Source organism: Mobula birostris, chromosome 14 (genome assembly GCF_030028105.1).
Source record: "Mobula birostris isolate sMobBir1 chromosome 14, sMobBir1.hap1, whole genome shotgun sequence".
Taxonomy (NCBI): Eukaryota; Metazoa; Chordata; class Chondrichthyes; order Myliobatiformes; family Myliobatidae; genus Mobula; species Mobula birostris.
Genome location: NC_092383.1, coordinates 43,371,044 through 43,659,401, shown reverse-complemented (window position 1 = coordinate 43,659,401; position 288,358 = coordinate 43,371,044). Strand labels below are relative to the sequence as shown.

Sequence of the window (288,358 nt, the reverse complement as noted above, 5' to 3'; positions counted from 1 at the left end):
AGTGCTGGGTCCATTGTTATTTGTCATCTATATCAATGACCTGGATGATAATGTGGTAAATTGGATCAGCAAATTTGCTGATGATACAAAGATTGGAGGTGTAGTAGACAGTGAGGAAGGTTTTCAAAGCCTGCAGAGGGACTTGGACCAGCTGGAAAAATGGGCTGACAAATGGCAGATGGAGTTTAATACAGACAAGTGTGAGGTATTGCACGTTGGAAGGACAAACCAAGGTAGAAAATACAGGGTTAATGGTAAGGCACTGAGGAGTGCAGTGGAACAGAGGGATCTGGGAATACAGATACAAAATTCCCTAAAAGTGGCGTCGCAGGTGATAGGGTCATAAAGGGAGCTTTTGGTACATTGGCCTTTATTAATCGAAGTATTGAGTATAAGAGCTGGAATGTTATGATGAGGTTGTATAAGGCATTGGTGAGGCCGAATCTGGAGTATTGTGTTCAGTTTTGGTCACCAAATTACAGGAAGGATATAAATAAGGTTGGAAGAGTGCAGAGAAGGTTTACAAGGATGTTGCCGGGACTTGAGAAGCTCAGTTACAGAGAAAGGTTGAATAGGTTAGGACTTTATTCCCTGAATGACGGGAGATTTGATAGAGGTATATAAAATTATGATGGGTAGAGACAGAGTGAATGCAAGCAGGCATTTTCCACTGAGGCAAGGGGAGAAAAAAACCAGAGGACATGGGTTAAGGGTGAGGGGGGAAAAGTTTAAAGGGAACGTTAGGGGGAGCTTCTTCACACAGAGAGTGGTGGGAGTATGGAATGAGCTGCCAGATGAGGTGGTAAATGCGAGTTCTTTTTTAGCATTTAAGAATAAATTGGACAGATACATGGATGGGAGGTGTATGGAGGGATATGGTCCGTGTGCAGGTCAGTGGGACTAGGCAGAAAAATGGTTCGGCACAGACAAGAAGGGCCAAAAGGCCTGTATCTGTGCTGTAGTTTCTATGGTTCTATGGTTCTATGGGTTCAATGTCCATTTGGTAATCATATGGCAGAGGGGAAGAAGCTGTTCCTCACAAGAGTGGATGGGTGGAACTACGATGGCACTCGACAGCAACTTCTTCAAGCTCATCTGCAGAAACAGCTTAATTTCTGGTTTTAATGTCTCTCTTTTTGCTTTTCAGGGTGGATGGGGTTTTGTCCAAGACCCTGACCTAGAACCATACTCAAACTTCGGTTCTTTGTGACAGTGGGACCCGCTCCTGGGGATCATTGACCGGTTGTTTTTTGATATCCCAGGATGAGCACACCTTTGGGGTTCCAAGGTTTTGCAGCCGATTCTACGCTGATTGAAGCATCACGGGAGAAATCAAAACATCGGGAACAGCAGATCAGCTGTCGGGGGCTCTGTACTCGGTGAATCATGTGCTCTCTCTCTCTCTCTCTCTCTCTCATTGGCTGGGGAAGAGTTTGTTGCTGATTCTCAAGTCTGAGAACTCAGAAAAAAAAGTGACACAGTAGACTTTAACACTGTTAATCAGTGAGTTAGTCTCTCCTTGCACTGTGAAAGGGCATTGCTTTATTAGGGGGAGAGAGAGAGAGTGAGCCTGTGGTATGTTGAATTGTCGGGTAAATGATTAGTTCTTGTTCTGCAGATTCTGGTCTTTCTTGGGGACTTTGTTATTGTTTGCTTGGTGGGTGGAGAGTGCTGATGCTGCTTTTTGCTGAGGTAAGTGGGGGAGGGGAAGGGTTGTTGTGTTGCTGCTGCTTGTGCATGGGAGAGAGAGTAGGAGGGCTTTGGGTTTCTAAGATTTTTACTGTCACTTATTCTTTGGGGCACTTTTCTGTTTTTGTGGACGTCTGTGAAGAAGAAGAATGTCAGGTTGTATACTATGTACATTTTCTGATATTAAATGGAAGTATTGAACTCTTGGTTGGACCAGGACAATGTATTGGCGAGGTCCACTCCTAGGAACTTGAAGTTCTCAACCTTCACAAGTTCAGTACCATTGACGTAGACGGGAGCATATGTACCACCCTCTTTCCTGAAGTCAATGACCATCTATTTTGTTCTTCTGAAATTGCTATGATGACACCATGTTACTTAGCTCTCAATCTCCTTTCTGTATTGCAACTCATTGTTATTGGAGATATGGATCACTACATTGGCATCATCTGCAAATTTTAGAAGGAGTTAGAGCAGAATCTGACCACACAGTCATGAGTGTCTAGGGAGGAGAGTAAGGGGCTGAGGATGCAAACTTGCAGAGCACCAGTGTTTAGAATGATAGTGGCAGCGGTGTTGCTGCTTATCCTCACTGACTGAGGTCAGGAAGTTGAGGGTCCAGTTGCAGAGGGAGGTGGCGACTTCCAGGTCTCGGGCCTTGGCGGAGTTTGCTTGGAAGAATAGTATTCAAGCAGAGCTCTAATCGATAAATAATAGTCTTATGTAGGTGTCTTTACTGTCCAGATGATCCAGAGGCAAGCAGTTCCAGAGGTGATGTTTCAGGTCAAAGGCCCTTTGTCAGAACTGGGAAGGAGACAAAAAGAAACCTGTGGTGGGTGAAAGAGAGTGAAACAAGGGTCTGACCTCCTGAGTACTTCCAGTAATTTCTGTTGTCATTTTAGATTTCCAGCATCTTCAGGTTTTTAAATCTGTAGCCTCTTCCATGTGGGAGGAGCAGAGGGTACACTGAGATAGTTTGCTGGGTAAGGGTCTCAGCTCTCGATCTGCATTTCGGTGTGTGACTCAGGACTCCAGTCATCATCCAGCCTGTGCATCTCCAGAGGACTTTCAGGGAGGACACGGCCAACTGGAAGATGCATGTGCATGAGTTTTGTTAGGTAGGATGCCACTGTGCACCGCCAACCACATGATTTGAGGCTGGAGAATGAATCTGAATGTGCTGGTAGGGACACACCTAGACAACCAGGCGTTCATCCTCCTTTGCAGCCAGTGTGAAATGAGTATCTTCATCCACCTGTTCTGCTGTGGAGTGCTTGGGCCTGAATGTCTGTCTGTTTGGTACATCCCTTTGAAGTGGTGTGAGGGGCACTGCATGAAGTGCTAGACTCCAAACTATATCTCAAGGATGTGATGCTCAGAGATGGTGAATAAGTGTTTCAGTACAAGACAGACACACCTATATTTAGTTTTCTGCATCTTACCTTTCTATAAGGATATTCCTTGCAATACTGAGCTGTGATCTTCCCTCCTGGAGGAGACAACCAGATCCACCTTCAAGGCTCTTCCTGTGGTGGTCCTGGCAGTTCTCCTGGTGATCTTCCATATGCTTCCTCCACTCCTGCTAGGGACACGGGACCTCGCTTCTGGCATGTATCTCACTCATGAGCTGTCCCCTGTCTCTCAATGTGAATTGCTGAGCTCTTTCTCTCTGTCTACAGCCTCTCTCTGCCCATGGCAGCCAATCTGCACTGATGCTGCCCAGCTGTCCCACGGCATGAGACTTTAAGGGATGATGCCTTTCTCTGATAGCTGTGTGAATGTACCATGGTCTTGTTGGGGTTGCACAGGGTGCACTTTAGCATTGTTTTTGTGGTTCTGAAACACACCGACATTTGTATGTGACCAATTTCAGATTCGGATATGGCATCTACACTAAACACATTTTAAACCTTACAGTGCAAACTTCAGTAGTCCACCAATAGGTGCAAGTCATGTTTTATGCACACTTGGCTGAAGTACAAACCCAGCTGTTTACATCAGACACGTTTTTACTAACATAAGCAATTCTGGAAATCCAGAGCAATACACACGCAATGCTGGAGGAACTCAACAGGTCAGGCAGTATCCACGGAGAGGAAAAAGCTGAAAACATTTTGGGCTGAGATGTTTTGGTTGCAATGGTAATATTAAGAATTTGCACAAGATTATACACAAAATGTGATATTCAAGCCGAATTAACCTCAGTGGATATTGAAAGCTTCATTATCTATTTCACTTATTCACTTTTAAGATTTCTCCCATAGTGATTTAGGAGTCTAGAAGTGAGATTAATCTGTGTCCTTTTTTGTCTTATTTCTCACATTCCTGCCAGAAGTTAATTAGAGATTTAATCATGGGGTCATGGAGAGATACTGGACATAAACAGGCCCTTCACCCGATTCCTCTTTGATAATCAACTACCTATTGCACTAATCCTATTTTAACCCATCTGATTCTCCCTGCATTCCCATCAACTACCCTCACCCCCGAGTCACCTGGGCTCAGGACTCGGCCTCTCCATGTTTGTTGTGGTGCCCTGCTAGAACTTTAGTCCTCCATTGCTCGTGTGTTCTCTGACACCTAGTCTTGTAGAAGCTGCAGTTTCATACGCCTGAAAATTAGGAGCACCAGTTCTAATATCAGGGATACATAAACCCCACTATCACAAACCTTGGTTGGTCTGTTTCTTGGACAGTACGAGAATGAGTTTCAGCCCATATTTTCACCAGTACAAATAGTGCCCATTTCCATCTTCATAACACTACCTGCCTCTTCTCTGCCCAGCCCATTTAAATTGAATTCTTTCTTTGTTACATCTGTGCACCCACTGCAGACCTGTCTGTCCAGACTTCTATCATCCACCTCAAATCAGTAACAATAGTTATTCAGAACACTGCTGTCCAGACTCACAATCAGCTTTATTATCACTGACATAAGTCATGAAATTTGAAATTTGTTGTTTTCAGAGTGGCACAGAAGTGTAGAGGCTTTACAGAGCCAATGATCATCGATCGGGGTTTGAGTACCCTCACTGTCTGTATATTCTCCCTGTGACCACATGGGACACGATCACACTTGTGGGCTGCTCTAGCAGGGTCCTCGGATTGTGTTGGTCATTGATGCAAAGCCTTGCATTTCACTATATAGTTTTGATGTACATTGAGTGTGGGTCTTCAAGCTCCTTCACTGCTTCCCTGTTGATAGTAACAGACATAACCCAAATGGTGAGGGTTTTTAATGATACATGCCACACCTTGGGACACTGCCTTTTGAAGATTTCCTTGATGGTGGGGTAGGTTGTGCCTGTGATGGAACTGACTGGGAACTTCTCAGTCAGTTCTGATCCTGTGCATTGCCACTTCCATAACAGGTGGCAAGGAGACCAGTCACGATGCTCTCTATGGTACATCTCTCAAAACTCGCTAGAATCTTTTGTGACATATCAAATCTCCTCAAACTCCTAAAGAAATGAAGCTGCAAGAAGCATCGATATGTTAGGCTCAGGATAGATCCTTGAGATGTTGTTGCAAAATTGAAGCCTTTCCATCCTGAACTCAATGAAGACTGGTGTGTGTTCTCTTGATTTCTCCTCCCTGAAATCAATTCCTTGCGCTTGCTGATGTTGAATGCAAGTTTGTTACCATGACACCACTCAACCTGCTGATTTATCTTGCTCCTGCACGCCACCTTGTCACCATCTGAGATTCTGCTAACGACAGTGGCGTCATTGGTGAATTTATAGAGGATGTTTGAATTATGCCTAGTTACACAGTCATGAATGCAGAAAGACTAGAGCGTTGGGCAAACCATATATCCTTGAGGTGCGCCTGTGTTGTCAGTGAGGAGGAAATGTATTACTGATCCACAATCTTGCTTGTAAATCAATGTTATTCTCAGCAACCTACTTTGTCTACCACTTAGCCAATCAAATTTAAACAGTCACCATTTTGTGAGCCCATCCTCCCAATATCTATTAGTTTCCCCAGCTGTCCAATCTCACTCAAACGTTAGGCATTTCTTCATCTCAACTCATTGTGGCTATTTGTGCCTTCATCCTTCATGCCTCTGCATTTCTGAAACGTCTTCTCTAGAGTCCCGAGGCCTCTCCTCCTCTATGTAGTTCCTTCAGCCTAGCAACTATTCAATCATCCTATTAGGGCACAGAATCCGCTTTTAGTTTACGTCGCTGTGACATGTTTTGGTAAGTTTTCTTAACGTTAACTGCATTACATAAATGCACATTGTTGCTGAGGAAACTGTCAGTTACAAATGTTAATGAAGCTAATGACTCACATAGCTGGATGCCTGCCAGCTCCATCCATTTGAAATGCCTGAAACTATTTACACAAATGCCATGCCAACAGATTCAGTTGTATGTGGAAACTAAAAAGCTTTTCAGCAGAACAAGCCAAAGTGAACTCTGCAATAATAAAAAATAATAATTTGTCTCTGAAGCCTTTCCTCCAACAGTCAGATCAGAACCACTGTGGACATTACAAAGACAATGTTTGACTATAATTTCTTGAAAATTTGCATTTAGGCTGCTTGGCAAAACATGAAGATAATTGTTCTTCTTGTGTCCTTTCTGAATGGATGTTTTCATTTGCCGATGAATTAACATGTAGTCACACTGGTGGATATTTCTTAAGCTCATTGAACGTTAGCAAAGAAAAAAGTTATTTACATTTCAGGGCTGAGAGTGCTCCATAGCAATTTACCGTCATTGTAGGACTTCGGAATGTGATCATATTTACAAAAAAAAGGAACACAAATGCCATTTTATACACGGTGTGGGTCTTTAATGAGAAAATGACCAACTAATCAAACTTTAGTGATGATGGTCGTGTAATAATTACCAGTCTAAAAACTGGGAAGAACTCACTGCTCTCTCATTTGTAGTATAACAGATTTCAAGAAGGTAGAAGCTGTATTGATTTAACATGTCACTCTGTAGAGGGCTCTCCGAGTTCTGTACTGAAAGGACAAACTCATTCATGTGCTGGATTTGAACACGTAGGCCACTGATTCCCTTCTGAGGAATGATATCACCATAGAACCAAGGGTGACATCTCTTGTAGGTTTGAATGGGAGACAAATGGAATACAATTATCACCCATTTCCTTATGTAGCAGCATAATCATTCCTAATTTTGAGAAACAAATTACATTTATGTTGTTCCTTACATCATCTCTGTCCTTCACAGCCAATAAGAAACACTGAATGAAAACCAGAGGTGTTGGACAAACTCAGCAAATGTAGAAAGAGAAACCAGTTAACATTTCTGCAATGATCCTTCCCCAGTGCTGAGGAGGGGGATCATTGATTCAAAATATTAACTGGCTTCTACTTCCACAGATTCAGCTTGACTGGCTGACTTTCTCCAGCATTTCCTGTCTTTGCTTAAGATTCTAACATCTGCAGTTTTATTTCCCTTCAGTAACTTGAATTATCATTACTTTAATCTGGAAGATTCAGAAACCAATTTACACACAGAAAGATCCCAAAATTACAGCATTGGTGACCGAATTTTCTTAGTCCTTTACAATCCCTGATTCAGATTGACCCACCTACCCCTTCTGTGCAATTTATTCTGCAGCCCTGCCTTAAACAGTCCCCTCTGGCAAACTTTCTGGCTCAGAGTTTCCAACCATTCAACACTAGCTGGGCAGTTAGGGGTAGACAATAAATGCACTGGCCAAAGTTGCTCATATACAAAGAAAGAACAAAATGAAGTGAGAATTATGCCTTGACATAATTGGACAATGCAGTGAATACCAATTTAATTGGTTAATCAGGGCAGCCACTTATTTGGGAACAAGAAACCAAAAACTAATTGAGAAAATAGCTGCGATTACCTTCATTTATTTGGGGCACTGTGCTGCCTAATTGGGACAGGAGGCTGGGCCCAGTTTCTAACTAGTGACAATCGTGTGCACTTGTGTGGGCATTAGACACTACACTGTGCTTAGAACGAACAGTTTTTAAGTAGCATCTCGTGCTTTTGTGTTCAAAATGCCATGATTTTTGTCACTGATATTTGGAGATAAATAAGCTGTATGACAATTCAGAGCTGTTTGATCACTACGGTTTCAAGCATTCAAGCTTGGTATGCCAGTAATGTCTGAGAGTGCAGATGAAACTATTTTACTACCTCAGCAAGTTAGAAACTATGGAAAATTTGTAGGTTTCAACAATCATCTTGAATGTTACAATGAAAATGAAGATTTGTATGATGCAGTCATTGAAAGCATTGTATGAAGGCTGTCCATTATCTGTACTGGGTGTCTGCACTGATTTTGTTCATTTACAGTCAATCAAAAGAACACGTACACTGGATGAATTCCTCTGTCAATAACTATTAGGAACTAATACACAGTTTGAGAGTACTGTATTGTAATGTTCTAATTTGTTCAGTGTTTCATTTAAATACATAATTTGTTACTCAGTTAACCTGTAGTTTATCTTTCTTATTCCCTTTTAACTATTTCCAGGAAACTTCGGCAAGTTGGGGCAGCTGCTTAATTAGACCAAAAAGTGTACTGGTCCTGATGTGGCCCAATTAACCGGAATCCACTGTAATTGTAATTATCTCTTCTTGTTCCACTGCTGATTGACGTATGTCGACACAGGTGCACTGGTTCAGTCAGCCTAAGAATAGGAGAGTCTCAATGGCTCTCCCATGAACATTGTGGCAGGTTTTCCATCTGAGGGTCTGCAATTAGGAAAGGGGGGGGGCGTCTTTACTATAACACCTGGGTTGCAGTCCTGAGCCAGGCTATGAGATTTTTTGTCCTTAATAAGCTATTTAAGAAGCCTGGACTGTCAGGTTATACACTTATTTTGATTTGTAATTATTGCACAATAACTTCTGCTAATTGTTAATCTTTCTTTGTAAAATGGGGATATCTGAACATCCCTCGTGCTCAAAAAAGCCCTGTCTGAAATTACCATTTGTTAGCTGAATGAAAATATTTGGATAGGTACCTAGTCAGGATTCGAAAATTGGTGCTTGAGGAGAGGACACAATTGGATTTGACTCCAAAGCTGCAGCTTAATTGTAAGGTAACTTTTAAAAATATAATGTTTCAGTCTGTAAATTAAATTACTGTGGGGAAGCAGGAGTTGGCATGGAGGTAAAAATCAAAATGTAATTAATGTCAATTATCTGGATTACAAAATAGCTCCTGTGTTACTTATTCATGCCAAAAATTTTGAAGATATAGACTTCGTTTTCTTTGCAGGTATATAGGTCGCATTTCACCAATGAATCCTTTTTAAAAACTTTTTCCCTAACATACTGCAGAAGTTCAGCGACCTAGACTCATCATTAAAAAGTTTCTGTACAAGTGCACTAATGTGAGGGGATAAAAGCCAAGTCTATCCCTCAGCCAAAGCATGGGTTATTCCACAGGTGGAATCAGGAAATGGGAAGTCTCTAAAACCAAGGGGGTATATCATCAGGAATAAAGATCAGTCAGTTACAACTGAGAATAGGAGAAACATTTTTATGCAAAGGATTCTCTAACCCTGAGCATATTCAAAATTGAAGCAGAGGACTGTCGGTGATCTTTCTGAATGCCAAAGTTGACTCAATGACCATATATAAGATCTGTTCCTGGTTCTTATTTAGCTGCTATCCTGTAAGGTTTGTCCTTTTCCTACTCTGGAAGATTCAATGATAGTTGTCACTGTCACTGCAGGCTCTGTGATCTGCTGGTGTGTAGAACTTAATCTCACTCTAAATGATATATTTGCCCTTTTAGTCACGGGGACACTTAGTAATTAAACACTTCTTAATGGCATTCTTTCTCATTCACGGTGATCCAATAGAATTTTTGAATAATGTATGGCTCCTTGTATGTTTTAAACAATTCAAAGCAGGCAATGGACTGCTTTATCATCTTTCATGCAATTAGACAGATCCCACATTCTGGCTGCTAATTTTGGGTCAATTAACAATTGAGCCTCCTATACAAACTGGAACTCCAATAAGAAACAGGTTTTAGAAAAGTTGTTCCTTTTTTCCAACACAAACAGGAATGGATTTAATCTTCCGCCTAAATATATACATTGATTGATGAGGTGTCAACATGGGATGGTATTGCTGTTTAACTTTAATGCAGATGCCCTGTAAACCAACGAATGCCTCGTGTAATTTTATTGTTCATTTATAATAACCTGCTCCTGCCTTAACTATGTAATATGTAAAGCTTTTTGTACACTGGTCTGAATGGATTCCTGGTTTTCACAGAGTATAGAAGTGCCTTTGTTTTTATTTATAGATTGCCACTTCACTTGGCTTCTTCTGGTTTTGAGTGGCTCCTGCTGGCCACTTCTATTTTTGGACTTAAACTAAAAGTCTATTCATTCTTAATAAAAGTCCGTTTGTTGGTGACAGATCCCTTTTTCGACCAGCTGCAGATGAATATCTCTAGGGCTTTTCACAAATACAACACAAGAATAACTGAGTAAAGGCATTTAACATATTGATGTGAAAAACAATAGGTAACATAAAATGCAAATTTGAAGTATGCACTCACTCAAGCCAGTGCTCAAATTCTGACAATTACCTCAACTGTGTCTGCTTGTCTGTCAGGAAAAGGGCTCCCACGCTGATTAAATGCTCTAGGTTCAGAAGCCACGCCATTTAATCAAAGTGCAAACACAGCTGATTTAATGGAGAGGCTCATGAAATTAATAAAATTATATCTAGCTTTCTTAAGTTTATAAAGAAATCTACAAACTATATCTAGAGGCCTTAAATCTTTCTGTTTCTTTATCGACAATAGACCCCACCAGTTCCTTTCTTGACAACAGACCCCACCAGTTCCTTTCTAACACCAGCCTCCTCCATCTGGCAGGAAGGAAGGAAGGAACGTCAACTCAGACCATGAGAGGATTGCATTGGGCATTTTCATGCCTTACAAGGCGCAGATTGGAAGTCTGTGTGGGGCGCCACTCCTCGCACAGACTAGAACAATGTGTGGTTAAGTGCCTTGCTCAAGGACACAAACACACTGCCACAGCTGAGGCTCGAACCAGTGACCTTGAGATCACTAGACGAACGCCTTAACCACTTGGCCACTTGGCCACTTGGCCACGTGCCCACCTGGCAGATTCAACCTCAAAAATTTCTCTTTTGGCTCCTCACACTTTCTCCAAACTCCAAATCAAAATGTGTAGCCACAGGCACAGGTAACAATCCCCAACTCTTTCTCTGATACATTGACAGCTGCATCTGTAGAACTCTCTCCCGTTACTCAATCTCTCTGTCTCCATCTCCAGAGACAGATTATTCACCAACATTAACAGATTTGACATTGTGGCCCCTGCCCATCCCCCACACGAGCCATCTGTTGTCAGCCCCCAACCAACACATATTCCACTTTCCCCTCCTACCCCTCCTCACAGTCCCCCACCCTGCTCTCATGACTATACCCCTCCCCCACACAAAACCACCACGGTGGGCTTCACGGCTGAACAGGTGAGAAGACGGCTGAAACGTCTCAATCCAAGCAAGGCTGCAGGACCGGATGGTGTCAGTACCAGGGTGCTCAAAGCCTGTGACCCTCAGCTATGTGGAGTACTCGCCATGTATTCAACATGAGCCTGAGGCTCCGGAGGGTTCCTGTACTGTCCTGCCTCGTCCCTGCGCCGAAGACGCTGCGCCCCAGCAGCGTCAATGATTACAGACCGGTGGCATTGACCTCCCACACCATGAAGACCCTGGAGAGACTTGTTCTGGAGCTGCTCCGGCCTATGGTCAGGCCACATTTAGATCCCCTCCAGTTCGCCTACCAGCCCCGACTAGGAGTTGAGGATGCCACCGTCTACCTGCTGAACCGTGTCTACACCCACCTGGACAAACCAGCGAGCACTGTGAGGGTCATGTTTTTTGACTTCTCCAGTGCGTTCAACACCATCCGCCCTGCTCTGCTGGGGGAGAAGCTGACAGCGATGCAGGTGGATGCTTCCCTGATATAATGGATTCTTGATTACCTGACTGGCAGACCACAGTACGTGTGTTTGCAACCCTGTGTGTCCGACAGAGTGATCAGCAGCACTGGGGTTCCACAGGGGACTGTCTTGTCTCCCTTTCTCTTCACCATTTACACCTCGGACTTCAACTACTGCACAGAGTCTTGTCACCTTCAGAAGTTTTCGGATGACTCTGCCGTAGTTGGATGCATCAGCAAGGGAGATGAGGTTGAGTACAGGGCTACGGTAGAAAACTCTGTCACATGGTGTGAGCAGAATTATCTACAGCGTAATGTGAAAAAGACTAAGGAGCTGGTGGTAGACCTGAGGAGAGCTAAGGCACCGGTGACCCCTGTTTCCATCCAGGGGGTCAGTGTGGATATGGTGGAGGATTACAAATACCTGGGGATACGAATTGACAATAAACTGGACTGGTCTAAGAACACTGAAGCTGTCTACAAGAAGGGTCAGAGCCGTCTCTATTTCCTGAGGAGACTGAGGTCCTTTAACATCTGCCAGACGATGCTGAGGATGTTCTACGAGTCCGTGGTGGCCATTGCTATCATGTTTGCTGTTGTGTGCTGGGGCAGCAGGCTGAGGGTAGCAGACACCAACAGAATCAACAAACTCATTCGTAAGGCCAGTGATGTTGTGGGGATGGAACTGGACTCTCTCATGGTGGTGTCTGAAAAGAGGATGCTGTCCAAGTTGCATGCTATCTTGGTCAATGTCTCCCATCCACTACATAAGGTACTGGGTGGGCACAGGAGTACATTCAGTCAGAGACTCATTCCTCCAAGATGCAACACAGAGCGTCATGGGAAGTCATTCCTGCCTGTGGCCATCAAACTTTACAACTCCTCCCTTGGAAGGTCAGACACCCTGAGCCAATAGGCTGGTCCTGGAATTATTTCATAATTTACTGACATAATTTACATATTACTATTTAACTATTTATGGTTCTATTACTATTTATTATTTATGGTGCAACTGTAACGAAAATCAATTTCCCCCGGGATTAATAAAGTATGACTATGACTATGACTATCTTTTACAAACCCATTGACTCCCACAGCTAACTTGACTACACCTCTTCTCACTCTGTCACTTGTAAGGATAATACTCTGTTTTATCTTTTGTCAGGATGGGGCTTCCCACTCCAGGACACCCAAGATTAGGAGTATGGATAAAGTAAATGCAAGCAGGTTTTTTCCATTGAGGTTGGGTGAGACTAGAATAAGAGGTCATGGGTTAAAGGTAAAAGGTGAAATGTTTAAGGGAACATTGGGGGATCTTCACTGAGAGAATGGTGAGAGTGTGGAATGAGTATGGATGGAGGGATATGGAGGGCTATGGTTGAGGTGCAGGTCGATGGGACTAGGTAGAACGGCATTCTTTCATGGACTAACTGGGTCAAAAGGCCTATTTCGGATCTAAGACTCTATGGCCCTATGTCCTCATTTTTCAGAAGACATCCCCAGCCCTCAGCTGCATCTCCTCCATTTTCCACATATGTGCCCTCACCCCCTCCCACCGACATAACAGAGATAGGGTTCCTCTTGTCCTCAGCCTATAAACCTTCGCATGCAATGTATCATTATCTTCAATTTCCACCATCTAAAACAGGATCCCACCGCCAGACACATCTTTCCCTCCGCTCTCCCTTCCACCTTCTGCAGGGTTTACTCTTTCTATGACTCTCTCACCTGCTCATCCCTCGCCACCAATTGCCCTTTGGACACTCACCACAGCAACTGTGCTAAGTGTACGCCTGCCCCTATACCTCCTTCCTCACTGCCCTCAGGCCATATGGCTCATTAAGCTTGCTCCACCATTCCATCAAAGCTGATTTATTATCCTTCTCAACCCCATGGTCCTGGCTTTTCCCCATAAATTTTGATGGCCTGACTAACCAAGACCTATCAAGCTCCGCTTTAAATATTCTTAATGACTAGGCCTCTACAGCTAACTGTGACAATGAATTCCACAGAATCACTCCCTTAGCTGGCTAAAGAAATTCCTCCTCATCTCTATTGTAAATGTATGTCCCTCTTTTCTGACGCTGTGCCCTCTGGTCCTAGACTCATCCACTATCGGGACCATTCTCCCCACATTCACTCCATCCAGACCTTTCAGTATTTGACAGGTTTCAAAGTGATTCCCCCTCATTCTTCTAAACTCCAGTGAGTACACACCCAGAGTCATCAAACACTCCTCATATGTTAACTCTTTCGTTCCTGGAATCATTCTCGTGAAATTCCTCTGGACCCTCTCCAATGCCAGAACATCCTTTCTTAGATAAGGGGCCCAAAACTGCTCATAATACTCCAAGTGCAGTCTGACCAATGTCTTATAAAGCCTCTGCATTACATCTTTGCTCTTATATTCTAGTTGTCTCAAAATGAATGCTAACACTGCATTTGCCTTCCTCACCAGCTGTTCAACCTGCAAATTAACCCTTAGGGAATCCTGTTCAAGGACTCCCAAGTCTCCTAGCACCCCCGGTTTTTGAATTTTCTCCCCATTTAGAAAATACTCTACAACTTTACTCCTTCTACCAAAATGCATGACCATACACTTCCCTACACTATATTCCATCTGCCACTTCTTCACCCATTCTCCAAGTCTAAGTCTTTCTGCAGTCTACCTGCCCCTCCACTTATCTTCATATCAGCCACAAACCTGGCCACAAAGCCATTAATTCCATTATTCAAATCATTGATATATAACGTGAAAAGATGTGGTTGTAACACCAGCCACTGCAAAACGTCACTCGTCACCAGCAGCCAACCAGCAAAGGACTACTTTATTCCCACTCGCTGCCTCCTGCCAGTCTGCCAATCTTCTCTCCATGCTGGCATCTCTCCTGTAATACCATTGGCTCTTATGTTGTTAAGCAGTTTCATGTACAGCACCTTGTCGAAAGATTTCTGAAATTCCAAGTAAACGACATCCACTGACTCTCCTTTGTCGATCTTTCCTAATATTTCCTCAAGGAATTCCAACAGATATGTCAGGCAACTTTCCCTTAAGGAAACCATGCTGACTTTGGCCTTTTTTATCATGTACCTTCAAGTACATCGAAACTTCAACCTTAATAATGGACTCTAATCTTCCCAACCACTGAAGTCAGGCTAACTTACTCCCTTCTTCTGTTTCCCTCCCCGCCCTCCTTAAAGAGTGGAAAGACATTTGCAATTTTCTAGTTACCTGAAACCTTTCTGGAATCTAGTGATTCTTGAAAGATCATTACTAATGTCTTCACAATCTCTTCAGCTACCTCTTTCAGAACCCTGAGGTGTAAACCATCTGGTCCAGGTGACTTATCTACCTTCAGACCTTTCAGCTTCCCAAGCACCCTATCCTTAGTAATAGCAACTGCACTCAATTCTGCCCCCTGACATTCTCGAATTTCTGACATACTGCTAGTGTCTTCCACATTGAAACTGATGGAAAATACTTATTAAGTTCATCTGCCATTTCTTTGTCTCTCAATACTACTTCTACAGCATCATTTTCCAGTGGTTTGATATCCACTCTTGCCTCTATTTTACTCTTTACATATTTGAAAAAGATTTTTAGTATCCTCTTTTAAATTATTGACTAGCTTACCTTCATATTTAAACTCTTCTCTCCCTATGGCTTTTTAATTGCTTTCTTTTGGTTTTTTAAAGCTTCCCAATCCTTTAGCCATTTTTGGGATGTATCTATCCTGTACCTTCCGAATTACCCCCAGAAACTCTAGCCATTTTTGTTCTGAGACATCCCCACTAATGTCCCCTTTCAATCAACTTTGGCCAGCCCCTCTCTTGTGTCTTTCACTCCACCGTTACACTGATACATCTAACTTTATCTTATCCCTTTCTGACTGCATGGTGAATAATATCATACTATGATTACTGCCTTCTAACGTTCTTTTACCATAAGCTCCCGAATTAAACCTGGTTCATTACGCAACACCCAATCCAGAAGTGCCTTTCCCCTAATGGACTCAACCACAAGCTGCTCTGAAAAGCATCTCATAGGCATTCTACAAATTCTTTCCCTTGAGGTCCAGCACCAACCTGATTTTCCCAATCTACCTGCATATTGCATTCCCCTATTACTATCATAACACTGCTCTTTTTACATGTCTTTTCTACCTCCTGTTATAATTTGTACCCCACATCCTGGCTACTATTTGGAAGCCTGTGTATAGCTCCCAATAGTGTCTACCCACAAGGATTTTACATCTTCTATGTCACCCCTTTCTAAGGATTTGATTACACTTTTTACCAGCAGAGCCACACCACCCCCACACCCCCCAAGCCTACCTGGTGTCCTTTCAATACGCTGTGTAACCTTGGATGTTAAGCTCCTAACTATAACCATTAATCAGTCACAACTCAGTGATGCCCACAACGTCATACCTACCAATTTCTAACTTCGCTACAAGATGATCTACCTTATTCCATAAACTGCGTGCATTCAAATAGAGCACCTTTAGTTCTGTATTCACAATTCTTTTTGATTTTCCCTCCATGTTATACTGCAACTCATCCCACTGACTGCAATTTTACCCTTTCATACAGTGTCACTTCACAGTGCATCTACTTCTATAGCAACTGTCCATCTTCAGCCTTGTCACTCTTGTTCCCATCCCCCTGCCAAATTAGTTTAATCCTTCCCAAGAGCTCTAACAAACAAGGATATTGGTCCTCCTTGGGTTCATGTGCAATCTGTCCTTTTTGTACAGGCCATACCTTTTTCAGAAGAAGGTGATGAATGATCACTAATGATCGAGAATTTGAAACCCTGCCCCCTGAACTAAGTCCCCAGCCATGCATTCAACTGCCAAATCATCCTAGTCTTACCCTCACTGCTGTGTGGCACAGGTAGCATTCCAGAGATTACTACTCAGGAGGTCCTGCTTTTCAGCTTCTTAATTCCTTATATCATAGCAGAGATATCAAAATCACCCTTAGCAACAGGAGAGGTACCAGGGGATTGGAGTATAGCCAATGTTGTTGCGCTGTTTAAAAAAGGCTCTAAACATAAAGCAGGAAATTACAAGCCGGAGAGTCTGACATCAGCTGTGGGAAAGTTATTAGAAGGTATTCTAAGGGACCAGATATATAAATATTTGGATAGATGTGCACTGATTAAGGAAAGTCAGCATGGCATTGTGCATGGTAGGTCATGTCTAATCAAACTTACAGAGATTTTTGAGGAAGTTAGCTGGAAAATGGATGAAGGCAAGGGGTTGGATGTTGTCTACATGGACTTTAGCAAGGCATTTGACAAGGTCCCACATGGGAGATTGGTCAAAAAGTCTCAGTCACTCGGCATTCAAGATGAGGTAGCAAATTGGATAAGACTTTGGCTTTGTTGGAGAAGCCAGAGAGTGGTAGTAGAGGGTTGCCTCTCTTATTGGAGGCTTGTGACTAGTGGTGTGTCACTAGGATCGATGCTGAGTCCGTTGTTGTTTCTCATCTATATCAATGATTTGAGTGATAATATGATCAACTGGATAAGCAGATTTGTGAATGGCACCAAGATCGGGGGGTCTAGTGGACAACGAGATCGGCCATCATGGCTTACAGAGGGATCTGCATCAGCTGGAAAAATGGGCTGAAAAATGACAGCTAGAATCTAATGCAGACAAGTGGGAAGTTTTGCACTTCAGTAGCAACAACCAGGGTAGGTCTTACACAGTGAAAGGTCAGGCACTTAAGAGTGTGGTGGAACACAAGGATCTGGGAATGCAGGTCCATAATTCATTGCAAATGGTGTCACAGGCAGATAGGATTGTAAAGGAAGCTTTGGCACATTGGCCTTCATAAATCAAACTAGAATTGCTGGGGGTGGGAACTGAACTGAAGTGACAGAGGAAGAGGTGGTTGGCTCACAAATAGAAGAAGCTTGGAGACAGTGCGAGAGGGAGGATAGGCAGGTGATAGAGAAGGGACGTACTCAGACTGATGATTTGAGATGTGTCTATTTTAACGCAAGGAGTATTATGAACAAAGCTTACAGTGTGGATCAGTACTTGGAGCTGTGATGTTGTGGCCATTACAGAGACTTCGATGGCTCAGGGGCAGGAATAGCTACTCTGAGTGCCAGGCTTTAGATGTTTCAGAAAGGTGGGGGTGTGGCACTGTTGATCAGAGATAGTGACATGGCTGCAGAAAAGGAGGACGTCATGGAGGGATTGTCTATGGAGTCTCTGTGGGTGGAAGCTAGGAACACGAAGGGGTCAATAACTCTACTAGGTGGTTTTTAAAGATCACCTAATAGTAACAGGGACATCGAGGAGCAGATAGGGAGGCATATTCTGGAAAGGTGTAATAATAACAGGATTGTTGTGGTGGGAGATTTTAATTTCCCAAATATTGACTGGCATCTCCCTAGAGTGAGGGGATTAGATGGGGTAGAGTTTGTTCAGGAAGGTTTCTTGATGCAATATGTAGATAAGCCTAGAACAGGAGAGGCTGTACTTGATCTGGTATTGGGAAATGAACCTGGTCAGGTGTCAGATCTCTCAGTGGGAGAGCATTTTGGAGATAGTGATCACAATTCTATTTCCTTTACCATAGCATTGGAGAGGGATAGGAACAGACAAGTTAGGAAAGCGTTTAATTGGATTCAGGGGAAATATCAGGCTATCAGGCAGGAACTTGGAGCATAAATTGGAAACAGATGTTCTCGGGAAAATGTTTGAAAGAAATGTGGCAAATGTTCAGGGGATATTTGAGTGGGTTCTGTGGAGATACGTTCCAATGAGACAGGGAAAGAATGGTAGGGTACTGGAACCGTGGTGTACAAAGGCTGTTGTAGATCTAGTCAAGAAGAAAAGAAGAGCTTATGAAAGGTCCTAAAAATCAGGTAATATAGAGATCTAGAAGATTATAAGGCTAGCAGGAAGGAGCTTAAGAATGAAATTAGGAGAGCCAGAAGGGGCCATGAGAAGGCCTTAGCAGACAGGATTAAGGAAAACCCCAAGGCATTCTACAAGTATGTGAAGAGCAAGAGGATAAGACATGAGAGAATAGGACCAATCAAGTGTGACAGTGGAAAAGTGTGTATGGAACCAGAGGAGATAGCAGAGGTACTTAATGAATACTTTGCTTCAGTATTCACTGTGGAAAGGGATCTTAGCGATTGTAGGAGTGGCTTACAGTGGACTGAAAAGCTTGAGCATGTAGATATTAAAGAAATAGATCTGCTGGAGCTTTTGGAAAGCATCAAGTTGGATAAGTCACCGGGACCAGAGGAGATGTACCCCAGGCTATTGTGGGAGGCAAGGGAGGAGATTGCTGAGCCTCTGGCGATGATCTTGGCATCATCAATGGGGGCGGGAGAGGTTCCAGAGGATAGGAGGGTTGCAGACGTTGTTCCCTTATTCAAGAAAGGGAGTAGATATAGCCCAGGAAATTATAGACCAGTGAGTCTTACTTCAGTGGTTGGTAAGTTGATGCAGAAGATCCTGAGAGGCAGGATTTATGAACTTTTGGAGAGGCATAATATGATTAGGAATAGTTAGCATGGCTTTGTCAAAGGCAAGTCATGCCTTATGAGCCTGATTGAATTTTTTGAGGCTGTGACTAAATACATTGTTTGAAGGTAGAGCAGTAGATATAATGGATATGGATTTCAGCAAGGCATTTGATAAGGTACCCCATGCAAGGTTTAGTGAGAAAGTAAGGAGGCATGGGATCCAAGGGGACATTGCTTTGTGGATCCAGAACTGGCTTGCCCACAGAGGGAAAACAGTGGTTATAGACGGGTCATATTCTGCACGGAGGTCGGTGACCAGTGGTGTGCCTTAGGGATCTGTTCTGGGACCCCTTCTCTTCGTGATTTTTATAACTGACCTGGATGAGGAAGTGAAGGAATGGGTTAGTAAGTTTGCTGATGACACAAAGGTTGGAGGTGTTGTGGACTGTGTGGAGGGCTGTCAAAGGTTACAGCGGGACATTGATGGGATGCAAAACTGGACTGAGAAGTGGCAGATGGAGTTCAACCCAGATAAGTGTGAGGTGTGTTCATTTTGGTAGGTCAAATATGATGGCAGAATATAGTACTAATGGTAAGACTCTTGGCATTGTGGAGGATCAGAGGGATCTTGGGGTCCGAGTCCATTGGGCACTCAAATCTGCTGTGCAGGTTGACTCTGTGGTTAAGAAGGCATACAGTGCATTAGCCTTCGTCAATTGAGAGGTAGAATTTAAGAGTTGAGAGGTGATGTTGCAGCTCTATAGGACCCTGGTCAGACCCCACCTGGAGTACTATGCTCAGTTCTGGTCACCTCACTACAGGAAGGATGTGGAAAGTATAGAAAGGGTGCAGAGGAGATTTACAAGGATGTTGCCTGGATTTGGGGGACATTCCTCATGAGAATAGGTTGAGTGAACTCGGCCTTTTCTCCTTGGAGCAACAGAGGATGAGAGGTGACCTGATAGAGGTGTATAAGATGATGAGAGGCATTGATCGTGTGGATAGTCAGAGGCTTTTTCCCAGGGCTGAAATGGCTAGCAGGAGAGGGCACAGTTTTAAGGTGATTGGAAGTAGGTACAGAGGAGATGTCGGGGGTAGGTTTTTTACACAGACAGTGGTGAGTGCATGGAATGGGCTGCCAGTGGTGGTGGTGGAGGTGGATACAATAGAGTCTTTTAAGAGACTCCTGGATAGGTACATAGAGCTTAGAAAAATAGAGGGCTATGGGTAAGCCTAAGTAGTTTCTAAGGTAAGGACACGTTTGACACAGCATTGTGGGCCAAAGAGCCTGTATTGTGCTGTAGGTTTTCTATGTTTCTATTGAGTACAGGAAATGGGATGTTATGTTGAAGTTGTATAAAGTATTGATGAAACCTAATTTGGAGTATTGTGTGTCTAGTTTCGGTCACCTGCCTACAGGAAAGATGTAAACAAGGTTGAAAGAGTACAGAGAAAATTTACAAAGATGTTGCCTTGTAAATATCTGGAGGACCTGAGTTATAAGAAAAGATTGAAAGGGTTAGGACTGTATTCCTTTGAACGTAGAAGATTGAGAGGAAATTTGACAGAGGTATATAAAATTATGAAGGGTAAAGATAGGGTTAATGCGAGCAGGCTTTTTTCACTGAGGTTGGGTGGAATTACAACAAGAGGTCATGGGTTAAGCGTGAAAGGTGAAAAGTTTAAGGAGAACATGAGGGGAAACTTCATTGAGAGGGTCGTGAGAGTGTGGAACGAGCTGTCAGAACAGGTGGTGCATGTGAGCTCGATTTCAATGTTGAAGAGAAGTGCGCATACGTACATGGATTGTAGGGATATGGAGGCTGTGGTCCGGGTGCAGGTCGATGTGAGTAGGCAGTTTAAATGGTTTTGACATGGACTACATGGGCCAAAGGGCCTGTTTCTGTGCTGACCTTCTCTATGACTCTATTCCCTCTGCAAGAACTCCTCTCATTTCCTACCTATGTCATTGGTGCTAAAATGGACTCTACCTTCTGGCTGCACACCCACTCCCTTTAGAAAGCTGTGGACCTGATCTGAGAAATCCCTGGCCCTGGCCCTGGCACTTGGGAGGCGAAATATTATCTGGGTGTCTCTTTTACATCCACAGAATCTCCTGTTAGTTCCTCCAACTATGACATCCCTTATGACTACTGTACTCCTCTTCTCCCCTCTTCCCTTCTGAGCCACAGAGCTAATTCTGCATTAGAGACCTGCTCAAGGCAGCTTCTTCCTGATAAGTCGTCTCATCTGTCCCCCCACCCTAACAGTATCGAAAGCGGTATAGTTATTATTGAGGGGACGGCTGCTGGGGTACTCTGCACTGACTGCCTATTCACTTTCCTTCTCCTGACAGTCATCCAGCTACTTGCCTCTTGTAACTCCGGGGTGACAACTTCCCTGTAGTTATCTATCACCTCCTCATTCACACAAAGGTCATCCAGCTACAGCCCCAGTTCCTCACCATGGTCTCTAGGGAGCTGCCACTTAATGCACTTCATGCAGATATATTTATGAGGGAGACCTGGAATGTCTCAGAATTCCCACATCTCACACAATGCCACGAACTGTGGATACATTCTCAGTGAATTAGCTATGTACTAATAGACAAAGAAAGAGAGAAAAAAACATACTAGAAAACTTAGAACCTCCGCCTGTGCTTGTCCAGGCCTGTTTTTGCCCAAGATAAAGAGGAGAAGGCAGGAGAATGAGATTGAGAGTGATAATGCTACTTGTAATGCTATCGTGATACAGTAATTTCCTCTGGGATCAATAAAGTATTTATCACTTTATCTATCTATCTATCTAATAAATGGGATATGATAGAATGGTGGGCAGACTTGATGTGCCACGTGGACTGTATCTGCTCCTTTGATTTATGGCCCCATGGTCCATCAGTATCGCTTATTGCACCCGGTACTTCCATTGTAGCTTTCTCTATATTGGTGAGAGGTGCCACAGATTTGGGGACTGTTTCATCGAGCAGCTTCACTCCATCTGCCAAACTGCCAAGATCTCTCTGAAATCAACATCGTTTTCTTTGACTTCCAAAAACTACTCAGCTCTGTTTTATCCCCCCCCCCTTTGTTTCCTTACCCCTCCTCTTTCTCCTCCCCCACCCTAACAACCGGCTTATCACCCACACTTGCCTTCCTCTGGTTCACCATCTCCTGCCCTTTATTCCATGCTCCACTGTCCTCTGCTATCCGATCCCAGATTCTTCAGCCTTTTGTCTCTTCCACCTGTCACCTCCCAGCTTCTCACATCATTTCCACTTTCCTTCTTCCCCTTTCTACCTACCTTCCCCCCTCACCTGGATTTACCTTTCACCTGCCAGCTTGTAATCCTCCCCCATCTTCCCTATCATTTTACTCTGGCTTCTACCCTTGATGGGTCTAGGCCCAGAACATCGACTGTGCAATTCAATCCATAGATGCTGCCTGACCTGAGTTCTCCAGCTCCTTTTTTGTATTGCTCCTAATCTTAAATTGTTAATGTTAACCATTTATGGTCCATCTATGTCTACATGGATATAAGGTCCTTTAGCCCAAGTAGCCCAACATGAACCAGGTCCTTTAGCCCAATGGTCCATGTCAATCTAGATTTGCATCCAAGCCAGTCCCCTTTGTCCATTTGCTCTCTCAGCATTTGAGTGTGCTGCTTTCTTTGTTTTTAACATTAAGGAAATAAATATCCAGATAACAACAGATAAGCATTAAATTCTGTTGTGGGTGTAGCAAGTCCTATAAGGCAATCCACCTCCAGTCCAGTACTGTGGGTGTTGATGGGGCTAATGTGATATCTGAGAATGCTGCAGGGGAAGAAACTGGACAGAGAGGTGGGAGGAAGTGCACTCCTTTTAGCTGTACTCCTGCATGTTTCTATCATTGCAAGTAGTCAATAAATTCCTAGAAGTCTGAAAGGGAGTTGCTTTTTATTCCCTAAAAAGCCTTTAAGAACATCTGAGCCTCTCCTCTGTCTGTCGCTGAGAACCTCTTCCTGTGATAGAGCTTGGGTTGTGTGCCTGACAGGAATCTGGTATGGGTCATGCTCACAATCTGATCCACCCATTAGAAACAGAGGTAAGTTTCAAAATTTCAAAGTACATTTATTATCAAAGTATGTTTTCGGTGTACAATCCATGTAATTGGAGCTTTGCCTCTAGAAATGTTGTCCTGGTAAAAGACACTGAAGTTGACTTGCCAGTGGATTTGGAAGGTTTTGCAGAGAAAAATTTAGTGGCAACTCTTCAGTGCACTGAGGCGTGCTCATGTCTTTGAAGCACATCGGAGAGCAGGGCTTATTGCTGCCAGCACAGCCATGAGCTGTACTGGGTCTATGGATCTGATCTCCAATCATTCTTTTCTCCATACCGCCGTAAGTTGTGCTGAGGCACCAGTTCAGTTTCCATTATCATCACACTAATCTTCAGGCAAATGAGGTAACATTACAACTCTTCCCTTGACAGCCACTGTACAGGTAACATTACAACTCTTCCCATGACAACCACTGTACAGGTGCAGAAAAGGCCCCTGTTGTGAGGGAAAGCACTGGCCAGTCTGTATTATACTCCAGCACCCAGCAAGCAGTTGTGTGGGCCAATCAGCTGTCAAGAGTCAATTGATATGTAATGAATAGGAAAAGGAGACATGACAATGTAGAGGAAAATTGGTAAAGACAGATTAGATTTCTGAGAACTTTCAGTGAAAATGTCTTAAAGTTGTTACACTAGCTGCTCTGATTTGTCACCATTCTCTGTTTCTGAATGTGACAAACTCAGAGAGCTGCTTGGGAAGGGAGCCAGTTTGCTGGCATCCTGATATGTACATTCTTCTATCAGCCCTTGTTGGAGGAGGCAGCCAGTTCATTATCTGAATAGTTTTGGGAGGTGGCAATTGGAGAGAGATTTGGGCATGAGCGGAATTATGAAAGGATTTTGGCCTGAGGGCACAGAACAGGTGGTGCTCAAAGGGAGAGGTAGAAAGAACTTTATTTAATATGGGAGCATTCATTAAATAATAGGTCATCTAACAGTGATGACCGGATTGAAGGGGAACAGATCAAAAACATTAACGGTGTCTCTCTCCACAGATGCTGTCTGACCTGCTGAGCTTACCAGCTTTTCCAGTTTTGTTGCAGGTGTCCAGCATCTGCAGTTTCTTTTGATTTTCATCCCTCACTGATATAGTCCTTCAAGAAACAACAGCCCCACCCACACTGCAGACAAAGATCAGCGACAAACGTTTGTGATAAGTTTACCATTGGGAGAGTCAAAGTAGCCTGTTCTCTGAACAGCCTGCCAACCACTCAGGGTGCAGAGAAAAGATGGGCACGGTAGATCATTAGGGTTGCAGGGGAATCAGTCAGGCACTTTCCAAGCAACACGTCAGTAGAAACAAAATCATTTTTTCAGAAAAAATCTCAAGAGAAGAAATAAAATGTTACTTTTGGAAAGATTTGCACACCAGCAGGAGACTGGTATAACTTGCGTATGTATATAATGTATCCCACCTCCTTATGTGATTCTAAGCTCCACCTTCCTTTCCTATCAGATTCCATCACCTGCAGTCCATTATCACCTCTCAGCTTTGATCACTCTTCATTCCTCCATCTGCCTGTCACTTCTCTTCACCAACTGAATCCTATCTTTTTCTCCCCCACTTCCCTTTACCATTTTATACTGGACATCTCCCCTTATTTCTTGGTCTAGGTGAAGAGTCTCAACCTGAAACGTCAGCAGTCCATTTCCCTCCTCAGATGCTCACTGACCCACTGTTTCTTTAACATCTCTTTTCGCTTTGGATTCGAGCATCAGCTGACACTATTTAAAACCTCGCTCTTTCACCAAGTCTGGGCCACCTGCTCTAAAACCACTTTAAGTGGCTGGATTCCAGTTTTGTTTGATAATCTCTCTTGGATATTATCTTAAAGTACTACAGAAATGCCAGTGTTGTTGATTCTCCCCATAATGGATTATCTACCTGCCACATTATTATTGCAGTGATAATCCTTCACCTGCCAATCTCCATTCTGTCTTTTGATCTCCTAAACTGGAGTGCTTGAGAGTTTAGTATTCTCTGCAAGTGTGCCCAGTGATTTCGTGTTATTTACTCTGTCAAAGAGCTCTGAACAAAACTGGGTTACACAGGTTGGTATCATTTGGCTATCAAGATCACTGATAGGAGAAAAAAACAATATTTGTTTTCAGAATGAAAATTTTATATTCACATAATTCCTCTCAATTTCCAACTACTTGAATTTCTTTTCCTTGGAGCTGAGGCGATTGAGAGGGGTTGTCACAAAGATACACAAAAATTTGAAGGACAAGGATAGTGGACAAAAGGAAACATTTCCCCATACCAGAGGGCGTAGAGTTGGGAAGGGGTAAGAAGTTTGCAGGGAATTTGAGGAAGATTTTTTTTTATTCAGAGGGTTTTAAAAGTTAGAATGCTCTGCTTGGGTGGTAGGCATACTCCTAACATTGAAGAGTATCTAGACAAGACTTAAATCACTGAAGTTACAGACCATGTCCTGGTAAATAGAACAAATGTCCATACATTTTCATTGTAAAGGGCCTGTTTCTGACAAGTTCAGATATCCAAAACAGCTGAACACCACTTCAGAAAGATTAGATTCACCGTTCTGACAGTAAACAATTTCTCCAAAAAATGAGAAGTTGGTCAGTGTCCAGTGGAGAATATTAAATGAAGACCACCACCTTGTGGACATTTGAATTTGGTGCATCCTGAATGAATTATTTATATTCTGCTTTTGTTATAAAATTAAACTGATGATTTTTGAAAGCACTAAATTCCTAATTACATACGTATTTATTCTTTTATTCATTGCGTACCATTCATTATTCTGCAGTTTTCATGCAAGACGATAAAATTTCACAGCACGTCCTGATACATTGCAGAAACAGGCCCTTCCACCTGCCGTGCCCCCGCTTTCTGCCGGCCTCTCAGACTCCTACACGTGAAGGAATAATCCTAGCTTCCCCAGCCTCTCCCTATAACTCAATCCCTCTGGCAGCATCCTTGTAAATCCTTTCTGCACTCTTTCCAGTTCAATAATGCTTTTCCTATAGCAGTTGAAAGCAAAACAGAACACAATACTCCAAGTGCAGCCTCACCAGCTTCCTATGCAACTGCACCATGACCTCCCAATTTTATGCTCAAGCCCTGACTTACGAAGGCCAGTATGTCAAAAGCCTTCTTCACCACCCTGTCCACATGTAACTCCACTTTCATGAACCATGTACTTATACTCCAAGGTCCCTCTGTTCTATAACACTCCTCAGGACCTTATCATTCACGGTGAAAGTCCTACCCAGACTTTGCTTTCCATAAAGCAACACCTCACATTTATTCAAATTAAACTCAATTTGCCTTTCCTTGGCCCACATACTCAGCTGATCAAGATCCCCTGTAATTTTTCATACCTTTTCATTGTCCACTATGCAAAATTTTTTAGTGTTACCTGCAAAGTTACTGACAATGTGTAACCCAGGTTAATTAAACCCAAAGTTGTAGTGTTAGGAAGTTCCCCCCATGGAGAATGAAAACAAGGTTTACCAATTTTAAAAAAAAAGAGAATTTGAAAAAAATGCTATGCGAGGGCGGGGCAGGCTGGACAAGGAGAGAAATGTAGCAACGATTCGAAGCTGAAGACATGAACTGTTTAGAGTGGAATTAGTAGTGAGTACCTTTACCCTACTAACTTGAAACCCTCAGGGTGAAACCCCTGGAGGAGAGACAATAGTGATAAAAGATTTATTGAAGCTACGGCTATAACGAGACAATATTGGCAGAGACCAGTGTTCAAAATCCCTACCGTGTAGTCGGGATTAGTTCTGCAAAATCATACCAAGGCATTTGGTCAAGTTTTGTACAAGTTTGTGAATTAACTTTCCATGGATAATCAAGTATTTCATTCCAGTGAACCAAGATGGCAAGCCACCCAAGATGAAGAACCAGCGCGGGAACAAAATGTGCAACGACGCAGAGGACTTAATACAGTTGGATGTACAAGTTTATCTTCATTGGAAGAATCCGAATTTGATTTTCTGCAAGAACTGATTATTTTTGCAAAGATTTTGATAAGTTATTGAATGAGATTTACTTTGTTTAAGTGTTGTGATGTTGGAGAATTGTCGTGAAAGGTGTTAAACTGTGTATATATCATTTTTGAATTTGAATATAAACTTGTAGATATACTGCCTGGAACTGAAACTGAAGTTAACTCTAATACTTGAGAATAGGATTTATGTTTGGTTTTCTAACTAACTAGGGATAAGTAAAAAGGGAAGTTTAGTCTGTAAACTTTTAAATAGAGAATAACACTAGATCTAATTTGTTAGAGAAATTGGAGTAACAAAGGTTATTCTAATGAATATCACTGATACTAATTAAACAGGAATTTGGCTTTTGTTGATGTCTAAGATTTGGAACCTAAACAGAATGTTTGAATTTTGAATTTTTCTTGTTCCTGGAAATATGTTGTACATATTGCTTTTCTTATAAACAAAACCTTATTTCCAGAAGTGTGTGGTTTCATTGCCTCCTTCCGATACCTGGATTCTTCTGATGACCTATTAGCACCGAGTGTTATTTGATTTTCTCAAAACAGTGCAACGACTACTTTCACACAATAAGACTGGTGCTACACAGGTGTTACACAGGCCCTGTGCATTTTTATCAAACCCATAGATATCGACGACAAACAACAATGGGCTCAACACACACTCCTGAGGCACACCACAAGTCACAGGCCTCCCATCTGAGAAATAACCTTCTACCATCAACATTTACTTTCAGCCATTAAGCCAATTGTTGATCCAATTCGTCAGTTCTCTCTACAGTAAATTTCATGCAACCTAACCTAAAAAAGGTAACGAAGCAAGGAAAAAGGAGATACAAGATGAAATATGAAGGTAAGCTATCCAATAATACAAAAGAGGATTCCAAAGTTTTTATCAGATATAAAGAGTAAAAGAGAGGTGAGAGTGGTCATTAGGCTGTTGAAAAATGATGCTGGAGAGATAGTAATGGGGAACAAAGAAATGGCAGATGAGTTAATGAAGTACTCTGCATCAGTCTTCACAGTGGAAGACACCATCAGCATGCCAGAAATTCAAGAGTGTCTAAGGAAGCTCCAAGATGGTGCCAAGCTGTGACTTCTGTTGAATCACAGCTCAGGTTTACTTGTTTTTTAAAAAAATATGTAATTGTTTATTTCTAAATTGTTTTTCAGGTTCTTAAGAATGATTTTGGGGACAGGGAGGGTAGTTAGGGGCCAGGTTAGGGTTTAGGGATAGGGATGTGAGGGAGTTAAAGGTCACACCAGAGTACAAGTCTCCAGTTCGCATTCAAAAATATGTGGCTCCAATGTGGGACATCCGTGGTCGCATGTCAGTTGCCGGACCAGTAGAGTGTGGACGAGAGTTGTCGGCAGGTTTTGGAGTCAGAGTTCTATCAGGCAGGAGGAACGCTTTCTGTTCATTCGGTGAGTCTCGAGTTCCAGGCCCAGTGTTTAGTAACTGGCAAGTCCTGGGACTGATGCCAAGGATCGTGGCCTGCAGGGTGAATCAGAAATATGGAAGTTGAGGCCCGTTGGACAGAGCTGAGTCTGCAGTTGACTGGGGAGGTCAAAGCCCAGTGTTTGCAGAACCAGGTCTGATGGAGGCTGGAGGCCTGCCTTGGGGTGAAAGGACTGTGAATTTGCGTAGGCAGAAGGGAAGAATGGAGCTTGTCTTTGCTGTCGTTGTTCTGTTATTTGTTGTTTTATGTTGGCAATGGTATGTGTGGGCTGCTGCCAGCACGCCCTCAGGGGTTTGTTGTTATGGCGAGCGATGCATTTCACTGTATGTCTCAAAGTACATCCTGAATCTCCGGAGAAATTACCGTATTCTTTGAATCTTTGAATTAATTGCTATCATTAAGGAAAAGGTGCTTGAGAAGCTGAAAGGTCTGAAGGTAGATAAGTCAACTGGATCAGATGGACTATACATTGTGAAGGCTTTGGTAGTGATCTTGCAAGAATCATTAGGTTCATTTGTAATTTTCCAGTCCTCTTGAACCATTCAGGAATCGCTAGATTCTCGAGTGGCTCAGGAGCACTGGAAAATTGCAAATGTCACTCCACTCTTTGAGAAGGGAAGAGGCAAAAGAGGAAAATATTGGCCAGTTAGCCTAAACCCAGTGGCTGGCAAAATGCTAGACTCCATTATTAAGGATAAGATTTTGGTGTACTTGGAGGCACACTATAAAATAGGCTGAAGACCACATAGTTTCCTTAAGGGGAAATCTTGTCTGACAAGTCTGTTGGAATTTTTTCAGGAAATTCTTTGTGGAGGATCAGAGGGATTTTGGGGTCCAAGTCCATAGGACACTCAAAGCTGCTGCGCAGGTTGACTCTGTGGTTAAGAAAGCAAACGGTGCATTGGCCTTCATCAATCATGGGATTGAGTTTAGGAACAGAGAGGTAATGATGCAGCTATATAGGACCCTGGTCAGATCCCACTTGGGGTACTGTGCTCAGTTCTGGTCACCTCACTACAGGAAAGATGTAGAAACCATAAAAAGAGTGCAGAGGAGATTTACAAGGATGTTGCCTGGATTGGGGAGCATGCATTATGAGAATAGGTTGAGTGAACTCGGCCTTTTCTTCCTTGGAGTGGCGGAGGATGAGAGGTGACCTGATAGAGGTGTATAAGATGATGAGAGGCATTGTAAACCCAAAATAATCTGCAGATGCTGGAGTCGAAGCAACACTCACAACACGCTGGAGGAACTCAGCAGGTCGGGCAGCATCCGTGGAAAAGATTGGTCGACGTTTCGGGGTGGAACCCTTCGTCAGGACTGTAGGGGGAAGGGGCAGAGGCCCTATAAAGAAGGTGGGGGGAGGGTGGGAAGGAGAAGGCTGGTAGGTTCCAGGTGAAAAACCAGTAAGGGGAAAGATAAAGGGGTGGGGGAAGGGAGGCAGGGAGGTGATAGGCAGGAAAGGTGAAGAAAGAATAGGGGAAAACACAATGGGTAGTAGGAGGCGGAACCAAGAGGGAGGTGGTAGGCAGCTGGGGGAGGGGACAGAGTGACATAGGGATGGGGAAGGGAGGGGGAGGGAATTACCGGAAGTTGGAGAACTCTATGTTCATACCAAGGGGCTGGAGACTACCTAGACGGTATATGAGGTGTTGCTTCTCCAATCTGAGTTTAGCCTCATCATGACAGTAGAGGAGGCTATGTATGGACATATCCGAATGGAAGTTGGAAGCAGAGCTGAAGTGGGTGGCTACTGGGAGATCCTGTCTGCTTTGGTGGACGGAGTGGAGGTGCTCGACGAAGCGGTCCCCCAATCTGCGTCGGGTTTCACCGATGTAGAGGAGGCCGCACCGGGAGCACCGGATGCAATAGATGACCCCAACAGACTCACAAGTGAAGTGTTGCCTCACTTGGAAGTACTGTTTGGGGCCCTGAATGGTGGCAGGAGAGGAGGTGTAGGGACAGGTGTAGCACTTGCGCTTGAGGTAGTTATGAGAGTCAGTGGGCTTGTAGAAGATGTCAGTGGACAGTCTGTCTCCAGAGATGGAGACCGAGAGATGAGAAAGGGGAGAGAAGTGTCCGAGATAGACCAACTGAATTTGAGGGCTGGGTGGAAGTTTGAAGCAAAGTCGATGAAATTGATGAGCTCAGCATGGGTGCAGGAAGCAGCACCAATGTAGTCGTCAATGTACCGAAGGAAAAGTTGGGGAGCAGTACCAGAATAGGTTTGGAGCACAGACTGTTCAACATAACCAACGAAGAGGCAGGCGTAGCTGGGTCCCATGTGAGTTCCCATAGCTACACCCTTAGTCTGAAGAAAGTGGGAAGAGCCAAAAGAGAAGTTATTGAGTGTGAGAACCAGTTCCGCCAGCTGGGGGAGGGTAGTGGTGGTGGGGAACTAGTGAGGTCTGTTATCCAGAAAGTAGCGGAGGTCTTTGAGGCCTTCTTCATGAGGAATGGAGGCATTGATTGTGTGGATAGTCAGAGGCTTTTTCCCAGTGCTGAAATGGCTGGCACGAGAGGGCACAGTTTTAAGGTGCTTGGAAGTAGATACAGAGGAGATGTCAGGCGTAAGTATTTTACGCAGAGGGTGGTGAGTGCGTGGAATGGGCTGCTGGCGATGGTGGTGGAGGTGGATACAACAGGGTCTTTTAAGAGACTCCTGGACAGGGAGACAAGGAGCTCAGGAAAATAGAGGGCTGTGGGTAACCCTAGGTAATTTCTCAGGTAAGGGCATGTTCGGCACAGCTTTGTGGGCTGAAGGGCCTGCATTGTGTTGTAGGTTTTCTATATTTCTATGTTGTAAATAACAGGCAGGATAGATAGAGGAAAGTCAGTGGATGTTGTTTACTTGGATTTTCATTAGGCCTTTCATAAGCAAAACAAGAGCCTTAGTATATTTTCCATTCCAGAAAAGACACTAGCATGGACAGAAGATTGGCTGGCTGGCAGGAGGCAAAGGATGGAAATACAGTGGAGCTTCTCTGTCCACTAGTTTCACATTATGTAGTAATCGTCTAGAAGACAGAATTAATGGTTTTGTGGCCAAGTTTGAGGATGAATCAGAGGTGAGTGGAGAAGCAGGCAGGATTGAGGGAGAAGTTCTCTGCAGGAGTACTTGGACAGATCAGGAGAATGGGCAAAGTGGCGCATGGAATACAGTATAGAGAAATGTAAGGTCATGTACTTTGGTAGGAGGAATAAAGGGGCAGACTATTTCTAAGCAGGGAGCGGGTTCAGAAATTGGAAGTGCAAAGGGGCTAGGGAGTCCTAATGCAAGATTCATAGAATATAAGCATAGAACATAAAACATTGAACAGTTCAGCCCAGTGACAGGCCCCTCAACTCACAATCTTGTGCCGAACCAGCAAAAAAGCAAATCAAAAACACCCAAACACCAATCCCTCCTACCTACACCATGTCCATATCCCTCCATCTTCTTTACATCCTTGTGCCTTTTGAACGTCTCTTAAGAGCCTCTAATGTATTTGCCTCTACCACCACACCAGGCAGTGCATTCCAGGCATCCACCACTCTCTGAGATAAAAACTTACCCCTCACATCCCCTTCGAACCTACCCCCCTCACCTTCAATGCATGCCAGTTCTACTCTGAAATAAGATACTCTCTGTCTTCTCTATCTCTGCCTCTCATAATCTTATAAACCTTCATCAGATCTCCCTTTAGCATCAATCACTCCAGAGAAAACAACCCAAGTTTATCCAGCCTCTTATGGCAGTACATGTCCTCTAAACCAGACAGCATCCTGGTGAACCTCTTCTGCACCCTCTCCAAAGCCTCAACATCCTTCCTATAGTGGGGCGACCAGAACTGTATGCAGTACTCCAGATATTATAATGCCTTTAACTTGCCCTTAACAGTGTACTGTCTCCTTGCATCTTCCCTACTGAGGTGCAACATTTCACATTTATCTCAGTTAAACTCTATCTGCCATCTCTCTGCCAGTATCTTCAAATGATCTATATCATGCTGTATTCTTTGCCAGTCGTCTACACTATCCACACCTCCACCAATCTTGATATCATCTGCAAATTTACTAACCCATCCACCTACATTTTCATCCAGGTCATTTATATACAACACAAACAGCAGAGGTCCCAGCACAGATCCCTGTGGAACCCCACTAATTACAGACCTCCAGCTTGAATAAGTCCCTTCAACCACTACCCTCTGTCTTCTATGAGACAGCCAGTTCTGAATCCAAACAGCCAATTGACCATGTATGTTAATCTTTTCTCACTTCTTTATACTCCTCCTGAGCTTCGCTTGATCCTAACTTCCAAAACTTTACATACTTTCCCTTTATCTTCCTGACTGAATTCGTCACCTCTCTGGACATCTAAGGTTCTCTTATCATGCCATCCCTGTCTTTCCTTCTACTCTGTGCAATTGATCTTTAAACAGCCTCCACATGTCTGACATGGACTTGCCAGAAAATAAGTGTTCCAAATTAACACTTCTTAGTTCCTGCCTCATGCTGTTATAATTTGCTACTTTAATTTAAAACTCTCCATGAGGACCATATAGTCCTCAAGTATAACTAACCTAAAAGATAAAGCATTCTGGTCACTGCCTCTTAACTGTTCACCCACTGAAAGGTCAGTCACCCGGCCAGGCTCACCACCCAACACCAGGTCCAGTACAGCCCCTCCTCTCATTAGACTGTCCACATATTGAATTAAGCAACCCTTCTGGATACACATAACAAATTTTGCCCCATCTAAATCCCCCAGTTCATTTTTGGGAAGTTGAAATCCCCCATATTATTTTACACATTTCCTTAATCTATTTACCTATCTGTTTCTCAATGTCCCAGTGGCTGTTGTTGGGGGTGGGGGATTGGGATCTATAGTACAAACCCATCAGTGTGCTTGCACCTGTCTTATTCCTGATCTCCACTCAAATGGACTCGGTGTCTGACCCCTCCACTATGTCTGTCCGAGTGCAGCTGTGATATTGTCCTGATTAGTAGCAACTCCACCCCCTCTTTTACCTCCTCCTCTATCTCTTCTAAAACATTGAAAACCTGGTACATTAACTATCCATTCCTGCCCCCTCTCCACGAAGTTCCAGTAATGGCCACAGCATCATAGTTCTGTGTACTGATCCATGCTCTAAGTTCATCACCCTTGCCCATAATTCTCCTAGCATGAAAATATACACACTTGGAACTATTCGACCCAACGTACCTGTTATTTTGATTTTGCCTTTCAATACTTTCCCTGACATCTACCATCTGGTCTGATCCTTCCCTTACTGACCTGGGGCTCCAGTTCCCAGCCCTCTGCAAAACTATTTTAAACTCTCCAGAGTAACATCAGCAAACCTCTTGGCCCAGATATTGGTTCCCCTCCAGTTCAGGTGCAGCCCATCTTTCTTGTATGGGTCACCCCTTCCCCAGAAAAGGTTCCAAAAATCTAAGAACTTGATCCCCTGCCCCCTGTACCATCTCTGCAGCCATGCATTCATCCATGCTATCATCCCATTCCCATCTGCAGCAGCTCATGGTACAGCCTGCACGATTCATCGTGCTATCATCCCATTCCCATCTGCACCAGCCTGTGGTACAGCCTGCACGCAGTGATAAGGTAACGCCCTTTGGCCCAGAATCTTGTTCTGATGTTTTAACTTACTGCAAGATCAATCTATTTTGTCTATCATCCATGTGCCTGTTTGTGATCTTAAATGTCCCTAATTAAATGGAATACACCACCAACTGTGGCAGCACTTTCCACGTACCCACCACTCCCTGTAAGAACCTACCTCTGACATCCCCTCTATACCTCTCTCCAGTCACCTTAAAATTACACCCTCTTGTATTAGTCATTTTTGACATGGGAAAAGTCACTTGCAGCCACTCTATCTCTGCCTCTTACCACCGTATACATTCTATCAAGTAACCTCTTATCACCCTTCACTCCTAAGAGAATATTCCTAGCTCGATCAACCTGGTAAATCTCCTCTGCACCCTCTCTAAGACTTCTACATCCTTCCTATAATGAAGCAACCAGAACTGAACAGAATACAGTGTCTTTTGGTGTATAGGACCATGGGTTATTTGGGGCATCACCTTATTTGGGACAACTCTTAAAGGTCAAAAACTAATTGACAAAATAGCCAGGATTCCATTCATTTACTTGGGACACTACGCCACTTAATTGGGACAGGAGGCTGGTGCCAAACAGTTGTGTGCACTTGTGTGGCCATTAGACACGACATGATGCTTAGAGCAAACAATTTTTAAATAGCATCTGTTGTGAATTCTTGTGTTCAAAAGCAGAGAATTTTGTCACTGATTGTTGGCAAGAAATAAGCAGTAAGACAATTGAGAACCGTTTTATTCACTGTAGTTTCAAGCATTCAGGCTTGGAGATGCCAGAAATGGCTGGGAGTGAAAGTGGAAGAATTTCACTACTTCAGCAAGTTAGAAGCTATTAAGAATTTGAAGGTATAGACAAATATTTTGAATGTTACAATGATAATGAAGATTTGGAGGATAATATTGTTGAAAGCATTGTTTGAAATTGGTCTATTATCTGCACTGGGAGTCTGCGCTGATTTTGTTCATTTATAGTCAATCAAAAGAACATAGCAGCATACATTGGATTGAATTCCTCTGTAGATAACCATTAGGAACACAGTTTCATAGTACTATAGGAGTATTTGTAGTGTTCTGATTCTTTCTGTGTTCAATTTAAATACATAATTTGTTACTCAGTTAACAGTAGTTAACTCGCGGATACCAACTCTTATTTACCCCTCGATCATGACCCCACTAAGGAGCACCAGGCCATTGTCTCCAACACCATCACCGACTTTAACCACTCAGGGGATCTCCCATCCATTGCTACCAACCTTATAGTTCCCACACCCCGCACTTCCCGTTTCTACCTCCTACCCAAGATCCACAAACCTGCCTATCCTGGCAGACCCATTGTCTCAGCTTGCTCCTGCCCCACCGAACTCATTTCTGCATACCTCAACACTGTTTTATCCCTTCCTACCTATGTTCATGACACTTCTCGCGCTCTGAAACTTTTCGATGATTTTAAGTTCCCTGGCCCCCACCGCTTTATTTTCACCATGGATGTCCAGTCCCTATATACTTCCACCCCCATCAGGAAGGTCTCAAAGCTCTACGCTTCTTTTTGGATTCCAGACCTAACCAGTTCCCCTCTGCCACCACTCTGCTCCGTCTAGCGGAATTAGTCCTTACTCTTAATAATTTCTCCTTTGGCTCCTCCCACTTCCTCCAAACTAAAGGTGTAGCTATGGGCACCTGTATGGGTCCTAGCTATGCCTGCCTTTTTGTTGGCTTTGTGGAACAATCTATGTTCCAAACCTATTCTGGTATCTGTCCCCCACTTTTCCTTCGCTACATCGATGACTACATTGGCGCTGCTTCCTGCATGCATGCTGAGCTCGTTGACTTCATTAACTTTGCCTCCAGCTTTCACTCTGCCCTCAAGTTTACCTGGTCCATTTCCAACACCTCCCTCCCCTTTCTAGATCTTTCTGTCTCTATCTCTGGAGACAGCTTATCTACTGATGTCTACTATACGCCTACTGACTCTCACAGCTATCTGGACTATTCCTCTTCTCACCCTGTCTCTTGCAAAATTGCCATCCCCTTCTCGCAATTCCTCCGTCTCCGCCGCATCTGCTCTTAGGATGAGGCTTTTCATTCCAGGACGAAGAAGATGTCCTCCTTTTTTAAAGAAAGGGGCTTCCCTTCCTCCACCATCAACTCCGCTCTCAAACGCATTTCCCCCATTTCACGCACATCTGCTCTCACTCCAACCTCCCGCCACCCCTTGTCCTCATCTACCACCCCACCAGCCTCCGGGTCCAACATATAATTCTCCGGAACTTCCGCCACCTCCAATGGGATCCCACCACTAAGCGCATCTTTCCCTCCCCCCCTGCTTTCCGCAGGGATCGCTCCCTACGCAACTCCCTTGTCCATTCGTCCCCCCATCCCTCCCCACCAATCTCCCTCCTGGCACTTATCCGTGTAAACGGAACAAGTGCTACACATGCCCTTACACTTCCTCCCTTACCACCATTCAGGGCCCCAGACAGTCCTTCCAGGTGAGGCGACACTTCACCTGTGAGTCGGCCGGGGTGATATACTGCGTCCGGTGCTCCTGATGTGGCCTTCTATATATTGGCGGGACCCGACGCAGACTGGGAGATAATTTCGCTGAACATCTATGCTCTGTCCACCAGAGAAAGCAGGATCTCCCAGTGGCCACACATTTTAATTCCACATCCCATTCCCACTCTGATATGTCTATTCATGGCCTCCTCTACTGTAAAGATGAAGCCACACTCAGGTTGGAGGAACAACACCTTATATTCCGTCTGGGTAGCCTCCAACCTGGTGGCATGAACATTGACTTCTCTAACTTCTGCTAATGCCCCACCTCCCCCTCGTACCCCATTTGTTATTTATTTATTTATATACACCCCTTCTTTCTCTCTCTCTCTCCTTTTTCTCCCTCTGTCCCTCTCACTATACCCCTTGCCCATCCTCTGGGCTCCCCGCCCTTTTTCCTTCTCCCTGGGCCTCCTGTCCCATGATCCTCTCATATCCCCTTTGCCAATCACCTGTCCAGTTCTTGGCTCCATCCCTCCCCCTCCTGTCTTCTCCTATCATTTCAGATCTCTCCCTCCCCCTCCCACTTTCAAATCTCTTACTAGCTCTTCTTTCAGTTAGTCCTGACGAAGGTTCTCGGCCTGAAACGTCGACTGCACCTCTTCCTAGAGATGCTGCCTGGCCTGCTGCGTTCACCAGCAACTTTGATGTGTGTTGCTTGAATTTCCAGCATCTGTAGAATTCCTGTTGTTGGGGTTACCTGTGGCAGTCACCCAGTTGAGGAGACACCGATGCAGTACTGCTCTTCAGTGTTCACTTGGTGGAAGAACAAGCTGGACCAGATAACACATTAAGCCAGATATACCACACAGGGTTACATTTTTTTTTCTCTTTGCGACTGCATGTTTCCTTCTGTAGTTGTAACTATATGTGCTAATTGTGCTACGTGCAGAGTGCTGTTGGTACTGTTTCATACCTTGACCCTGGAGGAACGCTGTTTCGTTTGGCTGTATTCATGTATGGTTGAATTAAAATTAAACTTGAACTTGCCTATAATTCCCATGATTATATTATCCCTATACTTTTCTCAAACAAAGGAAAAGCACTTTTTCTCTTGATTAGATATTCCACATCTCTTGTCAACCATGGTTCTTTCACCCTACATAACATCCTTATCCTGCCTCAATGGAACAAACCTATCCAGAAACCCATGCAAGTGCTCCTAAAGAACTTCCAGATTTCTGTTGTGCATCTCCCTGAGTACATCCATTCCCAATTTACACTCCCAAGCTCCTGCCTAATAGCATCATAAATCCTCCTCCCCCAATTAAATACTTTTCCATAACCTCTGCTCCTACAGCCATCCAAGGCAATGGTAAAGATCAGGTAGTTGTGGTCACTGTCTCTGAAATGCTCACCCACAAAATGCCCACTTGACCAGGTTCATTGGCTACTACCTGAATTTGTTAGGACACACCAAACAAATTCTGCCCCATTAAGATTTTTGCATTAAGGAGGTGCCAATCAATATTAGTGAAGTTGAATTCACCCATGACAATGACCCTGTTACTTTTGTACTTTTCCACAATCCATCCCCTGATCTGCTCCTGGGTGTCTCTGTTATAATACTCCCAATAGAATGATTTTCCCTTCCGTTTTCTGACTTCCACACAGTTTCAGTGTCTCCACAATGTCCTCCCTTTCTGCAGCTGTAATAAAATCCCTAATTAGCAATGCCATTCCCCCACCTCTTTTACTTCCCTCCCTATCCCTTTTGAAACATCTAAAGCTTGGCACATCCAGCAGCCATTCCTGACCTTGTGACTGTCAAGTCTCCGTAATGGACACAAACGTCATGGTTCCACGTACTGACACATGCTCTAAATTCATCACTTTTGTTCCTGATACTTCTTGCATTGAAATACATTTTGACCCATCCAACTCACTGCATTTCGGGCCTATTCACTGTCTATCCTGCCTCACAGCAGACTGAGTCGGTAGTAAGGAAGGCAATTAGCATTTATTTTGTCAGGACTGGAATATAAAAAGAAGGATGTAATGTTGAGGATTTATAAGGCACTGGTCAGATCACATTTGCAGTATTGTAAACAGTGTTGGGTCTCATATCTAAGAAAGGATGTGCTGGCATTGGAGAAAGTTCAGAGGAGGTTCATGAGAATGATTCTGGAACCTGAACATGGAACGATGATGTTTTAGCCATTACTGAGACTTAGTTGAGAGAAGGACAGGATTGGATGCTTAATGTTTCAGGGTTTTAATGTTTTAGAAATGAAAGAGGGGGAGATAGAAAAGTTGGGGGCAGGGCAGCTTCACTATTAATCAGGTACAAAATCCCAACTGCAATCAGAGGGGGCATAATGAGGGCTCATCCACTGAGTCTATATGGGCAGAAATTTAAAAGAAGGTGTTATCACTGATGGTGTTATACCAGTTCCCCCAATAGCCACCAGGACTTTGAGGAATAGATAAGTAGGCAGATTAGGCAAAGGTGTAAAAAGAACAAGGTGATTGTTATGAGTGACTTCAACTTTCTTAAGTGCAAGAGATTTAGAATTTGTTAGGTGCATCCAGGAGAGTTTCTTAAATCAGTAGTCCAATGAAAGGAGGGGCCATTCTGGACCAGGTGCTGCGTAAAGAGCCTGGCTGGGTAACTGACCTTTCAGTGGAAAACTACTCAGTGACCATAACTCCCTAAGTTTTAAGATGGCTATATAAGGATAGGTATGGACATTGCAGGAGAGTATTAAATTTGGGCAGTACAAATTACAAGAGTATTAGATGGGAAATAGCAAACAGCTTTTGGGAAAATCTACTTCTGAAATAGGACCATAAGACCATAAGGTCATAAGATATAGGAGCAGAAGTAGGCCAATCGGCCCATCGAGTCTGCTCCACCATTCAATCATGGGCTGATCGATTTCTTCCAGTCATCCTCACTCCCCTGCCTTCACGCCATACCCCTTGATGCCCTGGCTAATCAAGAACTTATCTACCTCTGCCTTAAATGCACCCAATGACTTGACTTCCACAGCCGTTCGTGACAACAAATTCCACAGATCTACCACCTTCTGACTAAAGTAATTTCTCTGCACCTCTGTTCTAAATGGACGTCCTTCAATCCTGAAGTCGTGCCCTCTTGTTCTGGACTCCCCTACCATGGGAAATAACTTTGCCATATGTAATCTGTTCAGGTCATTTAACATTCGGAATGTTTCTATGATATCCCCCCTCATTACCTTGAACTCCAGGGAATACAGCCCAAGAGTTGCCAGACGTTCCTCATATGGTAACCCTTTCATTCCTGAAATCATTCTCGTGAATCTTCTCTGAACCCTCTCCAACGTCAGTATCTCCTTTCTAAAATAAGGAGCCCAAAACTGCACACAATACTCCAAGTGTGGTCTCACAAGTGCCTTATAGAGCCTCAACATCACATCCTGCTCTTATATTCTACACCTCTAGAAATGAATGCCAACATTGCATTCGCCTTCTTCACAACCCACTCAACCTGGAGGTTAACCTTTAGGGAATCCTGCACAAGGACTCCCAAGTCCCTTTGCATCTCTGCATTTTGAATTCTCTCCCCATCTAAATAATAGTTGCCTGTTTATTTCTTCCACCAAAATGCATGACCATACACTTTCCAACATTGTATTTCATTTGCCACTTCTTTGCCCATTCCCTTAAACTATCTAGGTCTCTGCAGGCTCTCTGTTTCCTCAGCACTACCTGCTCCTCCACCTATCTTTGTATCATCGGCAAATTTAGCCACAAATCCATCAATCCGATAGTCCAAATCTTCTTTTTCTCCTCCGTCTTGTTTTACAGCGATTGGCACCCAGCTTATTGGTGCATTACCACCACCTTCTGCTCCGGAGTGTGCGATAGACTTACATTCTAAATCCCTTCACCCAATATCTCACACACACACACACCGCTACACTTTATCCTCCCATCTTTGGCTATCCTAGTACCCTATTCCTGCTTACCTGTCATATCCTATAAAAAACGCCTGAACCCCTTAAGAAAGCTAAAAATACCCTGACCTGTGCTCTCTCACCCATGCCCAACAACCCTTTTAATGTGAATTCCTGCACCCCCAATTCCCTTAGATTAATTCTCATCATCTCTCTCTGTATCCCGTACTTCCTGCAACTCAGAACTACATGTTCTACTGACTCCTCTTCCTGACATTCCTCACACAATCCTGTCTGGTGTTTCCCTATTATTTTCAATGTTTTGTTTAATGCACAACACCCCAGCCTTAACCTAGTCCACACAGTTTCCTCTTTCTGTTTCCACTACCTACCCTAGTACCTGCAACACCCTTTTGTATTTGATATAAATGCCTCCCTTTCCCCTCCCTGTCCCATCTTTCTTGCCACATTTGGTTGATTTTTTCCCAGATTACACACTTAACCTCTGCTTTACATTTCTATATTGTCTTTAACACCCTCTTTGCCAACTCATCCACCCTCTCATTCCCCTTCACCCCTACATGTGCTGGAACCCATAGAAATTTTACCTGACCTCCCTGATTTGTAATTCTTGTGACTGACTGAAGGACTTCATAAAGTATATCTTGCCGACTGTTTGAGTGAAAAGACCTTAAACTTGCTAGAACTGAGGATGAATCTGAGCATATCAACACTTTGACTTGTCTAGCTTTCTCCACCCATTGCAACGCAACCAACACTGCCAGCATCTCCACTGTGGACATCCTAACTTATCAGATGTTCTTCTGCTGATTCCAATTTCTTTTGCTGGTATAGCCACCCCAAACCCTATCACTCCTGTATCAGGTTCCTTAGCACGATCCATATAAATCTGAGTATACTCACTATACTTTTCCATCACATGACAGTTAAATGCACTTACCAAATCAGTTTTATATTTTCCTTTCCTTTTTACCTCTAACAAATGCCAGTCTATGTCAGGTCATACAAGCTTCCATGGAGCTACAACCAGGTAAACTACTGAAGGTCTTATCCTTAGACCAAACTCTCCACATTCTTTAGCAATATCATTCCCTACCCGACTAAAGTTATCCCTCTGAAACCTCCCATTTTCCCAGCACTCCTGCAACATTCCTTCAGCAGGGTGAGAATCATTGTGCCCCTGCAAATTAGCCCAGTAGTTTGCCATCAATTGCATCCTTCTTAGTTCTAAAGGCATTACTCCTATTTCTACCTGTAGGGCTGATGCTGGTGATGTTTTAAAAGCCCCACTGCACACTCTCAAAGCCTGAACCTGAATCACATCCAGTTTCCTTATAAGAGACCTAGCTGCTGATCCATATACTATATTTCCGTAGTCCAACACAGATCTCACTAAAGCCACATACATTCTCTTCAACGCTGAACTACTTGCTCCCCATTCCCTACCAAACATCTCATCACATTTATTACTTTTTTACATTTCTCCTCAACTTTCCTGATATGGTCTGCCCATGTTAATTGTGAATCAAATATAACACCCAGAAATTTAAATAATCCAACCCTTTCTAAATCAATCCCATACATCCTTAACTTCTTCCCTACCTCAATTCTTTTCCTGGTGAAAAGTACAGTTTTGAGCTTTTTCTACTGAAAATCTATACCCAATCATAACCCCACTCCACCACTTCATCAATTGCTCCTTGTAGTTTCCTGATTATATGCTCCATGTTCCTGCCTCTTTTCCACAAGGCCCCATCATTGACATACATCATAAAAAGCAGTGGTCCCAACTCTGACCCCTGTGGAACTCCACTGGTAACCGGTACCCAGCCAGAATAGGATCCCTTTACTCCCAAACTCTGTTTTCTGCCGATAAGTCAATGCTCCACCCATGCTAGTCACTTCCCTTGTAATTCCATGGCTCTTATCTTGCTAAGCAGCTTCATGTGCGGCACCTTGTTAAAGGTCTTCTGAAAATCCAAGTACACCATATCTACTGCATCTCATTTGTCTACTCTGCTTGTAATTTCCTCAAAAAATTGCAGTAGGTTAGTCAGACAGGATTTTCCTTTCAGGAAACCATGCTGGTTTTGGCCTACCTTGTCATGTGCCTCCAGGTACTCCGTAATCTCATCCCTAACAAGCGATTCCAACAACTTCCCAACCACTGATGTCAGGCTAACAGCTCTATAGTTTCCCTTCTGCTGCCTCCCATTCTTCTTAAATAGCGGAGTAAAATTTGTAATTTTCCAGTCATCCGGTACAATGCCAGAATCTATCGATCCTTGAAAGATCATTGTTAATGCCTCCACAATCTCTCCAGCTACTTCCTTCAGAACCCAAGGGTGCATTCCATCAGGTTCAGGAATTTATCCACCCTCAGACCATTAAGCTTCCTGAGCACCTTCTCAGTCGTAATTTTCACTGCACATACTTTACTTCCCTGACACTCTTGAATGTCCAGTATATTGTAGATGTCTTCCACTGTGAAGACTGATGTAATCTCTGCCATCTCTGTGTCTCTCATTACAATATCTCCAGCATCATTTTCTATTGGTCTTATATCTACCCTCAACTCTCTTTTACCCTTTATATACTTACGTTGTAAAAAAAAATCACTCCTTATTTTGTACATAGTTTTCTTCTTTTGATTGTTCTTTCTTTCCTTTGCTTTCTATAAGTGTATGCCTCAGATAAATATTATGTGGAGATTTGTATGATATATGATTATATGATATATATGTACAGTATTTGAAATACATCTTGTGGAAAGTTTTGCTTGATGATGAACTTCAATAAAAGATAAATTACAAAAAAAGCTTTCAGTATCTCCTTTGATATTAGTTTCCAGCTTCCTTTCATATTTCATCTTTTCCTTCCTAATGACCTTCTTAGTTTCCTTCTGCAAGTTTTTAAAAGCTTCCCAATCCTCTATCTTCCCACTAGCTTTGGCTTCCTTGTATGCCCTCTCTTTTGCTTTTACTTTGGCTCTGACTTCACTTGTCAGCCATGATAGTGTCCTTCTTCTATTCGAAGATTTCTTCTTATTTGGAATATATCTGTCTTGCACTTCCCTCATTTTTTACAGAAACTCCAGCCATCGCTGCCCTGCTGTCCTTCCTGCTAATGTCCCTTTCCATTTCCCCTCTCAAGCCATTGTAATTTCCTTTATTCCACTGAAAGACCGACACATTGGAATTTAGTTTCTCCTTCTCACGTTTCAAAGTGAACTGGATCATATTGTGATCACTATTCCCTAAGGATTCCCTAGCTCCCTTATCACCTCTGGATCATTGCACAGCACCCAATCCAGCACAGCCGATCCCCTAGTGGGCTCAACAACAAGCTGTTCTAAAAAGTCATCCCTTAGACGTTCTACAAGTTCTCTCTCTTGATGTCAATCCTGGTCTGGTTTTCCTAATCCACTTTCATGTTAAAATCCGCAATGATTATCATGACATGGCCCTACTTGACACACCTTTTCTACATCCTGCTGTAATTTGTAATCCATATCCCAGCTGCTGTTTGGAGGCCTGTATACAACCACTATTAGGGTCCTTTTACCCTTGTATTTCTTAACTCAACCCACAGCATCTCTATACCTCCCGATCCTATGTCATCCTTTTCTAATGATTTAACATTATTTCTTATACACAGAGCCACACCACCCCGTCAACTAACCTATTTTTCCGATACACCGTATATCCTTGGATGTTCAGCTCCAATGGCAGCCATCCTTTAGCCAAGTTTCAGAGATGGCCACAATGTCACACTTGCCAATCTGTAGCTGAATTTCAAGATCGTCCATTTTATTTCTTATGCTGCGTGCATTCAAATATAACACTTTCAGTCCAGTATTTGTTGCTTTCTGGTTTAACTGCACCATGCCTCTATTGCCCTGTAAATCATCCTACTGGCTATGATTATGCCTCATCTCCTGCCTGTCCTTCCTATCATCTCTGTTGCACTTAATTGAGTACCTTGCATCAGTGTTTACCGAGAAGGATGCGGAGGACAGTGATTATCAGCGTGGAATGCGGAATATGCTACAGCATTTTGAGTTAAAGGAAGAGGTAGTGTTGGGTTGGGTCGCTCAACGAAGATCAAGCTGGTTAAGTTCCAGGGCCTGATGGGATTTATGGGACTCATGGGATCCCAGGTTATTGAGAGAGGCACGTCTAGCCACACAGTCAAGTTCGTAGAGAGAGTAGAGAAGTGGGCTAAGCATGCATTTTTGAGGTGCACCAGTGTTAATTGTCACATTATGGGGAAGGCCATTCCAAAATTTTCACACTGTGGAGAAGGTCATTCCAAAGCTTCACATTATGGGGAAAGTCATTCCAAAGCTTTGCACTATGGGTAAGGTTCATGTTGGGTAAGTTGTAACCAAGTTGAAAGACTGATTGCAGCATCCTGTCCACAGGAAACTTCTGTTATGCAAACACAAGGATGATAAAGGGCAAACTAGATGAACCTTTCTCCCTTTTTTTTGGTAAAGGAATCCCTGTGTTTCAAATGCCTTTGATGGGGTTCCAGTGATGTCATCGTTCAGAATGGCAGCTTAAATCAACAGCTCCTCAGGAAAAACACATATTTTGCCCTGTTAATCCATCAAGTATAAGATCTTTTGAAAATATCTGAATTGATAAGGGGGGCAAGAATGGGGAGAAAGAATGGAGATATAAAAAGCATCACTGTGGAGCCTATGGAAGAGAGAGATACAGTGTGCGGCACTCCTACACGTGCACGTGGCGGCGAGGCTGACGATGGGCCTCGTGCAGGCAAAGCGGCAAATATGATAAGGATTTTGGAAGAGATAAGGGAAGTCCAAAAAGATATAACTCAATGATATAAAATCAGAGCTTGCCAACGTCAATCAGAAAATAGCAGTGGTGGAGACTCAAATTGAGAAGGTGGAAGATCGTGTGCAAAACGTGGAACAGATACTAAGTAAGACGATAAAAATATTAGATCACCAGGGACGTAAATTGCTTGACCAGGAGGGAAGATCGTGACAGAAACATATCAGGATTTATAATGTTCCCGAAGGAGAACAGGGATTGTCAACGATGGACTTTGTAGACAAGCTGCTGGGGGAAGCGCTGGAGATACCCCAGACTATGGAGATTGAAACTGAGAGGGCACATCGTTCACTCGTCCCACAGCCTCCCGGAGACAGAGAAAGTAAACCGCGCTCAATAGTACTCAAATTCCTTCGATTCAAGAGCAAGACGGAGATTCTACGAAGGGCCTGGGGTAAGAAGAGGGTTTTTTGGAACGGAAAGTTAATATACTTCGATCATGATTACCCCCCGGCGGTCCTACAGAAACAGAAGGAATATTCTGAAGCAAAATGAATATTAAAGCAAGAAAAGATTAAATTCCAAACCCTGTACCCTGCTAAACTGAGGGTATTTTTACCAAGAAGGGATGCGACTGTACCAGTTGGTGGAGGAGGCGACTACAGACATGAGCAACAGAGAACTGCCCAGTAGCGTGGTCAAACCAAGGGAAAGTCTGGCTGAGCAGTTGTCCTGAGCTGCTTGGGAAAAGTAAGAGAACCTAGAAAGCAAGGGACGGGAGCAGGACGAAAGAAGGATATTAGGAAGAGACTGTCAGTTCTCCGAGGGCAGCCCTCACCTCCTCCAGGAGAGCCATAAGGTTTGGCTAACTTTAAAATTGCTGATAAACTAAACAGAAGCAAAAATAGACAGTGATATACCTAACGAAGGGTCTCGGCCTGAAACGTCAACTGCACCTCTTCCTAGAGATGCTGCCTGGCCTGCTGCGTTCACCAGCAACTTTTATGTGTGTTGAGTGATATACCTATCTCGAGAAATACGTGTTATAATGTGGATTTTATATTACTCAATTTTTAAAAATTCATTTATTCATTCCTTTTTCCGCACCTAAATGAGAATATGTACATGGGAGGAATACACAGGGAAATCATTTCTGTGTAATGGACATAGTTTTTTTTACTTACTTTTATAGGTACTGCAACGGGGGCCCTCAACTCACAGGTAGGAGGGGCTATCCCCCACGGCTAGACTTTTCTTCTGGCTCAACCCAGGGTCATCTAGAGACCCCAGCCTTGGAATCACACCTTCGTTTCCATTTTTTTTATTATTCGCATTTCTTGGCTCTTATTTGTTCAGGGAGTAGATGGATTAAGTTATATTCTGCAAAGTTCAATGATATACTAACAGATAAATGCACATGGCTAAGAACAAAGTAAAATTCATTTCTTTTAATGTCAATGGGCTGTTGAATCCAGTCAAGCGCAGTAAAATTCTATCAAAAATGAAAAAAGACCAAGCCCATGTAGTATATTTACAGGAAACTCACTTAAGTGATAATGAGCATGGAAAATTAAAGAGAATGGGCTTCACTAGTTTGTTTTTCTCCTCATATAAATCAGGACATAGAAGAGGAGTTGCGATTCTCATCTCAAGTAAGCTAAATTTTGAAAAAGTATTCGAAATGGGAGATAAGGAGGGCAGATATATTCTGGTAAAGGGGAATATAGATGGAAATCCAGTTACTTTATTGATACACGCACCCCCGGTAAGTGATAATACTTTCTTCCAGAAAATTACTAATATTATGGTAACAGAAACAGAAGATCTCTTGATATGTGGGGGAGACTTAAATTTACAATTACAACCAAAGTTAGACTCTTCCAATAGAAAAACTTATGAAAAAAAGTCCTTACATAAGAAGGTTAACTCTCTTTTTGAGGATGTTGGTCTAATTGATATATGGAGGGACCTTTTCCCCGACAGAAGGGATTACACTCATTATTCTGCCCCCCCCCCCATTCCGTATATACAAGAATAGACTATTTCATAACATTTGGAAAAGATAGGGAGACAAAATAATCACCTGTGGAATTGGGACAATAGATGTAAGTGACCATGCACCTATATATTTATCTATTGATTTTGACCTACAACCTAAGAATACTATTTGGAAACTAAATTCAAGTCTACTCAATGATCCCTATTTTAAGGAACAAATTAAAAAAGAAATTGGTCTTTACTTAGAATTTAATGATAATGGAGCGGTTTCACCTCCCATTCTATGGGATACTCTGAAGGCTGTCTTAAGAGGGAAAATTATAGTGATATCTTCATATAAGAAAAAAATAAGGAATAGAACATTAGAGGAATTACAAAATAAGCTGAAGGAACTAGAAAAAAACACAAATTGAGTTTGGCACAGAATACGCTAAAGGAAATTTAAAAAAATTAGAAATGAATTAATAGTTTGGCTACACAAGAAATTAGAAAAAATTTAATGTTTCTGAAACAGACACTATGAAAGTGGATCTAAATCTGTGAAAATACTGGTGCAGAGACTGAAACAGAAAATAGCAGAAAATACAATTCATAGAATAAGGGATCCAAGAACAAAAGTGATAAAGAATAAGCGAAGTGAAATTCAAGAAGCTTCTGAAATGTTCTACAAAACTCTATATTCCAAAGTTCCAGGGGGAAGCATAACCCAAATTGACACCTTCCTGAGTTCTTTAGTTACCCACTTTAAGCAAAGAACAAAATAGAACGATGACTGCTGACATAACTGAAGCTGAACTAAAAACTGCAATTAGCAGGCTTAAGTTAAGCAAGTCACCAGGATCAGATGGATGTATGGTAGAGTGGTATAAAGAGTTTAGAAGTGGGTTAATTCCTGTTTTACTCCCCACACTGAACTGGGCCCTAAGAAAGCCACAAATGCCACCCAGCTGGAAGGAGCGATAATCTCAGCTATACCGAAAGAAGGGAAGGATAAAATGGAATGTGGGTCATTTAGACCAATATCTGTTTTTAATGTGGATTACAGAACACTTACATCCATCATGGCCAAACCATTAGAAGATTTTCTACCCACACTGATACATAATGATCAGACAGGTTTTATACAACACCAAACACAAGACAATATACGAAGGATACTTCACATTATGGATCATATTAAAAAAAATGAAATTGAAGCAATAGTGATAAGCGTGGACGCTGAAAAGGCATTTGATTCAGTTAATTGGGATTTTCTTTATGGAGTTTTACATAGATTTGGTCTACATGACACAATTATTAAAACTATACAGGCACTATACGACAATCCTACTGCCAGGATTAAAATCAATGGATATTTATCTAATAGTTTTACCCTGGAAAGGGGCACGAGACAGGGTTGTGCATGGTCACCGCTACTCTTCACATTATATCTGGAACCATTAGCTCAATACATCAGACAAAATGAAGATAACAGGGGAATTACTATTAGAGGGACAGAGCATAAATTGGCCTGTTACACGGATGACATTTTGATCTATCTAGGGCAACCAACATACTCTTTACCTAAATTGATGCAATCCTTTGAACAATATGGCCAATTATCTGGATACAAGATCAACATAGATAAAACCCAACTACTTTCATATAACTATAGCCCACCAAGAGAAATTGAAAGTAGATATCCTTGGGCATGGCAAACACAGTCCGTCAAATATTTGGGCATCATTATGCCAAAAGATTTGACAAAATTATCAGAATGCAATTATCAGCCTATATATAAAAAATTAAGGAAGATATAACAAGATGGAAACTAATTCCTTTTCTTAGTCTCAGTTCAAGGACTGAATCTATTAAAATGAATATACTGCCCAGACTACTATATCTCTTTTAGACCCTACCAATACAGATTAACCAAAATCAATTCAGTGAATGGAACAAGATGCTATCAAGATATATATGGCAGGGTAAAAGGCCTAGGGTTCGTCTCAAAACTTTGCAATTAGCCAAGGAAAAGGGGGGATGGGGCCTACCCTCTCTTAGAGATTATTATTTTGCAGCACAGTTGAGAGCTGTGATATGCTGGTGCAATCCATCATATGACGCTCAATGGAAAAACATTGAGGAGAGGATACTTTCCATCCCTATAAAGGCAATTTTGGCTGATAACAACCTACAAAGTTACATAAATAATATTGATAACCCGTGGGTGAAATGGACTCTTAAAATATGGAAAACTGTTATCAAAGAATATAAACTAGAGAGAGACATTGCAATTCTTAAACGCTGTGCATATGACTCGGATTTTACGCCGAATAAACTGGATGCTAGATTTAAGGACTGGACAGCTAAAGGAATAACAGCTATTGGCAATATAATGAAAGAAGGAACACTGTTCAGTTTTGAAATGCCTAAGGGGAAACACATTAAAAAAACAAGACTTTTACCGGTATTTACAGATGCACAGTATGTTAATAGGATGGTTAAAAATGTAACCAAGGCAAGTACATGTCTGATAGAGCTATTTAGAAAAGCATATAATTCAGACAATGGTAGCAGAATAATTTCAAGCGTTTATAAGGGTTTGTCAAATCTTAAAACACATTCGACTTCATACATTAAAACAAAATGGGAGAAGGAAGGAGGGATAATAATATGAGGAAGATGGGACAATAATATGGAGGTATCAATGGAAGTGTACCAGTTCACAGAAATAGAGGGAGTTCGGGTGGAAAAACTTGATAATAAATTTTATTACCCCCTTTCAGAAATCCCATTATAATAGTAACTCCCCTGCTTGCTGGAGAAATTGTGGAAATCAAAATGCAAACCATTATCATATTTTCTGGGAATGCCCCGCTATCAAAGACTATTGGAGTGGGATACATAATGCCCTACAAGACATCTTTAAATGTGAAATTCCCTTCGACAGTAAGACCATATATTTTGGGTATATACCGCAAGAATGGTTGAAAAGAGATAAATATTTAATGAATGTACTGCTGGTGGCTGGTAAAAAGACCCTTACCAGGAAATGGTTATCACAGGAGAGCCCAACTTTAAACGTATGGATGGAAATTACAATGGACATTTACAAAATGGAGAAGGTAACAGTATCTGTAAATCATAAGTTGGAACAATTTTATTCATACTGGAAAAAAATGGTTTAACTACAGAACAACACCTCATAGGCCTGATTTTATTCTCACAAGTCAATGAATATGTTGTAAAAAAAAATCACTCCCTACTCTGTACATAGTTTTCTTCTTTCGATTGTTCTTCCTTTCCTCTCCTTTCTATAAGTGTATACCTCAGATAAATATTATGTGGAGATTTGTGACAAATATGATTATATGATATATATGTATAGTATGTGAAATACATCTTATGAAAATGTTTGTTTGATGATGAAATTCAATAAAAAATAAATTACAAAAAAAAATCAAATGCCTTTGATGCATTAGTGGAAAGGATTCTCACTTTGCACTAACCTGGCTTCTGCATCATTCAGAAACACTCAAAAACAAAAAGAATGCAAGGAAATGGAAAGACATTTTCTCCAACCGTTAACATGATGAGTACACGAATAGGGGAATGGGCTTCCTTCCCCCTAGTCCCTAAGACACCAAGTTTGAGTACATCACCTCCATTACTACACAGATTTGGATTGAGTGTATTGGCTCTGCTTTTGTTTCCTTCTGTCCCCAAAAGTGTGATCCTGGAGTCCACTAGCAGTCACATATGGCTCTACTCTGGTGGGGCGCAGTCTATCATTGAGACATCGTTTCATGGCAGTATAGCACAGTTGAGGAATAGACTTACTAGGATTTGGTTCTGTAGAAATATGGACTGTTATAGTATAATTCTAATGGAGTGGGCACTGTTGAAGCACAGTTTTGAGGAGCTTGTAAGAAATCCTGCCCAAAAGACAATTCTTGCCAAACGAGTAATCCACATTTCTGCAGATTTCTAAAGTCACTTGTGTTTTCTTGTCAGCCTTAAAGGCATATCACAATGGTCAGAAGAGTATGACATTTTTTACATGAGCACTGAGCAGTCATGTGGTTTCTGGTAGTGATGCGGCCACAGTCACACAGGTTTAACAAACTGCAGTTAGCATGCAAGTTGAGAAGTGTATCAGCAATGAGGGTTTGGTTGTCCTGTTGCTGAAGACTGAGGTGATTTGGACTCCAGTGTACAGAGAGGAGTATTCAAACAGAGCCCAGCACATGAGGATCCTTTAATGTTATAAACTGAAAAACTAGCTTCTACCTCCAATGACTTGAAAGACCACATGATGAAAAGAATTTAAAAGTGTTTTATTATAAATAGACTTCATACATCAACTTCCACAGTGTTGTGCACAAAATCCATTTCCAACTGAATTCATTTCTTCGTAAGTACACAATGTATTTACAAAATTATTTCCATCAACTCTTCTTTCTTGTTTCAAATTCTACTCTAAATTCCAACCTTAAATACGAAAGATAATAATGCATGCATCATCTTTTTAATACAACTATAAAAGTTAGTGTATTATTTCCATAAGATATTTACAAATCGTAAGTGAATATATATTGTGCAGAACGTAAATATAATTTATGTTAGATGTACAATCCGGAATCACTATGGTTTGTAATATATACACACATCCTATAATAAATGTCTTATACTCAAAAATTATAATTAAGAAGGGTAGCTTTAATAGTCATTGGTTATACCTGATGAAGAAATCTCTTCCATAAAGTCCACATTTAAGACAAGTTGTTAAACTATTCAATTAAATTTCCTGCATCCTGAAATGGCAGAAACAACATCTTTGTCATGATATCAGTGGTGAAACCAGCATTCCTCAAGAATTCTGATTGCCAACATCAATACTCTACCCTGTAATCAGCCTGATTTAGACACATTAATCCATGTAAAAAAATTCAAGTCAATGGATCTGTACACCACTATACATCAGTACTTGCTTTTCTAAAAGTGAAGACTTGATTTGTCTTTTCATTCACAGGGATTATGCTTCATGCTTTTTTGATTTCAAGCATATTTTGTTTCAGCATAAACACAGGTTTCCTTTATCGCCAAAGTCCAATTTACCGGCTGTAATCTGCACTGTTTAAAAGCAGCACAGAACACCGCTTTCATGCATCGAACAATTTAGAGATTTCAACTTGGAGTCCTAAAACAGCCCTTCACTGAAATTTGTAAAACAGTAAGAGGGGGAAATTTAGAGAAGTGTTGAGTATGTTCCACTGAGTAAACATAGCACACCAGCAAATCTTCAGCTTCCTTCCTCTGCATACCAATAGAGACGAGCCACCAGAATTAAGTAAGCTTGCAAGCATACGCTCTGCAAGCAACATCTGTTAAGTATTAAGTACAGCATCTGGAATCCTCAGAAAGGAAGATTAATGGTCAAGTGGAAAATACAAGATTGTTTTAGAAAGCATCAATAATTATACTCATATTAATCATAATCACATTTTCTGAAGGTACTATCAGAAGGATCAAAACAGGTTTCAGAAATAAACAGAGTTCAACCAAATCCATGTAGTGTCTGATCAAATTACACACCAAAACCTAAATTTGGCACCAGAGCTTCAACTATCCAACCTCCTTTCAGACTGAGGTTTACCTTTAGTATTCACAGTAATTTGCCCATTTATTTGGAGAGTTAAGGTTTCAGCTGTTGTTGCAGCTGTGTGACTAAAGGTCAGCAACTTTCAACTTACACAAAATTATCACTGGGCAAACTTAACATTAATGCTACATGTGTTAACTAAAGCTATGAGGTACCAAGTCACATTTGGCACCACAGTGACCAAATTGTAATTACTAAACACTGCAACCATAGTAACGAAGACTGGGGAAAACTGTAGGGGAGTAATTGACACTAACATAGGTTATTGAATCTTAATGAGTGCTGTACAGAATTAATCCTGAACATCATCAAGTGCCAGACACTACAGTGATTTGGACTATCATATCCTCACAAGTCTGTCAAAGCATCATTCAACAGTTAACAAAAAAATCATAATTTCCAAGACAAAAGTTCAGGAAAGTGATGTCAATGCTTAATCTGTTTGTTATTTATTAGTTTAATAAAAAGACATCTTTTCCTACATACATGAATTAACCTGGCAATTCCAGTGCTGGTTAATTAGCTTCACATTCCAGTCCATTTGTTGTATGATGTGACCAACCTATACCGACAGCTGTGGTCACTCAGTCCACACCGTCAAAACCCTCAGTGTTTTCTATCGCCAGGTGAAGCTTCTCTCGTAATTCCTCAAATGATTCATAAGGTGGAAGATCCAGGCGATTGAAACTGGAAGAAAATTTAACAATCTGTATTTAATGTCATCTTAGCCAATGAGGATTTTTTTTGTTAATCTTCATTGTTATAGAGAGCGACACACACACACACACACCCACCCTTGTCATTCTGCTGAGTGTGCACACTTCAATGCCTTCCCATTAATTCTAGTGATGGGTCCTAGAGGGTTTGGCTTCAGGGAGCCATACATGGTGGAACATTTCATTTTTTTGGTAAGGAGGATGTGTAAGTGTGTATATATTGCTTGTATACTGAATTTAAGATAGGTAATTTTGTTTATTTCGTAATATATTTGTAACTGCATTGTGGGGTTCTAATTCATGTGTAGTGTTGTTAACTTTGTGGGTAATTAAAAATGGTATGTCTTGGTGCCTAAAAAACACAGGGGGTGAGAGAGGGGGGAGAGAGAGGGGGAAGAGAGATAGATATGTCAGTAGTTCACACTGGACATAGTATGAAGCTATAATTGTGCTTTCTGGTAGATACCTTTTTGTAAATATAGGAAATTTTCTTTTCACTAATTTTGTAATTTTGACTTCACAGCAAATAAACACCTTTGCACAAAAGTGCTAAGTGACTCGAGCTATTTTTCTTCTATTGCAACCCACGATCTAACATGTGTGGCAGCGGTGGGATGGTTGGTTTCAGACGGCTGTTTAACTCGGAGAAAAGTGGAGTTGCAGTCTCAAATCAGGAAACTTCCTGAGGGAGGGAATGGTGCAGATGCTGGGACCTCAGAGGAGGAAGAACTTCAGCCCAGAGACAAACTCTCTGAACTCTCACTGGAAAATCTGTCCTGAAGCTTTGTTCGCTTTTAGGTAGGAACTCCAAAGTCTACGGAAGGGTCCCAAGATGTTGTATTATCAACAAGGTGACAGTGTTGCGAACTATCTCCCCAGGTTCAAGAGGATGGCCTGGGTATGGCAAAGGCTGGAGGAATAGTGCCACTACTGATGGGTAAAGCTCTCAAAGCCTACACAGCAATGAACAAAGAGAGGTCCAATGACTATTGTGAGGCCTTGCTGGCTAAATTTGATAGCTCAACAGAAACCTATCATCAACATTTACAGTACAGTGTTCTACCACCAGGGAGTCATGGAGATGTATCATTCCATAAGGGATCTCTACCAGCAATGGATTTGACCAGAGCAGAAGTCCAAAGAGGAGATTGGTGAGGCCATTGTTCTGGAGTAGCTGCTGCAGGTTCTTCCCCGAGACACCAGAACATGACTTTGAGAGCTTGAGCCAGTGGATGGACTCACTCTAACCCAACTTGCCCTGCAGTACCTCAATGACCGCAAGGCCGTGCTCTCACGGCCATTATCCCAAAGCAACACAGACCCCAACCCTACAAGGGATTCTCAGGGTAACTCTGTGGAATTGGGGAGTGGGAGAAACAACAGCAAAGAACCTGTAGTAGTTTCTTGTAAGTCTTTTACTTGTTACCATTGTCAGCAGCCAGGTCATAAGTAATCTGGGTGTCCTCTCAAGAAGCCCAAACTGTCAGGTATGTGGTATGTACCAAGAAAGGGGGAAAGTGATGATGGTGATAATGACTGTAATGATGCTAATAAAAAGCAAGCAAAATGTGAGGAGAAAAAGTCTATGTTTATAATAGTCAAGGTTAATGGAAAACTTGTTGAAGCTCTTTTAGATTCTGGTAGCTCACTGTCTTTTATTAAGAAAAGTTTTGCCCTTGCGGTTGGTGTTGACTCCACTCACCAAACACCTATCCAATGGGTCCATTGTTAATGGAAGTCTGAGTCACTGGCCAAATTCACTACTGAGCTGGATGACCACAAGTACTTGATGAAGATAGAGGTGCAGGCGAAACTGCCATTTGACATGATTCCGGGGAGAGATCTGCCTGTGTTACTGAGGAAGGGAAATAGCTAATCACATCCATCTATTAATCCAGGAATAGGTAATGCTGTTTCGTATTTTGGCATGACTCCTGCTAAGACCAGGGCAATGGCCGGGTTAGAATCTCTGCCTGACTTGAATGCTAGTCTGTACGATGGAGGAACCAAAAGGCTTAGGAAGTCATTCTGGTAACGGTGCTGTGGGAAATATGCTGGCTCTCCTGCTCCTGCTGATATTTGTACAGATGATGTGCCCTTTGATGATTACATTAAGGGACCTGGGAAGGTTGAGCTCTCCCATCTCGAGGGCTGCCAACCAGTAACTTTACACAGCTGTTGCAGCAGAGACCAGGACTGACAAAGGTCCTAAAGCATTCCATCAGGACCAGACCCAACTAGGGTTCAGTACGCCAACACTGCTACAGAGAGTCAGAGCGACTTGTGGGAGTCCTGAAGGATGAGATTCGGACTATGCTGGAGCTGGGAATCACTGAGCTTTCAAATAGTGAGTGAAGCAGTCCTATCATTATCGTCCCCAAGAAGGATGGCACCCTAAGGATATGTATTGATTTCCAGAAGTTGAGTACCATTTCTTTTTTGATGCTTATCCTATGCCCCGTATTGATGACCTACTAGAAAGGATTGGACGGGCAACACTACTACATTACTACACTGGACCTCTGTAAAGGCTAATGGCAGGTTCCCCTGGATGACCAATCAAAGCACTCACTTCCTTCCACATACCCCTGGGTCTGTTTCAGTTCACCATGATGCCCTTTGTTCTTCCTGCTGCACCAGCAACCTTCCAGCAGCTGATGGACTGGGTGCTCCAAGGCTGTGAGGACTGCACTAGATGATGTGGTCATCTACAGCCAGACATGGTCAGAGCACCTGGAACATCTGCGCAGGCTCCTGGGGAATACTCACCCTCAATCTACAAAATTCTGAGTGGGCAAAAAGGGAAACCAGATACCTTGGCTACCAGCTGGGACATGGAAATGTTCAATCACACAGGTGGACAACGTGGAAGCGATCCACAACAGTCCCAGACCTTGCACCAAGAAGGAAGTGAAGTCCCTTCCAGGTCTGGTAGGGTGGTATCGCAGATTCATTCCCCAATACGCCACTTCTGCTGCACCTTTAACTAATCTTACTGGGAAGTTTGTAAGCAACCCAGTGACGTGGATGCGAGTGTGAGAACACTTCTCAAGCCCTTAAAGCCTACATGTGCTCTTCACCTGACCTTCAGAGCCCAGACTCTGACAAACGGTTCCTTGTCCAGGTGGATGCCTCAGGAACAGGCACTGGAGCAGTGCTGGCTCAAGGAGAACCTGAAGAAGAGTGATCTGTCCTTTACCTGAGCCAAAAGCACTTCCGAAGGGACACCAGGTATTTCACCGGTGAAAAGGAGTGTCTGCCCATTAAATGGGTCTTGACAGCCTCCGGTACTACCTCCTCGGCAGAGAGTTTGACCTTTACACAGACCACAGAGCACTGACATGGATTCAGACAATGAAGGACCGTAATGCCAGAGTGGCACGGTGGTACCCGGAGCTCCAACCCTTCAAATTCTGTGCCCACCATAACGCAGGGAAAGGAAATGTTACTGTAGACTACAGGTCTCGGCTGCTAAGCATCATTCATCATTGCTGCAGGACAGGAGGGTGGTAATGTGTGTGTAAATACATGTGTATTTACACACACACACAGACTTGTCATTCTGCTGTTGTGCCAATTCATTGACTTCCCCCTGGTATATTCTAGTGATGGGTCCTAAAGGGTTTGGCTTTATGGTGCCTTCCCTGCCATACAAGGTGGAACATTCCATTTCTTTAGTAATGGGGATGTGTAAATGTGTACATACTGCTTGAATATTGTATTTAAGATAGATACTTCTGTTTATTTTGTAATATGATTGAAACTACATTGTGGGGTGTATCAAATTCTAATTCATGTGTAGTCTTAAGTTAACTTTGTGGGTAATTAAAAATGGTGTGTCCTGGTGCCCAGAAATAACAGGGCAGATCGCTCTCAGTAGGGGAGAGAGATTGTGCTGCCAGTAGTTCACACCGGACATACTATGAAGCTATAACTGTATTTTCTGCTAGATATCTTTTTGTAAATGTAACACCCTGGGAAAGGTTTCACTGCTAATGTAATGTTTTTTTTGGAGCAGCACTGTTTGGGTTGTGGCTAGAGATAACGGGGGCTTTGGAATGTGCGCCGTCCAATGAAGGGAGTATTTTTTTCTTCTTGTGTGTCTGCAACTGAGGTGATCTGGGTCTTTTGTTTAGCAGAGATGGAGAGAAAAGATGCCAGAACGGAGAGGTCGTAGACACCAGAAAGGAGTGGAACTGGAGTGGGGCCGGGAGATGACAAAGCCCGGGGAAATTGATGGAGGACCAATGGAAGGGAAACCGTGAGCTCCAACATGTGCACATTAGACTGTTTCATTAAAATGGGCCCTTTTCTTTTTGTTTTACTTTACTAACCCTTTCGTTGAATTAAGAATTATAAAGCTAAATTGTCCAATTGCAGATGGTGTACTGTTTGTTATTTCATGGTGCTGATTTGTAACAGGGTGACACATCACACAGTATCCACACAAACTGGAGGTTTTGCACCTCAATCTCAGACGTCTGGTGGGGCCAGAGGTTGTCTTCCTTACTTACACAGCCAGCAGAACCGGAGGGTTACATAAATATTGGCAGTTGTCTTTTTACTATTTTCACTAATTTTTGCAAGTTTGATGCACTGTGTAAACACACTTACACAAAAGTGCTAAGCCACTCCAGCCATTTTTCTTTGATTGTAACCCACAATCTAACATTCATGTTCTTCAGCATCTCAGAATTAGCCAGTTTTCTGACACACATTTATAAAAGAAGATGCAAAGAAAGTTACCATGTATGAGCTCTTGGTAATTTCTCAGGAGTTCCCCACTGCTCAATAGTAAATAACTGTGGTCCATTTGATCCTAGAATAAAAAGACAAGAACATAGCATTCCAAAATACAAACAAATCATTCACCCATTGAAAATTAACAACAGAATCAGACCTGGATTTATTCACCTTGGATCTTTGATAGCAAAAAAGTAACAAACTCACTCTGGAAAAGATACATTTTCATGCTCAACACTCTTACCATACAGTTCAGCAAATCCATTCATGGGTACTCGTGAGGTGCCAGTCACAAACTGCAGCAATCTAATGCGCTTCTCTGAATCCATCAACAGCACAGCCTGAAGACAAGAATTAAATATTTTTAATATACGTTTCACTTCTGTTCCAAGTACATATTCTACATACTATGTTCACATTTCTCCTCCTTTTGTTTTATCTCCCTATTTTCTTGTCTAACACAATTATCAGAATACCCTTTAAGTATTTCTTTTAATTGCTTTTTTTACAAACACACAGCAATATTGTTGTTTAAAGTGGCTGAGCTAGGCACCTGATTGTATTTTGACAACATTAAAACTAGACAGATACTAGGCATAGACCAGGACACCCATTTCAGGAATGGTAGAAACTGTTCTGTCACAGTCAACCTAGCAAAGTTCTTCTCAATAATGTAGAAGGATTGGTGATTAGGTTGCGAGAGCTGTCCCAAAGTCCAAGGATCAACCTGACATGAAAACACACCAGACAGTCAATGTTTACACTCTAATGTTACAGTCCTGGCTATATCCTGACCCATCAGTAGGACAGACCCACCAGAGCTACGATGGAGTACAGGTGGGATGGAGTGGTCCTGGAAATCCTCAACATCCATTCCAGATCCCTGGAAATGTACTCCAGCCCAACCAATAATCTTAAAGCCATGTTTACTAGAAGGAGATCACCCAAATCCAGAAGATTAATCTTGGCCCAATGGGAAGTGCAGATGGCCATGATCATACTGAATGGCGGTGCAGGCTCGAAGGGCTGAATGGCCTACTCCTGCACCTATTTTCTATGTTTCTATGACAGAAGCAACAGCAAGCCTTGGAAAGGGGGTGCCAATCTGGCACAGTTGCACCACAGGACTGAATGCATGCTGAACAACAAACACAGCACATAACAGAGAGAGCCACAACCTCCAAAATTATTCAATGGTCTGCAGTACTGCCATATGCTAGGGGACCACTCCAAGGCCAACCAAGTGGGTGCAAAAAATGAGGATCACCTTCAGATTGCCTAATGGATTATGGAAAATTTATAATGCAGGGAACCATTCAACCCATCATGCCCAAGAAAGAGTTACCCAACTTGCTCCAACCTCTTGGCACCAAATCCAGAGTACTCTGGGTCACAGCTCTTTAAACACAAATACTCAATAGTTCATTTAATATCAAGGAATGTATACAATATACAACTTGAAATTCTTACTCTCTATTGTGGCCATCACTGAGACCTGGCTAAAGGATGCATATCTCTGGGAGCTGAACGTCCAAGGATACACGGTGTATCGGAAGGATAGGAAGGTAGTCAGAGCGGGAGGCGTAGCTTTATTGGTAAGAAATGATATTAAATCATTAGAAAGAGGTGATATAGGATCAGAAGGTGTAGAATCTTTATGGGTTGAGCTAAGAAATCGCAGGGGTAAGAGGACCCTGATGGCAGTTATTTATAGGCCTCCAAACAGCTGCAGTGATGTGGACTACAAATTACAACAGGAAATAGAAAAGGCTTGTCAGAAGGGCAGTGTTATGATAATTGTGGGGGATTTTAACATGTGAGTGGATTAGGTAAATCAGGTCAGCACTGGATCTCCAGAGAGAGAATTTGTAGAATGTCTGCGAGATGGCTGTTTAGAACAGATTGTTGTTGAGCCCACAAGGGGATCGGCTGAACTGGATTGGGTATTGTGTAATGAACTGGAGGTGATTAGAGAGATTGAGGTGAAAGAACCCTTAGGAGACAGAAATCATAACATGATTGAGTTCACTGTGAAATTTGAAAAAGAGAAGCCAAAATCTGACGTGTCGGTATTTCAGTGGAGTAAAGGAGTTCAGTGGCATGAGAGAGGAACTGGCCAAAGTTGACTGGAAAGGGACACTGGCGGGAAGGACGGCAGAGCAGCAGTGGCTGGAGTTTATGCAAGAAGTGAGGAAGGTGCAAGGCAGGTATATTCCAAAAAAAAAGAAATTTTCGAATGGAAAAAGGACGTAACCGTGGTTGACAAGTCAAAGCCAAAGTTAAAGCAAAGGAGAGGGCATACAAGGAAGCAAAAACTAGTGGGAAGACAGAGGATTGGGAAGTTTTTAAAAGCTTACAAAAGGAAACTAAGAAGGTCATTAAGAGGGAAAAGATGAACTATGAAAGGAAGCTAGCAAATAATATCAAAGAGGATACTAAAAGCTTTTTCAAGTACATAAAGAGTAAAAGACAGGTGAGAGTAGATATAGGACTGATAGAAAATGTTGTTAGAGAAATTGTAATGGGAGATAAGGAGATGGCGGAGGAACTGAACGAGTATTTTGCATCAGTCTTCACTGAGGAAGGCATCAGCGTATACCAGACACTCAAGGGTGGCAGGGAAGAGAAGTGTGCGCAGTCACAATTACGACAGAGAAAGTACTCAGGAAGCTGAATAGTCTAAAGGTAGATCAATCTCCCGGACCAGATGGAATGCACCCTCGTGTTCTGAAGGAAGTAGCTGTGGAGATTGCAGAGGCATTAGCGATGATCTTTCAAAAGTCGATAGATTCTGGCATGGTTCCGGAGGACTGGAAGATTGCAAATGTCACTCCACTATTTAAGAAGGGGGCAAGGAAGCAAAAAGGAAATTATAGACCTGTTAGCTTGACATCGGTGGTTGGGAAGTTGTTGGAGTCGATTGTCAAGGATGAGGTTACAGAGTACCTGGAGACATATGACAAGATAGGCAGAACTCAGCATGGATTCCTTAAAGGAAAATCCTGCCTGACAAACTTATTACAATTTTTTGAGGAAATTAGCAGTAGGCTAGACAAGGGAGATGCAGTGGATGTTGTATATTTGGATTTTCAGAAGGCCTTTGACAAGGTGCCACACATGAGACCACTTAACAAGATAAGAGCCCATGGAATTACGGGGAAGTTACATACGTGGATAGAGTGTTGGCTGATTGGCAGGAAACAGAGAGTGGGAATAAAGGGATCTTATTCTGGCTGGCTGCCGGTACCAGTGGTGTTCCACAGGGGTCCGTGTTGGGGCTGCTTCTTTTTACATTGTATATCAACGATTTGGATTATGGAATAGATGGCTTTGTGGCTAAGTTTGCTGACGATACGAAGATAGGTGGAGGGGCCGGTAGTGCTGAGGAAACAGAGAGTCTGCAGAGAGACTTGGGTAGATTGGAAGAACGGGCAAAGAAGTGGCAAATGAAATACTAATTTGGAAATTGTATGGTTATGCACTTTGGCAGAAGAAATAAATGGGCAGCCTATTATTTAAATGGGGAAAGAATTCAAAGTTCTGAGATGCAACGGGACTTGGGAGTCCTCGTACAGGCTACCCTTAAAGTTAACCTCCAGGTTGAGTCGGTGGTGAAGAAGGCGAATGCAATGTTGGCATTCATTTCTAGAGGAATAGAGTATAGGAGCAGGGATGTGATGTTGAGGCTCTATAAAGCGCTGGTAAGACCTCACTTGGAGTACTGTGGGCAGTTCTGGTCTCCTTATTTAAGAAAGGATGTGCTGACATTGGAGAGGGTACAGAGAAGATTCACTAGAATGATTCTGAGAATGAGAGGGTTAACATATGAGGAACGTTTGTCTGCTCTTGGACTGTATTCCTTGGAGTTTAGAAGAATGAGGGAAGACCTCATAGAAACATTTCGAATGTTGAAAGGCATGGACAGAGTGGATGTGGCAAAGTTGTTTCCCATGATGGGGGAGCCTAGTACCAGAGGGCATGACTTAAGGATGGAAGGGCGCCCATTCAGAACAGAAATGCAAAGAAATTTTTTTAGTCAGAGGGTGGTGAATCTATGGAATTTGTTGCCTCGGGCAGCAGTGAAGGCCAAGTCATTGGGTGTATTTAAGGCAGAGATTGATAGGTATCTGAGTAGCCAGGGCATCAAAGGTTATGATGAGAAGGTGGGGGAGTGGGACTAAATGGGAGAATGGATCAGCTCATGATAAAATGGTGGAGCAGACTCGATGGGCCGAATGGCCAACTTCTGCTCCTTTGTCTTATGGTTCTTATGGAAACAGAAGAAAAACCCCCAAGAATGAATGACAGAAAGAAGAACTCCAAAGCCGCCTGCCCCCTCCCATGCACAAGCAGCAGCTGCATCAACCCTCTAATCAAACACTCATCCAAGTTTTAAATACAATGAGGGCTTTTACTTCAACCACCTTTTCAAATCAGATCCCTACCACCATTGTATGGGAAGAAACCATCTCTCTTCTAATCCCCTAAACTGATGTCCTCTATCACCAACCCTTTTGCCAAGGTAAGATTCATATTTATGCAGAACCAGTCAAATCTCCTTGATGTTGCTTTGCTCAGAGACCAATTTATCTTAAGGTAGCTGTGCCTCATTCATCGTTGCTAAATCTCATCTCCTTCTAGTAAAATCGGCCTTGGCAAAATTTAAAACCTTTACTCCTACAGTATTTTATCCTTGTTTTATAATGAAATCTAATTGAATTATAATGATATACCCTGAACCACCACTTCTGCCACCAACTCCTCTTATTGGGATTGCTATGTACTAGCAAAAATGCTTATGGATTGCAAGTTATAAATTCCATGTCCTGTAAGACCAAACGACATTGGAGCAGAATTAGGCCATTCAGCCCATAGAGTTTGATCCACCAGTACATCTCAACCCCATTCTCCTGCTTTCTCTCCGTAACCTTTGATGCCTTTACTAATCAAGAACCTATGAACCTCTGCTTTAAATATACCCAATGAATTCCACAGATTCACCACCCTTTGGCTAAAGAAATTCCTCTTCATTTCTCTTCTGAAGGGAAGTCCTTCTATTCTGAGGCTGTGGCCTCCGATCTTAGACTATACCACTATAGGAAACATCCTTTCCACATACACCCTAACCAGGCCTTTCAGCATTCAGTTGTTTTCAATGAGATGCCCCCCACCCCATCTTTCTAAACTCCAGTGAGTAAAGGCCCAGAGGTATCAAATGTTCCTCAGACATTAACCCTTTTATTCTTGGGATCATTCTTGTGAAACTCTTCTGGACCCTCTCCAATGCTAGCATATCCTTTCTTAGATAAGGTGCCCAAAATTGCTCACATTACTCCAAGTGTAGTCTGGCCAATGCCTTATAAAGCCTCATTTTTGCTTTTATATTCTAGTCCTTAGTCTAGTAAGTGGAAGGCCTTCAAAGGCGAAATTTTGAGAGTGCAGAGTTTGCATGTTCCTGCCAGGATTAAAGGCAAAGTTAACAGGCATAGTGAACCTTGGTTTTCAAGGGATATTGGCGATCTGGTGAAGAAAAAGAGAGAGGTGTGTAGCAGTATAGGCAACTAGGAACAAATGAGGTACTCGAAGAGTACAGAAAATGTAAGAAAATACTAAAGAGGGAAATCGGGAAGGCAAAAAGAAGACATGAGGTTGCTCTGGCAGATAATGTGAAGGTAAACCCGAAGGGTTTCTACAAGTATATTAAAAGGACAGTGAGGGACAAAATTGGTCCTCTAGAAGATCAGGGTGGTTGTCTATGTGTGGAGCCTCACGAGATGGGGGAGATCTTAAACAGTTTTTTTTCATCAGTATTTACTCAGGAAACTAGCAGAGTGTATATGGAAGGAAGGGAAACAAGTCATGGAACATATAGAGATTAAAGAGGAGGAGGTGCTTGCTGCCTTACAGCGAATAAAGGTAGATAAATCCCCCGGGCCTGACAGGATATTTCCTCGGACATTGAGAGAGACTAGTGTAGAAATTGCAGCGGCCCTGGCAGAAATATTTAAAATGTCCTTAGCCACTGGTGCGGTGCCGGAGGATTGGAGGGTGGCTCATGTTGTTCCATTGTTTAAAAAAGGCTCTAAAAGTAAACCAGGCAATTACAGACCAGTGAGCCTAACATCAGTAGTAGGTGAATTATTGGAAGGTGTTCTGAGAGATCGGATATACAAGTATTTGGACAGCCAAGGGCTGATTAAGGGTAGTCAGCATGGCTTTGTGCGTGGCAGATTGTGTTTAATGAATCTTGTGGAGTTTTTTGAGGAGGTTACAAAGAAAGTAGATGAGGGAAAGGTTGTGGATGTTGTCTACGTAGACTTTAGTAAGGCCTTTGACAAGGTCCCACATGGGAGGTTAGTTCAGAAGGTTCAGACACTAGGTATCCATGGAGAGGTTGTAAACTGGATTCGAAATTGGCAGTGTGGGAGAAGACAGAGAGTGGCAGTGGATGATTGCTTCTCAGACTGGAGGCCTGTGACTAGTGGTGTGCCTCAGGGATCTGTGCTGGGACCATTGTTGTTTGTTGTCTATATCAATGATCAAGATGAAAATGTGGAAAATTGGATCAGCAAGTTTGCTGATGATACTAAGATTGGAGGCATTGTGGATGGTGAGGAAGGCTTTCAAAGCTTGCTGAGGGATCTGGACCAGCTGGAAAACTGGGCTAGAAAATGGCAGATGGAATTTAATGCAGACAAGTGTGAGGTGTTGCATTTTGGAAGGACAAATCAAGGTAGAACATGCACAGTAAATGGCAGGGCACTGAGGAACAAAGGGATCTGGGAGTTCAGACACATAATTCCCTGAAAGTGGCGTCACAGGTGGACAGGTTGGTAAAGAAGGCTTTTGGCATCCTGGCATTCATAAATCAAAGTATTGAGTATAGGAGTTGGGATGTTATGGCGAGGTTGTATAAGACATTGGTGAGGTCAAAGTTGGGATATTGTGTGCAGTTCTGGTCACCTAACTATAGGAAGGATATCAGTAAGATTGAAAGTATGCAGAGAAGATTTACTAGGATGTACAAGCCCACCTAGCCTCTCCCTGGAGCTCATGCACTCCATTCCCTGTAACATCTTTGTGACCTTTTTTCAGCACCTTTTCCAGTCCAATGATATCTTTCCTGTAGCTGGGTGACCAGAACTATGTACTATAATCCAAGTGTGGTCTCACCAAACACTCGCAACTCATGCACGCAATGCACTGACCGATGCCATACCACCAGCTTTGGTGTCATTCACAAACATACTAAGCACATGAACAACTCTATTACCTATATTTACGATTTGAATGACAAAGAAGATTGGACTCAGCATGGATCCTTGTAGCACCCCACTGATCACAGACCTCCAGTGCCACTCTGCAATTCCTTCCACTAAGCCAATTTTGTATCTAATTGGTTAGTTCATCTTGGATCCCATGTGCCTTAACTTTCCGATTAGTCAATTCTTGATCAGTAAGGGCTTAAGAGCTACAGGGAGAAGGCAGGAGAATGGGGTTGAAACAAAAAATAAATCAGCCATGATTGAATGCTGAAGCAGACACAATGAACTGAATGCTCTAATTCTGCTCCTATGATCCTCCACTCTAGCCTAATATGTGGACCCTTGTTAGGGTTCTTGCTAAAGTCCATGTTCTCAAGTTATGTTCCAAATTCATGTTTGATTATTTATTTCTCTGGGATCACAAGGGTTGGACAATAAGTGGTCAACTGCCACTGGCACCTATATCAAGAAAATATATCAACAAACCAAAGGATAAAGAGATTAATATTAGGAAAATTTCACACCAACAGTTAAGCGGCCAAGTGGCAGTGATATCTATTGGCCTGACTTAAATGTCTGCAGTTGTACATGATTTTCAGGTGCTGCACTACCTTCCAAAACCACTGGATGACAGGATGGTTTGCATTGTAGCCATTTTTGTACTTGGTGTTCTCCTTCCAGTCATTCACATCCACATCTCCAAGTCCACACATCAAAAGCTGAAAGACAATGGTCAAATGTCATCAAAGCAAGGAACATAGTGTAGTATAACCTAGACTGGTAATCAAAGTAGGCAGGCTGCAAAAGGTTACCTCCAATTCGTTCTCATCAAATATCCTTATCAGATCTTGTGGAATCAGTTCAAAGAATCCCTGGGAAAAAACATCAGGATTCTGTCATGAGCATTTACAGCAAAAGTAGCACCATTTCATGCTTCTCATCTATGTTGTCTTGATAAAACGTGACTTTTAAAACTTGCCATAACAGCCTTTGTTACTCTGAAGACCACATATATTGGAACCCTGTATCATGACTGCTAGAACAGGTACATTACTATTTTGCTGTGCTCCTCAAAGAATTTATAAAGTGCTAATATGCACTAGTTTATGGCCAAACATTGCCTTAATTTTAAATTTTCTTTCAGAAGAATCTCACCTTATAAAATGTGTGATGCCTCCAGCCTCTACATGTCCCTGGAATATTTATGCTTCTCCCATTTCCAGTCTCATGAGGATCCCCTGAATTGGTCTCCTTGTTTTCACCTCCCTCTAAGGCATTGCCCTAAAGCTCTCTCTCATCTACTGTAAAATCTGATGTGGCCCAGTGTCACATTTGCATCATCTTAGGACATTTTACTATTTTCAAATATGCAGGCTATTATTGTTGAATGCTGATATTTTCCTGTCTAGAATCTAACTTTTAAATAATTTAGTTACAGTTGTGATTTAAAATTTTATTCTTTAATTTTTCTATTTTTCCTCCTTTAATTCTATCTTTTGTTCTCTCTTATCTTTTAGCAAATAATTTAACATTAAGTTAAAAATTCAACCTGACCTTTTGTGGATCAGTCTCACTTTGTCTAATTAACAATGCTGCAATCTGATTAGTTAAAGATACACATGAGTGCTTGACCTGATCACCCAGGTTCTCATCTCCTAAAAGGAATGCACCAAAAATGACTTTCTAATCCTCAATCTCCTGCGCAAAACTTCACTTAGAAAGTCTGCAACAAAGACAAGTGTAACTGTCTGTGTACTGGTGACTATGAAATTTGGTCACATAGAGGAGAGAGTCTATTGTCTTTCTAACATTATACACAATATTGGGCTTAATTCAGATGAGATACAGTCCAAACTATGGCTTTGGTTTGGTGGCAGTACAGGACATGCTTTTCTTTCTAATTTGTTGTAACTCTGAAAGAGTAGACTAGCAAAGGTTTTCAGTACTAGCGTTAACCTTGCTAATCATCATTATAATCCAACAGAACAACTTATTTAACAGAGATTTTTTGTCCTCTTATTACCTCTTTAAAAGCATTCATTTGCTCCTGGATTCGATTGACAAACCTCCACTGCATCACAAGGCTAGGGAAAAAAAAAAGCAGAAAGTCCACAAAATGCTTCATTTACAGATCCCACACCACAGGTTTCCATAATTAGCACACAATAATTCTGTCTAATTAATTTGTTCTTCCTGGTCGCAATCTATACTTCCTCCATCCTCTGGGTCGGAGATATACAGCATAGAAACAGGCCCTTCAGCCCAATTCACCCATGTCTATCTGTGCTAGCCCCAGTTGCCAGTGCTTGGTCTATAACCCTCTAAACTTTTCCCATCCATCCTAAACAACTTTAAAACATTGGAATTATACTCCCCTTCACATCTTCCTCCAGCAGCTCACTTCAATATACTCACTGTCTACTGCATGGAAATGTTCCCTCTTATGTCTCTTTAAATCTTTCCCCTATCACCTTTAGTCTACGTCCTCTAGGTTTACACTACTCTACTGAAGGATCCTGTTGTTCAGAAATCCCTCCAGTATCTTTCCTACCACTGATGTCAGGCTCACCAGCCTGTAAATCCCTTGCTTGTCCTTGCAGACACTATCTAGTTAAATAAACTGTACAGTTCCAACCCAGTTATCAGTTGCATCCTCTTCCTAGCACTAAGTTGCCTGTATTCCAGCAATGGTTGGGCATTACATATCATCTCACTCAGAAAAAGCACAGAGATAACCAGTTTTAGAATGGATTAAGACAAAGGTGGAAGGAGAAATTGATGGACAGGAGTTTACAATTAGAGAAAGTTTAAACGAGATTCACCCTGCAGCTGCCTCATACTCACTGCCAGTAGAACAAGCAAAGCACTGATAAAGGTGTTTTAAACTAGAAGTTAGAATATCTAACTTCGCACATCTATGAAAAAAAAACTGTGCACAAATAGAGCATATAATCCCAGAAATTCCAAAACTTACTGAATGTACTCCTTCTTGTTTTTGTTTGTAACCAAAATTTCTGATCCATTAGGTTTCAGCTCATGTTGTTGGGTCTGGTGGAAGGAAAAATAATTCCAAGATTTATCCAAAACTGCAGAACCAGCAGAGGGCAGTTAGGGCCACTGTTGGTCCGTATGTTGTACCACATGCAACACAATGAGAGCTTTCACAAGGCATGCAAGTCTTATCAAATGGTAAGATCAGGTAAGATGGTGTGCTCAGATGCAGCTGCTATTCCGGGTCTAATCAAAGGTGTTCACCCTGTGTGTTTTTTTTTACACTTTGTGAGTCCCTGCTGGATACCAAGAACATCAAGTACTTCTGGACAATCCCATCAGTAAGTTGCTCGATAGTGACGGAGCTGGATTTATCGTGCTGTCACCTGGACTTGTTGCATACTGTTGTGCTGTGATTGTGCGCGGTGTGAATGATCACCTTTGACATTTTTATTAGGATCACAAGACCTTGTTGGACCTTTGTAATGTAGTATACTGCAAGTCTGGTTCACTGGTTCATTGGTGAGACCGATGGCAGGGTAGCTGTGCTGGTTTGGCTGTACCGAGGACAAGATTTAAGCTGTGGGCTTGCCTGCTGCAACTGTCCAGGTGAGGAGACACCGAGATGGTGTGGGAATCCTCTGTGGGGCATGTTAGAATCTGTATTCCAAAACTAATGAGCTGTCCTCCTTTGTCAAAGAAAGAGGCTTTCCTTCCTCCACCATCAATGCTGCCCCCACCCACATCTCTTCCATTTCATGCACGTCTACCCTCACCCCGCACTCCTGCCATCCCACCATGGATAGGGTTCCTCTTGTCCAAACCTACTCCACTAACCTCCATGTCTAGCACATAATTCTCTGTAACTTCCACTATCTCCAATGACATCCCACCACTATGCACATCTTTCCCTCCACCCACATTCTACTTTCCACAGGGATTGCTCCCTACGTGACTCCCTTGTCCCTTCATCCCTCCCCACTTATCACCCTTCTGGTACTTATCCTTGCAAGCAGAACAAGTGCTACACCTGCCGTAACACCTCCTCCCTCATTACCATTCAAGGCCCAAACAGACCTTCCAGGTGAGGCAACACTTCAGCTGCAAGTCTATTGGAGTCATCTACTGTGTCCGGTGCTCCTGGTGTGGCCTCCTGTACATTGGTGAGACCCGACATAGATTGGGAGTCTGCACCTATGCTCTGTCCACCAGAAAAAATGGAATCTCCCGGTGGCCACCCATTTCAATTCTACTTCCCATTCCCATTCTGACATGTCAGTCCATGGCTTCCTCTACTGTCGTGATGAGGCCACACTCAGGTTGGAGGAGCAAAACCTTATATTCCATCTGGGTAGCCTCCAACCTGATGTCATGAACATTGATTTCTTGAAGTTCTGGTAATTGCCCCCTTCCTTTCTCCATTTCTGGTTCACTCTCTCACCTTATCTCCTTACCTGCCCATCACCTCCCTCTGGTGCTCCTACTCCTTCCCTTTCTTCCATGGTCTTCTGCCCTCTCCTATCAGATTCCCCCTTCTCCAGCCCCTTATTTCTTTCACGAATCAACTTCCCAGCTCTTTACTTCACCGCACTCACTTTCCCAGTTTCACCTATCACCTTGTACTTCATCCTCCCTTACGCCCCCCCCCAACCTTCTTGCTCTAACTTCATCTTTTTCCCAGTCCTGATGAAGGGTCTTAGCCTGAAACGTCGACTGTTCACTCTTTTCCATAGGTGCTGCCTGGCCTGCTGAGTTCCTCCAGCATTTTGTGTGTGTTGCTTGGACTTCCAGCATCTGCAGATTTTCTCATCTGTATGCTGCAATAGGTCTTGGGTTGGGGCTGGGGCCTGGCCCCTCCCCTCAGCATTGACCTTCCTTGGCAGAAGAACAAGATGGACTCTGCACTAACAAGATACAGAATGCAAAGTGAAAATCATTTTGCAGATGAATATATAAATGGAGCCACTGGAAGTCGATGTCGGAAGTTAACAAAATATGAGCTGGTGCTGAATATTGCTGTACTGCACTCAAAAGGTGGCTTTATTAAAGCTTATTTGGGGTCAATAAATTATAAATGCAGGTGGATTAAAACAATCAGCAAGCCATAGTATCTGTTAGCTACAATTTACTGATAACGTGCATGCATATGCATACCAACCTGACCAAATAGCTCTTCATCAACCACGAATCGAAGATCCAAATCAGTCGGATCATTTTCAAGAATCCACATCAGTGAATTGTAATACTCGCTGTCCTGAAATATTGAAAGTTAAAATTGATCTTATCCAGTTTTGGCCTCCCCTTTATAAATCTTATTGCAATGTCAAAGCTGACTCAGAGGTGTTGGAATCATTTCTGTTTTACAAACTGCTAATGCTGGAAAAAATACGAGGAACTTTTCCCAAATTACTTCAAAATTTACACTGAGGGGAAAAAAAAGTATGCTAGCATTTAAAACTTGGTTCCATTTCATCTCCTGTGTTCCAGTTTCTAGCAGACTAATACTGGATTCAGAACTATTTTGATTTTTTTTTCTGGTCGAGGTTTTGACTGTTTTTATAAATCAGTTTGTTGAATGGGTTAGCCTAACTGAGCTCCATCCAATATCAAATGTGCTTGGCCATAATCAGAGTAAGTCAAGGACAAATCTGGGAGAAAAGCAGGGTTCTGGCTGGACCCATACACATGCTGAAAAGCTGAGGTTGCTTTTAAAAGGGCTTCAGACATGGCAGGTATTTGTAAGGAATGAGATTTTGGAAGTGCGAAAGGAAATTTCTTTGCTTGAACTACAGCAGTAGGATTATTGAAAATAACTTTCTTTTTTGGCTGAAAATTTGCAGAGACAAGGGCTGAATTGGGAATTTACAGCAGATCAGCTGGGAAAGTGAAAGATGCAGTTGCTTGTTTTTTTTAAATGAGAAAAAGAAATATGATAACTTAATTTTGGTATACATAATATATTGTTATGATAACAGACATTCAAAATGTACAGTACACACAATCTTTTACAGAAATATATAACTCAGTTCTAGCTGAAGTAGCTGTTCTATGCGAAGAGTGCCTCCCTGTACAAGACAAAGCTGCTGATACACTCCCTGATTAAAAATATTTCCATGCTTCCAGATCGCTAGGTAGAATATTTATTGGCCTATTCCCCATCCTACAAAAGGTTCCTAGGATATAGGCTTCTTTCACTTTTCAGTTGCTGCTGTAATATTAAAATAATTCCTGGTCACTGCATCGATATTGTACCGTGTTCAATGAACTTTATAAATATTCCTTTTGCTTTAGCTATGCCTTGCAAACGTTCCTAGTGTCTCACCTGGCAGTTATTCACTTTGCCTCTGTTGCTACTGCATCCACTTATTCTCCAACCCCCCACATTTGTAACTGATGTGGAAAGCTAAATTCCAAGGATGCAACTGAAGCTTTAAATGCACAAAATAATTTTCCTTAGCTAACCTCAATATAATAAACACCTTGTCATTTCTCATCTCTAAACCACCATCTGACATGAACCTGGTCATTTATTTAACTGCTATATGTTCAAGCTTGTTGCGTACAAAATGGTGTACATTGGCTGAACAAAACAAGCCCTGGAATATCCTGAAGCTACATCAATTTCACATGTTCGCCAAAAAATACACAAATGTTCATAAACCTTCATAAGCTATAACACTCCCATCCATCTAATTTTTGTAAGGGTTTGCAATACGTTTTGTTCTTCAGGTCTCCAGCTTGATCTCATCCTCAAGGTTTGCGGAAAATTACATCATTTAATTAATCTGGAACACGATCTGTCAGCAAGAAATTAAGGCCACCTGCTCAAGCTAATGGAGAGGTTGTTAACAAGAGGATGATCTGGATTAGACTTCAAAGTTCTAATGTACTAATTTGAACAAGTAACCAGCATCACTATTAGAGTATCAGAGAAGCCTTTGTAGCTAATTTTATAGCTAAATTTTCAAGTGCATTTTCTCAGGTTTGTGATTAATCAGCTATTTATTCATCATGAGCATCACTTTGTGCTCTCTGCATTGAAATATTGGCATTCTCCAGTGCTAACAACTGAAAAGTGAACAGAGGATGGTCTATCAGATGATCTTCCCAATGTGCAGTTAAAAGCTGAAACACACTGCCTGAAGAGTTGGTGGAGGCAAGGATTCTCACAACATTTAGTATCTAGACAAGCACTTGGATCACCATGGCATAGAAGGCTATGGGTCAGGTGTCCCTAGATGGATATTTGTTGGTTGGCACAGATAGGGAATGCAGAGGGGCCCGTTTCTGTGCTGTATAACTTTGTACTGTCCTTGCCTTTCATACAACACAGTAATCTGAACAAATCTACTCTGTTTAATTACAATATGGAAAACTTACCACTGACTCCATATCTTGCAGTGTTATTGGCTTCTGAAGCATCATCTTGTACAAAGGTCTGATAAAGAATCCTATATAATAAACAAATCTCATTTTGTTTATATGATCATAGAAATATTTTATCATCTGCAATTACACAGAATTTCTATCTTTGTGAAGGTTACAAAAATAATTTTATTTAAAATATAATAAATTGTATTCTAACAATGTCAGATCCATGTACCTACCGTCTAACAATTTCCCATGAAACACTGCCATCCCAGCTACGCGACCTATGAACTTGAAGTAAGATACATGCTCCTCATTGCATAGTCCAGAATTTGGGTTTATCTGTAAAGTGTAATTGTCCCTATAGGAGAAAGAAGATTATTTGATCAGGTTAGGCAATTAGCAGAACAACCAGAGTTAACATGTCACTAATGCAAAAGAATGCAATATCTATTCTACAAGTATTAAAATCTGACAGAAAATGGTTCTGATCAACATTGATCCAAGGGAATAATGGTTCCCTAGCAATGGGAATGCAGACAATGCTGAAGGACTCATGGAGAAACTGTGTAATGGTGGCTTTGTTAGACTATTGATATGCACTGGGTGGAGGTCGGCTGAAGGGAAACAGACAGGAGATGTGGTGGGCTAAAGGTCGGCAAACTAATATTGGCATTTAAGAGTTTGAAATATGAATTATATCTACTTAAATGTTTATTTTCCTTTTATATCATCTCAATGTGTACTTAAGAATGTATAAATAATTGTAGTTTTATACATATAAAAACTGGAAAAGGTTATATGTGTGAAAAAAGTACATGATATTTGTGAATTCCTTATCCAAATAAAAATAAAATTAAAAAAAGAAATATGAATTAAATGCTGGGGGCTACTCAGGAAGCTGGTAAGTGGGTACGCAATAAAAAACGAAGATTCAGAACATATAAAGAGAAGCAGTGGACAATCTGATTGCATCTTCATTAGCTCCATTTCACAGTGACACAGCAACAAAAATCCATTGCCTCTATACTGTTGGAAATAATGCAATGAAACAACAGTGCAACAGTAGTACAATTGTCAAAACTCCAATCAAACTTTCAAACTTGAGCATTGTCATAAAAGTAGTTTTCTGAAGGTGAAAAGCATTGACATACGTGGCAGAATATTCAAACAACCCATAATATGGATTGAACATCTCCTTGGAAAGCAGGAAAAACCATTCCCTGGCAACACCACCATAATCCAATCCTTTCTCAGAATCAAACTCAATCCAGAGTCTGGCTTTGAGGAATTCTACTCTCTTTACAGACATTATTTTCCTGTAAGAGTCTTCCAAGATTGTGTTCCGCCGTAACTTCATTTCAAATCGATTTGGACCATCAGTCTGCAAAGCAAAAAAAAAGTCTGAGGATGCTATTTTGCTTACAATTTAATGACTTGATTTTAATTAATGTTCATACAGGCAGAAACAGAGAAGAGTCACTAAATGGAACATAATTCTATCTACTTAACACTGCCTCGTTAAAGCAGCCCAGCCATTCTCTCTTCTCCCCTCTACCATTGGACAGAAGATACAAAGCATGTACCACCAGGCTCAAAGATAGCTTCTGCACTTTATTCTGCATTGTTACTATTTTACCTTGTTCTACCAAAATACATTGTGTCATGATCTGATCTGTATGTATAGTATGCAAGAGCAGCTTTCACTGTATCTTGGTACAAAAATAAACCATTTCCAATTTCACACACAGAATATCACACAAATGCATGATTAGGACAGGTGACATTGAATCAACTCTCCTCCACACCCTGTAACGGAAGTTCTCTAATCCAGGTAACATCCTGGTGAATCTCCACTGCACTCTTCCATTGCAATTACCTCTTTTCTATAGCATGCTGACCAGGTCTGCATACCACACCTCAAGTGCAGTTGAACCAGTGTTTTGTAAAGTTGTAACATACGGTCCAAACTTTTATATTCTGTGCCATGATCTACAAAGGAAAGCATGCTATATGAATTCTACAGCACTCTATCTACAGGTATCTGTGATAGGGAACTCCAAGGTTCCTGTTCGTTAGATTCTATCATTTACTTCATATGTCCTATTTGTATTCGACTTTACAAAATACATCACCTTACACTTGCTGGGATTAATTGAATCAGCCAATATTCTGTCCAACCGTCTAACTATATCCTATTGTAGTTTTCGACAACCTTGCTTGATAATTCTCAACACCAAAAACATTTGAGTTATCAACAAAATTACTAATCATATCATTTGCATACATACCCAAGTTGTAAATATATATCATAAACACAAGTGTGGCAGCTCAGATTCTCGTGGTACACATTGGCTATAGACTTCCAATAGAAAAACATCCTACCACTGCTACCTTACGCTTCCTCTTACCAAGGCAATTTTAGATACAATGAGCCACCTCATCTTGGACCCCATGCGAAGCAGCCTATCTTCTAGGACATTGTCCAATTGATCAAGGCATAATTGATCACTTCCCTTCACTAACTTTCCCAATTAGCTTCTCAAAACACTCAATCAAAATAATGAGACAGTATACTCTCCACACAAAGCCTCACCGACCATCCCTTAATCATATCCCTTCAGGTATTGTTAAATGATTTCCCTACCATTGACACAAGTGTCTTACTGGCTTGTAGTTACCTGTACATCCCTCCTGTGCTTCTTAAATAAAGGAACATTAGCTATCCTCCATCTTTCTGTACATCATCTGCGGCTAATGAAGATATAAAAATCTGATTCAGCTCCCTAGCAATCTCCTCCCCCATATGGCCCTATGTGTCTCATACATCTAACACCTCCTCCTCCTTAATTCTGACCTGTTCCAGATTAGCCATGTACCCCTTTCTTGAATTCACATGTCTCTTGTCCCTGTTGTTGGTGAATACAGATGAAAAGTATTTATTTTGGAGGTCACCCACATCATCTTGCTCTGTACACAGAGGAACCAAAGGGTTAATGGGGCCCCAATCTTTCCTGGCTACATACTGGGTCCATATATACTTAGAAAGTCCTGAGATTCTCCCTCATCCTATTTGCCAAGGATGTTTCATGGCCCTGTTTTACCCTATTAATTGTTTTAAGTTCTTTTCTACACATTATATTTCTCAAGAGACTCTCTCAATCTCAATCACCTTTTTTTGATTTAACCTGTAATTTCCTTCAGCATCCAAGGTGGACTATTCTTGCCATCTTTTCCTTTCATACTTTCCAGATTACACTGGCCATGAACTTTTATCAACTCACTTTTGAAAAAACTTGTCAAGCTGCTGCTTCATTTGTAAGCATCCGTTCCCAATCTACTGTCACCAGGTCCTCCCATGCTATTGAGATTAGTCTTCCTCGCAGTTCAAGAACTTAACTTTTCATAGCTACCTTGAAACAGATAACTATGACCGTTTTTCCCAAAATATTCACCCAGTTTACTACCTGCCCAGTTTCAATTACCAATATAAGGACTGGTACTACTCTTTCCCTTGTGGGGCAATTTACATTTTGTCTCAAAATGGACTGATCAAATTCCACCTCATCCAAGCCCCTTGCACTATGGCAATCCAGTTCAATACTGATAAAGTTAAGAACCCCTATCACTAAAACACTGTTGCTTCTTTCAGTGATTTGCTTTTATACCTGTTCTTCTAATTCACACTTTCTAGAGTGAAACTGATAGATTAACCCCAATAAAGTAATTGCTTCTCTCTTATTCCTAAACTCTACCCATATCATCTCATTGGATCATCCCTGAAGATATCCCCTCCTAGTACTGCCGTGCTGTTCTCCCTGATCCGTAATACAACTCGCACCTCTTTTGCATTTTCCCTTATCACATCGGAAACTTCTAAAGCCCTGAATGTTAAGCTGCAGCTCCTGCCCTTCCCGCAATTATATTTCTGTAATTACACTAATATCATTCCATATGCCAACCCACGCTCTCAGCTCATCCTATTTGCCAACGAGGTTCCTTAGGTTAAAGTAAATGAAGTTGAGCCAACCTGCCTCTGTCAGCTCTGCCCACTGGTCAATTTAACCTCAACATTGTTCTTCCTTGATGCTGCACAGGGATTGTGCTTCCCAATCCCGCTGCCAAATTAGTTTCGGCCCTCCTGAGTAACCTGGGCAAACCTCCTTGCAAGGATTTTGATCTCCCTCCAGTGAGGATACAACATGCCCTTCAGGTATAGATCCCATCTAAACCAGAAGGTTCAATAGGCTCAATAGGTACATTTAATGTCAGAGAAATGTATACAATATACATCCTGAAATTCTTTTTCTTCGCAAATATCCACAAAAAACAGAGGAGTGCCACAAAGAATGAATGACAGTTAAACGTTAGAACCCCAAAGCACCAGTCCCCCGCTCCCCCTCCCACGCATAAGCAGCAGCAAGCAATGACCCCCCCACCAGCGAAAAAGCATCGATGCCCTCCGCCAAGCACTCAAGCGTGCAGCAAGCATTAATAAAGACACAGACTTGCAGTATGCCAAAGACTACTCATTCACCCAGTAATTCAAAATAATCTGCAGATGCTGGGGTCAAAGCAACACTCACAACACACTAGAGAAACTCAGCAGTTCGGGCAGCATCCGTGGAAACGATCAGTCACCTGGAACCTACCAACCTTCTCCTTCCCACCCTCCCCCCACCTTCTTTATGGGGCCTCTGCCCCTTCCCTCTACAGTCCTGACGAAGGGTTCCGGCTCGAAACGTCGACCGATCTTTTCCACGGATGCTGCCTGAGCTGCTGGGTTCCTCCAGCCTGTTGTGAGTGTTGCTTTCACCCGGTAATTCGACATACCACAGGCTCTCTCTCTCCCTAATATGGGGAAAAGAGGTGTCCCCGTTTCACAGTGCGAGGGAAGGCATAACAAACAACTTGCTGATTTATGATGTTAAAACTCTATTGTGTCGCTTTTTCCGAGCTCTGCACCCAGAGAGCTCAGTTCTCTGGTCATACAGACAGCAGCTAACCCGCTGTTCCCGATGTTCCATGTTCTCCTGCAATGCCTCAGTCAGGGGCACCGGCCTTGAATCAGCCCGTCTCCAGAGTCACAAAAATCCGGCACCCTAAAGTCCTCCAGTCCACGTCCTTGGGTTACAAGGGTGCCGAAAGATCCAAGTACCTCGTCCTTTCTCCTGCACTAATCACAATTCACCTCTCCTATTTCTACCCTCAACCATCATGTGGTACAGGGAGTAATTCTAAGATCATGGCCCTACAGTGCAAATATTTTCCTCTTATATCTCATCATTATACTGGCCCTTATATTTCAGTTATCAACAACTTATTTAATATTTATGTAAATGTGCTATCAGCACTGGGAATGAAACCAGTGGTGCTACGGAGGAAAGTATTCCCCATTGTTTGATTTTATTACTCACCGGCTTCCGCAGCTTTTTCCTGAAGTAATCATACTTCTGTTTGTAGTCTCTTGAGTAAGGCACAGCCTGTAATTCAAAACAAGATGAAGATCACTACTTGTATATATACTTTTGATCAATAACAGCTTCATATACTATTTTATCACAGTCCTCAAAACATTGTAACATGGTTCTTCCAAGGTTAAACACAACTCAAAGACCGAAATGAAAATTTATCTTCCGATTGTAGATGTTTACTCACAGGCCCAGTGATGGCTACATTCTGGAAACGAGGGTCCTCCCACTGGGTAGCTTTGGTATCTGTCCAAAAACAATTGACATGTTTCCTATATTTATGGCCATGAAACCCAATGTAGGGAACAGTAATAGGTAATGTTTATAATTGTGGAGATTCTAATAAAGTTGTTCCTGGCTGTATAAAACGTGATACTCACTGTGGTCTATGTAGAAAACTCGACCGTCAGAGTGGACACGTTCCTCCCAACCAGGCTGTAATAAAAAGGTAATTTTTAAAAAGCAGCTTTGAGACAAAACTTCAAAATTTTTCTCTCATTTATTTATTTCTCACAACCTGGGCATTTATTTCCCATCCCTGGTTCTTTAATGGCTGCACACCTACTGGTGAAAGTACTCCCACAGGAGGAAGTCCCAGGATTTGGACAAAGAGGGATCAGAAGTATATTTCTGAAGCAGGATGGTGTCTAACTTGGAGAGAAAAACAGTTGCTGGTATTTTTGGCACTTTCTGCTCTTGTCTTTCTTGGTGGTGGAGGCTGCAGGTTTTGGAGGCACTATCAGGGTAGCCTAGGTGAGTAACTCCAGCGCACGTTGTAGATGGTACTGTACACTGATGTTTGTGGGCATGAATGATTCGGCTGGTGGATGAGTATCAGTGAGTGAGCTGCTTTGTCCTCTATGTCAGCGGTCCCCAACCACTGGGCTGCGGACCGGCACTGGGACGAAAAGCATGTGCTACCGGTCCGCGAGGAAACGATATGAGTCAGCTGCACCTTTCCTCATTCCCTGTCACTCACTATTGAACTTGAACATAGGATTGCCAACTGCGCCGGTATTTGCCAGGACATCCCATATATCGGGCTAAATTGGTTTGCCCCATACGGGACCACCCTTGCCCTGTATTTCCTCCGCTAAGGCAGAGCATTCCTATGAAACCTTTCGTGCCGAAATGACGTAAAGCAAAGAAGCAATTACCATTAATTTATATGGGAAACATTTTTGAGCGTTCCCAGACCCAAAAAATAACCTACCAAATCATACCAAATAACACATAAAACCTAAAATAACTCTAACATACAGTAAAAGCAGGAATGATATAATAAGTACACAGCCTATAAAAAGAAGAAATAATGTATGCACAGTGTAGTCCGGAAGATTAAGCCAAAACTGATTTGTGGGAAAAAATCGTCACGTACGCGCATGCGCACATCATGGATGCGCACATAGGTGCCCGCGCAAGGCTTCATGGTCATAGTAGTCTTTTCTGGGGAAAACTCAAGTGTCCCGGGATTTGACTGCTACTTTTGTCCCTTATCTGGGAGTGAGAAAGTTGGCAACCCTAACTGTAAAAGACATGTTCAGGTGATTTTCACCCTACTTGAACAACACCACCCTCCACCCTCCCCACACCCCGGTTGGTCAGTCCGCAAGAATATTGTCAATATTAAACTGGTCTGCAGTGCAAAAAGGTTGGGGACCCCTGCCCTACAGAACTTGAATGCAACCATCAATTCCCAACGGTATATGTACAACAGAGCTGAAATTCAGCACTTCAGACAAACTTTCTCACACAGCGGCTCCATACTGAAGGATTTCCGGATTTCCGCCCAGCTGTGCTCCAGAATTATAAGAAATAATTTTCCATTCTGCAAACAAACATGACGAGCTGGGGAAAAAGTGAAGTAAGTCCCTACCCAGGACCAAGAACAGCTCAGCGCGCCCTCCTCACACAGAGCAACTGGTGGGCCAGGGTACAGTTGATCTCAGTGTAAAACAGTTGTACCAGATAGTGAGGAGAAAATGAAAATACGATCACAGGAAGAAGCTTAATAACAAGCAGATCCGCGCTTCTAAAACCTTCTACAGCGCAGTTAAAGACATTCAGTAAGCTAAAGTCGGACTGCAGTCTCACTGAATACAAAGGTAGCAGAAAATTGTTTAAACAGGTGATTAGAAAAGCTAAAAAGGGGACATAAAACATCCTTGGTGAGCAGGATCATGGATAATCTCAAGGCATTTTACCCTTATTCTATGGAGCGTATGAGAATGAGGGGAGGTTTGACAGAGTTATGCAAAATTTTGAAGGGTATAGATAGGGTGAATGAATGCAGATATTGTATTATGAGAAACGTGTTTGATCTTACAGCTAACACAGGGAGATGGTTGCAGGCTGACCAGGAGAGGGACCCCAGTATTCGAACATTTTCAATGTTCCAGCACTGTCCCATGGACAGTCCGAAGACCGGATGCAAATGGAAGGGAGTTGGACATCCCAACACCAGCAACCCAATCCCACAAAAACCCAGAGCTACAGGAGCTCCAAAGACCACATGATGTATCCACTATGAAGACTGGCTGCACCTGGAGAGAGCTACAAAGACTGGCACAGCACGGAGGACTCGCGTCAGTGGTCTGTGCCCCAGTGAGCGTGATGTGCGAAACTGACCATCGTCTGACTGAAACACATAGTCCATCAGATTCCTATTTGATCTCTGCCCGGTCACCATCTGGTGCCCTCTAGTTCCTGTTTCCACATCGCTGTTAAAAAGTCTTTGTGCATTCACACTATCTGTGACCTTTGTTTCATACACCTCTATAATATTGCCTCTAATTCTCCCACATTCCAAGGAAAACAACCCTAAACTGCTCATAACTCAGTCATTTGTGTCCCAACATTGACCTTGCCAATTTCCCTGCCTTATTTCCAGCTTAATAGCATCTTTTCCGTAACAGTGTGACAAATACTGAACACGATATTTCAATGTGACCTCACATCTTGTACAACTGCAACAGGACACCCCAACCTCTATCCTCAGGTGCCCGCGCAAGGCTTCATGGTCACGGTAGTCTTTACTGGGGTAAACACAAGTGTCCCGGGATTTGACTGCTACTTTTGTCCCTTATTTGGGAGTCATAAAGTTGGCAACTCTAACTGTAAAAGACATGTTCGGGTGATTTTCACCCTACTTGAACAACACCACCCTCCCCCCCACCCCCGGTCGGCCGGTCCGCAAGAATATTGTCAACATTAAACTGGTCCGCGGTGCGAAAAAGGTTGGAGACCCCTGCTCTATGTTGATCTTCTTCAAAACTGGAGCTGTGCTTAGCCAGCTGGAAACTATTCCATTATATTCCTGACCCTGTTTCTTGCAGATGGCAGAAAGGCTCTGGACTGTGAGGAGGTTAATCACTTGCTACAGGACACCCAGCTTCTGGCCTCCTCTTGCAGTCATAGCTTTCATGTAACGTTGAGTTTCTGGTCAAGAGTACCCCCATGATACTGATTTTGGGGGATTAGTTGGTCATATTGAATATCAAGAACAGGAGCTTCCATTCTTATTGGAGATCAAGTGTTACTTCCCACTTAGTCCGTGCCTAAGTCGCATCTTGGTCTTGCTGTATGCAAGCATAACGCTCCATTTTCTTAAGTGACAGTTAGTATTCTCAGTTCTGAACATGGAAGGAAAACAATCAATGATGCAATTGAAAATGGTAGGGATAAGGACACGGCCCAAACGAATCCTTTCAGTGAATCACTAGTGCTGAGATGATTAACTCCCAACTATTAAAACCTACTTCCTTTCCGTGCGGTATGATGGCAAACATTGTAAAAAGTCTCCCCTTTGATACCTACTGAACTGTCAAACCACACCAAATGCTATCTTGACATGCTACTCTTTGGTCTGTGGTTGACCCAAAATCACCTTGAGGTCTGGAGCTGAGTTCTCCCAGACTCAGCATCAGTGAGCAAGTTATTGGGAAATAAGTACTGTTGATGAAAACCTCTATCATTTTGCTGGTGATTGAAGGCCTGATTGGTTCATAATCAGGGGGATTGCAATTTTGAGTAATTCCCTATAGTTCAGGTAAAGACAAGGATTAGATTTATTTGTCACAACATACTAACCTTAACCTGTATGCCCTTGGAATGTGAGAGGACACTGAAGCACCTGGAGAAAGCCCACATGGTCACAGGGGGAACATACAAACTCTGAACGGACAGCAGCGGGAACTGAACCTGGATCACTGGTACTGTAAAGCATTGTGCTATCCACTAAGTTACCATGCTGCCCCTTGTAGATACCAGTAGTGTAACTGTATTGAAACAGTTTACAAAGGCACAGCTAGTTCTTCAATACTAGAGCTGAGATACTGGTTCTATCATCTTTGTTCATCCAGTGCTCTTAATGTCACATGGAGTCAATCTGTTTGGCTGAAGACTTTTGACTTCTGTGACAGTGAGGACTTCAGCAGGAAGCTGAAATGAATCACATTTGTTACGTCTGTCTAAACATAGTTGAGAATGCCTCAGCCTTGTATTTAGCACTCACTTACTGGGCATAGCAATGGTCAAGACTGGGGATGTTTCTGGAGCATCTCCTACTAGCCATTTCATTGTCTACTATTTATGATCACATTTGGAAGGACTGTATAGGTTCAGCCGCAAGATTATTTCACTCCAATGATCAGCATGCACAGTTGCAAGAAAATGTTTGTGAACCTTTTGCAATTACACGTTCTTCTACATTAATCACTCATAAAAAGTGGTCTGATCTTCACCTAAGTCATAATAATAAACAAACACGATATGCCTCAACTAATAAGTCACAAACAGTTGTACTGCTTCTCATCGATACTGAATACACCACAGTCTAGGTTCAAAAAAGAATGTGAACCTTTGGGGTAATGCCTTCTACAAAAGCTATCTGGAGTCAGGCACTCTAATCAATGAGATGAGATAGGAGGTGTGGGCTGTAGAGGTGGCCTGCCCTATAAAAAAGACACAAAGTCAGGTAACTTTTCTCAAGAAAGATCTGTGTATGTGCACCATGCCTCAATCAAAACAACTTTCAGAGGACCTCAGTAGAAGAATTGTAGAGATGCATGAAGCTGGAAAAGGCTACAAAAGCATTTCTAAAGACCTGAGCGTTCATTAGACCACAGTAAGAGAAATTGTCTACAAATGGATGAAATTCAGTACTGTTGCTCCTCTCCCTAGGCGTGGGCATCCTGCAAAGATCACACCAAGAGCACAACATGCAATGCTAAAGGAAGTGAAAAAGAACCCAAGGGTAACAGCAGAAGACCTGCAAGAATCCCTTTGTTGTTTGCTCAGTCATTAAGTCGAGTCTGACTCTTTGTGACTTCAAGCCTTCTTGTTGGAAACTGCCTCTCTAAGATCCCCCAAGGTCATATGCATTGTCTGAGTAATACTATCTGTCCATTGTAGCCTCTGTCGTCCTCTCCTTCTTTTACCTTCTGTTTTACCTAACGAGAGTCTTCTCCAAGGAATCCCGTCTTCTCATGATGTGGCCAAAATATTTGAGCTTTCGTCTCATAATCAAGCCTCCTAGTGAGCAGTCTGATCGTATTTCTTCAAGTATTGACTTGTTGGATCTTCTTACAGTCCAACGAACTCTTAACACTTTCCTTCAGCATCCAAGTTCAAAGGCGTTGACTCTTTTGCATTCTGCCTTACTAGCAGTCCAGCTCTCACAGCCGTACGTCACAACTGGAGATACCATAGACCTGACTATACAGATCTTTGTAGACAATGTTATGTCTCTGCCCTTCAGTATTTTTGCCGTTGCTGCCTCCCCAGAAGTAAGTGCTGTTATTTTCCTGGCTGCAGTTACCATCTATAGAAATCTTTGAATCGAGGAAGACAAAGTCCGTCATTGCTTCCACTTTCTTTCCAGTTATTACCACGGAGTTATTAGGGCTGGTCGACATAATCTTGGTTTTTTCTAATCTTGAGTAACAGGCCAGTTTTTGCACTTTCTTCTTTCACTTTGATTAGAAGCTTCCTCAGATCCTCCTCACTTTCAGCCATCAGAGTAGTATCATCTGCATATCTGAGGTTGTTAATCTTTCATCCAGCAACTTTGATTCCAATATTTGAGTCATCTAGACTGGCATTCCTCATGATGTGTTCAGCATAGAGATTAAATAAGTCGGGTGACAGTATGCAGCCTTGTCGTACCCCTTTCCCAATCTTGGACCAGTTTGTTGTTCCGTGTTCAGTTCTAACTGTTGCTTCTTGATCTTCGTACAAGTTTCTCATAAAGTAGATCAGATGTCCATGTATCCCCATTTCTTTAAGGATTTGCCATAGTATATTATGGTCCACACTGTCGAAGGCTTTAGAGCAGTCAATAAAACATAGATAAATACTTTTCTGGAATTCCCTCGATGTCTCCATTATCCGGTGTAGGTCAGCAATTTGGTCTCTGGTGCCCCTGCCTCTTCTAAAACCAGCTTGTACATCTGGCAGTTCTTGTTCCATATATTACTGGAGTCTTGCTTGCATGATCTTTAGCATTACCTTGCTAGCTTGTGAAATTAGTGAAGTTGTTTGGTAATTTGAATATTCCTTTACATTTCCCTTCTTGGAAACTGGAATATAAACTAATCTCTTCCAGTCTAAAGGCCATTGTTGGGTTTTCCACATCTGCTGGCAAATTGCATGCAACACTTTTACAGCATCACCTTTTAAACAATTCAACTGGAATCCTGTCACATCCTGCAGCCATATTAATGGCAATGTTTTCTATTGCCCATTCGACTTCACTTTCCAGAACGTCCAGCTCTAGATCGGTGGGGGAGTCAATGCAGGTGCCTTTGCTGTTGGGTCTTTCCTGGACAATTCTTCTACGCATTCTTGCCATCTCTTTTTGATGTCTTCTGCTTCTGTAGGGTCCTTCCCCTCTTTATCTTTTACTATACTCATTTTTGAATGAACTGTTCCTTTGATTTCTCTAATCTTCTTGAATAGATCTCTTGTTTTTCCTATTCTGTTGGCTTCTTCAGCTTTTTTGCAACGCTCTTTAAGTAAGTTTCCTTATCTTTCCTTGCTATCTTCTTGAACTTTGTGTTCAGTTGGGGGAACTTGCTAAAGTCTCTGTTCATGTGTCCATTATAAGAAAAACACTGAACAAGAATGGTGTTCATGGATGGACATCATGGAGGAAACCATTGCTCTCCGGAAAAAAAAAATCATTGCTGCACACTTTAAGTTCGCAAAAGACCACCTGGATGTTCCACAATGCTTCTGGGACCAGGTTCTGTGGATAGATGAGACAAAAGTTGAACTTTTTGGCAGAAATATATGCCACTATGTTTGGAGGAAAAAGGGCATTGCACACCTTTATCAAAACTTCTTCCCAACTGTGAAGTATGGTGGAATGTTTTGGGGCTGCTTTGCTACCTCAGAACCTGGACAGCTTGCAGTCACTGATGGGAGCACGAATATAAAATTGTATGACATTTTACAGGAGAATGCCAGGCTAGGAATCCATCACCTGAAACTTGGATGATGCAACAAGACAATGATCTAAAACACAAGAGTAAGTCAACAACAGAATGGATTAAAAAGAAGAAAATTTGTGTTTTGAAATGGCCAAGTCATAGTAACCCAGTTGAGATGCTGTGGCATGACCTGAAGAGGGCTGTTCATGCAAGGAACTCAGGAAACATTGATGAACTGAAACAGTTTTGTACAGAGGTTTGGTCTAAGATTCCTCCTCGCCACTGTGCAAGTCTGATCAGCAACTATAGGAAATGTTGGGTGGAGGTTATTGCTGCAAAAGGAGTTCTACCAGTTATTAGATACAAGAGTTCACACACTTTTTCCATCCTGAAATGGGAATGATTAAACAAAGTGTTCAATAAAAGCACAAAAAGTACAATTATTTGTGTGTTATTAGTTTAGGCAGATTGTGTTTGTCTATTATTGTGACTTAGATGAAGATCAGACCACATTTTATGTGATTAATATGAAGATAGAACATTGCTTCCACAAGAACAAGGAGTGGCCACTTCTATAGTGGAAGAATACATCTGTCACAGATAAACTGATGAGGATGAGGTCCCGTAGACTTAGCCTACTATGGGTTCACTCACTATCTCTTGCAAATAGGTCTGGCAGCTGTGTCCTTCAGGACACGGTCAGCTTGGTCAGTAGTCACCCTGGGCAAGGGTCATTGCAATCCCCACCAGTGGCCGTCCTGAGTCTTTCCTGCTTTCACTACTATTCGACGTGGTGTAGGACAGATTCATCAGCTGAGCGAGCACAGTACATAATAATTAGGTGGAAGTTTCTTTAAATATACCAAGGGAAAACATAAGTCATTTACCCCCTAAGACACTGAACTGCCAAAGTAAGAAACAGGAGCTTAACTTACAGGAAGTGGTCCAAGATCTGAAGGATCTAATGGTGGTCGTTGCCTCATATGAACGGGAATCTTCAATCTTGGGTCCTCCTGGTTACAAAATTAAAGGACAGAATCGCTAAACAATACTCAACTAAATTAGAAGTTGTAAGAAATAGTTCCTTCACAAGTCTCACTTAAATCAAGTGATAAATTGACAAGAAGACGTTTCTAACTTTAGTGCTCTGATTATACTTATAACCATATAACAATTACAGCATGGAAACAGTCCATCTCAGCCCTTCTAGTCCGTGCTGAACTCTTACTCTCACCTAGTCCCACCGACCTGCACTCAGCCCATAACCCTCCATTCCTTTCCTGTCCATATAGCTATCCAATTTAACTTTAAACGACAACATTGAACCTGCCTCAACCACTTCGGCTGGAAGCGCGTTCCACACAGCTGCCACTCTCTGAGTAAAGAAGTTCCCCCTCATGTTACCCTTAAACTTTTGCCCTTTAACTCTCAACTCATGTCCTCATGCTTGAATCTCCCCTACTTTCAATGGAAAAAGCCTATCCACGTCAACTCTATCTATCCTCCTCATAATTTTAAACACCTCTATCAAGTCCCCTCTCAACCTTCTACGCTCCAAAGAATAAAGACCTAACTTGTTCAACCTCCCTCTGTAACTTAGGAGATGAAACCCAGGCAACATTTTAGTAAACCTCCTCTGTACTCTCTCAATTTTATTGACATCTTTCCTATAACTCGATGACCAGAACTGTACACAATACTCCAAATTTGGCCTTACCAATGCCTTATACAATTTCAACATTACATCCCAACTCCTATACTCAATGCTCTGATTAATAAAGGCCAGCATACCAAAAGCTTTCTTTGAGGAAAAAGCTTTCTTTTATACTTATTTGAGGAATTAATACATGCTTGATCTGCAGCATGCAAAAGGAACATTTTTTTAAGAGGATCTACCCTCAAGCTCAAGATCATCCCTCAAGTCAATCTCTTTGACCAAGCTGTTGGTAATCCCTCAGCACCTCCGGTTCCCTAGTTCAGTTCTCCCTATCACAGCTCATTAGGAAAGCCCATGTTGCTTTGGTCATAATTTGTCATTTAATTCTTCACTTTACCTACTAATTTGGTAAAGCACCCCATTTCCTTGTCAGATATGCATTTAAATTGGAGCAACAAACGGAATGCTGGAGGAATTCAGTTAGCCAGGCAGCAAAGACAAGTCTTCTCATTCATGGTCACAGAGTATGTCAGTAGAAGCTGGTTTACATGCAAAGATTTGAACCAGTGTAGATTTTAGGAACTGGGATTCAAATATCCTGTTGTGAGATGGCCATTAAAGCACATACAAATCCTAAACTCTGGAACTATGGGGATGAGAAACCATAGGGCCTTTGTATCCTGAAGCAGATCCAGTATATCACGTTGAGTTGCATTTTAAGTTCCTGCTATATTCAGATACAGATTTAATGTACATCTGTAAGGGAAGTCGTAGTGGCACTGCTTATAGTCAACTTGTATATGAAGGTATTTCAATATATGGACTATTAAACACACATTATCCACGACCCCAACAAAAGCCATAACTTACTCTTGACACACAAAAAAAGTCTCCTTACCCACGTTGTAGTTTTAGTGTTATGATCAATGAAGAATGGTCTACCATTGGCACCAGATCGGATTTCCCATCCAGGAGGCAGAAAGCCCACCTCATTTTTTCGTTGATGGCCTGGAGAGTTTTCTGGAGAATCCTGAGGGGACGCTGAGTGAGGAACGTAAACACTGGGGTTTCGACTGGGTTTTGGCTGCACTGCTTCCCTGGTGGTCTGCACAGAAAGCACACAAAGACACTTACTGCTGTTGATTCAAATGCTGTTAAATGGGGACACAAGGCAGACTATTTCAAAAGAAACCCATGAAAGAGTGAAAGGGAGGAAATGCACAGTTACTTCAGTTTTTAGGCTTTGGTCTATTTTTTAGAAAACTCATAAAATTGTGAGGTTTATAGGTATAAAGGAAAAGTTCTATCATCTATATCAAATATAGTTCTCTGAATCAATAGAGGTCTGATTCAAACCCTCAATCTACATCTAAATTTTACACAAAAACTGGATAATATTGTCTTGGCCAATATGTACAAAACGTTAGTAAAAAAGTGGGTAGTGGCAAGACAATTTTATTTGTTTATGCAATGACCCACTGAGCACTCAGGCATGATAAACTAATATAGGTGAAGGAAGCTTGAAGCAATTCGTTATGTCAAGCACTATTTAATTATATACCAGAATGAACCATGACACTCTGAAATAAAAGTCTAGTAGCTATGGCACTCACATTTTGCTGAAACAAACATACAATCTCATCATGTGTTTTCTGCCATTTGGAATACCGGCAATACAAGCGATAAAATATCTATTGGAACTGGAGTGTTGAGAGGGTAACTCTAGTCTCTTGCTCCACATATTTGTTTACAGTAATTTCTGCAAACAGAAAACCTAAAAGGCACCTGTTCAAGCTTCACCCTGCATGTAGAGAGTCCGAATTCAATGAACCCATTAATCTGTGAGCTGATATTGGAAAACAAAGTCAAGAAAGCAGCCAGATTGCTTTTAGAATTAATGTTTATAACTAATAATATTCAAGGAATGGAATTTGCCAGCTTTGTACATTTGACTGGCAAATAATTCAGATCGATAATACATGCCAGTCTCAGATGGTCCTTACAAGTGCTCAAATCATCCACAAAGGTACAGACCAGGAGTTCTCAACCTGGGTTCCATGGACCCTTTGCATACTCCATGGTACCTTTATGGATGACTTTATGGATGGTATAGATCCATAGCAAACCCCTGTATAGGAAATTAGAGAAACGATCTTGCCAACATTACTCAAAGAGGCTTTCTCAACTGAGGTTCCGTGGAACCCTAGGGTTGTGTGAGAGGTCGCTAGGGGTTCTGCAAGAGATCACAATAAAAAAAGTAAACATTGTTTTCTGAACTTTGTGCTAGCACTCACAGTGGTGGGCAGAGACCGAGCAGCCCTGTTAGCAATCTCATTTGAGATCTCCCAGCCCATCACAGCAGTGTGCAGTAGGAGTGTGTTCATTTGGTTGAGTCCATTCTCAGTTTTTGAGGCGAGATAGAGGAGGCTGTTGATGATTGGTGAGCACTGTACTGCACGGAGGAGATGATGGTAGGCTGATGAGGAGCCTGAATTGCATTTTCCAAGCATTGAATGGACTCACCCAACTTGGGCCTCACCCTCCGGAAGTTTTCGTATTTTTTCGGTTTTCTCATTTAGTCTTTTATTATGCTATCCTTTTTTATATTTATTGACTGCTGTGTTTTACAGACATGTCTGATGGCCCAATGTGGTGATTGTTGAAGGGGAGGATTCTAGCCCTAGGCCAATTCTGATAAGGTTAATGAATATGAATTACAATCTTCAAAAGTCATTTCACTGCACTAGTGCAAGAATGGACACAAAAATATGTCAGTTTTTAAAATGAAAGCTACTTATCAATGGGTTTTACATGGACTGGTGATCCAAGTTACCCTATTCCATTGCGCCTAACAAATTACAGATGTAACAATGGCTCCAGCGAAATCGAAAAGGCACCTAACTAAAAATCACAGGCATATGACACGTAAAAGTGCTGATTATTTTAAATGGCTATTGGAATATCAAAACAGAGTAAAGCTTTTGTTAATAACGTCACAGTCAGTAAAAGAATCAGGAAGCAAGTTGTTTAGTAGCAAAATTTATTACCCAGAAAAGTAAAAGTCACACAGTTGGTGAGAACCTAATAACGTCAGCATGTAAAATTATAGTGGATAAAATACTAGGACCAGATAGAGTATGATAAATTGAAAAGGTTTCACTGTCAAACAGTCTGGTAAGTCAAAGTATTGATGACATGTCACATGATACTGAAGAGGTTTTCTGTAATAAACTAAAAAACAACAGCTTCTCTATCCAGGTTGATGAGTCAACAGATTTCACCAATAAATGTCATATTGTTGCACTTGTAAGATTTGTAAATGATGGTGAAATTCAAGAAGACTTTTTCTGTTGCAAAGAGCTGCCCAAAACAAGCAAAGGCCAAGATATATTAAAAGCATCAGAAATAGGAGCAGGTGTAGGACATCTGGCCCGTCGAGCCTGCTCCACCATTCAGTAAGATCATGGCTGATCTGGCCATGGACTCAGCTCCACCTACCTGCCTTTTCCCCATAACCCTTAATTCCCCTACTATGCAAAAATCTAACCACCTTGTCTTAAATATATTTACCCTGGTAGTCTCCACTGTTACATTGGGCAGAGAATTCCACAGATTCACCACTCTCTGAAGGTGAGTATCGAAAGTATTTCCTCCTCATCTCTGTCCTAAATCTACTCCCCTGAATCCTGAGGTTATGTTCCCTAGTTCTAGACTCAACTAGCAGCGGAAACAACTTTCCTACCTCTATCTTATCTATCCCTTTTATAAAATTTCATATGTTTCTATAAGATCTCCTCTCATTCTTCTGAATTCCAGTGAGTACAGTCCCAGGCGGCTCAATCTCTCCTCATAGTCGAATACCCGCACTTCTGGAATCAACCTGGTGAACCTTCTCTGCACCACCTCGAAAGCCAGTATATACCTCCTCAAGTAAGAAGACCAGAACTACACACATTACTCCAGGTGCGGCCTCAACAGTACCCTGTACAATTGCAGCATAACCTCCCTGTTCTTAAATTCAATCCCTCTAGCAATGAAGGCCAACATTCCATCTGCGTTTTTGATAGCCTGCTGCACTTGCAAACCAAACTTTTGTGATTTACGCACAAACACTCCCAAGTCCCCCTGCACAGCAGCATGCTGCAATTTTTTACCAATTAAATAATTATCAGCTCTTCTATTTTTCCTTTCAAAGTGGATGACCTCGTATTTACCAACATTGTACTCCATCTGCCAGAACCTTGCCCATTCACTTAACCTATCTATATCTCTATGCAGATTCTCCGTATCTTCCAATCAGCAAACTTAGATTCACTACACTCAGTCCCCTCTTCCAGATTGTTAATGTATATTGTGAACAGCTGTGGACCCAGCACTGACCCCTGTAGCACACCACTCACCACTAATTTCCAGCTAGAGTAACACCGTGTATGCCAACTCTCTGCTTTCTATTAGTTAACCAATCCTCTATCCATGCTAGTACATCACCCCCAACTCTACGCATCCTTATCTTATGGATGTCTTTAATGCCACACCCTATTGAATGCCTTCTGGAAATCCAAGTAAATAACGTCCATCTGTTCCCCTCTATCCACTGCGCTCATTATATCCTCAAAGAACTCCAGTAACTTCATCAAACAGGACCTGCCTTTCCTGAATCCATGCTGCATCTGCTTGATGGATCCATTTCTTTCCAGGTGCCTCACTATGTTTAATGTTTTGCCTTCATATCTGGAAACAAAAGGTCAGTCTTGGAGGAACAGTGTTGGCATCTGTACTGATGGTACCCTATCGGTGGTTGGCTCCATGAGAGGTTTTTTGTAAAAAAAAAAGGAAATCCTGACCTTGTCACAACACACTACTTACTTCATAGAGCTAATGTCAAAAATGCTTGGAGATGAAATGAAAAATGTTCTGGATGATGTTATAAAAATGGTTAACTTAATATAAAAAAAAGACAAGTTCACTCAAGAATGTTTAAAAAACTATGTGACCTAGAATATATAATCTTCATCAGTGGAACCATGGCCAAAAAATCATGCAAAATCATAATCTAAATGCAATTCTAGAATTTTAGATAATGTGATTAAGATGCTTAATATTTTTGCTTATTCTGTTGGAAAAATACAATGCTAAATCATTTATGGACTCTTTGTCAGACTTCCTTGAGGCTGTGATTAACCTCAATGCACAGCCAAGGTTCAAATAACAATTGTTCTTACTGTAGCTCTCAAAAATGATTAAGTAACTAAATCTTTCAGGTTGCTTGAGTGTGCTGTACTTCCATACAATTTAATAATAAATACAACTTACCTGCATAACAGGTCTTGTCCAACTGGTGGTTCTGTTATTGTGGTTGACGTAGTAAGTTCTTCCTTTGTCATCTTTCTTTTCTTCCCAGCCTGGTGGTAACCCAACTGAAGTAGGTAAAATCTACCGGATGCAGCAGATCAAACACAATGAGTTAACGAAGACTACCAGAAAGAAGTCATCAATAGAGATAAAAAGTTCTGTTAAACTTGGTCACATAACAAAAATCTTGATGCCTTGATTTGAACATACACATGCTTTAAAATATCAGTGTCTGAAAACAATCTTGCTTAAAAAAGTTCGACAGGACTTCTTAACTGCTATGATACAATTGTACAAAGAATGAATGGAATGGAGAATTGAACCTAACTACCTGACTAGGCCCTCAGCACAGGTTGCAGATTTGGGCTTGAAGGCATTGTAAGCCCCTCACAGTCGGGCTGGGCCAGCTCTGCATTTTAACACTGGTAATTGTGGTGATAGTGAACATATGCTGGGCACCTAGGATCAGCCCTGGACAATAACATTTCGGGTGATTGTCAGAATAGCTCAGGTATTGAGAGAATTACATATGATCGGGCTTGAGTCAGTTTCAGGTCAGCTTGTAAGAGAAGTTTCTGGAGAGTGGTGGTTCCGAAAGTGGGCAATATTGCCCCCCCCCCCCCCCAGGGGTGGTGGAGTCCTAAGTGAGTGGTAAAGGTAAAAGGGGTGGAGGAGGGTGCCTGGTAGCAAGGGGGTAGCTGAGGGATTACAAGCTTAATTTAAGAAATGAATCCCCAGTGCCTCATAATCAATTACAATGATTACATAATCACCTCATCTCTTGCTAACCCACCATTCCCTTAGACTTTGTTCAAAGTGCATTATAGTTGTAGAAAAGGAATGTGACACTTCTGTATTTGAAGCAACACACATAAAATGCTGGAGGAACTCAGCAGGCCAGGCAGCGTCTATGGAAACGAGTGAACAGTTGGCGTTTTAGGCCGAGACCCTTCATCAGGACTGGGGAAAAGATGAGACGTCAGAGTAAGAAGGTGGGGGGAGGGGAGGAAGAAACACAAGGTAGTAGGTGATAGGTGAAATAGGGAGAGGGGGAAGTAAAGGGCTGCGAAGTCGATTGGTGAAAGAGATAAAGGGCCGGAGGAGGGGGAATCTGATAGGTGAGGACAGAACACCATGGAGGAAAGGGAAGAGGAAGAAGCACCAGGGAGAAGTGATGGGCAGGTAGGGAGATAAGCTGGGAGAGGGAAACGGGAATGGGGAATGGTGAAGGGGGGCATTAGCAGAAGCTGAGAAATCGATGTCCATGCCAGCAGGTTGGAGGCTACCTAGACAGAATATAAGGTGTTGATCCTCTAACCTGAGTGTGGCCTCATCATGGCCATAGAGGAGGCCATGGACTGACATGTGTTTCATTCAATAGACTGAAGAAATGGTGCTTGTTTTTCTGGGCTCACTCTGAGCATTATTGCCGTTCACTACTTTAGTACAGTGATGGCTAGTACAACTTCCACAGCCTAATCACACAGTGATGTAGTTTCTGTGAATTAGGGTGTGGTATTCAATAGGGTAAAGTTCAGAATTTGCCCTTTCGAATGGTTTTGAGTGCATTTCTCCAGCCCATGGCCTGACTGATTTAGTGCTGCCCCACTTTCTGTACCTTCAGGTTTTAACCTGAGCTATAATGACATCATATTTCTCCCCTTTATTGACTGTAACACTTGAGCTTGGACTTAAGCAATCAGCGATTGTAATTATTTGCTACTGTTTTGAATTTGCAGTTCCTATTTTCTTTCGCTGTGCATTGTACGTCAGAATTTCTTATAGCTTTCATGTTAATGGCTGGAAAGGGAGAATGGGGTGCTAGAGCTGACATCCCACCCTCTCTGTTGCTTTTCACTCTCCGCAAGTAGAAACTCAATTCAAAGATGTCACCTCTCCAACACTGCCCTATTCACCGATCACCCTTCAGCACATGGACCTGTACTGGATCCCATTCCAGCCCGACCCCAGCTTGCTATTCAAAGTCCTTTTGTGCTTAGAATTTTTTGATCTTTTCAACAACTGATCTCCTATGCAGCTTTAATTTCCACTGCCACATTCAACCAGGTTCTATATTCTAGAAGTCTTCCCTAAATCCAGTCAGAGTTGTACAGCACAAAAACAGCCCACCACATCTGCTGCTTGTTTTACCTATCTACACTAATCCCATTTTGCCCATGGCCTCCTGTGCCTTGGCATTTCAAGTACCTGTCTAAAGCAGTGGTCCCCAACCTCCGGGCCACGGACTGATACCAGGCCGTGGCCCAGAGGTTGGGGGCCACTGGCCTAAAGGTTTAGAAGCTGCTTAGTGGCTCATCATTTTAAGGCTGTGTTGCATACTTACAACAGGCAGCACAGGCTGTTCCTCCAGAGCAGTCTGTGAACTCCCACGTCTACTGGAATGACTCTAAAGAAGGAACAGCAAACGTGTTATATTTCTAATGAACTCTACTGAATTTAGCAAGGGTATTACTTAGCACAGTAGAATCTCAGAGGGTCCAAGATAGAAGTGAAGATGAGAAGGAACAAATGTCTTTTTGAAGAAATCAATTCAAACCCTACCAACAGGGCACTAAATGAGCATGGATAAATTAATGCCTAATCATACTGATTCTGTCTCAGTCATGGAATATCTAACAGTCAAATGTCCCCCATTTTGTCTGCCACCATCTTGGTAGCAGTGTACATTCCACTTCAGGCCACCATCAGGCAGGGACTGTGATCAGCAGTCACAAAACAACGCCCCCAGATCCTTTTTCAATCACTGCAGGGGATTACAACCAGGTCAACGAAGAAGTCTTAACAACTACCTCCAACTTATCCCCTGTGGAACCAGAGGTGCCAACACACTTGACTGCTGTTATACCATCATCAAGAATGCCTACTGTGCCATCCTGTGCTGAAGTTTGGAAAATTCGATCACCTGGCAGATTCCACTGGCAGAGACTAAAGACCACAGCACAAGTGGTGAGGGCCAAGAAGGTGGAAGAGTGCTTACACGACTGCTTTTAGTTGAACGACTGGACAATATTCAGGGATTCATCCTCGAGTCGGAATGAATACTCCATAGTTGGCACTGGCTTCATCAAGACCTGTGTGGATGAGTGTGTGCCTTCAGCAGCATACAGGACATACCCAAATCAGAAGCTGTGGGTGTGGGTATGATGAACCAGGATATTCATAGCCTGCTGAGGTCTAGATCGAGCTCAAGTCCAAGTTTAATTGTCATTCAGCCATACACAAATATAACTGTGTTAATCTGGGGCGGAGGTGCAAAACACAGTACCAGCAGTCCTTCACAGCACAAGGCACACATAGCACATATAAGACAGCAGTAAAATACACAAAACATATGAATAGTCCAAGACCCCGAGTCCAAGAATGTTGCAGCAGTCTGCAGTCCAACACAATACGGCTTGTCTTCTGCAAAGCAAACACTGGAGGGCAGCACCGATTCCATCATGGATGCTGCACCACACCTCCTCGGGTGGAGTGCACCAGCTCCTACGCCTCTGCTCTGGGCAGCTGTCAGCAAGTAACAACGCGGTTTGAGGCCTAATCCTTGGTACGACTGAGGCCACATAGCTCCACTGCCGTTCGCCAGTAGAACAGTGAATCGAATTTGCAGCATTCCACATTAGCAATGTCCAACAGGATCTTGTGAACAATGACTTTCTGTTAGGCTGCCCTCTGCCTTTGCGCACCAACACCATCTGATACAGACAGCAGCACAATCCGTATCAAGTGTTTTGGCACCAGGCTATTTGTGGCATTCAAGATCGGTGACACAGAATTATACAAGAAGTCCAGGTATGATTTACAGAGGCTATTTTAAGAGTGAAAAAACAATTCCAATTTAATTTAGAGGCAGAATTGGATGCACGTCAGCTCTGGCAGCATTTGTAGGTCATTACTTCCTACAAGACAAAACCTAACACCCTGAGTGGCTGTGATGCTTCACTCCCAGATGAGCTGAATGTATTTTATGCACGCTTTGAAAGGGAGAATAAAACTACACCTGTGCAAATTCCTGCAACATCTAGTGACCCTGTGGTCTTTGTCTAGAAACATTTTCCAGAGGGTGAACCCTCACAAGGGATCATGCCTTGATGGCGTACCTGGTAGGGCACTGAAAACCTGTGTCAACAAACTGGCAGGAGTGCTCAAACACATCTTCAATCTCTCACTGTTGCTGCCAGAGGTTCCCACCAGCTTCAACAGGGCTCCAATCATACCAGTGCCCAAGAAGTGCAGGGTGAGCTGCCTCAATGACTATCACCCAGTTGCACTCACATCTACTCTGATGAAGTGCCATGAGAGGTTGGTCATGGCTAAAGCCATCACCTTCCTAAGCAAGGACCTGGACAGTGGCAATTTGCCAATCACCACACTAGGTCTACAGAAGATGCAATCTCACTGGTCTCCACTCAGCTGTGGATCACCTGGATAATACCTATACCTACGTCAGACTGCTGACAGGGCCTGACCTATGTCAGACCCTATTATACAGGAAAACATGCACCTGAAATTTCTACAAAGCTGAAACCAAACATTACCATGGGATTAAATCACATGCTATTTAAAAATTCATCACTCTTCTCACCGAGCTGGTACTGCGATGGTCCACAGCTGTACACCCAGACGCCTGAAATCGCCGATTAAGTTCTTCTGCAAGTTGACTTTGCAAGTCTAAGGTTGAATTTTGTCCAATAGGTGTATGAGGTGGTGGGGGTGAATGGGGATTGCAGCTGTTAAATGCAGTTTCGTCTTCAGTAATCAATTCCCAGCCCTGCAAAAAAAAATATTTAAGCAAAACACTAACCAAATATTGTTTTAGTGCAGAGTAATATGTAATTGAATTTGTTGGTAACATTACAAAGTTAAATCATTTTGCTTGAGAACTTTGAATTAAGTTGGGCTTTATAGAAGCATAGTACACTATAGCATAGAAACAGGCCCTTTGGCCCATCAAGTGTGTGCTGAGCCATGAATCTGCATATCCCATCAACCTGCAATTAGACCATACCACTCCATTTCAAGTACCTATCCAAATTTCTCTTAGATGTTGTAATCGACCCTGCATCCGTCACGTGGACTGGCAGCTTGTCCCACTCTTGCCAAACTGAGTGAAGAAGATCCCCCTCATGTTCCTCTTAAGCATTTCAATTATACAGTTATAATCGCATCCATGTCCCTAAAATATCATACATCTTAGCAAGTTCTTTATAAATAGACTTTACTTTTTATAAAGGTTAAAGTATTAAACTTACATCTGGAGAATCTCTATTTTCAGGAGTGTCTGTTTCTTCTGAAATCTGTCTGCGTGTACTATATATACGCTGTGCCTCCAGCTGGATATTAGTTTGACAATGATTCGTGTCGGATGCATAATCTCTGTTGAGGAATAATAATTAGTTCTGTGTCAGGCAACTGATATATTTTCTTCCTACGTACACTAGCCTTTTTAATTCTAAAACTTTCAGGAACTTATCTTTTAATAGCTTGTCTGTGTAAAAGATGAGATAAAACTTTAAAAATTAAGAGTGCTAAAGATTCTTCAATCATTGGAAAACATCTTCTCCTTTAATTTGAAAGTCAGACCCACATGCCATTTAATTTTCTGTCTGATAATGTCTGTGAGTGGCATATCTCTCTATGCAAACAATGCTTGTATCAGCTGGCCACAAAATGCAGGTTTGATCTTGTCATCTGATCTCTCATCCTTCCCTGCCAAACCTCAATGCAATATTTAGATTCATCAAGTAAAACAGCATGGCCCAAGCACTCCATGCTGAAGAGCTACAGAGATTATTTATCATTACCTCGAAAGATTTTTTTTTATTCCATCCTTTGTAGTTACTTCATTTAAGATGCACAATAAGATCTAGACTTACTGGGAACTTGGTCGAATCCACTGTGTTGTTCTTGTTTCATGATTGACATAATAAGTTCTTCCCAGATTATCCTGTTTCTCTTCCCAGCCACTGGGCAATGCAGGTGGTGGTTGATTATGGACAGTCACCTCCTGTTGGTCCAGAATTTCCCAGCCAGGCTAAAGGAGCAGCAACATTTAACCATTAGAAAGACTTTCTTCAGAGACCAGATTCCTATGTTGTTTCTTTTTCAACATTCTGAATATGTGCACTAATTAATTGCAGGATTTAAGATTGTGATAAATCCGATCTTTTGGATATGTTGTACATTTTAAAATAGTAATAAATTGCATAATTTTAAGTATTTACAATTAGTAAACCTCTCTTTGCTGGGTCCTAAAAGCACACAGACAAAGAGCTTGCCATCTCCTTTGCACAAAGTATTCTGAAGACAAAGTGCATAACATCAAGTCATTCTAATGCAATCTGTATTTTGTGCTGGTTTATTTTGCTTACTTTCACTTGAGACTGTGTGACAGAGTGGCAAGATTTCTCTACACTGTAGGGTTTTAATATAGGTTGTGTGTTGTATATTTAATATTTAAGTAATATTGGAGTAACCTTGTATAGGTTAATTCAGCATTCTTGTTCATTTAAATAATTCTTTACGGGTTATATTTATAAATCATTAACTGAATACATCATCACACTGCCATATGATACGTGCATGCCTCACTTAAAGTATACTCAAAGTTACGCCGCATTCCCAGATTCCCATATCTTCCTTTGAGTTATTTAATGTTTTGAAGTTACAAAACATAACAATGGCGATGAGGTATTTTTAAAACTTACTGGAGGTCCTTAAAACTAACCTGGAGGTCCATTATTAAGGACCTCCAGCACCCAGGGCATGCCCCTTTCTCACTGTTACATTAGGTAGGAGGTACAGAAGCCTGAAGGCACACATTCAGTGATTCAGGAACAGCTTCTTCCCCTCTGCCATCCGATTCCTAAATGGACATTGAAGTTACGGCCACTACCTCACTTTTTTTTTAAAAATACAGAGTATTTCTGTTTTTACACATTTTTAAAATCTATTCAATACACGTAATTGATTTACTTGTTTATTTATTATTATTACATTTTATATTTTTTTTCTCTCTGCTGGATTATGTATTGCATTGAACTGCTGCTGCTAAGTTAACAAATTTCACGTCACATGCCAGTGATAATAAACCTGATTCCAATTCTGAGACAGTGGCTGGGCTGTTCAAGTGCACAAGTGCAGCAAGGAATGCCAAAACAGAGCAGCACATGTTTTTCATAGGGGAAGACATGATCAAGCTATTTAAAAAAGGCAGAAAACAGGAGAATTCACATGTTCATAAAGAATGAGTAGCACAGGGTGAAAATAATCATAGAAAAGCAGAAATGGCTAGCTATATAGGAAAGATAGACATATGTATACTGAGCTAACTCAACAATATTTTGAAGCAAATGAAATAGCCAATGAGAAACAAGTATCAATTTTGCTGAGTGTATTTGGTTTAAAGGCACAAGGTTTGCTTCAGCAAAACCAACAGAAATTAGCTTTCCTGATATTGATAATGCAGGAATACTTAACAACCAAAATTATTATTGATTGCAGAATGTTTTAGGCTTCATAAGCGGAATCAAAGGGAAGGGGAGAACATTTCAGTGTACATGGATGAATTGAAGAGATTGTCTGAGCATTGTCAGTTCGGTAATGGGATTTATGATGCACTGAAAGGTCATTTAGTTTGTGGAATCTTACAAGAAAGCATTCAAAAACTGCTTCTAACTGAAGCACAACTTACATTTAAAAGTACAGTTGAAATCACTGTTTCAATGGAAACCGTAGACAGAGATGCAATGGAGTTGCAGTCAGGCATGAAACTGAGTGGGAACAAAATTACAAAGTCTAAACAGAAACTGGCCAGGCCAAAGAAATTGTGTTACTGTTGTGACGAGGACTCACATTCACCAAATAAATGTGGGGTTATAGGCAAAACATGTAGTCAAGGTGACAAAGTAAGATACTTACAAAGAGAATGCTGGGTAGCCAAAAATAAATTAACTGCTCTGGGAAGAGAAAAAGCTAAAATATCAAGTTGCCGTTTCAAAAAGAGCACTAATCGACACAGAGTTGATGAAAACTCTGGTATTGATGAGTATGATACAGGATTGTGTAGCCTTGAGATTTACAGTGTGAAAATTAACAATAGAGAAGCAATATTGCATTACACCAGAAGTGAATGACAAATTAGTTAAAATGGAATTAGACATTGGTTCAGCTCTTTCAGTCATTCCACAAAATGAATTTGAGAAGCATTTCAAAGATACTAAACAGAAGCCTGAAGATATCCAACTAAGATCTTATACTAAGGAAAACATAACTCCTGTAGAAGTGACATGTGTAATAGTAAAATACAACAATCAAATCACATTGAGCTTGTATGTGGTAAAAACAGGATGACCAGCAATGTGGGGGCATGATTGGCTGAGACTACAACCTGATTGGAGAGCTTTCCACAATTTGCACATCACATCCCCTGCAATGAAGCCATATGAAAGCAATTTAAGAAAGATACTGCATTATGCCACACTCACAAAGGGTTTTCAAGGATGGCATTGAAAAACTCAAACACATCAAGGGTAAAATAGTGTTAAATGAAAATGCCACGCCCAAAGAACATCCTGCTCCTTATACCACCCATGTTAAGGTAGCCAGTGAGCTCAAATGCATGGAGGCTGAAAGACTTCTTTCCAATGTCAGTGGTCCCAGTAGCCAAGAAGAATGGGTCAAGGGTGATTTTAAGGTTACCATCAACCCTGTACTGAAAGTAGATCAAAACCCTCTGCCTGGGACAGAGGATATCTTTGCAAATCTTTCTGGAGGAAAACACTTTAGCAAAGTGGACTTACCTAAGGGCTACTTGCAGATGGAGATGGAAGAAGTGTTTCTCACTATAAACACTCACAAAGGGCTTTATTGCTATAATAAGCTTATTTTTGGAGTAGCATCTGCACCTGCTCTCCAACATTAAGCTATAGACCAGGAGCTGCAAGGATGCCCGGGTACTCAAGTGTTATCTGGATGACATCACCATTACTGGTAAGGATGACAAGGAACATCTTCAAAATCTCAAGACAGTGTTAAAAGGATTAGAGGGTTATGGGTTCAGAGCATGATGCTACAAGTGTGAATTGTTTAAACTAAGCATCACTTACTGTGGTCACACGATTGATGCACAAGCATTACACAAGTGTGCTGAGAAAATTCAAGGAGTGGTGGATGTCCCAAGGCCAAAGGACATGTCACAGTAGTTATCTAATGTTACAGATTGCTGCCAAACCTGGCTGCTGTGCTCCATCCTTTGAACTCATTACTACTGATCAGGAAGAAATGGCAATGGACAAAGCAGTGTGAGGTGGCTTCCCAAAAGGCAAAGGAAATGGTGACATCAGACACTGTACTCACACATTACGATCCACATCATCCAGTGAAGTTTGCCTATGAAGCCTTGCCTTATGGCAAAAGTGCAGTCATATCACATGTAATGAGAGATGGAAGTGAATGCCCCATAGCCTTTACATCACGTTCCCTTACCACTGAAGAAAAAAGTTATGCAGAGATTGACAGAGAGGCCTTGAGTCTGGTTTGCAGCGTAAAATGTTTCAACCAGTACTTGTACAGGTGAGTTTACCATCATTACTGATCATCAACTACTGGTGTCCATTTTCCATCCACAGAAGGCTGTTCCACTAACAGCTAAAGCACAAATGCAGAGATGGCAGAGATGGGGCCTGTTTCTTGGAGGACACGATTATAAGATTGAAATCAAAAGGACAATTAGTTTTGGAAATGATGATGGATTGTCCCATTTATCCTTGGAAAGGGAAGTCTGGGAGAATTTACACAAAACAACATTCCTCTTGACATAATTCCTCTTAATGCAAATCAGAAGTCTCTCTATTATGCCAAAGATGACCCAAAGGGAAAGCAGAAAAGACCCCACACTGTCTCAGTTCTGTATGGCCACTCAAAATGGCTGGAATGAGCAGCAGAAACTCCAGCTCCCCATTATTACTGGCACCAAGATAAAATTGCTCTTGATGTAGGTTGCCATATGTGGGGATTGAGAGTTGTTGCACCATCCAAGCTAAGAGCTAAAGTGTTGGAGGAACTGCATGCTGGTTACGTAGGCCTGGTTAAAATGAAAGCATTGGTGCGAAGCTTTGTCTGGTGGCCTGGGATAGATCAGCAGATCGAGCAGTTTGCTATGCAGCCACAAAGTGGCCAGAAGTGTTCCCAATAGCCTCCACTATGGCTTCACACATTGTTGATATATTGACAAGCCTCTTCACAAGGACTGGTGTTCCAGAACACTTAGTCAGTGCCAATGGACCACAGTTTGTGGGGAACAGTTTCAGTCATCCCAAAAAATGAATGGAATAAAACATATTACATCTGCACCGTACCACCCAGCTACAAATGTCTTGGTGGAAAGGTTTGTCCAGAGTCTAAAGAATACACTGCAAGCAATGTCAGCAGAAATAGTTTACACTAACACTGAACCAGAAGCTCATCAGTTTCCACCTTGCATATCACAATGCAACACGCTCCACAACCAACAACCCACCAGCTGTGCTGTTCCTGGGTCGTCCCTTGTGCTCACAGTTGGATCTCCTCAAACTGAATCTCAGAAGGAGTATGCAAGACAAACAACTGAGACAAATCGAGGGTTCCTCAAGCAAGGAGGTTTGAAGTTTCATTGCTGGACAAGCAGACCTGGCAAGGGACTGTAGAGGGGATCAAAAGTGGGTACTCAGAACTGGACTACTCTCTGCACAGTGGAGATTGTGTCCGATGTCATCTGGAGATGACAACATCAATCAGTTGATGAAAGTAAAGTCAATTGTTAGAGAAGGAATTTGGCTAGTGCTATCAGAACCACTTCCTGCGATTTCAGAGTTAATTCCTACAACCACCATGGAGGAGGCCCCAGAACCTGAGATTGTTTCACAGCCACAAGTTTCACCTGCCAAGCAGAGTGACCCCTTGGCAGGCAAGATATTTTCCCACGGTGATTAAATCTTCAGGCCTGAATGGGACATTTTAAAATTTAATATGATGTGGATGTTTGTATATCGCTACTGCTGAGGCCTACATTGGTCAGACTTGACCATGGATATAATGTCCTGGCTGTCTAGATACACAAGCCTGGTCAGTACGATATGGAGAGCAACCTGTTGCCCATGTAGTAAGCTCCCCTTCTTCATGCAGCTAAAGAACCCAAACAAACGCAGAGCCCAATACGGTTTGGTATCAGCAGCATCACAGGAGTTGCCACTTAACATTGAACTCCATATAGGGCTGCCTTAGTGAATCCAGCTCCAGAATTTTCCCACGGCGTTTACAATTGAAGCCTTCCCCATGAGTAGGTATAGCCACAGGGCAGTGGGCGGGGGGGTGGGGGTTTGAGATCAGAGTTTTCCTTCTAGATGAACTGCCAACCATGGCTGACAAGCCCCATCTATCTGCACATCTGGACACTGGAACTTTTCCCCATTCTTCTTTACAAAACTGCTCAAGCTCTGTCAGATTGCATGGGGGTTGTGAGTGAACAGCACTTTTCAAGTCCAGCCACAAATTCTCAATGGATTGAGATCTGGACTCTAATTTGGCCACCCCAGGACATTAACTTTGTTCTTCTTAAGCCATTCCTGTGTAGCTTTTGCTTATGCTTGGGGTCATTGTCTTGCTGGAAAACAAGTCTTCTCCCAAGTTGCAGAGGAAGATTTTTTACTCAGAAAGTAGTTGGTGCGTGGAATGCACTGCCTGAGTTAGTGGTGGAGGCAGATACACTAGTGAAATTTAAGAGACTACTAGACAGGTATATGGAGGAATTTAAGGTGGGGGGTTATATGGGAGGCAGGGTTTAAGGGTTGGCACAATATTTTGGGCCGAAGGGCCTGTACTGTGCTGTACTATTCTATGTTCTATGTTCTCTTGCAGATTGCATCAGGTTTTCCTCCAAGATTTCCCTGCATTCTACCCTCTACCTTCACAAGCCTTCCAGGGCCTGCTGCAGTGAAGCATCCCTACAGCATGATGCAGTCACCACCATGCTTCATGGTAGGAATGGTGTGTTTTTGTTTATGTGCGGAGTTTGGCCTTCAGAAAACATAGCAATAGTCTGATGGCTAAAAAGCTCAATTTTGCTTTCCTCAGATTGTAGAACCTTCTTCCAGCTGACTTCAGAGTCTCCCATATGCTTTCTGACAAACACTATGTGAGATTTCATGTGAATTTTTTTTTCCCAATAGTGGCTTTCTCTTAGCCACTCTCCCATAAAGCTGTGACTGGTGAAGCACCAGGGCAACAGTTGTTGTATGTGCAGACTCTCCCATCTCAGCCACCAAAACTTATAACTTCTCCAGAATTGTCCTAGGTCTCTTAGTGGCCTCCCTCACTAGTCCCCTTCTTGCACAGTCACTCAGTTTTTGAGGACAGCCTGTTCGCAGCAGATTTACAGCTGTGCCATATTCTTTCCATTTCTTGATGATTGACTTAACTGTACTCCAAGGGATATTCAGTGACTTTGTGAATTTTCTTGAATTCATCTCCTGACTTGTGTTTTTCAATAACTTTTTTGTGTAGCTGCTTCGAGTGTTCTTTTGTCTTCATGGTGCAGTTTTTGCCAGGATACCGACTCACTAGCAGTTGCACCTTCCAGGTAGAAGTGTATTAAGCACCTTGACTGCACACAGGTAATCTCCAATTAACTAATTATGTGACTTCTAAAACCAAATGGCTGCACCAGTGATGGTTTGGTGTGTCATATTAAGCGGGAGGGGGTGAATACTTAAGCAATGAATTTTTTTGTGTTTTATATATGCAATTAAATTAGATCACATTGTGGAGATCCTTTATTCACTTTGACACGGAAGTGTCTTTTTCTGTTGATCAGTGTCAAAAAAGCCAAATTAAATCCACGATGATTCAATGTTGTAAAATAATAAAACATGAAAACTTCTGGGGGGTGTGGATGAATACCTTTTATCAGCACTGTAATATACTGTGTATATAACTGAGATGCATTATCTATTTAGTTGGAGTTTAGAGCTAAGCAGGGTCGAGTGTTGTGTATTTAATATCAAAGGTTCAAAGGTTCATTTATTATCTAAGTATACAACTCTGAAATCCTCTTTGGGTATATGTATGTATAGAGGGTGATTAAACCTTCTTGTTCATTTAAATGATTCCTTGCAGGTTATATGCATAGATAAGCGAATTGCATAAGTCAACACGCTACCACGTGATACGCGCACGTCCCGCTTAAGGTAAACCCAAAGTTAGACCCGCATTCCAGGACTCCCGTGTCTTTCTTTGAATTAATTTAATGTTTTGGAGTTACACAGTAACTCCAACAAAGGAAAGAGATTTGAGTGATACAGCTTCCAAACAAGTTCTTTGAACCACAAGTCAGAGCTAACTATCAGACATTAATTCAGAAATACCTTTTGTATTCTCATCTACTTTCCCAATAACATCTCCAAAATCCGACCATTCACACAGATCAACTTACAGTTCTCAAATAATTTATTAATTTGCACATCTTAGGGACACTTAAGGATTTACCAGTATGCCGTCTGGATAAGAGAGCATGTCTTAAAGGTTAACGGTTAAGTGAGCTAGGGCTCAATTTGGAGCAAAAGAGGATGAGAGGTGACTTGTTAGAAGTGTACAAGATGATAAGAGGTAGAGATGGAGTGGACAGCCAGAAACTTTCTTCCAGACCCAAAATGACTAATACAAGGGGACACAATTTTAAGGTGATTGGAGAAAAGTATTGCTGGAAGGGGGTATGTCAGAGGTAGTTTTTGTTTTACACAGGGAGTGGTGTAAGTGTGTATCTGCCAGGGGTGGTGGTAGTGGCAGATATATCATGGATATTTAAGAAATTCTTAGGTAGGCACATGGCTGAAAGAAAGATGGAGGACTATGTAGGAGGAAAGGGTTAGATTGATCTAAGTGTAGGTTGAAAGTTTGGCACAACACTGTGGGCTGAAGGATCTGTACTGTGCTGCACTGTTCTGTGTTTTACGAAACCAGAGCAACCACAGAAACCTACTGTCACAGGGAGAACATGCAAAGTTCACCGGAGCTCAGGATCGAACCTGGTTTCTAGCTGTGTCACTGTGCTGGCCCAAAAACAAGAGATGTCAAAATGGGCCTCAGTAGAATGCATAAAATGTAGAAGTGGGGATAATGCAAAGAGCAGTCCATTCCAAGCTTTGGCACTGCTCGAGCATAGGCTGTTCAGCTCTAGGCTTTTATTCTCAAGCATGAATGAAAAAAAGGACTAAGTCTTAAATAAATAGCTTTCAGCGATAAAACATAAAACACTCCTTTATATCTGTGCACAAATTTAATGTTTTATTTTTTTAAAAATTGCCAAAATATAATCTATACTGCAACCAAAAACTTACTTATTACTTATAATAAACAATGTATTATCCTTACCTCCATTTCATCAGTTTGCTCTGTAACATCATCCTCAGAGGCATTACTTTTAGGCAGATAAGTCATCTTTAATCGAAGATGACCTTTAACCCTGGATTTATGGCTGGGGAAAACACAGTGATTAAAAGTAATGCAAGATCCTAAGATCTGCTATTTTTTCACCCCTCTTTTTTTCCCCCCCACGATTAATTAAATAAATTAAAATAGAAGTATACATAGTAACCAATTTAGTGGCTAGAGTTACGATAATGATTACAAACCATTGTAGGCAAGCACTGCAAAAATGGTGCAAACGGTGGGAAGGAAGATAAACAAATTAGAAGTGAACCATAAGCTGACATCAATGTGAAAACTTCTGCAAAGGAACCAAGCCACTCTAGCTCAATGCCACATACAACCAGAAGAATGAAAGTTATTTTGCAGTGTAGGACCTTTTCACAAAGGTCACAGAGATCCAATGGAACAGCCTGCACTGAGTCAGATTATCACACAGGAGGCAGTGCATGAAGCTGTCATTGAATTGACAGAACAAGCCTGGCTCCCGCTTTCACTATTATACAGCAACTTCTACTGAATGAGGGATACAAACATAATACAAGCTAAAGTTCAACTGCAATTTCACTCAAAGGAAATATAATCACAGGATCCAATCAATAACATTCGTGAGTTTGCACTATTCAATTTAGTAACTAACCTTTACCCCCTCAATATGGATTTTTATACTAAAACCCTTAAATATTTTGATTAACATTATTACCCTTATAATTTTAAAATTAAAAACTTACTTAACGTCAACTAGAATTTAAGAAAGAGTTTCAAACTTCTAAAGACCTCTGTCATATATGGGTTTCCAAACTTCACTCATGAAAGACTTGGTTCTACTCTTCTGAATATGATCCTTACATCAACATTTTCAAACCCACAGAAATGGTGTTTTTTCATTCTATTAGTCATAAAATGGTTTCAATAACTTTCATTAAATGACACATACACTTTTAATTTGAGGCAACACTTGTTTAGTTTGAGTAATTTCTCCCAAGGCTGCATAACCGGAACACCTCAGTGTGCTCCAGTTGTGATCTAACCAGGGCTGAGCATGACTGAGGCATAACTTCCATTTTCTTATATCCCTTAACATTTAAATAGTAATATTTCATGGTATTGGGGATTTCAACTATCTCAGTCCATGGTATTGGGGATTTCAATGATCTCAAACCATGGTATTGAGGATCTCAATGATTTCAATCCATGGTGTTGGGGATTTCAGTGATTTCAATCCATGGTATTGAGGATCTCAATGATTTTAGTCCATGGTTTTGGGGATTACAACAATCTCAATCCATGGTATTGGGGATTTCAATTATCTCAATCCATGGGCCCCTCATCCACTGGAAGCCTCCACTAGTTCCAACTTAGTAAGATTTAGAAACTCTTTTGGTCTATCTGTACTAAATCAGAATGACCTAACATTTTCATTCACTAAAGTCTATTTGCCATGCTTTTGTCATTTCACTTAATCTATTAGTTTTTCTTCCTAACTTAGTCTTTCCTGTTTCATTGCTCCACACTTTGCAGCGCTTATAATGTCACTTATCTTAGTGTCAAACCTGGATGTGTCTCCTCCTACCCCATCATCCATCATTAAAAATATTACACTAATATTTCACACTACTAGTTAGGAGAACTAGCCGTTATTCCTAATCTCCAACTCCTGTTGGTCATCAATTCCACAACCAAGTCAAAAATATTTGTTGGATTTCATGATCTTTAATTTCAGCTAACACTGTTTTTTAGCCCTTTGGGAGACTCCACAGACTGCATTTTGAAAGCTCATACCAAAAAAAACATCCATAGGTATTTGATACAGTTGAACAGCTTACTGTTACCACAGAAACCCACCCCATGAAAAAATAACCATTTAAATGAGGTCTAAGTGGGTATCTGGTATCTTAAGGGGCACACGTCTGAAATAAGGTGACCTTTCAGGTTGAGAGCAGAGAAAGTGCCAGATTTCAAGTTTCTCATTCAAAGTCATTTAATTCAAGCTATCTGACATTTCATACTTCTAGTCATTAAAAGGGTCACCATGTTTAATGTTGAACTGGTCATTAGGTCACTCAAATGTTTCAGTGCAAAGAGAGGAATTGAAATTAATTTCTTTAGCATTAGACAGTTTAAAATTCTGAAATACATTTTCCAGTGGACTATGAAGAGAGATCATATTTTCTGTTCTATTGACGGATAGCTGTTTAATGGTTAAGCACCAAGTATTCTTTAACCTCTCTGGCTAGACTACGTACTTGTGAAATTCAAATTGATTTGATTCAGCACTGAACACTGCTAACCCAATGATCCAAATCAATTGAATTTCTATAGATCAGCCTTTCATAATAGACATCGATACATTTGATGATGAGGGGCAAAACAGAAGAAATTAAAAATATACAAACAGGGATAATGGAAACAGCAGTTCATTCCCAACAACACAATTCACCAAAACACTACTTGAGACATTTTTTAATGCTGTGGTATGACAAACTTTACAGAGAACCCAGTGAATTTCAGAGGAGCCACATGCCGAAACATTGCTATTTACCGAAGTTTTACTGTATCTAGATAAATTGCTAGGCCCATGTGAAATTTATTTTAGAAATGAAGTGAGGAGGACATGCTTTTAAGGTTAGAGGGGTTAATTTCAAAGTTGATGTGAGGGGCACTATTTTTACACAGAGACTCGTGGGTGACTGCAATGTGCTCTCTGGGATGGTTGGAAGGGCAGATACATTACAGACTTTTAAACTTTACATTAGAGAGGTACATGGAAAGATCGGGACATTGTCTCGGCAGAAGAGATTAATTTAGTTGACCATTTGATTACTAACTTAATTGGTTTGGCACAGCACTGTGGGCCACGGGACCTGTTCCTGTGCTGTTCTGTACTGTTCTATGCCCTATGAATGGCGAAGAGCCTGAGGACCATTTTTCAGTCTTTTGTGAGTATTGACAAGCTGCCAGAGGAACGCATGTTTGGTACACTAATTTGTACCAAAGTTTCAAAGGAGAGAAGGAAAAGAATCTAATAGTTATCTATCAGCCAATTGTAAGAAAATTCCTCTGAAGAATTGAGATGCAGTATAAATCCTCATTTAGAAAGGCACTCGTTGGAAGGAGAGTATTCACATATAAAAACAGATAGGCAAGGATAGTCAGCAATAATCGATGCAAAAATAATTTTTGAGGAGGTAATAAAGTGGGTACCTATTTGATACATAGACTTTAAGTATGAGTTTGCCCAAGTCCTATATAGCAGATTAATCAGAAAAGTTCAGCCCTCATGGGATGTGTGCAAGTGTCCAAAATTGTCTCACCAGCGTGTAGCAAAGGGCAGTGGTGATTTGTGATTGGATGGCTGTTACAGTGGGGTTTCATAAGGCTTAGTACTAGGGCAGTGGTGATCTGTGATTGGATGGCTGTTACAGTGGGGTTTCATAAGGCTTAGTACTAGATTCCTTGCTTTTGAGATTTAAATATTAGTGGGCATTGGCAGATGACAAAAAAACTTGCAGCTGATAGCAAGGAAGCTAAACAGGTCAGGCAGGCAGAAAAAAGGCAAATGGCCAAAAGTGTAATGAAACAAATTTTGGGAGGGAAACTAATTGAGGGGAAGCCATACCAAATGGTTGGATGCTGTGAAGTGTGGAAGACAGAGGAGTCCTGCGATGTATATCCACACTTTCTTAAAAGGCACCAAGAGAGGTGGATAAGACAGCAGAAGGAATATTGATACGAAAGAGAGTGAGAGAAGAGATAATACTCAACTACATGCAAGACTAGTTACACCACAGATAAGAGTACTGAGTGCAGTTCTGGCCTCTGCATGACAAGACGGATGTGATCGCTAAAGGGAGCAGGTTCAAAACATGGGAGTCTTAGGAAGATTGGCTAGGCTGAGGCTATTTTCCTTGGATCAGTAAAGACTGACTCTTTTTTTCCCACCCAAGAGTTTGAAACTGCTTTCTTGAAATGGATAAGTTGCAAAAACAGTCAGTGAATATGAAACAGTATTTAGATGAACACTTCATGTGCCAAAACTTACAAAACAACAGACCAAGTGAATTTAGTTTGGATAGCACTTTGTTGGTCAGCATGAAGATGATGATCCAAACAGCCTCCTTCCTGTGCTGTACATTTCTTTAATCTATTTGACCATATTTTCATAAACTTCCTATTCTTACTGAGTAGATAAATATACACACAGATGGCAGCTTTTCAATATCTTCCTTAATGTTGTTGCATATTCACTAATTGTTTCCAACAACTTAGAATGCAAACACTGAAAGGAAGAGTAGCACAGTAGGTTTGATCTGGTACAAAAAGATAAATTGTGAGGCACTATTTTCATTGCCCCAGGAACTTAGTGAAAAAAAAATCCAAACAGAAGACTGGCATTCACATCAACTCCAGAGGAGAATCATAAACACAGGAGATGAAGGAAATCTGGAGCAACACACACAAAATGCTGGAGGAACTAATGGAGGAGTGTTGATGAAGGGTCTCAGAACAAAAAGTTGACTCTTTATTCCCCTCCATAGATGCTGTCTGATTTACACAAGTTCCTCCAGAACTTTGTGCATGTAACTCCAGAAGAGGAAATGGCTACAATCCACTGTACTTGTTCACCTGGATAGTTTCAATTACCTTCTAGGACGAAGAATAAAATCCTTGAACGTATAAGGTCTGTCTAAGTTTGGATTTTCAGTCTGCAATTAAAAAGTAGCCATTAATTCCAATATATTTACTTATATGTCAATTACATTTTTTTAACATAGGCTTTAATTATTTTTCCACCAGTTATCTATTTACACACATATTTTTTCAGTCAAAAGAGACTTGCTTGCTTCCACACAATATCGGCCAATGTGCTTACAACTATGAGTTATTTTCTTTGTAATTACTGCTCTATTTGTACCTCAGCTGAGAACAGTTAAGCAGAGTTAACATCAGCTTACGCGGAATATTACAGTAATAAGTTGCAAAACGTCTTCATTCAGTCCAAAAGGATGTCTCCACCCTTATGGAGACTGTCACATTGGCTCTCAGCCCACTCTAATCTCTACTTCCGGGTTCAATAAGATCCCCTCATTTTCCAACCCAGCTTATTGCACATTTCCAGACGCAACGTCAACTCCAATGATTTCAGGAAATCAGTTATTCCATTCTTATAATTTTCCACCATTCAGGTTCTTTTTCTCTTATGGCATTTCAGATTTTATTCAATGTATACCTCAAAGCAGAATCAATGTTAATTACAGACTAGCCTTTATCACCTCACTTTAAGCAGCCACCATGTATCAATCAATTATCTCCAACCCATTCCCTTAAACACAGAGACTGTTACTTTTTAAATTTTGCTTAGTTCTAATGAAAAGTTGCTGATCTGAAACAGTGTCTATTTCTCTCTCTCCCTCTCTCCACAGATGCAACATGGCACGCTGAGTATTTGACAGCATTTTACCTCAGACATTTTGCTTGTCTGAACAGTGACAAACCACCTTAAGCAGCTGCAAGGATTTTCCCTGTGGAACAAATGGATGGATGGTGAAGGAGAAAAGTAGACCTCTCTCAATTTAGTGTGTGTGTGTCTCTGTGTGTGTGTGTGTGTGTGTGTGTGTGTGTGTGTGTGTGCGCACGCGCACCCTTAACTCCTGGTGGAGTCGTCGGTGTGCCGTCATGACAAGTTTTTGCACCGATCTTTGTGGTATGTTCATTGTACTGCCTGTCTTGGGTACCTGAAACCTGGCAGACCCCATCCCTCTCCAGGTTTTTTTTAAACAAGGTCGTGTTGTTAGCTCGACACTCAACCCAGGCACGGATGGACAGCGTGCAAGGGAGCCGGGCGATCCGAACTCAGAACCTGTCGCCCCGAAGTCCAGCGTTGACGCCACGGCGCCACCAGCTGGTTATCTCTTATGTTAATTCAAAATGTTTTATTTTTATGTTTATTTCAGATAAAAGTTAGAACAGAGAGTGATCGGTTTACATTTCAACAATCCTCTAGTCATGAAACTTAAAAAAGGTTTTGTACTTCATCAGTTTCCAAGCTTGCAACTGCATACCAGCCCTCAGACCTGAGAACTTCTCTCTATCTCATATCAAATGTGGTTGGAACCTGCTCAATTTCAAGAGAGGCCAGAGTAAAGAACTAAGAATTGGAAAGTTGTCATCACTTCACCCTACAGAAAGGTCTTGTTGACGTGTTCCATTCACACAATCCAGACAGAATCTGCTGTACTCAGAAAATCACTTCATGTGACAGCACTGGGCTATCTGCTAAATTAACAAGAACATTTCTTTGAAATAATGATCTAAGCAATTTCTGCGAAGAAGCAGTGCTCTATTTAGTCTCCCAGTCGCCCATTCTTGTTGAACATGTTCAGATGATATGCCAGGTTTCATTATGTCTCTCCTAATCCTAAACATAACCCAACCAAGGGTTTCCCTCCGGAGTCAGAGTCAATTGTTGCATTTCCTGTGTTTCTGGCAAAACAAAACCTTTCCTCCTACGGACCTGATTGTAGACTCAAATCCACGTTCCTACCTACCTTCAGTAACCTTGTTTCAGAAACATTCCATCTACATCAGTACTAAGATTATAAAAATATATTTTTCCATACACTCTACCAATGTATCAAAAATTCTCACCCTCAGGGAACAAAATATCACCTCATTTGTCTTAATTTAGCATGTTACCCCCCCCCACTCTGAAACGGACGTAATTCTAAGTATTCTAACAGATAGAAACATTCTTTCCACATCTGTCATTGGGATCTTATTTGTTTCAATTAAGTTATCTCTTGCCCTTCTGAACACCAGAAGATGCAAGCATGGCCGGTCCAACCTTCCCTGATAGGACAACCTACCCGTTTCAAATATTAACTCTAGAAAATCCTCTCTGAACCGCTTCCAATGCACCCTTCCATAAATAAGATCAAGGCAGTACTGTGTACACACTAATGCCAAGTATAATTGAAGCATAACCTCCCTAGTTTTATATTCAATTGCCTTCATAATGAGAATAATTTTCATTGTTACTTGCTTTACCTGCATACTAGCTGTTAGCATATCATTTATTAGGGCACCCAGATAGCTCTGCATTTCAGAGCTCTGAAATCTCTCATTGTAAATACACTCTGTTTATTCAGTAAATATACTTCAAAGTTTTGATTTTTCTGTCAAAACAGACAAATTTCCTACACTATCTTCCATTTCCCACTATCTTGCCCACTCCCAACCTATCAATATTCCTTGGCAGCCTCTTTAAAGGCTTTTTCGCAACCTGCTTTCCTACCCATGTAGTATCAGCAAAATGTCACTGTCATATCCATGGTGCAACCAGCCAAGTGTTCCATATAAATTGTGAAATTTCTTGGACACCAACACTGATCTCTGTGTTCCCTTGTTAACCTCTGCCTTTTCCAATGCTTCTAGATTCAAGCAACCATCCCCTTCTCGCAATTCCTCTGTCTCCACCGCATCTGCTCTCAGGATGAGGCTTTTCATTCCAGGACGAGGGAGATGTCCTCCTTTTTTAAAGAAAGGGGCTTCCCTTCCTCCACTATCAACTCTGCTCTCAAACGCATCTCCCCCATTTCACGCACATCTGCTCTCACTCCATCCTCCCGTCACCCCACTAGGAATAGGGTTCCCCTGGTCCTTACCTACCACCCCACCAGCCTCTGGGTCCAACATACTATTCTCCGTAACTTCCACCACCTCCAACAGGATCCCACCACTAAGCACATCTTTCCCTCCCCCGCCTCTCTGCTTTCCACAGGGCTCGCTCCCTACGCGACTCCCTTGTCCATTCATCCCCCCCCATCCCTCCCCACTGATCTCCCTCCTGGCACTTATCCTTGTAAGCGGAACAAGTGCTACACATGCCCTTACACTTCCTCCCTTACCACCATTCAGGGCCCCAGACAGTCCTTCCAGGTGAGGCGACACTTCACCTGTGAGTCGGCTGGGGCGATAGACTGCGTCCGGTGCTCCCGATGTGGCCTTCTATATATTGGCGAGACCCGACGCAGACTGGGAGATCGTTTTGCTGAACACCTATGCTCTGTCTGCCAGAGAAAGCAGGATCGCCCAGTGGCCACACATTTTAATTCCACGTCCCATTCCCATTCTGATATGTCTATCCACAGCCTCCTCTACTGTAAAGATGAAGCCACACTCAGGTTGGAGAAACAACACCTTATATTCCGTCTGGGTAGCCTCTAACCTGATGGCATGAACATTGATTTCTCTAACTTCTGCTAATGCCCCACCTCTCCCTCGTACCCCATCCGTTATTTATTTATATACACACATTCTTTCTCTCTCTCTCCTTTTTCTCCCTCTGTCCCTCTGACTATACCCCTTGCCCATCCTCTGGGTATTTTCCCCCCTTCCCCCTTTTCCTTCTCCCTGGGCCTCCTGTCCCGTGATCCTCTCATATCCCTTTTGCCAATCACCTGTGCAGCTCTTGGCTCCATCCCTCCCCCTCCTGTCTTCTCCTATCATTTTGGATCTCCCCCTCCCCCTATCAAATCTCTTACTAGCTCTTCCTTCAGTTAGTCCTGACGAAGGGTCTCGGCCTGAAACGTGGACTGTACCTCTTCCTAGAGATGCTGCCTGGCCTGCTGCGTTCACCAGCAACTTTGATGTGTGTAACTTATAGAGAATCTACATTTATACTTTTCTCCCAATGTGCTAAAGCAACTTTACTTCACAAGAAGAGGAACTTCTCACAAGTGGCAGAGTACAGTGAACAGTCATATCCACAATGTAACTAGCAGAAATACCAGAGTCAGGGTGACACAATATTGAGCTATCAGAAGGAAGTTAATAGAAGTAGTAACATGGACAACACCAATATAACCCTAAACAAGTGTGCAATAGTCTCTCTGGTGCAATTACAACTTACCGGGATATGATGAAGAGGAATATCCACCAGGCCCAGAAAATCATCCCTGGTCTAAGAAAGGCAGAGAGAAAGGAGAGTGAAGAGGTTGGGTAGGAATGGGGATGACAGGGAAAGGAAAACAAAAACAAAGGAATTAGTCATTTGGTTTAAAGTAGGATCATACACAACCTTATTATTAACATAACCATGTTTACTTTTAGGTTCTTTGAGAAGTGGGCATTACTAGTAAGGCAGGTACTTGTTGCCCAATTCTTGATTGCTCTCAAGGACACGTCAACAAATGTTATGAACTTCTGCCGTCATCGTGATAGAAGTTTTCCCAGTGTGATCACACAGCATTCACTATATTGACCTGGCAACCATAAAGGGTTGATGGCAAAAAGGCTTGGGGAATCAGGAGGCAAATCATGAGGTGTGGGATGCACAGCACCTGACCATTCACAGGTGTACACAATTGCTCAAGTTTAGATTCTGGACAAGGATTACCTGAACATTTAGCACTGTGGATTTGCCAATAATAAAGCCCGCTCTCTCTTTTAGAGATTGCAATTGTATAGCATTTATGCAGTACAATTACTTGCCTATACCTGTCCTTTGGCCAAATATTGCTGCATGCAGGCAGGGAACTCCTTCAGTATCTGAGGAGTTAGGAGTAGCACTCTGTAGAAGATTCACAGTCATTAGCAGATGCTTTCTGATGGGATAGTCATCGATGGGGGCACTACAGTATGGTTCTCCGTGCATGGAGACAATCCTGATGCGTCATCCTGAGGCAGAGATGAATTGCCATCTTTGAATGAGCCCACCATGGGGAACTTTGTCAAACCCCTTACCAAAATCCATATATACCACATTTATCACTCTACCTTCATAATGTTTCACATGAATCAGAATCAGAATCAGGTTTAATATCACTGGCAAGTCCTGAAGTATGTGTTGTTTTTCGGCAGCAGTACATTACAATACAAAAACTGCAACTTATTATAGAAATATATATAATTAAATAAGTAGTGCAAAAAGAGAGCAAAAAAAAGGGAGATAGTGTACAAAACTTCATTGTCCATTCAGAAACCTAACAGTGGATGGGAAGCAGTTGTTCCCTGAAATGTTGAGTGTATGTCTTCAAGTTCTTGTACTTCCTCCTTGATGGTAGCAATGAGAAGAAGCATCACCATTTGAAGATGTCCTTGATGCTGGGGAGGCTGGTGCCCATGATGGAGCTGACTGAGTTTACAACTTTCTGCAGCTTTTTTGGACCCTGTATAGAATGCGCTCCAGGTACATCTGTAGAAACTTGCAACAATCTTCGCTGACATACCAAATCTCGTCAAATTTCTAATGAAACAGAACTGCTGTCTTTGTAATTGTATCAATATGTTGAGGCCAGGATAGATCCCCAGAGATGCTGATCCAGGATCTTGAAAATGCTCACCCTTTCCACTTCTGATCCCTCGACTTCCCCCTTTCTGAAGTCCACAATAAACTCCTTGGTCTTACTGACGTTAGGTGCAAGGCTGTTGTTGCAATAGCACTCAACCAGCTGATCTACCTCACTCCTGTACACCTCCTCATCACTATTTGAAACTCTGCTAACAGTGTCGTCGGCAAATTTATAGATGGCATTTGAGCTGTGCCTAGCCACACAGTCATGGGTGTAGAGAGAGTAAAGCAGTGGGCTAAGCACACAACCTTGATGTGTACCAGCATTGATTGTCAGCAAGGAGATGTTATTTCTGACCCACACTGAATGTGGTCTCATGATCAAAAAGTCATGGATCCAGTTGCAGCCGGAGATGCAGAGGACCAGGCTCTCCAAACATCGATGACAGTTATCTCCTCTCTGGAACTCAGCTCTGATGTTACTGGTTAGAGCACAGCTGTTCTAGAGCCAACAGACAAACCTCAGAATGAACAACAGTAAACTGGTGATTTAAAAGTGTCACATGCATTGGCCAGAAAGAACTCCAATCTTGCAAATCAACAAATAAAAATGAGGCAAGGGCAGTGGAAACAGACAAATCAAAAGATTTTGTTCTGGGCATGTGGTTGCAGAAATGGAGCTGCCATTTTGTGAGACTGTTCTTCAGACATCTCACCTCTCCCGGAAGTTCCGTGAGTCTCCTGCATATTGATAGTGGCTCCCTGACGTCCACAATTTATATACAATATCCCAGAAATCGATTTTTTTGAGAGGGAGAGAGGGAGAGAGGGGGGGGGAGAGAGAGAGAGAGAGATAGGGAGATAGGGAGAGAGGGAGAGAGGGAGAGAGGGAGAGAGGGAGAGAGGGAGAGAGGGAGAGAGGGAGAGAGGGAGAGAGGGAGAGAGAGGGAGAGAGAGGGAGAGAGAGGGAGAGAGAGGGAGAGAGAGGGAGAGAGAGGGAGAGGTGAGATGTCCATCAGTTCAGTTTAGTGTCCTGCAGCACTATGGCAGACTGTTCCAAAAAAAGAAAATGTAAAACGTACTTCACCCCACACTACACTAAAGTGTACCTCTGCCTAATAGGGGTCAAAAATAATGACACTGTTGCTTGCTGCACTGTTTGCAACAGTGACTTTTCTATTGCTCATAGTGGGTTAAATGGCTGTAAAAGACATGTTGAGGTGAGTTTAACAGGTGTCATTCGTTCATTAGCGTAGCTAATGTTATTCAAACTAGCTGGCTAGCTGCTAAGGAACTACTCTATTGATGTCCTACGTGATGAGGCCAAACTCCCTGTAGACTTGCTTAAAGTTGTAACAGAATAAAAAAACGACTCCATGATAATACAAACGTTTGTATAAAGGTATGGAGAGAACAGAACATTCAGGAGATAGATGTGAGCAACCCTGAAATTCACCGCCCAGATGAAGAGCTTTTTATTGGGTACCTGGCAAGGAGGCAGTTACTAAGCGAGGAAGCACAAGAGATCCCCCCTTACAAGACAAAGCAGTTCTCCAAAGATGCCAGAGCATTCTATGTCAGCTGCTTTAAAAAAATCTTGGAGAAGTTCCCAATGAGAGGCCAAATCTTGAAATATCTGTCAGTGGTCAATACAGAGACCCAAGATGAGGTGAATCCAGAGCAGGTTTTGACTTTGGCAGAGAGATTTCCAAATGTGATCAAGGTAGATGCAAGAGAACAGCTCCACTTGGAAGTCCTGGATTATGTCTCAACTAACCTTGAAGGACTGGTGCCAAACTACGAAAGTTTGCCAGTTGATGAGTTCTGGGGGAAGCTGTCCTAAGTAAAAACTCTGAGCACAGGGCAGTTGAAATTCAAAGAGCTCCGCCAGTTGATGAAGCTGCTTTTGGTGCTGCCAAATTCTAATTGTGATGTAGGAAGGGCATTCAGCATAGTGCTTCACATTAGAGGCTGATTTATACTTGTGCATACGGGCTACACTGTAGCCTATGCCGTAGGCCTGATTTTTCGTAGCCCTACACCACAGCGGGCATGCGTAGTTGTGTCTGCATCGCTCTGCAATTCACCGTCAAAATGCTAGTTGGCCAATGGGGGGGGGGGGGTGTGGTTTCTAAGCCACTGTGTTGAGTTTCTTCGTGAGAGATATGGACGAGGAAATGCATTTCAAATCTTTTCAGACGTCGGCAGGTAGATTTGACGATTTGGTTCATCGTCTCCAATCATTTACTTTGCATCAGTGTACAGACATGGCGGAAAAAGCAACCGGAAATGCGTTATGAGGAAACGCGATGCTACCAAGCGGACCAATCACAGTTACTGTGGTCTGCGTCGCTGAGACGCATGAGTTACATTTTTGGGGAGGTGCACGTCACCATACGGCGTAGGGTACGCGGTACCTACGGCGTACATTTGACGCACAAGTATAAATCAGCCTTAAGACAGAATTCAGAAGTCAGCTGTCTCACAAAACACTTGTGAATCTGATGTCTTGCAAAATTATCAAATTTATTGACACAGACTGCTGAGTTTGAGACTTCCGGCAAAATGCTCAAATCTGCCAAGCAAGCCACATCACAGTACCAAGAAAGTTTGCAAAGGAAATAGAAAAGCTATTAAATAGAAAAGCTGGACCAGATGGACTACATCCCAGAGTCCTGAGAGAGGTTGCTGAAGAATAATGGATGCATTGGTCATGATCTTTCAAGAATCACTTGATTCTGGCATGGTCCCAGAGCAGTGGAAGATTGCAAATGTCACTCCACTCTTTAAGAAGGGAGGAAGGCAAAAGAAAGGAAATTAAAGGACAGTCAGCCGAATCTCAGCAGTTGGGAAAGTGTTGGAGTCTATTATTAAGGATGAGGTTTCAGGGTACTTGGAGACTAATGATAAAATAAGTCAAAGTCAACATGGTTTCTGTAAACATAGAACATACAGCACAGTACCGGCCCTTCGGCCCACAATGTTGTGCCGACCTCAAACCCTGCCTCCCATATAAGTCCCCACCTTAGATTCCTCCATATACCTGTCTAGTAGTCTCTTAAACTTCACTAGTGTATCTGCCTCCACCACTGACTCAGGCAGTGCATTCCACGCACCAACCACTCTCTGAGTGAAAAACCTTCCTCTAATATCCCCCTTGAACTCCCCCCCCTTACCTCAAAGCCATGTCCTCTTGTATTAAAGGGAAATCCTGCCTGACAAATCTGTTAAAGAGTTCTTTGAGGGAGTAGCAGGCAGGGTAGAGGCAAAGGAGAGGCAGTGGATGCCATTTACTTGGATTTTCAGAAGGCATTTGATAAGGTGCCATATGTGAGGTGCTTAACAAGATAAGATCCTGTGGCATTACAGGAAAGATACTGGCATGGATAAAGGAATGGCTGACAGGCAGGAGACAGTGAGTGGGAATGAAAGGGGCCTTTTCTGGTTGGCTGCCAATGCCCAGTGGTGTTCCTCAGGGGTCAATATCGGGACCACTACTTTTCATATTGTTTGTCAATGATTTGGATAATGGAATTGATGGCTTTGTGGTAAAGTTTGTGGATGATATGAAGATAGGTGGAGGGGTTGGTAGTGCTGAGGAAGCAATGTGATGGCAGCAGGACTTAGACAAATTGGAAGAACGGGCAAAAAAGTGGCAGATGGAATACAGTGTTGGGAAGTGTAGAATATTGCATTTTGACAAAGGGAACTATGATGATGATGATGGTGACGACGACGACAATGATGATGTCGACTCAGACCTGAGAGGCCATTGTCTGGCATTTTCATGCCTTACAAGGTGCAGTTCGAAAGGTTGTGTGGGGCGCCACTCCTCGCACAGACATTTCGCAGTATTATTTTACAAAAATAATATTGCGACCTGAGAGGCCTCTCAGGTCTGAGTCGATATCATCAACTATAGTGCGAACTATTATTTAAGTGGAGAGAAGGTTCAAACATCAAAGGTGTAGAAGGACTTAGGAGTCCTCGTGCAAGACTCCTAGAAGGTTAATTTACAGAGAGTCTGTGGTAAAGAAGACAAATGCAATGTTGGCATTTATTTCAAGGGGAATAGCATATAAAAGCAAGGAGAAAATGCTGAGCCTTTATAAGACTCTAGTCAGGCCACACTTGGAGTACTGTCAACAGTTTTGGATCCCACATCTCAGAAAGGATGTGCTGTCATTGGAGAGATTCCAGAGGAGGTTCATGAGGATGATTCCGGGAATGAATGGGGTTAACATATGAGTAACATTTGGCAGCATTGGGCCCGTACTCACTGGAATTTAGAAGAATGTGGGGTGGGGGGGGGGGGAGGATCTCATTGAAACCTACCAAATGTTGAAAGGTGGATGTGGAGAGGATGTTTCCTATGCTGGGGGTATCCAGAACTAGAGGGCACAGCCTCAAAATTGAGGGCCGACCCCTTAGAACAGAGGTAAGGAGGAATTTTTTAGCCAGAAAGCAGACAATCTGTGGAATGTTCTGCCACAGACTGCGGTGGAGACCAAGTCCGTGGGTATATTTAATGCAGAAGTTGATCATTTCCCGATCGGTCGGGGCATCAAAGGATATGGCAAGAAGGCAGGTTTATGGGGTTGAGTGGGATCTGGGATCAGCCAAGATGGAATGGTGGAGCAGATTCGATGGGCAGAATGGCCTAATTCTGCTCCTATGTCCTATGGTCTTATACATGGAATAGAGAAGCAACATTGGAGATCATACAAACTGTTTAAATCAGATACATAAGCTGCAGTGCCAACTTGCTGCTCTGAAAGGAATAATGTGTGCTTTTGGATCTGAAGGAGGGGCGGAAAGGGAATATGCAGATATAGATTGGAGCGATTTCGCAGATAAGGTGACCAGATATGTTTACAATGAGGAGCCTCCTCCTGAGGAACCCCGACAAATGTACATCCAAAAGGAGCAGGTGCTACCATCAGCACAACTGGATCTCCAGCTACTATCAGAGAGGGGGAAGCCGGATCAGGGTATCAAAATCTGAATATAACCTGTTCGGGGTACAGCAGCTGAGGGATATTGTTAAGGTTATAGAACATACCTGCCATAGGAAGCTGTTCAGGTAATCAGTCACCAGACAGCAACACACAGTCTAGATTATGCCAAGGAAAGGTGAGTAATTATAATATACTTGCATCTGAACATACCCTGCGATTTGCCAGAAGCACAGCGATATGCTGGGAGAACATAAGAGGAGTTCAAGATGCGATACTGACTGTGATGGATGGTAACAGAGAGGACCCAGTAAATGAGCTAAGCAAATATTACCAGAGGAAAGGAGAACACCCCACTGTATTTGTGACCTATTGATGGTGCTGCAAGGGTATATGGATTAACCTTAGATCAAAATAAGTCAGAACCAGAATCTACAACTAGATGGCTAAGAACATTAGTGTCTCATAGCACTGACAAATCTAGAAAGATGTTGGAACTGTCTGACCAATGACCTTACACATACTGAGGCATAGGTATTTAGGAAAATGTTTAGAGCACGGGAGAAGGAAGTGCAGGAGTTAGATTCTAACTTTAGGAATACAGTGGATTCTAGTTAATTGGGACACATTGGGACTAGTACATTTTGGCCCAATTAACCAAAGTTTCATGGAAATAGTTACAAAGGTATAAAAAGGGCAAACTGAGTAACAAATTATGTATTTAAAAGAAATTATACAGAACAAATTATAACCCTACCAATATGTCTACAGTACTATAAAACTGTAGTAATTCCCAACACTTATCAACGGCAGTATTCATCCGCATCGTGTTCTTTTGACTGTAATTGAACAAAATCAGCATACAGCAGATAATGGACTGCCTTTATATTGGACTACCTTTATACAATGCTTTTGACAATTGCATCCTCCAAATCCTCTTTTTCCTTGTAACAGTCAAGATGATTGTCGATACCTTCAAATTCTTTGTAGTTCTTAACTAGTTGAAGTAGTGAAATCATATCATTTTCACTCCTGGCTGTTTCTGGGATCTTTAAAGCTGAACACTTGAAATTGTAATGAGCAAAACAGTTCTGAATTGTCTTACTGCTTATTTCTCGTCAACTATTAATGTCAAAAATCAGTGCTTTTTGAAGGCAAACACATGCAAGTGATGCTATTTAAAACCTGTTCACTCAAAGAAAAGTGTAGTGTCTAAAAGTAGTGCAAGTGTACGCATCTGACGCAAGTTAGAAACTGCTCAGCAACAGTTTTTTGCCCCAATTAAGCAGCATAGTGGTCCAAATAAACAAAGGAAATCCTGATTAATTTTCTCAAATTGTTCTTTTTCCTTTAAGATTTCTCCCAAATAAGTCGTTGCCTCAATTAATTGATGGACCAATTAACTGGAATCTACTGCACTTCAGAAGCAGCTAAAACATTTTACTTTCAAGAAAATACACAGGGTGTCATACAGAGAAATTCAGGTCAGGGTAGAAACCAACAGAGATTGTAAAAGCAAAGCAACACAGTGCTGGAGTGCACCTTCACCCAGTCAGGGAAGCGTGTGGGAGGCAAACATCCCAGTTATGCTCAGATTTGCTGTTTCATCTATGGTAATGTAGGTCATTATGCCCGGAACTCTATAGCAAACAGTGAATTCTAATAATGATCAGAGATTGGAGTTACAGGAAGGTGAGAAGATGTTGAAATTTTGGTTGATGTGGGGACATCATGCTTTAAACTAGTTGAGTGTTTACTTGTGCTTGATGAATAACTTCCAATATGTTTAAATGTCTTAAACTAACATATTTCCTCAATTTTGTCTGTTGTAACTTAGTATTTTGTTCATGGTTTAACCCTTAAGAGCAAGGCAATTTCTGAGATGGTTTAAAGTGTGAATGGTTTGTATTTTTCAAATGTTCCGTGAGGTGGGGCAAAATGAGCATTAGAGAGATGGAGATAGACAGGCAGAGAAAGAGAGAAACAGAAATAGAGAGATAGAGAGAGAGGGGAAGAGAGACAGAAAGATAAACAGAGAGAGAGAGAGAGAGAGAGAAAAAGAGAGTCAGAGCAATTTAGACAGAGATAGAGAGGGAGACAGACAGAAACAAAGAGAGACAAGTGAGAGCGACAGATACAGCATCAGAGACATCGAGAGATGGAGAGAGACAGAGAGATAATACCTTTCCTATTCTTTGTCATTCATGGAGGGTCAGGGATACCTACTGGAGAAAACAGATATTTATTTTTGTAAATTGATACGTTTGTAAACTGAGCCAATAAAGGTACTTGTCAGTAAATAGAGATTCTCTCTGTGCCTAACTGATTATTATTGTTGAGGATTAAAACACGTGGATTAGTAATTTGATTTGTGCTGCTTTCTATCAACAGAGTGAACCTTGGCTGTATTCCACACTCTGAACCAGTGATCCAGACCCAGTTAGTTTGCCCTAAGTGAGACGCTTCTGGACACACTCACAAAACTCCCTTCCCCCTTAAACAGGGTTACCTCAGTCCCCAGATGCTGCTGTACACAGTGGTGATTTAAAGAGTTGCACTGCTATAGGTGGAGTTCACAAAGTGATTAACTTTCTTCTTGATAGTGAATTATCTTGTCATTTACCCACCAACACCAAGGATGCAATCTTGCCCCCATCCTGTGCAGCAGATGGTGAACTGCTGGAAAAGCAGAACATTGGACTACCAATGCTTGGCAGAACACATCAGAGGAACACATTATATGGTCCATTTGTATCGTTACTAATGTTAACGAATATTCAACTTTAAAGAAAGTGAAGAGCTTTGAAAATAACTAGTTGTTTGCTGTCCTCTCTCCGTAGTGACCCTAGCCAAAAAATAATTGCTTTCTTTTCTGCATTCATTTGTTAACCAGAAGATCCTGTGATGCCTCCCAATGGATTCTCAGTCATTGCATGGCCATGTTCCAGTATGTATAGAATAGGAGGCTAAAGAGTTTCTCAAAGAAATCTGGAGCAGCAACAAACTGCTGCATTCTTGCAATCCTGGTCACAATCCCAACGACATATCACACCTAGTCAGAATATTGACTGGCTTCGGGGTCTTCAGTGAAACTTTTAGGGAGTCCTCATACTTTCTACAGATTAAGAGTGATTCTAACACTGAGCCACCCCTAAAAGTATACTGTTTGCTCCTCTATTCCAGTAGTTTGCTATATACACACACATTAGATCGGTATGCTAAAAACACAAGAGGCAATGTTTACTTGCAATCCTGTCAATAACCAACAGATGATGCTAGCGCACTTCAAAAATTAATATTGAAAAATACTGACAAAAATAAATAATTGTGCCAGTAAAATACTGCATAAACAACAATTCCAATATTTTATAGAACTCACCTGAGCAAGAAGAAAATAACTGAGATTGTGGGAATGATTCCTGGATTGTGACAGGCAATTGCCATGCCATGCCAAAGTATCAGTGTGATAAGCCTTGGCTTAGAACATATTCACAATTCATTCTAACATAAAAGTCACATCTTAGCCAACATTTCCTCGCCTTATGCATTCTTGTATTTTTGGAAGGCGGACAAAAGAAATGCCTGTCATCAACTCAGGAAAATTTCTGAGCTGTTTGAGTGTAAGCCAATGCCTTCACTCTGCAGGCACAGAGCTACATAGAACACACAGCAGAGAAACAACCTGTGCCCACTCAGTCCTGCTCGAGCTGGGCCCCGGGCTCTTGTGTATGATGCTGTGTTCTCACCCAAACTTTAACAATTCCTCCACCCAACAAATGCTGCTTGACCCCCGAATTCCTACAGCAAATTGTTTCTCACTCCAATATCCAACATCTGCAGACCCTGGTCTGATTATCAATACAGTCCTCATTCACGTTTTGCTCCTTCAGATGCTCATCTGCCTTCTTCTTACATACATCAATGCTTTTGTCGTAATTGTAAATTGTGATCTCATGCTTCATATTCTCATTACCCTCAGTTTGTTCATATTAACCTCAGAATAAAGAAGCTTCTTTGGAATTCATGGGGTTCATTTATTAGTGAATTTCTTATTTTGATTGCCTCTAGTTTTGCTCTTCATTAAAAATGAAAACTCCTCGTAAATCTAAGAAGAACCATCAATAAATATTGAAACCTTGAATTCTTCATCTCAGTCTTCGCTTTACAGAGATAAAAGACCCAGCTGTTTATAACAGAAGTAATTCTTGTAAAGATTCTTCTACCCTGTTCAGAAACTCAAATTATTTTTATCTCTAATGTGACAACTAGAACTGCACCTGCTTCTATTTAATACCTATTGTCATCTGACTCACTCTCCAAAAGTCCATCTGCTTTCTCAGATGGATGCAGAAGATCCAATGGAATTTTTTCAAAGAAAACCTGAAGATTTATCCTCCGTGCCTTGTCTAAGCTCATCAGCCCAATATTCAACCAGAGTTTACCATACATAATCCTGTATTTTACAATTCTACTCATTATGGTCTTATTTTAATCATTTGCTTTTCTTCGGTGAAATTTCAGATTGCTTTGCTTGATCTCAATTTAGTTTCCCATTTTCCAAGTTGCTTTATTATCATCAACAATCATGCTGTGCCAGGATTTTTAGTCACACTTAAGAAACTCTGCATTGGACGGTACAGAGAAGCATTGGGTTTAAATAAAACCATATTGTGATGTACCTTACACAATAATCTTTTCATATATTATTACATTTCTGGCACATCACAGTGATGGCAAATGGCAGCAAGTTATTTAAAAAAATAAGCAAACAATTTGCTCCTTGGTTGCCAACAGATATCCTTATCAGAATAAAATGGCCCTTTCTTGGTGCATTTTATTTATTTCAAATTCTGTGTGGAATTCCCACTAGTATAGGATTTAGCAAGTACCCTACACAAACTTAGTGTTGAATTAACATGGTCACTATCCCCAATTTACAAAATATTTTCAAAAGGTCTTTTGTAACTTGCCACTTGCCAGTTTCAACTTGACAAAACTGAGAAAGAGCACCAGTAATTCCATCCCACCCCTCAACAGCCCCCCCCCCCCACCTCCGGCTCACAGTGTTTGCTCCAAGTATCCACACGTTATACAAAAGTTTCTTAACCAATTGTTGTTTAATTTTGCCACTTTCTCCTCATCAGTTTAAGTGGGACTGTCCTCCTTTTCTAATACCTTCTGTTCTGTCTGATACAAGCTGGTCTTCTTTCCCTCATTCACTCTCAAGTACCAGCAGGCTGGAGTTTTACCCCTCAACCCTACATGTGTGCATTCCTTCCTTCATCATAAAAGATGAATAACCTTTTCAGCTTTCTCTTTAACCACTTTACTTTCACTCGTCAACCCACCAAGCCCTTCTGACAGACTCACCATCTTAATTCAGCTGCCAAGTTACTATTTGTTCAAGTGGATTTGCAGGGCAGCACAGTAGAGTAACACTATTAAAACACCAGAGACCTGGATTCAATATCTGTAACTATCTGTAAGGAGTTTGTACGTTCTCCCCGTGACCACATAGGTTTTCTCCAGTACTCCTGTTTCCCAAAGAGCATGAGCTCTAAATCTTTCTCTAAATCTAAAGTTCATGTGGGGAAAAGAACACAGGAGAAACAATCCTGACATCCTGACTATTAATTATACTACCTTGTTATTATCAGATTGTGGGATGTTGTCGTGGACAGACTGATTACTGCATTTCCTGCTTTACAACTGCGTAAAAAATATCATTAACTGTAAAATATCTTGGGAACATCCTGAGAATTAAGTTGAATATCTCTGAATTGAAGAACTACTGTAAATGAAAATCTTCCTTCTGAATACTTCCTTCATTCTCTTGTCACACTGTGCTGTATATCTGAATTCTACTGTGAAGCAATCCATATGCATGCTGTGTGGAGTTATTCTTACAGGAATTGCTTTGCACACAGCAGGAAGCAGAATTATTTTCATTTGCAACAGGGAGGGGTTGCGTTGAGAAGTGAGATTTGGCTCCTGCTAGGCATAAATCTGTTAAAGCTCAAGTGGAATAAAACCATCTCAAAGATTAATTTGAAAGTCTGATAACTGGCATAATACAAACAGACAGACTTGAATTAACACAGAATGTTATCGTACCCCAGAATGATGTGAGTGCACAGATGAGGTATTGGGAAGAGAACAATCAATTCAATGGAATTAACTACATTTAACATCTTTAACATCTGCCGGATGATGCTGAGGATGTTCTACGAGTCTGTGGTGGCCAGTGCTATCATGTTTGCTGTTGTGTGCTGGGGCAGCAGGCTGAGGGTGGCAGACACCAACAGAATCAACAAACTCATTCGTAAGGCCAGTGATGTTGTGGGGATGGAACTGGACTCTGACGGTGTGTCTGAAAAGAGGATGCTGTCCAAGTTGCATGCCATCTTGGTCAATGTCTCCCATCCACTACATAATGTACTGGGTGGGCACAGGAGTACATTCAGCCAGAGACTCATTCCACCGGGATGCAACACAGAGCGTCATAGGAAGTCATTCCTGCCTGTGGCCATCAAACTTTACAACTCTTCCCTTGGAGGGTCAGACACCCTGAGCCAATAGGCTGGTCCTGGATTTATTTCATAATTTACTGGCATAATTTACGTATTACTATTTAACTATTTATGGTTCTATTACTATTTATTATCTATGGTGCAACTGTAACGAAAACCAATTTCCCCCAGTATCAATAAAGTATGACTATGACTATTTGATCATCCTGATTATCATAGTACAGGCAAACTTGAGAACACCCAGACTACAAAGAACAGGTTAGTTAATATGATCAAAAATCATAGCAGATTTAATTATGTGAACTGATTTTGGGTTGCCTTAGTAGTTGTAATATTGGATTCAGCATAAATCAGGAAATTAGAAGACCTGATGGATAAAAGCAATAAACAGGGCAATTTAACCTACACATGGAGGTGACATAGGAATTAAGAGTAATAACGTGGGAGGACAAACTCAGAATATGGACACAAAATGGCTTTCTGGATTGATATATTGAAGAACCAAATAGGAAAAAAGTCATTTTAAATCTCAATTTGTGCCATGGGAAAGGGGCCTTTAGGGATATGATAGAATTTTATACTGAGTTTGAAAATGATTAGTTCAATTAGAAACTAGGATATTAAATCAAAACTGAACAGAAAGAGTTGATTGCAGTCAATTGGGAAAACAGTTTGAAAGGTATAACACGAGGAAATCTGCAGATGTTGGAAATTCATGCAACACACATCAAAGTTGCTGGTGAATGCAGCAGGCCAGGCAGCATCTCTAGGAAGAGGTACAGTCGACGTTTCCGGCCGAGACCCTTCGTCAGGACTAACTGAAAGAAGAGATAGTAAGAGAGCTAGTTCTTACTAGCTCTTCTTTCAGTTAGTCCTGACGAAGGGTCGCGGCCCGAAACATCAACTGTACCTCTTCCTAGAGATGCTGCCTGGCCTGCTGCGTTGAAAGGTATAATGCAGGAAAAAGAATCTCAGGGTTTATGTGGTGACACACATGTATTCTGATTATAAATTTTACTTTGACTTTGGCAGATAAACAATGACTATCATTTAAAGAAATATGGCCCAATTTACAGAAAAGTGCATTCCTTTAAGACACACAAGCCCAACAAGAGAAGTGCACCATTCTTGGGTCAATGGATGACGCATGTAAAGCTGTCAGAAATAATTGTGGGTCTAAACAACGAGATCTTTTAGAACTTAATAGAGGAAGACCAGGAAATTGATAAAGAAAGGCAAAATAAAGTGAGTGTAAATGGCAAGAATCATGAAGAAGGATTGTAGGAACTTTTCTATGGATGTAAAAAATAAATAACAACAGCAAATGTGAATACCTTGCATTAGGAGTTGGAGGAATTAAAATAGGGAATGAAAAAATGGCAGAAGAATTGAATAACTTAATGATGTACTTTGAGTTTGTGTTTGTAGAGAAGCTGAAGGCACCAAAAGCCAGTAAATGCCAATGGTACGATAAGCTACATCCCTGAGTTTCTAAAGTGGTGGCAATAAGAGAGAGCAAACACACAGGTGATCGCCTTCTAAAGTTCGTTGGATTCTGGAATGGTTCTTAAGGATTGGAAAATAAAAGTTGTGTCCTCACTCTTTGAGAAAGGATGGAGAGAAGAAACAGCAATTGTTAGCCTGACATCAGCAGTTGATGAAAAGCCTACAATCTATAAACCTACAAAGGACATTTTACCAGTTCTCTAAAAAATTAATATGATTGAATCAATTCAATATGAATTCATGGAAGGGAGATTATGTTTATCTATTCTACTGAAACTCATTGAGGATGAAACTAGTAAATAGATCAAGAAAGAACTTTGAATTTGTCAGGAGACTTTCAAGGCAATTAATTGATCAATAGTTTAGAGTTCAAAGTAAAGAATGTTTATAAATGGGTCTTCCTTGGGCTGGGAGGCTGTACTTGGTGAGGTATCAGAGAGACGTGTCCCAACTACTCATGTCTATATCAACAATTTGGTTGGCGGTACCAACTGGTATATTTCCAAGTTTGTTAATGACACTAAAACAGGTGGATCAGCTGGAACGGGTAGAAATGCTGAGTGAGGGTAAAGCCTGGTTTATACTTGTGCGTCAACGCATCGCCACAAACCCTAAACAAAACCGATGCGGAACCCTACGCCAGAGCCTGTGTTGCTGCGACGTGCACTTCTCCCAAAATGTAACCGCACAACTAGGGACAGGTAGGGGATGAAGTAATCCAGCAGGTGGCTGGTGGGAGACTCCACGGGCACCAACGGAACATGCAGAGACAAAGGAACGGGTATCAGCATCCATGGAAGGCCACCAAAAGTGTCTTTTCAGAAGAGACAGCGTCCAATCACTCCCGGGATGGCAGGCAAAACGAGACATGTGCCCCCAGTAGAGAAACTGAGATCGAACGGAATTGGGCACAAAAAGGCGATTGGCGGGTCTGTTGCTGGGGTCAGATTCAGCCGTATTTTAGTTCAGCGGGGGACAGCGGGCAAGAAAAGGCGGCACAGGGATGAAGTTTCTGATCAGGACCTGAACGCTGGGACAGGACCGCTCCCACCCCGGAGTCGGAGGCATTGACCTCCACAATGAATTGACAGGAGGGGTCCGGTTGGACCAGGATGGAAGCCGACATGAAATGTCTCTTCAGTTCAGCGAATGCTGAGTCAGCCTTGGAGTCTCAAAGAAAAGGTGTTGTAGGTGAGGTAAGTCGGGTAAGAGGCGCCGCCACCCGACTGTAATTCCTGATCAACTGGCAATAGAAGTTCGCAAACCCCAGAAATCACTGGAGTTGCTTGTGGGTCATGGGTCTGGACCACTCCACCTCCGGCCGGATCTTCTCGGGATCCGCTCTCACTTGTCTGTTCTCGATGATGTAACCTAAGAAGCTGACCGAGGGGACGTGGAATTCACACTTCTCAGCCTTCACGAATAATTTGTTCTCCCACAGCCTCTGTAGGACTTGACGGACATGATGAATGTGTTTCTGGAGACTGCTGGAGAAGATCAGGATCTCATCCAGATAGACAAACACAAAGTGGTTAATAATGTCTCTCAGCACATCGTTAATCAGGGCTTGAAAAACGGCGGGGGCGTTAGTGAGGCCAAATGGCTTGACCAGGTATTCGAAGTGGCCTAGAGTGGTATTGAATGCCGTCCTCCACTCGTCGCCCTCCCTTATTCTGACCAGATGGTGGGTGCTTTGCAGGTCCAACTTCGAGAAGATGGTGGCTCAATGAAGATATTCAAACGCTGAATTTATGAGGGGCAGCGGGTACTTGTTTTTAACGGTTATGTTGCTAAGGCCTCGGTAATCGATGCAGGGACGTAGTGATCCATCCTTCTTCCCCACAAAGAAGAACCCTGCACCCACCAGGGAGGATGAGGGCCAAATAATGCCCGCCGCGAGAGACTCACTGATGTACTTCTCCATGGCTTCGCTCTCTGGCTGGGACAAAGTTATACAACCGACTGATGGGTAACAAGGCCCCAGGGAAAAGGTCAATAGCACATTCGTATGGTCGGTGTGGAGGCAGGGAAAGAGCCTGTTGTTTACTAAATACCTGCCCCAGGTCCTGGTACTCTGCTGGAACCCTGGACAAGTCAGTGGGGGGGGGGGGGGGTCCACGACAGACATGGTCGCGGTGACCTCCCCAGGGGACAGGGCCGACTGAACACAGATGGAGTGACAAAATGGGCTCCAGCTGGCTATCCTCCCAGTAGACCAGTCAATGTGGCTCAACCAGGGATTTCCCAGAACTATAGGGGTTAGAGGAGAATGGATCAGATTAAATCGTACCTTCTCTCGATGGTTTCCAGACAGAATCAAAGTCAGGGGTGGCATACAGTGGGTGACCCGGGCCAGAAGTCTTCCGTCTAGCGCCCGGGCTTCCAGAGGGGTACTTAACGGTTCCCGAGGAATTCCAGCCTGGGAGGCTATGTCCTCATCCAACAGATTTCCCTCGGCACTAGAGTCCACCAAGGCAGATAGGAACAGGGACTGTTGGTGCTAGTTCACAGTAGTTTGGATCTGCATCTGGGTTTGGGGGACTGAAGGGAGTGTCGCCTGGCTCACCAGGGTAGTGGGAACGGTCAGAGCGGGAGCTATGCTAGGAGCGGAAGGGGGAGAGAGGTTAGGGCTGGTCGAAGAGGGTAAAACAGGCCATGGGGTGACCCAAGGAGTGGGGCGACCGGTTTTCTCTCTCTGACGTTCTCCAAGTCGGTTATCTAGCCTGGTGGTTAGAGAGACCAAAGACTCCAAGCTGTTTGCGTCATCCCTCGCCGCCAATTCGTCTGTTATCCTGTCACACAGGCCTTGTCGAAACACTCCCTGGAGTGTCTCGTCATTCCACCCCAAGTCAGCCGCTAGTATCCCAAACTCTATGGAGTATTCAGCTACACGTCGTGAGTCCTGATGGAGAGTACGTAGGCGCTTAGCGGCGTCCTTACCGCGAATGGGATGTTCAAAAATCTTCTTCATTTCAAAGACGAAGGTGGGAAAAGAAGAGCAGGTCTCTGGCTGGTTATCCCAAATCGTGGTGGCCCATGCTAAGTATTCCCTCGCAACAACCCCATGATGTACGCTATCTTAGATCTGTCCGTGGCATACGTACATGGCTGCTGCTCAAAATCCAAGGAGCATTGCAGTAAGAAAGCCGGGCACTTCCCTAGGTCCCCAGCGTAGGGTTCTGGTTCGGGAACATGCGGCTCTCTTGGTGATCGTGTTGCTGACCCATCGGGCGTTGCCATCCCAGGCGGGTTCTCGGAAGGAGAAGCGGAGCGGTTACTCGGTTGACCTGCTCACTGACCTTCTTTACATACTTGGACAGGGCACAGAGATTCTCCATGATGTCTCTGAGCAGTTGATCGTGTAGGCCCAGTAGGGTACCCTGGCTGGCGAGGGCCTGTTGCAGGGGGTTTGTGTCCACTGGGTTCATTCTTTGGTCAGTTCTTTCTGTGGTCGCGACAGAGAATCCAGGATGATTTGTTGCCTCCCGGGTGCCAGGGTCAAGGATGTCTCTGATCGCTTGCATGACATTCTGAAGTGGGAGGGTGATCAGCCAGATGTCGTGGTGCACATCGGTACCAATGACATAGCAAGGAAGAGTGAGGAGGTCCTGGAGAGTGAGTATAGAGAACTTGGTAGGAAGTTGGAAAGCAGGACCTCGAGGGTGGTAATCTCAGGATTGCTACCTGTCCTACGTGCCAGTGGGGGTAAGAATAGGATGCTCTGGAGGATGAACAAGTGGCTGAGGAACTGGTGTAGGGGGCAAGGTTTCAGTTTTCAGGATCATTGGGACCTCTTCCGGGGCAGGTGGGACCTGTACAAGAGAGACGGGTTACACTTGAACTACAAGGGGACCAATATCCTTTCAGAGAGGATTGTTAGTGCTGTTGGGGAGGCTTTAAACTAGATTTGCAGGAGGATGGGAACCAGGGTGCCAGAGCTGACAGTGTGGCTGGGGTGAAAATAAATGATGTTAAAAATTCAAGCAAAGCTGCAAATACAAACGTTTGTAGAAAGGTTGTGAGTGGTGTAAAAATCTTCTGAGGTGTATATATTTCAATGCTAGAAGTATTGCGGGGAAGGCAGATAAGTTGAGGGCGTGGATTGACACGTGGAATTACGACGTTATAGCAATTAGTGAAACTTGGCTACAGGAGGGGCAGGACTGGCAGCTTAATATTCCAGGGTTCCGATGTTTCAGATGTGATCGAGGCAGAGGAATGAAAGGTGGGGGAGTAGCATTGCTTGTTAGGGAAAATATTACAGCAGTGCTCAGGCCGGACAGATTAGAGGGCTTGTCTACTGAATCCTTATGGGTGGAGCTGAGAAACAGGAAGGGTATGGCCACATTAGTGGGATTGTATTACAGACCACCCAATAGTCAGCGAGAATTGGAGGAGCAAATCTGCAGAGAGATAGCAGGCAACTGCAGGAAACAAAGTTGTGGTGGTAGGGGATTTTAATTTTCCACATATAGATTGGGACCCCCATACTGTTAAGGGTCTAGATGGTTTAGAGTTTGTAAAATGTGTTCAGGAAAGTTTTCTAAATCAATATATAGAGGTACCAACTAGAGGGGATGCAATATTGGATCTCCTGTTAGGAAATGAGTTAGGACAAGGATTGGAAGTGTGTGTAGGGGAGCACTTTGGTTCCAGTGATCATAACGCCATTAGTTTCAACTTGATCATAGACAAGGATAGATCTGGTCCTAGGGTTGAGGTTCTGAACTGGAAGAAGGCCAAATTTGAAGAAATGAGAAAGGATCTAAAAAGCGTGGATTGGGACAGGTTATTCCCTGGCAAGGATGTGATCGGTAAGTGGGAAGCCTTCAAAGGAGAAATTTTGAGAGTGCAGAGCTTGTATGTTCCTGTCAGGATTAAAGGCAAAGTGAATAGGAATAAGGAACCTTGGTTCTCAAGGGATATTGCAACTCTGATAAAGAAGAAGAGAGAGTTGTATGACATATATAGGAAACAGGGAGTAAATAAGGTGCTTGAGGAGTATAAAAAGTGCAAGAAAATACTTAAGAAGGAAATCAGGAGGGCTAAACGAAGACATGAGTTTGCCTTGGCAGTCAAAGTGAAGGATAATCCAAAGAGCTTTTACAGGTATATTAAGAGCAAAAGGATTGTAAGGGATAATATTGGTCCTCTTGAAGATCAGAGTGGTCGGCTATGTGCGGAACCAAAAAAAATAGGGGAGATCTTAAATGGGTTTTTTGCATCTGTATTTACTAAGGAAACTGGCATGAAGACTATGGAATTAAGGGAAACAAGTAGTGAGATCATGGAAACTGTACAGATTGAAAAGGAGGAGGTGCTTGCTATCTTGAGGCAAATTAAAGTGGATAAATCACCAGGACCTGACAGGGTATTCCCTCGGACCGTGAAGGACACTAGTGTTGAAATTGCAGGGGCCCTGGCAGATATATTTAAAATGTCGGTGTCTACGGGTGAGGTGTCGGAGGATTGGAGAATGGCTCATGTTGTTCCATTGTTTAAAAAAGATTGAAAAGTAACCCGGGAAATTATAGGCCGGTAAATTTGACGTCGGTAGTGGTAAAGTTATTGGAGGGAGTACTAAGAGACAGAATCTACAAGCATTTGGATAGACAGCAACTTATTAGGGAGAGTCAACATGGCTTTGTGCGTGGTAGGTCATGTTTGACCAATCTATTGGAGTTTTTCGAGGAGGTTACCAGGAAAGTGGATGAAGGGAAGGCAGTGGATGTTGTCTACATGGACTTCAGTAAGGCCTTTGACAAGGTCCCGCATGGGAGGTTAGTTAGGAAAATTCAGTCGCTAGGTATACATGGAGAGGTGGTAAATTGGATTAGACATTGGCTCAATGGAAGAAGCCAAAGAGTGGTGGTAGAGAATTGCTCTCAGAGTGGAGGCTGTGACTAGTGGTGTGCCACAGGGAGCAGTGCTGGGTCCATTGTTATTTGTCATCTATATCAATGATCTGGATGATAATGTGGTAAACTGAATCAGCAAATTTGCTGATGACACAAAGATTGGAGGTGTAGTGGACAGTTTTCAAAGCTTGCAGAGGGATTTGGACCAGCTGGAAAAATGGGCTGAAAAAATGGGCTGAAAAATGGCAGATGCAGTTTAATACAGACAAGTGAGATATTGCACTTTGGAAGGACAAACCAAGGTAGAACATACAGGGTAAATGGTAAGGCACTGAGGACTGCAGTAGAACAGAGGGATCTGGGAATACAGATACAAAATTCCCTAAAAGTGGCGTCACAGGTAGATAGGGTCATAAAGAGAGCTTTTGGTACATTGGCCTTTATTAATCAAAGTATTGAGTATAAGAGCTGGAATGTTATAATGAGGTTGTATAAGGCATTGGTAGGCCGAATCTGGAGTATTGTGTTCAGTTTTGGTCACCAAATTACAGGAAGGATATTAATAAGGTTGAAAGAGTGCAGAGAAGGTTTACAAGGATGTTGCCGGGACTTGAAAAACTCAGTTACAGAGAAAGGTTGAATAGGTTAGGACTTCATTCCCCGGAGCATAGAAGAATGAGGGGAGATTTGATAGAGGTATATAAAATTATGATGGGTATAGATAGAGTGAATGCAAGCAGGCTTTTTCCACTGAGGCAAGGGGAGAATAAAATCAGAGGACATGGGTTAAGGGTAAGGGGGGAAAAGTTTAAAGGAAACATTAGGGGGGGCTTCTTCACACAGAGAGTGGTGGGAGTGTGGAATGAGCTGCCAGATGAGGTGGTAAACGCGGGTTCCTTTTTAACATTTAAGAATAAATTGGACAGATACATGGTTGGGAGGTTTATGTAGGGATATGGTCCGTGTGCAGGTCAGTGGAACTAGGCAGAAAATGGTTCGGCACAGCCAAGAAGGACCAAAAGGCCTGTTTCTGTGATGTAGTTTTTCTATGGTTTCTATGGTTACAAGGAGCGACTGAAGCGACCCCAAGTGCAGGACACAGGCACGGAGATAGGGTTGAGAGGTGCTTGCACAATCGCAAACATGGAACAGATAACCAGGAGGAATCTTGACACGGAGCTCTGATATAGAGTCTTGACACGGAGATGGGGTTTCCATAGAGTAACTTGAAACTAGAGCTGAACTTCGAACTAATGGTTCTAAGTGGTCGGGAAACAAAGTTATCACACGGGAATAGACCAGCGAACTGGCGACCCATGGTTGTGACGCCAGAGTTCTTATCTTGCAGTGTCTGATCGAAACCAGGTGTGCTGTAATTAAGTGAACTAGCAGCAATTGGGAATCTAACTAAGGCATAATCAAGGAGATAGGAGCGAGATGGGGAACAGCCAGACGGGACCATGACAGGAAATAACATCAGCCTTAGGGTTCTCTGAGTTTTAAATTAGCTGGCTGAGTCGGTTATTTTAAAGTGATCACGAGACACGATAATGAGATAGTACTCAGTTCCAGACAACAGGACGCAAGTCACGGTCTCATTTGTGCCACCAGGGAGATTCCAGGAAAAGTACGAAGAACTTCTCATACAAGGACCAAATAAGTGATCTTGGCTGTGCACCACACAATGTTGTACTTGTGCGTGCTCCTCAGGTGTCCACTAACAGTACAGTTCAGTTTGGAAGTACGGCAGATTGAACATAGGACAGTGCAGCACAGGAACAGGCCATTCGGCCCACAATGTTGTACTGACCCCCAGTCAGGCTGCACCCGGAGTACCACTTTCAATTCTGGTCACCCCATTATAAGAAGGATGTGAAGGATGTGGAGGCTTTGGAAAAGGTGCAGACGAGGTTTACCAGGATGTTGTCTGGATTAGAGGGCATGAGTTATAATAAATTAGTAATTAAATGGCCAACTAAACTAATCCCTTATGCCTACACTTGGTCCATATTCTTCCAGTGTCCTTATTTTCATCTGCCTACCTAAATGCCTCTTAGAAGTCCCTAATGTTTCTGCTTCTACACTCCAGGTGCCTACCACTCTCTGTATAAAATACGTGCCCATCACATTTATTTTGAAATTACTCCCTCTCACCTTAAATGCACACTTTCTGGTATTAGACATTTTAACCCTGGAAAATAAGATAGCATCTGTCTATTCTATCTATGCTCTGATAACCTTATGAACCTCTGTTAGATCTCCCCTCCGTCCCCACTGCTCCAGAGAAAACAGCCTAAGTGTGTCCTACCTCTCATTATATCTCATGCCCACTAATCCACAGATTCTGCCCCATCTAAATCCTTGGCACTAAGAAAGTCCCACTCTGCACTAGGGAAGTTAAAAGTCCCCTCGTGACAACAACTCTATTGTTTTTGCACCTTTCCTTAATCTGCCTGCATATCTGTCCCTCAATATTCCAGTGGGTTTTGGAGGGTCTGTGGTACGATCCATCAGGGTGATTGTACCCTTCCTATTCCTGAGGTCATTTGTTGATTGATTGAGATACAGGGCAGAATAGGCCCTTCAAGCCACACCGCCTTGCAATCCCCCAATTTAATCTGAGCCTAAGCATGGGACAATTAACCTACCAACCAGCACGCCTTTGCACTGTGAGAGGAAACCAGAGCACCCAGAGGAAACCAACATGGTCATGGGGAGAATGTACAAACTCTTAACAAGCAGCAGCAGGAATTGAACCCAGTTCATCTGTACTTTAAACGTTGTACTAACCACCACACTACCGTGCTGCCCAGCAACCCCCATTCTACCCAGAAAGACTCAGATAGACTTATGTCCACTCTGAGTACATCTGAAACCTTCCTGGCTGTTCAAGGGACAGACTCTCCAAACACTGTATGTACATTGCAACAAAGCTCTGGAAAGCTGCATGTCATTCTATAAGTACAAGGCTGGCAATTAAGCAAAGAAAAACTTTAAGAAGGTAAAAATTGGGAGAAAAATAGTCTATCAACATCAAGGTGCTAAGTATACCGATGAATACTCTCCTCCCCCACCCCCAGCTTCCCATTTCACCTCTTATTAAATTCGCAATCATGTACAAGATGCCGGTAAACTATACTAATAGGACATCTTGGTGACCTGGAGATGCGTTCTACTGTTCCTTTAGATCGCAGACTTCAGTCTCAACTGCTGGAATGATAGGCCAGTTCTTTAACAAAACAGAGAAATTCCAAGTGCCAACATCCAAAGTAGAAAGGTACAATATTTTTAAAACTCACATTCTTCAGCTAAACTGAGGCAGCCAACTCTTGTGCATAACTTCTATTCAGCATAAAGGGCGTATTGTCTTCCCGACAGAGTTTGGCACACATCTCATCCCGAAGTGTTGACAGTTTTGTAACTCATTATATCCTGAGAAATCTTACTGTGGAAAATGTGGTGTACTGGTCTCTGCCACTGAGTCAAGTGACTTACAAGTCTGAATTATTTTAGAGCTGACTATGTGCATTTGAGGTGCAACTGACAAAATTTTCACCATGACAATGGCCAGGCCATCCGTGCAGCAACGTTTGTGGCCTGCTCTCCTCGGACATGGCGTTGTGTATTCACGTGGCTCCACCTGAAGGGAGTGGCAGTTTTTGGGTTTGATGCCTTCACTACAATTCACTCAAAACCCTAGATTGAGTGGATATGAGAGGACAGTTTCATTAGTGCGAGAGTCTGGGATTAGAGGGCACAGCCTCAGTTTAGGAGGACAGCCATTTAGAACAGAGATGAAGAGTTCTTTCTTTAGCCAGAGGTTAGTGAATGTGTGGGATTTATTGCCACGGATGGCCATGGAGGCCAGGTTATTTAGTATATTTCAAGCGGTGGTTGATAGTTTTTTTATTAGTGAGGATGTATAAGGGTACGGGAAAAAGGCAGGAGAATGGGATTGAGGGGAAAAGGCAGGAGAATGGGATTGAGAGGGAAAATAAATGGGCTATAATCAATCGAAAGAGCAGATTCTATGAGCTGAATTGCCTAATTCTGTTCCTATTTCTTATTGTCTTAATATCCAAGTGCAGGTATGAATACCTATCCAATTAATTGGCTTTGATAAATCAAACTCCGGAACAAATGAACTGTGGAGGAACTTCTGATGTTCCGGTATCCATCTAGTTATCTAAGGCATGCTCTTTCAAAGTAGCAACATGGAAGACCTCCTTTCTCTCCTGTATTTGTCTGAAACCATAATTTGCCCCACACAAAATCCCAAATCCTTGTCTAGAGCACAGAAAGCACACTGTCATCATAAGAGGCAGGCAGGAGAACTTGACTTGGAAATGTAGTCTAGTGCCAACTGGTAGAGCCAGACAGCCCAGCACACTGGACCTGAAGTCGACAATTTAGTCCCATATCCCTATTCATGAGACAGTGGCCTATTCGTGACCTAGTTTCCTACCTCCGCATTTGCCTAATGAGCATAAATATGTCTACTTAAAAAATAACATCTACTACTTAATATCAACAATTGACCTTGTAGGATCTGCCATTTGTGGAAGGTTTCCAAATTTCTATCACCTTCTGGAAGTGTTTCCTAATTCCCAAGATGCTTGAAATTAATTTTAGGCCAAATGTCCTACTCCTAGAATTAAAAAAAAATGAAATATTTTAACTCTATCTATCCTGTCAGCCACTCCTAATGCAACAAAAGCTTCAAAACAAGACATCTCTTAATCTTCTAACTTCTTAGGGATTGCATCCCTATTCTCAACTCATTATTTAAATACTGGACAACTTGATCATATTGTCATACCCCTGCCAAGATTGATATATCCTATTTAAGATGGGGTATATAGAACTGGTTCCTTGAATTTGTCATAGTTGGGGGTGGTAATGGGGACAAACCCCACTACCTATTAAATGCTCCCAATGATGTGCACCTGAAATAGCCTCTGACAACCACGTCTATCTCCTGGTCTTCACTTGTGGCTGACCACTAAGCCTGATGAAACCGTTTCTACTGACAGGAGAGGGTGCAAAAGCGGTTTAGTGGCACCTTAAAACCAGTTGCTTCAGGCAGATGGGGCTCATCAGCCGTGGTTGGCAGCTTATCTAGGAGAAGGAAAACTCTGACCTCAAACCTGCACTGCCTTGTGGCTATACCCACTAATGGGGAAGGATTCTGGAGTAAACCCAGAGAGAGAAATCTGGAGCTAGAGTCCTAAGGCAGTCCTACATAGAGTTCAACACTGGCTACACTTGTGACGCTGCTGGTGCCAAACTATAGTGGTCTCTGCTGTTCCTTTGGGTTCATTAGATGCATGGAGAGGGGGAGCTTGCTACATGGACATCAGCTTGCTCTCCATATTGTACTGCCCAGGCTTTGCATAGACAGCAAGGATGCAGCGTCCATGGATGACCCTGACCGATGAAGGCCTCAGAGGGATATAGAACTGCTACTTCTTTTTGAACTGTAGTCTAAATGCGACTTTGTATGATAATAACCAAGCATCTACAATTTGGAATTCTTTCTCTGCTTCATCTGTTCCACTTCTTTCTTCAACTAAACTTGGGAGCTGAATTCTCCATTTGAAAGTTAAATCCAAAGTCACAGTTTGCTAGCAATAACCTGACTCAAATTTCATCCTGCTCCTAAATGGAGAGGACTGACACTGCAGGGCACCAAGTGATGCAATGTTGGCAAGTGAACAGACAAGAATAAGCCCTGCCACAAAATAGCTGTAAAATCCCTGACCACTGATTGCCACACAAATAGTTTAGCACTGAATGACTTTGAACTTCAGCAAAACAATCACAAGTAAATGAATCAGCTAAATGTTAAAGAAATAAAATACTTTAAACCACCTTTGAACAATTAAAGTGTTGAAATAAATGTCATTAAATAAATACAACGGACCAATAAGCTTTCTCTCTTGCTGCTGATCCTCTCCACTGGGATGAATTAATTCACGGCTCCTCTTCCAGCAACTTTGCATTCCACCACGAACTTCACCAATTGTGCAACATCAGAGCACAGTCAAGTCATCACAAGCTAAATGAGGCTCCTAGTTTACTTTTAAATCACATTTAAATTAACTGTATTTGGATGTCAAAATACCTGCAAAAGAAAAACATTCCCTTTTCACTTTCTTTGCCTTGTAACACAAATTCTGTTCAGCTTTTCCATCATAGTGGACAGACACTTGACTACATCAAAACCCACCCCTTCTTCTTCCTAGGCAGAAATTGCTCAGCCTTTATCTTCTAGCCCACTAGCTTGCGCTCAACAGATCATCTTTCACAATTTGTACTAGTTCCAACAAGATTTCACCACCACAGACATATTCCACTCCCTCTCCTTCCATTACTTCAGCGATTGCTCCCCTTGCAGCCCCTGGTCCTCTTTTTCACCACCACCTACCACTCATTGCCTGTTCAATTCTTCCGCTCCCACCATCCAGGAACTACAGAGTCTTTACTGGTCAATACTGTACACTAGTCTTCTATCTAGCATATTGCATTCAGCTTTCACTATGTGGCCTCCTATACACTGGGGATACCAAAAGCAAGTTAGTTTATCACTTTGTAGTTAATCTCTGCTGAGTTCACAGAAGTAACTGAGCACTTGATACCTGATACCTCAATTTACTATCTCATTCCCATTCTGATCTTCTGCACTATTGCAAGGCTTAAGGATCAATGCCTCATCCTCTCTCTGGGCATGTTGCAGTCAAAACAACCTGGAACTAAATTCTCCAATTTCACACAACTCATTCTGCCTTCTTCTTTCAATAAGAATGGCCATTTTTGCCTACCATAACTTTGGCTCCTGTTTTTGTGATATTCTGTTCTACTGCACGTGCCCCATAGTCTTACTATTAACAACACACACACACCAAAGCTTAATCTAATTTTAACTGCCGTATTAAGTCATTCAGTCTCAGCCTATCAGTGAAATTCTCCTTTGCACCACCCAACCCCCACCCCTATCCCTATGCTCTAAAGAGAGGGGTGGTGAACGTTTCTGAGAGTGTGTGCCCAAATCGGTGATAACCTTCTAAAAAAATACTCTTGCGTGCCATGGTTATTTTGAGCCAAGATTATCACTGATTAATGAATTACAGACTTTTTAAAGAAAAATGATGAGTTCTGTTGCTTACTTATGTCTGATTAATCATTGTTTTACTATTAATAGAAGTGCATCACAGTTGGAAATAAAGGAAGCATTTTTGAAAACACGCTCAAAAATGCAACAGTAATTTTATAAAAAGATTGAAAAATAACACTATAGTATTGTTATTGTAACTGTTTACTATCCAAATGTTGATGTATACACAAAGTCTGTGAGGATTTTAAAATGTATCATCCAGCATCACATGCTCTCTCCTCTACTGCCACAATGAAGCCACACTCAGGTTGGAGGAGCAAAACCTTATATTCCATCTGGGTAGTCTCCAATCTGATGGCATCAACATCAATTTCTCAAAGTTCCAGTAATTCCACCTCCCCGCCCATTCACGTTTCCCTTTTTCACCTTAACTCCTTGCCTGCCCATCACCTCCCTCTGGTGCTTGTCTCCCTTCTCTTTCTTCAATGGTCTTCTATCTACTATCAGATTCCCCCTTCCCCAGCCCTTTATCTCTTTCACCGATCAATGTCCCAGCTCTTTACTTCACCCCTCCCCCTCTCCCGGTTTCACCTATCACCTACCGTCTTGTACTTCTTCCTCCCCTTCCCCCCCTTACCCTAACTTCTCATCTTTTGTTTCCAGTCCTGATGAAGGGTCTCAGCCTGAAATGTCAACTATACTCTTTTCCATAGGTGCTGCCCGGCTTACAGAGTTCCTCCAGCATCTTGTGTGTTCCTTGGATTTCCAACACCTGCAGATTTTATTGTCATGTGTTCTCACAACTGTCTAGCTGGAGTTAAGCTGGCATGAGGCATTTCCTGTGAAAACACCTCATTGCTCTTGGGTTGTAGAAAGTCATTTGCTACTTCATTAGGGAGCAAAGGTAATTATTATGCATCTTTCTATTACAGGTGGGGTTTAAAGAATCAAGGAGTGCCACTGTATGACACGTGCCAACAAAACCTTTCCTGTACTATCTTGGGCACGTATGCTATAGGTTTGCCATCCCTAATTTGCCTAGACTAAATTGCTTCACTCTTTCCCAGTTCTGACGAAGGGTCCCAGAGCCAATAGATTACTTGCTTTCCTTTCCACAGATGCGGCCTGACCCTGGGTGCTTCCAGCATTTTCTGTTTTGATTTCAGATTTCAAGTATCTGCAGTGCTATAGTTGTCATGTGTCACCCTTTCTGTACCTGAAGACAGGGAATCACACTGTGCTGTAACTCTAGGGGCACCAACAATCTCCCATTGTCTCATTCCAGTCCCCATTATTTATGCAAGTCCAAACACCAAGTATTGGCAGACAACTCAATCGTCTTCCACTGCATATCCCAAGTTTCTTTCTATGCTTGCCTATAGTGGTTTACTTTCTTTATAGAGCCATCAAAATTCAAGAAAAATGTCAGCTACCCAAAGGAAATAATTGCTACCGTTGCAGAGAATATCTTAATCAATGAAAATGAGATCTTCTGCAATTTATAAAACTACAGTAATAGCTAAGAATGTGGACACTCTGCTCTCCACTCAAGAATAGATCAGAGAACAGATTGAACATAATGACCTGTAGCATTCATGATCTGGTGATCAGAAGTGGGAACCTTCACAGTTTAAGGTCGTCTCCATCCTGTTGTGCCTCCCAGACCATTACCCAGTTAACTCTGCAGAGTATGTGGACCAGAACCTCCAGATCTGTACAATTCCTACCAGGCCAGGTGATATATTCACTGACTTGGGCCCTAAAGGATAGGTAGAGAAAGAGTGCTTTGTTTACAGCAATAACAATTTACAAGGATTTATTGCCTGTGCCAGCTTTTCGTCAATATACCACTAGCTTAATTTTCAAAAACATACAGAGTACTCCATGTAATTTTCAATATTGACACCATTACCCAATTTGTCTCAAATGAAACCTATTAAAACACTAAGCCCCCTTTCAGTTTATCCACATACAATTCAGGTTTTTTTGGCATTAATGAAAAGAACCTTCATGCTGTGAGAAACATTTAAAAAATATTTCTTTAAATTCTCAGAAATATGCATTAGTAACATCCAGCTTACTAATGGTGACACATGAGTTAGCTCACATAATTGAAAAATGCATCATTTAATTATTCCAACATGTGCTCAATCCACAAAACTTTGCATGGTACAGTGGATTCCTGTTAATTGGGACACATTGGGACCAGTATATTTTGGCCCAATTAAGCAGCTGACCCAATCAGCCAAAGTTTTATGGAAGTAGTTAAAAAGGTTTAAAAAAGACAAACTGACTAACAAATTATGTACTTAAATGAAATTCAGAACAAATGAGAACACTAGCAATACTACTACAGTACTATAAAACTTTGTATTAGTTCTTAATAGTTATCAACGGATGCATTCATCTGAGTTGCGTTTGTTTGACTGTAAATGAACAAACTCAGCACAGACACCTAGTGCGGATAATGGGCTGCCTTCATACAATGCTTTCAGTGACTGCATCTTCCAAATCTTCATTTTCATTGTAACATTCAAGGTGATTGCTAATACCTTCAAATTCTTTGAAGTTCTTAACTTGTTGAAGTGGTGAAATCATTTCATATTTCCTCTGGCCTTTTTGGCATCTCCAACCCTAAATGCTTGAAACCACAGTCAGCAAAATAGTTGCCTTACTGATTATTTTTCGTCAACTATCAATGACAAAAATCATTGCTTTTTGAAGATAAACACACTCAACTGAAGCTATTTAAAATCTTCACTCAAAGCACCATGTCATGTCTAATGGCTACGCAAGTGCACATGACTGATTCTAATTAAAAACTGTTCAGCAACAGTCTCTTGCCCTAATTAAGTGGCATTGTATTCCAAACGAACAGAGGGAACCCCAGCTATTTGCTTGATTATTTTTTGTTCTTTAAGAGTTGTTCCAATTAACTGATGGCCTAATTAACTGGAATGCACTGTATTCAGTGCACACAGTAAAAAATATAAAATAATGAAGTATTTGAGCACTTTAAAGTCAAGCTTTTTTTTCCTATGGTGTCAGTGAGAAATCAGACTAAAAGATGAAATTCCTACAGAAAGTGAAGCCTTAGATTGCTTCATTACAACAAACAACTTAAAAAAAATACAACATTTTTGCTCTGAAACCAAAACCATACTGAGGATTTGTTTATGGGTCTGATGTGGCAAAACACAGCAGTGAGGTCAAGAGCCTGGAAACGATCTGTACTTTCTGCTCTCTTTTTCTTACCACGAGGGTGCGCTGTTGAAGGCAACCATTTGTATTCCTCCTGCCACTCCCATGCTATAATTAGAAACCAGGAGATACAGAAGCAATGTCAGCATTCTTCCAAGCCCTCCTAAAAGTGAGTAAACACTACATATGGAAAGATATACTGTTGACAGGTTTGCAGGACAAACATCTCTGGCATTCCAACCTGCAACTCTTGGGTAGAGTTAGCTCTCTGATTGAACTGCAAGGCAGCAGGCTCTCTTGCCTTTGCATTACGCAAATACTGTCTGCTGCCAATTCAAAAGAACTTCTCCAAGGTTATTGCTCATTTTCTTCTGGCAAAATTCATCTTTTATCCATGTTTTTTCAAAATATTGTCTAGACTATGTGTTTGTTTACTAAAGTCACATACTGTAAGCTTATTTACAGCTTGTTAAAGTATCTTTGAAAGTTGTCAAATTCATTGTTAAAGCGGATGACAAAATCTCTAATCACTGGAATTAAACACAGTATGTGACAGTGCTAAATTGGAACCAACAGTGACACTTGGTGACCAGCAGAGTCAAGAGTACTTCTAAATGGATCAGTCTTCCATTATTTTCAAAATTATAATTATTTATATCAAATATTCCTGCACAGTATAAAGTCACCCTTTCAAAACATTAATATGCTACCACTATATAATTTTTTCCAAATATTAAAATTTAGGCTAAGAGCAGCTTCCAAACATTTGGCCATATCAATCACTGTATCATGGACTGTATGACAGCATTCCCACTATAAATGTTTAGCATGAATAAAGACCATTTCACAGCAAAGCAAATCAATTGTACAACAGATGGAAGGTCTCACCATCAAAAATGTTTGAATCCACACTGCAACCTGCTCTTACACTTGCAATAATGCATCAAACTTTGACAAACCATTCTTTCATAACTGACCACCTGTAGCCTTAAGAAAAATAAATCTGTACTCATATTGCATTCCAATTTGACCACTTAAAGGAAGCCAGTAATAGAAAAAACAAACAGTACTTCTCTTCAGTGGTACAATGGACTACTTTGTGGTTTCCACAAGTATGGGTAGAAATTTTACAAGCATGCTTGGCAGACGTTGTTACTCATTCCTCAACACCTCATTGTTGGTTTTGAGGGAAATGAAGAACAGTCACTGAAATGTCAAGTATGGTCTTGACTTTCTACTGATCTTTGACAGAAAAGCACGGTGTGTGCTACATGATTGAAAGAAAACACATTATCCGTTCAACACTGGACCCTCAATGCATGAGCTGTACCACACTCAACAAACTAGACCCTTGAGATAATCTCCCATCTTACTGCATTCTTCTGGGTTACACCGTTACTTTAGTTGACGTGTACCCTATCACTTCTCCAAATCGTGAATGAGCTTTCAATGAAAAAGATGCAAAGGCACTGGAGAACACAGTAAAAATATCCAAACTGAATGCAAACAACAGGAATTCTGCAGATGCTGGAAATTCAAGCAACACACATTAAAGTTGCTGGTGAACGCAGCAGGCCAGACAGCATCTCTAGGAAGAGGTACAGTCGACGTTTCAGGCCGAGACCAGGTCCTGACGAAGGGTCTCGGCCTGAAACGTCGACTGTACCTCTTCCTAGAGATGCTGCCTGGCCTGCTGCGTTCACCAGCAACTTTGATGTGTGTTGTCCAAACTGAATGGTTGGTTTCTGTGCTATACCCAACTTTTAAGATACAGATGAACTCAATATTTCTTCGATAGTCTTCAGTCCTCTCCTATCAGATTCTCCCTTCTCCAGCCTTTTATCAATTTCACAAATCAACTTCCCAGCTCTTTATTTCACCCGCTTCCCCTCTCCTGGTTTCACCTATCACCTGCCACCTTGTACTTCCTCATCTCCCCCACCCCCCACCTTCTTACGCTGACTTCTCCCTTTCCTTTCCAGTCCTGAAGAAGAGTCTCGGCCCAAAACGTCGACTGTTTATTCATTCCATGGATGACGCCTGACCTGCTGAATTACCCCAGCATCGTGTGTGTGTGTGTGTGTGTGTCTGTCTGTCTGTCTGAGAGAGTGAGAGTGTGTGTGTTGCTTTGAATATTTCATCCAGGCTGGATTGAAAAATGCTACTCAGAAGCTGAAAACCAATTATCAGCCCAAATAAAAGCTATGCAAAATGGGATTGTTCTCTGTAGCTGCCCAACCCTTTTCCATTTAGCCTGTACTCCTGCGGCCTTCTATATATTGGCGAAACCCGACACAGACTGGGAGAACGTTTCGCTGAACACCTACGCTCTGTCCGCCAGAGAAAGCAGGATCTCCCAGTGGCCACACATTTTAATTCCACATCTCATTCCCATTCTGATACGTTTATCCACAGCCTCCTCTACTGTAAAGATGAAGCCACATTCAGGTTGGAGGAACAACACCTCATATTCCGTCTGGGTAGCCTTCAACCTGATGGCATGAACATTGACTTCTCTAACTTCTGTTAATGCCCTACCTGCCCCTGGTACCCCATCCCTTATTGCCCATCCTCTGGGCTCCCCCCCCCTCTTGTCTTTCTTCCCGGACCTCCTGTCCCATGATCCTCTCGTATCCCCTTTTGCCAATCACCTGTCCAGCTCTTGTCTCCATCCCTCCCCCTCCTGTCTTCTCCTATCATTTTGGATCTCCCCCTCCCCCTCCAACTTTCAAATCCCTTTCTCACTCTTCCTTCAGTTAGTCCTGACGAAGGGTCTCAGCCTGAAACGTCGACTGTACCTCTTCCTACAGATGCTGCCTGGCCTGCTGCGTTCACCAGCAACTTTATTAAGGTAGTAGTTGCTTGTATTAAGGTAGATTATTTGTTGAAGCTTTTCTATCATTCTGCTTCACCGCATATTTTAATTTGGTTCGATTTCTGCAAGTATTCCCCTGTTTAACCAAAGATGATGAGGTGATTTTATGGAGAGAGCAACTTTATGTTTCTAAAATATTTTAACAGCTGTTGGTTCTTGTAAGGTGCTAAGTTTCAGGCCACCATCATGACTAAAGATCCTATGTTAGAGTTATAGAGTCCTACAGCACAGAAACAGGCCCTTCAGATGTCGGATTTCAGGACAATCAGAAACACAGGTGCCAGAAACCTTCACAATCCTAACAAGAATGCTGAGCTGTTTGATCTACTTCACTTTGCAACAGAATGTTACAGAATTGAATTGACTTTATTTCTTGCATCCTTCACATACATGAGTAAAAATCTTTTCGTTGCATCTCCATCACAATCATAGTCATTTGTAATAATTTATAACAAATAGAACAGTCAATGTAACATAGAAATACACTCAAATCAGCGTGAGTTAATCAGTCTGGTGGCCTGGTGGAAGAAGCTGGTCCTGGCTTTTATGCTGCAGTACCATTCCCAGATGGTAAATATGAGATTGCTTTGGCAAGTAAGGTGAAGATAAATCCAAAAGGTTTCTACAGTTATATTAATAGCAAAAGGATAGTGAGGGATAAAATTGGTCCCTTAGAGAATCAGAGTGGACGGCTATCTGCGGAGCCAAAAGAGATGGGGGAAGATTTTGAACAATTTCTTTTCTTCAGTATTCACTAAGGAGAAAGATATTGAATTGTGTAAGGTCAGGGAAACAAGAAGGGTAGTTATGGAAACTATGATTAAAGAAGAGGAAGTACTGGCACTTTTAAGGAATATAAAAGTGGGTAAGTCTCCGGGTCCTGACAGGATATTCCCTAGGACCTTGAGGGAAGTTAGTGTGGAAATAGCAGCGGCTCTGACAGAAATATTTCAAATGTCATTAGAAATGGGGATGGTGCCGGAGGTTTGAAGTATTGTTCATGTTGTTCCATTCTTCAAGAAGGGTTCTAAGAGTAAACCTAGCAATTATCAGCCTGTGAGCTTGATGTCAGTGGTAGGTAAATTGATGGAAATTATTCTTAAAGATGGTATATATAATTATCTGGATAGACAGTCTGATTAGAAACAGTCAACACGGATTTGTGCATGGAAAGTCATGTTTGACAAAACTTACTGAATTTTTTTGAAGTGGTTACTAGGAAAGTTGATGAGGGTAAAGCGGTGGATGTTGTCTATATGGACTTCATTAAGGCCTTTGACAAGGTTCCACAAGGAAGGTTAGTTAGGAAGGTTCAATTGTTAGGTATTGATATTGAAGTAGTAAAATGGATTCAGCAGTGGCTGGGTGGGAGACGCCAGAGAGTAGTGGTGGATAACTGTTTGTCAGATTGGAGGCCGGTGACTAGTGGTGAGCCTCAGGGATCTGTACTGGGTCCAATGTTGTTTGTCATATATATTAATGATCTGGATGATGGGGTGGTAAATTGGATTAGTGAGTACACAGATGATACTAAGATAGGTGGAGTTGTGGATAGTGAAGTAGGTTTTCAAAGCTTGCAGAGAGGTTTAGGCTAGTTAGAGGAGTGGGCTGAAAGATGGCAGATGGAGTTTAATGCTGAAAAATGTGAGGTGCTACATTTTGGTAGGACTAATCAAAATAGGACATACATGGTAAATGGTAGGGCATTGAAGAATGCAGTAGAACAGAGGGAAGGTGGAATCTCATTTGGATAGGGTGGTGAAGAAAGCTTTTGGTATGCTGGTCTTTATAAATCAGAGCATTGAGTATAGGAGTTGGGATGTAATGGTGAAATTGTACAAGGCATTGGTAAGGCCAAATTTAGAGTATTGTGTACAGTTCTGGTCACCGAATTATAGGAAAGATGTCAACAACATTGAGAGAGTCCAGAGAAGATTTACTAGAATGTTACCTGGGTTTCATCTCCTAAGTTACAGAGAAAGGTTGAGCAAGTTGGGTCTTTATTCTTTGGAGTATAGAAGGTTGAGGGGGGACTTGATAGAGGTATTTAAAATTATGAGGGGGATAGATAAGAGTTGACGTGGATAGGCTTTTTCTATTGATAGTTGGGGAGATTCAAACAAAAGGACATGAGTTGGGAGTTAAAGGGCAAAAGTTTAGGGGTAACATAAGGGGGAGCTTCTTTACTCAGAGAGAGGTAGCTGTGTAGAACGAGCTTCCAGCAGAAGTGGTTGAGGCAGGTTCAATGTTGTTATTTAAGGTTAAATTCGATAGCTATATGGACAGGAAAGGAATGGAGGGTTATGGGCTGAGTGCAGGTCAGTGGGACTAGGTGAGAGTAAGAGTTCGGCACAGACTAGGAGGGCCAAGATGGCCTGTTTCCGTGCTGTAATTGTTATATGGTTATATGTTATATGGTAGCAGCTGGAATAGATTGTGGTTGGGATGGCTTGGGTCCCCAATGACCCTACGGGCCCTTTTTACACACCTGTCCTTTGTAAATGCCCTGAATCATGGGAAGTTCACAACTACAGATGTGCTGGGCTGTCTGCACCACTCTCTGCAGAATCCTGCGATTAAAGGAGGTACAATTCCCATACCAGGCAGTGATGCAGCCAGTCAGGAGGCTCTGAATTGTGCCCCTGTAGAAAGTTCTTAGGATTTGGGGGCCCATACCAAACTTCCTCAACTGTCTGAGGTGAAAGAGGTGCTGTTGTGCTTTCTTCAGCACACAGCTGGTGTGTACAGATCACATGAGGTCCTCGGTGATGTGGATGCTGAGGAACTTGAAGCTGTTTACCCTCTCAACCCCAGATGCATTGATGTCAATAGGGGTTAGCCAGTCTCCATTCTTCCTGTAGTCCACAACCAGCTCCCTTGTTTTTGCGACATTGAGGGAGACGTTGTTTTCTTGACACCACTGTGTCAGAGAGATTACAATGTTGAAGTAACTCCGACAACCATGAGACATACAAGCAGAATTAGGCTCTTCCGCCCACAGAGTCTGATCTGCCATTCCATCACAGTTAATTTATTTTTCCTCTCAACAGAATTCTCCTGCTTTCACCCCATTACCTTTGACACCCTTCCTAATTAAGAACATGTAAACCTCCACTTTAAACACACCCAGTCATTTGCTCCATTTTGTATTAAGATTCTTTGACATCCAAAATATTCAGCAGTTGGTTTGAAGTGTTTGCATCCACAGTAGAACACGAGATCTACAGCATGTTGTATTTTGAAGCTTTGGCCAGGGTTTACATTTCACCTGAACAACAATAATCACATGGATACAAATGAAACTTCTGAACTCATTATTTCATCAGTTAATGATTCAAAGTATACAATAAATTTTTACGAACGGGTTTAGTCTTTTTTCTCTTTTAAGTAGTACTGGCCAAAAATAAACTTCAGATCACCAACTCCAAGCCTTGCTTTGGTTTTTAATAAGAGCACACGTTTATTTTCACTTTGATGAAGCCATTAGATCTGATGGGAGCTCTGTACTCTGTGTACTTGGTTTCAAACAGCAAAGGCTGCTTGGAATGCTTCACTTTTCCAAGTTGGCAAACTACCTTTGCGCTTTGCGCAACAATTGCCAATTCTTGCAACGTGTACACAACAATAAATGCAGCAATCCAGCGGGTGTCATAGATGGTGATCCTAAAGGAAACCTGCAACTTCATGTCACATAATACATTACTTTCTATGAAAAGTGTGTCTAATGAAGCTGGCATTAGGACAAATTCTGCTGTTATGCACATGAAAATCACTGATTGCATTCCACCTTAGTTTCAGTGTGAAATATCTGGAGAGAGAGGTACATATTAATAGATTTTGTGTGCCATTCAATAGCTCGATTTGCAGTCACTGACCACAATGAACCTTTAACACACCTTTTACTCTCAAAGTTTACAAGTCATCAACAAGCCTGTTCCTCCCACTTCCTTCAAGCATTTATTTGTTATAGTTCCACTCAAGTATTCTTTTCTAACCAACTCCAGCAAAGTAACGCAACTCCCAATAACCCGGTCCACCTTACATGCTGCACACTGAAAGATTGTATTCCTTGAAACAGACCTGATTATAATAATTCTTATATCTTGAGAAATTTTAAAGCTAATTGCCAAATCAAACATTTATCTACATTCTTGCCTTAATGGAGCATGAGTTTGGAGAGAAAATAATGTGGAAATTTTAATCAGTTTTCACTACTTTTGATCAGAAAACACAAGAATGTTAGGGTAGGCAAAAGAACAGCCCTACACTCCTCCTCCTCCTCCTAATGGCCCTACATTCCTCCTCCTCCTCCCTCCTAATGGCCCTACACTCCTCCCCCTCCTTTGAATGACGCTATACTCTGCCTCCTAAAGGACCTACACTCTTCCTCCTCCTCCTAATAGTCCTATACTCCTCTTCCACCTCCTCCTAATGGCCTGACACTCCTCCTCTGAACAGCCCTATATTCCTCCTCCTGAAGGCCCTACACTCCTCCTACTAACGGCCCTATACTCGTCCTCCTCTGAATGTCCCTACTCTCCTCCTCCTAACAGTTCTACGCTCCTCCTACTACTAATGGCACATGCTCCTGACTAGATGAACAGTGACGAGGTCAAGAGTCCCTAGGAGTGAATCTCACTGATAGCCTGTCCTACTCCAGCCACATAGATGCCATGGTAAAGAAAGCTCACCAATATCTCTATTCCCTCAGGATGCTAAAGTATTTAGCATGTCGCCTTTGACCGTCACCAACTTTTCTTGATGGCCCAAAGAAAGCTGGGTCTGAATGCATCATGGCTTGGTGTGGCTACTGCTCTGCCTGTGACTTCAGGGAACTGCAGAGTATTGTGGACACAGGTCAGAATATCACAGAAACCAGCTACCCCTCTGTCTACACTTCTTTTAGCTGTAGTAGTCCTAAACAGGAATATTTGATGATTCCCATCCAAGCTGCATGCAAAGCAATGCCACTTATTGGTGCCATCTTGATCAGTTGCCTATAATTATAATAAAATCAACATGATCTCAGTCATTGTGTCCTACCACATACATACACTTTAATACATCCATGCCAACCATCATACACCTAAATACATTAATCCCATCTTTTCTCTCACATCCGCATGAACTCACTCCCTTTCCCCATTCTGATGCCACCAGAATAGTGGGAAGTAGTGGCCTTCAAACCTTGCCAGAGCTGGTGTGCATCCAATTCTGTCTCTAACCTGTTTTTTTTCCACTCTTAAAATAGCCTTCCATAAGTTATACTTCTTTGTATAGAAGTCCACCGAGGCTGTGTACTAGAAGGTCCAGAGTCACCTCTACTTTCCGAGGAGACTGAGGTTCTTTGGAGTATGCTGGCCTCTCCTTCACATGTTCTGCCAGTCTGTTGTGGCCAGTACAAACTTCTATGTGGTGGTGTGCTGGAGCAATGACATCAACATGGGTGATGCCAACAGGCTCAATGAACTGATTAGAAAGGCTGGCTCTGTTGCAGGGGTCAAATTGGACACACTGGAGACTGTGGTAGAACAAAGGACCCTACAGAAAATACTGGCAATGGTGGACAATGTTTCTCACCCTCTGTATGCCACCTTGGCTGAACAGAGGAGCACTTTGAGTAACAGACTAAGACAACTGCACTGCTCCAAAGAGTGCTATATGAGGTCATTCTTACCCTCAGCCATTAGGCTCTATAATGAATCAACCTATAGCCAAGGAAGTGATGACTCCCTCAACTTATTTTTTTATTCTTTCTTACTTCTCTTCTACTATTGATATATTTGAATATCTGTGCACTTGTAATGCTATTGTAACGCTGTAACTTCCTTTGGGATCAATTAAGTGTCTTTCTATCTTCTGCATCACTGATTTTGAATGCCATAGATCTAACAGATTACGAATCCTCCGGTTCATCCATGAGTTGCATATGCTGGTTTGTTCTTGCAGGTACACAGGCATCCACACTTCACACCATGTCACTCTTCACGGAAGGACCGAGTTCGTGCAGCTGCTCTCTTCGTATACTGGCAGAAGGATGTTTTCAAAATCCTGAGATTTATGTGATTATTGGACTGTTCTTTATATTGGCCACCTTCAGTTTTTTGGCATTTTCTTTCTTGTGGCCAATCGGTGGGTGGGTGATCGGTTAGTTTATTGTGTGTGGGGGTTTTGATGCTGCTGTCACTGTTCTTAGTTGCGAGGGGGTCAAGGATTGTTATCGTTACTGTCTTATTTCTGTGGTGAAGGGGTTGGGGATTTGTTGCTATTGTCACTTTTTTATCCTGTGGGGGATTTTGGAGTTTGCAAGTTTTGTTTGTTTTTCTTTTTCATGCCTGTTGGGTGGGGGAGTTGATGTCTTTTCTTCCATCAACTCCTATGGTCTTTCTGTATTTCATGGCTATCTGGAGATGACAAATACCAGTACTGTATTGTACATACATACTTCCACAATAAAATGAACCTTTGAACACAGGTCTTAATGAAGTCAGTGACAACTGAGAAATACTCATTCAGATTCAAAGATCCTGAAGAAGGGTCTTGGCCCGAAATGTCAACTGTTTATTCTTTTCCATAGATGCTGCCTGACCTGCTGAGATCCTCCAGTGTGTGTGTGTTGCTTTGAATTCCTGAATATTGTCCAGTCCAGTGACTCAAAGCAGTCCTGTAAATGCTCCTAAGGCATCCTTTGACCACATCTCTTGGCGCTCAGCACTGGTGCTGAGGTCCTCAGTCTCTGCCCGTACACAGGTATTGCCAGGTGATCAGACATTCCAACACGCAGGCATGGGATGGCACGGTAAGTGATGGTGGTGCAACAGTGATCAAGTGCATTGGCTCCTCTAGTTCCACAGACGATATGTTGATGGTAGTTGGTCAGAGGTTTCTTCAAGGTTAATGACTGGGAAGGCATCACGGTGTAGCTGTTTCATGACTGCTGATCAGTGCTCAGCTCCTCCAGTGTCTGCCTGACATTGGCCAGGGGTGGAACATGCACTGCTATCAAGATGACAGTGGAAAACCCCCTTGGCAAATAAAATGATTGACACTTGACCACTAGAGCAGGACTGAGAGAGAACCGCCACGTCTGTGCACCATGGTGAGTTCATCATGAACCATACTCTGCCTCGTCTACCTTTAAAAGACTAGCTGTGTTGTCTTTGTGATGGATGATGAATACCTTGGACTGCAGCACTGAGTTTGAAATGGTGGGGGTGAGCCATGTTTCCATAAAGTTCAGTGCACAGCAGTCTCTGATGTCCCTCTGGTACAGCAATCTTGCTCTGAGGTCTTCAATTTCATTTTCCAGAGACTGTATATTCAGCAGCAGGATAATAGGGAGTGGGGGGGGGGGGAATCAAAGGGTTCTGCTCTTCAATCTTAACTGCAGCCCAGCATGCATTCCTCCCTTCCCTTTCCTTAAAGGGAAACTGCACTCGTGACCAGAATCTGCAATTTTCATGGTTGATAGATTCTTTTAAAGATCTTAAAGCATTGCTGTTTACTGAAGCCATGCAATCATGGAAATATAGGGAATTAGGGGGCTGAAGGTGCAGTCTTGTGGGTCACCAGTGTGGAGAATAATTGTGGCAAAGGAGCAGACAGATGTGTTATGACTGATCTTTTGGGTCGGCCATAACATTGTGGGCCAAGGGCCTGTACTGTGCTGTACTATTCTATGTTCTATTATAAGAATGTGAGAAATAGGAGTAGGAATTGGCCATCTGGCCTGTCAAGCCTGCTCTGCCATAACATATGTTCATGGCTGTTCTGACCATGGACTAAGCTCCACCTACCTACCTTTTCCACATAACCCTTAATCCCCCTTCTATGAAAGGTAGGTGTCTTAAGTATATTTAATGAGGTAGCCTCTACTGCTTCCCTGGGAAGAGAATTCCACAGAATCACTACTCTCTGGGAAAAGCAATTTCTCCTCATCTCCATCCTACACCTGTTCCCCCAAAATCTTGAGACTATGTCCCCTAGTTCTAGTCCCTAGCTCTATGATTTTAATATGTGAGCAATGAACACTGAGGAAAGAGTTTCCCACATGCCAAACTAAGCACTAGGAGAACTCAAAATCCCCCTAAGAAGCAGTACCAAAAAATTCAAATCAGCTACTTCAGTGGCAGACAAGCTTAAAGAAGTAGCACATTACTGCAGTGATTTAAAGTAATTAGGTTAATATTTCACTGGATAATACAAAACATCACTGATAACAGAGTTACATGCAGTACTACAGACTACCTGGATTTGAATGAAGAGAAATTTAGTTTCTCATACTTTGAGGATACAGACTCGAAAACAGTAGCAAGAGGCACAGAAAGCTGGAACTCCACACTACTAAAATTTTGCAAATCTGATTTGAAGTCTTTACCTGACCAAGAGAGTACATACTGAGTCATATTCGCCTTTTAAAGCAACTTGCTACGATTGCACGCCATGAATTTGTGTTAGTGTAGACTTAGAGATATAATGGCCTACTTCACACCACAGTACTTTGCCGCATTGATGCTGCGCCAATAGCTGAAAAAGGAAAATTATAACTGTTTAAGTCCTTTCTTTGTATCTTACAATTAAATCTGAAATCCTATTTATAAAAATACTCTCTCAGGCAAATTATATTTTGTGTCCATGGTTTATTTTCTTGATCTGTTAGAGAAATGAGTTAATCCCACAAGAAGCCCAAACACTCTCTTGAGACAGGATTACATGACAAGGAATGCAGTATAAATCCACCTTCAAATCCACTGTTTTTATTTTTAAACATAAAACATATGTATACTGTCTTTATTTATATTACATAATATAAATGGCAACCTACAGCAATTTGCAGTATGGAGTCTAGAGTTACTACAACACCATGATAGAGAACGGACTGGAAAGGTGTAATAAACTGACAAGCTAAGATAGTTGTGGACAGTGGAAATTTTGGTCTAACTGCAACCAGCAAATGGAGAGAAATTTTTTCATACATTTTAGATCAAGTACTGATTATTCCCTATTCATTCAGGGGATCTAAGCATCATTGTCAGTTTAGTATTTCTGTCTGAACGATCCACTCAGCCTACTCAAAAGAAACTGAAAAATCAGCACCATTCTTTTGAAATGGAGCAAGACTTAGGCCAGAACCGGGAAAAAAAAACATACCAGCTTTTTACTGATTTTTAAATCCAGATTTATTTAATTAGCTGAATTTAAAATTCCCAGCGGCTGCAATAATTTAACTCATCATTCTGGGCCTCTGGATTACCAGACCAATCACATACATGTTATGCTACCTTACCCGAGAATACCTACAAACATATCAATGGGACAAACTGATACATAACTGCTACCATGATCAATGTGTTGGACTAATTAGAATGTGTATTACAGCCATATTTCCCAAAGACAAATTATAACCCACTGTTTATCAATGGTACATAGAAGTTCAGATGTAGCACAGCAGCAGATTTTTATCCCAGCCCTTAAAAAGAAGACAAATGGTTAAAACTTTGCCATCAAACTAATGAAATATGAAGGAAAAAAGATGTGCTGGCATAACCGGGATATTTACAAAAAGAATGAATTAAGTTTAAATCATTGCAAATAAAAAACAGTAGTTAATCTGAATCAAAATAATCTATTCTTTTATATTATACAGATGTTCAAATTTCTCAGTTCATTTATAATCTTTCCATACGGACAGTGAAGCAAAATTTAAAAGTATTGGATTCTGACAAGGATTAATTCACCCCAAATAGCCTTAAATGTAATAAAACAGCCAAAGATACTTGACATAAACATTCAGATATTCTGCATGCTGGGTCAAGTTGAGGAGATTCAGGAACAAGTGACCAAGAGCTTGATCGAAGAGGTAGGTTTAAAGATGAGAAAAGTAGAGACTGGAAGAAGATTATAGAGCTTGGTCATCTGTTGTAGAATGGTGAAAAATTGCAGTGAACAAGCTTCCAAGAAAAAAGGCACATTAAGAGCAGCAAGGACTTGGAAGGACTCGAATGTGGTGACGAATTTAATTCTAAAGATCGAATCTTCTCCAATGCAAGCAAACGAGCCCAAGGTAAGAAGTGACTGGGACCAAGTTTGAGATAAGATACAGGCAGCAGAGTTTGCAAATGAAGGGAGAACAGCGGGGAGGGCACTGGAGGAAGGCAATGTGCAGGAGTTAACAAAAGCCTGGTTAGATGCTTGTGTAAAATATGATCAATTGTTCCCTCCTACCATTTCTGATTACACTTCAAGTTCTCAATAAATAAAATAGAGCACCCAGAGTACCAAAAATAACAACAGGATGCAGTGATAACCTACAAAGAACAGTGTTTCCAGTTCAAGAATTAAATACTATTGCCAATTTTAAGTGGATAAAAAAAATACAATTTATGAATTTGCAACTTTCATACAAGCATGTATTTGAGACTATTTTTGCAAATTTAGCACCTTTTTCTCATCACAGATGTTTATGATGCGTACCACTGTAAACATAATAAATGTTCAAAGAAGCCTACGTTGTTCATGATTCCGTAACTGTTTTCAAAATCATGGGCTTCACTGCAATGTCATAATATCACAGATATATCAATAGCTCAGTTTTTGAGGGGGGGGGCCTAGAAACCCTACAAGTTAGACAGTTAATTATGGATTAAGATAATATTCTCTCAGCCAGTAATGTATTATAACTGACTCTATTGGGAAACGTAGGAACAGCAGTCTCTTCCACTGATGGGGCAGGCTGCAACAAGCCATTTCTTGTGTTTACAATGGGAGACCCGGGTGGGTAGCATGGGAAGTGAGCTTGGCCTCGAAGCTCTGAATATCATCACACATGCTCCCTTTCACCCTGAGGCACCTAAGGTTCAGTGAGAGTGTTGCATTTTAAGTGTGCTTTGAATATTTTTCTCTATCCAGCTGGTAATCCTCATCTTTAAAGCTAGGAACAGAACAGTCTGATGTTTGGGCAACCAGGGCCTCAGTACTGCAGGCACTAGCCTCAGGGAAAGTACTGATGTTCACTTATCCTTCCAGGATTTAATTGCCACCTTCTACACAGCATCAACTACAGAATCCAACAGCAAAACACTACCAAGCTGTCCCAAGTCTTCGACTGAGCTTGAATTTAAACTCTTGAGTCAGTGGCAAGTAATACTGCACAAATCATAGCACATGCAGGAAAGGAACTGCAAATTTTAGGAAGGGAGCCTAAACAGTTTTATTTTTGCATGACAAGTTCATATTATTTACTTATGTAATTTACATAGCTGGCTGATATCCATACCTTCAATTCTCGTTAAATTTTACTGGTTATTCCAACCTCTGACTCAATTTTCAAGTTCTGTTTAATTGCTAAAGATAGAATGCCAGCAGTTTACAGAACTGGAGAAGGCCATTTGCCCCATCATGCCATTGCTGGCTAAATATGTTGCAGCATTCCATTTATTTCTAAGATTAACTCTGCCACATCCCACTTTTCACCTGGTTGCTAGTATTTCTTTTAAAATGGAAATTGTTTTCTTTGACCTGTATACTTATTGACGAGAGGGCAGTGCACATTCGATGTGATTAACTTTTCCTTACAGTTCCATAAAGCAGGAAACAAGAAGTTAAGGGAATGAATGTTAATGACCAAATCTGAAAGCAATGAATTGAAAATGGTGAATTGAACAGGTAAATTAGGTGTGATTTGGTCAGAGGAGATTCCAACTAAAGCTTTACAGGACACATGACTCTCCTTGGGGGAAAAATAAACTTTTAGAAGACTGAACAAATAAGTTTAAAAAATAAGATCACCAAGAAAATACTCAAAGTATTCAGCAGGTCAGATCCATGTATGAAAAGAGAAAGAGAATTAAAGTTTCAGGTCAAAGACACTTTCCTTTAGAGAAAAACCTAAGAGACACATGCTTAGCCCACTACTCTACTGTCTCTACACCCATGACTGTGTGGCCAGGCACAGCTCAAAATTAATTTGCCAATGACACAACTATTATTGGCAGAATTTCAGATGGTGGATGAGGAAGAGCACAGGAGCGAGATTTATCAGCTGGTTGAGTGGAGTCGCAACAACAACCTTGCACTCAACGTCAGTAAGACCAAGGAATTGATTGTAGACTTCAAAAAAGTGAAATCGAGGGAACACACATCAGTCTTCATCAAAAAATCAGCAATGAAAAGTGTGAGCAGTTTCAAGTTCCTGGATAACAACATCTCTGAAGATCTATCCTGGGTTCAATATATTGATGCAATTATAAAGAAGGCACACCAGTGGCTATACTTCATTAGAAGTTTAAGGAGACTTGGTATAACACCAAAGATTCATGCAAGTTACCACAGATGTATAATGGAGAGAATTCCAAGTGGTTTCATTACCATCTAGGATCGGAAAAGGCTGCAGAATATTGTAAACTTAGCCAGCTTCATCATGGGCACTAGCATTGAGAACACCTTCAAAAGGTGATGCCTCAAAAAGGCAGCATCCATCATAAAGGACTCCCGTCACCCAAGACAGGCCCTCTTCTCATTGCTACCATCAGGGAGCTGGTACTTCCCTTCCACCATTAGATTTCTAAATGGACAATAAACCCACGTACACTATGTCACTACTTTTTCCTTTTCGCACTACTTATTTAATTCTAATATACATTTCATATTGTACTTCATAGTTTTCTATTATGTATCATAATGCACTGTTGCCGCAAAGCACCAAATTACAAGACATATGCTTGTGTTATTAAACTTGATTCGGATTCTGATTCAGGAATTCTCAAAAGCCAGGCTTCAGTCATTTTCAAGTCACAGAAGATCTTTGCATGGCCGAACTGCATCAAAGAGTATCAGGTTTCTTAAGCCTGAGGTGGCAAAGATAATGTTATAATGTTAAACAATTTCTTAGCTAAGACTTTGCTGCTAATTTTATACGCAGTAATATAAAACCCACAGCAGAATGTTTTCCTACTTACACACATTGTCAAGCTTGAGAAAAAATAAAGACCATAGGACATAGGAGCAGAATTAGGCCACTTGGCCCATCAAGCCTGCTCCGCCATTTGACCATGGCAGATTCATTTTTCCTCTCAATCTCATTCCCCTGCCTTCTCTCCAAAACCTTTGACATTGTTACTATCCAGAAATATATGTCCAGTAGGTGTGTTTTCTTTACTGTATAAAGGTTCACAATAAAAAGAGCAAACAATTACAGACCAGTGAAAGGAAAAATGCCAGAGTTGATTAAGAAGGTGAAAACAAGGTATTTGATAGTGATCAATAGGATTGGGCAGACAGAATATGGATTTATGAAAGGGAAATGATATATGACATACCTGTGAGAGTTTTTTTTCAGGTTGAAAAAGGTAAGAGGGAACAAGCACACTGTCATTGAGTCTTTGTACTGAGATACAGTGGAAAACATTCTGCCTGCATACAAAGGCACATCATGCCATATACTGAGGGAATAAAAGAAAGCAGGTGCTGAATATAGTGGGCAGCCATAGGGAGAGAGCAGTGCAGCTGAACAAATAAAGTACACAGGCCACAGCAAGGTAGAATGGGAGAACGGCGAATTCATCTTTAGCATATGAGAGCTTTGTCAAGCAGGAATGAAACTGTCCTCGAGTCTGATGGTACACGCATTCATGCTTTTCTATCATCTGCCGAACACAGGAAAGGCTAGAAATGGTGTATTCAAACTCTGAGGGCCTTTGATATAGAGATCCATAAGTGACTGAGATACAGCTCAGAAACACTGGGAATGTTCTGACCATCAAGCTCCTATTCAGAGGTCAAAGTATATTTATCATGAAAGTTATTCAATAATAACCTACATTAACCCAAATGTCTCATTCTCCCAGATTCTGCATTCACCCTCACAGCTTATTAAACTGAAGCACGTGAAATTAGGGGAAATACACTGAACTATGGATTAATTTATGGTTAGAAAACAGATGAGGAGCAAGCAAGCCCATTTTCAAGTTGAGAGGGTGTCACCAGCTTTCACAGTTTAAACTGGTGATTCATTGAGAAAATCAAGTGTAATATATTCAAGATTGCTGAGTGAGAAAATACAGAGTCTGCTAGAGAAAATAGTGAATGGACAAAAACATGGTTTAAAAAATAGTAAAAGCAGAATATCAGAATCAGGATCAGGTTTAATATCACCAGTATATGTTGTGAAATTTGTTGCCTTTGCGGCACCAGTATAATACTAACCCTCATAATAAAGGAAGAGAACGTGAATTAAGTAAGTAGTGCAAAAATAGAAACAAAAAAATAGTGAGGCGGTGTCCATGAGTTCAATGTCCATTCAGAAATCTCCAACGGGATCCCACCACCAAGCACATCTTTCCGTCCCCCCCACTTTCTGCTCTCACAGAGATCCTTCCTACGCGACTGCCATTCGTAATCCCCATGATCTCCCTCCTGGCACCTATCCTTGCAAGCGGTACAGGTGCTACACCTGCCCCTATACCTCCTCCCTCACCATCATTCAGGGCCACAAACAGTCCTTCCAGGTGAGGCTACACTTTATCTGTGAGTCTGTTGTGTCCAGTGTTCCCGGTATGACCTCCTGTATATTCGCCAAGCACCTACGCTCTGTCCACCAGAAGATGCGGGATCTTCCAGTGGCCATTCATTTTAATTTCACTTCCCATTCCCATATATCAATCCATGGCCTCCTGTTGTGATGAGGCCACACGCAGGTTGGAGGAACACCACCTTATATTCCACCTGGGTAGCCTCCAACCTGATGGCATGAACATCAATTTCTCAAACTTCTGGTAATTCCGCCCCCCCCACCCCTCCGTCACCATTCCCCATCCCCTTTTCCGTCTCTCACCTGATCTCCTTGCCCGCCCAAACAAGAGAAAATCTGCAGATGCTGGAAATCCAAGCAACACACACAAAATGTTGGAGAACTCAGCAGTTGACGTTTTTCCACAGATGCTGCCTGGCCTGCCGAGTTCCTCCAGCATTTTGTGTGTGTTGCTCCTTGCCTGCCCATCGCCTCCCTCTGGTGCTCCTCCCCCCTTTTCTTTCTTCCATGGCCTTCTGTCCTCTCCTGTCAGGCTCTTCCTTCCCCAGCCCTTTATCTCTTTCACCAATCAACTTCCCAGCTCTTCACCATCCCTCCCCAGTCAGGTTTCACCGATCACCTTCTGTTTCTCTCTCCTCTCCCCCCCCCCACCTTTTAAATCTACCCCTCAACTTTTTTCTCCAGTCCTGCTGAAGGGTCTCAGCCCGAAACATCAACTGTACTCTTTTCCATAGATGCTGCCTGACCTGCTGAGTTCCTCCAGCATTTTGTGTGTGTTGCTTAGATTTCCAGCATCTGCAGATTTTCTCTTGGTTGTGATTCCATTCAGGAATCATATGGTGGAGGGGAAGAAGCTGTTCCTGAATTGTTGAGTATATGCCTTCAGTCTTCTGTACTTGTTCCCTGATGGTAGCAATGAGAACAGGGCATGACCTGGGTGATGGGGGTCCTCAGTAATGGATGCCACCTTTCTGAGGCATCGCTCCTTGAAAATGTCCTGGGCACTGTGGAGGCTAGTGCCTATGATGGGGCTGACTAAGTTTCCAACTCTCTGCAGCTTACTTCAATGCTGTGCAGTAGCTGTCCCACACCCCCTCATGATGCAATGATGCAGTTAGTTATAATGGCTCCACAGTACATCTGTAGGAATTTGAGACTGTCCTTGGTGACACACTAAATCTCCTCAAACTCCAAATGAAATATAGCCACTATCATGTCTTTTTTTGTAGCTGCCTCGATTTGTTGGACCCAGAATAGATCCTTAGAAATATTGACACCCAAGAATTTCAAATTGTTCACTCTTTCCACTTCTGATCCCTCTACGACGGCTGGTGTGCATTCCCTCATCTTACCCTTCCTGAAGTCCACAATCAGTTCTTTGATCTTACTGACATTCAGTGCAAGGTTGTTGCTGCAACATCACTCAACCAGCTGATATACCTCACTCCTGTACGCCCTCTCGTCACCAGCTGATATACCTCACTCCTGTACGCCCTCTCGTCACCAGCTGATATACCTCACTCCTGTACGCCCTCTCGTCACCAGCTGATATACCTCACTCCTGTACGCCCTCTCGTCACCAGCTGATATACCTCACTCCTGTACGCCCTCTCGTCACCAGCTGATATACCTCACTCCTGTACGCCCTCTCGTCACCAGCTGATACACCTCACTCCTGTACGCCCTCTCGTCACCAGCTGATATACCTCACTCCTGTACGCCCTCTCGTCACCAGCTGATATACCTCACTCCTGTACGCCCTCTCGTCACCAGCTGATACACCTCACTCCTGTACGCCCTCTCGTCACCAGCTGATATACCTCACTCCTGTACGCCCTCTTGTCACCAGCTGATATACCTCACTCCTGTATGCCCTCTCGTCACCAGCTGATACACCTCACTCCTGTACGCCCTCTCGTCACCAGCTGATATACCTCACTCCTGTACGCCCTCTCGTCACCAGCTGATATACCTCACTCCTGTACGCCCTCTCGTCACCAGCTGATACACCTCACTCCTGTACGCCCTCTCGTCACCAGCTGATACACCTCACTCCTGTACGCCCTCTCGTCACCAGCTGAAACTCTGCCAACAATAGCTGTATCATCAGTAAATTTATAGATGGCATTTGAGCTGTGTATCTAGCCACATAGTCTAGAGGTGCAGTGGGCTAAGCATGCACCCCTGAGGTGCGCCAGTGTTGATTGTCAGCAAGGTGGTAACGTTACTTCCAATCCACACAGATTGTGGTCTTCCGGTTAGGAGCTGAGGATCTGGTTGCAGAAGGAGGTACAGAGGCCCAGGTTCTGGAGCTTTTTGATCAGAACTGTAGGAATGATTGTGTTAAACACTGAGCTGTAGTCAATACCCAGCATCCTGACATGGGTATTAGTGTTGTCCAGGTGATCCAAGGCCCCATGAAGAGCCAATGGGATCACATCTGCAGTAGACCTACTGTGGTGATAGGCAAATTGACTGGGTCCAGGTTCTTGCTGAGACAGCAGTTAGTTCTAGCCATAAGCTGCCTCTCAAAGCATTTCATCACCATTTGTTTTTAAACAAGCAATTGACAAATATTGGCGCTGAGCAGCAGCTGGATATCCCTGTATATGAGTCACTGAGAGTTGGTATAGCAAGGCATTAGGATGGTAAATAATCCAACAGCTTCTTTTGCAAGAGGGTTTGAGCACATTTGTCTTACTACAATTATACAGAGCATTGGGGAAATCACACCTACACTAATTTTGAACTGATCTGGGCTTTCTTCCAAAGGAAGGACATGAATGCAGTCACACTGCCACAAATGTTCTACAAGTCGATGTCTGGGGCAATATGGACTGTTCTATAGGGAGAGATTAAGCAGAATGAGCCTATGCACTCTAGTATGCAGAGGAGTGAGAAGTAATCTAATAAAACATAACAATTATTGCGGTGCTTGACGGGGGAGTTGTTTCACCTGCCCGGAGTTATCATTTCATACTATGGGTTGCCCAGTTAGGGTGGAAATGAAAGGATTTCTTCACCAAGGTCTGGTAAATCTTTGTAATTCTCCTCCTTCCCCCTCTCCCAAGAGGGCTTAGTCATTGAGTGCTTTCAGCGCAAGGATCAGTAGATTTTTGGATACCAACAGAATCAAAGGACGTGTGGTTGGTGCTGGCAAATGCTGCTGAGGAAATAATCAGCCATGATCTTATTGAATGTGCAGCAATTGCAAGGGGCCAAAGGACCAAACAATGCTTGTGTCTTTGATGTTCTTGTAACTTTGTTCACATTGCTGGTAAGTAATCAAGGACTGCAGCTTTTCTTTATTCAACAGTGGTTACCTTTTATTTATTAAATCTGATTATACTCAAAACAGCAGTGAAGAAGACAGCATTCAAAAACATTCCTTATCCACTTGGAAAAAAATGAATCACACATCATTGTCAAAAAAGAAGAAAGTTATTTTGTCCACAAATCTGTTTTACTTTTAGCGGAGCCTGAAATGTTTCTAATATTCCCAGATCTCTCTAATCATTTCATTACTCACTTGGAGTTTGATTTGCTAAAAATCAGTTTAGAAGACCAAGGCACTAATTGATGCTCTTTAAATACTAACTAGATCCTCTGGAATGAGCAATAGATTAACTTTTTAAGAAAGAAACTTCTAAACAGATTTTGTTTGTATTTTTTTTAGAATTGCTGCTACTGTATTGGTTTTGTAGATTTTGTTTTACTTATTTTCATACCACAAAGGTGCCAAGGGTGTGGACCGAAATTAGGCTGAGATTTTTTAACTTCATTTTGTCAATTTTATTTTCATACCCTCTTTCTGCATTAACACATCTAAAACAGATAAAGGAATTAAAGACCCAAAGAAGTGTTTGTTGTCCTGCGCATGTATTTTACCCCAGGCTACAAAATAACAATTTACAAGAATGATGCATTTAGTTGTTCATTAATGTTGCTTACCCTGAACAAAAGCTGGAACATCGCATCATGTACTGGTGCTGAAAATGCAGAAAAACTGTTGCTATTGGAGATTACAATTTATATTCTGCACCAATGGTGATCTATAATACACCATTTTTTGTTAAAGCCACTTATTACCAGGACCTTAAATCTAATCTACTAAACTCCTCTATCCCACCTGCAGACAGAAAGTAATAAGATCGTGCATAGAAAAACTGAATCTTTAAGCAACACTCATCACCAAAGGATTGAATAGGCCAGAAGATGAGCACACATGCTCAAAGGGCAAGGCTTACCATGTCAAAGTGAAGCTCAGTGAAGGGCTATGAGAAATCCAAAACGGTAAAAAAAAATGAAAATTCACACTAGAAAAACCTGAACAAACAGCCATCTTATCACACTATTTCTGATAGGTTGAATACATCTGAAGCAATCTGTAATGTACATGCTGGGCTGTACACTTAGGTGGCTCCGTAAACACAGAGACCCAAAAGGATGCTCAGCAATCTATTCTTTGCTCTTCCTTTGAGATGGAATGCCATCAGTGGCCAGAACTCTGGGGCTCTATAGTAATAATAACCCAAAGACAATGCCAGGTATCGCCCTTTCTCAGCTCTGTCACCCTTCACACCAAATTTTAATCTGGCCTATTTATACAAAGCCTACACAAGAGTATTGTAGATCAGTTGCAGGCATATCTTATAAACAGAAATCTAATGTCGGCCAACAGCCAATGAAGTGAGGAAACACCTAATGGAGAAACTGCAGAAAGCTACTAAATGTGCTTTGCACAATGCAACAGGACAACCACATCTTCATTACATGGACCTTCAAACAAAAGGAAATTCCTGTGATCAACACTCAAATGTTAACAAAAGCAAAAAAGCAACAATTGAAAATATTTTGCTGATACTGGATAAATTTCCCAAAGACCCAGAATAAGACCCAAGAGCATGGTAGCAGAAGATGACAAAGAAACCTTTTTTTTTGCCTTGGGTGTGAATATCTTGAAGGCCATTTGTAATGGAGGCTTTCCTGCATACTAATAACAATATAGAATTATCTGCAGAGTTTGAAGGATTAAAGTCACACTGCCAATCTTCAAAAAGCTTTATCTTCGAAATTTAAAAACTTAACCATGTTGCAAATCTCTTCAGAATTTTATCATTTTCTGTCACTGTTTTAGAAGTGCTACTGGATATCCATAGTAATTAGAGTGTCTCAATGTAATAACCTGTCACAAAACAGTAGTCAAACCTTTCTGCCTAGATTTGAAAAATAGCCTTTAACAAGCTGTTAATTATAGACAGCAGGTCATCTGATAGTTTGTTGCTGAAATCTATTGCCCAAGTGATAGAGCAGTGTGTGGACTTTTTACGTCTGTAAGCACAACAGAACTCTACCATGGTGCTGATCCAATTTCATGGCTGCTCTGTACAGATGGCTGACAGTGACCACCGCTACTCCAATATCAAGTTGTTATATTTGAACTCAGACCTTCCATATAAGTGTGCTAGGCCAGACTATCTGGAGTCTGAGAAATATTCTGGCAGCAATATTTTTAAATCAGGTCTACGCTCTACTATATTTAGCAAATCTAATATTGATCCAGTTTATAAAACAAAGGGATAACCTAACTGTCTATTTATTTTAAAAACCCTAATAATCTCTTCAATGCAAAGCCAACACATACAGATTTGATTCAGGAGGATAAATTTATGTTCAACTTAATAAGTGAAATAGAAAAGATGAAATATATTCTGGGTTTTAAAAAAGATACAATCTAGAAATAAAGGTCTGTTTATCCAAACAGGCACAAGTCCACAGCTAATTAAAGATTGTATGTTAGGAGGAGGGAACCAAGTTGCTCAATGGGAAATCATTAATATATGGTACTAAGATTAACTAAACTACAAGTAGAAATATTTTAAATAGTAGGAAGTGGATTTTCATATCCAAATTTAACTTGCAAGACACATCTTTACTACCTAACACTTACTTACTCAAAGGAAAAAAGGTATTTAAAATTTGTGAAAGAGCAGATTGTTCAGAGAACATCAATGATGCAAATTCAAAGACTGCAATATGATGTTCTTTGTCAAGCATAATGAGATGTTTACAATGCTGGATTAAGACAGCAGCATTAGTTGTTAGTTCATGATAAGCTGTTCTGTCAAAAGGCTTTCACATATGCTGTTCTGCAAATGCCAAAGCCGGAGTATTTTTAATTTGCTTGTGCTTTTCTGGATAAATAACAGTTTCTTCTTCTAGGATGAAGCTTATCAGCAGAAAACAGAATTCTGACTGATTGTAGACATTTAGTAGCAATTTATTTTGTGGTTAATTAATAGTGCAGAACATTAATTTACAGTTCACTTCACACATTTAATTTAAATTAATTTCCTAACAGGGAGATCCATTAAAAACTTTCCTCGAGAACTCAAATAATTGATTAATTATCAGTGTAACAATTGGCCTAAAGACTATTTTAAATTAGAATATCTATACAATGGACAATGTGCTTTGACAATTCTTTTAACATCCATACAGTCCACGTCAACAAATATAACCAGAATACTGACACCATTACAACAAATCAATACAAGACTAGAGTCTATCATCATTATGATAAATGTTAATATTATTGATGATTTTAATTTCAGAACCACCTACATTTGCCACTCTCCACAAACAGCTCAAAATAATACAAATAAGCACTACCCACATTATGATATGAAAAGTAGTAAGAAAAACAGAATACTTTTCTTCTATTTTAAAATTTGTCTTTGAGACACATTTACATACTCTAGCATAACCTGCACTTTTGTAAGCCTGACATTATAATTTCTTTGACCAACTTATTCAATTAGCTTACCTTATACTCTTGTCCCCAAACATTTGCATTGGGTTCCTTTTTGTAGCTTCCAGTTATTTTCTCCTCGGAAACAAAGATTTTGTGTTCTGATCTCGGGGCGACATGAATTTGTAGTCGAGGGTTCACAACTTTTGAACAGCAATGTCTCAGTCTCAAGTGATTACTAGAGACCATTTGGCAGGGAACCTCAAGTGAATGGCTTCTCTGAAAGATGGGGCGCCTGCTTTGTCCATGTACATTTTCCCCCTCGATAACTCCATTATCATTTATTTGGCACTCCGAGTGTTTGAATGAAGGCAAACATACTGACGTGCTCCTTATTAATTTGATATCTTGATATCGTGTACACCCAGTATTTAAAGAGCTCTGCTTAAATTCCTTTACAAATGATTCATGGTATATCTGTCCTTCCTTGGCCTCTGTTCCCAATACAAGAGCTTTTTGGCAATTCAAATGCAGAATGTGATTCAAAGGTCTGTGCAGTTTCTTCACTTTTCCCTGGCACTCAGAATCTTCTTCACCACAATCTAGTGCTCGACTTTTACCAGACTGATGCCCGTTGCAGTAAAGTGGTTTAATGTCTCTAACTTCACTAGAATAGGTTGGATTCGACAGTCGCAGCCCATTAACTGCTGTTGCAACACAACAGGTACTTGCTTCTTTGGATTTTGAAACAATCCAATCTTCACTTTGAATTGGTTCTTGGGAGCAAGGGAGAAATCTACTTAGTGTGGAATTGGCACTTCGACCTGCAAAAGGATCTGGGCTGGTCAGTGTGGCTGGAGGAGTGCTGCAAGGACTCTGAGGAAATATCACCAGTGATGAGCAGCGCCTCAGCGGCACCTTTGATTTCCTCAACTTTGCTGATGTTTTGGCAGGCACCACCGTATGATCTAAGAGTTGTTGGTGAAAAGGTATATTGGTGCTACACAAAGCGCGTTCACAGCTGACACTGTTACCAGACTCACAGTGCCTACTCGACTGTTTGGACTGTAGTGATATCTGCAAAGTGGAACTCTTTCTGCGCAGTTGATCATTATTACTAACCTGCGGTATGAACAATGAAGAGCTACGTTGCAGTATGCATTCAGCCTGTGATACTGTTGGCATCACTACAGGCTCAGGCGTAGTCAATTGATTAACATTCTTTCTTGATAGAGTCTCAACTGTCATACAAATGTTACTCTCCAAGCTCTCCCCCGAAGCTTCAGACAGTGGGTCCGTGTTGCTCCTCCTGGTCGCAAAATGCAATCGCAAGTGGCGGGCCATTTTTTAAAAAATATAAAACAAATGTGGTCCTAGTTTGGAATGGATCCGAGCTGGTTAAAATCTCATAGTTTGCAGGAAAAGCTGAAGGCGAACATAGCAAGCACCACAACTTGGGATACAGTCACCATCAGTAGCTGTAGATAGGCAGAAATAGCTGATGTGACAAGCAGCATTCCAATCATTATTGAACCATAACTAGTAAGCCCAGGAAGTTAGAAATATAAAACAACAAAATCCTTGATCGTAGGAATACCTCCAAGAAGTCTGAAAATCCATGAATGTCTGCAAAGTGCAAGGAATAAAGGCACAGTCCTTTCCACAGCGCTGAAAATTCAGCAACCTTTACAAGGAGCTCAGCTGCTGCAGAGTTTGAATTCCAGCCAACCTTGCTTCAATTAAACTTCCTTGACTTGCATGAATGACTGAATCTGACCCAAAATAAACAATCTTCTTGCATGTCTGTCTCACATATTATATCTCATCCTCACCAAGCAGGGCAAGAATGTGGCACCACTCTAGACACTGTAGCTTTTACTGTTTCCCTTGCACTGAACCAACATCATATTTTTACCCCATAGTATTGCATTACAGGAAATTTCAGAGCGACATCCAGTATACTTCAGTACTGAAGGGGTTTCTGAGCACTACCACAATATTAAACTGCAGGGATATGGTAAATACACTGGAAACCTCTACTAACAACTGCGAGAGACTCCATAGCTATGCATTAATAGTTGAACACAATCTGCTTTTGTCAGTTCTTCAATGCAAGAATTGGCTCGTGATAGATATTAGACTCACATTTTCAGTTCTGTTAAAGCAGGACACATTGAAACACAATCATCAAGAATAGATATGATTTTAAGTAAATCTTGTCAGGAAAAAAAACAAAAACAGAACTATTATTAGAATCCCTCTGGAGTGAAATGCTGCTGATAGTGGACTGCAAGTACTTTTCAAGCCTGTTCAGTGCAGCTAACTATGAAAAACCTTTCTCTTCACACACAGAAATGCCACATCCTGACATTTGAAACTCATGGCTGTGCCAAAAGAACTACATTCTTTTCTTCCTGTAGCTTTCTGATCAGCTGCAGAGATTTGAAAGCACTGAATAAGTAATTTATTTTTATGTAGAAGCATTTTTCAAATGCTCTACCCTGCATGTAATAATCATGAAAAATAAGAACAATTATAACCCCAGAAATTATTCCTTTGGCACATATTCTTTATATGAACACTTCAGGCGAAGACCACAAATAGTTTGCAATAGCAAGGTGAAGCACAATTCTAAGATCAAAGTTTTACAAGAAAAAAAATACTGAGTAAGCAAGTTACCTTGGGTTTAATGCGTGCAATTAGAATATAAATTTAGACACTTTCCATAATACCTTATTAACAGTATTCCAAAGCCCATAAGTTGCTATACAAAATAATAGTTTATTCAGCAAAGTTATCGAAATAAAATGTCAAACTTTTTTCAAAAAACAAACAAAGTGTTTGGTAATTCTATAATGACTATCCGAATATCCTTTGGGGATAAAATTGGCTACACAAAGGAAAATGTGCTGCTTATAATCAAGCTGTAACAACTACACCATTTTAAACAGATGCCTTTTTATAAAGATTTTCTACTACTGCACAGAAGTAGAACAGCCTGAATTGCAAATAAAAGTAAAAGTGGTCTTGTGAGCTTTTTATTTTGTACTCAGTCAGAAGGCACCAGCCTGACTGAATACAGCATGTGCTGCAGACAGAGGTTATTTCTTTAAAGGAAGGAATACTTGCTTAAATACTATTTTTTAATAGAAATATTCTGGCTGCAAAAAATACAGATGTTTGGAGAGAGCAAAACCTTCCCTAGAAAAGGACCTACAAATCCAGAATCGTCTCAGGTTTATTTTCCTGGAATTCTAGCCAGCCAAGCAGACTCAAATTTCTACGACAGACTAGCACAATTCTCTGATCATCAGACTGACAGAAAATATGAACAGCCTTCACTGTTTTTCTGTATTGCTTAACATTGCATTGTCCACGGCAAGGCATGCTTTTTTAAAAATGCCAACATGATTATTCATTAATATCCTTATTTAAGTACCAATTGCTAAAATTAAAAGTGATTCAAATGGAACAGCACTCCTACGATTATTGTCACCATTTTGAGAACTGACAGCTGAACAACTGCTTTGAAAGCAACAGAAATCCTAGATATAGGCAATTTTCAATTTCTAACAAGTTCATAGACAATGATGAGCATAAAACTCACATAAAATTCAACATTGATAGTTGAATAATCAATGAGAATGTCTCAATTGTGATGTAGTTCCAAACCGAGTAAAGGAAAATAGATCTAATATTTCATTTATTTAAGAAAACTGGAGTTCAAGTCACCCAGTCCAATTAGCATCTCACTCAGCTAGCACAGGTGAAGATCTTCAGCACACTTTCTACCTGAGCAGGTAACCAGCACAGGAACACTGACTGAAACTTAAACTATATAATGGGTTAGCATTGTCTTTATCACTAATCAAAAGTATTTAACTGTAAAAATAGAAAGTGCTGGAAACACTTAGTAGACCGAGGACACCTCTGGAAAGAGAAATGGAATGAATATTTCATTAGAACTGAGCTATTGAGCGTTTCCAGCATTTTTAGTTCATGTTCAGCAACAACAGAGAACTGGAGAACCACCTTCTCTATAGCAAACCTACTGCTATGAGACAACGCAGGACTGACAATGTTCCACTCCATTTTAAAGCAAACTACCATTATGGCTTATACTCATAGTAAGTAGACACCATAGCAAACTTTCGTATTTGACTCAAGCCTGAAAAGAAACCTTTTATTGCTTCTTTTTCCAAACATTTCATGTAAAAGTGAAACAAGATTTTCTTCAGACATGAACTGCATTGGAACTGGTTTATTATTGTCACATGTACCAAGATACAGTGAAAAGCTTGTCTTGCAAAATGTTTATACAGATGAAATCATTACACAGTGCATTGAGCTCGAATAAGGTTAAACAATAACAATGTATAATGAAGTATAAAATCAACCAAAACAGAGCAGTACAGGTAAACAATGAAGTGCAAGATCATAACAAGGTAGAAACCAAGCGTCCATCTTATCGTACAAGAGATCCATTCAAGGCAACATTGAAAATGAAAGCAGGTTTTATCTACATTACATATGGCAACATTTATGTTACTGTGGAGCAATTATTCCTGGTCGATACGGATTGTAAGAACTCACCAAGCGGTTTTCATCAAACACTTCAAAGAGAATCCGATGCTGTCTTGGCTGAACCTAGCAAATGGTACAAGTATAAAAATAATACACTCATTAAAAAGTACAGGAGTTTTTTTTATACAACATTGTCTGCCCAAATGACAATATAAAATAAACACGATGGCTTCTCAGGTTTTGCTACCCAAAACGGCATTCATGCGCTTTCTCTATTGTTCAGAAAGCATGCAAAGTATATACAGCAAAAAGAGTGCTTTACCTCCCCCAGTAACCACCAACACAGCCCACCAGGCACCCCCGTCCCACATGGAGGGAAGTCTGCAGATCTGACATTGGCCTGGTCAGTCACTGCAGAACTTACAGCATTGAGCTGTCACCTCAATCACGAGGGGATATGAAGCAGAAGGTGGCAACAAGGACCTTCTCAATTTCTGCCTCATGCCAAACTACTGCAATATCATGAGAACACTGCTACAAATACTCCATCTATTCTTCAGAAAGCAGAAGGCTCAATAAATTATATTATTACAAGGCATTTTCAGTAACTAATTGATTTAAAGCAAAGCAACAGTAACACCAATAAGAAAACAATTATCTTCAACCACATCAGATATAATGTGCTCTTGACATCATTCTCAGGAAGGTTGGAGATGACAACAGATTCATAAAATCATTCCAGAAGTATCGAACACTAAAGCAATTAAAGATGAAAGGAACTGCAATTGTACTTGACTATTGGTAGTCTTAACAAACTCTTCTCAAATTGTCAGTCATAACTTTTAACTGGAAATCTGTTCTTCAAGCTTCCATGTACTCTTCCCCAAAATACAGGCTTCCTTGTAGTTAACTTTGCAGTTACGCTGGCACCAAAAATGTGTGGCAACACTTATAGGCTTTTATTTTTAATGTTGCCTCGAATGGACCCCAGCACATCTTCAAATTGTGTTGGTTGTGAATGCAAACGACATATTTTACAGTATGTTTCAATGCACATCTGTAGTAAGTGTCCATCTTACCTATTCATAGAAAGCCGCTCCCCCATGCTTACTAGGGATTGGCCCGTTTAAGGAGCACTGCAGACCCCCACTGACTGCTGTTTGATACCTGCACCAGCTGATGACATTGCGGCACAGGTAGAGTATAAATCTAGTGTGCTGAAAACACCTGGTCTCTTTTACTCTCTGGGCACTGTGGACCAGGTGCCATGGAAACAGCAGAAGTGTGCTGCAGTAAGAGGGCGCCTGGGCACACACTTCAGTAAGTGTTTGCAACTGAGTGCAACCTGAATGGTTTACTGAACATTTAGTGGTTGTCTTGTTCTATAAATAAATGGGTAACTTACTCGTAGTGAGTGTCTTTTATCCCCACTCACTGAACCCGTGAACCTGATTTCACACAATTGGTGCTGTGAGCAAGATTCAGTGATTGAACAGAAGATTAATGTGTAAAAGGAAAAATAAGAGGGGGAACCCCTATGTGAGAAGTGCTGAGTTTCGGGGTGGACCGACAACAGTGCAGGATTTGGGAGGCTTAGCAATCTACTGGCGGGCCACAGGATGCTAGTAGACTGGTCAGACAAGCTAGACTCCCATGGGAGAAAAATGGGATGCCATATTGTGTCTACATTTAATGAGGTAGGGTTTCCTGAGAGAAAGGGAAGCCAGAGGGATGCTTTCTGGTTGCCTGGCAGCCACAGCAAAGGAAAAGTACAAGATAATCTCACAGAAGAAGAAAGAGATATACAACTTGAGAAACCAAGTGGAACTGTGATACCAGCATGGTTTTATCATGGGGGAGGCTGCCCAGTCAGCTTAGACTCAGGCTAGAGAGTTAGAGGATGGGAGTACAGAGATGGCCTGTTGGCTAGTAAAAGTGCAGCAGTTAGAAAGTGCCCACAGGGATAACTGGCGACTGGAAGCCGTTAAGGTCTAAGCCTGGATGTTGAGCGCAGGTGACCCCAGCATTGATGGGGTGATGGAGACAATTGGTTAGATAGTAAGGATGGGGAAGAGAGTTTAGAAGAGAGCCTGGGGGTTCCCCCTCCAACTGAGTGCATTTCCCCCTATGCAGCCATGGTCACACGGTCTCAGAGCTGACAAAGCCCCCCCAACTTCCATGGAACAGGAGGCTGGGGGAGAAGAGCTGCATGAGGGAGAGGGACCTGGGGAGGATTACGTAATGTATCTCACTGAAACAATTATCATCAGGCAGCTCTCTGCTAAGGAACTGGCAGATTTGGGAGACAAGTATAGGCTGAAGAAGAGGAACCTCTGCCCATGTGGTTGCTAAGGATCTGGTATGTAGGGAGGGGGTGCCAGAGTGAGTTTATCCAGCTGGGAGGTGGATGTTCATGGGGAGGGAGCACTGTTGGCCTAAAGCACAATTAACAATGCTCTGATAACGCTGCCCACTTCCCTCAGTGGTGATGAATGGCTATGAACGATAGCCTTGTAAGGAATGGAGCACAGGGGAGGAAGGGACCAGCACCCTTCGTCACTGGACTCTGATCACAGGGATCTATCATAACAGCGCCCACCCACTGGATAGTCATAGGTTAACTTTGACCATAGTGGGATATTAGTTAAAGCAGCAGTTTCCCACTTAAAGAGAGTGGTGCTGCCGCCATTGGGACCAGCGATTGAGGACATCGCCATCAAACTACTGTAGGGATTAGATACATGGGGGAAGGTTCTCATAAGTAGGTGCACAAATTAAACAAACAGGCTGGGGATGGACGGCCATGTGTGACCCGTATGGAAAAGATTTTGGCATTGTTCACCTCGGGACACCTCGGAGTCCTGAGGGAATAGGGAAATGGGGTTCCTACTCATCTATACCACATGAAGGGTGCACTACCAGGGGAAGAGAGACAAGGAGGCCATTAAGGAAGAAGGGCCATTCTCCAGGACCTCCCCCAATAAGGGGTCCTTCTGTCCTTCAGAGGATTCCTCACATTCCACTCAGGGTTCCCTATATCCCTCACTGGAAACTCCACAAAAGGTACTGGCACATCTTCAACAGCAGCAGTGGTTGGGCAGTGGGTGATGCCTTCCACTCCGCCCCTGTAGGGAGGGAGTCATTCACTCTGCACCCCCTATAATAAACAGTGAATGGTTTGAGTTAAAAAAATTGTTACGTGAGGTGTGGCCACATATGAATTCAGTTCAGTGAGAAGTGTGTATGCGTGTACTGTATAATGAGTAAGCACAAAGTCTGCCATGTGTTTGTTACCTCTGTAGTGGAAGGGTGTTTGAATTAATCTAAGAGGAAGATTTCCTTACTTGATGTAAAATAAATTTACAGAATGGCGTAGCTTAAGAAGTCCAAGAAATTGTGTAAGTGTGCATGTGTGGGAGGCCCCATCCTCTTCTTTCCTTTCCTTCTTTTCTGTGGAACGCATTTATTGTGTATTAAATATTTGTTCCAAGTATTTTTCAGTTTATTTGTGAAGCATCAGAAGGGCGAAAGGAGTAAGCATAGATTATTGTTTTGTCTTATCTGTGTTTTAAGTTTGTGTATACTTATTTCTTTGCTTTGGAATAGGTATTGGAGAGAGAGAGAGAAACCCAGATTTCACACTAGCCATGTGGAATCCAGGTTAACGTGATGGAAATGGGAATGTCTCTATTTCAGATATGAGATTCCCACATTCTAGAAAGAAATCAGCATTTTGGGAAATTGGTGATTTGTGTATACTCAAATTAAGAATTTGAAATATATCTTTTTGGAGGGAGATTGGAACACTTGGGGAGTGAATTGAAACATTTCTTTTCTTAAGAATAATGTTCCATAGGACAAAATATATATTGGGTAGTGTCAATGCACTGATTAAGTTTTAGTTCTTTCAGAAAGAACTTTGCAAAGTTGAGACGGAGTCACAGTGTATCTCATAAAATGCAAATGAGTAGCCAGGATTCAGGTCATTCCTGTCTCCTAGAATGCAGGTATAGAATATAGTCCAGCATGTGTCGGGTAAAATACAAATCAGAGTTCACCACTGCCGACCAGAGAGAACCAGAGGGAGAAGGCAGACCAAGTGAGTCAACCCACTAACAACCCCATTACTGGAAATTAAACACTCACCATCAAGCTCCTGAATGAAGCAAACGTGCAATAGAAAAGGAATGGAAGTGGGAGTTCAGAAGACACAGAGAGCATGACGGCAAGCCATGAATGACCTGTTAACATACAATGGTAATGGTACTTCGTAATGAAGGCTCGTTCTAAAAGGTAGATGATTAGTTACAGATTAGAATAGAAAGACATTGGAAAAATACATGGGAGATTTCCGAGTTGCAGCAGAAACATCAAGTTCCACAGCTTCGATGGCATGGCAACTGAAAAATAAACGAAATTGCAGACAGCATCTGAAGGCAGCCATCTCAGCCTGAATGGCAAGTGAACACAAATGAGCTGGGCCCTTTCAGTGATTGGGCCAGTGATCAGACTGGGGCGGGGGGGGGGAGAGGGTGTCACCCGGGTGAGGTCCTTGGAGCCATTCAAGTAGAGACCACCCAAACCCTCCAGCAGATCGATCAAAGAGACAGAGAGATGGGTTGTCAAGATTATTCTGATAATAATAATGAATTGTGAACTTCTGCCTGTGAACCTGAAACAAAGTTACCTTGCTGTGACCCTGCCCACAGAGTAATTACTGAAAGCCACTAATGATAGGTTTAGCTATCAGAGATTGAGGGGAAGAAGAGAATATAATCAAATTTCTGCAATGTTCTATTGCCATCTCTGCTCAGTCTTGTAGATAGTCAATTAGGAATGTTAGATATCATAAATGTAGGTACACATAGGGACATGTTAGGTTAGTAATTGGGGAAGGAGTCCAAAGCGGAGGGCATTTGCACTGCCCTACTTAATTAGGTCCAAGAGGAGGGTATGTTACGGAGTATTCTGGAGTTATGTGAATGCAGCAGATATTAATTCAAGCAAGAACCAGACTCCAGTTTTCAATGTAGATTATAAATTGCAAGCAGTAAATTGAAGTTAAAAGTGCACCTTTCCAAAATGGTGACCATGTGCTTCACATATGCATCAGCCAAATGTTAAGATAATGGGGCACTGGGAGGTTGGTGGACTCTGTAACCCAGTGGGTACCAGCTGGTGGGCTGATATTTCTGGGTATCATTGTGTTATGTTTTGTATGTATAAACATAGCATAGTGGGGTGTCCATGGGGATTATACAAGCTTGTAGACTGGGTGTCACTGTGCCACATCTATCATGGGGTGGTCTGTTGCAGTAAAGTGTCCATTTTACCCATTTATCAAAGGCCTGTGCAAGCTGGGGATTGGCCTGTTTAAGAAGCATTGCAGTCCTCCCACTGGCTGATGATATCAAGGTGCAGGTAAAGTATAAATCTAATTGGCTAAAACACCTGGTCTTAGTCACTGTGAACCAGGTCACAGATGATGCCATGGAAACAGTAAAAGTGAACTGTGGTAAGACTTTAGATAAGTACTTATAACTAAATGTAACTTGAATGGTTTATTGAATGTTTAGTGTTTGGCTTGTTCTCAAAATAAATGGGTAACCAGTAGTAAATGTCTTCTGTCCCCACTCACCGAATATCAGTGCTGATAGCAACACTGTCTTAGGCCAAATCAAAGGTGGTCCATTGCATAGTCTCCATAGCTTCTACATCCTTCCTATAATGAGGCAACCAGAAATAAAAGCAGTACTCCAAGTGTGGTTGTCCTAGAGTTTTATAATGCTGCAACATGACCTCATAGCTCTTGAACATAATTCGCACGAGTAATGAAGGACCACACCACACAGCTTCCTAACCAACTCATCAACTGCATAGCAACTTTGAGGGATTTACGTACATGATCCAAAGACCCCTCTATTCCTCCACACTGCTAAGAATCTTTGTAATAAGCTTTCAAGTTTGACCTTCCAAAGTGAAACACTTCACACTTCTCCAGACTGAACTCCATCTGCCCCTTCTTAACGCAGTTCTGCAATTTGTCTATATCCTGTTGTAACCTACAACAACCTTGCACACTTTTCACAACACCACCAAACTTCAAGTCATCTGCAAACTTACTAATTCACCTCTCCACTTCCTCAATCAGGTAATTTACTAAAAAAACCACAAAGAGAAGGGGTACCAGAACAGATCCCTGTTGAACACCACTAGTCACTGACATCCAGGCACAACATGCTCTATCTACTACCGCCCTCCGCTTTCTGTGGGCAAGCCAATTCTGAATCCATACTGCCAGGTTTCCATGGATCCCGTGCCTCATGGCTTTCCAGAGGAGCCTTCCATCAAAGGTCTTCACGTATACCACACTGCCTTCATCAATTTATTTTGTCACCTCCTCAAGGTTCATAAGGAATATTCTGTACTTCACAAATGCTGACTGTCCCTAATAAGACTCGCTTCTCCAAATGCTTGTAAGTCCTGTCCCTGAGAATTCTCTCCATTAATTTGCCCACCACTGACATAAGACTTAAGGCTGATTTATACTTGTGCGTCAAATGTACGCCGTAGGTGCGGCATAGCTGCATACCCTATGCTGTACTCTACGTGAACGCTATGCTGTAGCCTACAGTGCACCTCTCCCAAAATGTAACTATGCATCGCGGCAACGCAGACCTCAACAAGTGTGATTGGTCCGCTTGGTAGCATCACATTTCCTCCTACACTGCAATAGCTTGCCATTGGGCGACTGAAGGGCAGGGAAGGAACTCTGGCTGCAATGCTTTCCATAAAGCTTTACAGACCTCCAAAATTATGGAGGACCCTGTGCTTGAAGCCAGTTTGTAGCTAGCTGCTACAGCCTGTTGCCTTCTACCTGAAGCTAAAACTCGAAAAGTGATTGCCAGTCTCTGAGTATATTGTGTGTCCACTAATGCGATATTAATGGTTGAAGACAATGAACCAAATCGTCAAATCTACCTGCCGACATCCGAAAGTATTTGAAATGCATTTCCTCATCCATGTCTCTCAGTGGCCGGACAAGCACAGAAAATTCACCCTCCTTCAGTTTCAGTTGCCATTGTTTGAAGTTTGAGTTTCTTCGTGTTGAGTTTCAACAGGAAGAAACTCAACACAGTGGCATAGAAACCCCACCGCCAACTAGCGTTTTGGTGGTGAATTGCAGAGCAAAGGAACACACCACACGCACAAGTATAAATGCTAACAACAGCGTAGCCTACTTGCATAAGCTATGGCGCAAGCTAGTACACACAGGTATAAATCAGCCTTTACTGGTCTATAATTCTCAGTTATCCCTATTATTTTTTGAACATTTCAAGGCATTCATTTCAAGGGGAATAGAATATAAAAACAAGGAGATAATACTGAGGCTTTATAAGACACTAGTCAGGCCACACTTGAAGTATTGTCAACAGTTTTGGACTCCATAAGTCAGAAAGGATGTGTTGTCATTGGAGAGAGTCCAGAGGAGGTTCATTAGAATGAAGGGGTTAACATATGAGAACCGTGTGGCAGCAATGAGCCTGTACTCACTGAAACTTAGAAGAATGCAGGGGGATCTCACTGAAACCTACTGAATGTTGTAAGGACTAGATAAGGTGGACGTGGAGAGGATGTTTCCTGTGGTGGGGGTGTCCAGAACTAGAGGACACAGCCTCAAAATTGAGGGCTGACCCTTTGAAACAGAGGTAAGGAGAAATTGTTTTAGCCAGAGAGTAATGAATCTGTGAAATGTTCTGCCACAGACAGCTGTGGAGGCCAAGACCGTCAGTATATTTAATGTGGAAATTGATCATTTCCTGATTAGTCAGGGCATCAAGGATTATGGCAAAAAAGCAGGTGTATAGAGTTGAATGGGATCTGGGATCAGCCATAATGAGATGGCAGCGCAGACCCTATGAGATGAATGGCCTAATTTTCTTCCTATGTCTTGGTCTTATCATCTAACGAAGGTGTATTTGCCATCCTCCAATCGCCTGGAACTACACTTGTGGCCAATGAGGACAGAAAGATCACCTTAACTGCCTCAGCAATTTCTTCCTTCACTTTCTGCAGTATGTTGGAGTATACCTCATTCAGCCTATCTATCCTAATATTTTAATAAAGCTCCAACACTGCCTCTTCCTTCATGTTAACTGATGGAATGCAGGGTAGGGAAGTGTAGGGTCATGCACTTTGGGAGAAGGAATAAATGTGTAGTCTATTTTCTAAACAGGAAGCACGTTCAAAATTGAAGGTGCAAAGGGAGCACAATTCCCAAAAAATTAAATTGCAGGTCAATGCTGTAGTAAGGAGGGCAAATGCAGTGTTAGCATTCACTTCAAGAGGACTAGTATTGCCAAGGCTTTATCTGAACATATTTGGAATATTGTGAGCAGTTTGGGGACCCATATCAAAGCAAAGATGTATTAGCATTGGAGAGGGTCCAAAGGAGATTCACAAGAATGATCCCAGAAATCAAAGGGTTAACTTATGAGTGTTTGAGGACTCTTGACTTGTTCTCACTGGAGTTTAGAAGAATAAAGTGGGATCTCACTGAAACCTATCAAATAGTGAAAGCAATGGATAGAGTGGATGTGGAGAGGATGTTTCCAATAGTAGGAGAATCTGACACCAGAGGGCACAGCCTCAAAATACAAGACATCGATTTAGAACAGAGATGAGGTGGAATTTCTTTAGCCAGAGGGTGGTAAATATGTGGAATTCACTGCTCCAGGCATCTGTGGAGACTAAGTCATTAGATATATTTAAAGCAGAAGCTGATAGATTATTAATAGGTAAGGGTGTCAAAGAGAAGGCAGAAGAATGGGGTTGAGAGAGGAAATAAATCAACCATGATCAAATGGCTGAGCAGACTCGATGAGCCGAATGACATTATTCTGCCCCTGTATCTGGTCTACCTCCTCTGATTCCAGGCATATGAAGCGAGATGTAAGCAGAACGGCCATTGTGCAAGAAGTGGGTAACCCTGGTTAGAGTGGTCCAGCATTGGCTCAACATGCTTAGGTGAGAATAGGCTTCAGCAAGCACAGACAGAGGTTCTAAATAAGTTTCTAGTAATTTTACTTTCCTGTTAGTACAGAGTTAGTATGCTGAAAATGTGTCCGGAGGTAGTGGTATGTTCTTCGTGTAATATGTGGGAACTTTGGGAGACCTCCAGTCTCCCTTAAAACTATGTTGGCATGAAGTGCATCAAGCTGAAGCTCTTTAGAGACCACATTCAGGAACTGGAGCTGCAGCTCGGTGATCATTAGCTCATATAGGAAATTGAGGAGATGAACGATAGGAGCTGCAGGGATGTAGTCACCTCTAAGTTGCAGGAGGCAAGTATATGGGTGAGAGGGAAAGGGAATAGGCTGCCTGTGCAGGGCATTCCTGTGGCCATACTGCTTTGGATACTGTTGGGTGGATAACCTACCAGGAGGAAGCCACAGTGACCAGGTCTCTGGCACTGAGTCTGGCTCTGTGGCTCAGAAGGGAAGTGGGGAGGAGTGCAGTGGTGATAGGGGATTCAGTAGTTGGAGCAGAAAGAAGATTCTGTGGATGTGAAAGAGAAACCCGATGGTATGTTGTCTCCCAGGTGCCAGCGTCAAGGATGTCTTGAATTGGGTCAATGCATTCTAGAGGGGGAGGGTGAACAGCCAGAAATCATGGTACATATTGGTACCAATGACATAGGTAGGAAAAGGAATAAGGTTGTGAGGGAGTTAGGCAGAAAGCTGAAAAGCAGGATCTCCAGGGTAGTAATCTCTGCCTGTGCCATGTGTCAATGAGGGCAAGATTAGGATGATTTGGCAGATGAATGTATGGCTGAAGAAATGGTGCATGGTGCAGAGTGCAGGATGCAGGGTTTCAGATTTCTGGATCTCTTCTGCAGAATGTATGAACTGCACAAAAAGGACAGGTTACAGATGAACCTGAAGGGAACCAATATCCTTGCAGGCAGGTTTGATAGAGCTGTTGGGGAGTGTTTAATCTAATTTGACAGGGGATGGGAACCACAGTGATAGGGCTGAGGATAGGGCAGTTGGTTTACAAGTAAGTGCAGTGTTTAGTGAGACTGGGGGAAGGGACAGGCAGGTAGGCAGAGAGGTTGGTGTGGCTCAGTTGGTAAAAAATGAAATCAAGTCCTTAGAAAGAAATGACATCGGATTGGAAGATGTAGTATCATTTTGGGTGGAGTTAAGAAATTGCAAAGCTGAGAAAAACCCTGTTGGGAGTTAAATACAGGCCTCCAAACAGTAGCCAAGATGTGGACTACAAATTACAACAGGAGATAGAAAAGGCATGTCAAAGGGCAATGTTATGATGATCGGGGGGATTTCGATATGCAGGTAGATTGAGAAAATCAGCCAATGTCCACATTTCTGCTGTGTACATTCCCTGAGGGGATCCAATCATGCATCATTAAAAGGAAGACATCGACTGCAGATAGTGAAACCTGAAGCAAAAATGAGCTGCTGAAGGAACCCAGTGGTTCAGATTGCATTGGCGGAGGAACTCAGTCGCTCAGATTGTGTTGGCAGAGGAAATGAGTGGTGCAGACTGTGTTGGCGGAGGAACTGAGTGGTTCAGATTGCATTAGTGCATTGGTGGAGGAACTGAGTGGTTCAGATTGCATTGGTGCATTGGTGGAGGAACTCAGTCGCTCAGATTGCATTGGTGGAGGAAACCTGACCAGTCAACTGCTCAGGTAGAAACCCTTCAACGGGACTGAAAGAACAGATGAGAGATCACCAACATAACGATATGAGAGAGCAGAGTGGCACAAGAGATTTCAAGTAATAGGTGTATCCAGCTGAGGAGGGACTGTCTGGCGCAAGTCAGGTGGAAATAGCGATAGGTGATGGATGGAGGCAAAGGGCTATAGATGATGGAATCTGACAGAAAAGGAATGTGGAATATGGAACCAAATAAGTGAGTTGGATAAATATCTGACAGGAAAGAATTTGTAGGACAGGGGTGTGAACTAACTAAGTCATGTAAAACTTGAGTTGTTAAGAGTTCAAAAGCTAAACAACCTCTTTGTAGGCTGAAACCATTCTGTAAAAGGTAGTCAGTCATACCTCCAAAAATACTTCCACTTTGCATACATCACTGCATTTCTCTGTCAAATATCCTCCCTGGGACCTAACAACAGCCTTTCCTCTAGGAAGCATTTCTATTCATTCCACATCTAGAATCCCCTGGCATCTTTGGAGCTTGTCAGTGTATCCAACATTAAATACCTGTCAGCATCACTGTTCTACTTAGACAATCCTGCCCACTATTTCACTCCTCAAATAGCAACATCACAAATTTGATGCTTATTTAGTATTTGTGAGTTCTTTAGTGAAATCACTTTTACTGAAAGCAGCAACTAAACTGAAGTTTCTCTTCACCAATGTGTCAAAGTCATACTACATGGTGCATACTCCATACAGGCACCTTCTCAGTGACAGTCAAAAAATTCTCACTGCATCTGTCTTTCTAAGAGCCTTCAGAATCTTAATTGCTTCATTACAATCAGAATTCATTCTTACAAAATTTTGTACTGTCTTTCTCCCTGCATCCAAGCAACCTTCACTGCATTGCTTCTTGAGTTTTCTTCCTAAAATATAGACCACAGCCTCCCAAATGCAATCACACCAAAATTTCCTCCAGTCCTCCCTCCACACTGCAGAAAAGGCAACACTCCATCACTCCTGCTATTTACCCTGTGATGGACCCCTGTGCTACCGCTGCTGCCTGCAAGGAGTTTGTGCGTTCTGCCCATGACCGCATAGGCTTCCTCCGGGTGCTCTGGTTTCCACCCACAGTCCAAAGCAGTACCGGCTGGTAGGTTAATTGGTCATTATATGTTGTCCTGTGATTAAATTGGAGGCTTGCTGGGCAGCACAGCTCAAGAGCCAGAAGACCTACTCTGCGTTTTAGCTCAATGAATAAAATAAACAAATAAATATTCCTTCAACTGCAATACATATATAAGATTTTGGTTATCTATTCTTCTTACTAAAGTGGATATCTTCCCATTCTCCTTGTTACATTCCAATGACCATCTTTTTTGTCCACTCACAAGCAGTCAAATCTCGTTGAAGGACTGTGTACAGATTACTTTCACACTTACCTTTGCCTTTGAACTAACTGTCATTGATCTTAAACACGAGGAATTCTGCAGATGCTGGAAATTCAAGCAACACACATCAAAGTTGCTGGTGAACGCAGCAGGCCAGGCAGCATCTCTAGGAAGAGGCACTCTTGCTCTTCCTTCAGTTAGTCCTGACGAAGGGTCTCGGCCCAAAACGTTGATTGTACCTCTTCCTAGAGACGCTGCCTGGCCTACTGCGTTCACCAGCAACTTTGATGTGTGTTGCTTGTCATTGATCTTTTCCAATTATCATGCTTAACTTTTAAGTGTTCTGCTGGAATTACTTTCATATACTTCTATCAAGTCTGTGTGGTTATATTATCTCAACACAGAAAACACAAATCTCTATGGCCTTTGCTCTGTGTTCAGAAGATCCAGATATCCATTAGATGGCAATCCTTGTAATAGCTTTGCTAGGTCCCTACAATCTCTTTAGCCAGAACTGGCACTCTATTCCAAGTATGATTGTTCTGAATTGAACTTCCCACAATCTACAATCTGACCAAATAACTCAGTGGTCTTAAACTTAAAATTTCTCTTTGGCAGTGATGTGCAAACATTATGCACATATTTTGCAATAATAGATATTGAAGTAGCTGAAAATTGCAACCCTAACACCTTTCATATTCCTCTGCAGTTATACCAACTTTCAGTTCATTAGCCTGAAACTGCCAATGTCTCACTATCTTCTCACAGTTGATAGAAATGTATTGAGGATAACTCTGTACTTATACTTCCCCCATCTGGCAATGCCTGTAACTTCTATTTTGGGCACATAACCTGCTCCTTGAATCGAGTCATAAGAGACCACAGAAGCTGGAATCTAGAGCAAAAGAACCCAGCAGATCAGGAGACATCTGTAGAAGGAAATGGACAGCTAATGTTTTGGAATAGAAAACAGAGCGGAGGAGGTCAGAATAAAGGGGTGATGGGAAGATGGTGCTGGTGAACCACGGCACTCTTCTGCAGGCTATGTACAATACTTCTAAATATACCTCTTTTGAATTACTCCCCCTGCAATCTGCAGCATATTATTTCCCTTTAAGCAATGTACTTTTAAATCGACTTAATGCACTACAGATTTCACAATCTTCTGAAGGACTTTGGGGATCAAGCAAGTAAGGCACCTTTAAGTGGATGAAAGTGCATTGCCATGGCTGGAAGCAAGGCAGGAGGGGGGAGGAGAGGAACTCCAAACCAGAATGAAACGCAGAATGAAACCTCTCCACCCAGCATCTTGTTAGCAAATGTGCAGTTGCTGGAGAACAAAACTAACGACCTGAGGGGAAGATCGCTATATCAGAGGGAAATGAGAGATTGTTGTGTTCTACATCTGAGCGAGATGTGGCTTTCTACGGCATACCAGGTACAGCAGTCAGACCTAAAGGGCTCTCAAGTTACAGAATGGACCGAACTGCTGAATTGGAAAAGGCGAAAGGTGGCAGAGTGTGTTCCATGAAAAACTCTCAGTGGTGCTCCGATGTGGTGGCTTTGTTAAATTTGTGTACCACTGACCTTGAACACCTAATGATCAAATGCCATCCTTTCCTTTACATAGGGAGTTCTCCTCCATAAACCTGACCGCAGTTTACATACCAACGGCCAACTATAATCAAGCGCTTCAGATGCTTCAAGATGCCGTCTCCAAACAAGAAATAGTCCATCCTGACACATTTCAAATCACAGTCAGTGACTGTAACCAGGCTTGTTTGAAGAAAACACTGCCCAATTACCATCAGCCCACACTAGACCACTGTTATACTACGATAAGGAGTGCCTACCGCTCCATGCCCAGACCACATTTCGGGAAATTAAATCACTTGGCTGTCCTTCTACTGCATACAGGCAGAGGCTAAAGAGCAAAGCTCCAGAGATTAGGACAATAAAGAGGTGGTCGCAGGAGGCAGGGGAGCTACAGAATTGCTTCGAGTCAGTGGACTGGGCCATGTTCAAGGACTCATTTGTGGACCTGAATGAATACACCATGTTTGTCAGCAATTTTATTAAAATAGATGAGTGTGTCCCCACAATATCTTTCAGAACCTTCCCCAACCAGAAGCCCAGGATGAACCATGAGATCTGCAATCAGCTGAGAGCCAGATTATAGGCATTCAGGTACAGTGACCAAGAAAGTTACAAGAGGTCCAGGTACGATCTCTGGAAGGCCATCTCACGGGCGAAGTGACAATTCTGGACTAAACTTGAAGCAACGAAGATGAGAAAATCTGCAGATGCTGGAAATCCAAAGCAACACACACAAAATGCTGAAGGAACTCAGCAAGGTAGGCAGCATCTATGGAAAAGAGTAAACAGTCAAATGTTTTGGACTGAGCCCCTTTATCAGGAGACTTCATCCAAAAGCCCTGGGTGAACTATGGGATCCACTATTTGCTGAGGACCAGATGAAGGGTCTTGGACCAAAACTTCGACCGTTTATTCTTTTCCATAGATGCTACCTGGCCTGCTGAATTCCTCCAGCATTTTGTACGCGCTGAACCAATAAAGAATCCTTGACAACTGTGGCAGGGTTTGAATACCATCACCCCTTTTAAAGTTAAATCAAGAAACATAGGTGACAACAGGCTTCAGTTCCAGATGAGCACAATCCCCTCTGTGCTCGCTTTGACCATCAAAGCATGAAGGAACCACCACAACCTCCGGCAACTCCCGATGATCCTGTGATTTCAGTCACTGAAGGCTGACACGTAAGCAGCCTTCAGGAGGGTAAACCCTCAAAAAGCATCTGGCACAGACACAATATCTGGCCAAATACTAAAAACGTGTGTTAATCAACTGGCTGGAGTGTTGACTGAGATCTTTAACCTCTCACTTCAGCAGTCTGAGATACCTGCCTGCTTCAAGCAGGCTTCAATTATAACAGTGCCGAGGAAGGACGTGGTAACCTGCCTCAATGACTATTATCCAGCAGCATTTACATCCACAATGATGAAATGTTTTTAGGGGGTGGCGATGAGCCGTATCAACTCCTGCCTGAGAAATGACTTGGATCCGCTCCAATTTGCCTAGCAAAGCAACAGGTCCAGAGCAAATGCCATTTCATTGGCTCCTCACTCAACCCTGGAACATCTGGACAACAAAGATGCATACATCAGGATGCTCTTTATCAACTATAGCTCACATTCATTACCATCATCTCCTCAAATCTAATCAATAAGCTTCAAGACCTTGGCCTCAGTCCCTCCTTGTGCAACTGGATCCTTGATTTCCTCACTTGCAGACCCCAATCAGTTTGGATTGGCAACAACATCTCCTCCACAATCACCATAAGAACAGATGCACCAAAAGGCTGTGTGCTTAACCCCCTGCTCTACTCACTTTACACCTATGAATGTGTGGCTAAGCAAGCTCCAATGCCATATTCAAGTCGGCTGACAACACTACCGTCGTAGGCCGAATCAAAGGTGGTGATGAATCAGCATATAGGAGGGAGATTGAAAATCTGGTTGAGTGATAGCACAACAACAACCTCTTACTCAATGTCAGCAACAACAAAGAGCTGATTATTGACTTTAGGAGAAGGAAACTGATGGTCCATGAGCCCAGCACGCAAGTGCAATTATGAAGAAAGCATTGCAGTGCCTCTACTTCCTTAGGAGTTTGTGCAGATTTGACATGACATCTACAACTTTGATAAACTTCTATAGATGTGTAGTGAAGAATTAATTGACTGACTGCATCACAGCCTGGTGAGAAAACACCAATGCCCTTGAACGGAAAATTCTACAAAAAAATGATGGATACGTCCCAGCCCATCACGGGTATAAACTCTCCCCACCACTGAGCACGTCTATACAAAATATCACAGGAAAGCAGCGTACATCATCAGGAACCCCCACCACCCAGGGCATGCTCTCTTCTCACTACTGCCATCAGGAAGGAGGTATAGGAGCTTCAGAACTCACACCACCAGGTTCAGGAATAGTTATTATCCCTCAATCATCAGGCTCTTGATTCAAAGGGGATAACTTCACTCGCCCCGTCATTGAATCATTCCCATATCATATGAACTCACCTTTAAAGGACTCTTCACCTCATGTTCTCCATATGCTTATTTATTTATTATTTCTTTCTTTTTGTATTTTGCGAGTTCGCTGTCTTTGCACACTGGCTGAATCCCAGGTTGGTGCGGTCTTTCATTGAGTCCATTATGGTCATTTTTCTATTAAGGATTTATTGAGTATGCCCATAAAAAAATGAATCCCAGGGCTGTATATGGTGACATATATGTACTTTAATAACAAATTTACTTTGGAAGGCGCAGAACAAGAGCTGCTGGCGGTAGGTGAACCCAGGTGATGATGAAAAGGAAAGCAATGATGGACTGGAATCTGATAGAAGGGGAAGATGATGCAGGGAACCAAGTAAGGGAGGTGGGGTAGGCAGGTAGGGATAGAAGTGGGACTTGGTTTGATCTTTGTATATGATTCTAAGCTAAAATTATGTTCTCACAAATAACCTTCCATAACACTGGACAACAAAGATTTTGCTTCCTGAATACCTTTAGGTGTATCTTATGAATTTTGGGCTGCTGATCATGAAAATCATGAAATTTCTCTATCACGCACCATTTTTTAAAAACTTGCTTATTATTTCAATTCATAATTCAAGTCAATTAAAATGTTGCCTACAGTGTAAGCTGGACAGTTTCCTATCTTGTCCAGGCATGCTTGGGTATGCTTAGGCAGCACGGCTGCTGCATGGCAGGACAGGTTTTAGTAATAATTATTGGGTTCAGGACTGTAAGGATGGAATTTGCTATCACCAGGCACAAAAATTTCTATGAAGGATTTTGATATTTGAGACGGATGCTTCCCAGAATAACTGATGCCAAGATTAAGGAAAGCATTTTTGTTGGTCCATAAATCAAACAGGTCATCAATGACAGGCAATTTGAAGAATTTCTAGTGAGACCGGAGAAAATCACATGGAAGGCATTCAAGGAAGCTGTTGAAATTTTTCTCGGCATCTACAGAGCACCAAACTACATGCAGCTGGTTGAAAGCATGCTTCAAGCATATAAAATCATGAAATGCAACATGTCACTAAAGATTCATTTTCTGCATTCCCATTTAGACTTCTTCCCTGCTAATCTTGGTGCTGTTAGTGACAAGCATGGTGAAAGGTTTCACCAGGACATTGCGGTCATGGAGAAAAGATACCAGGGCAACTGAAATCCATCAATGCTGGCGACTCATTGTTGGACACTTAAGTGAGAAGCCTCAGACGCTAAGTACAAATGAAAATCATTAACAAAGTATTTTTAACTTAGTTGAATTATTGCAAAGCATCAGCACCATTATGCAATTAAACTCATTATGTTCAATAAAAGTTAATTTGTTGTTTCTCCAAATTCCTACGTGATACAAGTAATCTTAAATTATATTTGAGTTCATCTTCAAGCAGTCTATCATAAACAAAAAAAAATTCTGGGGAAGCAACACTTCTGAAAAAATTTGTTGTCCAGTGCTACATTTTGCAATGATTTTACGGGAATCACTGATTTTTATTCAGTTTAATCAGTTCTATAAAAATATTCATAAATCTGAACTTAGTTATTTAAATAATTCTCCTCCTGTTCATTGTTTTGATGCATTTACAACAAGAGGAACATCAACAGGTTTAAAGCTGCTTTTGTATTGGGTTCAAATCAGATAGCCACAAGCTCACAGAAATTGAGCCCAAATTGCCCAACCAGTCAGTCAGAGGTACGCCTGCCTTTAAAACAAGCCCCCTTTGGCAGTTTGCCAAATCTGATAGATTCCTTAAGATTGCTCCCACCTGGGAAAAGCGAACAGAACTAGGCTTATCTATAATACTTTCCTGCACTCAAATCATCCACTGATGCTTACTTCAGAGTTCACATAAGAACAACATTTCATGAAATCATATTCCATGAGTATTGATTGCCATCTACAGAAGAGATAAAAATTTACACGGGAGCACACAGAAAAAAAATGGAGGCTCTCCATGAGCAACTCTAAGAGGCACCCTCTTCAATTTCAAGCTGTTCTGCATTACTGCTCGTAAAATGTTGTCTGTTCTTCACCTAAGTCACGATAATAGACAAACACTATCTGCCTGAACTAATAACACTTAAGCAATTGTACTTTTCATGTCTTTATTAAACATAAAGGGGTAGGAAGTTCAAGGGGGATATTAGAGGAGAGTGGTTGGTGCGTGGAATGCACTGCCCGAGTCAGTGGTGGAGGGAGATGCACTAGTGAAATTTAAGAGACTACTAGACAGGTATATGGAGGAATTTAAAGTGGGGTTTATATGGGAGGTAGGGTTTAAGGGTTGGCACAACATTGTGGGCCGAAGTGCTGTACTATTCTATGTTCTATACTGTTTAATCATTCATAGTTCAGGCTGGAAAATGTATATGGATCCTTGTATTTAATATCTGGTAGAACCTCCTTTAGCAGCAATAACCTCCATCAAACACTTCCTGTACCTGCTTATCAGACTTGCACAATAGCGAAGAATTTTAGACTATTCCTCCATACAAAACTGTTTCAGTTCGTCAATATTGCTGGGATACCTTACATGAACAGCCTTTTACAGGTCATGCCACAGCATTTCAATTGGGTCTGGACTCTGACTTGGCCATTCCAAAACACAATCTTTTTTCTTTTTAAATCATTCTGTTGTTGATTTACTCGTATTTCAAGCCATTGTCTTGATACATCTTCTATTAAGCTTCAGGTGATGGACCGCAACCTTGATAATCTCCCATAAAATGTCTTGATAGTATTTTGAATTCATTGTTCCCTCAATGATTGCAAGCTGACCAGGCCCTGAGGCAACAAAGCAGCCCCAAACCATGTTAATCCTTCTACCATGCTTCACAGTTAGGATGAGGTTTTAGTGTTAGTGTGCTGTGCCCTTTTTCCTCCCAAGATAGAAGTGTGCATTTCTACCAAAATATACAAAATCACAGAACATTGTCCCAGAAGCATTCTGGAACATCCAGGTGGTCTTTTGCAAACTTAAGATGATCAACAATTTATTTTGATGAGCAGTGGTTTCCTCCATGGTGTCCTTCCATGAACACCGTTCTTGTTCAGTGTTTTTCTCATAGTGGACACATGAACAGATACTTTAGCAAGTTCTAAAGATTTCTGTAGGTCTTTTGCTGTTACCCTTGGGTTCTTTTTCACTTCCTTTAGCATTGCACATTGTGCTGTTGGTGTGATCTTTACAGGATGCCCATTCCTAAGGATTAGTAGCAACAGTACTGAGTTTCCTCCATTTGCAGACAGTTGTTTCTCTTACTAGTTTCTTACTGTGGACTGATGAACATTCAGGTCTTTAAAATGCTTTTGTAGCCTTTTCCAGCTTTGTGCATACCTACAATTCCTCCTCTAACGTCATCTGAAAGTTGTTTTGATTGAGGCATGGTGCATCTTTCTTGAGAAGAGCAGGCTCTGAGAGTAACCTGACTGTGTGTCCTTTCTTTTATATGAGGCAGGGCACCTCTACAACCCACACATCCAATCTCATCTCATTGATTGGAACACCTGACTCCAAATAGCTTTTGCAAGGCATTACCCCAAAGGTTCACATACTTTTTTGAACCCAGACTGTGATTGTTTACATGGTGTACTCAATATTGATGTGAGGAAGTATAATTGTTTGTGTTTTATTATTTTAGGTAGATTGTGTTTGTCTATTATTGTGACCTAGATGAAGATCAGACCACATTTTATGAGTAATTAATGCAGAAAACCAGGTAATTGCAAAGGGTTCACAAACTTCTTCTTGCAACTGTTGCAAAAAGCTTCATTCACAAAGGAAAACCGTTCTTTAATTCATAACTACGCTCATAATGGGGTTCAACATTTTATCAGAAGGGAGTGAGCTCTGATGTATAAATTGTCCAAAGAAGGAAAATGCAAGTATCAAAATGCAAGACAGACTTGACTCTACTATCACTTTAGCAGTAATAAAATGCATGTTCCTCTTCAATTTCAGAATTCTCCCAGCCCCAGACCTCCCAGAAGATTGAAACAACACACACAAAATGCTGGTGGAACGCAGCAGGCCAGGCAGCATCTATAGGAAGAAGTACAGTCGACGTTTCAGGTCGAGACCCTCCATCAGGACTAACTGAAAGAAGAGATAGTAAGAGATTTGAAAGTGGGAGGGGGAGGGGGAGATCCGAAATGATAGGAGAAGACGGGAGGGGGAGGGATGAAGCCAAGAGCTGGACAGGTGATTGTCAAAAGGGATACAAGGCTGGAGAAGGGGGAGTATCATGGGACAGAAGGCCTTGGAAGAAAGAAAGGGGGAGGGGAGCACCAGAGGAAGACGGAGAATAGGCAAGGAGTAATTGTGAGAGGGAAAGAGAGAGAAAAATAAATAAATAAATAGGGATGGGGTAAGAAGGGTAGGAGGGGCATTAACGGAAGTTAGAGAAGTCAATGTTCATGCCATCAGGTTGGAGGCTACCCAGATGGAATACAAGGTGTTGAAGACAAGAGGAACCCTATCCCTAGTGGGGTGGCGGGAGGATCAGGTGAGAGCAGGTGTGCGTGAAATGGGAGAGATATGTTTGAGGGCAGAGTCGATGGTGGAGGAAGGGAAACCCCTTTCCTTAAAAAAGGAAGACATCTCCTTTGCCCTGGAATGAAAAGCCTCATTCTGCGAGCAGATGCAGCAGAGACGGAGGAACTGAGAGAAGGGGATGGCATTTTTACAAGTAACAAGGTGGGAAGTGGAATAGTCCAGGTAGCTGTGAGAGTCCGTGGGCTTATAGTAGACACAGTAGATAAGCTGCTTCCAGAGATAGAGACAGAGAGATCAAGGAATTAGCTTTCCCAATGAAGCATGTTTCTCAAAATGAACATTCATTAATCTTAACTCACTGAATCCTTTCGGAGGCCTATAAGTCAAAAGGTGGAACACTGGCAAATACCACAATGGCCCTAGTCATCAGGATCTTTGTGATCTGACCTATCACTGACAATTGACTGGGGGCAGGGCTATACTAGTCAGGTAGCTTCCTTTCCTTATGCATGCCTTCTTTTCCTTTTGTGTGAAATATTTCCCAACAACAAGCATCCCTCACAAAACACCATGCAAATGCAAGTTTCATTCTACAGAGACTGGTTTATTTGGACAGATGGTGGAACTCCAATATTTGTGTTGTGCCACTTGATAAAACTTTAATTCTTGTTCACACTTTGCATAAGAATAAACACTAGAAAAAGGAGCAGATGGAACCACAATAACATTTTCCTGTTTTCATCACATACCTCTCCATTCCTGTTAAATGTCTGTCAATTGCTACCTCAAGTATATTCAATGCCTCCGCTGTTTCCTGGGGTCAAAAGATTTCCCATATGAAAATGTCGCTCTCTGTTTAGACATCACCTGATCCATGCCAATGTATTACCCACAACACCCTCTTGCATAGTACCATTTTGTGGGTATCTTAGCAAAGGCTACCAGGAAATATCTAATATCTCAGACTCCAGTAATTTTGTCAAATACTATTTCCTTTTCATCCTCCTGTACATCCTCCATGATGGTAGCAATGAGAAGAGGGCATGTCTTGGGTGATAGGGGATTTTAATGATTGATGCTGCCTTTTTGAGGCATCGCTCATTGAAGTCGTCCGGGATGCTGGGGAGGCTAGTGCCCACGATGGAGCTGACTGAGTTTACAACTCTCTGCAGCTTATTTCAACCTTGTGCGGTAACCACCCCCTCCCACTCCCCCTCTTACAACACGGTGATGCAGCCAGTTAGAGTGCTCTCCGTGGCAGATCTGTAGAAATCAGTGAGTATCTGTGGTAACATACAAAATCTCCCCAAACTCCTAATGAAGTATAGCTGCTGTCATGCCTTCTTTTTAACTGCATCGATATGATAGGCCCAGGATAGATCCTCAGAGATGTTGACACCCAGATACTTGAAATTGCTCACTCTCTCCACTTCTGAGCCTCTATGAAGACTGATGTGTGTTCTCTTGTCTTACCCTTTCTTAAGTCTACAATCAACTCTGGGATCTTACTGACGTTGAGTGCCAGGTTGTTGCTGCAACACCACTCAACCAACTGACATAGCTCACTCCTGTACACCCTCTCGTCACCATCTGAAATTCTGCCAACAATAGTTGTGTCGTCACATAGAGGCCGAGCGTGGAAAAATGGAACTAGCTTTAATGGGTATTTTGGTTGACGTAGACTAGTTGGGCAAATGGCCTGTTTCTGTTCTGTACAGCTCTATGACTGTACAGAGCAGACCAGTTAAAATTGGTTGAATTAAAATTAGCACAAATGATTAGCATTGGGAATAATTCATTCACAAGATGAAGCTTCTGTTACAATATGCAGTATGTCCTGGTTGTGCGGAAGCTAGATTCCAGATGATAAAACTGAATACAACATGGCCAAAATTAAAATCTTGCATTAAATTATCAAAATAGCAACCTTAACACACAACATGAAAGCAACATGCACAAAATGCTGGAGGAACTCAGCAGGCTGGGCAGCACCGATGGGAATGAGTAAACAGTTGAAGTTTCAGTCCAAACCTTTCCTGAAGACTGGAAAAAAGGATTAGAAGTCAAGAGTAAGAAGGGGGGGGAAGGAGAGGAGGAAGAAGTACAAGCCATCGGTGATGGGTGGAACTGGGAGAAGAGGAGAGGTGAAGTAAAGAGCTAGGAAGCCAATTGGTGAAACAGATAAAGGGCTGGAGAAGGGGTCATCTGACAGGACAGGACAGAAGGTCATGGAAGAAAGGGAAGGGGGAGGAACACCAAAGGGAAGTGATGGGTAGGTAAGGAGATAACATGAGAGGGGGAAATGGGAATGGGAAATTAGGGGGTGGGGGGAGCAATTACCGCAGGTGGTGAAAAAGGCGAATGGTATGCTGGCATTTGTAGCAAGAGGATTCGAGTACAGGAGCAGGAAGGTACTACTGCAATTGTACAAGGCCTTGGTGAGACCACACCTGGAATATTGTGTGCAGTTTTGGTCCCCTAATCTGAGGAAAGACATCCTTGCCATAGAGGGAGTACAAAGAAGGTTCACCAGATTGATTCCTGTGATGGCAGGATATGATGAAAGACTGGATAAACTAGGCTTATACTCGTTGGAATTTAGAAGATTGAGGGGGGATCTGATTGAAACGTATAAAATCCTGAGGATGGGCAAGAGGTATATTCAGAGGGACAGAGGGAGAAAAAGGAGAGTGAGAGAAAGAATGTGTGCATAAAAATAAGTAACAGTTGGGGTACGAGGGGGAGGTGGGGCCTAGCGGAAGTTAGAGAAGTCGATGTTCATTCCATCAGGTTGGAGACTACCCAGACGGAATATAAGGTGTTGTTCCTCCAACCTGAGTGTGGCTTCATCTTTACAGTAGAGGAGGCTGTGGATAGACATGTCAGAATGGGAATGGGATGTGGAATTAAAATGTGTGGCCACTGGGAGATCCTGCTTTCTCTGGCGGACAGAGCGTAGATGTTCAGCAAAGCGGTCTCCCAGTCTGCGTCGGGTCTCGCCAATATATAAAAGGCCACATCGGGAGCACCGGACGCAGTATATCACCCCAGTCAATTCACAGGTGAAGTGTTGCCTCACCTGGAAGGACTGTTTGGGGCCCTGAATGGTGGTAAGGGAGGAAGTGTAAGGGCATGTGTAGCACTTGTTCCGCTTACACGGATAAGTGCCAGGAGGGAGATCAGTGGGGAGGGATGGGGGGGACGAATGGACAAGGGAGTTGTGTAGGGAGCGATCCCTGCGGAATGCAGAGAGAGGGGGAGAGGGAAAGATGTGCTTAGTGGTGGGATCCCGTTGGAGGTGGCGGAAGTTACGGAGAATAATATTTTGGACCCGGAGGCTGGTGGGGTGGTAGGTGAGGACCAGGGGAACCCTATTCCTAGTGGGATGGCGGGAGGATGGAGTGAGAGCAGATGTACGTGAAATGGGGGAGATGCGTTTAAGAGCAGAGTTGATAGTGGAGGAAGGGAAGCCCCTTTCTTTAAAAAAGGAAGACATCTCCCTCGTCCTAGAATGAAAAGCCTCATCCTGAGAGCAGATGCAGCGGAGACGGAGGAATTGCAAGAAGGGGATGGCGTTTTTGCAAGAGACAGAGTGAGAAGAGGAATAGTCCAGATAGCTGTGAGAGTCAGTAGGCTTATAGTAGACATCAGTGGATAAGCTGTCTCCAGAGACAGAGACAGAAAGATCTAGAAAGGGGAGGGAGGTGTTGGAAATGGACCAGGTAAACTTGAGGGCAGGGTGAAAGTTGGAGGCAAAGTTAATAAAGTCAACGAGTTCTGCATGCGTGCAGGAAGCAGCGCCAATGCAGTCGTCGATGTAGCGAAGGAAAAGTGGGGGACAGATACCAGAATAGGCACGGAACATAGATTGTTTCTCAAAGCCAACAAAAAGGCAGGCATAGCTAGGAACCATACGGGTGCCCATAGCTACACCTTTAGTTTGGAGGAAGTGGGAGGAGCCAAAGGAGAAATTATTAAGAGTAAGGACTAATTCCACTAGACGGAGCAGAGTGGTGGTAGAGGGGAACTGATTAGGTCTGGAATCCAAAAAGAAGCGTAGAGCTTTGAGACCTTCCTGATGAGGAAGTCCAAATCGTATAATAGTATAAAAACAGTATAAAATCCTAAAGGGATTGGACAGGCTAGATGCAAGAAGATTGTTCCTGATGTTGGGGAAGTCCAGAACGAGGGGTCACAGTTTGAGGATAAAGGGGAAGTCTTTTAGGACTGAGATTAGAAAAAACTTCTTCACACAGAGAGTGGTGAATCTGTGGAATTCTCTGCCACAGGAAACAGTTGAAGCCAGTTCATTGGCTATATTTAAGAGGGAGTTAGATATGGCCTTTGTGGCTGAGGGATCAGGGGATATGGAGGGAAGGCTGGTACAGGGTTCTGAGTTGGATGATCAGCCATGATCATACTGAATGGCGGTGCAGGCTCGAAGGGCCGAATGGCCTACTCCTGCACCTATTTTCTATGTTTCTATGTAAGTTTGAGAAAGCAGGTTGGAGGCTACCCAGACGGAATACAGGGTGTTGCTCCTCCAACCTGAGTGTGACCTCATCACGGCAGTAGAGGAGGCCATGGCTGACATGTTGTAATGGGAATGGGAAGAAATGAAATGGGTGGCCACCAGGAGATCCCACCTTTTCCAGCAGATGAAGCGTATGTGCTCAGTGATGCGGTCTCCCAATCTATGTCAGGTCTCACCAATATACAGGAGGCCAAACTGGGAGCGTCAGATAGAGTAGATAACCTCAACAGACTCACAGGTGAAGTGTTGCCTCACCTAGAAGGACTGTTTGGGACCCTGAATGGTCGTGAGGGAGGTGGTATAGGGGCAGGCGTGTTAGTGTTCCACAAGCAAGGATTAGTACCAGGAACAAGATCAGTAGAGAGGGACCAACAGACAAGAGAGTCGCATAGGGAGAGATCCCTGCAGAAAGTGAGGGGGGGGGGCAGGGAAAGATGTACTTAGTGGTGAGATCCCATTGGGGACAACAGAAGTTATGGAGAATTACATGCTGAACACAGACATGGATGGGTGATTGGTGATGAATACCCAGTTGATATTTTCTCTCCACAAAAACTCTGGTAAACAACAGCTTTGGATGTATTCAAAATGAAAAGTTTTGGGATCTTATTAACAATGACAAGCTTTCCTGAATTTCTCATGGTACCAACTGTACAAAATAATCTCATTGTTTTCAGTTATAGTATTTTTTCATAAGGTTTTCCATGAGACAGTTAATTTATTCCCCAGTTTATAACAAACCATTTACTACTTTTTATTTGTAAGTCGCAATTCTCTAGCAGGGACTTCGTTGTGGAAATGTTTCCTCTTTTCACAAAAATCCTTCAACAAATTTAAGAAGATGGGACTTGTACATATTAACTAGAGCCCCTTATGGACAACCATACCAGAGGGCATTTTTGGAACATGCTTGGTCAGAGAATTCCTTCCTCGCAGTGCTTCAGGACTGCCTTGGCAAAGGATTACTTTTAAATGGTGAAACGGAATGTTTTAACACTATATGGAATACGCCATTAATTTGTACCTTAGCACAATCCAGCCTCAAAATGTACTATTGTTCACGTATGACTACTTAAATTTCATTAACTTTGTTTACTGCACTTTCACTGCACAAGAATATAGCCATATTATGGGGCTTTATATGAACCTTGGTCTATTAAGCACTCACAACTAATTTTCCTCATTTCATTATTTTTTGCTAATTAATTTTAAATAAATTGTAGGCAGTCAACTAAGTCACTGATTTAGAAACACACACACACAAAATTCAATATCCATCTGCTTTAAGCTGCTATGCAAGTTATTTACCATACATCATGCCAACCCATCTCATTCCAAAATGGTGCATTATTTTCTAGTTCAGTTTACACAAGTACATATTTATACAATGGAAAGTCTACTGAAAGTCTTCAGAAAAATAGGCGGCCTGATAGTTAGAAGATCCACATAAGGTAAAGTTTGTCAACTCAGTGAAATATGAGTCTGTATCCCCACTAACTACAGCTAAAAACAACACATCACCACCCAAAAGCAAAATATTGCAGATGCTGAAATCTAAAATTAAAATAAAATACTAGGAATACTCTACAGGCATGGAGAGAGGCAGAGCTAGCTTGGAGAGAAGGAGAGTTAGTTCTTCGAGGAAGGGACATCAATATGAAACCAGAATATCTTTGAGGTAAAAATTACTGATGGTCAGAAGCAGGGGTGAGAAGAGAAGTCGAGAATTCTTAAAAATTCGACATTTATTTCAAATGTTCTGCTCAAAGACAAGGGATGAAGATCCTTTCGGGCAATAGCCAAATAATATCACTCAAATCAACCTCAGGAGGCACTTCTTTTGTATTAGAGCAAAACATTCTTTGTTAAATTATATTTAATCACATTTACATTCCTTCCTTCCAATCCTCAAAAAAATCAATTAGATCCTTCTATAATTTTTGTTATTTTCAATGAACATTTGTATTAATTCTACTAAAGGGATAATTTCCAATACCTTTAAAATAATTGAATGACATCTCTGTACACAAATCAATTATCTAATGTTTAGTAAAAGAATCTCTTATCTATTTGTCTGTCAATGGAGAATTAGCTGCAGCCAATTGTCGAGGCATCTTGAAATAAGCACAAGAACAAAGCTTACTCTACAGAATTGTAGGGGATATCTCAAACAGAGGTATTTTATATAAACACTTTCTATTCATTTTCTAAACCAAGAAAGGCTTTTAAACCTAATTATTTCAGCTGCTTACTTAAAGCAAAATAATGGATTCATTTTTAAATACAAAATTGCAGACATTCGGCAATCCATTAACTTGACCTCAGTTAATTAGAGCATCAATTTTTAAAACCCCTTACACATTTTAGAGTTTCTGTGTTTTAACTTTTAAGAATTCTATTTTTATGATTTGATTTATTTTAAACAGATTTTCAATGTTGCTAATGATCATAGACATCAGAGAAAAAGAACATCAATGAATATAAAGTAACTTCAGATGCTGGGATCTGGAGCTAACAAACTACTGGAGAAACTCAGCAGATCAGGCAGTATCTGTGAAGGGAAATGGGCAGTTCAGATGAAGGGTCTCAACCTGAAACATTGACCATCCATTTCAGGCATGAGAAACAACCCATGGTTTTTTTGTAACCAGTTCTAACAGGCAGCAGAGTAGGGCAAACATAGTTTAGCCAACGTCAATTGCCTTACAGCATTTCTAGGATGCTGTAAAAGAGAGGTGAGAGTGGATATTGGCCCGCTGGAAAATGATTCTCGAGAGGTAGTGATGGGGGAGAAGAAAATGGTAGATAAACTGAATAAGTATTTTGCATCAGTGCTCACTGTGGAAGACACTAACAGTGCAGTGGAAGTTCCAGGTGTCAGGGGTCATGAAGTATGTGAAGTTTATATTACTAGGGAGAAGGTTCTTGGGAAATTGAAAGGTCTGAAGGGAGACATGGTGCAGGCATTAGAAATGATCTTTCAAGAATCACTAGATTCTGGAATGGTTCTAGAAGACTGGAAAACTGCAAACGTCACTGCATTCTTCAAGAAGGGAGAGGCAGAAGACCGGAATCTATAGGCCAGATAGTCTGACCTTAGTGGTTGGGAAGAGGTTGGTGTCAATTATTAAGGATGAGGTCTCAGGATACTTGGAGCACATGATAAAATAGGCCACGGTCAGCATGGTTTTCTCAACGGAAAATTTTGTCTGACAAATCTGTTGGAATTCTTTGAAGAAATAACAAGCAGAATAGAAAAAGGAAAATTAGTTAATGTGTGTACTTGGATTTTCTGAAGGCCTTTGACAAGGTACCACGCATAAGGCTGCTTAAAAAATTAAGAGCCTGTGGTATTACAGGAAAGATAAAGTAGTAGCTGATTGGCAGGAGGCAAAAAGTGGGAATAAAGAGAGCCTTTTCAGGTTGGTTTCTGGTGACTAATGGTGCTCCATAAGGGTCTGTGTTGGGATTGATTTTTTTTACGTTATATGTTAATTAATATGGATTAAGGAATTGATGGCTTTGTTGCAATATTTGCAGACAATATAAAGATAAGCAGAGGGGCAGGTTGTTTTGAGGAAGTAGAGAGGCTATAGAAGGACTTAGCAGATTAGGAGAATGGGCAAAGAAGTGGCAGATGGAATACAGTGTCAGGAAGTGTATGGTCATGCACTTTGGCAGAAAAAATAAAAGGGTTGACTATTTTCTGAATGGAGAGAAAATACAAATAAACTGAGGTGTAAGGGGACTTGGGAGTCCTTGTGCAGGATTCCCTGAAGGTTAATTTGCAGGTCGAGTCTGCAGAGAGGAAAGCAAATGCAATGTTTTCATTCTTTTCAAGAGGATCAGAATATAAAAGCAAGGATGTAACATTGAGACTTGATAAAGCACTGGTGAGTCCTCACTTGGAGTATTATGAGCATGTCTCAATCCCTTATCTTAGAAAGGATGTGCTGAAACTGGAGAGGGTTCAAAGGAGATTCATGAAAATGATTCCAAGTTTGAACAGCTTGTCATATGAACAGCATTTGATGACTCTGGGTCTGTATTCACTGGAATTCAGAAGAATAAGGGGGGTAACCTCATTGAAATCTATCAAATGGTGAAAGGCCTTGATAGAGTGGATGTGGAGAGGATGTTTCCTATGGTGAGAGAGTCTAAGACCAAAGGACTTAGAGGAGTGTCCTTTTTAGAATATAGTTGAAGAGGAATTTCTTTAGCCAGGGAGTGGTGAATCTATGGAACTTGTTGCCATTTATGTGGAAGCAGAGGTTGATAGATTCTTGATTAGTCAGGGCATGAAGGGCAGGAGAGAAGGAAAGAGATTGGGGCTGCGAGGAAAAACAGATCAGCAATGATAAAATGGTGGAGCAGACCCGATGGGCCAAAGAGCCTAATTCTGCTCCTATATCTTATGGTCTTATTTCTGTAGGTGGGTGTACGCTGGTCTGTCAGATGATAGAATTTGCATCCTGGAAGGTCCTCTGTTAACCAGGACTCCAGTCATGATAACCAAGATATCTTCTGCAAAGAAATTCTTGGTAGAGTATTCATGTAAGGCAAAGATGGACTTAGCAATTATATGGGTGGTGAGCAGTTTGACATTCCCTCCCAGTGCCAACTAATTCTGAGATTTTAAAGTTTTTGACAAGGATCTGCATTATTCATTATATATCCACAAAATACTAAGAAATACCCAGGCTGGAGACTGATCATAGAATATATATAGCAGGTTTGGATTATATCAGTATTTTTTTACCTTTGCCTTAAGAACTTTGTCTTAATCCTAAGGACTTTCTACAGGGGCACAAATGAGAGCATCCTGACAGGCTGCATCACTGCCTGGTATGAGAACTGTATCTCCCTCGATCGTAGGATTCCTCAGAGAGTGGTGTGGATAGCCCAGCGCATCTATAGTTGTGAACTTCCCATGATTCAGGACATTTACAAAGACAGGTGTGTAGAAAGGGCCTGAAGGATCATTGGAGACCCCAGTCACCCAAACCACAATCTATTCCAGCTGCTACCATCCGGGAAACGGTATCGCAGTATAAAAGCCAGGACCAAGGGGCTCTGGGACAGCTTCTTCCACCAGGACATCAGACTGATTAACTCACACTGATTTGAGTGTACTTCACATTATGTCACATTAACTGTTCTATTTATTATAAATTACTATGATGGCACATTGCATATTTAGACGGAGACATAACGTAAAAATTTTTACTCCTCATGTATGTGAAGGATGCAAGAAATAAAGTCAATTCAATTCAATATATTTAACTGCTTCAAATGGGCAGCAAATTATACCAGTGCCCAAGAAGAGCTGAATGAGCTGCCCCGATGACCGTCATCCAGTAGCACTCACAACTACGGTGACAAAGTGCTTTTTCAGGTTGGTCACAGCTGGAATTAACTCCAGTCTCAGCAAAGACCTGGACCCAATGTAATTTGCCACAATAAGTCTAAGGTGATCGCAATTTCATTGGCCTTCACTTGGCCTTGGTTCACCTAGACAATGCAAATACCCATGTCAGGACGCTGTTCATTGACTACAGCTCAGCATTTAACACCATCATTCCCACAGTTCTGATCTAAAAGCTCCACAACCTGGGCCTCTGTACCTCTCTCTCTGCAACTGGATCCTCAACTTCCTAACCGGCAGAGCGCAATCTGTGCGGATCGGAAAGAGCATCGCCACCCCGCTGACAATCAACACTAGTGCATCTCAGCCCACTGCTCTTCTCACTCTACACCCATGACTGTGTGGCTAGGCACAGCTCAAATGCCATCTCTGACAATATAACCATGGTTGGCAGAATTTCAGATGGTACAGGAATGAGATATATCAGCCGGTTGAGTGGTGTCGCAGCAAGAACCTTGCACTTGAAGTCTGGGTTCTGATGAAGGGTCTTGGCCCCAAACGTCAACTGTTTACTCTTTTCCATAGATGCTGCCTGGCCTGCTGAGTTCCTCCAGCATTTTGTGTGTGTTACTTTGACTTCCAGCATCTGCAGATTTTCATTTGTTTGAAATACTTGATGCTATTAACTTAGAAGTTACAAATCTCAACTGGATTTTCACATCCAAGGTAGAGCATTAATAATTTACAGAGTATGGTACACTCCTTTCATTCAACTTGGCAAACTCAATAATATGCCAGATCGTAAAGATCGGTGGGGGGGGGGGGGTTAGCGCCAGAGGCAAGGGACAGGCTGGTTCAGCTCACTGCTCAGCGATCTGTCGCCTGCAACAACAGACTCCTGAATTGGCTGCAGTGATCCCTCGTTTCATGCCTGCGACTCACTTTCATGAATTTCAGTTCTGAATACTATTTGCTTACTTTTATTGCTTGCGCGATTTGTTCCTTTTCTGCACATTGGGTGTTTTAACAGCCTTCTTTTTTAATGGGTTCTATTGGGTTTCTTTGTTTTGGGGCTACCTGTAAGGAGATAAATCTCAAGGTTGCATAAAGTATACAAACTTTGACAATAAATGTACCTGTACTTTGAACTTTGATGAAATTCAAGATAGCACCAGTTAAAGAAATTACATTAAATTAATTTTAGTTTAACAAAACATTTAATCCAGTCATATTTTAAAGATATTAAAAACTCACCAGAACAAAATAGTCTTTTTAATTGATGGAAACTCCAGGAAATAAATATTGCTTGCTGCTCATATACCAAAATGCTCAAAGGTTACACCACTTAAGATTTTCCCAAGATAATATCAATACTAGATGAAAAAGTAGACCAGAGAATTGTTATATTGTGTAGAACAGGAAGGTAGAAATTGCCCACAATGCTCTAACTGAAAAATGCATCCTTTCAGTTGAACCTACTATGTATTTTGTTTCCTAATGCTACAACAGAACCACATTGTTAGTAATAAAAAAAAAGGTTGTGAAGAGCTTTGCTATTTCCTGAGGTTACATTAAGAACATTTTTCCCTCCCTTTTCTCCCCACCCTTTGTTTCTCTGTACAAGTTTCTCATGGAGGGATTTGACAGCAACAGCTCTATGAGTGAAATCACAGTGTCTTGTGATAGAGGTTAATATAGAATCGCCGTTGACCCAAAGTGAGCATATGGACCATCACAGACTGAAGTGGCATTAAATGTTACGACATAGAATTGATTCAGTGGCATTGAACTAGATTCTCCTTTAAATTGTTCTTACAGTTGTAGTTCATCAGCTTGGACAGGCTTTTGCTCCCACTGTAAAAACAGCATGAAAACTAAAATACAGTTCAAAGTTCTGCTCTTTGCACTCAAAACCTGAAAGCATTTTCAAAACTCATGTTTCACAACCTGCAGCAATTCGTCACACCACCTTTAATTATGTGTTTCAATAAACAGACACCAAATTGTTGAAAGTGTACAATGCCAAGGACAAAACCCAATTGTAATCATTTGTACCAGGCACGCATCACTTTGAGAAGAGTTCCAAAGATTACTTGCACTATTTCAAATGCAGTCTTATTAGTTATTAGTTCACCAAATACCTTCCAATAAATGAGTACCTGAGCCCTTTACATTTGCTAGCAAATAACAGCTCATTTCCAATATATTATTCTTGGCATTTATTCAAGTTTAAGACCTTAGTGTGTTCAACTTTGCAATATTCCCTTTGAGCATCAGTGCCAAGATTTGTAGCATCTTTAAAGCTTTAGAAAAACCAGACTGATAGCCCCTTTATCAGGGAGTTAATGAATAACATTAAGGGTGGCACCGTAGTGTAGTGGTTAGCACAACACTTTACGGTACAGGCAACCTGGGTTCAATTCCCACTGCTGCCTGTAGGGGAATTTATACATTCTCCCTGTGACTGCATGCATTTCCCCCAGGTGCTCCACATTCTAAAGACATACCAATTGGTACATTAATTGGTCATTGTAAATTGTCCCATGATTAGGTCAGAATTAAAAACAGGGAAAATTGCAGGGCAGCAAAAGCCTAGTCTGCACTGTATCCCAAAACCTCATTCTTAATAATGAACTCCAACATCTTCCCAACCACTGAAGTTAGGCTAACTGGTCTAAAATTTCTATTCTTCTGCTTCCTTCCCTTCTTAATGAATAGAACAACATTTGCAAATTTTCATTCCTCCAGAACCATTCCAGAATCTAGTGATTCTTAAAAAAATTATTTCTCATGCTCTACATTTCCTTCAGCCACCTCTTTTAGAACCCTGGGGTGCAGTCCATCAGGTCCAGGTGACTTATCTACCTTCAGACCTTCCAGCTTCCCAAGCACCTTCTCCTTAGTAAAAGCACTACACTAACTTTTCGAAACTCTCAAGGTCCTGGCATATGCTGGTGCTTTCTACAATGATGCAAAATCCTGATTAAGTTTGTCCACCATTTCTCTGTCCCCCATTACTACCTCTCCAGCATCGTTTTCCAGCGGTCCAATATCCACCCTCACCTCTCTTTTACTCTCTATTTATCTGATAAAACCATTTGTATCCTCTTTTATATTATTGGCTAGCTTACCTTCACATTTCATCCTTTCACTTCTAAAGGCTTTTTAGTTGCCTTCTGTTGGCTTTTAAAAGCTTCCCAATCCTCTAAGTTCCCACTAATTTTTGCTCTATGATACGTCGTCTGCTTTTATGCTGCCTTTGACTTCACTTGTCAGCCACGATTGTGTCATCCTGCCTGAAGCACTGCAGTTCTGGTCACCACACACTACAGGAATGATGTGATTGTGCTGTCGATGGCGCAAAGGAGATTCACCAGGATGTTTCCTGGACAATTACAAAACAGTACAGGCTGGATTTGTTTTTCTTGGAGTGGAGGAGCTGGAGGGGTCACCTGATAGATAAATATAAAATTAACTGAGGGATTCATAGGGTAGACAGTAAAAATATTTCCCCCGATGGAGGTGCCCAAAACAGGGGGGGACAGATCCTGACGCAGGGTCCCGGCCCGAAACATCGACTGTATCTCTTCCTAGAGATGCTGCCTGGCCTGCTGCATTCACCAACAACTTTGATGTGTGTTGCGGGGACAGATTTAAGCTGAGAGGTAGAGGCACCAAAGGGAATATTTTCCACACAAGAGGGTAGTTGTAGTCTGATGTCTGTTATCTGAAGGTGGTAGAGGCAGCTAGTCACAGATTTATTAAGTACCTAGCCAAATACTCAAAGACTAAGGCCTAAGGCCTAAGGCAGCAAGGTTCCCTCTAATTTGTAAAGACCAGTGTGCACAAAAATCTTGTGCTGTGCAATTTTTTGCCTAGTGACAACAAGATGTGCACACTGAATAATTTCTTCAATAAAAACACTATAAATAAGCCAGTTCTAAAATCTGCAGGCAAATCTTTGCAAAGTTCACGGTGCCAACACCATCCACATCAGAAACTGGAAAAGGAAACATGATTGTGTACAATCATGAAATATAATTAACATGCTGATGAGGTAGAGGGTGACAACCTTTTGTGCACAGCTTAAATTCCTTTGTGTGAGTAGCAAAAGATGTGTGCATCCACACATCTTAGAGGGAACATTGTAATGCAGGTAAATAGGATTAGTGCAGGTAAGTAGGTGGAATACGAATCAACATGGCTTCCATTGCTATATTTCCAAATCTGATTATTCATCTGAAAAAGTATACTCATCTAAAAACAAGCTCTATTCAGCAATGTACTTAGTCTTTCCACTGACAAAAGCTCACCTACAAATGCCTTTTCAAAAAAAGTTTTATAATTAATGGACATATAAATGGATAGTGAGAGAATAATAAAAATTCACCCACAATTCTAAAAGATTTTGCTGTCCAAATATCAAAACACTACTGGTGAGTTCGGAGACCTTTCCAATGCCAATGAAACAAAAGGTCACCGACTCCTCAAAATCCCAAATCCAAAACAAATGGCAGCCCCAAAAAATTAATCACGGCAGACAAAAGTCTTGCAAGGACAATCATGATGCAAGTGAAGAGCAAAATGTCACTGACATTACTTTCAGGACTTGCCGAGCATTGCTTTATTGCACAGTGGCAAAAGGGATACAAGGCTGGAGAAGGGAGAGGATCATGGGATGGGAGGCCTAAGGCGAAAGAAAGGGGGAGGGGAGCATCACAGGAAGATATAGTGAGAGGGACAGAGGGAGGAAAAAAAGAGAAAGAGAGGGGAAATACCCCATCCCTTATTTATTTATTATTTTTCCCCTTTCTTTCTCTTTTTCTCCCTCTGTCCCTCTCACTATATCTTCCTCTGATGCTCCCCTCCCCCTTTCTTTCTTCCTGGGCCTCCCGTTCCCATGATCCTCTCATATCCCTTTTGCCAATCAACTGTCCAGCTCTTAGCTTCATCCCTCCCCCTCCCATCTTCTCCTATCATTTTGGATCTCCCCCCCCCCCCCCCACTTTCAAATCTCTTACTAGCTCTTCTTTCAGTTAGTCCTGACGAAGGGTCCCGGCCCGAAATGTCATCTGTACCTCTTCCTAGAGATGCTGCCTGGCCTGCTGCGTTCCACCAGCATTTTGTGTGTGTAACCTGATTCTGATATGGGTCTCTATTGTGGATTGAGAGTGGGAAAGGGGCAGGAAGAGGGGAACCATGGGTGGGAAAAGGTGAAGGGAGAGGGGAGAGAGCAGGAAGCACCAGAGAGACATTCTATAATGATCAATAAACCAATTGTTTGGAATCTAATGACCTTGCCTGGTGTCTCAGGGCTGGGTGTGTCTGCAGCCAGGCCACCCCCTGCCCCTGGCACTCCTTCTCTGCCACCTGCCCCACAACTCTCCTGCGACACTCCACCCTCACCACTCCAAACGTCCCTTGCTCATGCCAGACTTACAAACTCGCTCTCCACTGACAAATACAGTATTGTGCAAACGTCTCAGGCACTCTGGCTATATATACCTACCTAGGACATATGTACAGTTCTGTACATTTTTAAGTTTGGACTGAATTATTTGCTTCTTGACGGGCTCATTGCCTCCAGTATCAAAAAAAAAGATTTCAAGACTACCTTCAATATTACTGTTTCCATTACAGTTTTCTCCATTGGTGAACCTGTTAACAGCATCGCAAGTTAATAAGCGATTCAGATTAACTTTCCTCTCTTTGATTGTAATCAATCAGGAGTCATTGAAAACAGTATGTTTAATAATCATTAATTTAATCCTAACTTAATTCAGTTTATTATGAGGGCTAAAATGGGAGGCCAAATAGAATGAAAATGTGAAATGCTTTGCTCCTGGAAATCTATAATTAAATACTGCTAGTCAGAAGCAGGCGGCACTCAGTACTGGAGTAATGTACAGTGCAGAAATTACAATGAAACATCAAACAACTGGTTTATGACAACATTCTTGTTCAGTAACAGTGTTAAAAATAATCCAACGCTGTGACTGGGGACCTGATGTTTTGATTTCTGGCTACAAGCACGTATGACACTGCAGAAATAAACAGGTAAAGCATTTTATGGTAAAATTGCGAGAACTCTCAGTGGACATGCAATCGATTGCAAGTGTAACCCTTCACATTTAATGGTCTAGCAACCCAACAATCTGAAGTAAATAACTTTAACCTCCCTACATACAAGCATCTTCCTTCTGCTCTCTCCAACACAAAGAGAATGTGTGCTCTTTGAGGTTTTAAATTTCTAATCTACAAAAGTGAAACAAATAAATATACTCACTCTGAAATAAAATTCTTCATTCCACTTGGGATCTAAAGTCTGAAAGAAGAAAGCATTTGGTAGGTGAATATGATGATTTTCTTTTCCAAAAAAAAATCACAGCATTTCCTAAATATAAAAATGGTGTGCTTTCCAAAAGTCAGAGAAAATGTCAAAAGCATTCAGGAAGGTCAAGCAGCACCCTTGGACAGAGGAAACATTTCAGATTAAGGGAACTTGATGGTGCTTTATTACAGTGGTTCTCATTGTGACCCTCCCCCCAGGGACCAGGAAACTGGGGGCCATAGGAGCTTCTGAATGGGTACTGTTCTAATGAAATATTACTAAATCATACAAAATAAGAAAGAAATGAATGTGTGTAATTTAATTAGAACCCTAAATGAAATGAATGGAAAAATAAGCTAAATGAGGCAGCAAACAGCTTAGTGTGTGTGTGTATCAGGCCGGTGGTGGGGGCTGGGGGTGGCACATCAGTCGTTATCTCTGCTCCTGCTACCTGAGCCCCGCACCACACCTGCCCCCAAATCAGTGATGACACAGTGAGCAGGTGGGCATGACCCAGCAGGATACACTGCAACATGCTCCACCAGCTACAGGCACACACATAAAATGCTAGAGGAACCCAGCAGGCCAGGCAGAATCTATGGAAAGTAATTGCAGTCGGCAAGACCGAAGGGTTACGGCCCAAAACATCGACTGTTTACTCTCTTCCATTGATGCTGCCTGGCCTGCTGAGTTCCTCCGGCATTTTGTGTGTGTGTTGCTTTGGATTTCCAGCATCTGCAGATTTTCTCTTGTTTGCCACCAGCTGTAACTCACTTTGTTATAGATAATTACTTGTTTATCGAGAACGATCCACATCTAACTCCAACTTAAAGACTGTCAGAAGTTGCACACATCAAAGTTGCTGGTGAACGCAGCAGGCCAGGCAGCATCTCTAGAAAGACGTACAGTCGACGTTTCAGGCCAAGACCCTTCGTCAGAAGTTGCCTCGTTTTCCAAATCCCTCTTATCAGAAGGGGATTAACATGGAGAGCCTTGCATGGCCTGTGTTCTAGTAATCTAATTAAACTGGTTATGAGTATCCCAAACAAACGGGAGACTGGGCAGGAGGGTCAATCAGCAAGCAGGAAGCTGGTTCTGTATTTGAGCCATCCTCCTGATCAACCCATCGGTATCAATTCGTACTGAAAAATTTCTGATGACTTGGCATCAGAATCAGATTTAATATCATCAGCATATTGTGAAATTTGTTAACTTTGTAGTAGCAGTACAATGGAATACATGATAGAGAGAAAAAGGAAAGCTGAATTACAGTAAGTACATACACATATTAAATAGTTAAATTAAATAACTAGTGCAAAAAATAGGAATTTTTTTTCCAGTAGGGGACCGTGCACAATTCTGATTTGATGGAGACAGAGATGAGAGCATGGAGGAACATCTGGAAAACTTCTGAAATGCCCACTTTGGGGCTGCTGCTACTGTGTGGTAACCGAAATCTCTGGAGCTGAAGGCCCCGAAATCCTCGGCTTTGCGTGTTTCAGCAGCCAGGGAGAGGTCGAAGGCGCTCAGCAGAGGATGGCGCTCAGCAGGCTGTATCGGAGAGGCTGGTCGGAAGCTCCAAGTTTTCAGACAGTGTCGGCTGTGGTCAGCTGCTTCCAAGGCATCCGCAAGTTGACGATGCCTGGAGGTTTATGGCAGGGAGTTTCTCCCTTTTGCCGCCTGCTGTCAGGGACTCGGGAGTCGATCGCCTCGGGACTTTGAGACACTTTTTTTTTTACTGTGCCCATGGTCTGTTCTTCATCAAATTATGGTATTGCTTTGCACTGATGTAATTATATGTTATAATTATGTGGTTCTGTCAGTGTTAGTTGTTGGTTTGTCCTGTTTTCTGTGATATCACTCCGGAGAAACATTGTATCATTTCTTAATGCATGTATGCATTTCTAAATGACAATAAAAGGAGGACTGAGTGTTCTCATAATCTAATCTAAAAATTAAAAAAATAGTGAGGTAGTGTTCATGGATTCAATGTCCCATCAGAATTCGATGGCAGAGAGGAAGAAGCTGTTCCTGAATCACTGAGTGTGTGTCTTCTGGTTTCTGTACCTCCGACCTCATGGTTGCAATGAGAACAGGGCATGTCCTGGGTGGTGGTGAAGGTCCTTAATGATAGACGCCACATCTCTGAGGCACTGTTCCTTAAAGATGACCTGGAAACTATGGAGGCTAGTACAGTACCCATGATGGAAGCTGGCTTATTCTACATCTCTCAGCAGTTTACTTCGAATGCTGTGCAGTAGCCCACCAACACCTCTCCCCACACCAGATGGTAATGCAGCCAGTAAGAATGCTCTCCACAGTATATCTGCAGAAATTTGCAAGTGTTTTTGGAGACATACTAAATCTCAAACTTCCAATGAAATATAGCTGCTGTCATGCCTTCTTAATAGCTCAATCGATATGTTGGGTCAATGTTAGGTCCTCAGAGATATTGACATGCAAGATCTTGAAACTGCTCACTTCTGATCCCTCTATGAGGACTGCTGTCTGTTCCCTCATCTTACCCTTCCTGAAGTCCACAATCAGTTCTTTGATCTTACTGACGTTCAGTGCAAGGTTGTTGCTGCAACATCACTCAACCAGCTGATATACCTCACTCCTGTACGCCCTCTCGTCACCAGCTGATACACCTCACTCCTGTATGCCCTCTCGTCACCAGCTGATACACCTCACTCCTGTACGCCCTCTCGTCACCAGCTGATACACCTCACTCCTGTACGCCCTCTCGTCACCAGCTGATATACCTCACTCCTGTACGCCCTCTCGTCACCAGCTGATACACCTCACTCCTGTACGCCCTCTCGTCACCAGCTGATACACCTCACTCCTGTACGCCCTCTCGTCACCAGCTGATACACCTCACTCCTGTACGCCCTCTCGTCACCAGCTGAAATTCTGCCAACAATAGTTGTATCATCAGTAAATTTACAGATGGCATTTGAGCTGTGCCTAGACACATAGTCGTGGATATAGAGGTAGAGCAGTAGGCTAAGCACATATCCCTGAGGATTGACAATGTTGATTGTCAGCGAGATGTTGATGTTATTTCCAATCTGCACCGATTGTGGTCTTCCAGTTAAGAAGTTGAGGGTCCAGTTGCAGAGGGAGGTACAGAGGTCCAGTTTTTGATCAGAATTGGAGGAATGATGGTGTTAAGTGCTCAGCTGTAGTCAATAAACAGCTTCATGGCATAGGTATGGGGAAAATCAATGAGTTGCACAACTGTATGTTAAGAAGTTTGATCTGTAAATCGATGAAAGCACATTATGATATTGAAACCCTTCTGATGATGTACAATTCCAAGAAAAAGTTTGTGAATCCTTTGCAATTTCCTGGTTTTCTACATTAATTACTCATAAAATGTAGTTTAACCTTCATCTGAGTCACAATAATAGACAAACACAATCTGCCTAAACTAATAAAACACAAATAATTTTACTTTGCATGTCTTTATTGAACACATCGCTTAATCATTCACAGTCCAGGCTAAGAAAAGTACATGAACCCTTGTATTTAATAACTGGTAGAACCTTCTTTATCAGCAATAACCTTCACCAAACATTTCCTGTAGTTGTGATCAGACTTACACAATAGCAAGGAGGAATTTTAGACTGTTCCTCCATGCAAAACTGTTCCAGTTTATCAATATTTCTGCGATACCTTGCATGAACAGCCCTCTTCAGGTCATGCCACAGCATTTCAATTATGCTAATGTTAGGACTCTGACTCCGCCATTCCAAAGCACGAATTTTCTTCTTTTTAAACCATTCTATGTTAATTTACTCTTGTGTTTCGGATCATTGTCTTGTTGCATCATCCAACATCTATTAAGCTTCAGGCAATGCTCCGCTACCCTGACATTCTCCTGTAAAATGTCTTGAAACAATTTTGAATTCATTGTTCCCTCAATGATTGTAAACTGTCCAGACCCTGAGGCAGCAAAGCAGCCACAAACCATGATGCTCCTTCCACCATGCTTCAGAGTTGGGATGAGGTTTTGATGTTAGTGTGTACTGCCTTTTTTCCTCCAAACATAGCAGTGTGCATCTCTGCCAAAAAGTTCAACTTCTGCCTCATCTGTCCACAGAACATTGTCCTGGAAGTGTTGTGGAACATCCAGGTGGCCTTTTGCAAACTTGAGACGTGCAGCATTTTTGTTTTTTGGGGAGCACTGAATCCTTCCGTGGTATCCTTCCACGAATACTATTCTTGTTCAGTGTTTTTCATATAGTGGACACATGAACAAAGACTTTGGCAAGTTGAGAGATTTCTGCAGGTCTTTTGCTGTTACCCTTGGGTTCTTTTTCACGTCCTTCAACATTGCACAATGTGCTCTTGGTGTAATCTTTGCAGGATGCCATCTCCAAAGGGGAGTAGCTACAGTACTGAGTTTCCACCATTTGTAGACAACTTCTCTTTCTGTGGACTGTATTCAATGTTTCTGCAAATTTCTTCAATCTTGTGCAGGGGACTCCCATAAGAGACAATAAGAATGCTGTCCATGCTACATTGTTGAAATTTTTAATGTTTTAGTTGACAAACCAAATCTTCTCAATCTCTGATTGAAATGTTGCCACTGTCTTCCCTTCTTTATAGCTGCATCAATATGTTGCATCCAGGTTAGGTCCGCAGAGATATTGACACCTTGGAACTTGAAACTGCTCACTCACTCCACTTCTGATTCCTCTAGGAGGATTGGTTTGTTCCCTCGTCTTACCCTTCCTGAAGTCCACAATCAGCTGTTTGGTTTTGTTGACTTTGAATAGAAAGTTGTTGTTGTAACACCACTCAGCTAATTTGGTATATCTCACTCCTGTACACCCTTTCGTCACCAGCTGAAATTCTGCCAACAATGGCTGTATCATCAGCAAATTTATAGATGGCATCTGAGTTGTGCCTAGCCACACAGTCATGGGTATATAGAGAATAGAGCAATGGGCTAAGCACACACCCTGTGAAGATGTTATTTCCAATCTGCACAGATTTCGGACTTCCAGTTATGAAGTTGAGGATTCAGTCGTAGAGGGAGTACAATGGCCTATGTTCTGTAGCCTTTCAATCAGGACAGTAGGACTCTTAAAATAGAATTGTAAGATAATGATCTAATTGTATACCTTGATCATTTGAAACAGCTCCACACTGATATGGAATTTCGGTTCAGAGATCTGCTGGAGATGCATAATTCAGATTGGGTGATGGATCCATTTGGAGTGAATAGGAATAATACTGGCACCACATTGCAAAGATGTCTTATTGAGCTGCAGAATGATAAAACAACTCAAGCAAAATTCAAACAGAGCAGGCAAAATTTCTTTATAACTAATGATATTCAAAATAAGTTTCCCCAGCTCAAAGGAATCCAATTGCTTTCAATTGCATTTCCCACCTCTTATCTAATTGAATATGGTTTTAGTCAAGCTTGTCACCTGCTACCAAAAGTTTGTAACCATCTTGATGTTGTGAAAAGAGGTGATCTTTGATCATCTTTAACCAAGTCGCAACCAGATACTCAAAAACGCACTAGCTTGCATCAGTCACAAGGATTTCACTAAATACCCAAAATAAAATACATTGTGCTTGTTCGTTACTGGTTGGAAGAATATTAGATATACTGTAACTAAATATCCAATTCAGAGCTTAGAAATAGTATTTTTTTAAATTTTATTTTTATTTGGATAAGGAATTCACAAGTATCATGTACTTTTTCCACACTTATAACCTTTTCCATTTTTTTATATGTATAAAACTATAATTATTTATACATTCTTAAGTACACATTGAGATGATATAAAAGGAAATTAGACACTTAAATAGATAATTATGTACAGTGGTAATTCTAATCTATTAGGCTAAGTAATGGTATTAGTTGTTAAGAAACATAGTAACAATAGTTTCCATAAATCTCTTCTGGACCATTTCTTTGGTCCAAAATGTTGTATGTAAGCCTATGTAACAACCATTGTAGGTGTTTATATCCTAACTTGTTCATGCTTGCTCCTGCCCCCAGACATAATTATCCAATCCCTATGTACTTATTTACTTAATTTTATCATTTTTTATCCCTTTCCCAAATCTTTTCCTTTACTTGTATTAATTCTCTATTTTCCAAAAGAAAACAAAAACAGTAAACATTTAGACCAGGGGTGCTTACGTTATATATTCAATCCATTTATTCCAGATTTGATAAAATTTTTCTTTTTGAATTCTCAGGGAGTAAGTCAACTTTTCCATTTTAAATATTTCCAAGATAATTTCGTGCCAATCTTCTAATGTAGGTGGTATTGGATTTAACCACTTTCTAGTGATTGATTTCTTACTTGCCGCTAAGAGGGCCTGCAGCAACTTTAGATCTTCCTTCTGTTCAAGAAACAATACATGCCCCAAATAGAGCGTCTCAAAGTTCAGAGGTATCTGGGACCTAAGTACCTTAACTAATGTTCTATGAATACTTTCCCAATATATACTTAATTTAGGGCAATCCCAGAAAATATGAAAATGATTTGCCTCCTTGGAGCTGCACCTTCTCCAACACGTCACGTTTGTATCTCTATATTTTTCCTGATATGGGGTCTTGAAGTATCTTATAATATTTTTCCAACAATGTTCTCTCCAAGTCAAAGAATTAGTCGAAGACCACTGAAAGCTGCATGTTTTCCCCCAAGCCTCCTCTGAAAGTACCAACCCCGCTTCTTTCTCCCACTTCTCTTTCATATACAATGTGTTTACATTTTTCGCATGGGACAGTGCATTACATAATCGAGAAACTGATTTACTAGGTATTGAACTGCAAGCCGAGTTCAGGATCTTGAAAAATTCTAATTCTACTGTTGATAGGTCTGTATATCTACAACTCTGGTTCACATAGTTTCGTACTTGAAGGTACCTAAAAAAGTCATTGTGTTCTAGGCCATGTTTGTCCTGCAGGATTTGGAAACTTTGTAATACTCTTTTATCTATAAATGAGAGGTAGGTTGTAAGACTTTTCTTTATCCATAATTTAAATCTTTTATCTCCTCTGTTGGGAAGGAATTCGGTATCATATGCACAACCATCTGAAGAGTTTTAACATGTTATTAATTCCACACAAATTAATCACCTTCTGCCATACTTTTAATGTAAGATTTATCCAGCTGTTTCTAAATTTTTCCAATTGGGCCATCAATCCTTTGTCAGCTATTGAGGCCTGTAGAGGAAAACTGTCAACTAATCCAAATTCTATTTCCTTCCATCTAGCCTTATATTCCCTATTACACCAATATAATAGAGGGGTTATCTGTGAGGCATAAAAATAATTTCTCAGGCAAGGAAGAACCATATCTCCTCCTTCCTTCCCTAACTGTAAGGTGTTATATCGAATTCTAAGTTTCTTTCCTTGCCAAATGAAGCGGGAAATCCATTTGTCCCATTCCCTGAATTGATTATCATCCACCTCCACAGGTAAAGTACAGAAAAGGTACAGCAACCAAGGAAGAATATTCATTTTTATAGTATTTATCCTTGAATTTAAACTTAAAAAGGGGATAAGATTCCATCTATGCATATCTGCTTTTATCTCTGAGATTGATGGCCCATAATTTACCTGTGACAGCATTGAAAGATCCTTTGGCAGGGTTATTCCTAAATATTTTAATGATTTAGCTTCCCACTTAAGATCGTATGTATCCTGCAATTTTTTGGATGGTGTATAACTTAGGGACATAACCTGCGTTTTCTTTACATTTATTTTATAACCTGATATTTTCCCAAAGTCATCCAACAGTGTAAACAATCCTATAAATGATTTTTCTGGTTCACTCAGATAAACCAAACATCATCTGCAAATAACGCCACTTTCTGTTCAATCCCTGCCACCTTGATACCCTTTACAATTTCGCTCTGTCTTATTAGTTGGGCAAGCGGTTCAATATATAGCGCAAAAAGGAGAGGAGAAATTGGGCATCCCTGTCTAGTGCCTCTCTCTAAGATGAAAGAGTCGGAGAGGTCCCCATTTATCTTAATTCGGGCTGTAGGGCTGTCATATAGGAGTCTGTATTACTTTAGTAAACTTTTCTGGAAAGCCGAATCTTCCCAACACTCTGTATAGGAATGCCCAACTAACCGAATCAAAAGCTTTCTCAGCGTCCAATCCTACTACCATTGTCTCTGTCTCGTTCTTATTAACCTGTTCTAATATGTGTAGAGCTCTCCTTATGTTGTCCTGTGTTTGTCTTTGTTGAATAAATCCAGTCTGGTCTAAATGGATTAGGCCAGGTAAAAGCTTTTCCAATCTGCGTGCTAATATAGATGTAAATAGTTTGTAATCTAAATTAAGAACACTAATTGGCTGATAATTGCCACATTCTAGTTTATCTTTACCCTCTTTAGGAATAACTGAAATAATCGCTTCTCTCCAGGAAGGTGGAGTTTCTCCTCTCTGCAAGATCCAATTAAAGGTGTTAAGTAGTAATGGGGCTAACCGTGACTTCAGGGACTTGTACCACTCTGAGGTAAACCCATCAGAACCCAGGGACTTTCCAGCCTTTAACCTAGAGATGGCCACGTTCAGTTCTTTGGCAGTTACTGGTTCTAATAAACTTTCATTTTGTAAATCTGTAAATTTAGGTAGATCTAAAGAATTCAATAAACTGTCTATATAGGGCTCATTGGGGGCCCGGGGTTGGGAGTACAGCTCTCGATAATATGTTTCAAAACTCTCTTGAATTTTCCCTATTGTACTCTCCGCAAACTTTGTCTTTGGATTCTTTATTTTATGAATTGTATTGTCTGCTTGTTGTTTTCGTAATTTATATGCTAATAATCTAGCTGATTTACTTCCTACTTCATAATTCTTTTGTCTCAGGTAAAGAAAACTTCTTTGAGTTTCCACTGTATAAATATCGTCAATTTCACTTTGCAATTTCCTAATTTCCTGTTTTAGATTTGAATTACTTTTGTTGCTATCCACAACTTGAAGTTGTTTTAATTTTCCTTGAAGGTCTGCTAATTTTTGTGCATTGATTTTTTTCATGTGAGTGGTAATGGAAATCATTTTCCCTCTCAGTACAGCTTTCAATGTATAGCATAAGATCACTGGTGATGTTTCTCCCGTGTCATTAAGGTCTAGATATTCTTTGATTTCTCCCCTTAATCTCTCCATTACTTTCGGGTTATTGAGTATATGTGAGTTTAGCCGCCATAGTGTTTTCCTCATTTTTCTTTCCAGGATTAGAGACATAGAGACTGGGCTATGATCCGACAGATCAATTGTTGCAATATTACAGTTTTTTATCCTGAGTCTATCTGTATTAAAGATAAAGAAATAGTCTATCCTTGAATAGGCTGAATGAGGGAAAGAGTAATGTGTATAATCTTTACTAGTGGGGTGTAATTCCCTCCACACATCTATAATTCCCACCTCCTCCATCAATAAATTCATTTTCCGAGTCAGAAGTTTATTCTGAGTAACTATTCTTGAAGAATCTAATACAGGATTTAATCTAATATTAAAATCCCCTCCACAAATTACTACCCCTTGAGAACTGACCATTATGTCAAAAACATGTCTATAAAATGACCATTCACAACCTGGCGGAGCATAAACATTCAGCAGTGTTATTTCTGTACCTTCTATTCTTCCTGTAATTTTTACAAACCATCCATCTTTGTCTTTAGTCTCTGAAATATGTTCATCTTTAAGAGTACTTGATATTAAAGTAACTACCCCTCTTTTGTGACTCAATTTATATGATGAATAAAATACATGCTTAAAGCCCATTCTTTTTAATTTTCCATGTTCAGATTGGCTCATATGTGTTTCCTGGAAGAAAGCTATTTGTGCCCTCTCTTTTTTCAATTTAGACATAATCTTATTTCTTTTAATTGGATTCAAAACCCCATTAACATTATAGGAAATTATTTTTACCAATTCAGTTTGCATTTTTCTCTAGTAGAAAAAAACTCTCCTTTTCTAACCAAATAGTAAGCAATCCCTTCTCAACAGTAAACCAAGACATATAACCGCACCCTAGACATTTTTGAATGTATAACATTTGAAAATTTTTCCCGACTTCCCACAGTGAGGCCTGAGCACCGACACACCTCAGTTCAGAGGGATAACCTTTATCTTCACCCTGTGTTAGAGGGCCCTCAGCAGTTTGAATAATCATAGAGAATTTTCTCCTATTTATGTCTCGACCATATTGCTATCATTCAAGTTATTCCGTCTAGTTTATTTTCAGATACCAGCCTTCATTTTACCTTTAAGTCCGAATTGCTCTTTTCAGTCATTTCTCTTAATTAGTCTGTATTCTCTGTACATTCGCATCTGAATATTTGCAGCTTTTCCTTGTAGTTTGACACTCTGGTTCCTGTGGAGCATCCTCGCCCCACTAACTGCCACGACTTCTGCCGAATCCTCTCCAGTAGCGACTCCAGTTGGGTGATAACTTTAATAGGTAGTCCCCGGTCCGCCAAGTCCAACGTTGCCTCCTCCACCGTAGAGTAAGTTTTTGTCCCTTCGTCGTAAAAGACTCTCAGCCAAGCTAGATACAGGGTCTGGAGTCTGATGTTGTTTTCCTTCAGGACCCTCCGTGTTTCCGCATATTCCTTCCATCTGGCAAGGATCCCCGGTGCGTAATCGTGGTCTAAACTGATTTTACAGTTGCTCCACATGAAACCTTTCTTTTGCCATGCCCGTTTAAGCACCTCTTCCTTCGTTCTGTAACTGAGAAATCTGACCAGAATCGATCTGGGCTGGGCGCCTGCTGGAGTCTGTGGTGCCAACGCACGGTGAGCCCTTTCTATCTGTAGGTCTTTTGCAGCCGGTATATCAAGGTTCTCGCTAAGCAACTTCTCCACGAAGGGAATCATTAACCAGGGTTTACCTTCAGTTCCTTCGGGAACTCCGTAGATCCTCACATTTTCCCTTCTTGAGCGGCTTTCTTGATCTATTAGTTTCCACTGGAGCTGGTCTTGTAGCTTCAGCATTTCTGCTATCACTTCCTCTGCGTTTTGTAGCTTCTCTTCAATTCCAACAATCCTCGCTTCGGCTTCATCTATCCGCGAGTTAGTTTTTACTATTTCTCCTTTAATATCTTCCAGCTGTTTGCTGTTATCTTGTCGGAACTCGCAAATCTCTTCGAGAATTAAAGACAGAGTCACCGATTCCCCCTCACTCTCTCCGTCCTGGCTTGCCGTGGGGGAGCTAGGCCCGTCGCCTTGCTGTATCTCTTTGTGTTTATCAGCCTTCGGAGCGGACTTCTTAATCTTGTTCTTAGACATCATCCTTGCCCCTTTTATTAATATAGTTATGCAATATTAAGTATTTGTCTAAATTCGATTTTGGGGCAGTTTACCTTCTTTTTTGTCGAAGAACCTTTTCCTTACGCTGCCATTCCCTTGATGACCCAGAAGTCCACCCCAGAATTAGTTTTTTTTATATGCACCTGTAACATTATACTTAACATATAATATCTATAACCCATTAAATGCATAAATATTGACTGTATATTAGAATGATTAGTACAGTTGACCAAAATAAACATCGACAATGAACAGAGGCTATAGAGGGTGGGGACCAGAGGTAAGTAAAAGTCAGAAGTGGGATATAAGCAGAGAAAGGTTGCGAACTACTGCTTTATTATAACCAGGAAATAATCATTTTCTTCAGTTTCAGGTAATCATCATACCCAAAGTCAAAGCCTGTTCTAGTTAATAGCACATTATTTTCCAAATTTTTCAAGAAATTGAATCTTATTTTCCTATCATTTCAGTTCATATTCAATAGTAAAGTCCCATGGTCAATTGGACTGCAGATTAGTTGTTGGAGTTCCTCTATCCAAGCTGGGAGGTGTTAAATTGAGGTATGTCATGAAAAGATAAATTATACCATGGTTTGTGTATAGTTTGTGTAGACCGTTACCATTGTAATGTGCTCACAGGAAAATTTAGGGAAAAATGAAACAGGCAAGTATACACAAATATAAAATAAAAATATACAAAACAATCATTAATTTCCAATAATCAAAAACTTTTAGTCAAGTACCGTCCCTTATGTTCACAAAGTGAATGTAATGCTTTCTTGCAAACATTGTTAATGATGGAAACATTAATACATTCACTTTATTGACTAAGTTTTCAGCAGCTGTTCAAAAAAACTAAACATGTTCTCAATGAATCATTAAACTGCTAACTTCAAGCTCAGTCAGACCAGGACTCATGAAAACCAGTCTTTTACACACAGAATTTTATTAGACCATAAGGCATAGGAGCAGAATTAGGCATTTGGCCCATTGAGCCTGCTCTGCCATTCCATCATGGCTGATTTATTATACCTCTCAATCCCATTCTCCTGCCATCTCTCCATAACCTTTGATGCGCTGACTATTTAAGAACCTATCGACCTCTGTGTTAAATATACTCAATAACTTGACCTGTGGCAATGAATTACACAAATTCACCATCCTCTGTGAAGTTCCTCCACATCTCTGGACATCCCGCTATTCTCAGGCTGAGCCGTCTGGTCGTAGCCTCATCCACTATAGGAAACATTTCCCCACATCCACTCTACTCAGGCCTTTCAATATTGGATAAGTTTCAACAAGATTCCCCCTCATTCTTCTGAACTCCAGTGAGTACAGGCCCAGAGCATCAAATTTTCCTCATAGTTAACCAGAAATCATTCACATGTACCTCTTCTGGACCCTCTCCAATGCCAGCACATCTTTTCTTAGATAAGGGGTCCAAAACTGCTCACAGTTCTCCAAGTACGGTTTGTCTATTGGTTTATGAGCCACAGCATCATATCCTTGTTCTTATATTCTAGTCCTATTCTGGAAAAATGAATGCTAACATTGCATTTGCCTTCCTTACCACTGACTCAACCTGCAAGTTAACCTTTAAGGTATCTGCACAAGGACTCCCAAATCCCTTTGCAACTCAGCTTTTTGAGTTTTCTCCCCATTTAGAAATTGACTACACCTTTATTCCTTCTACCATACAGTTCCCTACACTCCATTCCATCTGCCACTTCTTTGCTCATTCTTCCAGTTTAAGTGCTTCTGCAGTCCTGCCCCTCCTCTCAACTTCATATCTTTTGTAAACTCAGCCACAAAGCCACGAATTCCATCACCTAAATCATTGATATATAATGTGAAAAGAAGTAGTTCTAACACTGACCCCTGCAGACCATCAACAGCAGCAAACCAGAGAAAGCTTCCTTTATTCCCACTCTTTACCTCCTACCAGTCAGCTAAACTTCTATTCATGCTAGTACCTTTTCTGTAATACTAAGGGCTCTTAGCATGTTAAGCAGGTCAAATGTGGCACCTTGTCAAAGGTCTTCTGAAATTCCAAGTAAACAACATCCACTGACTCTCCTTAGTCTTGCCTGCTTGTTATTTTCTCAAAGAATTCCAACAGATCTGTCAGGGAAAATTTCCTCTTAAGGAACCATGCTGACTTTTGCCTATTTTACCATGTGCCTCGAAGTACCTCAAAACCTCATCCTTAATGGACTGCAACATCACTGATGTCCTTTCCTTTCCTCCCACTGATGCTATTCAGTGTGCTAATTCCCTCAAACAGGTTGTTGATCCACAAACATCTAGAGTAACAGATCAAAAATTTTGGGATGCTGATCAGTAATGAGGAATCTGACAAACCTCCCCCATCTTGAGCAAGGAACCTCGACGCATCTTAAACAGTCAGATGACTTTTGGGAAATCAAAGTCCAGGAAAGATTATGGATCACCCTCACTTCAATAGGCACTTTAAGCATGAGTAAAGACATTCTGCACATACAGTATACACCAGAACAGTGGACAACTGTCCTTAAGTGTTTGATCCACTGGGCAACATTATCAGATTGCATACTCAGCTAATTTTAGTAGTACTATCATTTTTTGGTAGCGAGTTTAAACTTTAGGTAGAACATACAGGGTAAATGGTAAGGCACTGAGGAGCGCATTAGAACAGAGGGATCTGGGAATACAAATACAAATACAAAATTCCCTAAAAGTGGCGTTAGGGTCGTAAAGAGAGCTTTTGATACATTGGCCTTTATTAATCAAAGTATTGAGTATAAGAGCTGGAGTGTTATGATGAGGTTGTATAAGGCATTGGTGAGGCCGAATCTGGAGTATTGTGTTCAGTTTTGGTCACCAAATTACAGGAAGGATATTAATAAGGTTGAAAGAGTGGAGAAGGTTTACAAGGATGTTGCCGGGACTTGAGAAACTCAGTTACAGTGGAAGGTTGAATAGGTTAGGACTTTATTCCCTGGAGCGTAGAAGAATGAGGGGAGATTTGATAGAGGTATATAAAATTATGATGGGTATAGATAGAGTGAATGCAAGCAGGCTTCTTTCACTGAGGCAAGAGGAGAAAAAAACCAGAGGACATGGGTTAGGGGTGAGGGGGGAAAAGTTTAAAGGGAACAATAGTGGGGGCTTCTTCACACAGAGAGTGGTGGGAGTATGGAATGAGCTGCCAGACAAGGTGGTAAATGCAGGTTCTTTTTTAACATTTAAGAATAAATTGGACAGATACATGGGTGGGAGGTGTATGGAGGGATATGGTCCGTGTGCAGGTCAGTGGGACTAGGCAGAAAATAGTTTGGCACAGTCAAGAAGGACCAAAAGGCTTGTTTCTGTGCTGTAGTTTTTCTATGGTTTAGAAACATAGAAACATAGAAAATAGGTGCAGGAGTAGGCCATTCAGCCCTTCGAGCCTGCACCGCCATTTATTATGATCATGGCTGATCATCCAACTCAGAACCCCGCCCCAGCCTTCCCTCCATACCCCCTGACTCCCGTAGCCACAACGGCCATATCTAACTCCCTCTTAAATATAGCCAATGAACTGGCCTCAACCGCTTCCTGTGGCAGAGAATTCCACAGATTCACCACTCTCTGTGTGAAGAAGTTTTTCTTAATCTCGGTCCTAAAAGGCTTCCCCTCTATCCTCAAACTGTAGCCCCTCGTTCTGGACTTCCCCAACATCGGGAACAATCTTCCTGCCTCTAGCCTGTCCAATCCCTTTAGGATCTTATACGTTTCAATCAGATCCCCCCTCAATCTTCTAAATTCCAACGAGTACAAGCCCAGTTCATCCAGTCTTTCTTCATATGAAAGTCCTGCCATCCCAGGAATCAATCTGGTGAACCTTCTTTGTACTCCCTCTATGGCAAGGATGTCTTTCCTCAGATTAGGGGACCAAAACTGCACACAATACTCCAGATGTGGTCTCACCAAGGCCTTGTACAACTGCAGTAGTACCTCCCTGCTCCTGTACTCGAATCCTCTCACTATAAATGCCAGCATACCATTCGCCTTTTTCACCGCCTGCTGTACCTGCATGCCCACTTTCAATGACTGGTGTATAATGACACCCAGGTCTCGTTGCACCTCCCCTTTTCCTAATCGGCCACCATTCAGATAATAATCTGTTTTCCTATTTTTGCCACTAAAGTGGATAACTTCACATTTATCCACATTAAATTGTATCTGCCATGAATTTGCCCACTCACCCAACCTACCCAAGTCACCCTGCATCCTCTTAGCATCCTCCTCACAGCTAACACCGCCACCCAGCTTCGTGTCATCCGCAAACTTGGAGATGCTGCATTTAATTCCCTCATCCAAGTCATTAATATATATTGTAAACAACTGGGGTCCCAGCACTGAGCCTTGCAGTACCCCACTAGTCACCGCCTGCCATTCTGAAAAGGTCCCGTTTATTCCCACTCTTTGCTTCCTGTCTGCTAACCAACTCTCCACCCACACCAATACCTTACCCCCAATACCGTGTGCTTTAAGTTTGCACACTAATCTTCTGTGTGGGACCTTGTCAAAAGCCTTCTGAAAATCCAAATATACCACATCCACAGGTTCTCCCCTATCCACTCTACTAGTTACATCCTCAAAAAATTCTATGAGATTCGTCAGACATGATTTTCCTTTCACAAATCCATGCTGACTTTGTCCGATCATTTCTATCACATTTCGCACCCACTCACCTTCTTTATGGTTTTGGTTTGGAGACTGTTGAGTTCTCCTTTTACTGGATCGTACAGAGTCACTTTAGCATACGGATCACTGCAAGAAAGTGAAAAAGGTGAATATTTCTCATGCACTAGCAACAGATTACATAGTTCTTTGTGCCGCAGATAATCAATTTCTGCTCTGTACTGAAGTACCAGCTCTAGAGTGATCTTAGCCCAAAGCATGCTGAACGTTTTGTACAAATAATTACAGTGACATGGAGAATTCAATACAGAGTACAATAAACATTCATTCTTCCATGCTGTAAATGGTGGACATGCTGTAAATAATACTGTTCTCCATCACACTATAAATGCCTCAATTACTTAACTGAGTCATATAATTAAACTCTTGTGTGTCCTAATTACACAAGGAAAACATATGATACAGGAGCGGGATTAAACCATCTGGCCTGTTAGGCCTGCTCTAATATTTATTAAAATCATGGCTGATCTGACCATGAACTCAGCTCCACTTACCAGACTTTTCCTCGTCACCCTTCATGGACCTATTATGTCACAATTGTGTCATAGAGTCCCAGAGAACTACAGCATAGAAACAGGCCCCTTGGCCAAAATGTTTTTCTGCCTAGTCCCATTGACGTGCACCAGGAAAATAGCCCTGCGCATCCTTCCCATCCTTGTACTTACCCAAACAATTTGTAAGCGTTGAAATTGAACCCACTTCCACCATTTCTGCTGGCACCTTATCACGTACTTGCACCACCCTCTGAGTAAAGAGATGTCTCCTCAGGTTCTCCTTAAATATTCCAGCTTTTACCCTTAACTTATGACCTCTAACTCTAGTCTCAACCAACTTCAGCGGAAAAGTCTGCTGCCTTCGTGACCTTCATAATTTTGTACACTTCTGTTAAATCTCCCCTTATTCTCCTACACTCCAGGGAATAAATTACTAACCTATTCAATCTTAATGAGATAGCTTCTACTGTTTCCTGGCAGAGAATTCCGCAGAAATATAACTCTCTGGGGTAAACAGTTCCGCCTCACCTCTGCCCTAAGTTTACTACCTTGAATCCTGAAGTCATACCCTTCATTTCTAGTCTCATCTACCATTCAAAATAACTTTCCTGCCTTCATCTTATATGTCCCTTTCACTCAAAGCTGCTGCGCAGGTTGACTCTGTGGTTAAGAAAGCATACGGTGCATTGGCCTTCATCAATTGTGGGATTGAGTTTAGGAGCCCAGAGGTAATGTCACAGCTATATAGGACCCTGGTCAGACCCCACTTGGAGTACTGTGCTCAGCTCTGGTTGCCTCACTACAAGGAAGTGGAAACCATAGAAAGGGTGCAGAGGAGATTTACAAGGATGTTCCCTGAATTGGGGAGCATGCCTTATGAGAATAGGTTGAGTGAACTCGGCCTTCTTTCCTTGGAGTGACAGAGGATGAGAGGTGACCTGATAGAGGTGTATAAGCTGATGAGAGGCATTGATTGTGTGGATAGTCAGAGGCTTTTTCCCAGGGCTGAAATGGCTAGCATGAGAGGGCATAGTTTTAAGGTGCTTGGAAGTAGGTACAGAGATGTCAGGGGTAAGTTGTTTTTTTTTTTACGTACAGAGTGTGAGTGTGTGGAATGGGCTGCCGGCAGCGGTGGTGGAGGTGGATACGATAGGGTCTTTTAAGAGACTCCTGGACAAGTACATGGAACTTAGAAAAATAGAGGGCTATGGGTAACCCTGGGTAATTTCTATGGTAAGGCCATGTTCAGCACAGCTTTGTGGGCCGAAGGGCCTGTATTGTGCAGTAGGTTTTCTATGCTTCTATTCCACTTGCCTCCTTGATAACTAGTTACACCTCTAAACCAGCCTCTTTCAATTTACACACTACACAAGTCCCTCTGCACAAAAGCATGCTGCAATAATTTGATGCATGCTGCATCATTTAAATAATTTGTTCTACTTATCCTTCCTAAGTGGATGATCTTGCATATATTGTGATATATCGTAAGTATATTGTGAACACTTTTGCAGCTCTCCTCTCTGATTGCCAGCTAGAGAAAAAAAAATTTATTCCAACTCTCTGCCTTCTATTGGTTAACTAATCTTCTATCCATGCCAATACATAACCCCCAAATCAATGCATCCTTATTTCATGGATGTCTTTTATGCATCACAGTATTGAACACCTTCTTGAAATCCAAGTATAAAACATGACCTGTTCCTTTCTACCTACTGCACTTATTTTATTCTCAAAGACTTCAATATCTTTGTGAGACAGGACCTGCCATTCCTGAATCCATGGTGGCATAAATATCGATTCTCAAACTTCCATTAATTGCTCCCATCCCCACCATTCTCATTTCCCTCTCTCGCCTCATCACCTGCCATCACCTCTCTCTGGTGCTCCTCCCCCCTCCCTTTCTCCCATGGTCTTTTACCCTCTCCTATCAGATTCTCCCTTCTCCAGCCTTTATCTCTTTCACCTATCAGCTTCTCAGGTCTTTACTTCACCCCTCCCCCTCTCCCAGTTTCACCTATCACCTACCACCTTGCTTGGATTTCCAGCATCTTCCTGCTGTGTCTACCTCATTGAATCATTTCCATCCAGATGTCTCTCTATTTCTTCTTTAATGATTTGAGAATATTCCTAACTACAGACATTAAACTAACTGGTCTTAGTTACCCATCTTCAGCTTACATCAATTTTTTTAAATGGTGCAATATTTGCTGTCTTCCAGCCAGCTGGGATCTGCCCAGAGTCTGGAGAATTTTGGGAAATTATCACAAAAGGTCTTATTATTAACTTAGGCTGGAGAAATAACAACGGGGGGCAAGGAGATGACAAATAAACTGTTAGTATTTTGCATCAGCCTTTACTGTGGAAGACACTAGCAGTGTGCCAGATGTTGAAGGATGCAAGGGAAGAGATGTCAGTGCAGTTAATATTACAAGGGAGAAGGTGTTCAAAAAGCTGAAAGACCTAAGGGTCAGATGTACTGCACCCTCAGGTTCTGAAAGAGGTAGCAGTAGAGATTGTGAAGGCATTAGTAAATGTCTTCCAAAAATCATTGGACACTGGTATGGTGCCAGAGGACTGGAAAATTGCAAATGTCACTCCACTCGTTAAGAAAGGAGGAAAGCAGCAGAAAGAAAATCAATAGACCAATTAGCCTGACATCAGTGATTGGGAAGATGTTGGAGTCAATTGTTAAGGATGATGTTAAGGAATATTTGGTGACACAGGACAAAGTCAGCATTGTTTCCTTCAGGGAAAAACTTGCCTGACAAACCTGTTGGAATTCTTTGAGGAGATTACAAGTAGGATAGATAAAGGGGATGCAGTGGATGTTGTATATTTGGACTTTCAGAAGGCCTTTATCAAGCTGTCACTCATGAGGCTGCTTACCAAGTTAAGTATTACAGGAAAGTTACTGACATGGCTAGAGCATTGGCTGAATGGTAAGAGGCAGCAAATGGGAATATAAAGATCCTTTTCTGGTTGGCTGCCAGTGACTAGTGGTGTTCCGCAGGGGTTGGTGTTGGGACCACTTCTTTTTATGCTGTATATCAATGATTTAGATGATGGAATAGATGGCTTTGTTGCCAAGTTTGCAGATGATACAAAGATTGGTGGACCGGCAGGTAGTGTTGAGGAAACAGGTAAGCTGCAGAAGGACTTGGACAGATTAGGAGAACAGGCAAGAAAGTGGCAAATGTTGAAAAATCCATGAAAAATTCATGATTGAATGGTGGAGCAGACTTCATGGACCAAATGGCCTAATTCTGCTCCTATGTCTTACGGTCTGATTATGATCTAACATAGTGCATCAAAGCCTTGGCGATTTCTGTATTTCCCAATATCAATACCATTTCTCATCTTCCATGGGAACTATTGTTTACTTTAACCATATTTTTCTGCTTTATATAAAAACCTTTACCATCTGTTTACTCTCAATCCACCTTTACTCCTTGCTTAGTGTTTCCTTTCTGCTTTTTCGATTTTCCCAAGCTTCTAGTTTCCTGGTATTTTTGGGTGAGTTTTTATGCATGTACTTTGAGCTTGATACTTCCTTTGTTTCCCTAGTTATTAAAGGCTGGATCTCCCCACTTTTACTGCCTATGCTTTTAACTTTTGTTGAGCACTGTGAAAAATCTCTTTGGAAGTCTTCCATCGCTCCTTAACTGTCCCACCACGGAGCCCGTGTTCCCAGTCTATGTTAGCCAGCTTCTCCCTCATCCTGTTGTAGTCTCCCTTGTTTAGGCATAATACACTAGTCTTAGGTTGAACTGTTGTACCAGCTATTTGTTTGAGAAATTCAATCATCCTGTGACCACCTTTCCAAGAGGATCTCTAACTACCAGATGGTTAATTTTACTTGTCCCTTTGCACAAGATCGGATCTAAGATAGCATACTCCCTTATAGACTCAGTAACATGTTATTTAATAAAACTATCATGGATACATTCTCTGAAGTCCCCTTTGAGAGTTTCTTGACCATCTTGATTTGGCCAATCTATGTGCAAGTTAAAGTCCCCCATGACAACTGCCATTCCATCCTTACATGCATCAGATATTTCTTGGTTTATCACCTGTGCTATAATATTTAGTAACCTAGGGACAACTTACACTAGTGATTTTTTTCCTTTGACTATTCCTATATTCTTCCCAGATGGAATCAACACTCTTTAGATATTATACAATCTCTTGCTTTCGCCCTGCTCTTATCCTTAACTAGTGCTAGCCCCTCTCCCTTACCTTCCTACCCATCCTTCCTTATCATCTGATCACGCAGATATTTATTCCCAATCACCCGCATCCTGCACCCACGTTTCTGTAACAGCCACCAAATCACACCCAGTTGTACTGACCTGTGCCACAAGTTCACTGACCTTGTTTTGAGCACTACAGGCATTGATAAAGAGTGCCCTTAAACTCATTGTTCTTTTAGGATCTAGTAATCTTTGTATCCTTTGCATTTGACTAACTCCTCACTTACTTCTTTCTAACTTTTGCTTTGGTCTCCACAGCGCTTCCCTCGGTCTCTCTTCACGAATTCCCAAACCAGTGCCATAAGCAATTCACTGAATGCATTGGAGTGCTATGTACAGTTTTGGCCACCCTGTTACAAAAAGGATGTGGTTAAACTACAGAGAGCAGAAAGGATTTGAGAGGATGTAGCCAGAACTCCAGAGTATGAGTTATAGGGCAAGATTGGCAAGGCTAGGTCTCAGTTCCTCGGAACATAAGAGAATGTGGGACAACCTTAGAGAAAGGCTTATTAGAGGCATAGATAAAGTGGGTGGAAACAATCTTTGCTCCAGGGTAGGGGACACTAAAACTAGGGCATGAAGGGAAAGATTTAAGAGGAATCTGAGGGGCAAGTTTTTCCACACAGAGGGTGGTGAGTATCTGCCAGAGGAGGTGGCTGAAGAAGGTGCAAAAGTATCATTTAAGAAGCACTTGGTTATGTACAGGGAGGGGAGGAACTTAGAGGGATAAGGACTGAATGTAAGAAATGGAGAAGCAGTGGGCAATGTGGTCGGTAGGGAATAACTGGGCCGAGACCCCGTGCCCATGCTGCATTGCTCTCTCGCTCTATAGTATAAGCAAACACTGTAGCTGACGCTGGACAGATGATCGCTGGCAGTTTCCTATGGAACCGCTAAATGATAATCTATTCCTTTCATAGTCATACTTTATTGATCCCGGGGGAAATGGTGCAACTGTAACGAAAAACAATTTCTCCCGGGATCAATAAAGTAGGACTATGACTATGACTATGAAAGAAATAGATTATCATTTAGTGGTTCCATAGGAAACTGCCAGCAATCACCTGTCCAGTGTCAGCTACAGGATTGGCACATTCCATTTATTTTGGACTTGTGCGCTCTCGACTAAACACAGATATCCAAAACAACTCAGGGAGTAGATAACAGCTCATCAAACAGAAGTTCTGCCAAACATCTCAACATTGTGACAGCTGTGAAGCACTGGTATACAAAGAGAATATACCACTGCAGGCGGTACTTAACCTTACAGCAGGTCTAGCTGGTAAATGTTACTAAGGGAAAAAGCTAAATGTGAGTCTGAATTACTTAAAAATTTCTTTTAAATTTTAAGCATTTTGTGTTTATTTTAAATTAAAAGTTAATTTAGAAACTACTCAGAAGCCTTTGACACCAATGACCTTTCACAGAGCAGAGCCTCAACAGTACATCAGCTGAAATCTACATGCCTCTCAGAACACCCTTCCCTACGATTCAATTCAATGCAAGTTTAATTGTCATTCAACCATACATGAACACCCACGAGTACAACCAAATGAGACAGTGTTACTCCAGGGCCAAGGTGCAAAACACAGTACCAACAGTCACACACAGCACGAAGCACACATAACACATACAAAGTAGCAAACACATGCAAGATATCAGTAAAATACAGCCACAAAAAAGTAGTCCAAACCCTGAGTCAATAAATGCCACAGGAATCTGCAGACAACCACAATACACAGTGAACGAACACATGTTCTCATGTTCTATCAGGGCTCAAACACTCTTTGCTATGGCGATACAGCCAATGATGCCTTCTGAGCCATCCTCACATTCACAATTCAGTAAACCAGATAACTGGACTGTGCTCCTTCTCCCCTGCATAGAAACAGAAACTGAAACGGGAAGATCAAGTACAGAAAGTTGCACAGTGCTGGTCTGAGGAGATAGGTGAGCAACTGCTTTGAGTTGGTAGACTGGTCAAAGTTCAAACACTCACACAATCTCGGCACGGCTATTAAGAGATGCCAAGAGACAATACCAGTCCAAAATAGAGTCCCAGAATAGCTGTCTGCATGGCAGGGCTTACAAAGTACAAAGTACATCTATTATTGAAGTATGTATACTATATACAATGCCGATAAAAAGTATTCACCCACCTTGGAAGTTTTCATGTTTTATTGTTTTACCACACTGAATCACAGTGATTTAATTTGGACTTTTCACTTAGATCAACAGAAAAACACTCTTTCATGTCAAAGTGCAAACAGATCTCTACAAAGTGATCTAAATTAATTACAAAATAATTGATTACATAAGTATTCACACCCCCTCCCTTTAATATGACACACCAAATCATCACTGGTGCAGCCAATTGGTTTTAGAAATCACACACTCAGTTAAATGGAGATCTCTTTTTGGAGACCTGTGTGCAGTCAAGGTGCTTCAATTGATTGTAGTAAAAATACATCTGTATCTGTAAGCTCCAACTTCTGGTCAGTCAGTATCCTGGCAAAAACTACACCGTGAAGGCAAAAGAAAACTCCAAACAACTCCATGAAAAGGTTATTGAAAAGCACAAGTCAGGTGATGGACACAAGAAAATTTCCAAGTTACTGAATATCCCTCGGAGTACAGTTAAGTCAATCATCAAGAAATGGGAAAAATATGGCACAGCTGTAAATGTGCCTAGAGCAGGCTGTCCTCAAACACTGAGTGACTGTGCAGGAAGGCGACTAAGTGAGGAAACCTATGACAACTCTGGAGGAGTTACAAGCTTCACTGGCATAGATGGGAGAGATAAGCATACAACAACTGTTGCCCAAAAGCTTCACCTTTATAAGAAAATGGTAAAGAGAAAACCACTGTTGAAAAAAACTCTCATGAAATCTTGGCTAGAGTTTGCCAGAAGGTCTGTGAGTGACTCTGAAGTCAGCTTGAAGAAGGTTCTATGGTCTGATGAAAACAAAATTGAGCATTTTTTGCCATCAGACTAAACGCTATGCACATCATCAAAATCACACCATCCCTACCGTGAAGCATGGTGGTGGCTGCATCACTCTGTGGGGATGCTTCACCGCAACAGGCCCTGGAAGGCTTGTGAATGTTGAGGGCAAAATAAATGCAGCAAAATACAGGGAAGTCCTAGAAGAAAACCTGATGCAGTCTACAAGAGAACTGCGACTTTGGAGAAAGTTTGTTTTCCAGCAAGACAATGACCCCAAGCATAAGCAAAAGCTACACAGGAATGGCTTAAAAAGAACAAAGTTAACATCTTGGAGTGACCAAGTCAGAGTCCAGACCTCAATCCAATTGAGAATTTGTGGCTGTTGACTTATGATCTTCCTGTGATCTGAAAGAGCTTGAGCAGCTTTGTAAAGAAGAATGGGGAAGAATTGCAGTGTCCAGATGAGACCTATTGACAGAGTCAAGGCTGTAATTGCTGCCAAAGGAGCATCTACTAAGCACTGACTTGAGGGAGTGAATACTTATACAATCAATTATTTTATGATTGTAACTAATTTAGATCTCTTTGTAGAGATCTGTTCTTTTTATTTTATTTTAAATTTTTTTTAGTTAATTATTATTGAAGATCAACAAAAAAAATTAAAGTAATCAAGTCAACATGTCAATATGTACAATGAGGAATTAATTACAAAGCTAAACAATATATCAATAATAATAATCAATAATAATAAAAAATAAAGCGTTAAAACTATTTTTGGAAAAAAAGAAAGACGGAAAAAAGAACCCCTACTAACTAAAACAAAAAAAAACCTAACAAAAACAAAACTGAAAAAAAGCCCCATTGGGAACAAATCTGTTTTCACTTTGACATGAAAGGCTCTTTTTCTGTTGACCAGTGTCAAAAAAAATCAAATTAAATCCACTGTAATTCAATGTTGTGAAACAATAAAGCAGGAGAACAGAAGTGGGGTAAATACTTTTTATAGGCACTGTACAACCTTGCGAACTGTAACGTTGCAGGCAGCCACAAAACAAAGAAACCCAACAGAACCCATCATAAAGAAGACTGCACACTGGGTGTTCGACAAAAATCAGAACAAATCATGCAAGCAATAAAAAGTAAGCAAATATCATTCAGAGCTAAAATTTACAGAAGTGAGTTGACAGCTCCGAGGCCAGTCGCCACTGCAGTTGATCCAGGAACCTGCTAGTTGCAGGCCACAGCCTCAGTTCAGTGCAGAGACAGGTAAAACTTGCCAAGCAGCAATCTGAACACCGGCCCATCCCTTGCCTCCAGCCCCAACCTTCTAAATATGGCCCAGTGCTTAAGTCAGTCAAACATTGACTTGCTCCTCACTCTCGGATTCCGCCTTGCCTCAGTTCCACTACTTCGAATCGGCTCCAAGTCCATTCCAGAAATGGCCAAACATTGGCTTGTTCCCTGCTGTCAGGGGGCACAGGACCTACCACCTTGATTCGATCTGTACCTGCAGTTCATGCTGCAAAAATGCCAGGTCACAGAGATGGTTCAAAAGCTCAACTCTGAAAGAGTTACGTGCTGTAATGGGTTACAAAATGAAATTATGCAGCATCACCAACAGTAGCACATCATTTTTCAGTGAGCTTAATGACCTCCATGCATGCTTTGAACAGAAGAGGTTTGGAATATCACCACCCACTCCAGAAGCTTCCTGTGCCCCTAAACCACTGTCACTATTGCGGATGCAAGATCAGCTTTCCGGAGAACGAACCCACTGAAGGCATCCGGCCCAGACAGTATCCTTGCTGTGTTGTTAGGTCCTGTGCAGAGCAACTGGCAGGGTTATTTGCAGATAACCTCCCCCTGCTTCAGTCTGAGGTTCCCTCGGGCTTGATGAAGACCACCATCAAAGTTATACTTTAATGATTATGGCCCAGTGGCTCTGACATCCATCATCATGAAGTGCTTTGAAGGGCTGGTCATGGCATGCATTAACTCCAGCCTCCCAGAAAACCACAATCTACTGCAATTCACTAACCACCAAAACCTGTCTAAGGCAGATGCCACCCCCTTGGCCCTTGACTCATCTCTGAACATCGGGACAGTAGATGCACCTATGATAAACCATTTTTCATTGACTACAGCTCCATATTTAATATTATCACTCTAAGCCAGCTTAAAACCAAACTCTGCCGCCTGAGATTCATCAGATCCCACCGCGACTGGATCCTGACCAGCAGGCCGCAATTGGTAGATACCACTGTAGAGGGTTGCGTCTCAAACAATGAACTGGAGTATAAGAAAGAGAGAGAGATCACTAACTACGGGAAGTGAGGAGGTGCACATGCTCCTGTCTTCAGCAACAGTAACAAGGTTGATAGGATTGAGAGCTTTAAGTTCCTGGGAGCAAACATCACCAAAAGCCTGTCCAATCGACCCTCACCAAATTTTAAATCACTGCACTGTCGACAAGAATTGTTCTATCAATAGCATCCTGTCTGGATAAATCACAGCATGGTACGACAATTGTTCTGCCTGTGATCACAAGGATCTGCAGTCAGTTGTGGATGCAGATCAGTAAGTACATCATGGAAACCAGCCTCTGTTTCATGGTCTCTGTTTACACTGCTCACCGCCTCAGTAAAACAACCAACATAATCAAAGGCCCCACCCCAGCTCCCCCTTCCATCGGGCAGAAGATACAAAAGCCTGAAACCATGTACTGCCAGACTCGAGGACAACTTCTGCTCACAGTTATAAAACTATTGAATGGCTCTCTAATATGATAATCTACACTCCTGACCTCCCAATCTACCTTGCCATGATCTTTCATCTTACTGTTTACTTGCATTGCACTTTCTCTGTAGCTGTTACACTTTATTCTATATTGTTATTCTTTTACTTGTCTGCCACATATGGTACACCACATGAGACCAGGCAAAATAATATACTCGTAAACCCAGTGGTATTTCCATTAAACTAATAAGAATTGAAATAATCCCCATCTCACCGGACTGTCGCACAATTAAAAACAACTGGCTCATTGTTCAAAGGTTTTACGTAAGTTGCAAAATCAGACTAATTCTTATCACTACAGTATGAACACAGTACTTCACAATTTAAATCATTTATAAAGAAACATTGTGACATTCCGGGATTAATGAGCAACCACAGAATATTCACAGGAAGAGAGAAATGGTAGCTTGATGCCTTTACAGGAGGATAAGGCATTCACCATGTACTCAGCTCTTCAACCAATCAACACCAAACCCTGGAAGACCCTCTTGATTCTAATTTTGCACAATAAAATTGGTCATAGATTTGGTCAGGTAATTTATTTTGCTCATGGTTACTCATTTTGCCAGGCTTGTGGTCTGCAGAGATTGATTTCATTGTTTAGCAATTTGGCAGTCATTGTTCTGTCACATGACGGTTGGTGAATAAGCTCCAGCCATCACAATGTTTCATCATTTTCCTGTGCATCAAAATTCCATAATGAGCTCAATGGCTGAAAGAGAACATTGGCCAAAAAAATTGCTTAACTTTAAATAAGGATGCACTATTGTACGTTACGTTTGTGTACTAAAGAGGGAGTAGTTTATGGTGACCATGACACTGGGGAGTGCTGTTATACAAGTCTGAAACAGAATACCATTGTGGTGTTCATTAATTGCTTACAACTCTTTTAAGCCCTAAATGAGTAGAAACACAACTAAATAAATAGCAACTAGTATAGCAACTTGCAGGTTTCTGCTCCTCACTCAGGATCACTCATATTGATGTTGTTTGTGACTTACTCCATGAATCCAAACTAGATCCCAGATCACATTTACCATTATATCGAGAAACCCCAACCAGTGGAGTGAGATTGAGGATGGAACATAAAAATCAGACAAGTGGCAAGTGTTGCATTTTGGCAATTTAAACCAGGGTAGACTTTGCACATTTGTAGAACAGAGACACCTGAAAGCGGCGACAGAGGTAGACGCAATGGTGAAGGCCGCATGTGCCAGGGCAAGAGTTGGGATGCAATGTCACGCTGTACAAGACATTGGTGAGATGGCACTTGGGGTATTTTGTGTAGCTCTAGTTGAATTGCTCTCAGAAGGAGTGTTATGATTAAAGTTGAAAAAGTGTAGAAAACATTCGCAAGGATATTAATAAGACTGCAGGTTTTCAGCTCTAAGGAGAGGCAGAAAAGCTTGTTTTTTTCTCCCCCCGAACCAAGGAGGCTGGGACTGGGAGTACACTTACAGAAATATACAGCATCATGAGGAGTATAGACAAGATAAATGGTCATCATCTTTTTCCCCCAGAGTGCAGCGTCTTAGACAAGAGGACATAGGTTAAAGGTAAGAGAGAACTTGAGAGGCAACCTCTTCCATACAGAGGGTGATGTGTACGTGGAAAAAGCTGCTAGAGGAGTGATGGAGGCAGGTACAATTACGATATTTAAAAGATGTTTAGACATGTACATGGACAGGAAAGGTGGAGTGGAATAATGCAGATAAATGTGTTTAGCTCAGGTAAGCAACTCGGATGGTATTAACAAGTTGGGCAAAAAGGCTTCTTTCTGTTTTGTATAACTCTCTAACTTTGACCACTCATGCTCCCAGTTCCCAGTCAGATTGTAGTAGTCAGAACTATAATACTGAATGCTGCACTGCTGAATCTATGATAGTAACAAGGGACGTTATTTAAATCAGGCACATACAACAATATCTGAACAGACATCTCTGGAACTCTTAAATGAGAGGGTTAGTGGAGTAAAACTGAGCAACACAGTCAGATCAGGAACAGGCAGTCGGAGAAAAAGCCACGTTACTTCAATCTCCAATGATAACACACCTGAGTCAACCTTATGTTTTCATGTAAGCTTGCCATCTTTAACTGCTCAAGCAGCCTCATTTTATCGTGCTGGCTATTTTAAGACCTCATTCAAGACCCATGGCTAGATACTCCACAAGATCAATTAACTGCTGCTGCTCAGAGAACTTGGGCAACTATCTGTAAATTTCCACTTCCACCTTTTGGGAAGAAGCCAAGATTACACAATTGGAAGGCAGTCATTGTCTTTCATTTTTAAAAAAATTATGCAATTACATGTTGCAATCTTGTGACGAATTACTTCTCTCAGGGGTTAGTGAAACTCTGGTTTTCTACCCCAAGAGGGAGTGGTGAAGGTCACAGAATCAGATATACCTAAGGTGCAGAAAGATTTTAAAAATATATTGGTGAATTGCTGGTTTTGGGGGACTACCATTGAGAAGGAGTCGAGGAAAGTGTTGTTCAAACTGAACAGGGGGAGGCGGGGGTGGAGGAGGCTTATGGCCTATTCCTGCTCCTATTTTCTTGTGAAGGTATAAATTACTGAAGCAAAAAGTTTTATCCCAAAGCACTCAAGGGTATCAGTGTTTGTATGCCTTTTAACCAAGTGATTCATAGGAAGTTTAATCTGAACTCCCAAGATAGGAAGCAAATCCTGCAATTATATTTCCTAAAGGCAGAATATACAGTAATAAAGAAATTGTACCCAAATCTGCTGGAAACATGAATGAGACGCTGAAGAAAGTTTATTCAGCTTCCACAAGTTTGATTCACTAAAAGAAAAAGCACAGATAGGATGAGTCAGGCAGAAGAAACCCTTTTTATTTAGCAAGCAGGGAAAGGCAAAATAAATGAAGTTTCAAGAGTTCATCAGATGCCCAAAAGAAATCTGGTGAGTTCAAATGCTCAGCTACAGATTTCAGAAGCTTGGGAAGAAATAGTGTACAGTTTGGGGTATTGTTCAATTGATAAACGGGCCCTTTGCCCACCTCAGTGTCTGCATAGACCAATGCCCCTCCATATACATCCTAAGTGCCTGTCCAACCACACTTGAAACTTTGCAGTTGTATTCACTTTTACCATTTCTTCTGGCAGCTCATTTCACATCACCATCACCCTGTGAGAAAAACCTCCCCATCAAATCTTCTTTAAATTTCTCCCCTCTGACCTTGAACCCTTGCTCTCTTGTTCTGGACTCTCCTGCCCCTTGGAAAAAGATACTGATTTTTGCTGTTATCTATCCCCTAGATAATTTTATAGACCTCCAAGGCCACCCTCAACTTGTTGAGAATAAATCCAATCTATCCAACCTCTCCTTATAACTATTCCAGGTAACATCTTGGTGAATCTATTCTGCATTCACTTGATAGGCATCCACTTTCTAGGGTGGTAACCAGAAATGTACACAATTACATCAAATGCAATCTAAAACACGTCACTTACAGCTGCAATAAAACATTCTAACTCAATGCCAAATGCCTTTTCACTACCCTAACCACCTGTGCCGCCACTTTCAGGGAGTTACGGACTAGCACGCAAAGATCTCACCAATGTCCTTGGTATCTATCAGTATCTGACTTCCACAGGTTAAAATAAAATTGCTGGTTCACTGTCACATTGATCCCCAGGTTTTCACTCCAACTGCAGAACGGAAACCAGTTTACCCATTATGACATTTCTGTCAAACTTCTGAAATGGACTGACAGAGAAAGATCACTTCCAGCTTCAGTCGTGGTCCCAAATTAAAAATCGAATTTAGACAAGAATCTCATGGTCAGTACAATAAGCCAGTGCAAAGACTCAGATTCCTAAACATCTTTTCACAACACAGTGAAAGAGCAAGTCTACAGCTCCCCACACTGGGGTTCCCTGGAACACAGAACATTTCAAAAAAATCTTAAAACACGTTTTGTATTTTTTTAATTGCCTTTATAAAGTTCCTTCACTGAGTATTAATTCTTTCCCCAAAAGAAAGACACTAATAACCCTTGAATCATTCAAGCAAGAAACAAAACCTATGAAATTAAGCACAAGCATTGCAGCTGCGAGTCAAAAATGGGTCAGTCATAGTTCTCCGCAAAATATTTACTTTTATATCAGTAATTAATGCAGAGCATATTTTTAAGTGTAGCCCCCCTGGCCAACCTCAGGGTCGCTCGGCTCACTGTCGTCTAGGGAAACAGCCCTCGGCCCTGCCAAACTGGGTAATAGTTTGTGTGGATGCTGTGTGATGCACCCCACCCCGCCCAAATAACAGACAATACACCAGATACAATTAAATGATTTACAGTTTATAGAGATTACTGGAACCTTATAATTAATAGAGAATAAAATATAAAAGGAAAATAAAAGGCGCCACGCTTATCAAAGTTCAATTTCTTCGTGCACAAACAGTTGGAGCTCAGGACCCTCCTTCTTCACCCTGCGATCCCCTCAGACCACCTCGACCGGCTGCCTGGGACCAACAACGGTAGTCAACCAGATGCTCCACATGAGTCCGTCTCCGTCTCCTCTCCTCACCCTAGACCATGGACTCCTGCTCAGGGATCCGACCCCATTAGCGGACTCACAGCACCTGATCTATCCTCTGTCTCTCTCTTCTGCCTTCTGCCCAAAACCCCGCGCATACAATATCTTACAGACACACCAAAACCATAACAACTATCCCAATTGGCTCGTAACACCTTCTTATCAGTAACGTGATCCAAACAAACTGCTAGTGGGAGGACTTTCTCAGCAGTTAACATAACAAAGAAGCCCTTTCAATTATAACATAACAAAGAAGCCATTTTAGTTAGACTACACAGTGACATAAAAAAAGAAACCCCTTACACTCTCCCTCCACCAAATAAAGTCATGTCCTCATGACTTCTAAATAACTCGCCAACCAGTCCTACAGACACAGAAACCCATCCAGATATACACAGTGACATTGCTCCCCAAACAGTGGACCTGCCGCCCGTCCACGGGCACTACATAGGCCAACCTATCTGAGAGCTTCCTAATTCTCTGAGACCTCCGTACCCCTTCACCTAAACCCTAAAGGCTCAGACACCACTAGGGATACCTTGGGCCTGTGTGCCAACTCTTCTCTCACTCAGGCCACCATTACAACTCGGAGCCCCTGTCCCGTGTCCGGGGCCCCGCTTCTTTTCCTTCCTGGTCCTGCCGCAACTCAGACTGTCCACAGCTAGCCCTCCCCACTACACCTGACTCAGTGGGAGAAGGGCCAAAGGTCTCTTCCTCAATCACGGGGAAGTTAGCGAAAGGCAGCATGTACCACATGTGCAGCACATCATCCTTCGAACCCGTATCCTTCCTCATTCCCTCAATCAGTAGCTGCTGTTTAGGTTTCTCCAAACTGAAACATTTAGCTGGGGCTACCCCTTCAGCCTCCTGCAGTCGATACATCAGCTTCTTCGGGGACTCCTTCAACTCTCGCCACAGCCTCAGCAGTTCTGACTTACAGTTCTTGGCTATCTCAATCTGGGTTATCTCACCAGCTTCTTCCACCCTGACCTGAAAAGCAGCAGTTAAATGATGTTCAGCCTCCAGTTTTTCCTTCCTGATGACATCTTCCAGGTCAACTTTCAGTTTTTCCACTTCATTTAAACAGTCGATAATCATCTTCAGGTTCCTTTCAAGCGTCCGCCTCCCTTTTCCAAGATCTGTCCTCCATTTCTTCACCTCCTCAGGAGTGTAGTCAAACTCCCCTCCCTGGGCTCTCGGTTTTCTGTTGGCCTTAGTCAGAACACTCCCTTGATCTTCCCCAACTTGTAAGTCTTCCAATCTTTTCTGGATCGACGTCTTGAGTTTCTGCAGATCCCTTCAAAGGTGGGTCGTTGTTTCTTCTCGCTGGATTAATTCATCAGTACATGACCGCAGTGTCGGCTCGGAATTCTGTTGCTCCTTCTCCACGTTGACGAGCGTGAATTCCAAGTCTGCAACGGTCGTCCCACCAGCACGGCACTCAGTCTCCGGCTGGCATTTCTGAGCACTCAGTTCAGCGGTGCAAATCCCCTCTGTCCCCCTGTGTCTCATTCAGATTGACGACCTGGGTTTCCATCCCCAGGTCCACCACCGTCTGTCCCAACACCAGGAAGTTCAACTGGTATGTCGGGTCATTTTTCTCACATTGCACCAAACTCCTCCGGCCAAAAACTCCTCCACATTTGACACTTCGCTTCTGTTGCCCAGGCTCAGCCACTTGCCTCGCCTCATAGTCCCCTCAGGCGAATCCAAGCTCTAGGCGGTCATCCACATACGTCAAAACTCCACACACCTTCACTTCCCCCATTGTCTTCCTCATGCCCCGCGGGAAGGATGCAGGGGCTCTGGATATGCCCTTGGGCATCTTTTCGGATCGGAAGAATCCTAGGGAACTAATAATGGCCATCTTCGGTTCAACAGCCACACTCCTCGGGATCTGGCAACATCCATCCCTCAGACGCAGCACATTAAACCACATTGCATAATCCACACGCACGCTGCCTACATCTTCCATGGCGCCAGGGTCCAGTTGCCGCGACCTCTCTCTCACTGAGGCGTCTTCAGCGGTCAACTCCCCTCCCTCGTGGTAGTTTGGAGCATCTACTAAGAGGTTCTCACCCTCAGCTACTTTCCCCAGACCGTACCACTGCTGGGTCTCGTTTAAATTCGGTACTGGCTCAAGGCTGCTACACACGTCCTCAGAAGCAACTCGACACGCTGGGTGCCCAGAAAATGCCTCCATGACTTCCAGGGTCATTGACCAATCATCGTCTTCTGGATAACTACTGGCACTGGTACCCAAAGTCTCCGGTGCCCTTGCGGTTGTCAAGGATAAATGTTTCAGACACCGGTTGTAAAACGAACTGTACAACAACTTGACCTGCGCCCCGGGGTCGAGGATGGCTTTAGCATCGCTTCCCTGTATCCGTAACAACACCCTGGGCCGTGGTCCCTCTAAGCCTTCAGGAAAAGGATCTTTTCCTTTCGGAAGTTCATCAGTACATTGCTGGGAACGTGCTTCCTCAGAGACCCTAAGCCGTTCCCCCACGGGGCCTCCACTAAGTTTCCCGACACCTCTCTGATCAGCTGAACAACTGAAGGAGGGGCTGATCCCCTGAAATGATCCCCCTGGCACTGCAAGCAATTTAGCTGCCCTCCTAGCCAGAGAAGACACACTGAAAACTTTCCCCCCTCTTTCAAATAACTGACAGCTGTCACTACAGTGTAAGTGAACCTGACAGCTCTAACACCATCACCAGCCATCTACTCAAACTTTCAACCAATCCCTGTCGCTCTCCCTCAACCAAGCACTGCCACTCATCTGACAACAGAGAGATCCGCTCCGCGCACGTCTCACACGTCTCCGCCCCTCTTGGGGTGGACACTATCCCAAGCGCCAGGCAGAGCCTGCCAGAGCTAGAACATTTATTCGCAGACTCTACCTCCAAATCAGACCACTCTTTCCTCTCTCTCCCAACCGCATGGACAGCCCCGAGTGCCACCTCCAACTCGTCAATGCTTGTCTGAACTCGAACAAAGACCTCACCCACCAAGCATACAGCAATCACCAGCAAATAACCCACAAAGACACACATTACTGATTTAAACAGGGCCACCACACAGCATACCAGTAGATCCAATCCCAGACAAAAGCCCACACAATGTAGCCCCCCCCCCAGCCAGCCTCAGGGTCGCTCGGCTCGCTGTCATCTAGGGAAACAGCCCTCAGCCCCGCCAAACTGGGTAATACATTTGTGTGGATGCTGTGTGATGTACCCCACCCCGCCCAAATAACAGACAATACACCAGATACGATTAAATGATTTACAGTTTATAGATATTACTGTAACTATATAATTAAGAGAGAATAAAATATAAAAGGAAAATAAAAGGTGCCACACTTATCAAAGTTCAATCTCTTCATGCAAAAGTATAAAAATAAAAGAGAAGAAGTATAACATAGCAAAGACAAGTGGGAAGCCGGAGGATTGGGAAACTTTTAAAGAGCAACAGAAGGTAACTAAAAAGGCAATACGCGGAGAAAAAATGAGGTACGAAGGTAAACTAGCCATGAATATAAAGGAGGATAGTAAAAGCTTCTTTAGGTATGTGAAAAGGAAAAAAATAGTTAAGACCAAAATTGGGCCCTTGAAGACAGAAGCGGGTGAATTTATTATGGGGAACAAGGAAATGGCAGATGAGTTGAACAGGTACTTTGGATCTGTCTTCATTAGGGAAGACACAAACAATCTCCCAGATGTAATAGTGGCCAAAGGACCTAGGGCAATGGATGAACTGAAGGAAATTTATATTAGGCAGGAAATGGTGTTGGACAGGCTGTTGGGTCTGAAGACTGATAAGCCCCCAGGACCTGATGGTCTGCATCCCAGGGTACTTAAGGAGGTGGCTTTAGAAATCATGGACGCATTGGTAATCATTTTCCAATGTTCTATAGATTCAGGATCAGTTCCTGTGGATTGGAGGGTGGCTGATGTTGTCCCTCTCTTCAAGAAGGGAGGAAGAGAGAAAACAGGAAATTGTAGACCGGTTAGCCTGACGTCGGTGGTTGGAAAGACGCTGGAGTCAATTATAAAAGATGAAATTACGACACATCTGGATAGTAGTAACAGGATTGGTCTGAGTCAGCATGGATTTACGAAGGGGAAATCGTGCTTGACTAATCTTCTAGAATTTTTTGAGGGTGTAACTATGAAAATGGACAACGGAGAGTCAGTGGATGTAGTGTACCTGGACTTTCAGGAAGCCTTTGATAAAGTCCCACATAGGAGATTAGTGAGTAAAATTAGGGCACATGGTATTGGGGGCAGAGTACTGACATGGATTGAAAATTGGCTGGCTGACAGGAAACAAAGAGTAGCGATTAACGGGTCCCTTTCAGAATGGCAGGCGGTGACCAGTGGGGTACCGCAGGGTTCAGTGCTGGGTCTGCAGCTGTTTACAATATATATTAATGATTTAGATGCAGGAATTAAAAGTAACATTAGCAAATTTGCCGATGACACAAAGCTAGGTGGCAGTGTGAAATGTGGAGAGGATGTTATGAGAATGGCGGGTGACTTGGACAGGATGGGTGAGTGGGCAGATGCATGGCAGATGCAGTTTAATGTGGATAAATGTGAGGTTATCCACTTTGGTGGTAAGAACGGGAAGGCAGATTATTATCTAAATGGAGTCAAGTTAGGAAAAGGGGAAGCACAATGAGATCTAGGTGTTCTTGTACATCAGTCACTGAAAGCAAGCATGTAAGTACAGCAGGCAGTGAAGAAAGTTAATGGCATGCTGGCCTTCATAACAAGGGAAATCGAATATAAGAGCAAAGAGGTCCTTCTGCAGCTGTACAGGGCCCTGGTGAGACCACACCTGGAGTACTGTGTGCAGTTTTGGTCTCCAAATTTGAGGAAGAACATTCTTGCTATTGAGAGAGTGCAGCGTAGGTTCACAAGGTTAATTCCCGGGATGGCGGGACTGTCATATGTCGAAAGATTGGAGCATCTGGGCTTGTATACTCTGGAATTTAGAAGGCTGAGAGGGGATCTTATTGAAACATTTAAGATTATTAAGGGATTGGACACACTGGAGGCAGGAAGCATGTTCCCACTGATGGGTGAGTCCAGAACCAGAGGCCACAGTTTAAGAATTAGGGGTAGGCCATTTAGAATGGAGTTGAGGAAAAACTTCTTCACCCAGAGAGTGGTGGATATACGGAATGCTCTGCCCCAGAAGGCTGTGGAGGCCAAGTCTCTGGATGCTTTCAAAAAAGAGATGGATAGAGCTCTTAAAGATAGCGGAATCAAAGGTTATGGGGATAAGGCAGGAACTGGATACTGATTGTGGATGATCAGCCATGATCACAGTGAATGGTGGTGCTGGCTCGAAGGGCCGAATGGCCTACTCCTGCACCTATTGTCTTTTGTCTATTGTCAAACAGTTGGAGCTCAGGACCCTTCTTCTTCACCCTGCAACCTCTCGGACCACCTCGACCGGCCACCTGGGACCAACAATGGTGGTCGACCAGACGCTCCACAAGAGTCCGTCTCCGTCTCCTCTCCTCACCCTGGACCATGGACTCCTGCTCAGGGGTCCGACCCCATTAGCAGACTCACAGCAGCTGGTCCATCCTCTCTCTCTCCTGCCTTCTGCCCAAAACCCCGCACATACAATATTTTACAGACACACCAAAAACATAACAACTATCCCAAATGGTTCGTAACACCTTATCAGTAACGTGATCCAAACAAACTGCTAGCGGGAGGACTTTCTCAGCAGTTAACATACAAAGAATCCCTTTCAATTATAACATAACAAAGAAGCCATTTTAATTAGACTACACAGTGACATAAAAAAAAGAAACCCCTTACATAAGTATTTACCACCCTCACATAATCAACACTTCCTCAAGAAAGAAAACGTTTTTAGTGATGGTCAAAGCATGTTTTATTTTAACAGAGGTTCTATGCTCCCCCTTGCGCTGGATTAATTGATAGGAATCAGGAACTATATTTAAATCAGTCAAAAAAGTGCTATACCAATACAACTTTTCATTTTCTATTCAAATATATGGAAGGGGAAATGTGGCTTTTGCCCCAATGGATACATTTATAAATAGGCAAACCAAGAATCAATATTAAATTTCTCCTGCACATAGCTTCGTTTCAAATCTTTTTATTATTATTATATTATTCAAAAATAACACGAGTACTTTGAAGTAAGCAACACTTAGAATGTCTCAAGGGAAAAAAAACATTATTTTAAGGATTGAAAAATTTTTAGTGATAATAAAAAAAGCCCTACTAAGCAGAAAAAGTGGGGGGGGAAACCCCATTAGGTGTACAACCCAGAGCCATGCGTCATACAAAAAGGTTCTAAACATCAGACAGCCAGCAAGAGAAAAAATACCAAAAATTTACAATTAGATCATGGAGGAAATCTATCGATTAACTCAAATGATAATAACGAGCAAATGAACCCCATCTTTTCTCAAAATCAAATAAAGGTTCAAAGGTTCAACTTCTAATTTTCTCCAAACTAAGACATAGCATCACTTGAGAGAACCATTGTGACAAAGTGGGAGCTGATGTGTCCTTCCACTTCAACAAAATGGCCCTCCTAGCTATCAATGTAACAAATGCAATAACATGTTGGTCAGGCACAGAGATACCACGGATATTTTGAGGAATTATTCCAAAGAGCACAGTTAATTTGTTAGGTTGTAAATTAAGTGCTTTAGAAATTGTCGAAAAAATTGACTTCCAGAACTGTTCCAGTATAGAACAAGACCAAAACATGTGTGTCAGTGTAGCTGTCTCAGTTTTACATCTATCACAATAACTATCAACATTAGGAAATATTTTAGACAGTCTCTCCTTCGTCAAATGGTAACAATGTACAATTTAAAATTGAATCAGTGAATGACTAGCACAGATTGAAGATGAGTTAACCAGCTTCAGAATCCGCGTCCAATCCTCCATCATAAAAGTCAAATTGAGTTCCTTTTCCCAATTTTGTTTAATCGTAAATAAAGGACACTTATCCCATTGTAATAATAAATTATAAATTCTTCCAATAGAACCTTTCATCGAAGGGTTTGTACTCATAATAGTATCCAACAGGTCAGCCTCCAATATATAAGGAAAATTACTTAAATATTTTTGTAAGAAATGTCTAACTTGAAGCTAATGTAAAAAGAGTGAGTATGAGAGAGAATATTTATCAACTAATTGTTCAAAAGACATCAATCTATCTTCTTTAAATTTTACAACATTTTTATATTTATTTCAGAATACCCCTTTTATTGACTAAGAAGTTTTTTGATCGGATTAATTCTATTATTTTATCTTTTATTTGGAATAATAAAAGACCAGGAACTAGTAAATGTCACTTACAAAAGTTGAAAAAGGATGGAGGTCTTGCTTCGCCTAATTTAAGAATGTATTACTGGGCTGTTAATGTGTGATACATGTCCTTTTGGTTATATTGGATTGATAAGAACGATTGGCCAATTTGGGTAGTCCTGGAATTGAATTCCAGGTAGACCTGGAATTGAAAGCTTTGAAACAGTTTTATTTAACCTCATTATTGGGAGTTGCTTTACCTATACAACTAGCTAAAGTTAATAATTTAAACCTATATCCTGTGATTAAGCATTCTTTACAAATTTGGCTCCAGTTCCGCAATTTTTTTAGTCTTAAAAAATTTAAACTTTGTAGTTTAATTTATCGAAATTACCCTTTTTAAGCCTTCTTTGAGTGATCCAATTTTTTTACTTTGGAAAAATAAAGGTATTAATTCTTCTTTGGATTTATTTAAAGAAGATAGGTTGATGTCTTCTGCATATAACTTCATTCAATTATAATGTTTTGATTTGGAGAAAACTGTAACAATGGAAGATTAAACAACCATTACCATCAAAGTACAACTAAGTAGTTTTTCTTCATAAACATTCGCATTAATAAACTGTTTCATCATGACTGGTTTATTTCTGTGCTATTTTACCAACAGATGCACTCATTTACTGCAATCATCCACTTAACCAATTATAGGCAAATTATTTACAAACTTGATTTCATCCTTAAACAGCTGCACAATTTCAGCTTTGTAGTGGAGAGATCACAGGGGGATATAGACAGAGGCAGCTCTCATCTGAATCTGATATCATTGTCAGAACCTGATTCTTTTTTCAGTGTTTCCCAGTCACATCAGCTGATTTGTACCTACTGGCTTTATGTCAACTCAAAATATTCAACATTGGAATCTAAACTTTGCTTCTTACATAAATTTTAATTTCCATACAAATTTCCTGGTAATCTTCATTGTTTATTGTGGCAACTGATGCCACACTAAAATCTGGACAACAGTTGACATGAGCACATCAATAACGCTACACACCCCATTCAAATACCATTCACTTTACTGAGTTCAGTTAAATTTAATGCATTAGTCAACCTCCCACAGCTTTGCAAATGGAGGACTGTTGTCAAGTTTTAGCTGGACGTTGGTTTCAGGACATGCTTTATCTCACATTTTGTCAGAGTTTAATGTTTGAAAGGGATTTGCCTTTTTCTGGTGGTTCAGAAGAGAACTTGTGGGACCCTCTTCAGAGATCAGCACACTCCTGACTTTTAACACCCAAGTGTTGTGGTGCAGAAGTCTTGAACACACTGGAGGTTACACACCAGGACATCCAGCCTTTCTCTCTGCTCCTCTCAAGTCCAGAGGGACAGGTGAATGATGCCAAGCTAAGGGGTTGGATTCACTTTATGTCTGGGATCTCAGTTATAAGGCCTGACCCCATTTAACTGGTTTGATAAGGTAAATGGATTGTGATTACACTTTACATAGAGCAGTACAGTGTAGGCCCTTTGGCCCACAATGTTGTGCTAACCTATGTGAACCTGTTCTATGATCAATCTAACGCCTCCCTCCTACACAGTTCCTGAAATCAATCCCTGATAATGAAGACCAGTACACCATACACCAACCTTTTCAATTTGCATAGCAACTTTGAAGGATCCATGCAGTGGATCTCAAGACCAAAATTCCTGCTAATAACCTTGTACTCTGCCTTCAAGTTCAATCTTCCAAAATGTATCACTTCACTCTGGATTGAACTCCAACTGCCACTTCAGCTGCCAGCTCTACATCCTGTCTATGTCACATTGTAACCACCAACAAGCTGCTACAAAACCTCCAACCTTCCTGTCATATTGCAGCGTACTAACATACCACTACACTTCCTTATCCAAGTCATTTATAAAAATCACAAAGATACAGGGTTGCAGAACTCACCTCTGAAGAGCACTGTTAGTCACAACCTCTAGCCAGAACATGCCCCACCTACAACCAGTCTCTCTGCCTTCTGTGGGCAAGTCAATTCTAATCCACACAGCCCGTTTTCCATGAATCCCATGCCTCCTGACTTTCTGGATGAGCCTTCTGTTCGGAACCTTGTTAAATGCCCTAATACATTCCACATACACCACATCCACTGCTCTACTTTCATCAATTTGTTTTGTCACTTCCTCAAAAAACTCAGTCAGGCTCATGAGCTACAACCTGCCCCTCACAAAGCTATTACAACTGTCCCTAACAAGACTGTTTCTCCAAATGGTCGTAACTCTCCAGTAGTTTGCCCACCACTGATGTAAAGCTCACTGGTCTGTAATTCCCAGGATTATTTCTATTAACTTTCTTGAACAACAGAACAACATTTGCCAATCCTCCATCCTCTGGCACTACTCCTGTGGCCAGGGAAGATGCAAGGGTTATTGTCCATGCCCCAGCAATCGCTTCCCTCACTTCCCACAGTAACCAGAAGTATATGCCATCTGGCCCCAGGGACTTGTCTATCTTAAAGTGTTTCAGAAGCTCCAACACTGAATCAGAATCAGAATTACCTTTACTCTCATTGGCATGTCGTGAAATTTGTTGTTTTGCTGCAGCAGTACACTGCACTACATAATAATAAAAACTATAAATTACAATAAAAGAATATTTTAAATAAACTAAAAAGAGCAAAGAAAGAAAAATAATATACTGAGGCACTGTACAAAAGTTCATTGTCCATTCAGAAATCAGATGGTGGTGGGGAAGAAGTTGTTCCCAAAACATTAGTGTGTATTCAGGTTCCTGTAACTCCTCCTTGATGGTAGCAATTAGAAGAGAGCATGCTGAGGGTTCTTAATGATGGATGCTGCCTTCTTGAGACATTGCTTTTTGATGCTGGGGAGGTTAGTGCCCATGATGGAGCTGGCTGAGTTAACAACTGTCTGTAGCTTTTTTCAATCCTGTGCAATGGCCCCTCCACACCAGACAGTTAGAATTCTCTCCACAGTACATCTGTGGAAATCTGCAAGAGTCTTTGGTGCCATAACAAGTCTCCTTATGAAATATGGCCACTGTCGTGCCTTCTTTGTTATTGCATCAATATGTTGGCTCTCCACAGATGTTGAAACTTCAGGAACCTGAAACTGCTCACCGTTTTCAGTGCTGATCACTCGAGGAGGACTGGTGTGCGTTCCCTTGACTTCCCCTTTGCAAAATCCTTAGGCACACTAGATTTTTTAATGTGGTTCAGATGGAATGGCCTCCACAGATCTCAACATCATCGAGACTTTCTGGGATTAGCTAGAGACAGAAGTAGCAAGACAGCCAAAGTCTTCAAAAGAACTGTGGAAAAATCTCCAAGATGCTTGGAACAGCCTACCAGAGATTTTCTTATAAAACTGCACGGCAGTATACCTAAGAGAATTTAGGTAGTTTTAAATGCAAAGGGTGGTCACACCAAATATTGATTGATTTCATTTTTTTACTGTTTACTATCCTTTACAGTAAGTTTTCTGATATTTAGAAATGTTTCATCATTTTTGAAAGCATCATTTTACAGAATTTTTTAACATGTGTCCAAGAACTTTTGCGCAGTACTGTATCTCATTGCTATACACCTCCTGGTCAGCATCAGAACATCTGCCAACAGTGGTTGAATCATCAGCAAACTTATAGATGGTATTTGAGCTGTGCCTAGCCAGAGGACTGTGGGTGTAGAAAGAGTGCAGCAGTGGGTTAAGCATGTATTCTTGAGGTGCACCAGTAGTAATTTCAGCAAGGTGTTATTTCCGATCTGCACTGACTATGGGCTCCTGATAAGGAAGTCAAGGATCCAGTTGCCAAAGCAGGTACACTGCTTCTCCCTTAACCTCAACATGCTCCAGCACATTAGCCCGTTGTACACTCACCCACAACCAAAGTCCTTCTCCCTGATGAACACTGATGAAGGGCCTCAGCCAGAAATGTCCTACCCTTTATTCCTTTCCATAAATGTTGCCTGAACTACTGAGTTCCTCTAGCATTTTGTATGTGTTAATCCACACTTATCTATGTATTTCCCCAAGACCATCTATTCCCAATTTACATTCCCAAGTTCCTGCCTAATGCCATCATAATTAGCCCCACAATTAATTACTTTGCCATATCATCTGCTCCGATTCTTGACCCCTGATATGTTATAGGACAGGGAGTTATGGTCATAATCTCTGAAATACTCTCCCATAGACAGATCTGTCATCTGCCCAGGTTTATTACCCAGTACAAATTCCAGTATGGCCTCTCCTCAAGTCAGCTTGTCCACATATTGGGAATCCTTCTTGGATACACCTGACAAATTCTGCCCTGTCAAAATGTTTTGCACCAAGAATTTCAACCATTGTTATATATTGGTACTAATCAGATGAATACCAATTAGATGAGTATTAGATGAGTACAGGTGTCCCCCGCTTTTCAAACGTTCGCTTTACGAAACCTCACTGTTACGAAAGACCTACATTAGTTCCCTGTTTTCGCTAACAGAAGGTGTTTTCACTGTTACGAAAAAAATCAGCGCGCGCCCCGAGCAGCCGCTCTCCCCCAGATTCGGAACGGCATTCTCGCCGGCATTGCTTAAGCACGTGTCTGTGAGCAGCCGTTAGCAAGATGAGCCCTAAGGTGTCGGAAAAGCCTGAAAGAGCTCATAAGGGTGTTACACTTAGCGTAAAACTAGACATAATTAAGTGTTTTGATCGTGGTGAGCGAAGTAAGGACAACGTGAGTTTGGCTTGTGGAAACTGACGAAGATGATGTTGAAGAGGTGTTGGCATCCCATGACCAAGAACTGATAGATGAAGAGCTGATGCAATTGGAAGAGGAAAGGATAACAATTGAAACCAAATGCAGTAGCGAACTGAACGTGAAGCAACTACGTAAGATTTTTCGCTGCAATGATAAAGTACGACTCTAATTTTGAAAGGGTACGTCGGTTTAGGGGATATTTGCAAGATGGTTTGAGTGCTTACAAAGAACTGTATGATAGAAAAATGCGCGAGGCTCAGCAGTCAAGCAAGCCTTCCACATCAGACGACGGACCTCCACCTTCGACATCGAGGTGGGCAGTCATAGGAGAAGATGAGCTGCCTGCTTTAATGGAATCAGACGACGATGAGATGACACCCCAGTGTCCCACCACACCAACCCCCAGGCCGTGGACAGATACCGAATCGTGGAGAATGCAGCGGTAGCCGGATGCAATCGGCAATCGCCTCTGATCTGGGCTGACATTTACGTGCCGGGTGGCACCTAATTAATTAGCTTGTTTATTTCAGCTTTTTCCTTGAAGATGTGCTGTGTGCCTCCCGGCTACCGCTGCACCGCTGCATGCCTCGCGGACCGGTATCAGGTCGTTGCCCGGAGGGTGGGGGCCACTGCACCACCCCAACGCCGACGACTCAGTCTAACACACCATCATCGGTGTGCTCAGCAAGCTGTCTTCCCGATTCCCATAAGTGATACTACACTGTACATACATTATTTCTACTTTATATAGGCTGTGTATTTTTACGTGTTATTTGGTATGATTTGGCAGCTTCATAGCTTAAAGGTTACTGGAGAGAGTGTCCTTGCCAACAGTGCTTGCGTGAGATTTTCTGCCGACGGCGCTTGTGCCGTGTTTTTGCCAATGGCGCTTGTGTGAGATTTTCACTATGGAGAACAGTTCAGGCAATGATTGTGGAAAAGTATTTCTACTTTATTTACACTGTGTATTTATCATATCATTCCTGCTTTTACTATATGTTACTGTTATTTTAGGTTTTATGTGTTATTTGGCATGATTTGGTAGGTTACTTTTGGGTCTGTGAACGCTCACAAAATTTTCCCATATAAGTAAATGATAATTGTTTCTTCACTTTACGACATTCCGGCTTACGAACTATTTCATAGGAATGCTCTACCTTCGGATGGCGGGGGAAACCTGTAATTAGATGAGCTGGAAGAATGAAATCTTCCAACATGAGTTTAGCAAGTAGGTAGCCATTTAAAGAGTAGAACCTCGAAGTTGTTCTGATGAGTACAGGAACAGGAGGATAGAGTCATAGAAAAGTACAGGTCCTTCAGCCCATCTAATCCATGTCAAGCTATTTAAACTGCCTACTCCCATCTACCTTCACTGGGACCATAGCCCTCCATAACGCTACTATCCATGTACCTATCCAAACTCCTCTCAAACATTGAAATTAAGTTCACATGCACCACCTGTGCTGGCAGCTTATTCCACACTCTCGCAACACTCTGAGTGAAGAAGTTTCCCCTCATGCTCCCCTTAAACTTTTCACCTTTCACCCTTAACCCATGACATCTAATTGTAGTCCCAACAAATCTCAGTAGAAAAAGCCTGCTTGCATTTATCCTATCTATACCACTCACAATTTTGTATAACTCTATCCTCTCAATCGTCTCTGTTCCAAGGAATAAGGTCTTAATCTAGATAGATAGATAGATAGATAGATAGACAGATAGATGGATAGATAGATATACTTTATTGATCCCGAGGGAAATTGGGTTTCGTTACAGCCGCACCAACCAAGAATAGAGCATAAATATAGCAATACAAAAACCACAAACAATCAAACAACAAAATGCAAACTATGCCAGATGGAAAATAAGTCCAGGACCAGCCTATTGGCTCAGGGTGTCTGACCCTCCATGGGAGGAGCTGCACGTTCGATGGCCACAGGCAGGAACGACCTCCCGTGCCGCCCAGTGTTGTATCACAGTGGAATATGGCCGGAGTCCAACAGTAAATGTTCAATATCCGGTCTACAAACACGTTCCTCGATCGTAATATGACCCGGATTGCACCATCTGTTGTTACCCAGAACAGTAAGTACCCAACTCCTCAGTGCACTTACCGCTCTCAGTGCACTTCCGGTCAGCCCGAACGGTCTGGAAGCAGTCCACGGAAAAGTTTTGGTTGGGTGTGTCCTCGTCCAGCCCCATTCCAGTGAAACACATAACACTACTCTCCCGAAATGTTCTCTGACGCCTGGCTAGCGCCGTCAACTCGTCCATTTTATTACCCACCAAACTCCTCTTCTCCATAAGTCTCTGTTGTCTCGACCCAGTCCTCTTTCCTCGACTTTGTGATCCCCCTCTGCATCCTCTGTGTGTTTTCCTCCAGATTTCAGCAGGGGTGTCCACCGCTCTGCTCGCTAAACTGGCCAGCATTAGCGCAAGCAGCTGGTCCCTGGAATAAACAATGCAACCATGCTTCTGTCCCGCTAATGAGACGTGTCGGAATGTAACTATTTTCAGCGCTAAAAACCCAAATAAAACTCTCTCTACCAGCATGTTAGAGAGGGTGCAGCTTCGATGTGTTACCATGATAAAAAAAATACAAAAATAATGTAATTTAGAAAGTAAGAAGAAAAAAGTAAGAATACTGATTGGAACAGCTGTAACAGGCTGCATGCACGACCGGCGCATGCGCACTTGTCTATTCCTCATAACTCAGATCCTCTAGGCTCAGTAATGTTCTTGTAATTTTTCTCTGTACTCTTCCAATCTTTCCTGTTGGTAGGTAATCAAAACTGCACATAATACTCCAAATGAAGCCTCACCAAAGTCTTATACAACTTCAGCATAACATCCCATCTCCTGCAGTCAGTACATTGATTTATGGCCAATGTGCCAAAAGCTTTCTTTACCCATGATACCACTTTCAATTAATTATGGATCCTTCGGCAGGATTCAGGCGGAAACGTTGACTGTACTTTCTTTCCACAGATGCTGCCTAACCTGCTGAGCTCCTCCAGCATTTTGTGTGTATTGCTAAGAATTCATGACCATCACATTCCTGTGAGGATGAAAGCTGAGCGTAACAGGAAACGATTTCCAGGAAGGATGCCAGCACGTTTGGTCACAGCAGCCTCTCTAGATCCAACCAATTATTTAATTGTTCATCCTTTATGTCTTTCATATGATCACAAGACACTGCTGGATATCCAGAACACCAAGTACTGTGAGTCTACCTCACCAGTGAGTTGCTGGATAGTGATGGAGCTTTGCAGCATGGGTTTGTTGAGTACTGTGTCATCACCTACTTCAGCCTCCCGGGAAGAAGACAACCAAGACGGTGTGCGGTCGAACACACGGTGCCAGTGATGTTGTACTTGTCATTGCAAGACCCTGTTGGGCATTGGTAATGTAGAATACTGCAAGGCTAGTTCACTGGTGAGACCAACGGCGAGGGAGCTGCATGGTCTCGACTGTTGCTCGGATCAAGCCCTCATGTCCCGCCATCTTCTCCGGGGAGGAGATACCAATGGCAGTGTGGGAGGGAACAGAGACACAGTGGGCTCATGGGAGTCCATGCTGTATTGTGGGTTGGCCCCTCCCGTCTGTGTTTGCTCAGTGAAAGACAAGACGGAGTGCGCTCGTTTGTGGAGCGCGAGCGTGTGATGAGGAACTGCTGCATACTTGTTCTCGCAGAAACCTAGCTCCTGGATGACATCCCATGCACCATCAATCGTCAGGCCATGCCGCTCAAGGGACTTGGGCTAATATTATCATTTATGTTTTATGGCTATATAGATACGTTTGTAGATACTTTATTGATCCCAAAGAAAATTACAGTGCTACAATAGCATTACACATGCACAGATATACAAATACCAGAACAGAAGTAAGGAAGAATAAAAAATAAGTTACCTCAAACAGTCTAACAGGAGGAATTATCACTTCCCCGGCTATAGGTTGACTCATTATAAAGCCTAATGGTCGAGGATAAGAATGACCTCATATAGCACTCTTTAGACCAGCGCAGTTGTCTTAGTCTATGACTGAAAGTGCTCCTCTGTTCAGCCAAGGTGGCATGCAGAGGGTGAGAAACACTGTCCAGAGTTACCAGGATTTTCTGTAGGGCCCTTTGATCTACCACAGCCTCCAGTGTGTCCAGTTTGACTCCTATAATGGAACCAGCCTTTCTAATCAGTTTATTGAGCTTGTTGGCATCACCCATACTGATGCCATTGGCCCAGCACACCACTGCATAAAAGATTGTACTGGCGACAACAGACTGGTAGAACATGTGATTGAGAGGCCTGCATACTCCAAAGGACCTCAATCTCCTCAGGAAGTAGAGGTGACTCTGGCCCTTCTTGTACACAGACTCTGAGTTGGTGCTCCACTCAAGTCTGTCATTCAGGTGCACCCCCAGGTACTTGTAGGTCCTCACCATCAATAATAACAATATGTTCTCTATCTTGCACTTTGGCCCCGGAGGAACACTGATTTGTTTAGCTGTAACATTAATATTGAACTTGAACCACAGGGAACCCTGAATGCTAAACCATTCAACAGCTGGATAATGAGCAAAGGAGAAGAATACAAGACAATAGACAATAGGTGCACGAGTAGGCCATTCGGCCCTTTGAGCCAGCACCGCCATTCACTGTGATCATGGCTGATCATCCACTATCGGTATCCAGTTCCTGCCCTATCCCCATCTCCAAGACCATAAAATATAGGAGCAGAATTAGGGTATCAGTCTGCTCTGCCATTCAGTCATGGCTGATTTATTATCCCTTTCAACCCCATTCTCCGCCTTCTCCTCGATAACCTTTGAAGCCCTAAAGGCTGATTTGTAATTCTGCACCAATTTGACACCGTACGTACAGCGTAGCCGCAAACCCTACACAGTGCCTACGCAGATCCCTGCGCTGTAGCCTGACATGCACCTCTCCCAAAATGTAACTATGCGTCATGGCAACGCAGACTGCAACGACTGTAATTGGCCCGCTTGGTAGCATCGTATTTCATCCTCCACTGCAATAGCTTCCCATTGGGCAACTGAAGGGCAGGGAAGGAACTCTGGCTGCAAAGCTTTCCATAAAGCTTTACAGACCTCTGAAATTATGGAGGACACATTTCTCTTTTACGAAAAAAGGCGCTCGCTTCTCGTTTACCCCGAGGAAGACTACCATGACCATGAAGCCTTGCACGGGCAGGTGACGTGCGCGAATTGTCATCCCCACCAGACACACCATCGCACAAGTGTAAATGCTCACAATGCGCATAGGTCACTTGCGTAGGTTACGGCGTCGAGTTAACGCACAAGTATAAATCAGCCTTTACTAATCAACAATCTATCAACCTCCACTTTAAATATACGCAATGACTTGACTTTGACAGCCGTCAGTGGCAATAAATTCCAGAGGTTCACCACCCTCTGGATAAAGAAATTCTTCCTCATCTCTGGTCCAAAGGGGCGTCCCTCTATTCTGAGGTTCTGCCCACTGATCCTAGACTTCCCCACTACAGGAAACATCCTCTCGACACCCACTCTGTCTCGGCCTTTCGATATTCCATAGGTTTCAATGAGATCGTCCTCATTCTTCTAAATTCCAGTGAGTACGGGCCCAGAGCCATCAAATGCTCCTCATATGTTAACCTTTCCATTCCTAGAATCGTTCTCGTGAACCTCCTCTGGACCATCTCCAATGCAAGCACATCTTTTCTCAGAAAAGGGGCTCAAAACTGCTCACAATACATCAAGTGCCATCTGACCAATGCCTTATAAAGTCTCTGAATTACATCCTTGCTATTAGAGTGTCTTGAAAAAGTATTCAGCCCTCACAACTGTTTTAACATTTTACAGTCTCATTTTCTGAACTTAAAACATATTGAAGTAGGATTTTTGAGCTAATCTACAAAGCATTGTGCATCATGTCAAATCAAAAAAAATTCTAAAACCTGTCAACAATTTCCTCAAAATTAAAAACCTAAATTGTGAGGCTGAAAAAGTATTCATCCCCTTTGTAATTACTGTACTAGCTTTCCTCAGGTGCAATACTGTATGTTACCTTACCAACTCGCCCTGTTTTCTACGAATTCATAATTATGGTATGGTATCCTCTCTCTGCAAGGTGCAACAGTACGGTAGATTTTCAACAGACCAAACCAAAGTGTAGACAGAGGACCACTCAGGATAAGTCAGGGAAATGATAATAGAGAAGCATAAAACCTGGGAAGGGTATAAAACCATCTCAAAGACACTGAACATACCTCGGAGATCGCAGTCCATTGTGAAAAAGTGTAAAAAATATGAAACCACTGCCGAGGTCAGGTCACCCCTCTAAACTTAGTCTCCACAGAAGAATGGCACTTGTAACAGAAGGTATGTGATGACATCAGTCACTATGGGTGAGCTGCTGAAGTCAGTGGCTGCAACTGGAGATGAAGTTCATGGCTCCACAATCTCTAAGACCTTGCACAAAATTGGTATTTATGGAAGAGTGGCAAGGAAGAAGCCCTGGCTAAACAAAACATATCGTGGCTATCCCTCAAGGTCGAGGATGATGGTCTTCGTTCTGAAGAAGTGGCCCACAGAGTGAAGATGCCTGTGTGTGTATTTGTTTAACGTGTACTTGATGTTGCACTCCAAGAAGCACACGATACTTCACAAATCAACCATCTGATTTCAATGGCATGGAAACCACGACGATTGGAGCTGATGGATTTGTCGCAGCCTTCATCCGCCTTCACAGCTGTTGAGTTCGAAGTAACTTCGTCCGCCTCTTCCACTGTTGAGGTCTTGGTTGAATTGTTCTTTGTCAGGAACCTCACCCTCGACCTTACCGCCATGGGTGACCCTACCAGGAGCATAGCTCCAGACAGCATTGCTCTCGGGATCACAGGTCACAACTGATGGGAAGACGAATGCTGCTAAATACACAGAGATCCTAGATAAAAATCTGCTTGCCTCTGACAGAAAGCTTAAACTGGGGAGGAAGTTCATCTTTCAGCAGGACAACGACCCAAAGCACATTGTCAGAGCAACCAAAGGGAGCTTCAAACGAAGAAAGTTGATGTCCTTGAGTGGACCAGTCCGAGCCCTGACCTTAACCCGATCGAACATCTCTGGCAAGACATCAAAATTGCTCTCCATTGACACTCCCCAGCTACCCTGGCACAGCTTGAGCAATTTTGCAAGGAGGAATGGGCAAATCTTACTCCATCACATTATCCAAAACTAATGAAGACTTATCCAAAAAGATTACCGGCTATAATAGCTGCAAGAGCTGGTTCAACTGAGTACTGAACAAAGAGGAATGTATACTTTTGAACTGTTGACATCTCTCAGAGAACACAGAAACATAGAAAATCTAGGACACATTACAGGCCCTTCGGCCCACAACATTGTGCCGACCATGTAACCTACTCTAGAAACTGTCTAGAATTTCCCTACTGCATATCCCACTATTTTTCTAAACTCCATGTACCTATCTAAGAGTCTCTTAAAATACCCTATTGTATCGGCCTCCACCACCGCCGTTGGCAGTGCATTTCATACACCCACCACTCAGTTTTTTGAATGTTTAGATTATCCTGCTTTACATTTTTCTTTTTTTTTGGGGGGGGGGGTCTACAGTGATTAAAAGAGCATGTGATTCACAAATACAAATTCTCAGTTGTATTGATCAAAATCCCTGGCTGCAATACTCACTTATGTGAACAAAGGGTTGGGGGCTGAATACTTCTTCAAGTACTGTATATTCTAGCCCTCATAAAATTAATTCTAACACTGTATTTGCTTTTCTTGCCACTGACTCAATCTGCAGATTACCCTTTAGGGAATCCTGCACAAGGGCACCCAAGTTCAAAGTTCAAAGTACATTTATTTTTAAAGAATGCATACATTATACAACCTTGTGATGCACATTCTTATAGGTCGCCACAGAACAAAGAAACCCAAACGAATCTATTAAAAAAAGACCAAAAAAAAAAATGTGCAGAGGAAAAGATAAAAAGATTTTTAAAATGCAGAAGATAAAAGTAAGCAAGTAACATTCAGAACAAAAGTGAGTACACAGACACGACACCCAGAGCCAGATGGAGCAGGCCACAGCACAGAGCCCTCAGACACAGAGCCTGGAGCTGGCCTCAGTGCAGAGCCCTCAGACACAGAGCCTGGAACAGGCCTCAGCGCAGAACCTCAGACACAGAGCCTGGAGCAGACCTCAGCGCAGAACCTCAGACACAGAGCCTGGAGCAGACCACATCACAGAGCCCTCAGACACAGAGCCTGGAACAGGCCTCAGCGCAGAACCTCAGACACAGAGCCTGGAGCTGGCCTCAGCGCAGAACCTCAGACACAGAGCCTGGAGCAGACCACATCACAGAACCCTCAGTCACAGAGCCTGGAACAGGCCTCAGCACTGAGCCCTCAGACACAGAGCCTGGAGCTGGCCTCAGTGCAGAGCCCTCAGACACAGAGCCTGGAGCAGGCCTCAGCGCAGAACCTCAGACACAGAGCCTGGAGCAGACCACAGCACAGAGCCCTCAGTCACAGAGCCTGGAACAGGCCTCAGCGCTGAGCCCTCAGACACAGAGCCTGGAGCTGGCCTCAGCACAGAGCCCTCAGTCACAGAGCCTGGAGCAGGCCTCAGCGCAGAACCTCAGACACAGAGCCTGGAGCAGACCACAGCACAGAGCCCTCAGTCACAGAGCCTGGAACAGGCCTCAGCGCAGAACCTCAGACACAGAGCCTGGAGCAGGCCTCAGCGCAGAACCGAGTAAATGTCACAGAGCCCTCAGACACAGAGCCTGGAGCAGACCACAGCACAGAGCCCTCAGTCACAGAGCCTGGAACAGGCCCCAGCGCAGAACCTCAGACACAGAGCCTGGAACAGGCCCCAGCGCAGAACCTCAGACACAGAGCCTGGAACAGGCATCAGCGCAGAGCCCTCAGACACAGAGCCTGAAACAGGCCACAGCGCAGAACCCTCAGACACAGAGCCTGGAGCAGACCACAGCACAGAGCCCTCAGACACAGAGCCTGGAGCAGGCCTCAGCGCAGAGCCCTCAGACACAGAGCCTGGAGCAGGCATCAGCGCAGAGCTTGTCGCAGGTCGAGGTTTGTCGTTTGCTGTGGCTGATGTGGAAGGCTTGCTTGACTGCTTAGCCTCGCGCATTTCTCTATCATACAGCTCTTTGTAAGCACTCAAACCATCCTGCAAATATGCCCTAAAGCTACGTACCTTTCAAAATTAAAGTCGTACTTTATCATTGCAGCGAAAATCTCACGCAGTTGCTTTACATTCAGTTCCTGGAGGACTTCACTTTTGGTCCGTTCGCTACTGCATTCGGTTTCGATTGTTATCCTTTCCTCTTCCAATTGCATCAGCTCTTCATCTATCAGCTCTTGGTCATGGGATGCCAAAACCTCTTCAACATCATCTTCGTCAACTTCCACAAGCCACACTCACTTTGTCCTTACTTCGTTCACCATGATCGAAACGCTTAATTATGTCTAGCTTTACACTAAGTGTAACACCCTTACGAGCTCTTTTAGGCTTTTCCGATACCTTAGAACTCATCTTGCAAATGGCTGCTCACAGGCACGTGTTTAAGCAATGCCGGCTAGAATGTGGTTCTGGGGTAGGAGCTTGGCTGCTCGGGGCGCGTGCTGCCTTTTATCGTGCACTGCCTTTTTTCGTAACAGTGAAAACACCTTCTGTTAGCGAAAACAGGGAACTAATGTAGGTCTTTCATAACAGTGAGGTTTCGTAAAGCAAACATTCGAAAGGCGGGGGACACGTATACAAGTTTTCGAAAATAAGAAGGCACTCAATACCTTTGCTAACTTACAGGTGGATAAAATCCTTGGGGCCAGGTGGCATTTATGAGAGGCGAAAGAATGCAGTGGTTCTGACTGAGGCTTTGAAATCTTCACTGGCCATAAATGAGATACCAGATATTAAGAAAACGGTAAATGTGGTCCCCCGTTTAAAGAATGGCAGTAGAGAAAAGCTTGGTAATTATTGACTTGTGAGCCCCATATCTGCAATGGGGAAGTTATTAGAAACAATTCTGGAGGGACAGGCCTAATAATTTGGAAAGGCAGGGAATGATCAAAGACAGTCAGCATTGAGAACTGTTTCCAGTAGGAGACAGTGGGTGATGGAGGTGGGTTGTTTGGGTGATTGACGTTCCTCAGGGACCAGTGCTGAGACTCTCACTGTTTGTAATAAACACGAACGACATGGATGTAGGAAGCACAATCAGTAAGTTCACAGATGATACAAAGATTGATCAAGTTCTTGAGTGTGAAGGGTAGTCTTGGTCTATAATGTGATATCAATGTGTTGAAGTGGACTGAAAAGTAGTAGATGAAGTTTAATCCAGATAAATGTGAGGTGATGCATCTTGAGAGTACTAACAAAGCTACAACATACACCATTAATGGTAAGTTCCTGCCACGTTATAAAAACATTGTTCAGACCTACGCTGGAGTACTGCATGCAGTTTGAGTCAGCACATGATAGGAAAGATATGATAGTGCAGGGGAGAGTGCAGAAGAGATTCACCAGGATGGAGCTGTTCAGTTATGAGGAGGAGAGACTGGATCTGTTTTCACTTAAGTTGAAAAGGTTAAGGGTTCACATGACTGAGCCATATAAAATTATGGGGGTATAAATCAAATACACCACAGCAAACCTTTCCCCTTATCAGAGGTGAATAAAACTGGAAGACTTGTGCCAAAGGCAATAGATGTGGGGGTACTGGTTAGGGATTCTTTTCACCCAGAGAGTGGCAAATACCTGTCGGAGAGAGTAGTGGAAGCAAAGTCACTGACAATGTTTTAGAAGTGCCAAGACAAGCACAGAAATCACTTTGGAATAGTATGCTAAGGACGAAGTGCTGGAATGTAGGATAAATACAAATGATGGCCATGGGTTGGTATAGAAATGATGGGCCAAATGACCTCTTCCCGTGACCTATGACTCTTATATTTTACAATAGAGGAAAGAGAAAATTCACCAAACAGATCTGCCTGAGGTGTCACAATTCTATGAAATCCTGGTTCAAACACAGAACTATTTCATGGCATCTTCTGGTTTCTTTGCGCTCCGTCACAGGAATTTGCTGCAACTTTTTTTTTTAATTATAAGCACCCCCAGGGCATCAAATGGTACAGATGCAATACACACACCCAGAGAATCAGACAGCAGCACTAAAGATGTTGGCATCTCATGGAAACGCTGTTAGCAAGCTCCTGGAAAGCTAGCTGCAACTTGCACCAAATTTCTTGGTGTTCACCTGGCGGAGAATCTCACCTGGTCCCTCAACACCAGCTCCATAGCCAAGAAAGCCCAGCAGCATCTCTACTTTCTGCGAAGGCTGAGAAAAAGTCCATCTTCCATCCCCATCCTCACCACATTCTACAGAGGATGTATCGAGAGTATCCTGAGTGGCTGCATTACAGCTTGGTTCGGAAATTGCACCCTGTCGGATCGCAAGACCCTGCAGCGGATAGTGAGGTCAGCTAAAGGGATCATCGGCGTCTCTCTTCCCGCCATTACAGACATTTACACCACACGTTACATCCGCAAAGCTAACAGCATTGTGAAGGACTCCACGCACCCCTCATACAAACTCTTCTCCCTCCTACCATCTGGCAAAAGGTACTGAATTATTCGGGCTCTAACGACCAGGCTATGTAACAGTTTCTTCCCCCAAGCCATCAGACTCCTCAATACCCAGAGTCTAGTCTGACCCCAACCTACCTACACACACACACACTCAACTGAACACCACTCCACTCCCTTTGCAATTTTTGCTCATTTCTTTCTCAATTCCTGTTAAAACATTGTTTACATTTACATCAATTATATTGTAATTTGTTCTTTACTGTGCCTATTGTCTTGTTTATTAATTATTGTACTGTCTTGCACTGTTTTGTGCACTTTATGTAGTCCCATGTAGGCCCGAAGTCTAATATAGTTTTGTGTTGTTTCAGGTAGCACCATGGTCCTAGAGGAATGTCGTTTCATTTTTACTGTGTTATGGTTGAAATGACAATAAAAGCAACTTGACTTGACTTGCACAAACCATCCTGCAGTCCAATAAAGGTCAAACTGAGTGACTTGTTTGTCTTTCATAAACACAGATGTAATAGGAAGAGTTAAGAAGGTGGAAGTAATCCCTTCAGCCTGCTCTATCAGTACAAGCAGGGCGTGTTCCGTAATGTTGTTTACCAAAAGTTCACTTTCCCTGTCAACCCACTTTCTTGATCCCTTTAATGTCCAAAATTCTATAAAAGTTCACAGAACAAAAAAAATTGAGAAAGAAATGTACTGATTAATTTATATAATCCCCTGGAACTTTTTAAAATGTGTTTAGCCAAATATATTTCTAGTTGGAATATTTAATAAATTTCTACAATGAACTATTCCACATTTAAAAATCATTAGAAACCTCTGAATGCCAGAAAGAGTGAGAGATCTATTCAAACATTAATGTTTGCCAAAGCTGAATGAATCCTGCCAGTCAGCCAAGGGCATTCTGCATAGGGCTCCTTCAGTACACTGCCGGAGATTCTGCCACACCAAGGACTCACCAGCAGGGCCTGTGTAGACTAGCTAGACTGAGCTTGTGCCGTGATTTTATTTTACATTCTAGGGCCATGCACAACACTGTCCAGCACGTATCACCAACTCCAAACCACTCCTGACGCACTTCAATGGGCATTTACCTGTTATCTACATTGTCATGGATTTCAAAACACATTTAGGCGAGTCTTCAGGTAGGACACTGAATTTTCATGACATGTCAGCTTTATAGCTACTATTACCAATACAAGCATTTTATTCCCGATCCATGTAATTGCTCCATATTAAATTGCCCAGTCATCGTTCATCGTGCCAGGATTACAACCTGTATTTCATGCCTCTCAACAATAGTGTCTGTAACCACTAACCCACTGCACCCTATTGTGGCTTTGATCCTACTGTGATATTAGAAGCTCTTTTTCATTTGTAACTTGGTATCAGACAAGCAGTAGCCGTAAATCAGGGGGATGAGAAGTTCCAAGGACCTAGTAGTAAGGACAGCAGAGCTGGAATACAGTGTTACTGTGCTGAAAAGGAGGGAAACCTATGAAACATGTTTTAACTTTGCACTTGTTAATATATGTTTGTTTTCTCATTGGTTGGAAGCAAATCCAACTCATAGAAATGACGCTGTAATAGTTCCTGAACTTTTACTGTGGGATTTTTTTCTAGGTTGGAATCGCTAAGAAGATCTCATATGATGGTGGTCCTCACCTTATGGGTAAAGTGACAGAAGAGTTAACAAACGCCTTACAGTACAAGCATCACTTACCCTGCCCGTACCCATGCACTCGGTAGTTACTCCTCGCCTTTTGGTTAAATAAATAGACGTCCATGAGTGAAAGCGTGCTAAAGTATTATGCAGTGCTAACACAACACTTAAACATTTCCAAAACGCAAACAACAGGAATTCTGCAGATGCTGGAAATTCAAGCAACACACATCAAAGTTGCTGGTGAACTCAGCAGGCCAGGCAGCATCTCTAGTTACTAACTCTTCTTTCAGTTAGTCCTGACGAAGGGTCTCGGCCTGAAACGTCGACTGTACCTCTTCCTAGAGATGCTGCCTGGCCTGCTGCATTCACCAGCAACTTTGACATGTGTTACTTAAACACTTCCAGCAACATTTCCAGTTTGAAGTCCAAGAAGATCATTACGACTCCGGAGTGCCATACTTTCTAGTGGGAGGTTGGGTATTCGTGAAGTCCTATCAACAGAGAAATTGCTCAGAGTGCTGGTGGGAAGGTTCACACCAAGTGTTACTGACTACACATACTGCATTAAAGGTCCAGGTGAAGCTGCCTTGGATGCATGCATCACATGTCAAACCTGCCGTGCCTCCAGACCAGGGAACTGGCAAAGAAGATCTTGAAGATAAGGATTAACCCACTGCCTTTGAAGTCTTAAGCAGTTATAATGCGTTTTAGATTGTGGATACACCGTGTGATTTTCCTTCACTCAAGTGCACCATTACGACACCTTTTACATCTTAGTTATGGATATGGTCTGCATTCCAATGAATTAAGTTGTCAGCAGACTCACACATTCAGGAGGAGGTGCTCACATAGTTCCATCCCTTTAGCTTTCCCAGCAATGGAAGCTTACAGCCCTTCAACAAGACTAAAAAAGCACTAAACTACTTAGTGATCGGGAGGGAAATACAGGTATCCCCCGCTTTTCGAACGTTCGCTTTACGAAACCTCACTGTTACGAAAGACCTACATTAGTACCCTGCTTTCGCTTTCAGGTGTTTTCACTGTTACGAAAAAAAAAGCAGTGCGCGATAAAAGGCAGTGCACGCCCCGAGCAGCCGCTCTCCCCTGGATTCTCGCCAGCATCGCTTAAACACGAGCTTGTGAGCAGCCGTTTGCAAGATGAGTTCTAAGGTATCGGAAAAGCCTGAAAGAGCTCGTAAGGGTGTTACACTTAGCGTAAAACTAAACATAATTAAGCATTTTGATCGTGGTGAACAAAGTAAGGACAACGTGAGTTTGGCTTGTGGAAGCTGACGAAGATGATGTTGAAGAGGTTTTGGCATCCCATGACCAAGAACTGACAGATGAAGAGCTGATGCAATTGGAAGAAAAAAGGATAACAATTGAAACCGAATGAGTAATGATAAAGCACGACTTTAATTTTGAAAGGGTACGTCGGTTTAGGAGATATTTGCAGGATGGTTTGAGTCCTTACAAAGAACTGTGTGATAGAAAAATGCGCGAGGCTCAGCAGTCAAGCAAGCCTTCCACATCAGCCACAGCAGATGATGAACCTCGACCTTCGACATCGAGGCGGGCAGAGATAGAAGATGAGCTGCCTGCTCTAATGGAAACAAACGATGACGAGATGATACCCAGTGTCCCACCACCCCAACCCCCAGGCCACGGACAGATACTGATTCGCGGAGAATGCAATGGTAGCTGGGAGGCACACAGCACATCTTTAAGAAAAAAGCCAAAATAAACATGCTAACTAATTAGGTGCCACCGACATGTAATTATCGGCCCAGGTCAGAGATGACGCAATCGGAAATCGGCACTGATCTGGGCCGACAATTAAGTGTCGGGCGGCACCTAATTAATTAGTTTGTTTATTTTGGCTTTATTTTTAAAGATGTGCTGTGTGCCTCCCGGCTACCGCTGCATTGCTGCATGCTTTGCGACAATGTATCACTCGGCGGCCTGGAGGGTGGGGGCCACTGCACCATCCCAACCTGCAATGACTCAGTCTAACATACCATCATCAGTGTGCTTGGCAAGCTGTCTTCCCGATTCCAGTAAGTGATACTACACTGTACATACATTATTTCTACTTTATATAGGCTGTGTATTTTTACGTGTTATTTGGTATGATTTGGCAGCTTCATAGCTTAAAGGTCACTGGAGAGAGTGCTCTTGCCAACAGCGCTTGCGTGAGATTTTCTGCCGACAGCGCTTGCGTAAGATTTTCGCTACGGAGAACAGTTCAGTAATGATCGTGGAAAAGTATTTCTACTTTATATAGGCTGTGTATTTATCATATCATTCCTGCTTTTACTATATGTTACTGTTATTTTAGGTTTTATGTGTTATTTGGCATGATTTGGTAGGTTATTCTTTGGTCTGCGAACGCTCACAAAATTTTCCCATATAAATAAATGGTAATTGCTTCATCGCTTTACGACATTTCGGCTTATGAACCATTTCATAGGAACGTTCTACCTTCAGATGGCGGGGGAAACCTGTACAGTGATGCCGAAAACTGATGGTTTTAGAGAGCAAGGTAAGGGGATTGAATTACATTCTGAAGGGGGATATACACCATGTTGGCAGTGGCTTCAATGGATGGTATTTACCCTCATACAACTGCACCTTGTTACCACCCTCCCTACCTTTGATAGGGTGATGGAGTGGTGAAGAATGTATCTTCCAACAGATTGGTACCATTCATTTGTTATGTGCTGTTGTATGACGTAGGCAACCATGGTCTTTCCACGACCATGATTGTTCTTGGCAAATTTATCTACAGAAGTGATTTGCTATTGCCTTCTTCTGGGCAGTGTCTTTACAAGATGGGTGTCCACAGCCATTATCAATACTCTTCGGAGACTGTTTGCCAGGTGTCAGTGGTCAAATAACCAGGACTTGTGAGATGCACCACCATCCACCACCTGCTCCCTTGGCTTCATGCGACCCAGATCAGAGGGCTAAGCAGGTGCTACACCTCGCCAAAGAGAGACCTGTAGGCAGGCAGAGGGAAGGAGTGCCTTTCACCTCCTTTGGTAGAGATGTATCTCCATCCACCACCCTCAGAAAGATACCACATTGGGGAAACAGCACAGTAGATTTAATAACACAAAAGCTACTACACCATCCCTTACACTCACTGGGACATAGTGTGCAGAATCAAGGCATACCCATGGTTGCCTACAGAATGGAAAGCTGTTGCTATTTGTCTATGTAATACCACATATGCACCATCTATGGTCAATTTCTCCACACCCAGCTGTACAGAGCTACCACTGAGGCTGAAAGCTTTTGGATTATTGCAACCCCCTTTTGGAGACTTGCAAGAAAGTATTAATATGGCTTCTGCCATGGAAAGATTGACCAATGAGATGGCCCAGGCATTACATGAAATAAGCCAGGCCATTGAGAGTATAACAGTTGAGATGGAGACAATTTGTACTGTGGCACTTCGGAGCTAGTTGGCATTGGAATAAGGAGGTTGGTACTTGCTCCATCATCAGCTAGGAGTGTTGGAACCAAATCCCTGATCCAGCTACAAGCCAATAAGGTCAAAAAGATTGTGCAGGAGTTACATTGGACCTGGTCACTGCCTGGCTCTATTCCCTTATGGGAGGTTGGGGTAGTTCCATTGTACAGTGGGCAATGGCGGCGGGGGGGGGGGGGGGGGGGGGGGAGGTGGCTATGTTCTTGATAACTGTGATATTCATTTTAGTCTGTTGCCTGAGATCACTTTGTGGTGTGGACATGGAATAAAGAGAAGGAGGCGAGGAACTGGAGGGAGGTGATAGGCAGGTCATGAGGATGGGGGAAGGAATGAGAAGGGATGAGAGGACTACCAGAATGAAGGAAAACAAGGGAGTGGGGAGAATAGAGGGAAGTGGTTGGCAGAAGCCTGAGAAATCAATGTTCATTACATCAGGTTGAAGATCACACAGACAGAATAGGTTGCCCCTCCAACCTGCATTTAGCCATGAACAGACACGTCAGTGTGGGAATGGGAAGTTGAGTTGCCCTAAACAGTCCTTCCAGGTGAGATGGTGTATACGCTGTAGGTCTGTCAGGAACATTTCCTGTATCCGGTACTGCTGGTGCAGCCTCCTCTGTAATCGGTGAGATCTGACACAGATGGGGAAACCACTTCGTCCAGCACCTTTGCTGTGTTTCCACAGCAGTCAGGATCTCCCAGTGGCCACCCATTTCATCTGACTCCCCATACCTCTATTCCAGCATCTGTGGAATCTCTTGTAACTCTAGGATAGATCTGGATGATCCAAAGTCTGTGTTCATCTGAAGTGGTCAGATCTGACAGAAGCATATTCAGCTTACAATTTACTCCGCATTAAGACACAGGGAATGACCAGCCAATATAAAAATCACTAACAAATATGGTTCACATATTAAGATTAGCTAAGAGACTGAACCAGCCCACTATTTCCAGTGCAGTAAAACTCCAATATTCTGGTATTCCCAGGACTTTTGTAGTGTCAGTCTGGCAGATTTTCCAGATGATTGGTTATTATTCACACATGCCAACACACTTTCAATTCACTTTTTTTATCTACCAGTTACACAGCAGAATAACAAATTGTCCATGTAGCCAGGCACATTGAAAGAGTCACACACAAAATGCTGGAGGAACTCAGCAGGCAAGGCAACATCTATATGGAAAAGAGTAAACAGTTGAAAGAGTCTGCTGGAATTTGCACCTGGTGAACCAAATGCCAAATCATCAGCTTTTCTGAACAGTTGGGTAGTGGATATCAACACCTTAGTGTTAATTTTTATAAGGATAAAATGACAAAGGAGTCAATGAAAGAATTTTGAAAAAATCAAATTCAAATATACAATCTGGTAATTTCTTCACCTGATTCAGCTCTGGAATGTAGAGAACAGAAAGCCTTTCTCAATAAATATAAAAGGAACAGTTCAGATGTTTGCTTCCAACTTAATAACAAATCATTCAATTATTACTGCACTGAATCAGGGCAATCAGGTTTATACCAGTTCTTCCCTAACATCAGGCAGGCTATATTCACATACAACCCTGTAGTACTGGAACGGACAATGTGGAGGGGAGTTTCAATCCCAGGAATCTGCCGAGCATCATGTAGTCTAGGTCCCTTTGATTGAAAAACATAGCTGAAGCTTCACTATATTTACATCTGCACAATGCCAGTCTAGAATGAGTTTAAGAAAGCATCCATTTCTATCTATGGCATCTAGAATAGCTTAAAATATAATGAGTTGTTCTTTTCTTTAATGTTTCCGGCAAACTTGCCAGTAAAGGATGGCTCACAATGACTAATCAAATGAACTGGCTCACCCACATATTTAAAAAATGTTGTGCCTCAGATTCTCACAGAATAGGAAGAGACATATAGAGTCAATGCTGTGATATTAATGTGTTATCAAAACATTGTGGAATAATAATGTTTATAGCTAATTCTAGTACTCAAAGGGCAACAATCAAAAATGGCCCAAAATTTTTATTTAAAAAAAACTTTTCAGGGTCTGGTTGTTGCTGGCAAAGTCAGAATTATCTACCTAGTATTTACTTAAGAAAGTAGTGTTAAGCTGTTTTATTGAATTACCATAGCCCTAGTGAAGATACAGTGTTGAAGAAGCGTATGGAATGCCAGGATTAAGATTGTGCAATGACAGGGGACTAGTATTTGATGGAAGGAAAGCTAATGAAAAAACAGCTGAAGAGAGTCAATACAGTGAAACTGGACAGTGAAACTCCAAAGTCAAAGTGGAGTTTATTGCCACTGACACAAGTACAGGTGTACACTGGTGCAACAAAAAGCTTATGTACAGCAGCATCACATAAGCAGCATTCACAAGGAAAACAAGTTATACCCAGTTTTTCCAAGAAAGAACAATTAGAACAAAAAATATGCTAAGACTAGGTGATTACCATCTGGAGCATAACTATTTTATTTTCTCCAGAGTATTACTCCAGACATTAGAGTGTTCTCCATTTCATACCCATTTACTTTTATTCCACAAGGCAGCTTTGTGCCACATTGTGTTATCTTGATGTTTAGGATGGTAACTCTCACCTCATCTACCATATTCAGCCCTCGCTCTAGGGTTGAACCACAGATTGATGAGATCAGAAACCAAGCAAAGCCCAAACTGGGGATCAGAGAAGAGCTTACTGGTGAGAAAGTGCTACTTACTGCACTGCTGCAGAAACATTCCCCCATTTTGTTGATGAATAAGAGTGGACTGACTGGGTATTAATCACCTGGAATAAATTCACCCTGCGTTTTGTAGGGCACATCTAGGTATTTTTCGCACTACCATATAGATAGCAGTGTTCTAACTGGACTGGAATAGACTCAAAAGTACAGCTGGTTATGAAACTTTCTGCTCTGCACTGACTGTGCCTTTGCTCTATACATTTTTTGTGTCTTAGTATCATTTGCTGAGAATCACATTAGATAGAGATAGGCTTCCGTGATAGTCAGGATATTTAGGTGGATACTGAGGTACTCAGCACAACTAGCTGAACATGGCTACAAATTTGTCTGCTCTGGTCCCCATCATTGTTAAGGATGGGAAAGCATCATAAGCCCCCTCCACTCCCATTAGGTGTTTAATTGTCCATCATTATTCATGATTGGATGAGGAAAGACTGCACAATTTCTATTTGTGTCATTAGTTGCAAGATCACTCTATTTTGTGCTGCCTAGCACACTCAGTTCTCTACTGCAGCTTCTCTAGGCTGGCACAGATCACTGGGTATGCCTGGTACTGTTTCATTCAGCTGGCACCCATCAATTTGGGTGTGCCTGGTACTGTTTCAATAGACTGGCACCCATCACTTTGGGTATGCCTGGTACTGCTCCCAATATGCATTCTAGTGTATACATTTCATTGAATTCATATTGATCCTATGGCTTAAGAATCGAGTGAGAGAAGAGTCTGGTACATTGTCTCTAACAATGACCACGCCAGGATGTTATTGACTAGTTCACGGCAGAGCTCTTCCACTTTAGACACCAGCCCCTAGATGTTTGCAAGACGGAATAAGCTAGGAGGAATATAGTGTAGCTGAATTCAGTGGCTGGGTCGAGGCCAGATGGTCCATCAAGTTTAACATCAACAGTAATGGTGCAACTGAGTGAATTACTGGGCCACTTCAGAGTAAAGCACGTGGGATGGGTCTGGACTCATACATCAGCTAGTCTTCGATTCCCTCCTCAGGATATTAGCAAAGCAGAGGAGGCTTTATCACAATCCAAAGGTTTTTGTCATCACCATTTCTGAAAGAATCACACCACCCCAACCCCCCATAAACACACACACACACACTCACTCAACATTATCAACTGAGTACAAGTTCCACAACTGTTATCGTAGAATTTAAATCAGGGACTCTGGACCATCAATAAGAAATGGGAACAACTACTCTCTCAGTCCACTTCTCTAATCTTGGCATGTTTCCCTTGTTTTAAAATGACAAGGGTTTACTAGTTCTATGGTTTCATTTTCAGAAACACCTCGCCCCAGTTTTTCATCACAGAGAAATTAAATGCGGAGTTTTCAGCTGCTTGGCCCCAGTCATAAAACGGGTTCCAGTGCCCTCAATACACCTACCTGGCTCCCAAAATATCCTTCTTCGCCAGGCCAATTCCAGCTAAAATCTTCACTCGTAGAATCCGAGATCCGTCCTGCAAACCACAATCACGCGGGTTAGTAAGCGAACGTGAGGCAGGTGGGCGGCGGCGGTCGCGCTCCATCGGGTAGTGGGGCGTTCGCTGTGGGTCTAAAACTGTCTAACCTCAGTACGGAGGAGGTGATAAACATGTCATCTCATATAGGCCTAAACCCGCTGTCCCTCCCATCTCCACAGGAGAGAGATCGGGCTCCGGCCCCTGTCGCCACACTGACCCCAGAACAAGCAGTTCCCACGGGGGTCAGCCAGGGGCTTCCACTCTCCCGGCGTGGCCGGCAATGTGACAAATTTACCACCATCTCCCGGCTCTCTGGGGCGTTCAACTAACAGAAGGTGGGATTACCTCATCGGTGGGTAGACCTCGTACTTCAGGAAACGCTGCCATCCGTGCCGTGGATAAAATCAGCGGGGGGAAGGGGAAGAGGAGTGGCTGTATTATTGACAGCTCCCGTGCTCAGACACCTTCCTCAGTAACAGAGCCGCGGCGGTGCCACATCCCGCCCAGATCCCGGCCTCAACTCCCAGCTCCCAGCTCCCAGCTCCGCTCTCCGCTCACCGAAAACTTCCCGAGTGGAGCCCACCCAGGCAGCAGAAGCGCTGACGTCGTGCCCCTCCAGCCACTCAGAAGGCTCGCCCAAATCACGTGATCGTACTTTGATGAGACCGAACCTGAAATACTGTAACCAAAATAAGCAAGTCAGTAGCCAAAACGGAGGTGTCTCTTGTCCGCATTGTAGCTCGTACTGTATATCCCCGTGGACAGTGTAGAATAGAGATCTGAAATGGGATCAGAGTGCCATGAACAAGAATCTTCCCAATGGAGCCACAAGTTCCGAGTGTGAACTGCGGGAAATCTGACACTGAAACAGCGCAGAGTTCGGCTGCAACATTTACTAAATCAAAATCTGATAAACTCACTTGCTTGAAATGTTATGTTTATATTTTACATTTTTAAATTTTAATCCAGAACCCGCGTGAAGCTGGGCACTGTTTTGTTGTTCTTGTGTTGTAGGTAATAGTGGCATTTGTGTGTGTGTGTGTGTGTGTGATTGTCCTGGTTACAGCAGGGTCTGTGTCGAGCAATCTCCAGCTTTCAGGAAAGGAAGCATGCCCATCTCACCGAGTCCCAGACAGATGCTGAGAAAAATCCAGGTCAACGCAGTGAAAGGCGCCCTTTAGTCTGCTGATATAGTGTTGGTGGGGTGGTCCTCCAGTGCAGGATAGCTGCACCCAAACGCGAGGGCAGGGGCACGTGTCGTGGGCGCCCTGAAGCTCGGGGCACCCGCCACACATCATTGGGAAAGGGCCGCAGCCCAGAGCGTTGTCACCACTGGACACTCTCTCAAGCACTTCACTAGCGCTAATGTTAAGCATGAAATATTAGTGATCTCGATGTATTGAACTCTTTGGCCTAGTGGTTTTCTGTCAGTATGTATATTTTATTTGCTGTATTTATTATTAATCAAATACACTTGGGGGAGGGGGGTCGCGGATATTTTTCATCTGAATGGGAAAATGTGTCTGGTGATAGCGAATCACAAACAAAAGAAAATCTGCAGATGCTGGAAATCCAAGCAACACACATCTGATCAGATGCAGCAAAAATAAACAGTAAGATAACACAATAAAAAAAGCACAATAACTGTAAACAGGTACAATAAACAAGAGAAAGTCTGAAGATGCGGGAATCCAAAGCAACACACAGCAGGAGCTCCTCCTTCCCCTTCTGGGATGGCCCACTCTCCTCTCCCATCAGATTCCATCTTCTCCAGCCCTTGACCTTTCCCACCCACCTTGCTTGACCTACAATCTTCCAGCTAGCCTCTTTCCCCTCCCCCACCTTCCGATTCTGGCATCTTCCCCCTTCCTTCTCAGTCCAGCAGAGTCTCAGCCTAAAACGTCAACTGGTTACTCTTTTCCATAGATGCTGCCCGACCTGCTGCAGTCCTCCAGGACTTTGTGTGTGTTACTTATATATTAGATTGATTGTATGCCCATAAAGTGACTCTAGGCATAGGAGTACATAAAGTGAGTCTCAAAGGAAATGATAAAGTAGTGTTGGTGGGGAAGATATGTGAAAGGGTGAGTTAGTGGCTGAAGGTATTGATCAGCCTCACTGCTTGGGGAAAGTAACTGTTTTTGATTCAGGAGGGCCTGGTGTGAATGTTACGTAGCCTCCTCCTTAATGGGAGTAGGACAAACACTCCATCAGCAGGGTGGGTGGGATCCTTCATGACATTACTGATTCTTTTTTTGGCACCTTTCTGTCTGTATGTATTTGATGGCAGGTCGGCTGATGCCTATGATGCGTTGAGCAGATTTGTAGAGCTTTCCTGTCTCTGCAATGCCTAAAACTATTCACAACCAGTGTTGCATATGGCACGTTACCCATCAATAAATGTATGCAATTCTTCATCTTGTCTTCAGTTAGGTTCAATCGTGTAGCCTGTCATAGTTCAGCATTTACCTGAGCCTTCTGGTTCGTCACAAACAAATACTGGAGAAACTCAACTTATGTTACACAAAAACATAAACAATTCCCTCTGGATTTCTGTGTTTTCTATTTTACTATTATTCAAAATCTTATCTACAAAACAGAACATGCTGGAATTGGAGAGGATCCCAAGGAGGGTCACGAGAATGATCACAGGAATGAAAGGGCTAATGTATGATGACTATTTGATGGCTCCAGGCCTGTACTTGCTGGAATTTAGAAGAATGGGGGAGGATCTCATTGAAACCTATTGAATATTGAAAGGCTTAGATAGGGTGGATGTGGAAAGGATGTTTCCTATAATGGGGGAATCTAGGACCAGAGGGCACAGACTCTGAATAGAGGGATGTCTATTTGGAATGAAGATGAGGAGGAATTTCCTTAGCCAGAGGGTGATGAACTTGCAGGATCATTGTCACAAAAGGCTGTGGAGGTCGAGTCACTGAGTATATTTAAAGCAGAGGTTGATAGGTTCTTGATTAGTAAAGGCATCAAAGGTTACAGGAAGAAGGCAAAAAAATGGAGTTGAGAGGGATAATTAATCAACCAAGATAAAATGATAGAACAGGTTCAATAGGCTGAATGGCCTGATTCTGCTCCTATAGCCTTAAAAGTATCAAATTTGGTTTGAATTTAAATACAAATGAGAAGAGTTTCTTCCTGTTTTTCTGAGAAGTGAAATATGAAGTGTGGACAGGAAATGGACAGCTGAGAGAGGGAAGAACCCTAGGCACATGAACCCGGCATTGTCTTATTCGTGAAAACAAGACTGAAAGTGCACACAGACACACTGGGAAGGAGTGACTGGACAAAATAAGTTCTCAAAAATGATAAGGACATATCATGTTTTTAATAAGTTTAAATTTTCCACTAAATATATGCTGATATTTTGATATCTTGAAAGAAATGTCTTCTTGTATATACCCTGCTTTACCACAGTGTTTCCTCTCAACAATCAATGTTTCCATTATAACCAAATTCCATTTTTGTTATGTCAGGAAAGGACTTTAATGAGGAAAATGGCCAGGCTTGTCCCCACACTAGTAAAAATCAAATAAGATCATTAATATTAGGATGGATTCTATGAAACAACAGCACCATGAACAAACACACCACACCACTGTTTGCTTTATTTACATCAAGTTGCTCCAAAATTTTGCAGATAGACATTTACCATTGTGATACTTTATTTTAGAAACTTTTGCTGCTCTTGCAGGATGTGGGAAGGCAGGGAGACCTCCAGTGTCCCTGATGACTATACTTGCGACAAGTACATCCAGCTACAGCTTTGAACACTCCACATTAAGCGGTTGGAGCTGGAACTGGATGAACTCCGGATCATTCGGGAGGCTGAGGGGGCGATAAATAGGACATAAAGAGAGGGAGTTAAACACAAGGTGCAGGACACAGGAAAGGGAAAGGGGTTAAGAAGCCACTGCAGGGTACTCGGATGGCCATCCCCCTCAACAACAGGTTTATCATTTTGGATAATGTTGGGGGGATAGCCTAGCAGAGGAAAGTCACAGTGGTCAGGTCTCTGGCACTGAGTGACTCTGTGACTCAGAAGGGAAGGAGGAAGAAGATGTGAGTTGTGGTGATAGGGGAATCAATAGTTAGGGGACCAGAAAGGAGGTTCTGTGGATGAGAACGAGATTCCAGGATGGTATGTTACTCCCCAGCTGCTAGGGCCCAGGACATCTTGGATCAAGGCCTTAGAATTCTTAAGTGGAAGGATAAACAGCCAGAAGTTGTGGTCCATGTGGGTACCAATGACATAGGTAGGAAGAGTGACAAAGTTGTGCAAAGTGATTTCAAGGAATTGGGTGCTAAATTAAAAGACAGGATCTCCAGGGCAGTGACCTGAGGATTCTTATCTGTGCCACGTGCCAGTGAGGCCAGAACTAGGAAGATTATATGGTTTAATATGTAGCTAAGGAGTTGGTGTAGGAGGGAGGACATCAGATTGTTAGATCATTGGGCTCTCTTCTAGAGAAGGTGGGATCTGTGCAGAAGAGATGGTTTGAACCTGAACTGGAGGGGGACAACTATCCTAGAGGGAAGATTTGCCAGTGCTGCACAAAAGGGGTTTAAACTCCAGTTGCAGGGGGATGGGAACCAGAATGCCAGAACAGATAGTGCAGAGGTTGTGGAGACGGATGATGTTAGGACCCCAGACAAAGTCAGGAATCAAATGGTTGAGCATGGTGCGACTAGCATCCTGAGCTGTGTATATTTTGATGTGAAAAGTATCATTGGAAAGGCAGATGAGCCCAGGTCATGGATCAACATGTGGAATTGTGATATTGTCACCGTTAGTGACACTTGGTTGCAGGAGGGGTGGAGCTGGCAGCTCAATACTCCGGGGTTTCATTGTTTTAGATGCGACAGAGCAGATGGATTAAAGGGGCATTACTAGTCAGGGAAAACGTCACAGCGGTGCTTGGTCACGACAGACTGGAAAACTCTTCTAGTGAGGCGCCATGGGTGAAACTGAATAATGAAAGGTATGACCATGTTAATGGGGCTATATTGTAGACCACCCAACAGTCTGAGGGATTTAGAGGATCAAGTTTTGTAGAGAGACTACAGACTGTTGCAAGAAACATAAGATTGTTATAGTAGGTGATTTTAATTTTCCACATATTGACTGAAACCAGATGGATATAGTTTGTCAAACGTGTTCAGGAAAGTTTTCTTAACCAGTACTTAGAAATTCCAGCTAAAGAGTGTGCGATATCTGATATGCTATTACAAAATGAGACAGGGCATGTGACAGAAATTTGTTTAGGGGAACACTTTGCATCTAGTGATCGCAATGCCATTACTTTCAAAGTAACTATGCAAAAAGATAGGTCTGTTTCACAATTCTAAACTGGAGAAAGCCCAATTTTGATGGTATCAGAAAGAATCTGGCAACTGTGAATTGGAACAGGCTGCTTTCTGACAAAGGTGTACTTGATAAGTGGCAAGCCTTCAAAAGTGAAATTTTGAGAGTACATAATCATAGTCATAGTCATAGTCATACTTTATTGATCCCGGGGGAAATTGGTTTTTGTTACAGTTGCACCATAAATAATAAATAGTAATAGAACCATAAATAGTTAAATAGTAATATGTAAATTATGCCAGTAAATTATGAAATAAGTCCAGGACCAGCCTATTGGCTCAGGGTGTCTGACCCTCCAAGGGAGGAGTTGTAAAGTTTGATGGCCACAGGCAGGAATGACTTCCTATGATGCTCTGTGCTGCATCTCGGTGGAATGAGTCTCTGGCTGAATGTACTCCTGTACCCACCCAGTACATTATGTAGTGGATGGGAAACATTGACCAAGATGGCATGCAACTTAGACAGCATTCTCTTTTCAGACACCACTGTGAGAGAGTCCAGTTCCATCCCCACAACATCACTGGCCTTATGGTTGATTCTGTTGGTGTCTGCTACCCTCAGCCTGCTGCCCCAGCACACAACAGCAAACAGGATCGCACTGGCCACTACAGACTCGTAGAACATTCTCAGCATCATCCGGCAGATGTTAAAGGACCTCAGTCTCCTCAGGAAATAGAGACGGCTCTGACCCTTCTTGTAGACAGCCTCAGTGTTCTTTAACCAGTCCAGTTTATTGTCAATTCATATCCCCAGGTATTTGTCATCCTCCACCATGTCCACACTGACCCCCTGGATGGAAACAGGGGTCGTCACCAGTACCTTAGCTCTCCTCACGTCTACCACCAGCTCCTTAGTCTTTTTCACATGAAGCTGCAGATAATTCTGCTCACACCATGTGACAAAGTTTCCTACCGTAGCCCTGTACTCAGCCTCATCTCCCTTGCTGATGCATCCAACTATGGCAGAGTCATCAGAAAACAAAGCTTGTATGTGCCTGTCAGAATAAAATATAAAGTTTACAGGTTTAGGGAACTTTGGTTTTCAAGAAATCAAGAAACCAGAGGCCCTGGTTAAGAAAAAAAATGAAGGTGCATTGCAGGTATAGGCAGGTAGGGACCAATGAGGGGCTTATGGAGTATAAGAAATGTAAGAGATCACTTAAGAAAAAATCAGGAGGGCTAAAAAGAAGGCCTTAGCAGACAAGGTGAAGGAGAATCCTAAGGGGTGATACAGATGTGTTAAAAGCAAAAGGATTGAAGGGACAAAATTGGTCCTCTGGAAGATCAGAAAAGTAATCTATACATGGAGCCAAAGGAGATGGGGGAGATCTTAAATGGAATTTTTGCATCTGTATTTACTCAGCAGACGGACACAGAGACTATAGGAGTGAGGCAAAGTGGCACCAACTTCATGGACCGTATACAGACTACAGAGGAGGAGGTATTTGCTTTCTTGAGGCAAATTAGGGTGGATAAATTCCCAGAGCCTGTCAAAGTGATCTGTCACATCCCATGGGAGGCAAGGGCAGGAATTGCCGGTACCTTAGCAGAGATATTTAATCATCCTTACCAACAGATGAAGTTCCAGAGGATTGGAGGATAGCCAATATTGTTCTGCAATTTAAGAAAGACTCTAAAAATTAAACCAGGAAATTACAGGCCAGTGAGCCTGACATCGGTTCTGGGAAAGTTATTAGAAAATAATCTAAGGGACCAGATATATGAGTATTTGCATAGACATGCACTGATTAAGGATGGTGAGCTTGGCAGGTCGTATCTAACCAATCTTATAGATTTTTTTTTGAGGAAGTTACTGGGAATGTGGATCAAGGCAAGGCAGTGGATGTTATGCACATGGAAGGCATTTGACAAGGTCCCACATAGGAAGTTGGTCAAGAAGAATCAGTTGCTTGGCATTCAAGATGAGGTAGTAAATTGGATTAGACATTGGCTTTGTAGGAGAAACCAGAGAGTGGTAGTAGATGGTTGTCTCTCTGACTGGAGGCTTGTGACTAGTGGTGTGCCACGTGAATCGGTGTGGGGTCCGTTGTTGTTTGTCATCTATATCAATGATCTGGATGATAATGTGGCTAACGTGATCAGCAAATTTGCGGATGACACCACGATTGGGGGTGTAGTGGACGAGAAGGAAGGCCATCATGGTTTTCAGTGGGATCTGGACCAGCTGGAAAAGTAGGCTGGAAATGGCATGTGGAATTTAATGCAGACAAGCACGAGGTTTTGCACAGTGAATGTTAGGGCACTGAGGAGTGCAGTGGAACAAAGAGATCTGGGAATACAGGTCCATAATTCATTGAAAGTGGTGTCACAGGTAGATAGGGTCATAAAGAAAGCTTTTGGCACACTGGCCTTCATAAATCAATGTATTGAGTACAGGAAATGGGATGTTATGTTGAAGTTGTATAAGACTTTGGTGAGGCCTGATTTGGAGTATTGTATACAGTTTTGGTCACCCAACTACGGGGAAAATGTAAACAAGGTTGAAGGAGTACAGAGAAAATTTAGAAGGATGTTGCTGGGTCTGGAGGACCTGAGTTATAAGGAAAAATTATATAAGTTTGGACTTTATTCCTTGGAATGTAGAAGATTGAGAGGAGATTTGATAGAGGTATACAAAATTATGAGGGGTATAGATAGGGTAAATGCATGTAGGCTTTTTCCACTGAGTTTGGGTGGGATGACAACCAGAGGTCATGGGTTAAGGGTGAAAGCTGAAAAGTTTAAGGAGGGGAGGGTGGAATGATCTGCCAGCACATGTGATGCATGTAAGCTCGATTTCACCATTTAAGAGAGGTTTGGATAGGTACTTGGATGGGAGGGGTATGGAGAGCTATGGTCCTGGTGCAGGTGGATGACAATAGGCAATTTAAATGGCTCAGCTCAGACAATTGTGCTGAAGGGCATGTACCTTTCTATGACTACGTATACATTTTCAGGCATCTTTATCAATCCTTTTGGGCATGCCGAAGAATGGTGGGTCCTTTCTTAAATTGCAACCATCCATGTAAAGTTAGAATTACAATTCTTTGTAATGACTCATGTCAGGGATGACAACTGCAGCCTACTTTGTTCGTGGGGTTACTACAGTGCGGTTTTGGTTTGCTTCTTTAATTGACCTTCATTTGGCAATTAGGTTTACAACAACCCAGTTTCTGCTATATCTACTGTGAGTTTTCTGGAAGACGAACTCAGCTTCTCAAAATGCTACAGGTTGAGGCTTCCATTCACTCAATTAATTCTGGCCTCTGAATACAGTCATGGTGTTGTATTATGAGCAGGTTCTGGCAAACCCCATAAATGATCCTGAGAATGAGTTTTATTTATGCACTGTAAAGGAAAATTGAGCCTGCACACCTTCCATGATTGATGGGAGCAACAGTTACACAAGCAGATCATAACATTTACAGATAAATAGCCAATGACTGCCTACCAACTAATTCATGCTTTGTCAACACAATGCCCAGCTCGCTAGGCAAAACTAGACGCAGAGAAAATACTGTATTTCCTGGAGACTTACCAGATGCACAAGACTTTCTTTTGTATCAACATTACTTTAATCCATAAATTTCAATCAGAGTAGGTACATGGTGGTTCAAATCTGTCACAGCATTTGTGAAATGATTTGGTAGTTTAAAGTTTCTTTCTCAAAAAATAATACACTGCCTTCTGGTTTCCTCAATGGTTCCTCAAAGATAGTACCTCTGCTGGTAGCTCTGCCAGTGGTACACATTAAGAAGTACCCAACCACTGAACGCAAAATGAAAGACAATAAGGAAGTGACATCAACGGCTTCAGGAATGTCGGTAAATGAATCTGCTAAGTTGAGTAGGATTCAGAAGTGTTCAACTGGGGGCTGGAAAGAAACTAGAACAGTAAATTCTATCTTAGAAGTGTACCTGCAAAGTGATTTCACTGCCCATTTAGGAAACAGGAAAGCAAAGGAATATAAATATAAATGATTCTGCAGATGCTGAAAATCCACACAAAATGCCAGAGGGACTCAGCAGGTCAGACAGCATCATAGGAAATAAACAGCTGATGTTTCAGGCAAGCGTTGCCTCACCTGGAAGGACTGTTTGGGGCCCTAAATGGAGGTGAGGGAGGAGGTGAATTGGCAGGTGTAGCACTTCAGCTGCTTTCAGGGATAAGTGCCAGGAGGGAGATCAGTGGGGCAGGACAAGCAGACAAGGGAATCAAGGAGGGAGTGATCCCTGTGGAAACCATAGAAACCATAGAAAAACTACAGCACAGAAACAGGCCTTTTGGCCCTTCTTGGCTGTGCCGAACCATTTTCTGCCTTGTACCACTGACCTGCACACGGACCATATCCCTCCATACACCTCCCATCCATGTAGCTGTCCAATTTATTCTTAAATGTTAAAAAAGAACCCACATTTACCACCTCATCTGGCAGCTAATTTCATACTCCCATCACTCTCTGTGTGAAGAAGCCCTCCCTAATGTTCCCTTTAAACTTTTCCCCCCTCACCCTTAACCCATGTCCTCTGGTTTTTTTCTCCCCTTGCCTCAGTGGAAAAAGCCTGCTTGCATTCACTCTATCTATATCCATCATAATTTTATATACCTCGATCTAATCTCCCCTCATTCTTCTACGCTCCAGGGAATAAAGTCCTAACCTATTCAACCTTTCTCTGTAACTGAATTTCTCAAGTCCTGGCAACATCCTTGTAAACCTTCTCTGCACTCTTTCAACCTTATTTAAATCCTTCCTGTAATTTGGTGATCAAACTTGAACACAATACTCCAGATTCGGCCTCACCAATGCCTTATACAATCTCATCATAACATTCCAGGTCTTATACTCAATACTTTGATTAACAAAGGCCAATGTACCAAAAGCTCTCTTTACGACCCTATCTACCTGTGACGCCACTTTTAGGGAATTTTGTATCTGTATTCCCAGATCCCTCTGTTCTACTGCACTCCCCAGTGCCCTACCATTTACCCTGTATGTTCTACGTTGGTTTGTCCTTCCAATGTGCAATACCTCACACTTGTCTGTATTAAACTCCATCTGCCATTTTTCAGCCCATTTTTCCAGCTGGTCCAAATCCCTCTGCAAGCTTTGAAAACCTTCCTCACTGTCCACCACACCTCCAATCTTTGTATCATCAGCAAATTTGCTGATCCAATTTACCACATTATCATCCAGATCATTGATATAGATGACAAATAACAATGGACCCAGCACTGATCCCTGTGGCACACCACTAGTCACAGGCCTCCACTCAGAGAAGCAATTCTCTACCACCACTCTCTGGCTTCTTCCATTGAGCAAATGTCTAATCCAGTTTACCACCTCTCCATGTATACCTAGCGACTGAATTTTCCTAACTAACCCCCAATGCAGGACCTTGTCAAAGGCCTTACTGAAGTCCATGTAGACAACATCCACTGCCTTCCCTTCATCCACTTTCCTGGTAACCTCCTCGAAAAACTCCAATAGATTGGTCAAACATAATTTACCACGCACAAAGCCATGTTGACTCTCCCTAATAAGTCCCTGTCTATCCAAATGCTTGTAGATTCTGTCTCTTAGTACCCCTCCAATAACATACCCACTACTGACGTCAAATTTACCGGCCTGTAATTTCCCGGATTACTTTTCAGTCCTTTTTTAAACAACGGAACAACATTTAGCAATTCTCCAATCCTCTGGCACCTCACCCGTCGACACTGACATTTTAAATATATCTGCCAAGGCCCCTGCAATTTCAACACTAGTCTCCTTCAAGGTCTGAGGGAATACCCTGTCAGGTCCTGGGGATTTATCCACTTTAATTTGCCTCAAGATAGCAAGCACCTCCTCCTTTTCAATCTGTATAATTTCCATGATCTCACTATTTGTTTCCCTTAATTTCATAGACTTCATGCCAGTTTCCTTAGTAAATACAGATGCAAAAAACCCCTTTAAGATCTCCCCCATTTCTTTTGGTTCCGCACATAGCCGACCACTCTGATCTTCAAGAGGACCAATTTTATCCCTTACAATCCTTTTACTCTTAATATACCTGTAAAAGCTCTTTGGATTATCCTTCACTTCGACTGCCAAGGCAACCTCATGTC

General features: G+C 42.1%; 2 protein-coding genes across 3 annotated transcripts; both read right to left on the bottom strand.

Annotated features, from left to right (window-relative positions):
• Positions 1-51,861: 51,861 nt before the first annotated feature.
• Positions 51,862-277,447, bottom strand: LOC140209868 (E3 ubiquitin-protein ligase NEDD4-like). Of its 2 annotated transcripts, XM_072278462.1 has the most exons (29): positions 277,214-277,447; positions 276,792-276,865; positions 228,729-228,807; positions 212,669-212,707; positions 175,876-175,929; positions 116,586-116,636; positions 112,319-112,380; positions 107,621-107,723; positions 99,091-99,248; positions 98,467-98,590; positions 97,800-97,985; positions 95,541-95,603; positions 93,158-93,277; positions 88,743-88,949; positions 87,123-87,200; positions 79,138-79,192; positions 78,945-79,003; positions 78,704-78,769; positions 74,441-74,670; positions 73,526-73,647; positions 73,299-73,369; positions 71,077-71,172; positions 68,902-68,975; positions 67,951-68,011; positions 66,740-66,799; positions 66,539-66,646; positions 58,907-59,003; positions 58,666-58,738; positions 51,862-53,890 (listed from the first exon to the last, which is right to left on the bottom strand). In XM_072278462.1, exons 1-29 carry the CDS (start codon positions 277,253-277,255, stop codon positions 53,788-53,790), a joined length of 2,715 nt encoding a protein of 904 aa, XP_072134563.1. In that variant the 5' UTR covers positions 277,256-277,447; the 3' UTR covers positions 51,862-53,787. The 2 variants fall into 2 exon arrangements, with proteins under 2 accessions (XP_072134563.1, XP_072134564.1); XM_072278463.1 differs by lacking the exon at positions 95,541-95,603.
• Positions 171,349-172,626, bottom strand: LOC140209594 (E3 ubiquitin-protein ligase NEDD4-like). Its single transcript, XM_072277866.1, has one exon. The coding sequence runs from the start codon at positions 172,624-172,626 to the stop codon at positions 171,349-171,351; it is 1,278 nt and encodes a 425-aa protein (XP_072133967.1).
• Positions 277,448-288,358: the final 10,911 nt, after the last annotated feature.

What these genes read in the sequence shown, in the direction of transcription:
- LOC140209594 (XM_072277866.1), bottom strand. Translation starts at nt 172,626, where the DNA reads ATGGCCCGCCACTTGCGATTGCATTTTGCGACCAGGAGGAGCAACACG.
- LOC140209868 (XM_072278462.1), bottom strand. Translation starts at nt 277,255, where the DNA reads ATGGCAGCGTTTCCTGAAGTACGAGGTCTACCCACCGATGAG. An exon ending in AAGGATATTTTGGGAGCCAG is followed by an intron (nt 228,808 to 276,791) that starts GTAGGTGTATTG and finishes ACTTTCTTGCAG; the next exon opens with TGATCCGTATGCTAAAGTGA. An exon ending in AAAATAGAGATTCTCCAGAT is followed by an intron (nt 97,986 to 98,466) that starts GTAAGTTTAATA and finishes TTTTTTTTGCAG; the next exon opens with GGCTGGGAATTGATTACTGA.